This window comes from Accipiter gentilis, chromosome 2 (genome assembly GCF_929443795.1).
Source record: "Accipiter gentilis chromosome 2, bAccGen1.1, whole genome shotgun sequence".
Lineage (NCBI taxonomy): Eukaryota > Metazoa > Chordata > Aves > Accipitriformes > Accipitridae > Astur > Astur gentilis.
Window position 1 is genome coordinate 34,962,011 of NC_064881.1, and position 267,454 is coordinate 35,229,464.

General features: G+C 39.5%; 2 protein-coding genes and 1 long non-coding RNA gene across 8 annotated transcripts; 1 reads left to right on the top strand and 2 right to left on the bottom strand.

Annotated features, from left to right (window-relative positions):
* Positions 1-30,589: 30,589 nt before the first annotated feature.
* RSPO2 (R-spondin 2) lies at positions 30,590-151,395 on the bottom strand. 2 transcript variants are annotated; one of them, XM_049830329.1, is made up of 6 exons: positions 141,527-141,624; positions 140,892-141,198; positions 85,442-85,630; positions 74,843-74,986; positions 73,611-73,799; positions 30,590-32,705 (listed from the first exon to the last, which is right to left on the bottom strand). In XM_049830329.1, exons 2-6 carry the CDS (start codon positions 140,983-140,985, stop codon positions 32,596-32,598), a joined length of 726 nt encoding a protein of 241 aa, XP_049686286.1. In that variant the 5' UTR covers positions 140,986-141,198; positions 141,527-141,624; the 3' UTR covers positions 30,590-32,595. The 2 variants fall into 2 exon arrangements, with proteins under 2 accessions (XP_049686286.1, XP_049686296.1); XM_049830339.1 differs by lacking the exons at positions 140,892-141,198; positions 141,527-141,624 and adding an exon at positions 151,368-151,395.
* EIF3E (eukaryotic translation initiation factor 3 subunit E) lies at positions 150,527-194,029 on the bottom strand. 4 transcript variants are annotated; one of them, XR_007509766.1, is made up of 15 exons: positions 193,890-194,029; positions 191,929-192,043; positions 188,780-188,897; positions 183,251-183,293; positions 182,675-182,779; positions 180,413-180,538; positions 178,821-178,945; positions 177,583-177,709; positions 175,488-175,589; positions 174,365-174,474; positions 168,725-168,827; positions 168,341-168,475; positions 167,105-167,221; positions 153,237-153,355; positions 150,527-151,497 (listed from the first exon to the last, which is right to left on the bottom strand). XR_007509766.1 is itself a non-coding variant. In XM_049830305.1 (13 exons), the coding sequence occupies exons 1-13, from the start codon at positions 193,977-193,979 to the stop codon at positions 167,183-167,185; spliced, it is 1,338 nt and encodes a 445-aa protein (XP_049686262.1). In that variant the 5' UTR covers positions 193,980-194,029; the 3' UTR covers positions 167,054-167,182. The 4 variants fall into 4 exon arrangements, 1 of the variants encoding a protein (XP_049686262.1); XR_007509765.1 differs by having other exon boundaries at positions 153,237-153,358; XR_007509769.1 differs by lacking the exon at positions 153,237-153,355.
* Positions 194,030-229,767: 35,738 nt separating this feature from the next.
* Positions 229,768-236,943, top strand: LOC126051279 (uncharacterized). Of its 2 annotated transcripts, XR_007509771.1 has the most exons (5): positions 229,768-229,896; positions 230,411-230,536; positions 231,801-231,928; positions 233,648-234,001; positions 235,266-236,943. It is a non-coding gene; the product is annotated as an uncharacterized LOC126051279 (long non-coding RNA). The 2 variants fall into 2 exon arrangements; XR_007509770.1 differs by lacking the exon at positions 231,801-231,928.
* The last annotated feature ends 30,511 nt before the right edge of the window (positions 236,944-267,454 follow it).

Genomic DNA, 267,454 nt, shown 5'->3' on the forward strand with positions numbered 1-267,454 from the left:
ATTTCTGCCACACGAGAAGCCTTTAAATGTTAAGGTCATTATTCCAACTCACAATCTGTATCTTCAATCATTTTACAAATGGGAAGACAGGCATTTCTCCATCTTCCAAGATGAGGACAGAGGAAACCTGCTTCTAAATATACCTCAGAGACATTAAAAAAGAAATTATAGCCATCTAACTATGTTATTTTTCTGATTCTCAGGAAATAAACATCTTAGCAATGGCAATTCTCAGAGATAAGTTTGTGGAAGTTCAAGCTTCATAGGAAAGTAAATCCCACTGATTTGAGAAGTTTCTAAATAGTGGGACTTCTGAAATGGGACTTACATACCTAAATATGGAGTAAAATGCATGTCCTTATCATCTGTCCAACAGTTGTGAGTCTACATCAGGAGTACTGTGTCTGGTTTGGGACTCCTTAGTAGAAGGATACTGACACACTGGAGCAAGTTCAGTGAGGGCCACTAAGATAGCCAACAGGCCAGAGAACGTGTGAGGAGAGGCTGGGAAAACTGAGCCCGTTCAGCCTTAAGAAGAAAAGATTAAGGGAAGACCTTACTGCTCTCCACAGCTACCTCTACAATGCAGATAGAGCCAGACTCTTGCAAATGCATAGTCATAGGAAGGGAGGCAAGAGAAGCAAGTTAGGAACATAGAAAATACCAATTAGATATTAGAAAACTTGCTTTTCCATTAAACATTGGAACAGGTTGCCCAGAGAGGTTGTAGAATCTTCATCCTTGGAGATGTTCCAGATACAGCCCTGAGCAACCTGGTCTAAGTAGACCTGCTTTGAGCAAGGGGTCAGACTGGATGACATCTGGAGGTCTCTTCTGCCAGCAATTGTACGATTCTGTGATTCGGTGGGTGATGTTATTCACCCACTCACGCTGTCATTGTCTGAGAACCTAAGCATATTCCTGTGGATTTGAATCCCAACAGACTGTAGAAGTATATTGATTGTAAGACTCCCACTTTCTTGCAAGAACTCAAACTGCTTTAGTATTACATGGAAGTCAGGAAGCACAACATTTACTGTCTGTTTTACAATAAATTAAGCACTACTGTGTTCTGTCAAAGATCAGATATATAGCCTTAGGAGACAACTTCACATTCTGGCTCCTAAATGGACAAAAGTGCCCGTTCATAGGCCTTACAAATGTCTATGCAAATTCTACAAACCAACGGTCCCTCAAAACTCAAGATTTCTTGACCATCATTTAGAAGTTCTAAACTCTCCAGTGCCTTGCATGAGGATGTATGTTGGTTCTGGATTTCATTTACCACAATTTGCCTTCTTTGTCTAAGAGCTAGTATTATGGGCAGTTCATATTGTTTAATTACTAGCAAGCCTCCTGGCACGTTTCTTTTTCATGCCAAAGAGCACTCTCACAGACAACATCTGAGAACAGTTTGGGAATAGCATAGGGTATAGGAGAAAGAACATTTAGTTATATGGATGTATATTGTGCCATGACACATTCCCTAACGGCCTGTTTTAATTACATGCACAGATGCAAACAAGGATTCTAACCCTTAGGCTCTTAGCTCCTTTCCTGGATATAGCTTGTAGTCATCCAAATTACTTACCCATACAAACAGAAGTAAACCATGATTGAATACCTTTTGAACTCTACCTATGGGTTTATCCATCCCTTTCCTTTAATCTGGAAAGCAGGACTTGGAAGAAACTGGTCAAACTCTCTGAGAATACTATACCAATGCAAAATGCCTTGGCAGACTGGTTATACCATACAAACACTAGAAAGGTCCCAGTGCAATGCCCACTACAGACAACAGAAAGACTCCAACTGACATTGCTAGACACTGGGTTAAGTTCCAAAAAAGTGAGAGAAGATACAAACTAACTAAATATATACATGGAATTCAAGAAATAAAATTCAGGAATAAAAAAAACAGTGATAATACTAGAAGCATGCAGTTAGCTAGGAAACTTGTCAAAAGCACAGGAGTAGAAATTCCTCAACAAAACTTTAGTTGAGAGCCAAAGAATGTGGATTTATTTCACTAATGATGACAAGTTCAAGGCATCTACACAAAAATAAGATGAGTGCTGAAAGATGAATTGACACAGGCTATGCATTTCATCCGAGGAGTGCAGATACTGGTCTTACAGGAGGATAGAATCATTCAGAGCACAAAGTTATTACAGACAGAACAATGACTGCTGTAATAAAATGATGTACAACAGGTCAGAGGCATAAAAAAGCTGTTTCTTTCAGGGGGATACTTAAAGGCGTATTGTGTTTCAGAGCTGATAATAAAATTGTCTATATCGAGAAACAGCTCAGAATCCCCAAGCACAGTATTGTGATGTATTTTATCCGTTCCTTCACTGTGGAAGAGGGGAATGCTACAGATAGATACAAGAAGTTCCCATTGCACAGGTTTATTTTCAACATGACTTAACACTCAGTGACATCTCCCTCACTGTATATAGATGGTGAACATCTTTCTGTATTTACAAAACTGTATTAGTTAAATTCACTAGGGGACTGATGTGTTTCCAATTGGAAGCATAGGAAATTCCACAAATTCAAGATAAAAGTAAGCACCATTATGCACTAAATGTCCATTTATAAACTGCTGACTGGCCTCAGCATTACATCTGGCCCTCCAAACCAGGGCCTGCTATGGGACATTTGTACACAGAGACATGAAAAATTAATGTTATGAAGGGAGTAGGAAAGAGTTCTGCTTGTCAACAAGAGCTTTGGCCTTCATTTTGCAGATAAAAATGTAGCTATATCTGGAAATGTTCTTAATATTTAAACACACTTAAGTAGCTATAAGGAATTATAATTATTAGAGAACTCTGTAAACCAAAAATACCAGGAAGTAAACTGACTTAATGAAGACCCAGTTCTTACAGGCAAGTTTCACTAGTTTAATGAAATGGGAACTTAAAAGGCAACTTTAGCACTATTACTTTTCTTTCAAGAGTGGTTTCTTTTGCTTTAGGTTCACGTCACTCTTAACCCTAAATTAAACTGATTGCTCATGGAGGCAAGTTTTAGTGCTACAAACTCCTAAGAAATTTCCAAATGTCCCCCCCAAAAAAAACCAAAACCGTGCTTATGCATCTTCCAGTTTGCTATAGGTTTATTTTTTTGCAGAACTTCTGCAGAGCATGACTTCATCTACCATTTCCATGCAATTCTGTCTCCCAGCAATGTCCACTTACAGATATTCACTAAAGATTTTGATATTAAAACTTGCACTATGTATGTTTAGAGATATCCATGTTAAAAAAGCAATCTAAACATAAGCAGGGATATTCAGCCAGTACCTTTCTTTTGGTATATTTGAATACTGTGCTACAAAAAAAACCCCCTAACTTGTCAGCTTTAAGAATATTCTAGTCCTTCACTAATTAGACTAGGGATAGATCAAGGATGAAAGACTTGCAATATTGTGGTCACCAAGTCTATGAAATCTTATATCATGCCAGATCTGTAATGTTACTTTTCATTTCATATTTTTCATCTCATTCATATACTATGGAGGAATATAAGAAAGACTTCACATATATACACAAAGAGAAAAAAAAAAAAAATCAATATTACACAGCCAGCCATCTCAATGAAGTAGGTCTAGCTACCTATCCTATGGATCATTTGTGAGCTTGTCTAAATTATATCTCTTACCTCTAAATTTAACCACAGAGAGGGAGAGTCACAAATTCAACAGGCAAAGGAATATTATGCATACGAGCGTATACATTAAACGTGCTTAGTAGACAAGAAGTAAATCCAAGCCTAAGTTTACAATTATTTTTTCCCCTTCATAATAAAAGCCCATTTAGCTGAAAGAGCTATAACTTCCACTTCCTGGAACTGTACTCCTGTAATTAGTAGTAGGCAAATATGATACTTAAGGGCAATTGGCAAGATAAAGAGGTTCAAGTGATGGGAATCAACTAAGAAGACATAAGTAGGATGAAATCCTCAGATGGAAGAGCTAGTCCTACTGAGATAGACTGAAGTATCTGATGCTCTGATTTTTTTTTTCTTTCTCTTCCTTTGCTATTAGTTGAATATAGTAGCCCATTCTGTTGTGTTGAGTGACAACAAAGTTATTTTGGAATTTTAGACTAGTGTGATAAGAAGTACATGGAAAACAAGACCAGAAATATTCTCCTTCTCTATGAGAAGAACGTACACATTAAACTGACCTGGAAAAACGCCAGCTCAAAAGTATTTAGTAACCGCATAGTTACCAAGACACAAACAATCTTGAAATTAGTAAAAATTATAGCCTTAAATCTCATGTAGTCTACTACCTTAAAAATGAAAAAAAAAAAACAAAAAAAAAAACAAAAAAAAAACAAAAAACCCAAAAAAAAAAAACCAAAACAAAACCCAAATATCTCTTTTTTTCTTTTGCTGCAAATGAAAGCTTAAACCATCCCGTGTTGAGCAATGGAGAGCAGAATATTTTTAAAAATCATGGAATTTTTGAAAAATTACAGGAAGACAAACAAAATCTAGACATTTAACTAAATCATAGGAGATATAGGTGTGTATTATTTACCCTTTCTCAGGAATAAAGCAATAAAATATAGCATTAATGTTTTTCTTTGCAAGAACAAATACTTAGTGGAATAAGACTGGAAGAAAACATAGATTTACTTACTGTGAAACTTCACTAATATGCTTTGCAACCAGGTTTTCAATCATTATTTGCTTATATGAAATGGAACCAGAAACAAATGTCAACTACTGATAACAAAATTCGGTGCCCAACTCTGTTCCCTATCTTGTAAAGGAGGGTTCTTTCATACTTTTGAAGTTCATGCTAGATATTGAATGGACCATCTCTGCCCAGACTACTTTATGCCCATATTCCTATAATAGCAGGACAAAGAGTCTTTTGAAGAATCAAGTAAAACTATGAAAATTTCTCCCAGAGAAAAATATGCAACTGATAAGCAAATTGCTTCCAGGAGTGCTTCTACATTCACTGCTCATTTTTTCATTTGAACTTATCCATAATCACAGAATAACTCATCCCCCCTTCCATACTTCTATATCAGTGATAAAAAGAAAGAAAGAAAAAAGCTAGAGTGCCAAAACTAGCAAAAAAAAAAAAGAAAGAAAGCTGATGTTGAATTTAGTCACAAAACAATCCTCAGGTATTACAGTGACAGTCACCATCAAAGGATTCTCTCTCAGATTTTTTTTTTTTTTACCTTGTGCTTCTTTAATTGAATTCTTACCTATGTTCCAATTCTGGAGACATACACACCAGACCCTTAAAAATATTGTGTCTAGATAGTAAAATAATTTGAATAAATAACTTTGGTGCAGTGACAGAAACATCAGCAATATACACTGATCACTCACTGGATTAACTTCTTAAGAAGCTCTTTGTAAAGCATGTTGAAATCTTTGGAGGAACTACTAGAGAAATACAAAGTATTATTATTAAAAGATGTTACAACAGATGTCCCTCAACAATTTGCCACAAAAACAAACACTTAAATTATTTTATGAAGTTCCTTTGGTGTTTCAAGAGTCTTTGAAGTATAGAATAACATTTTCTAAGAGCTGTGATTTATAGGCATACTGTTTAATTTGGATTTTTTTGTAAATCATGTGGGGGTTTTTTCTGCTCTTGTAATGTGACAGCTTAACTCCTCTCTTATGTCAGAACAAACTGAAAAAAAATCCATAAACAAAGGAAACTCTCTTAGGACTTGTAATTCACAAAGTATACATTGGCATAATGCATATCAGAAAAAAACTGTAGGTAATTTCACACTTGCTTTCTGTTGCAAAGCCTGGTGACTGGAATTTTGTGACTTCATTGGAAGTAGGGCTATTACACCTACTTTACACTAAGCTTACATTAAACAATGCAATGCAGTTAGTCTAGATATCTCTAACTGAACATGATACATCTACAGTACACAAAAAATTGTCCTAGAAATCATCAGCCAGTCCTGCATTAGCCAGGGTATTTCCTGGACAATTAACTGAAATTTTCAGTGGTTTAGTAAGTGTGGGGAGCCAGTCCTCCTGACGCTTCTCAGTCCAAAAGCAGTGGGATAAGTTTTCTAAAATGAACACAGGTATCTCTGTAACATGCTGTGCTATTCACTCTGGACATGGTTATAGCTCCTGAAACAAATTAATTCTTCTTGATCATTTCCCCTGTTTGCGAACCCTAATAAGCAATAACAGTTAGCACTAGAACTAGATGAGTTTTTTAGCAGCATAGAGTTTCTGATGCCAACACGAAAAATTGTTTGTCTCATACAGGAAATAAAGAAAAAAATGCTTCAAAAAGGTCATCTCTTCTTAATTTTTTTAAGTAAATGCTTTGATTTTTTTTTTCAAGTTAAAATGGCTTCAACTGTTGAAAATCCCCGTGATTTTTTTTTCCCCCCAAAAAAGCTGACCAATTCTTAGATTTAAACTTCTGTGTCAACTTAGGGTTAGGCTTATTGTTTCTCAAAATGATCATATTTTGTCCCCAAATATGACATTTATTCACAGAGCTCTATTTAACAAGGTCTGAGTTAAACAGATGCAGGGAATTATATAATAAATACACCATTTACTGGAATTACTAAGATCTGTGGTAAATCTGATGACTTTTTCATCCCCAGTTCCCCTAATTTGTAAAAGAGCAAAGTACAGATGACTGAGCAAAAATTTGTTTTCATCAGTGAAGTAGAACAGCTCAGTCTTATCTTTAAAGAATTACTTGACCTTTTTGTGAACACTCTTTACAGTGTTTTTCCTAAAATGTCTGAATATGGTACCATTTCTTGTCTTGAACAGGTTCCTGTATTGCTCCTGGAAGTGTGGAGCAGCAATTTGCACTGCAAAATTACCAGAGTGTTTTGCATTTGCATTCTTTTTGTCAAGCAAAAGTCCTGGGGCCTGACAAGCGATGATAAATCAAAACTTTGGGCTGCTGCTCTGTAAACCCAAGAAAGAGCACAAAACATTTAATGACTTACTGGTAAGTCAGTTGAGGTCACGATATTAATAACTGTCAGTAGCTAATTAAATGAAGAGGAATACAGAAAAGCCTGAAGATCTATATTTGCAGAAACGTTCACATAGCTGTACAAACCTAATCTTATTTAGGCAGGCACCTACAAAGGCAGCTAATTATTCAAAAGTTGGGAGGTTGTGAGAGGGAAAAATTCTCTAAGTGCATTTCATGCTCATGCAACTGTTCTGAATTCAGAATAGACTAATCTGGAAAAAATGTCTAGAAACCCAAATGGCTGGCTACACTCAAATGTGTTTGTCTCTGTGAAAGTTCATTGACATTATGGAGGAATATAAGAAGACCAGAACATGCTTAGATGCTACATTGTTCAGCATCTAGTGTAAGTTTTAAGGGTGCACCAATACAGGTTTAAGAAGAGTTGACTTAACTCTTTCAAGATGTATAAAGTACATTGGACAAAACAGTACACTGAGGGATCCTTCAAACCCTGGCAACTGAAATGCTGAAATGGTTTTGGTGATTTTATGACTCATGATAAAACCATTCTTGTGTTTTATTTCCGTAATTCTACTTTTTTTTTACAGATATTTAAAGAATATACATGGATGGAAAGCACCGCTAATAGAGATCATCCCTCGTGTCAGTCTAAAATGTATTCTAAATTGTATTCTTTCCCTTTTGGGGGCTAGTTACGCTCTAAAATGCATTTTTCTAACAATTCTGTATGTGTTTTAAATGAGTCAAGTATATTTGCATGTTCCAATTTGATCTGTACATCTGGGATCTCTGTAATCAGTCATTTTCTTATTAGGCTGTGTGGAGAAATGGTAGTTTTGTTCATACAACTTTGCATTAAAAAGAACGCATATGTTTGCTTCATGAAGGGAATAAAGAGAGTCTAGGGATGTTGGAGTTAACTGCATGGGCTGGTTACTTGAGGTTTAACAATTCTTACTATTCATGGCTGTGAGTGTTGCATGTAAGTGTTATATTCCCCATTGTCTCCCAAGTCTTCGTACTTTTTGTAAGATTAATACTGCTCAAAGAATTATGTAAGACATGCAGCTGGTAATCAACAATCTACAATTAAAGCAGTTTTAAAATGTGCTGGATATTCTAATCCCTTAAATTCTTCATTTGCATAACAATTCGTCTTCATATTTTCCCTACGGAGCTTAAAGCTGTAATCTAAGAAAAGAAGAGAGAGAGTTTCAATTCCTCATTAAAAGTTTCCATTCACTTTAATAGTAAATCTGAGTTTGGAACAATTTGTCCGAGTATTAGCTGGTGCATAGGGAGCGAGGAAACTGCCCAAATAACTCTCCAACAACTGCTGCTTCAAAATATGGTCTGGGCTGGAAGAATTTTTGCTATTTCCTACCCCTGAACACCAGCATCATATGCTACCAGTCTATTTCCAAAGATCCAACAGGAAAAGGAAAGACAGAAGGACCTTCATGTGAAGGAGACACCAGGGCATATCGGAGACTCGAGCACTTTTTCTCACAATATCACTTTGAGGACAAAAGGGAAACAACAGAAATTTCAGCCAGCCTTCATCAGCAGGCTTCCTCCTCCAAATTGATAGACGTCATCCTGGGATGGATGGATGGATGGGTGGGTGAATGGATTTTTAACAGCAATCCATAGCAGAAAGATCAAAAAGCTAGCTAAGCTCTAACTCCACGGTAAGCCAAGATGAGAAGTGACAGCAGCTTGATTGCACTTACTCTGTTGTCTGACCTGAAATTCTGACAACGAGTTTGAATTGTAGGATAACAAGTTTTGGAACAATATACTCTTTTCCAGTGTCCCATATTATGTTCCAGAAGAACAATGGTTTTGCTTTAAAAAAAAATAAAAATTTTTACCCATGTAATGGGAAAGAACATTGCATGTTTTACATCAGATTCGTGTTTTGAATGCTATATCTGCCAATGTTTGCAGAGTCTGAAAAGACAGTTTGAAAAATGTGACTTTTCCCATTTGGGTATTAAGTCATTCACAGAACTCAGGAAAGAAACCCCTTGTAGCAAAATAATTGCATATTTTTATATTTTCTTCTAAAACTAACAAGAAGAAATAGGAGGAAAAATTGTGTAACTGTTCCTTTAACCACTGTGCAAAAATGTCAAATGCTTTTTATTTAGCATGTGACATTTCCAGCTTTTTCCACTGTTAAACAAATTACCTAAGAAAAAAAGATTTCCTATGAGTAACATCTCATTAAAGTGAGATGTCCTTGAGAAGTTCTGCTGACTTTTATAAATGAGAAGAAGAAAAAAAAAAAAAAAAAAAAAAAAAAAAGAAAGAAAAAAGAACAAGCAAATTACCAGAGCTGAACACGATCCCAGGCCGGCAGAGCCAGACCCTAGCAGACCAGCAAGAGATTTGAGCTCTGAAAGTCAACACGTCAGCAAGGACTCACAAAAATGCTCATGCAGAGCAGTCAGAGTGCACCGTTGGAAATGGGTCTTACATCACTTGTGCAAGAGCCATATTAATTCGACAGCATTTGCACTGAGGCCGTAACATTAGGAATGTCACTTTATTCCTTTGTTCCTTCAGTCTCTGCTCTAACATCACTGATGCCCCAACTATATTAATAAGTACAGTATTGTTTATGTAAGACAGTTTTTCTAAGAAGCGTTTGGATGTAAGTAGAGTAGCACTTTATACCATGAAGGGCTGTTGAAGGGCGTATTTTGTGTTCTTTTCATTTACTCCTATAAACACAAAAATTGGAGTCAGCTGTCAATTTAGTTGAAATTAAAAGGATGAATATCACTTTAATGTTGCAATTGAAACCAGATTACCTTAAAGAAAGAAAGAAGCAGCAAGTTATGCCTTGAAGAGTTTGTAGAAGATTTATTGCAAATGCACAAACCAAAATCATTTAATGCAATGACAGCTAAGATGCAGTATATATTGTTTTATTTTTTCATACAGCTAATTCTGGCAGATACTAATTATCCCACCCCAAACAAGCAAATGTATTTCATTATCGCTTTGTCTCTAAAGCCGATATTATATCCAGTAATATAACACAGTCTAAAAATATTTAAATATACTTCATTATTGTTGGGAATTATACATTTTTCTTCATCTTGTGTTTAAAAAATAATTTTACTCTTCTTACTGATTATTCTGAGATTTCCTTGCTTGTCTTGATTTTTCCCTCAGGAAAAGCCCGGCTTAGTAATGTTTTGTGACACCAGATGCACTTTTAAAATGAAAACACAGCAGAAAGCAAAGCTCATTGAAGTCAATGAAAACAAAAATAGACATAACAAATGCAGTTTGTTTCAGTTGCCTTTGGCTAGGATGCTGCCTCCTCTGCACGTAGCTACATCATTGAGAAAATATTTGCGAGTAAAATCTGGTAATAATAGCAGAGTACGCACCAATACTAGCTGCATACTAGCAACGAGGTAATCTTTTCAAAACACTTATCTTCAGGCTGTCAGCGAGGCCACGCCTGCAGCAGCGTCCTTACAGCCAGCTAAGCTGAAGAGTTCTCACACGTACCTACTGCAATGACCCCAAACAATCCTACTCTCACCATGTAACTTGCCTTTCTCACAGTAACTTCCAGCAGCGTAGCATTGCGTACTTAGCAGGTACGGCTGTTTCTCTCGGTGGCAGTATGAGAGCATGCCGGTGCCGCAGAAGAGCTCTGGCGAAGGAAGGCAGAGGGGCTGCTGCCTGCTGCAGGGACAGGGCTTCCCTTGCTCTGCGCTACCTGAATCCCTGCTGCTGACTCAGGGGTATGTGGTGCAGGGGTCCTGAGCCACCGGTCTGCAGTGCTCCCTGGAGGTGGTCTCTTCAGGGTTTCTGGGATGTTTCAGAGAACCATCTGTGCAAGAGAGATGAAATAAACACAATACTCAGTGGTCTACAAAAATCTCAGTGATTTTATGGCCAGTTTGCGGAAGAGAGTCTGCTCACTTCCCGAATTGTAGGAGCATGCTATAATTCTGGTGAGTATCGAGCTGGGGATCTTTGTTTCCTCTCTCTGATGACCCAGGACAAGCTTTTGGCCTTTAGTACAAAGGGTCTGCTGGACACCTGCCTCCTCTCCTACTCCATCTTCACCAGTTACAGAGTCAGGTTGCGTTTCCCATTGCTATCCTGTGAAATTTGTCCCCTGTATTCCCGACAGCATCACTGGGACAAAACCCCTCTCTGACTCTTCTAACGCATGTCTTCAGTGCTCTGAGACTCTCACCTGCCAGTAACTAATGGAAAGCTATTACTTCAGAGTCCAACCTGTCTCTCATTTGCCCCAGCCACCCTTCCAGCAGAGCTAGGAAGCATTTCCCTTGTCAATCTATAATAATAAAAAGAGGGAAGGAATGGGCATGGCTGTACTTTCTAACGGGGAGATGGGTTAAGGGCTCTGTTGTGACTTAGTCCAGTTCCTCGAGACAATTAAGCTAGCAAGTGTATCTACAGACATCTATTCGCTTGGTGTAAGACATGGACAAAAATGTGCAGGCAATACACCTTCCATCTTTCAAAATGTTTCCTCCTGTGCTGAAAAGAGGGATTAGCAACGTCTTTTGATTTTACGTCTTGGTGCTATTCATCAGCCGATTGTTTCTGGAAACATCACTTCCCATGAACTGTAGGGCTGTAAGAATTTCCAAATTTGACCATTAGCCTCTCACCCAGGTCATATCTAAGCTTGTCTCTGAAGTAGACGGTGTATTTGGAACATCCGTTTTATCCTGACCTCTAAGAATCCTGATTTTGATTCTGAATCTTAACATTGAAGTGTGCCCTCCTTCTCTTGATGGTTGCCAGGGCCTCCCACTTGCTTAGAACCAGGTTGTCTGCCTCTTCTCTCATAGTTACTGGCCTCCTGCTCCCCATTTCTTTGGCTTTTCCACACCACCATAGCAAATTTCCATAGCTCTGGAAAAGCTCTTGCTTTTCTGTGACTTTGTTAACAATCTTCTTGGCCAGCTGCTCTGAGACTCCTGATCTCCCTGGGTTCTGGCTTTTGACTGTTTCTTTCTCTGGCATGGGATGGGAGGAATGACATTCTCTCCTCAGCTTTATATAAGATTTTGAAAGGGAAAATATGAAAGAAGCATCCTTAAACAAAGGTTTTTTCATTGTCTGAAGCCAGACTTCCCCCTTCCCCCCCCCCCCCCCCCATTGACTTTCTTATGTCCTTGACATTGAAAAAGAGAGAGGAAAGAAAGGGATTTTTTAACTTTCCTCTGGCTCTTTTCTATTTCCTTAAGTACATTTATACATGCCTGTGCAAGCAAGAAGGAAACAAACCTGATCAGTGTGAAATAAAACTTCATCTTTCTAGTTATCTAGTGGTGCATCATTGCATACCATAGTTATTGTCAGCTGCTTAGAGCAGCCAAATCCCCCTGCTCTGGCCTAAGTTGAGATGACAAGTTTATCTATCTAGTATACATAATATGTGTCCCCTCTGGACTCACCCTGAGTTACTAGTATGAACAAACTGCAGGTTTTGGCAAAAGTCAAGAGGGCAGAAAGTGAGGAAAAAGCTCAGCTTCAGCTTTCTGTAGACAGCTCTCAGTGTCAGGCTGCCAAGAATAAATTCAGCACTTTAAAGAGAAAGGCAATCGTTTTCCTTTTACCTCTGTGTTGGGGTTTTGACTTTTGAAATGGAATTGAGATTAAGTAAATGAGGATGTAAAATTATATAAAAGCTGTTTCATTCATCCATCATTTACCATGCATCTAATCTTTTTTTTTTCTGATTTAAAAAAAAAAAAGTATAGTAGTCTCATTAGCAAGAACTAAGGCAGTTGTACTGTAGATGAATCAAAGATCTTAAGATAGACAGACCTGACCCAAAAAAAGGAAATCCTATTGGTTCGGTACCATATACTTATCCAGTAACCAGCATGAGAACCATCTACCCTCTGTTCCAAGTTTGTTTTGTTTCCATAGAGGAGAGATCAAGGTACAAAGCAGGACCACACAATGTAGTATAGTAGGATCACAGCCCTGGACTTCAGGAGAGCAGACTTTGGCCTCTTCAGGGACTGCTTGGAGAAATCCCATGTGATACTGTCCTGGAGAGAAGAGCAGTCCAGGTGAGCTGGTTGATTTTCAAGGATCACCTCTTCCAAGCTCAAGAATGGATCATTCTCATGTGCAGGAAATCAAGTAAAGGCAGTTTGGAGGAGTCCTGCGTGGATGAACAAGAAGGTCCTGACAAAACTCAAACATAAAAGGAAATCATACAGCAGGTGGAAGCAAGAACAGGTGACCCAGGAGGAATATAAAAACTGAGCATGCAGGGATGGGAAAGACAACTCCATGTGGAGTTAAATCTGGTGAGGTAGGTGAAGAGAAATGAGAAAGTCTTCTATAGATTTATCAGTAGCAAAACAAAGATAGGACAAGGAGAAATGTAGGCCCACTTCTGAATAGAATAGGGGTCCTGGTGACAAAGGACCTGGGGAAGGGCAAGGTGCTCAATGCCTTCTTTGCCTGGTCTTCACTGGTAAACCCAGCCTTCAGGAATCCCAGGCTCCTGAGGCCTATGGGAAAGTCTGGAGCAAGGAAGAGGATGACGTTAGGCAACATTTAAACAAATGGGGCATGTGCAAGTCCATGGGATGCGATGGGATGTGCCAATGGATGAAACTGGGGGAGGTTCCTGAGGACCGGAAGAAAGTACATGTCACTCCAGCAAGAAAGAGTATCTGGGGAGTTACAGGCTGTTCAGTCTCACCTCAATTACTGGGACCGTGATGGAGCAAACAATTCTGAAAACTGTTGCCAAATGTGTTAAGGACATAAACGTAATGGGGAGAATCATAGAATCATAGAATCGTTTAGGTTGGAAAAGACCTTTAAGATTATCGAGTCCAACCATCAACCCAACACCACCACGCCCACTAAACCATGTCCTGAAGTGCCACGTCTACATGTTTTTTGAACACCTCCAGGGATGGTGACTCCACCACTTCCCTGGGCAGGCTGTTCCAATGCCTGATGACCCTTTCAGAAAAGAAATTTTTTCTAATATCCAATCTAAACCTCCCCTGGCACAACTTCAGGCCATTTCCTCTCATCCTAAGAAATCAACATGGATTTATGAAGTGGAAATCACGCTCAACCAAAATGATAGCTTTCTACAATGAGTGGTTTTATGAATGAGGAGAGAGCAGTGGATGTTGTTTATCTTGACTTCAGTAAGGGTGGCCAACCTGTTGAACATGAGCCAGTAATGTGCCTTGGCAGCCATGGAGGCCAACAGCATCCCGGTCTACCTCAGGAAAAGAATCAACAGCAGACTGAAGGAAGTGATCCTGTCCCTCTACCCAGCACTTGTGAGACACGTCCAGAGCACTAGTCTCCCCAGCAAAGGAACAAATGAACATACTGGTGTGAGTTCAGTGAAAGGCCATGAATATGTCTAAGGGACTGGAGCATCTATACTATATAAAATGAATCTTATCATGCCAGCTGTCATTTGGTTATAATATTAAGTGGAAGCCAAAGTTAGAACTGAGAATGGATCTCCTCCTTGAGTCTAATCTGAACTGAGATTTAAAAATATATTAAATATCTTATTGTTAACAGTAAAACAGGTTACCTTCCAAACAACATTCAGCTCAGTTCAGCCTTTCAGACAGGTTTTCTTTTCCTTATAGACTAGACTAGACTAGAATAGAATAGACTATTTCAGTTGGAAGGGACCTACAACAATCATCTAGTCCAACTGTCCATGTTTTTTGAAACATAATCAAATCTATGTACTGTTCTGATCATTTTTTCAATTAGAGAATACACATCAGGGAATAATTCAGTCACAGTCTCCATGAAATAGGTATTATCAGTGTAGGATATATAGGAAAAAAAACAACTCCCATCCAGAGGAGAATATACACCTGCATCCAGAGGTGGAAATAAAAAAAAATATTTCAACTGTGCAATATTGCCCAGTGAAAATTTCCTAGTGCGTTCTGCAGGACTCTAAAAAATAAATCACAGAGAGTATTGACGAAATATCCTCATGTGAAATAACGCCTCTTTCAGGATTGCATTCTTTCTTTAGAAAGAAAGGGACACAGTTAGTGTAGATGTGGTGCTTTGGGACACAGTTTAATGGTGAACTTGGCAGTGTTAGGTTTACAGTTGGACTCTTATGATCTTAAAGGTCTTTTCCAACCTAAATGATTCTATGATTCTACGATTTATGTTTTCTCATAGCTGTGTATTGCCAGGTATTTATCATCACTGTTTTGTAGAAGTGTTTGCATACCCAGTTTTACATTGTTCATCTAAGAAAGGCAATATCATTTAGAAACAAGGCTCAACATCTAAGGTATTAAGACTCGATTCGTGTAGGCAAAGTGCAGAGATACACTTGTAAATGTGGATTCTGAGGAGTGGACGTTTTGTTTGTTAGTTTGATGCTTCGGCTGTGCTGGTAAGTTTGGAAATCAACAGTTTAGACATCAGGAAGCCACAGTTTATGAAGGATATTTTTGTCTTCTTCTTCCGTTGTGAAGTATTTCACGTTTCACAAAGAATGACGTAGCTTCATCTGTCGCCTAAAGTTGCGGGGAAGGGTCCTTCTCCCCGCCCCGCAGCGATGCTGCTGCATGAACTGCGGCACTGTTTTCTTCCATTGCCTGGCAAGTGGAGCTGTGCGACCTTTCCACACCACGCGTGCGAAGCAAACACCGGGACGGTGAGCGATGAAAAGGCCTCCGGAACTCCGTGATACCCGCCCACAGCGGCATAGCCCGGCGTACGGCGGCGAGGCTCCCGCCGCGGCCGGGGACAGCGGGGCGGCCGGGATGATGGCGGGGGCGGCCGGGGACAGCGGGGCGGCCGGAGCCCCCCGGGGCAGCCGGGGCAGCGCCCTCCACCGCGGCCTCGGGGCGGCACTCGCGCTCCGCCGCCGGGCGCGCCGCGGGCAGCGGGGAGCTCTCCCCAGATGCGCAGCTCGTTTTTTCACCGCCCTGCAGGGCCAGTTCCCATCAGAAGCGAATCCTGCCTTCCAGTCTTGAGCACGTTGCTCGGAAGTATCCCTGGAAAACTAACGGAAAGCAGAAGAGCTGCGCGGCGGCTGTGCAGTCACTCTTCGGCTTGGCTCTGGCCGAGGTGGAAGTGCCAAGAGAGCGGCTTCCCATAGCAACTCGGCATTTCTAATTCTGCGCGAGAATATTAAAACAAACATACGCACACGGACACGCATCACTGTTCTGATTTTGTTCGGAGATAAACCTGAAAGGTCAGGCTCCTTTTTATTAAAAATGCTCTTACTCTAATCCCCAGCAAAAAAAAAAAAAAAAAAGAGTAACACATGAATATGCATTTTGGTTTCTTGGACAGTTCCTTGGATAAAATTCCTTAGGCAAGGTTTCTTGCATATTTTTTGTCTTTTTTTTTTTTTTTTAATAAAAATGCTATTCAGGCAATAAATCAAAATCTGTGAAGATCTCTTTGAGAACTTTTCTAGGCTTAGTGGATCTGACTTTTCCTTCGTAGTTCTGCATCAGAGTGGTTTTGGAAATGAGACGCTGTTTGGTTACTAAAAGCTATGACAGCAAACTCTCGCATCTTTTTTCAAGCTGCACACCTTTTTTCTTCAATCACATAGTACCTGATTAGCCAGGAAATGTTTAATATGAGGGAAGTAGAAACTGTCCTTTATTTTGTGCATAAACTCGATCCAAATTAGGAAAAGAATCTAAAGTCTAAACCACATTGGGCACGTGTAGCTGCTGTCTTTACAGTATCTTTTATGATGCGAAGAACAAGGAAAAAAGTGTTCTGTACTTGTCATCACTTGCATATGAACGGCCCTTTCTGATCTGAATTTAGGCAGAGTGAAGTACTTTAAATTCTTTATTAATAGATAAATTTTCATTAAAAAAAAATCAAACAATCTCACTGCCTCCAGAGGATGCCTTGTACCCACAAATCTTCATTTGATTACTTTCAAAGGAAGCAGTGGTCAATTTTGATCAACTGCCTTATTTTCAAAAAGTGTTTATTTTGGTTCTTGTTCCTTTGAGAAGATCTTTTGAAGATTTGTGTGATGTGGGTTCTTTGTGAAATCTAATCTGTTAATCTTCTTCTGATGCAAACCTGTTAAGCTGTTGGCAAGAAGTCATACATGAACATAACAGTTGTTAGATAATAATGTTCTACTAGACCCTGCGGAACAGTGACAGACTGTTTGGAGATTACAGATGGGATGAAGACAATAAAGTAATTGACTCCTCTTGACTAAGCCTGAAAGACTAGTAGGAGTCTTCCTCCACTGTGCTGATAGTCCTGATTTATTCCTGTGGAAGATAACAGCAAATCAGCACAGTGGGGCTGGAGGGCCGCTGATCCAGAAAAGTGTATGATGAAAGGGTATTTAGAAAAGCAGGTCACTTAACTGGAAATGAACAGGACAGGACTATACCTAATAACACTGTGTTTCAAGAGCAACTCAGAGCTGGCACCAGAGCCCAAAGTCTGCATGACGAGGACACAAGCCACAGACCAGAAGCTTTAGGCAACCTTGGTGATATTCCAGGAAAGGGAAGGTTGGTAAGCTTTGTTCCTCAGCAAGAACCCACAAGCGCATGAATCACAATGTGCAGAAGACAGTTTATCGCTGCGTCTTCCATCTATGCATGAATAAAATCATGTGACAGGTAGGTAAGAGGAGGAGCCCTGACCGTCCAAAATGTCCCTCACTAGGAGGTAACAACAACCAAGTTGACTAGTCATATATGCTAACATGCACAGTGTCTGACAGTGCACCTGAGCACTTGATGGTGCTCACAGTTAGGTGTGGGCCATAAAATTGCCTGGCATTATTTTGCCCCCTTGCCCAATGTACAGTGTTGGCAAAATCTAAGTTTACTCTTATGATGACCATAAATACAAGCACAGCATAGTTCCTGCTCTGTAATACCCAGTTTATGAAGCTTTCCACTGGAAATTTAGGCAAGGCAGAGGAACATTTTCTCCTTTTGTGCAACGGCTAGAAAAACAGCGGAGCTATTAATGGGTAGATGATAATATCTTATTAAAAGATAATATGTTTCTAATTAAGAGCCTTGTATGATAGATAGACAGCAGTATTTTTCATAGGGCTTGAGATTAAGGAAGAAGAAATCCCAGGCAATCAGAATCACTGCGTGTTTTTTATTCCTACCTAAGCGGAGATGGCTGTGCATAAGGAACACACTGTATGGAAATCTGCTTGCTCAAAATGGAAAATAATAGTAAAATACTAAACTTTTCAAACAACTCTTTCAGCAATGGAATACTATTGCATTAATACAAAACCGGCAGGCAACATACTACCCTTGAAACAAAAGAGTGATAATTAAACAAAGTTATGGTAAAAATTAAGATCAGAGGAACTGAGGCACAGCCAGATGGAGGGGTGCTCAGAAAATCCTAGGAGGTGATGTGCTCAAAGCAGTCCCCTTCTCCATCTCTCTGAAGGCAATAGAGGAGATTGTTGTGGCAAGGACTTTTATTAAAAAAGAATCGTTTCCCACATTTCTTGGAGGTGGTATTTGACATTTGTAACATGAAGGGCCTCCAGCACAGGTCTTTGCTGCTGCACCCTCTGCATCATGCCCCTCTCCAGTCACATGCTCCACTGAAGTCCCTGGACAGTCGGTGGCCTTCTGCAGGGATGGAGCTGAAGCTTCTGTTCCCTTTTCAGTTTTCTTTGAAGACTTGTCAGCCTCTCTCTGGGTGACAGTTCCCTTCTTCGTATGGGCTGTAGTTCTGCAATTGCTAAGGGAAAAGATAAAAAGCCCAAGAACGTGTTGGGCTGCTCTTAGTTTTCATGCTAACAAGGATAAAAAAGTTTCTGCTCAGAGTTTTGGAATGCTGTTGCCCTCCTTCTCCTCTGGGGTGGCTTTTCTTTCAAGGGTCTTGTCCAGAAAGGCCTGGACAAACTAGAAAGAAATGAAGTGCTGCTATTCACTTGGCAACATTTAGTACAGGCATGGAGGGTAAACAACAGTCAGTCGAGCCCTCTGAGCGTTGCTCTGACTTCCAATTTACACAACAAAGCAAAACATCCTCTTTGGCTTCTCTTCAGTTTTATGATACACAGAAATCTGCATAAAGTTTAATGCAAATTTTAGCATTTGCATTGCAGAACTCCGTTCAACAAAAATACTCCATATGTCCTCAAAGCTTTATATAATTTGAGCCATCTCTGTGGCTTGATTTAAATATTTACCTCTTGAAGGTTCAGCTTTATTTAACATTAAATTTATTAATGCATCTTTGAGCTAATACATCTTTCCTATTGTTTTAGTTACATTCTTGGTATCTTCCACTATTATAAACAGTTTTGTTGTGCAACGCCTGAGTATTTCCACTTGCTTTGTGCAGAGAGCTTCAATTAAAGGACAGCATGGGGTAGGAGGATTTTATGAGCAGAGCGCAAGTCAGGGAAAATGCATGAAGGCAACAAACATGAGCCATGACTGAAGATTTCAAGCAGAAACTGAGGATTTTGAAAATTTTAAATTGTTCAGACTTGGCAGCTGCTTGACTATGTGGCATTAATTCTAAAGCAGGATCTCAGCTTTGCTAAGTATTATAGCAGGCAGCTGATATGCAGAAGAGGGTAATCTTGGTGTCTCCTGTGCAGAAGTGAACAGAACAGAGGATTCCCTCCGCAGCACTTCCAGAATGGCTGAACTCCTCCTTTACAGTGTGCACAGCACTGGTGCCTGAGCAGCAGTCTGCTCAAATGTACCTGGTTGCTTTGGTAAGTCCCATCCTCTCCAGATCTCATGGAGGAGAGAGGTGGAGATTCAGTGATGAAAAGTACTGTCTAGGACATTTTGATGACCATCCACTTCCTCTTCACAGACATGCAAGGATGCACTCCACTCTATCGTTGTGTGGGCAGACAGCAGCGTGAGCAGAGGTCTTGCTTTGGCTTTTTCTCCTGAAGGTATTTCTGCCAGTGATCCTTTCATTTGTTTTAGCACTGGAGACAATTTTGTCTCTGCCCTCTCTCCTTGCAAGTGCATGACAAGAAAGTGTCATGTAGGTATGGGCATTCTCTGACAGTTCTCCAGCTAGAGGTGGACATGAGTGTCTCCCTCAAAAGCACTAAGCACAGGATCTCTGAAGCGTTCCCAACAGAAGTAGCAGAAGCCAAGAGAATGGCTGCACCACTCGTTGTGTGATGTTACTATTTCTTAACATCAAGAAGAGAAACTCCTGGCATTTAACTAGTTTTTAATCAGAATGATGACATCTAGTCAAAGTGATCCACACACAGAGGTCAAGCGAGCAATTGGAAAAGTGCTAGAGAACAATGCTTGGGACGCAGCCACATGAATCTTTAGGCCTCCGTTTTTTGCAAAATCTCACCCACAGAGCTGAGGAAGAAAGCCAGTCGTGAAAATCTTCTTGATGGGAAAACCGCTTTCCCTCATGCGATTCCCTCTAACGACACACCTCTCTCTAACTGCTTTCTAATGTAGACTGTTAAATAAAATGCCAGCTCTGTGCAATCCTTGCTGAACACTGTGGCCTCAGTGCTCACCCAAGTGACTTATCCTGGAGAACAGGATTAACACTGCAATACCCACAGCTGCAACAAGTTACGGTAATTGCTACTTGTTGAGCCAGCAAAACCTGCAGTGTCAGCTCCTCTGTTCAAGTGACTGCTCACGGACTGCAGAAGCACCGATTTGGACTGGCTCTGCTGTTGCATATGCCTCAAGTATGGCATGTTCAGCCAAGGCCTCCTGAAAAACCCAGGCTTATGGGTTAAATGGATTTGAATTGACTCTTACCTAAGAGACAGAAGGGTAACATCAGAGATCCTGTAACACAGGAGCATTTGAGAACACCAATTTTTGTGAAGTGAAGCATCTGTTCCTATTCTAGGTCTCCACTACTGTCTGCAAAAAATATTACTGGCTACCACTTGACACAAAGTATGAGAAAATGAAATGGAACCACTAAATGAGTTCCTTATTAAAAGCACTTTAGTCGTTTTGTGTTGTTTTGTGTTTTTTTTAAAGTACTGCTGTTCCATTTCCAATCAGAGATTGCAACTCATTGCTTTCTGCAGCACTCTTGCCAAATGCATCATTTTAGACAGTAAATTACCTGGAAATATTTGCACACAACCTCTGATACAATTTCAAGGAAGCAAAGAACCAAAGTAAATGTTAAGCTGTTTTTTTTCAGATTGTCTTGTCTGAAGTTCTAATCTGTTCAGGATCTTTTTATTACTTCTCTAGCCTGAATGTTGTTAGCAATTCCCTCAGCTTGGCACTATTTCTTATGCCAAACATCTGAGGGTATGGAGACTTTTTAAACTAAAACTGCAGTTCTGCTAAATTCCTTTGAAATATGACAAACATTCTGCCACGATTCTCTCTGTAGCATCACAGCATTAGCTCAACCTGCCTTTTTTCTCCTGCTACCGCCTTTTTTGATATATATATTTCTGTTTCTTTGATCCTGAGCAAGAGACCACGCACCTTAGGACCAGTTCTGAAAGCTCTCCCAAGCTGGCACAACACCACAAGCCAGAGGCTTATAAATCACTTTTCATCTGATGGGCACTAATTTTTCTAAATACACTGCCTTCAGCATTTCCCACAAGCACTAAGCAAATTTGAAAAATAGTTTTTAGGAATATTGCAAACCAAATACATACATAAAGAAGAATTTTGCATAGGAAATTGGGACCTCAGCACTATCAGTTCTACCAGTCTACTTCAACCTGCACTGTTGTGGGCAAAGCAGTCTAGATTCGGGGAATTTTGCTGGAGTGCCAACAAACACAGACCTCTACTGACCAACTTTGGTATTGAGAAAAAAGAACACACATATTAAAAAAAAAACCCAAACCAATTTCACATAAACCCCTATCCTCCTCCATCTTCAGGCTCTATTTTCCTTCTTTCTGCCATGGATTACACTAAATCCATCAAAACCCACCCAGTGAGACGGTGAGCCACAGGCCTTCAGGCATGTCCCTGCCCTGGCATCAGTTACCCACAGCTGCAGTCCCTCAGAGGGGTACCTGCGCCAGCGTGCGTCACCTACGGGCCCATCAAGGTGTCTATACCCACTTCAACATGGACCGTCTCCTGCTCCGAGTGTGCATCTCCAGACCCCAGCAGTTGCCGTTGTCCTTCTAAAATATTTTTGAGCAGCAGCACTGGGCACATCTGGGTTCAGTTGACATTTTGATCAGGTATGGGTTTTCCTGCTCTTGACAACACTTGTTTCAGAGCCAGCTGGAAGCAGCTGTGACCATCACAGAGTAGTCCATGGTCTCCCCACACTGGTCACCACTGCCTCCCCCTGCAACTTAAAAGCATAACTTATGCACACTTATACCTATATGCCAAATAAAAATTTGGAAAAAGTTAGTGTGAGCTGAAAAATAAAATGGCCACATTTGACAAGGTATTGTGAAAATAGCACTGAATTTCTAATACCTCAGATATTTATGTTGTACTCTTATGTTTCACACTACCAAATATTTCTCATCAAAGGTATCCTCTGAACTTGTAATTTGTATATAAAGTAAAAGTTTAAGTTTTGTTCTTTTATTTAAAAAGTAGTTTTGCCAATTAACAGACACCAATCGTACCCCAATTCTGGTTAGCAATTTGTAATCATCTTCCTTTGACTCATTTACTGAAATAAAAACCTCATGGTAGAAATAATATTTTCTCCTTTTTTCTCAAAAGAAATTAGCAAAAATTAAAGGCCTGGCATTTACTTTAAAAAGCTAAGTAAAAATTATGTAGTCTTCTAAATAGCAATTTGCATAACTGGCATTGAACTGGCATTGAAAATGCAAGACATTGGGTCCAAGCCAATGGCTTCCCATGCTGGTGAGAAGTTGGTATTTGCACAAGTGCTTTCTCTCTCTCCCATGATCCAGAGATACCAGGATTGGTTAAAATAATATTCTTGGAAGAAATGAGGGCATTTTCAGAAGCTTGAGGGCTTATTAAGCTTATACTAGTTTTTCAGTTGTTGCTGTCCCCCACTGATTAAAATCTGCCTTTGCAGTTATACTTTTTCATGAAGACCAGAAAAAGGATTTATTCCCCCAGAAGGCAATAGGTTACCTACACACACTGAATGGGAAGAGGTAAAGAATATCTCATCTACAAGGCCAGCTTTTAAAACTTAAATAGTATTTTTGTGTTCCCATTTACAAGGAAAATATTGCCCAGATTCATCCATGTGTCAGATCTTCAACTACTTATCTAAATGTGCCATATGCTACCCCATATGGCACATATTTTGAACAACTGTACAGACAACAGCTGGTCATAGCCTGTGAGATGACCTCCCTTCCTCTTAAGATCTCAGTGTCCTGTGCAACTGCCATTTTTTAGTTCAATATATATACAATATCATGTCTGTCTTTATTACTGCTACTATTAAACAGTTATTAAAGATGTAAGTACAACACACATTTTAGATATACTTTGCTTTGAAGGTCTGAAGCTGAATAGTATGTGTCTACCCATGGATAGACTTCACTGACAAATAGCATTTGTGAGCCTGTGCCTCTGATCACATCTGATCTTAACTTCTGAAAAGTTTAAGGGTAGGATTCTTGCTAGCTTAAGATTATACTGTTCTTCAGCTTGGGCAGAAAATTTTTGGAATGTGTTTGGTTTTGTCTTTATCTGCATCTGACTGAATACCGATATGAATTTTCTCAAAAAAATGGGATGACATTTTAGACACCAGCCAAGTCTGTATTTTTACAGATTTGTGCCTGCTCAAACTCATGGTGGTTCACTGAAATCTCTATGGGCCTTCTGGGAGCTCACAAACAAGATGAACACAGTGGTGTCCGATAGCTTCATCTCAGCAAATTCTACAGATTCGGCTTCAAGATCTAACGAAGCTCCTGTACCTAGATGTCTGTCTCAGCTCCACTGTGAAGATTAATGCAACATAGCAGTATGTTACACAGTGGAATGCTTGTTTCTGGGCTGCCGTAATTTATAAACTCCTAAACACAGATACATTTCCATCTATTTCAATGTAGATGAATATGCATGGTTCTCAACAGGCATAGCTGAGGAGAAAGGCTGGTGATGATGACCCCTGGCAGTCTGTGGAGAAGACGGGTGGGAACTCTAAAGTGTCTGGCTGCCAGCAGCTGAGTTAAGAAAGGCTTGTGAGTCAGTCGTCAGCAGTACCACCTCAACTGTACAGGCACATTTATACAAGAATTAAAAATTAGTTACTGGCTGTGCACTGCCCTTCTTTCTGGCCATATGCACATCTAGTCCTTCAGAGCAATAAATACATGCAGAGGTATCATGTGTTGCTTTCAGGTAGCTATGCTCCCTTACAAATGGCTTAGCTCGTACTCAGCTGGGTTTTTATGTCCAACGGATGGAAAAAGTGTTGTTAATAGGCTAGGCCAGGCTAAGCCAAGCTCTAACAAGTTAAGATTGTATATGTACTGAGGTGGATTTTCTATTAAGACTCACTTGGACATGTATTCTTCATTTCCTACAGAAGTATCTGTATAATTTTGAGAGTTTTAAAACTACGATTTGCTGATCCAGGTGTATTTGCATAGCAGATGCCTTGTGGAAAATGTGTGGGTGTCATGTTCGAAACAGTTTGGTCCTGTGTGAGATCTTTCATCAACAAAACTTTCAGTGCAACTCTTTTCTTCAGTGAATATTTAGGAAAAGCATTTTTACAAACAACAGACGATAGACAAAATCAGCATAAGAGGACTTTAGGATTAATGTGACAGAAGGGAACTAGAATAGCACATAAACAACAGAGCAGAGGATACATGTGCATTGACTGTAACTTGTAAGTGAGAAAGAAATTCATTAAAACTAACACCACCACAGTCAAATTTAGAATCTCACTTATACAGGTTTCTCCAGACATTTCAATCTGCCTAATCAAACCACCCTTGCCGAGTTCCCAAGAAGGCACAAAGTACACACAGTACTGTGTACACAAAAGACCTCTTTCCTGTTGATCAGCCTCAGGACTGCTGCACTCTGGATCATGATCTACTCTCAAAAACTTTAAATTATTTTTAAAGGACAGGGGTGGCATAAAATTTTCTACAAGAAAGGAAAGTGACTTCTGCTTGGCAAATGTAGCATTCAAAATGGGCTAAGCTGGTGGACAATTTTGCTGCTGGAATAATTAGGCAGGTGAAAACAGGCTGAAGGAAGGCACTCCCACCAGAAACTTGATGCGGAGAGAATGAATTGCTTGCTCTTTTAAGTCTAACTCAGATGGAAGAAAACACACATTTTATGAATTATGTTCTATAACCTGCTATATTCCACAGAAGAAATTCTGCTTAGGAATCAAAATTGTCCTGTTCTAGGTTTCAAGTCTTACTCCAGATCTTAAGAAATATATGCTGGGTTTCAGGACTGGTCTTGAATTATCCCTTGGTGATACAATAGTCCATGCTGAAACACACACCACATCTTCATTGTTAACAAAGGGTCCATCAGCCTTAAATGACCTGTATTTGCTCAAGAAGCATTCATCTATATATCTGTTAATTAGCCATTTTTATAGGGAAAAGGTAATTTGGGTTTATGATAAGGTTATATGTGGCAGGAAGTTCTGTTGTACAGCCGAGTTCTCCATCCCCTCTGTTTATTCAGCACAGTGATGCTAGCATTCTGCTTAAAAACACACCAATGTTCTTCAGTGCCAGTATGGTGGAAGATCTCACTTTTCTAAGAAATGGATTTGGAGGCTTCCCATATAATACATCTGTCCTTTCTTCTTACATCGCACCTCAAAAAATTAAGCTGACCAGAGAAATCATAAGAATTAATATATTTCTCCAGAACGCACGTGCTACCTACTTTCTCTCTCTGAATAACATCTGGATTTTCTTCAGAGTGGCTGGCTGTGTAACTCGAAAATACATGCCAAAACATCTGCAAGTCAGCTACATACTGCAAAGCATCTGCAGCTTAGAGCTCATGGGAATTCCTTGAATTATGGTATAGGGAGCACCAGGGAGCAGGAGGGAAGGGGAAGAAAGACTAGGCAAACCCCCCAAATCCTTGTGCTGCGCTGTTTGCATGGAGGAAAAATAATAACAAAATGAGAGTAAGGATGAAGCATGATTGCCTCATTCAACTAATCATCATTGCAGAACTGCTGCTCATTTATGATCAGAAGAAATATAATTTTCCTCATCTCAGTACAGATTTTTAAAATACTATTATTCAGCATTCATGCATCATTATCATAACTGCATACAAAATACAGATTCATCCTTATTGTTGCAAATCTTCTATGAACTATCACCTTGTCATAAACTGGAAATTTCTTCATGGTTTTAGTTCAAAGTCAAATATACCTTTAGGTGTTAAGAACCTTGTACCTTCCCTGCCAAAGACACCCACTGTATTTACCAATTGTCCCAACAGAATTGATCAAAGGCACTGATTTTGAACAATCCCACTGAACTGGCATTGAACTGATTTGAATTTACAAATTCATGATGGATGCATGATGAAGGGGGGGAGAAAAAAGGCAGAAAAACTGTTATCTAAAGTGTCTTCACTATATGCTTTCATATTAAAACCTAAAAAGAGGCTGTAACAAGTCAAATCAATAGTTCAATATTCTGCCTCCAGCAGTGGCAATTGGCAATACTGTGTAAGGTGAGCATGTGAGCCATTATCTGCAGTCCATTCATCTCATACTCCCTCAGCACCTGCAATCATTGGATCAGGGATGAACATTATACTTGCCTATATGCTTACCTATTCCTGTTTTAGATTATGGATGTGAGAGGATACATACTTGCCTGTTCCTCTCATTGTATGTTTAAAGACTTTTAGCCCATGAATTTCTCTTTAACTGTCTAGAGAGAAAATACCTGATCACAAAATAAATTACTAGGATCAGCCTTAGAGTTTGAATCCACATGCCCTAGCCAAGAGAATAAGCAGACTAGAAGACATTTGGGGTAGAAGGCCTGTTCACTGCTCCTGCTGATGATAGGCCACAGCATAACAAGAAACACGATGCCAAAAGGAGAGTACCAAACTGACAGAGAAATCCTGTGGCTGCACTCCACATCCCCTAGATTTTTTTTTTGTGTTATGTATCACTAGACAGCAACTAAATAAAACACTAAAACAATTCCAGAGCAAAGATCAGGAGCTCCCCTGCAGTTGAGGGCCTTAGCTTCTGTAGATGGCAACCCATACCTCCAAGTCCACCCAGAAAGAGAAAGCAAACCTAACCTCTCACCAAGGTTTCTGATAAAAAGAAGACTTCAGGGGAAAAAAAACCCCACAACTCTTGTCTTTCCCATAAAGCCCCCTTAAAGTCTGACAGGGAAGCTAAGGCATAGTTGCAAGCCAAGATATATTCTCTATCTGCCACTGTTTGCTCTCTTGAGCTGAATTTCTGTTTTGAAAAGTGACTGGCAAAAAAAGAAACAGCCTCATTTTCAGTGTTTATTCATTTGTGGTCTATGAACTATTAGTTAGTTTCATTGGTATTGCCCAATTAAAATCAACAAGATTACATGAGCGTTACTGAAGACACAATTTGAAAACAAGGACGCTGGGCAGCTCTTTCACAGCGGGCTTGACCACAGACACGCTACTGGCCAGTTTAAGCAAGGGTCCAACTTCACTGAGCTTGAGGACATGTGTTCATTAGACATAAACAGAGCTAGTATGCATTAAAAAATATCAGTTGAAGTCTAGAAGAGTCAGACAATGGGCTAAAGGCTGCGCTCACTTAGGATGCTCTTTCTAGTCATACTTTCCTTATAGCATTTTTCACTCCCGAGAGGAGCTACACTTCAAACAGTGGCCTGCCCTTCTCTCAGGCATCCTGTACATCAGGCTGCTCTAATACTTCCTAAAGTCAATGCCCTTTCCTCACTCCTGGACAGAGGCTTCTCATGAAAGAAATTATGCCAGGTTCAGTGCAGATCTTTTGGTAAAGAACTAAACAAAAAGCTGACAGTGGCTTGTGAGTTACACTTTCAGAAGGGTACATTTTGTTCTTGTTGGTGTCAGTCCAAAATAACATCAGTCTAAAGTTTACTGGAATTTATGCTGGCTTACACCATCGGAAGTGAAAGTGAACTAGTGTCAAGAGACAAGTATATTTTGCTGGTGAAGGGAAAGAGATGTGCAGTTTGAATTCAAAAGTCTCTCATTCCCTCTGGTAGGTGGTAGCATCAGTCTTCAGTAGCATCACCCACTTAAAAAAGCATGGCATTGGTGCTGGTAGTATCCAGTTATTTTTATTCTATATTCTAGTTCATCAACATAACACAGTTGAAGCACTAACTTTGATCTTAATCTGTCTGGAAAAGTCTTCCCAATTTATAAACTTTCAATCAAGATTTTACCAATATATTTTTTTTTCATGAAAAAAAAAAAAAAAGTTAACATGGCATTTAATAGATTTTTGCTTTATTTTTAGCTAACTCAAATGAAAATCTGCTTCATATATTTTTCTGCTCTGCAATTTAATAAAAACTCATACTGATAAAGGGAGACACATCATATAAGTTCTACAAGTGTTCACTTTTCTTTCATAGATATCTTTATGTTAGGTATATAGGCGTAAGAGGAGAGCAATTTCCTAATACTGACATTTGTAATATGGAAGGTTTGCATTGCCATAATGTGGAATGCAACATTTTTCCCCTGCCAGGAATAAGAGACATGTAACAATAATGCTCACTAGCAAGAACAGCTAAGATGCAGTAAAGACCAGTCACCCACAAAATTGCTTTAAGCTTTCACCTGGGTTTTTTAGGGTTTGAGTTTGCTTTTTTTTTAATTTAAAGAGACAGATGCTAGGAGGTCAGGATAAGGTAAGGCACACTGAGGACAGAGAGATCCTAAATGCAGAGTGGGGCTATGCAATTGTCTCTTCTGGGACAGATGAATAAGATATATGCTTTCAATGTATGAATGTATGCTTTCAAAAAAGAACTTTTTGCAGATCATAGCAATGTGACACTTCTTTTTACCGATGATTACAGCATGGAAAGATTTTATCCTACTAACTTGAATCTTTCCTAGTTTTAAACAAATTTCCAATAGCTAGTCCTTAAACTTGGGGCATAAAAACCTTGTGAACACAGAAGCTCCACTGCTCTGAATTCTTCCACTCTTTGAAAAGCCAAAAAGTAATGACAGCTCTGAAAGGGGAAAAAGGTGGCATTTGTACCTGGTCAGTTGCTTACCAGAAAAGACAACCTTTACAAGCCTGCTTCTGATCAAATTTAATGGAAATAAGAGGCATAGTGGACATAGGCTGTTTTCATGATATCCAGCTTTGACAACCTGATCGTCTTCACTTTACCAAGAAATAGTATCTGTTTGAACATCTTGATGCGGTAGCATAAACCAGTCCTCTCCCAGAGCTGTCCCCAGTTCTTGAAGCATCCCAGCAGTAGTATGAAAGCTACTGTTGCGAGGATCCCCTCTGGAATCCTGAAACGGAGTAGTCCAGGAGAGGTTGGACCTCCTCTACTCAGCACTCAGGAGGCCACCAGTGGGGTCCTGTGCCTGGTTTGGGATACTCTGTATGAGAGAGGAATGGAGTAAGTCCACTGGAGGGTCACTAAAATAGGGGGCTGGAGCACAAAACATCCAAAGAGAGGCCAAAGATACTGTGGGTGTTTCACCTGGAGAAGAGGAGGCTAAAGGGAAATCTAGCAGCAGCCTTCAGCTACCTGATCAGGGCTTACAGAGGAGACTGAGCTCAACTCTTCTCAGAGGTGCACAGCAAAAAGACAAGGGGCAATGTACACAAATCACAGCAACAAAAATTCCCTGTGAAGGTCATCAAACATGGCAACACAGACTAGAGAGGCTGTGAAATCCTCCACCTCAGGCAGATTTGATATAACTTCAAGGTTACCCCTGTTTCAAGCAGAGAGTGGGACTAGATGATCTCTCAAGGTCATAGAATCATAGAATGTCTCAAGTTGGAAGGGACCCATAAGGATCATCAAGTCCAACTCCCTGCTTCTCACAGGACTACATAAAACTAAACCATATGACTAAGAGCATTATCCAGATGCTCCTTGAACTCTGACAGGCTTGGTGCTGTGACCATTTCCCTGGGCAGCCTGTTCCAGTGACCAACCACTCTCTCAGTGAAGAACCTTTTCCTAATGTCCAAAGAATGGTCCTTTCTAACCTCAGGAGAAGTATGATCCTACAAAAACCCCAGTGCTATGAATACATTGATAGGACCCACCATGCAAAGGCAAGATAAAAACAGATGTCTAGGACAAAGACGAAACTACATGAGGCCACTTCTACTTAGAGATGACTTTCTTGCATCTATGCTCTCAAGGAAACTCTGAATATGAAGGTGACTGGGACAAGAGAAATCAATGTGTATCTAATGTATAAAGCCTTTTCAAATGTGTTGTTGAGTGTCAACAAAATAGTTGTTTGGAAAACCCTCAAATTTTCCACTCCAATGGGAGAAAATCTGCATCCACACACCTTCTCCAATTCTTCTATGTGTATGCCATTCCAAAGGAACACACTCTTTGAATTAAAAAGGACCAAAAATATTTTACTCAGAAGCTTGTGACATAATTTTATTGTATTTTGTAGCATTCTTTCCATGGCATGCCTAATACAATATTTGTAACCACTACTAGAAGGATTGTATAAGGGCTTCCACTGCACTTACAGCCAAATTTGATAACCAGTAAGCAAACAGGCAGCTACAGTTCTTATTGTCTTTTTTTTTTTTTTTTAAGTGAGCATTTGATGTCCAAAATAGCAGCCCAGGATCAGAACAATCTTACTGTCCTTAACATTATTATGTTCTAGGTAAATATGAACATATTCTAAATGAAAGATGGTGAAAACTTCATGGTTAACTGGAAGTCCACAAGCGGTTTCATGGAACATTCATATGTGCCTAACTACCGCACATTTTTGTAGCAACACTTGTCCTAGCTAAATATGTATATATTTGTGCTTACAGATGCTTTTTCCCCCTACTTTATTTGTAAAGCATATAACCCATAAAACTAAAACTGAGATTTGTGGGATTTTTCTAAAGTATATGTCAAAAAGAGTTCTGCACGGGTCTGGGGTCTGTTTTACCTTTTTCTTGCTTTGGGTAGGTCCTATGCAATTTTTAGTCCCAGATCTGGAATAACTTCTCTAAGAGACAGCATAAATGACAGCCATTTCAGCATGGGCTTTTCCCAGCAGATTTTAAAAAAAATCTCCTTGACTGCAAGCCCAATAATGCTGGATTACCAAATTACACATCCTGAGCCATTTTAACTTCCTACACAGAAAATTCTCTCTACCCCTCCCCAAAAAACACCCCAAACAAACACCAGATGCAGATTAAATTTGCTAAACTTCCACAAATAACTGGCAACACCGGGACACTGGTGTTTGCTATACTTTTGAAAGACTGAACTCACATAGCTTTTTCTTTTATTTCTCCCCTATTCAGGTATTTGTTTGCTGTATCTGACTGGAGCAGGACTAATAGAAATAAAACACTGTGGATTATATTTGAAAAAAACTACACATACAATCTTAGATACCAAGAACTTCCCCTGTCATTTCTCTCCTGACACTCAAAAAAATCTATTATCATGCCTCTTAAAAAATTTACACTTCTTTTTTCTGAGACAAATACACTGGGGCTGACATAGTAGTACAGAATAGCAGAAAAGATTTGTGGTTTACTACTCTGGCAAGTATATTTCAGAGCTGACACTCCATTGTGAGCGTCAGTACAAGGTAGTTTAGCCATCTGAATGTGCTTTACAAATGAGAAAAAAATCCAGTTTGTAACTATTGAGAAATATGAGAAGATACTTAAAACATAGTAAAAAGTAAACATTTACTGGGTTATTTTAAAGTATATTACTAGAACCAACAGGACATAACTTTAAACATGTATAAAGTATTATACATAAAAATGCATAGATGTACAGTAAATATGTTCATTTATATGTAGACAGATTAATATGTACACATAGGGTCTGTTGTGCTTCTGTAAATCTAAGCAGTAATTCCTGTGGTATATTATCTTAAAGCAGTTTTATTACACAACTGTTTCAATGTAGCAGGTGCTGAGAACAATGTACATTAACGCTATGTAGGTAAGTCATATCCATTTACTCTTGAAATGTACAAATACAGGAAACAAAGGCCATAAATGCAATAGTACCTACACCTCCAAGACTTCCTTTTTTTTTTTTATTTAAATATGCACAAGTCCGCCTAATGGTGATACATAGGTTTCTTTCCTGCTTCCCTTCCGTGTCAACATGTTGACCAGGCACTCAGGACAAAACTTTGACATACTTCAGCACCACTTTCACTGATTCAACTCAGTGCACTCCTGACCTTGAAGTCTTCAGGTCAAAAATGAGAGGAAAAAAATAAAATAAAAAAATATATAAATAAAACAAACAAGCTTGTGGGCTTTTTTTTTTTTTCACAAGTTATTTGCCACCAATACTGTCAAAGCAGCTGAATTGTAGTGCATCCATGGGCAGGAGCGTATAGCAGCTTTTGTGCACTTCGCAAAAAAATATATTAAAGAAAATCAAGTCTTTACTGGCTTGTTTTATCTGTCGCTAAAAAGATGCTGTGCTGCTTCTGAGCCCTTTCCATCAAATTCTTCTTCTTCTTTTTCTTGTCCTTTGTTTTTGTTGGCCTTCTCCCTGAAAAAAAGGAAAAACAAATAATATCAATGAGTCAACTAAGTAAAGAATACAGAAGTGATATTAGACTGTAGCTGAAAAACTCAGTGGCACGGAAATTATCGACGGGGACTGCAAAGGTAACGCTGGTTAGTGAGCTTCGATCATCAGTGAGAACAGAAGTTCTCAATGCGATACAGGAGGAAGCAGGATCCCTGACTGTCATCACTTGTCCACAGGCACAATTTTGCTGGTGTGAGTAACCACGTTGATGTAGGTCTCACTTCAGCAGGGTAACTCACACAACCAATGTTATGCAAGTGCCTGGGGCCCTGAGCCAAACAAGTACGTAGACTCCTAACTCACTGAAAGCTGGATACATGCCTTGGACCCTTACGTAAATTTGCTTGAATGAGTAATCCTATTTATGTCAAGTCCAATACATCCGTGATTTCAATGAGAAATTAGGCATTGCAGCCCAAGTATTTGGTTGGATGTCGTCCTACACGCTTTGGCAGAAACAGTGTCGCCTCTGCGAAGAACTGTTGTTATTGCTTATTAGCACACTGTGCTTAATTCTCACGGCATATTACTATGCAGAAGCAAAAATTTTATTACACGCTTCTTACTACTGGAAGTTCACTGAAAAATAACCAAAACTGGGAAATCAGGATCAATGCAGGAAAAAAAATTCTCAGGCTCCGGCGATGGGAAAGTTTGTCCTGTTCAGCTCTAATAATAAATCAGTGCCCTTTGATTATCTCAGCAAAGATATCATGGCCTGAAAAAATTCTAGATACAAAGGCCCTCATTCAGTAATGTATTACCTTTTAAGTATATGCTTAAACCCTATCAAGTCTAGTAGGATTTAAGGAGATGACTGAACGCTGTCTGGAGTGAGAACAGTCTGGGTTTTCTTGGCAGTATCATCTATTCAAGTATGCGATCAATGGTAATAAATTAAGGTTATTAATCTCTAGAGGTGCCAACTTCATAAACTTTCAGGAGAACTAAACGAACTTAAGAGAACAGTGAAAGGAAATTCAAGTAGCAGACAACATAAAAATGTGAAAACGCATTTCTCATCTACTTTGTCACTACATTATTAGTTGGGAGAAATGTTTGCCAGTCTGGCTGTGCCTTACTTCCGTATTGTTTCTTAGTTAAAAAGGCCCAAACCAGTATGAAGCATTTTTCCCTATTTGATAATAACACTGAACAAATCTGATTCTAAAATTATAAAAATTTATGATTCATTAAAAATATAGGGTTATATACTTCAGATTACATATTTTTAATATGCTGTCTAGGCTACTATTCTCTCGGAATTACTGGAATACTTGTTTATAAAATAGGACAGGACATTAAAGTAATGAGCACATGAGTTTAGTCCATATTAAAATCAGAAGGGCCCTTGGAGTTTACTTCTGCTTCTCATTAACGTCTGGCATTAATGCAAAAATGGCATTTTGCCATTTTTAAATCTAGTTAATCCTGCACAGTAAAACCTCAGTCCAACCAATCATTAATCAAAGCAGCTTTTAAGTTAAAACTCTTTAGTAACACTGTATCTAATGACTTGGCACACCTAATGAGGTCAGACAGAAGGAATACTTGACACAAAGTGGCATTACAAGATGGTTTGAATTACAGAAATTTCCATATCAAAATTTTATTACGTGATTCTACTAGTTGGTATATAGTAAGGCATCAGAACCGGGATGAATGTATAGTTCAACATTGTGTTCTGACTTGCACCTTAAATATTCTAACATTTTTAACCCAAATCTTCAAAATATTTTTTAAGGAAGGAGTAGATGAGGGGAAATAATTTGAAACGAGTGACCAATTCTTCTGGTCAATTGATTCTCAGAACACCAGCAGAATCAATTAGAGCTTTACTGGAGTTTTGCTATCGTGTTTGCTCAGTGACCTTACTTTCTGAGCTTTTTCAATGTACATACCAATTAGTAAAAGAAATATAAACTCTAGTCAGTGACTCATCTAGTTTTCTCTATGACCTCCTCCAGAGAACTAGAGTAAATGTTTACTGTAAGTTTAAGGTAGTGAAAGATCCTATTATTTTTCCTCTGAAAACTCTGAGATGCACAGGTAAAATAACACACAACCCACTTGGTATCTTCGTCTAAGCCTTACATAATAGCTCCTGTAACACAAGCATCAAATCAAATTGCCAGCACGCTCCCCATACAATATCCTTCAAATAGAAAGGAACTGGAGTAGATTTCAGTGATTTGACATGTCATTGTGCAACAAACACATTACAGTGCTTCTGCTGCTCTGCAGCAATCATCCCCATACTTGCTTTTGCCCCAAGGCACGCCAAAAGCAAATTACCTTCTTTTACATGTGCCATGGAATAGCAATTCATGTGGAGGCAGTACCTCTGAGGTGTTGATACCTGATAATTTGTTCTCCTGTTAGCGAACTCTTTGGCTGCTCACTATATTTCCATGTGCCCTGTTGTACAGAATAAGTTTCATTATTTTCAGGACAATATTAAACCACACAGAGAAAAACCAGATGGCTGGTGATGCCAAGAGTCCCAAATTCCAACTGTCATTTTAACCAGAAAACTGAATATAAAAGGTATTTCTTGGCTAACCATCGGTTCCCATATTGTTACTAGAATGCAACAGAGATTAGCAAGAAAAAAGTGACTATAAAGACTAGAGAGTTCAAACAAAGTATGCTGCTGAAGTCCCCACGCGTGAGAACTTTTATTAAATTCAGATTTCAATTACAGCGCTTATTTTGTCAGCAGAAGCACAGTGAACAGAAGTAACTTCTGAATATCTTGCTACAGATGTCTTTTGAAGAACATGATACGGAAAGTAAATCCTCAAAGAGGATCTGGGAGCCAAACTCCCAGTTCCCCAACTGGAGGGCAGTGGGGCAAGGACGGCCCAGGGAGGATGCTCCCCCAGGGCTGGGACGGCAGCGGCTCCCTCCGCCCTGGGCCGTGGGTCGGGTGTGGAGACCCTCGTCCGCAGGGAGCCTTGCATGGCCCCCCATGCCTTGCCACGCTCGCTGCTCCCGAGAGCAAGAGCCCAGACCCCCACCCACCTCTCCGTAGGAAGCAGCAGGGCTCTGCCGTGCTCGGCTTTGCTGGGGCAGTTGAAACGGAGTGGGGTTTTAGCCGCGGTGTATTATAGCCCAGAACGTGCTGTTGCACACAGAAGGCAATCCCTGGCTGAAGCAAAGAAGGAGGGAAAGCAAAAGGACTCTGCCTCTCTAGAGGGGTTTTACCGCTATCGATAACAGGTTACAGCATTACTGCACAGGACAGAAAGTGGCAATATCTGAGACATTACGTCTGATCCACCCAGCCTATAAACACCTCCTGCTCAGAAACAGCACCCAAGTGAGCAAATCGTCCAGCACAGCCACCTGGGACCCGCAGCCAGCACCACTCTTCACGCGACCTTACATCCTTCCGAGTGACAACTCGCCTGCTTGTCATCTGGCAGATAGCCAGGCGCCTTGCTTCTCCTTTCCAAGCCACAGAGCCTCCACCTCAGGTCTCATCTTCAGTCTTTATTTTAGGCCTGCAGACAATCTGTTTCTGAAAGCCTTTGGTGTCAACAGCAATGGGAGCAAATATAAATAGTCCATGCAAAGAGCAGGATATCTGAGCACTGTTCAGGTTACTGTACTCCTGTTTTTATTTTGATTGCATTTTCCCAAGCATACTAACTAACTAACTTTTCTTTGAAACACGCTTTTTATCTCTGACTGTCTAAAAAAGGGCTTCTCAATTTTTATTGTCAGAGTCAGCTCTGAACATAGTTTACAGAATTTAATACTCTATAAAGAAGTCGTACGTATACACTGAAATGTATAGCACCTAAGAAAGATCTGAAACTTAGCTAGATCCAGTGTTCAATTATCTAGCAAATAAAAGCCTTAAAAGCTTATCTATGATCCTGTATCTCATATTTCTCCACAAGTTATTTTACAGAAGCAAGATTGCCAAAGCCATTCATTCAAACCCTTTATTGTAATGTTATAAAATTCAGTTTTGCTATTTGCTTTATAAATTAGCAATGAGTTAAGTCCTAATTTTCTAAGTAACTTATCCCAATGGTTCGTATCTTTACAGTATTATTCATTAAACTTTTGTTTGGACCACTTGGTTCTGGCAGATAGATGGGCAACTAATACGCTATGCAATGAAACATTATTGTTGGCTAAGAATGTACCACAACTTCTAATGGTATGATAACATACAGGTAATGTTACAATAACATATAGGTAATAATGCAATTCCAACATGAATTCCTGAAAAAACATTAATTATGCTAATATACACAGCAATTGTCTGTACACCAGCAAGTAACAGCTACAAAAATAATTATTTAACTTGGCTCCTGCTGGATTCTTTTTCTTCCTTTTTTGTATCATTTTACCAGTGTTGCTCCTACAGCTGCTGCATGCTGGTATATTAGAGACTTGTGGTCAGTACTCTGGTTCGTCTCATACCTTGAGCTGAAAGGTGTTTGGAAATACTGCATGTTCCTTCTTGGATGGACCCACCTGGTCAATTCAGGATACACACTAGCTGGTTCAGAACGAGACTTCATCACCTTCTGTCCGCTGCAAAGGCAGCTTTCTCCACACAGAGTTTAGGCAGCAGATTCCTAACAGTCAGGGCACTCCTGGTTCTCCAGAACTAAAATGCAGCAAATGTATTCACAGAGACTCTGAGCCACTTTGCTCAAGATCCTTGGCTCCGACAGCCAGCATCAGTTCAGTATCTGAACTGTCCTTCATCCGCTGTATAAATACTGTTGTATGTACTGCTCTTCTAACAAAATCTGTCCATTGCTAGTTTCAACAGACGGAGGACACACAGTACATATCCACACGAGGGCAGCAAGGATTTAAATTTAAAACATTTAATAAAAGAGAAAAAAAAAGGCAACAACTATCTGAAGCTTTATTTCATAGTGTAATTCCCTCACAAATTTTCAGCGTTCTCACATACAAATTATTGTTTTAGAGATATCAGAATGTTTAATACTCCCTTCTTTATTTAAAACATTTTTCTCTTCTATTGATGATTACTGAGTAATGGGACTTGGAGGTGTCTGCCTGCTTCCCTGGATTTTCGTACACAGAACTTTCACTGCTAGCAGCAAAGGCACAATGGTGTCCTGGGATACCAGCAGACCTTGCTAAATACACCTTTTAATCTTTTCTTCCCTTTCATTTGACCTTTTAGGAGGTAAGTGTTGCACACCTGTACATCATTCTACTGCTGCAGTTCCATCATAGACCCCACGTGTGGCAGCATCTCATCTGCGTGGTAAGCTAGAAAAGTTACTACACTCAAGTCGTGTCACTGAAGGATGGCAGGCACCAGGGAACTAATGACAGCAACGGAAAGCTGATAGAGGTACTCGACGATTAACCAGTCAGATCAACGCAAGAGAAAGATGACAGATGTAAGCTTCTGGAGGAGCCCTCTCCGGCAGGACGACTTCTGTCCTACACAGACCAGCAGATGCCTCATCATTTACTCCCCATTTGCACCACACATCAAACTACACATAAACAGTGACTGCAAAAATCCAACCACCAAGCAAACAAAGGATTCGGTCCAGAAATTATTCCCCAGAGGTAATTTATTTCCTGAGGCTTTCAGTCGGGTTAAAAATTTTGGATACTGAAACTGCCAGAGAAATGCACAAATTGTTAAGAAATCTTATAAACGCACACTCAATGAAAGAAAAAATTTCCCCACTGCTACAAAGTCAACCTCTTCCCAAAGCACAATTTACAGACCAATGCTGACAATTGGCCCACAGTAAAAGGATGCAAAGAGCTTTAATAACTTGGCAAACTGCACATCGCGGGCATCTCTACCAATGTCATCTGCTACTGAATTCATGACAGGTTTCCTAAGCCAGTTTGCTGGTGGGTTCTTTTAACATCATCAAATTCAGGCTGAAATTGGCTGTGCTCAATATGTGCTACAGGGGGAATATGACTTGGGGGAAATCAGCCAAAGTAAAATAGCCTTTTTGGACAAAGAGTGAAAGACACTGGGACTTGGATGGGGACACTGGAAAAGAAGTAAGAAGGTTGAGGAGATGGGACAGAAAGGGTCAAGTGTCAGAAACCAGTTCCTTGTTTTCCTCGGTGAATTTTTAATATCATTTGAAGAAGGCCTGAAAACACATATTTGCCTCTGAAGACAACAGAAGGGGTGGTATGATCACATGGAGTACATCAGCTGCCCACAACACCATTTCAAATCCAAAAATACTAGAATTCGTAAAGGTGGGTTAATTAGTGTTTCCAAAGCACTGAAACATGGTAACAAGGGACACCATAGAAACGTAATGAGTGATTTTATCATTCTTTCTTCATTTGAAAGGGTTGAATAATGTTGAGCAAATGAGGTCTTAGAACAATTACTGAATAAAAATAGAAAAAGACCATACCATAATCATAGACTTTATCACAACTGATACAAAGAAGGAGCAAATGAAGGCACTTTGTCAGCTTTGAAATGCTTGAGTTTGCAAGCTTACTGGTCTTCTTTTGTACTTTTTGGTGCAATACTAATAGCTAATGGTATAAATAATATGTATTCCTGGCCTACTGAAATTAATAATAGACTAAGAAAATGAGGTCCTTTATGTAAATGCACAGTTTGATGCTTTTCACACATTCTTGTCTATTTGATGTCAGCTTTCCTGATGAAAATCAGGGAAATTGCTGTCTTGAGTAAACCTTGTAATTTCTACACAAATCATTACAAAAGCACTGGTAGTCCAGAGCTAACTTGAATGATATCTTATTCAGTCCCTGAGAGCCAGAATCCTGATATTTTCTTTTCAACTTAATAATGTCACAACTTTGGGTAAATTATTACATCCTAACCAACACTTAACATTGCATATACTTGGTGTTTGTATACACTGGGCATCAGTTACTAGATGAAAGCTAATTTAAAAGAATAAAAGAATAATTCCTCAACTAAAAGAAATCTTAGTTTATCTTATCCCAAGTTTTTGTATCTTAATCCCACTAGCTTTTTCTGTTTTGACACATCCACTAAGAAATGAGAAGTTTTACTATTTAGGGCACGAATAAGCCAAGCGAAGTACTCTTTTTCTCCCAAAGTACGTATCTATTTTTCATCTGGCCTGAACACAAACTAACTAAGCAATACTAAAATCTGATGTTCTTTCCTTCTGGACAATACTGAGTATCATCAGACATTGTCATCTGTTTAAGAAATACTGATTCCTCCACAAAGAATGGAATTTACATGTCACAGCCTATTGAGTGTTCAGTGGATTTTTTCCTCAACTTTAGGGCAAATTCACTGGGAAAAGAGTCATCTTACATTGCTGATATGCAATCCATTTCCCACAGTGCAGTTTTCCAACGTATACAGTAGATGGCAGTGAGATATTAACTGAAAACTGGCTTGCACTTCCATCATTTCAAATTTTTCTTTGTAGAAATACCCATTTGTCTTCCTAGAACATAAGCCATTCTATTCATTAATGTATATAAAAAGTGCAAAAATAAAAATTCACACATACACACTCAGAGAAGAAGGCAAAAGAAAGCATACTAGGGGAAGATGAAAACTCAGCACATTCAAGGTGACATGGAAACTCTCAGAAAACTCTGATAGAAGACCTATGTTTAACTGAATAGTACAGATATTTAAATGTTCAGTCCCGTTGTCCTTTCAGTCACAATTGTGTGAAAACAGGTGGGCCTCCATTGCAGCCAAAATGTTTATCTGATGTAGATTTAGCTCAGAATTCAAATGATATGAGTATCAGTTGCATGCAGGGTACTCACTATTCTTATCTTAGTCAACACTATGTCAGATCAGATGCTTTGCAAGCAGAGCCAAGTAAAATATTTCCAATGAAAGGTTTGGGTTTGTTTGTTTTCCTTCCTTTCACAGTGCAATATAAAGCAAATTTCAAAATAATAATAAAAAATATTTATACACAGTCAAGAGTATGCATACACATGTAAATATATTTTAACTCTATAGGCAATGATTATTGCTAAGAACTAGTTGGCTTTGAACTTCTCTAGGTTTGACTGGACACTAATCTGACTTAAAACTCCCTCTGTCCAGTATTTCAAAACAGATTCTTTATTTTTCTTCCATTTCTCCTTTTTCTAGCCAATTTAATTAATTTTATTTTAATCTCAGCATATAGGAAATAGAAAATAAATTCTATTAAGACAACATTTATTTGTGGCACCTGCGAGGTTTAATTTCATACTGGAAACAGCATTTTGTTCAATTAAGGGTTTCTTAAAGATAGAGAGAGATTATACTGGACACGATATTTTTTTAGAGTTTTTTTTCTTCTGTGAAATCCTATTTACTTGTGAAGGGTTTGGGTTTTTTAATTCTTTTTAGGGATTCTGGTCAAGAACTGAGGAACAATTTTGTTTCAGGACCTTTTTCTTTTTTTCTTTTTTTTCTTTCTGTTAACTGAAACAGCTCAAAAGGTAGTTTTAATTATCACTTCTGCCTCTCTTAAGTAATGCACAGGTAATTCTATTGAAGTTCAGTAAGAAAAGAGACTAAATTGAACACCAGACAACAGAATAAAGTATGATCCAGCAGGAAGACTCCTACTGAATAACAACTGAAAGTGAAGATGAATGTATTATTTCTACTAATATGATGTAAAATTATCACCTCAGTCTGCTCATCAGGAATGGCGTACCAGATTAACTGCTGCACCTGCATGGCTTGCAGGTATTCATTTGATTTGTACTTGAGAAGGTACTGAAACAGAAGGTATTCATACTGCCTACCTAAATTTGGTCAGGTTAGTCTCTGTTTATCCATAACTACATTGGTGTATACCGCGTACACTTTTCCCTTCTCCTCAGACATTTTTCTGGCGCAGTGAGATGAAGCACACCCACTTGTTTTCTCCACCAAACCCACACTCAGAACTTTTACTATCTGTGCTATGGTCACGATGGAGTTGCTCTCTTGCTTTTCCAGTTAGGATACTATCTTTTCTGATACTTCCCCTCTGCTGATAGAGTGTGGCGCACTCTTTATTCCTAGTGATCTAAATTCAGCTTTCAGGACCTTCTTTTACCTGTACATCCCACACGCTATGGCCACGGACTTCTCCATAGTAATGCTACACCTGCATTACTAAATTAAACAGTGTTAGAGAATACCCCCAAGTACTGCACCTCAATCGTCTGTCAGGTTTTGACCTGCTGCAACCCCTGCCCTTCCCAGGGAGACAGCAGAGGCCAAGGCTGCCCCCTCGGGCACGTCCCTGGCTTGGGAGCTCTAAGCAGAGCAATACAGATGTGGACCAACCTGTGCCACTCAAGGCAGTGCCAGATAACTCCCCAGCATGTTTAGTTAACTACTATACAGTCACTATCTTTGAGCTGTAGCCAGTCAGGATTTAAAAGATGTCCCGAGTTACCTGGCTTTGTCCCTAAACGTATTACAGCAGCTTTCTTGCTGGCTTAAAGAGAAGCACTTTCCCAAGACTGCCTACGAGCACCTAATACTCGTATGCATGCCAGGCTGACTTATGCTGTAACTAGTTAATTCCACATTGTATAGCTACAGGAAGTTTATTCACTATCAGAAGCAGGAGAAAGGACACTTCTCACCTTAAATCTTACTTGTTTCCCAGTAGTCACACAACAGTTTTTCATGGATATTAAAATCAATACTGCACAGCCATTTATAAAAAATGGATACATATGGTATCTGATATGGCGTTTTAGCTTGCTAAAGCTTTAGTTTGTGTACTAGTATCATCAAACCACTGTCAGAACTTTAGAAGCAGCTTTATGGCCCATGGAACTTTTTTGGAAGTCTGTTGCTTATATAGAGTCTACTTTACAATGAAGTTAGGATCATAAAATCACCTGACTGGCTTCTGTTAACTATGACCTGGACCAGCTTTCAAAGTTCTGCTATTATTTTTTGAAAAGGAGTGCATGAGGAGCTCTGCAAGGAAGCAAAAAGGCACCAGGGTGACGGTCCCTCCGTAACACAGTCACGCTGCACCTGAGCCCTTCCGCTGCCTCTGTGGGAAGTGGCAGCACAGCTCTCCTAGGATGTTGATCCTATTTTTTTTTCCACTTCAAACACATTACGGAGAGAGCTGTGGAAAGAAACAGGTGGACTAAATGGTGAGTTTCAGCACTCCAGGGAAAAACACAGCTCCCTCCATACCCCAAAACTAGTATCCAGACAGGTACACAACTACCGTACATTCATCAGCGCATACACAGTGTGTAACTTCTTTGGTTTTAAAGGAGACTCATTCAGACTAAAATATCAGACACTGACTGTTTCATGCTGCCTGACAGACTTGGCCTGGAACATGAAAGAAAGAGAAGTTGTATGACCATCAGCTATTTGTGTTATTGTCTATTTTATTTTATAAAGTACCATTTACCCTACTTTCGTTTTCATGCACCATGCACCTAGAGCTTTGCTGCACCCCTGGCTCCTAGCCTGGCCGTGTTTCTGGCACACAGACAGTGTCTGGAGGGGAGCATCTCAAACTCTGAACCGTGAAACTGTAAAATCATTCATCGTTAATTTAAAACTAATGAACGCATTTTCTTCAAACTTCCTCCGGGACTTCTTTTCTTTTTTTCTCAGACTTTTTTTCTGACTTTTTTGAGCAATGTTTGGTTCAACTCTCTGCATAATTCTTGCCACAGGAAAAATTTTGCACCCCGACCCCCCCAAAAAAAACCACGCAAGCGGCTCTTTAGATGTCCCCGCATTGCTGTGAAATGTTAACTAAACTTTTTTGACCAACTAGCACTTGAGGCTTGGACATGAGCTGGTTGAGGACAAGAAAAAATATCAGTAAATCAGGATCAAGGGCCTAAGATAAACTGAGCTTAAAAGTATCTTTTCTCGGCTTTCCCAAAGTAATGCATAAACAGACCATGGGACCACCACCACTAAACTGGTGTATACCACTCATTAATTTCTTGTTTCCTGGAAAAATAATTTTTCTCAAGGTATCATGAGCGTTTAAAAAATATCATAGTTAGTGGGTTTCAGTGAATGGGTTGCAAAATATTGGGTTTTTTTAATTATTGCTGATATTGAGTTATTGATAGGCATTTTCCTCCCTTTTTTTAAAATGTTAATCAGAATACAGTGTGAAACAGCCAAAAGCAGAAAATTCAACCTGATATGCTTGGAGGTTTCCATACCGAAAGAGTCGCATTTGAGGAAATAAATGAGGTGGTTTCAAAGTTAAGGTTATTTAAAATGGAAATTCACATAGAAACAAACAATTTATGCTGTACTTTCTTTAAATTTTCTTTAAATTATGCTCGACAACTTTTCCAAATAAATTCAAGTCTGCATGTAATAGCAGCATTAAATATGTGTCCTATATTTTACTGCAGATGCACATGGAAGCGTAGTAAGGACAAACCACAAGCCAAATAACCCGTGATTTCTCAAAGTTTGTTATTAGACTTAACAACTTAAAAGTGTCGTCTTTGCCTTGAAGCCAGGTGAACCAGTTCTTACCTTAAGTTCACTGCATCAAGATTGTCTCAAACCTGCATACCTTTCCAAAGTCTGTAAATTAAATAATAAATACCTAAATAGGAAAATTAGATAATGCATGTCTCTCTAAGAATGCATACACTTTATAATAATATAATTGAAAACATGTTTTATTCCTTAAAACTTAAGATGATGCAGTGATTGCAAGTGAGAAGTGTGGTCAAGAGAACTTCTAGTGAGATCTCTTGCATAAACATGAGAAATCAAACATTATTCTCATATACTGTTGAGGTTAATAACTTCTTGGAGAAATGCATCCGGTCTGGATCTGAAGACAAGAGGAGAGAGAGGATCCACCACTTCCTCCGGTAATTGTCCCAGCAGTAAATCATTCCACTGCCAGAAATATCTGCCCAATTCCTAACTTAAATTTTAATATCCAGCTATTATTTCTCATTATGCCTTTCTGTCCTAGATCAGACTTTTCTCTTTATGCGTTATAGATAAATCTCTGCTCATCATCTTTCTGAGAAGTTAAACACATGGCAGTCTTTGTGCACCTTTCTTTAAAGCTTATTTTGTAGCCCTCACATAAAGTTTTTCACTCTGCACAGTTTCCAGCTGAACTAGCTGTTCAGTTTTCCAATACCTTCTATAAAATCCAGGTCTCAGACTGGATGTCAGAGTTCTGCTCGTACATAGGATAAAATTGATTTCTTGTGCTTTTTCCTTATTCTAGAAGTTAAACAGCCAAGAACTATATTTGAAATTTTTCTCTCTACTTTGTAGTGGACTCAAGTGATTTCTCCTGAGAAACACTGGGTTTTAGATGCCATTCCTCATCCTGCAGGTATGCATTCCTTGTCTATAACTCTTCGATCCACCAAGATAACTTTACATTTAACTAAATGAAAATTAATTGTGTTTGAATGGGACCACTTTACAAAGCAACCTAGATTTTTCTTTAGGTTTACTCCAGAGTATTGTTTACCATTATCCTCAGATTATTGCTTTTTTAAAAAAAGGTTTACATAATTGACTGAAACAAATAGCAATGTTTACAGAACCATATTAAGGCCATCATCACTTTTTCCTGGATATCCAGCCAGCACATGCTTTAACTTTACTTTGTGGTAAAGATAAGAAAACTTTATAGATCTATAAAAGTCCCAAGTCTGAACATTTTTGAGTATGGTAGTGAGTCCTGCCCATGATTTCTGTGATGCTTCTGTTAGCTTCATTTTACAGCTGCAATTATAAATCCAAAAGGAACTGCCTTTCCAGAAGCTTTCCACATATGAATGTACACGCTTAGTCCTCACACAAAGAAATTTTACTTTGAAAGGAATTCTGTTTGGATAAACTTATCTGCTGGTGGTATGACAAAACCAAAAGGAACTCAAACCCCAACATTGGCTGTACTTAACCGTATGCCTCTAATAAATTTTACATCAGATGCTGCAATAAGCAAATAACAAAACGTGATCTGTCAGGGGAGTGCCGTACAGCCCAGACTTGTTATTCGCCTTCACCATAAAAACATGTCTAGGAAGAGCCATGAGAAGCCTGAATAGAGTGTATTTCCAGAACGAGACCAGTATTACTGCGGTTATGGGGAATGCCCCTTTTCTGGATGCAGCTGGAGCGGCTGACATTTTTGCCCCAGCTATTCCTCGGTGCCCACCACCTGGCAATTACCAGCCGCAGCTCTGCAAGCAGTAGAGGCCGTATTAACGGCTGCTCATCCACCAAAGTACAAAATCGTGCCTGCAGGAAGGCTCAGACTGCCTCCCGGGGTGCTGAAGGCCACCCTGCAGACCGGGCGAGGGCTGCGGGGCTGGGTGCGGAGCACCCACGGGAACTCCGACAGTGGGGCAGCGCTGGCTTCACGTGTAGCAACCACGCAGACTGAACAAAGGCTTACTTGAAAATTATTTCACTAAACTGAAGTAAGCCCTCGACAAAAAAAATTTATCCACGTGAGCTGTTTCACATGCTTAAACAGACTAAACAATGAGTATGTATTTCAAACCGAAGCGCATCAGTGTTTAAACACGTATTTAAAACCACGTATTTTTTATATTTAGCACTGACCTGAAGAGCAACGACAAAAATACTTTTTTCCCTTCCCAGAGGTAAGAGACGTTGATTTGCTAGGGGTGTGAATGGTCTGCACCATCCCTTTTCTGCCACCCTATTGCTGCAGATGCTCTCAGCACCACAGGGGGATGTCTTCCCCCCTCATATATGCAGCGCCTGGATACAGCCTTGGCATCGCTTGATTATAAGAAACGGTATAACACGGCGTCTAATAATACATGTGAAGTGGACACATTAGCTTCTCTTCTTATTCTGATACACATCTGCAAGAAAGACGGCACTCCCATCTCCACCATCAGTTTAAACAACCAGTCTAAACTAAATTGAAAATTGGAGTTTTTTCCTGCATAAAATGTTCTAAAGTATATATTCACTGATAAAGTTGAAGAAAAATGTGTGAATGCTTTCTTAAGGAGAAAAGGAAAAAGAATATCTGAAATAAACACAGCATGTAGCTTAAAGGCTACTTGCCATAAAAGGCTTTTCCTGACTGGAAGTTACAGATGTACTTAAAAAACAGATGTACATCAAAGACTGTTGATTAGAAGCACAGAGAGAAGTAATTATCAGTAATTTTTTTCAAAAAAGAAATTCTTTATTCTAATACCAATAAAACCTTAGTATGTACAGAATGATTCTATGGGTTTAATTAACCATATGAAAAATATAAATGTATTTGCTATTCCTGTTCCACATCATCACATTCTTATGGCAACTTTGGGTGAGCTTCTGATGGATATGAGATCTTGGCTTCATTATTTTGTGACAGCATTAGCTTAAAGACTTTGCATAACTGAAATTGTTCAAGATCTATTGATTTTTGGCCTAGAAGTGCCTGAGGCTAATAATTCTTTGTGGGCCAGAGGTATTTCCACCAGTAGATATTGAGACTGGCAGTCATAGAGAACCCATCCTGCAGTACGGTACACTGGGTACAGTAGCACAAACCACAATCCTTGCTAAACTGGTGGCCAGCTGCAAGACCTATATCTTATGAATAAAATAAAAAGAGACAGAGCACAGGTTTGAGCATTGCTCTGAAACACGAGCAGGTTTCTGGCATGTTTCTGACCAGTGCCAACTAGTACTTCTCCAAAGAATGGTACGTTCCTATATGTACATTCTTTGCAGAAGATCAAGAGATGATGAAAGAAACATTTACCTGAACCTTTTAGACTTCACTCATTTCAAATTAGCAGCTGTTTTTCAAGCTGAACATGTTTTACAGTTCTGATTTTAGATGCGTACGTGATAAGCCCCCAGACCGGAATACATGAACCTAAAAAGCAGACATGCAAGTGCATAACTTTGGCTACGTACTTGGGCTGGCTGATACTGCTTTGAATGCTGAAAGGAAGTATTTATTTGAACCAAGCTCAGCTAAGTGATTATCAGCTTCTCACATTGAAGTACAGTTGATCTCTACTGAATGCTAATTATTTCATCATGTTAGCAAATACTCATTTCTTGGTCAGTGCCTTCATCACAATCTGTTCCATGTGTTGAATTAACTGTCCTGTAAGATGAATAGTGGGTGACAACTGGATCACTTAGAGTGTGACATACTTATCAAATTAGTTACAAGTATCCACTCAACTGTTTATTTCCTCTACTGAGACAATTAATCCACTAGTATAGCCACCTTCCTTCTCTCTAATTCAGACTGGAAGGTAGTATTTTCTTCCTCTCATTTGCTGACTTCAGGGGATTCCTTTCAAAATCCTGTTTGAATTTATTTTCCTTCCAGTTATGCTTAACATCTTTCAGTTTCCTTCTGTGTGGCTGAAAGAATACTTACCTCCCTAATGTTACTCAGTTATTCTTTAAACTTCTTTTCACACATACAGGCTTCGAACATGTGATTTCTGTTGTTGTCAATTTCTGTGTAAATAAACTTTAGATAATAGCTCTTTCCCCAGACCTGATTTCAACAGGAAACATAAAGTACTAATATGCAGTCAAAAAGAAATGTTCGTAATACAGAATAAGTATTTTTCCCTGGTTTGGCTGTCTATGCAGACAATTAAAATCTGCACAATTATATGGATTATTAGTTAGAAATTGCCAGTGTTATAGTTTCTCTCTATCAGAACTATGGAAACATCCTAGTTAAGAGTTGCAAAGCAGACTGACTCTTGTATGTCCATGATGAACTTTCATAATGTGCATTAATAGTTATTTACATGTAATTAACTAAATGGAATAATCCTGCCACCCATAAAATAAGCATTACATATAGAAAAAATAAGTTTTAAAATGCACATTAGGATGCAATATCAATATCATACTGTAAGTTAAAGGGTTATTTATACAGTTAAATTTTCATTGATACACGGTTAGCTTTTCAAAGAAAAATACCTTAGCCATTTGAGTATTTATAGAATACTGAAAATAATTTGACCATTTTAAACTACTTACCAGTTTCTGCATGGAGCTACTCAACAGACAAAACACAAAGAAACATTTAAGAGTGATTTGTGAGGTAAGAGCAACAAAGCAATCATTCATTGTCAGGAAATGTGTCATTTAGATTAAGTGATCAGAATTGTATTTGTTGGAAACACATACAATTCTATGATCCTCAAACAATATATTATTTTGAAATCCTTCTAACTTAATAAATTAGATGACTGATTTATTTTTGAAAATCTGGATAAATATACAAGCGAAATCTTTGTGAATCAAGACTTTCCATGCCAAGTCTCAACTGTGAGGGATTTTTTATAAGTAGGAATTCCTGGAAAACATGGTTTATCATAGAAAAACTGGCCAAACTTTCACAGCATTCGCTCTAACAGGCGCCACTGTAATGGGCCGCAGATTTATGAATAGGCCAAGAACAGAAGCTAACACTGAACAACACAATATGTTACAAAGTGGGACGATAGCTTTTTTTTTTCTTTTGTATATTACAATAGGTGGGATTGATTTCAATCCATAATTTACATAATGAAGAACTTAACTGGCCTGATTTCATAATTTCTCAAAACCATTGTTTTGATAAGTGATTCTGTTCTGAAATTTCATCTGGCAATGAAAATACGGTCATCGTGGAAGAACTGATTTATTCTCTTCTTACATGCAAGAATTACTGCTTGGGAATATAACCGAGCTTTCAAACAACAGGTCAGATACAACTTACTGTTGCTAGTAGAATTTTGTTCATTCCATGCTGCCGATAAGTCTTGAACAATGCACTGACCCTCAAATTTCACAAATCCTTAAAAGCTTATGTGCGTAATGTTACAGGCTAAGATAGTCAGCTGGTAGCATCAGAAAACAAAAAAAACGAAAGTGCCTGCTCTGGGTCAACCAAGGATCCACCCAAACCACTACTGTAACAGTAGCCCAAAACTAACATGGTGGTAACAGTGTAAGAGTAAGACAAATATGTACTCCCTTTCACAGGAAACTTCACCACCATGCACGGCCATACAGAGGCACTTAACGATGGTAGGGCTTGCAAACAGGTTTTTAGCGGGGAATGTATTTTCTGGTAGAATTCTTGTAAGTGAAAGCCCCACTGTCTGCCCTTCTGCCACTCAGTAACTTCTTTGCCACTTCATGATCCTAATCCTGCAAAGCTAGTTAGGATCATGCTACTATGACATTTTGGCTTATAATTTCTCAGCTGAAAATAGATCAGGCCAAGCTTCTTTTGCACAGAAGGGACAGCAGAATCTGCATAACACTGAAAATGCATGAAATCTAGGCTTATTGAGGGAAAAAGCATGAGACATGCATTGAACCTGCAAGTCTCACATGTACTGCCTGAGACATGAGAAACCAGAATTGATAAAGGAATATCTGAACTGCTTTATGAGATTAGACTAATAGAGAGTAGAAAAAAGCGTGGAGTTACAGCTGACCATGACAGTGCTTTCATGCTAAAATCAGGATATTTGTTTATCTTATGGCCCTGCACAACAGGTCCGTTCCTGACATGATAGGACACGAATCTACTTCTTTTGCAATGCCAACCTACAGTATCATGGAGTTGCTACATCATCAGAGGTTGCCACTGAAAAACTTGTAGCTCCACAGTAAATCATCCAAAAACGTGTGCATCGTTCCACCTCTAACTTAAAAGCCTTACAAATCAGGCACCATAATGACTGCATTTCCATTATCCTATATTTATTACTATAGAAAGTGATTACATATATTTGCATATGGCTTCCAATTACTCACAGTTTTGAAAGACTGGCTCAGAATGGTAGTTACAGAAGATGCAAGCATGTGGAGACACTAATTTCTCATAAAATGACTGGTTAAGATTCCCTCTCTTATATGCTGACTACATCAGACAACACTCTGAAGTAAGAGCTCTATCATCTCTAGGAAAGGAAACAGAAAATTATTTTCCCTGTGCTTAAATGGGGTCAGAAGAGAGAAAGGCGTCTGTTAATATTCTGCATTGAGACAAACTTATTCAGCCAACTATTGTGCTAATGCAAATGATAACAGTTTGTTGCAGATGTGCAGCTGAATAAAATGTAGCCAAATCGTCTGGGCTTTTTGCAGTAAGAAACTACACGCAGAAGATGATGGTAGGTTCAATAAGCATTTTAAAAGAGAATTGTAAGCACAGTGCCTTCCTGTTGATGCCCCTCTCCTCAGCCACCAAAACTGCAAACTTTCAGCTGTAAATGTTATTTTGAGAAGATTAAGATGGAAGGTGGCTCAGAATTCAAAGTACAAATGGCTAATGGATTTCAGACTTTAATATTGACATTTCAAGGCAGAAGGAGTCTTTTTAGGTTCTACAGTCACTTATCATATTGATTATTATTACTGTTGTAGCAGAGAGACAGAGATTGATAAGAATGACTGTAAAATAGAGGAAGTATTTTAGATAGTAAAAAAGAGACAAAAATGGTCCTAGTGTCTCAGTCGTAAGAAAAGAGCATCCACAGTGTAACAAAGATTGATATTCTACCTTCACATACATCAAATACAGCTGCAGATATTTTGCTGGCATCGCTATATCTTAGGTCAGTTCTCACTAGAGGTTTTTTTTCCATAGTGCTCCACAGGTTTCAGAAATTTTATCCACAATCACCCACAATGTTTCAGTGAGGTGTACAGCTTCCCATCCCTCATCTAGTCATATAAATTGCCCCTGCCCAGTACGGCAATGCCCACACCTGGACTAAAACATCAGGTGCTCTAAACTACGTAGCACCAAGGCACATATAGTGCATCACTTGTTTTTCTCTTATTAATGGAGAACCATTTAATTAATAAAAAATGATGAACTTTCTGCCTCTGGCAACATTCTTGCTTTTAAAGATAGTATAACAATTTATGGTTAGGTTACCACCACTTCAACTTGTATTTTGAAATCAAACTATGCCCATCAGAGAATGGTTGAAGTTGGAAGCGCCGAAGGTCATCTGGTCTAACCCCTTCTCCTCAAGGAGGACCACACGTAGCCATTTGTCCATGGCTATGTCCAGGTGGCTTTTGACTGTCTCCAAGGATGGAGACTCCACAACCTCCCTGGGCAACCTGTGCCAGTGCTCAGTCACCCTCACTGTAAAAAACTGTTTCCTGATGTTCAGAGGGAACCTCCTGTGTTGCAGTTTGTGCCCATTGCCTCTGGTCCTGCCACTGGCACCACTGAAAAGAGCCTGGCTTCATCCTCTTTACACCCTCCCTTCAGGTATTTATACACATCAGTAAGATCCCCCGAGCCTTCTCTTCTCCAGGCTGAACGGTCCCAGCTGCCTCAACTTCTCTTCATAGGAGAGACGCTCCAGTCCCTTTAACCATCTCTGTGGCCCTCTCCTGAACTCTCTCCAGTATGTCCATGTCTCCCTTGTACGGAGGAGCCCAGAGATGGACAGAGTACTCCAGGTGTGGCCTCACCAGCGCTGAGCAGAGGGGCAGGATCACCTCCCTCGACCTACTGGCAACACTCCTCCTAATGCATCCTAGGACACCGTCGGCCACCTTTGCTGTAATGGCATATTGCTGGCTCAAATACATAAATATATTGATTTTTCTTATTTAAAGGTTGTACAAATAAATCCCATTTACTTAGATTACCTGTTAAACACAAAATGGTATTATTACTAAACACCAAAATTATCCGGTAGGCTGACAAAAAGGATATTATCGGTCTAGATTATTTGCCTCAATGAATTTATTTCACACTGAATGAAAGATGGCTTGCAAAATTGAAAGAGTGAATTACAGTGTTAATGAGTAAATAGAAGAGGCATACAGACTGGAAACCCCTGGTTATTAAAAAAAAATATCAAATGCAAGCACAGGAAGCAGAAGGAAACCAGGGAAGGGGGGGAGGAATACAGTTAAACAGGGAAAACTGTGTCAAAGACAGAAGGAAGAAGAAAGCATGCAGGGGAACTGGAGATATCCGGAAATAGTTTTGAAATGTGCTAGGAGCCTGGTAGTCATTAGGCATAAACAAAGGCAGAGGGAATGACATGTAGATGTTCTGGTGAATTGATGTTAAGTGATGCTTTTTGTAATCACCCTCAAAATGAATTACTTATTTAATAAATTAGTTTTAAAATAAAGTATTGTAATTCTTTTATGGAAAGGCAGAAAACCGATAGCGTTATACATTTCTGCTAAGCTCAGCAACTTCGAAAATTCAGTTTTTGGTAAAGCTATTACAGTCTGATGTATACCTGGAGTTGTGATTTTCAATATGCACTATGCAAACACCTGAACAAGAGCAGATCTGTCTTTGTACGAGCACCCTGAGTGCAGAGTTGCTCCATCAAACAAGAATATCAAATCTTGTCACAATACAGGACTGACAAATTATGAATAAGATTTGAACAGAATATTATGAAATACTATCAGACATTTTTTTTCCCCTCAAGTGACTTAAAAAAACATATCAAATTTTTCGTGGCTATATTAGAGAGCTAAGTAAAAGAAAGAAAAAAAAAAAGTAAAAGAAATGTCCCGACAAAAATGCACAGCGTGCACAACAGCTATGTCCCCTCTCCAAACTGCATTATTCCATTGAAACTCCTTTATTATAGTAACCATGAAATGGAGTTTTAAGGTTATTTACTAGCCACATCTTGACAGTTAGAAAAATAGCTGTATATCAAGTAACATGATTATACACAGTACAATAACAATATAATCATAAAAACAAAACACAATCCGTTAACCACAATTTGAATATTTTCATATGCTTCTACAATTCCTACCAAAAGACTGGAAGAAAGATTGTTCTTATGGCATGATTTTAAGGAGAGATTTTACATCCCTTTTTAAGGGTAAGATAAATTCAATGATGGTCAAGAATTTTTGCAATGATATAGAAAGCTAAATATTCTTGAGGTCACGGTTAGGACTCTAGGGATGTGGGTTAATATCCAGAGAGTATTCAAAGACATACTGTGCTGTCATTATTCCAAACTAATAAGTAATTCACAAGTACCTACAATAAAGACATCTCTGTCCCTTACTCTTCCTTTCATTATTCCACCCCTTGATTTAGCTCTTGTAAAAACAAGGTTTTAAATACTTGAAAATAAATTGAGTATATTTTCACTGATACCAAGCAATTCCAAGAATAGTGCAGAAGTTTCATTGCCAAATTGTTTCAAACTCCATTTCTAAATCAAAGTCATGGAGGGCTCCTTGAGGAGTGTTCAATCACATGTGAATGCTAGATTATTTTGTCCCATTTGGGCTAATAAGTTTAACTGCAACATCATCAGGAATATTACATAAATTACGTCACTGCTTCTGAATAAAAAAGAAAACATGATTCTATGGGACTATTTGTAATCTAGCATTTTACAATCTTGAATTTTAGTATGGAGAAATATAAGACTGCAAATATCTCACAGCATGCTCTACAACACCATTACTTCAGGCAGAAAAAGACTAACTTTGCGATGGATATTTTCACAAACCCCCAGGGATTCAGAACAGCAAGTCCGACTAGAAGTCAGTAAGGCATTTTAAAAAAAGCCAGAGAAATTTCTTAAACACACTCATCCTTCTGAAAGAATACTCTTCAGTAGCAAATGTTCAAAAGTGCTCAGCACTCAGTAGGGCCTACTAATAACAAAATTGTTATTGAAGAAATTTTTGAAAGCCTGAACAACAACAGCTGTGTATTAAAAGAAGTACCAATAGCTAAAGATTCAAATTATTCTAGCTGCAAGTGCCTTCTGGATTTAGGAAATACTAGCAAGCCTGGAAGCATACAAACACTTCTATTTCTACACATATGCACATACATGTTAGTATTCATATTATTTATATACAAACTATTGTCCCAATCTCTCTAATGTGGAGCATTAGCTTTTGGGGGTAACATGGTGAGGTTTAGGTATAAGTGAAAAACATAAGACATGTCAAACCTATTTAGAAAAAATTAAGCACACACAAAATCTAAGTTTCCATATCTTAGGCAAATGAGTTGAGAGTTATAAAAATCAAAGCAGAATAATAAATGTTGGCTCTTGAGCTATAGTAACTCAAACAAAAATCTTTCCAAATTTTAACATTATGTACACAATTAAATACTCAATTTCCTGTTACTTTTCCATCAAAATAAAGCTAGACTGTAATAAACACTGTATGAAGGTTCAAGCAAGGAAGATCTAGATCTGATTATTATTTTTCTAAATTTGGCAGAAAAACACTCCAAAACTTCCAAACTAGATGAAGTACCTCTTGCACTTACCTTCAGAAGTACAAGATCACCAGAAGTACATTTTAGCTGCTTTTAAATGGGAAAATAGGTTTGCTAGCAAAAATGAGATTATGGAGCTTGTTTAGTATTATCTTCTGCCAAGCATAAACAATATTTCTCCGAGTTACTACTAAGTCACATGGCTAACAGCAGTAACTATTATCACTTCATTTTCTGTAAAATGGCTTAGTCTTGAAAACTCCCAGACTTCCCCCTTGCGACTTCTCTGGACTGTTAAACAATCAGAAAGTGCTTGCTTTCAAAATCTAATATGTGTGGTAGCATGGTGGCATCACTACCATTCAACGGCCTTTTAAAATGTGCTTTTTTGATTTTAAATTTGGCTCAGCTGAACAACATATTCACACAAACACCAATGTAATGGGATAACTTCAATCAACTCGACTTTGAAGACCACAAGTAACACATTTTTAAAAGAAAGCTACTTTTTACTAGCCGAATGTAAATATAACTAAAGACTGAAGTATTTTTATCTGTAGCAGGAAATTGCTGTGCTTAATAAAGGATTTGGAAAGTCTGACTATATCATAAGCGGGTTTAGTGCAATCTCTTTGAGGACACACAATTATACCTATTCAACACAAATGAAACTGCTGACAGGAACCAAGGAAGTAAATTACCAGCCATTATTTTGCTCGGTCACAATGCATTGCATTAGCTCATTTTTCAGAGCCTAAACTAGAAAATGAATTTATAATCTCCTCAAATTAGCATGCTAGATCATTACATTGAATTGTTCCTTCACTAATAACACTTGATTTTTTTGCTGCTGACTAGGTTTTACATAAATACCATGAAAGCAAGCTCTTTGGAAATATGCCAAATCTATAGTCCTACCGGACAACATTCTCTTCTTTGCAAATTATATGCCAATGCTTTTATATGGAAATACATCAGTTTTCACATGAATACCTAAATGAGACACAGCATTTTAGCAAACATTGAAAACTCTAAACCAGCACCTTTAAATATGTTCCTTTTGGGGCTGGATATCAGGTACAAGCTTGACATCCACACTGAGTCAAAAATCATGAGCCAGTCACAAGTAAAATTTAAAACCACTAGATTTTAAAGCAATAATTAAATTTCAGTGCTTTTAATTTAATTTCTGGTGTTGAAACATTCAGGGTGTCTGTGTTTTCAGACTTTTGCCTGCAGCTACAAAGATTGGAAAAACAGCTAAAACATGAAAACTGTTATTATGCGGTGGTTCCTGCAGCTGAGCTTTAAGAAATCAGGAAACTGGTCACAAAAATCACACAAGAAGGCAATATGGGGAACTCCCATTAATGTCCTCATGACTACTTTATTCCCTTCACTTAATCATCTTAGGATGTAATAAGGTAAAGCCTTTTTATAACAATTCCTGCAAGCGATGCATGGTAACATCCACAGTTCAAAGAGTTCTGCTGAAGGAAGTACCTGAGCCTTCTCCAAACGTCCATGGGGGACGAATACTCTTACAGATTTCGGGGCATTTGTACCTTTCCTTTGGTAGCTGAAGCATTGCCATGCTGATAGTACGAGAGTTTCACTTCCTGAAAAAGTGTCTTTCCAAAAATCAGTCATTTTTTACTAAGGGAAAAGCCCCAAGTTTCAACATCACACTGTTCTCAGTAAAAAGGCCTTCTCCTGTTCTCTTGTTTATTATCGTCTTAGAACAAAACCATTAGAAAAATTACTATATGTTGTATAAAAGGTAGACAAAACAATTCAATTGCTGGTGAGCTGATATGATGTATTTACCACATACCGAACAGTTCCAGAGAGTTTACACAGTTAATTGTACAATTAGATGAAATTTTGGTTCACATAGAAAAATAAAACACACCCCTATCAATAGATCCACACCCTGTTCTAATAGCCCTGAAAGATGATGCAGAGATGCTGACTTGGACAACTGTCTAAAAATAAAAATAAATTTTAAGTGGTTCTTTTGCAACATGCTGCTCCCAGCTTTGAAGTGCACACAGTGATGCAGTCAGTTATAACTCCAAGTCCAGCAATGCTGTTTAAATTCTTATACTATACTCAATTGGTTGGGGAGAGTGTATCTTTTTTGTTTGGTTGGGTTTTTTTAAATCATTTCTTCTAGGACAACCTTCCCTGAATTGAAGAGAGGTTCCAAAATTGCTCAATGAAGACAGAAGGACTCTAGTTATATTCTGGCTCCTATTTTAAGTTCACTTTTAAGTTCTGAGATACTCTTACTTTGTGGAACAGGTACTGATCACATAACTGCCAGATTTGCTTCTCATTTAAACCAAACAAGCAACAAAACTTTGCTGGCTTTGATGGAACTTCTGACTTTAGGCAATAACCTTCAAGAAGCTCACGCTCATCAATGCTATGAGAGATCAATAGGACATCTATAGAACTACACTGACCTTTCCCAGATAAGCATCTCACCCAAAGAACTAGGATGTGAATGGTTTATAAGCTTGAGTCAGTCTGAGATCCTGTAAACCTATGACACTGTAATAAAAGGCGGGGGATGTTTCCCTCCAAAGAAATGGAATTTCTTTTATCTCCCTGAAAAAATAATTCAGAGGGTTGGAAGAAAAGTAAGAGGAAAGTAATATATTGTTCTTTCACAACATACTCCACCCGAAAAACATTATTCTAGAAAAGACATATGAATCAACTTTTTTTTAGTGCTTGAAATTTTAAGGACAATTACTTATTTAATAAAAAACTTCAGTTGAAAGAAATATTCAGCATGTTATAAAACTTCTTACGAAACACTGCTGGTTTTTGGGCCTTCTCTATTACTGAGTTCTGCAGAAATGGTAAAACCCTCTTCTCCTTCCCCTTGCCACAGCTGCAAGAAAAAAATGAACCTTGTCTCCCAGGATTTTTCCATTTGTATGTCTAGGACTCCTGATCCACCAGCTTCCGTGCTCTCAAAAGCAGTGTTACTGCAACCTATGCTCAAGCTGGCATTGGATTGCGGAGCTGCTTATGAAAGTCTGGTGGCAGAATAATCATGTACTGAGCGCTACGAATTACAGCTGATAGCATCTAAGTCCTGCAGAGAACATATATTTCAAAACCTTCAATGCTTATGAAAAATTGATTCTGACAATTACATCAGAATGTCAGTATTTTGCATTATCAAACTGGCACAGTCTGTAATGATCTTGAAACCAGCTTCCTCTTGCTTCAAGACTTATCTCCCTGTATTCTGCCATGGTACTTTCTTTTAGCCAGAAACCTTCCACCAGCTATATCTAACTATCTAACCAGAGCAATTATTTGAAGCCTGACGCAGGACTTGCTCAGTAGATATTTTTTATTTGTAGAGTTTTTATGGCCCAGAAGTTTCTTCAGCCATCAGTTATCAAATACAATCTCTTTTCTTCTGTTGTAAATACACTCAAATAGTCCTACTCGTCTATCACTCCTAGTGCTATATGGCAGAGTTGTGAACTCATTTGTAGTGTGCCTCTCCTGCACAATCTTTTGCAATGCTTAAAACTTATTCTCTATATTTGGCCAAATTATGGGTTTTCTTTGCTAGGCCTCAAAAAAGTTGTTCTAGTTTAGATGTTTTAAGTAACAGATGGTAAATCAGGAGTTAACAAAATAATCTGGTACATAAATTTACAGCAAAAATACAAAGCTGGAATTTAACCATCTTTGTGGTAGTTTTTAACTAGCTTTGTTTTAGAAACCCTTTAGGCATTCATCATTTCAAGTAGCAGATAAATGTAGCACTTTTGTCAGTATTGAAGATACTATAGTATTAAAGCTAAATGCAATCCAGCTTCAAGAAAGTTATGCTCAATCTTATCAAAGCTGCTTGGCACTTGCATCTAGTCAACAGCTAAGGTTTCTTTGTGCAATTTTAAAAGTGGTGAATTAAGCAAAAAAGTTTGACAGTTTTTACAGTACTCTTTCTACTGTGCTGAACTATTTGTATCAGTACGGTTGGCAACCCATTCAAGATGTTCACATTTGTATCTGACAGAGAAGCAGAATAATTGAAGAGCTGGCTGTCATTTTCATCAGGAGTTCACTACAATGTGTACCATAGTGTTATCATGGGATATTAATGTCATTGGAAATACCTGTGATCTTTATGCTACATGATAGTGCAACTCAAACATAGGTGCTTGAAAGTCATGCCGCTTGTTTGAACTTCTTAAACAAAGTTCTTAATAAATCTGATGTGTTGTAAAGCACCTACTCTTACTGGTGTCCTACTGCTGCTGCTCTTTGCAGCTAGATACCAGCACACTTCTCTGCTCTCCAGCAGAGTCTGACTTGGTACCAGGTTCACGTAAGTCATCAGACTTACATGTCTGATCAGCTAAGAATGCCTAGGAATGCTCATAGGAAACCAATAAATTATGATTTGAGTAAAAAGGCTTAAAATTAACAAACATATGAACACCCAGGCTAATCAGGTTCTACAAGAAGAAAGGTCTCAAAGGAATAGTCTTAAAAGATGAGCTAACAGTTTGCTACTGTGTCTGCAATATTTATATGCAGTACAGATTAAAGTGTTAAACCTGGAGATGATATGTAAGGCTGTATAAACTCAGCCTTCGTTTGAACTCCAATAGTCTTCTTCCTGATTCATGCTGTATAAAGAAACAAACTGATAAACACATTAAATGGCAAAGATGAGGTAAGATTGTAATTTGGTGGAGGACACTACATTTTGGGGCCTCTTATGAATCTAAGCTGTGTCAGTTAGACACTGTGCTTGTTTGGGGTGGGATAGAGTTAATTTTCCTCACAGTAGCTAGTGTATGGGGCTGTGTTTTGGATTTATACTGAAAAGTGTTGATAATGCAGAGATGTTTCCGTTACTGCTGAGCAGTGCTTGCCCAGAGTCAAGGCCTTTTCTTCTCCTCACCCCACCCCACCAGCGAGGAGGCTGGGGGGGCACAAGGAGTTGGGAGGGGACACAGCTGGGACAGCTGACCCCAACTGACCCAAGGGATATTCCAGACCACAGGACATCATGCTCAGCCTGTAAAGCTGAGGGAAGAAGAAGGAAGGGGGGAATTTCAGAGTAATGGCATTTGTCTTCCCAAGTAACCATTAGGCATGATGAAGCCCTGCTTTCCTGGAGATGGCTGAACACCTGCCTGCCCGTGGGAAGTAGTGAATTAATTCCTTGTTTTGCCTTGCTTGTGTGTGCAGCTTTTGCTTTACCTGTTAAACTGTCTTTATCTCGGCCCATCCCTGAGTTTTCTCACCTTTACCCTTCTGATTCTCTCCCCCATTGCACTGTGAGGGAGGTGAGTGAGCAGCTGCGTGATGCTTAGTTGCCAGCTGGGGTTCAAAATAAATATGTTTAAGAAAGAGGACTTACTGCACAAAGGCATAAAGAAGCCCCTTTGGGAACCAAACATATAGGTGCAGTATTGTGTCCATCATAATTAATACTGCTACTATGCTTGATCATTTGGTGCAGTATTGTGTCCATCATAATTAATACTGCTTCTATGCTTGATCATTTGGTGCAGAATGTTATACTGACACAGGTACAATACCGAGTTACCTCTGTGGTATTGCATTGCTATTTTATATGTTACTACTCATTTTAGGCCAATTCATTCTTAAGACTGTGCCCAGAAAGTTATTTAAATCTACCCATTTTTAATGTGAGGCTATAATGCCGTGTAAAATCATGCAGAGTAGGGATGCCCTGTTCATCGTGAGCAGTTCTTGCTTTCTATTGCTCTTTTTCTTTGCTCACATTCCCATTCCTTTTCCAAACATTATCTGCAGTCATGTTTGTAGTTCTTCAGAATGAACCTGGAATTCAAACTGTTCAAGAGGAAGTTCCTTTCATTCACCTCTGAGGTGCAAAGCAAAAAGTACTACAGGAATCAGTGGCGTCCAAGCTTTCCAATCTGAGGTAAAAGTATCTCAAATTATCTGACAATGCTATAAAAAAACCCCAAAACAACAAAAGCAAAAAAAACCACCCAAGCAAAACCAAGCAACAATAAAAAAAAGCAGCAGATTTTTGCCTCCATTCCCCTCCTTCTGTGATGCTCATGAGAGGTAAAGATGCAGACATACATAGAAGCTCTCTATGAGGGATTTCCACAGCACCTCCTCAAAAAACAGTGCAGTTGACTCCAGCCTAGTTCTAACACTGGCAGAGACTTGATCAAGTGAGAGCAGCTGGGAAGATTGCTCTTCCACCTATTCCCTGTTGACATTTCCCCTTGACTCCTGTAGACAGCTGATGCAAGTTAATTTAATTAAATCTGGCCTACAGCAGTGTACTGGAAGCTGTTGCATTTACAAATTGAGCAGTGTCCCTTTCCAGAATTTTTGTGAGCCCTTCTGTGATAATTTGTTTGACAGGAATAAACTCCACAAAAGAATGGGTCCCCCAAGTTAGCACATGCAAGCTATGCACCCATACAGCAAATCACAGTTCTTTATCACAAACATAGTACGTCATGGCCTTAAAACATTATATCTGCACAGCTTTGGAAACCAGCCTGTGAAGCAGCATGCATGGATAGGCGTTACCTTTTGCACTCAGCTAGCAAAGCCATTAATTAGGACTCAAATGTCCCTACGTGATTTTTTTCTGTCTAAAGAGCCAAAGAACAGGAAGAAGCCATAACTGTCTATTTCTCAGATTCTTTCCTCCTCTTTGCTGGATTCTTCACTCTCCAGATTTACCCTGTCTGGTTATGGGATAGGAGCAAACAATTTCTGCTGAATTCGGCCTGAATCCATGAGGCTTCCCTCCTAGGCTACCTTAGGTTGCCACTAGCTATCAAGCAAGCAGGCTGCAGAGCATTCGAAATGATTGTCCAGAAGAAGAAAGTTATTGTAAAGGGTACAGGCACCCCATCACAATCAATCAAGTTACAGCAGTGTAATGAGTCCCTAGCTTAACAGCCAAGCAGCTGTAATTAGCTGTATGTACACTGCTAGCCTACTGCAATCAGAGGGTGATGTATACTTAGGTAATTTGCTTTCCATTGGTACTGTGCAAGGAGTATGCACACAGTTATGTCTCAGCTGAAAAGGTTTCTCTACTTAAACTGATAATTTAACTGTTGGTAGTCACCTGTGCATCCAAAGAATCTCATTTCTGTCACAGTCAGTTAGAAAGCACCAAGCAAGTCCTGCAGAGTAAGGCCCAACATTCAGAGTCATACATGTGTTTTCTTATAGCATCCTTAAGGATGATGAGGCAGACAGAATCTAAATATTGCATAGAAATACTGCATATTTTCTAAATATTATAGTATGGTGAAGTCTTTCTACTTCAGTCACAGTTGCCATTATTTATGTAATAACTTCCAATATCCAAATGCTGCCATTGTTAGTACATGTTCTGCTGGAGAGATGAACTGTACAAAAGATGAGGTGTATCAGAAACACCCAACCAGAAATCCTGCCAGGATTGTGTTAGGATGTGGCCCTTGTATCAATGTTGTGAAAACAAATAATATCTGTGTAGCCCAATAGGTTTATTACTTAAGTAGAGACTTCTGTGCAAGGAAAGCCTTAGTGAATCCTTAAAAATGAGCGAGGCTGATTGCTCTCTAGTCGTGCCACACCTGAAGCAGCTGGCTCTCCAGACCTGCCATACCCAGGCCTGAGGTTTGGGAGAGGGTACGCATAGACCTGCGCCTTACTGTTTGATCCTCAGAGGGGAAAATATAATCTCAGGTAGGTGAGCGTTTGCTGGTTTCTCTGCTGTGACTGAAATGGCTGACACCAAAATGTACAAAAATAGCTCTCTGGTTGAGAATCAGAAATGAGTAAGTGAATGGCTTTTCCTCCTAGAGGTAGACTGCAGTTTCAGAATGAGCAAAAGACAAAAAACAACAGGAGTTACTTCATAAGGGCATGTACAATAAAATTTGTCAAGTACCTTTTATGGACAGATTCAATCTGTGCGCTTGGACCAACTACAGCTCTTTTCAGTATTTGTATTTCCATGTGGATTAGCAGCTGGCTCTCCTTCAGCATTTTTAAACAACCCTGAACTGTATAATTGCCATGGGACAGTTCTACCTCACACTCTGGTCATTTATGAGGATTTTCACTCTGGTACACTCAGTTATTCATTAAAAACAGATAACTCCCATAGGAGATGCTGCATCACATGATATTCATGCTACTTCTGAAATACAATATAGTTAAGGAAACACACATGTTGAAAGTACTTATCTGGCCTAAGCTATGCGAAAGTCTTCCCAAGAAAATAATTCCTATTACTTTAACTAAAAAGTAGGATTGAAGGATAATTTATATTCAGAAGAAGGGAAAAATGCGCTTGAGTTGGCTCTTCTGCACTGCCAGTAATTCCCTGACAATCCTTTGAAAAAAGTTGAAAATGTATCATGCTGCAATATGATAAAACAACACATAAAATCCCACAGGCTGAATTATCCTGATAAGGTACGCAGAGCTAAAACGTTGCACTTGGGTACATATAGTGCATTACAAGGTATGCTTTGGACAGTGGTACTGAAGAAGGAAAACTAAACCTGAAATCAGAAAACAACACTTTTCCACAAAAAGTGTTTTGCTAATGTTGTGAAAGGTACCATCTAAAGGTCACTTCAGACAGATTTTATTTCTAGTCTGAAGAACAATGCATTTTTAAATTCTGCTTAAGTCAAGGAGAACTAAGCATCTTAAAACCTTTAAAAAACTGACCCATCAGTTAAATAAGCAAACAAACCAACACCACACTTCACTACAATAGCACTCTAAGGAAATTTAGGCTACTTATGTCTATCTAAGCTAAGTTACAGGTTTCAGTATAAGTAATGTATTATTTCACCAAATTCACACAAATGCACAAATTTTGATAATTGCAATTGTAACCCAATAGTAATATTTATCTGGACTAAAGCAGCAAAAAAGTTTTGTAGGAGCAATGTGACTTGATATCAAGCTGCCTCAACCTCCATGCAAGATCCACCATACCAGTTTCAAGGAAACTACCAACCCAAATACTGAACAGTTACCTAAATAACCTAAATCTTGGAAGGGTGATTTTCAGTAAGTGTTGATATTTTTCAGAGCACTTAATTGCTTAGCCACTTAATTTAACTGATCTTATTTCAAACACATGGAAAATGGAGGAGGATGAGTCAACAGCCGTATCTTGTTCACAGAGCTTTGAGAGCCATCTGGACCGTCAAGCAACGTGATGTAATATAACAACAGTGGAGTCATTGCTATAAAATCTGCAAAGGAAACCTGGATGCTGGTCCTTGCCAGGTAGTACTTGGGTTTAGAATTTAACAGAACTGCTACTCAAACTGATGTTCAAGTCTATGTAGCTTATAAAAACTATTTCTAACTACTTCTCAGATACAAGTCTAATCGGATTCCATTTTCCCTTTAGAAAATAACTAAAAAATGGATTGCTTCCAACAACATAATAGAAAAATAACAGCAATATTTTAAAAGTCACACTAAGTTTATACTTGAACTTGTTTTAATGAATATGAATCAAATCCATGTGTAATACAGTTATTTAATCTCACACATGTTTAGGCATTTTCTTTTCTGCATGTATTCAGGGGTTTTGTTTTAAAAAACCAACCCTCCACCTGAGCAACAAGTGCTGCAACTCAAGTTCAGCTGAAACATCTTGAGTGAAATAGATTCATTCAATCACATATTTCCTCATTCTTATGACCAAGTAACACACAAATTATACTGTAAAAATAACACTTATATTAATCTTTCTGTATCTCTGTCCTATAGCTGTGATCATTAACATGTCATACTGGGTTGTTGGGAGCTGACAGATTTGTTATTCATCAGCCTTAAGGAAAGATCTTATCTGTTCATGTTTCATCATTAACACACCTTAATTTTCTTTACTGCTTTGATATGAAAGTATGGAGAAGAACACTCCTCCATCAACAGATTCCTGATTTCCCTATCCCTGCTGCAGAAGGGAAAAAGAAGACAAACACACAAGAAATAGCAGTATAGGGGTTTTTGTTTCTGAGAAAAAAAATAATATAAAATACTATATTTTAATGCAGAAAAGAAAAATTGGAATTTCTTGCTATATCTCAGTTACTTTATAGTATCGTGTTGGCTGAGAGGTACACTGCCTAACATTTATCTGCATATCTAAGCAGCATCAGGCATAGCAGTGCTCCAGTACAGGTACATACGTGCACACACAGCTAAGTCTGGAAAATGTAATTACAAATTTGCTGTGCATTTCTGTATTTTTCACTTTGAAACAAATAAAAACAACACCATTTTTCCTATAATTTATAAATCATCATCTCACAAATAAGCATACGAAGAGGAACAGAGTTATGACCAAAAAAAGGGAAAATATTTAATCTCTGAGGATTGTCAGAGCAATAGCTTATCCTGGTTTTCTCACAGTTGACCTGATTTGAGCAGGAGGCTGGACCAGATGACCTTCTGCGGTCCTTTCCAACCTGAACTACTTAGGATTCAATTTTGATTTTTTTTTAATTATTACTAAACAGAGCTGACAACCTTTGTGCTCTTTTTAGAAGCTGGCACAAACTTATTGACTATTGATAATACAACTATACCTCTTGCCTATGTACCTTAATTCAAAATACTTAAAGTTTAGTTGCAGGCATTCTCATTGAAATGAGCAGTATTATGGGTTTCATTTTCCTTAGTGTTTAGATATCCTTTACTATTAGTTTTTACTTGCAGCAGTCGCTTCTCAATGTGATCAGCTAAAGGGTAGAAAAAAAAATAATTTTAATACTCTCAGCACAACATTCTCTGTATGAACCAGATGTTGACAATCCAGACGAGCAGATTCTGCAGCTGACAAAAGCTTGTTTCCTGAACAAACGTACTAACAAGCATGCCAGGCTCTGAGGGTTAAGCCACACTATAAAACAGTTATTGTTTTCTGGAAAGCCTCCAAACTACATTCATCTTGTCCCTTCTTGCTCCCACTTGCTAGCTCCTTCACAAAATGTGCACAATGGCCACCAACTAAAATACTCACAAAAATATTTGCTCATTAGTACTGTTTTCCCAACCCGCACCATGCAAATAAGTGTCTTTGGTGGAGTTTACTTCTTGTAAGCTCTCTGCTGATGCTGAAATGGTTTTTCCTTTCTTCCTTCAGAAGCTTTGAGTCATGCTTTGTAACTGAAAATTATGGGTTGTATTTTCAGACAAGCTAAGACCAAGCCTTCTTGGTCAGAGTGTAATAGGTGCTCAAAAAATACATCAAGGAGGCAAGCCTGCTTGGTGATACCAATATTCTAGCAGAGCCAGTACTCAGTGGAGCTACACTTAATGCAGTTTCTACCTTTTTGCTGAGGGCAAAAAAGGGCAGATTTGATCCAATGCTACCTTAAAATTAACAGAGCTGCAGTAGGCAATGACAGTATATTGTTGTAAATTCTATGTACTACAGTCTCACTTAAAATGCTGATAAGACTTGTAAACCCTAGTTTCTAGTATTATGATAATAATATTCTAATGTCTTCAAGATTCATGCAGTACTAACCAAAGCAGTAAGATCTTACTGTTTTTAAATCTTGCCATCTTTCCCAAAACCACAATGCTTTCTGTTTGTTACCATCCCTCTTCAGATCATGCCTCAACTTATAAGACAATGTTTTCTAAGTAGGATCATTTTCTTTTATCTATAACTTGCCACATCATACATTTATGTCATGACTTAACTAACAATGGAATTAAATTCTCAAGCTACTAAAAATGTCAACAAGTTAGACTGGACTATTCTTTAAGATTTGAAAAGTCAAAGGAACTCTAAAACTCAAATACAGTTCTATATCTGCATCTCTATAGTTCCTCTGCTGGTCTTTCAATATTTTCTTAGACTGCTATAGTCCATTAACTTAAAATAAAGTTACATTATGCTATATATCTTTTAGATCTGACATAAGATTTTGAAATTACAAGTGAGCAGCATTCAAAGATGATTAAGTGAACAGGTCAAATAATAATAAAGTAAATTAAGAAATCATCACTTCCAGCTAAGCTTTCATCCTGATTAAAGCTAAACTTGGAAATGCATGAAACAACAGTTAGCATTATATTCAAAACTTTAGACATACTCTGCATATTATTTCAACATCAATAAAATGGGCCAAATGAAGAGATCTCAGCACTATAACAAACATGGTAAATACTTCTTTTTTTCCTTTTCCCTATGACCAGTCATTCCAGTTTCTCTCTAATTGGGAGGAGAAGATACCAGAAATTTTGCAAAGCCCAAACGGGAAGAACGGTGTTCTTTCAGCCTAAACGCACAGCACATTCTGCCATTCACAGCCACAGAATCATCCAGGTTGGTCCCCAGACCGACTTCCTGCGCTCAGGAGGATCAGGACCGTTCAAGGCCAGATTGTCCAGGGCTTTGTTGAGTCAGGTCTTAGAAACTTTCAAGGATGGTGATTGCATAGTCTACTGGACCAATCTAGCCAAGTAGCTCAACTGTCCTCATGGAGGAGGCAACAGTTTTTGCTGTTCCTGGACCAGTCTTTGCCCCTTAGGCTGTTCTTGTGGCAACATAGCATGACCAACAGGAGACAGAAAATATGGTGGTACGTTTACTGAGAACCACTTAGAGAAAGACCTAGCATTGACTCTCAAAGGGCAGATGGTGTTTGTAGGTATTGTGCACTGAGACTAACTACAAGTGCATTGTATAAATGAAGGCCTCAAAAGCATCGTGGCTTACAAACTTTTCAACATTGAGCACTACAGTGTAGATGTAGTCAAAAAGCTCAAAAGAACATAATCATCTGTCAGATCAAAAAGATCACTCAGTTCTGGTGCTACATTTATTTTGAGGTTTGGGTTTTGGGGGTGGGGATTTTTTCCACACTTATTAAGAGATTCATTGTAGCTGAAAGGAACATTATGAAATTCAAGAAAGGCAAGTGCAAAGTCCTGCATCTGGGAAGGAGCTACTCCCTGAAAACATATGGGCTCGGCACTGACTGGCTGGGGAGCAGCTCTGCTGGGAAGGACCTGAGGGGTCCTGATGAAACTTGAGCTAAACGTGACCCTGCTGTGTGCCCTGGCAGCAATGATCACTTCCCTCAATCTTCTGACCTGTTAATACAGCCTGACAGCAGTTAAGGGAAGTGATCATCTCCCTTTATTTGACATTCATCAGACCACATCTGGAACACCATATGCAGCTTTGGGTGCCCCAGCTCAAGAAAGATACTAATAGAGTTTAGCACAGAGCCACCAACACGGTTGGGAGCTGGAGCCCTTGCCCTGTGAAGAGAGACTAAAGGAACTGGGTTTGTTGAGCCTGGAGAACAGAAGGCTTTGGTGAGCTTTCCCGTACTTATGAGGAGGTCATCAAGAACACAGAGTCGGGCTTTGCATGATGGTGCACGGGAGGAGGATGAGAGACATCAGACAAATTGAAACAAGAGTAGTTCACATTGGCTATAAAGAAAAACTTTCTCACCATGAGGACCGTAAAGCACTGCAACACATGGGTGTAGAAAGATTGTGCAGGCTCCACACTTGGGGATTTTCAACACCACCTTGCCTGACCCTGCTTTGAGCAGGAGGTTGGATAATGTAAAAGTCCCTTCCAACCTGTATTATTCAATAGTTCTATGATTTTGGGTTTTGCGCAACTAAAAAATTCCTCAGCCTTTTCTAAATAAATCTTCGTTTATATTTAGAGAGAAATCCAGATTTCCTTTGACATGTTTCAAAAGAAAATAAAAGAAAACTTCTGGGAGGAGTGGGGGGATGACATAAGAACATTTTTGACCCTTTTTACCAGAGGTCGTCAAGTTAAAGCCAGAAATTTTAAAACATTCACTCTCAGACAAAATATGTCATTTTAAAGAAGGGAAAAAACACTTACCTACTAGAGATATCTATACCTGTAATGTGGCTTCTATTAGAAATTATGCTAGTTTAGTATACTCTAAGTGTATAGGTAGTGCCTTCACCAAAGTTTAGGTACAGTTTTACTCTAAATATTGTCTATCCTACCTTAAATATTTCTTGCAAAGCAGGATCATTAACTTCCTGTTTGCCATATCCCTAGTAGTTTATAAGGCTAAAAAAAAAATAAATAAAAAACCCACACTACTTAGTTAACATGCATTTTGCAGCTTTGCATATTTATTAGCTTTCTGTATTTAAGTATATATTATTTTATTTTTTAGTCTTTTCAGTCATAATTTCTGAGTATTAATAATGAAATGTAACTGCAGTATAATGACAGAAAATCTGATTGGGTCATTCTACTGTTGCTCTTCCAGAAGTTTGAAATTCTATTGCAGCAATAGAAAGAAGAAAGCTTACTGCATAAAAAGCCCCTCAAATCCATTCAACCAGCATGAAGTCCATCCAAGCACACTTGCCCGTGTCAAGGCAAGAACTCCCTCGCACTGTAGCCTCATGACCTGTCCTGCTGCCTTCCCCCTTTTGAGCTCAGGAAATTAATGCAGACATACGTCCCATCTTCATCTCTTTCTTCATGTCTGAAATAAGCATTCATAAATGGCATCCTGATTTGTACTAGAAATAATAGACTTTGGCATAGAGTAATATTCATGTATCAGACAGCTTAAAGAACTCAGTCTGATGGAAGACTAAAAGAAGCAGAGAGCTGCTTTCTTTGCCTGTGTAATACTTAGTATGTAACATGACAGCAATCTTCAAGTTCCTCAAGGGTACAAACAAAAGAGTAATTACTGAGATTAACACAGGGAACATGTAAAAATAAGAGGTAAAAAGAGAATATTTTTTATAAATATATGGGAAAACTTCAAGACAGCAAGATTTATCAGTCCATGGAACATTTCTGCCTGCTAACTTCTCCATTGGTTGTAATGCAATCACTCTTTTTAAAAATTCTTTTTTTTTTCTTTTTGAGCTAAAAAGGAGAAAATTCCTTAACAGGAAAAGACCAACATGGGTAGAAGGTGTCCTGAATGATCCAAGTCACCTTTTTCTAAGTCTAACCTCTCATAGTATGAGTCATGTTACACCCAAGCCACAGGGTAACATACATAACGTGAACAGATACACAAATGTGACATTCCTATCTGGTAATAACAGTTCAATCAAGTAGTACTGACATTAAGAAAATATCACTGAGTAACACATTTGAAATCAAGTAGAGTATCCTCTCATGTTACTGGCTTCAGTTGGAAAGAAGCGAAATCATCTTTCACTTGCATTCCAGCTTGTATCTCTACAACTCTGCAAATACTGGGAAAATAATGAAGAATTCTTCATCAACTAGATTTGTACCACAGCCATATGGCCAGATGGGTAACATCTCAACCCCTGATAAATATGAAACTGAAGTACTTAGTAGGAAAACTGAATCTAACTCCACTTGTGCAAACATGTAAAAATCTGTTTTGGAAGCTTTTCTGTAGTGCGGACCATAAACAGTAACTGTAAAATGTACAGAAGTAGAAAGCGTGTGTCAAAAGCACTATATTTGACCCTGTTCTACCAAAAATACCCTTACTTCCTCTGCTCAGTTTAATCCTTCACAATCTACAGCCATCTTAGCTATGTAATCCAATACTTATCCTACACATTTGCATGAGTTTATGTACTGTGAGAACATTAAGAAGAAAGGATTTATTAACAGCCTCTCAACTGACATTTACAGTGATTATGGTTCTTCAGTCCCCCACTAGTGCTAACCTTAAATTTTTCTCTTATTTCCTCAGTTTAAAAGTTCAATTACAAAATTTCTAATAGGAAAGCACTATATTTTTAAAAACACAGACTCTCTTCCTTAGCAGCCAGGACCTGCTTTATTTGAGCTTCCCTGTAACCAGAGTCTCTGCCTCCCACTACTTCACAGTGAATAAATAAGCAACAGAACATTTTGAGTGTCTAATGGGGCAACCTGCTAACTAAATTAAATATGATCAAAGATATGGGATCTTAGACCAGCCTTTTATATAATCATAACTAAAACAAACTACGAAGCAGGAGTTTTGAACAGGACAATCTCAGTGGCTTCCTTGCCTGTAGAGATAAGCAGGCATGAGGAAGGCTCACCCGAGGCACTTAAACACCACTAACACACTCCCTCCCAGGAGTTTCTTAGGAGAGAAAAAGGAGTTTATACACTGGCTGGTTTTTTATATGATGGCACTGAAACAGTATTAAGCCTCAGCATTTAGTGTGAAGAGTTCAAACCTGCAGTTTTGTACGTATTTATTTTTGTCTCTGAAAACACAGGCAGGGAATTCCACACCATGGGAGGACAGGAGAGGATTGTCGTCCTTAGGATTTACTGGAGCCCATGGTTATGAAAGAGCACAAGCCCTTCACACTGAATTTGTATTTGCAGCAAGAACTTTCCTGATACGTAGTGAAAAAAATGCAGAGATTTGATCAAAGATCTTACATGTAGACTAAGCAATAAACTTCCTAACTCTTAGGAAAGCCCATCACTGTGCCTTGAAAAGATAAAATTTGCGAGGTAATTCTTTAATCAGTGACCTGAATTGCTGAACAAGAAAATTTGAAACAACCTAAAACAATCTGCTACAAAAAGGTATGAACGTTCAATAGCTCCAGATTACCACAGTTACATAAGCATCCTACAGCATTCATAAATATTGTGGTCCACTTAAGCACACTTCCCAAACTATTTACAACAATTTGAATAATTTATATCCTAACTAAATTATCAAGACTAAACCCACACCTGTAAATTCCTACTTGCCAGGAGCTTGTATAGAATCTGGACATTTCATTTACGACATACCTCCCCCTCTATGCACATTAGGTACGTAAATCTCTACCACATGGAGTTGAATTGAAAATATTCTGCAGTTTTCTCAAATTTTCTACTACAAGCTAAACTTCATGCATCTCAACAGCAAAAAAAGAAAATATTGATTGGAGATTTTGTAGGACTTCACACAAGCTCTTTTTTCTTCCTTCCATTTTAGCAGTAAAACATTTCCCCAGTTGATCTGATCACTAACCTCATGTGGGCTTCAAGAGTTTGTTAGAAGTAACTGGAACAGCTCACCCACCGGCAGGCTGCAAGCAGTAGTAAGTCTAGCTACCCTGAGGTAGATGCAGCTGACTCGCATTCAAAGATACCATGAGACATACACCATGGCAGCCCAAATCAGCCTCGATTTTTACCTTTTCTTCTTCCTTCCTATAGAGATGTTCATTTTGTAGGTTCCACTCCTCAGTGTCTTTGAGAAGTTTATTTAGGTTGCAGATTAGCTGTCTTGTACAATGCACCCCAGTTCCACTATGACTGTGCACTGTGTGTGCATGCACATGTGTATGAGTAGAGGGAGTGGGACAGGGAGGAAGAGTGCATAACAGCTTCAGTTAACCTGGATAACAGAGAATCAACTTTATATTCTCTTCCAGATTGTGTCAGGGTGCTAGAGACAAAAATGAAGCTTGCGCAGATTTAATCTGTAAACTAAAACTTTATGTATAATTTTCACACATACTGCTGGGCAGTATGTTCAAGCCAAGAGAGTCATATTCAACAATCCCAGAACACAAAGCAAACTTATTTATGTACCTATTCTAAGATTATTTCAGCTTTAGCTTATTCATCAGGTTATGGCTTTTCTCAGGACTCTGCAAACCTTTATTCCTTTTTTTATTTGTCTGATCTCACGGTTGACCCAGCTTGCAGTAGAAGGTTGGATGAGAGAACTCCTGAAGTCCCTTAAAGCCTCAATCTTTCTTTAATCCTATGATTCCAGAAGGAGTGGCATCTTTATCGCTTGTTGATTGCCCACCTCTCCTACAAATTCTGAAAACTCAGTAAGTGTTTAGTCTGCACAAGTGAAAGATTAATCACTTCAATTTAAAAGATAACAAAATCTCCTCTCTACCAGTGACTTGTCTCCACTTTGAGGTCTACAAAACTGAACACAAATTTGAAACTCCATTTGCTTTTTCAAATCAGCATCACTACTTAAGTCTTAGAACACTGTGATAAAGAAATTTCATCATTTATTTTATCTACTTGTGGTAATCGCCATAAGCTGGTCTCATGCTGAAAAGCTTGATATCTATCACTCTTCTGCTTGTATCACATCTATCATAGTCTGGCCTTGATCTGCAATATTCAGAACAAGTCACACATTCCAGCTAATAGATCCAGCTAACAATGCCATGTGTAACCAACTTCATTTAATTTAAACACCCATCACACCAGCACTGGGTGTGCCGCCTGCAGCAAGGTTTAGAATCATAATCTTTCCTGCCATGTACAGAGCAATTAGTTATTCCACCATCACTATCACTTTCATGCTGAAGCTCAAACTGCAACCTGTTATGGTTCTTACACAAGGCACCTCTTTGAAAAAGCCTCAGCACCACACCAGGAAAAACACAGTTTCAGTCTCCTGAGAGACTGATCATTCCCACGCTGAGCATCTCCCTGGAGTCTTGCTGCACAAATTAGGACCGAAAATGCTTTTCAGCCGTGGCTGGCAGAGCAGAGACAGGATTTCCCCTCCAGCTAAGATGAAATAGCTCTTTTTTCAAGTTAGAAATAGGATTTCACTTAAGGAAAGCTCATAAAGATTCTTGTGGCATGGACTACGCTTACCTCCTGGACAATGCCTCATGGCCATTTTACAGCGTCTGGATTCTGCAATGGTTGGGCATGGTATTGTGTCTTTTGCTGGCTTCTTCACAATTTGTCTTGTCCTTGTTTCCAGGCCCCACTTAAATCCACAGGTTTTGTTATTTCTGCTGCAAGTTCCCCACTCACTCCACTGACCCACTTCACAGCCTTCTGATAAAGCAAAAGAAAACATGAGTAAGCAATTCTTCTGGGTTTTGCTTTTCTTTGTTTTCATTTTTTTAAAAAATTAGAATACGCTATTAGAAAGCACCACTTGCAAGTTTTACTGTTAACAGGCAAAAACTTAGAAAGAAAATTAAAATCTCTTACAGAACCTGAAAGAATCCTTTTAGCCAACTTCAACCTGACCATCAGACTATCAATCTGTATGTATAGGCATCCTGTCAGTCCCAAATATTCAAAAACCCTCCTAAAATCACGAGATTGATTTAAATTGTTCTCTTTTTAATAAATAAATTCTATTTGGTTGTCACCTGGATTTGCAAAGCTCAAGAGTTCACATTTCCAGGTCCTATCCACCAGGAAATGCAAGGAATACTCTTGAAAGAAAGTCTGTTCTAACACAATTCCCAGGCTTCAAGATAAAACACCAAACTGTGAGACTTGACAAATATTGTGAGAACAGCCAACGCTGGCTCAGAGGTATAAAGTAAATTTCTACAAAAAACACCTACTTGGTGGTTTATATTTGTTACTTGCTAATGGAAAAGTAGGGAGCTACAGGGAAACTAAAAGTGAATTTGAAGCCCAGATGTTGCAGGAGTTCAGTCTGTCCTGCCTCTGGGTTATGGCCTTGGTAAAAGGCAAAATGAGCAGGTAGTTTTAAGAGGGCAAGAATCCGACAAGTACATCACTGACTTAAAGTTCTAATGCAAAAACCTGGCCTTCCTGAAATCTTACAAATTCTGAGTTATAAATCCTCATACAAGGTGATTTACAGTTAAGAGGACAGAACCTTCTGATGCAGAACAGAATGGCATTCCCAATAATGCAATATTTCAAAGTTTGGAAAAAACTGTTATTACTATTATTATTATTACTATTATTATTGGTAAAGAAATCCAGACACAATTCATTAGTGAATATTTCTTGACAGGAAATGCTAAGCATCAGCTTAAAAATAGCGCCATATTTGAACCTTGGCACCTCGTAAAAGAGCTGCTTCAGCAGCATTGCTGTGCTAGAAGACTCACCCACACATTCCATAAGCTCTTCCAAGGCTGCAAATCCAGGGGGGCATCCTCGGAAGCAGCGGCCTCTGTGCGAGTAAAAGCCCGTTTTGCATTTGGTACAAAAGTCTCTGCTAAAGCAGGAGTCGCAGTTTTCTATTCTGCATCCTGAATCAAAAGGATCGTAAGAAACAGTGAGACAACTAAGTTAGGGTAAGACTAAAAATGAAAGGAAAGCAATAAAATAGCAAACCCAGAAGTGCTATGATGAGTAATTTTGAGGAAACTAAGAAGCAACAAATTATTTTGGGAAGTATGCATGTATTATACGTACCATGTTCAGGTTTTTATTTGTCATTAAAAGCAGGATACGGTTTTTTTCCCATCAGTTGATCCTATAAATAGCTGAATGAATGCTTTCATTTATTATATCTGATGTCCGTATCTACACATATGCATGTGCTACCATGCAGAAAGCCCCCGTTTTTCTGGATATAACTCCTCTCTATTATTAAGGCAGTTAATCCATAAAAAATAACCATTATTAAATGACTAAAAGACATAAAGCTATAATCGACAGCAAAAAAAACCCAAGCAAACTATTGCCTTCTGAAATATTGGATTTCTCTGAAAATTTAAGAGAAATATTGTCCACAATAGATTATAGATTAATGTCCACAACAGAAGCAGACTGCTCAGAAACATCCTATTCCATACTAAAACACTGCAACTCGGAAATTAGCTAGATACCAACCACCACACGTACACCTGAAAAGCAGAAATACTTACATGGGAGCTTATGAAAGTCAGTCATACATACCTACAAAAAAATGCCAGGGAAAAATGTTCCAAAGATTAAGAAGTAAAAGCCTTTATATTTGGAACAGTAATGAACACTTTAAAATTAATTTTTAAAAACCTAATCCTTCAGCTAACATAATTTATATAAACTACATTAACTGTATCCTTTCTTCAGCTATCTGAAGTCACAGCAGGAAGCATTTGTTATTCGTGTCATGCAACAATATACTAATCTTTTTGGTCACTTACGTCATTCATTTATTCTTTATCCTTTTCTAAAAAAAAAATAAAATTACAAACCATAAGGACTTCTGAAACAGATATTGGTAAATATACCCTAACAACACTTCAAATTTAGCTAATCTTTATAAAACCGATTTTAGTATTTAGTCTTGAAGTTCAGCAGGCAGTTTATTTTCAATTTATTTTTTTTTTTAAATTACTCCAAACATGAAATGCCTATTATTTAATCTGTATCAGATGCAATTTAGGGGAAAATAATGAAAGAATATTAGGAATACTTTAAGAATTCTGAAATTAAAACATTAATTCACCAGAGTGATATTCAGCACAATGCTTGGAGTTACTGGGTGCTAATTGTAATGATAATTTAACTCGGTAATAGACCACACTATAGCTGAAGATCAACTGGGAGTGACAACAACTCCTTTTTTATGTCCTCCATATGCTCACTCTCAAATCATGAAGCTAAGCCTTGCATGGATTTTTTAATAAAATTTAAAATGAACTAAACTAAAAAGCTAAAGAAGAGCAGTACTCCAAAAGTTAGAAGAGCTAACTTTCTAGAAGTCTATTTTCAGTCACAAACTGTCACAGCAGTGGTTAGAAAATAAAGAAAATTTTACAGAGTTTTTTACTTTTGGTGCCCAGATTCATCTTATTACACAGTTTAAATGCTTTCAGGGCAAATTTTCTTTTCTTTTCTTTTTAAAATAAAAGTGCTATTAATTAATTCTTTTAACTGTTACTAAGGTTAGTAAATTAGAATAAATGAATTCTTTAATTTCTTTTGCTTTTAAAGATAAATATACCAATGTGGACAGATAATGAAAGAGTACACCTCTTTAGTCGGACTCCTAAAGAAAGTTGATACTCCATTATGAATATTAAGATACCTTGGTTTGGAAATAAATATAACTGTGACGAATTTTGTATTTCTTTTTGTTAATCAGCATCATTATCTATGTAAACTTTATAAAATATAGGTCTTAATGGAAGTATATTGCAGATTCCTAAAATGTTTTGCACTCTATTATTTAAATAATAAATTTGATAATAAAAGAATAATCTAGTATGAAATCTACAGAAGAGCTCTTTGATGTAATATTCAATAATTAAGAAAATCAGCATTTAAAAAAATTGTTTTATCCTTTACACAAAATAATCTAATAAAAACCAAGGAAAAAATGTTTAAAGCTAATGACCTGAACTGCTTTCTTCTGATTGCCATGGTTTTCAACCCTTTGAATTTTCTGATCTCAGCATCTTATGCCTAACTCTGGAGAAGGAAAGCAAAATCTTTCCTACTTTTAAAAATTCCTATCTAAATCCTTTTAAATTCCCTTTAAATTAACTAGTTAGCTTACTGATATAATTATAATAAACTGGAAAAAGACAGAGATTCTTTTTTCATCTGGAGAAGGTTCTTGTCAAAAGCAATTTTATTACTTCAATTTATTAGCCATGGATCCAATTGCTTTTCTCACCAGTTCAGTGGTTTCATTTTCTGTATAATTTCAGCAGCTAAACCATGCGACCAGTGTATTCCTTTTACTCCACTTAAAAGACTACCTAGAAGTTTACACCAAAAAAAACCCAAAGGAAACAAGACCAAAAAAACTTGAGCTAAACATAGCTAAGATTTTAGACCCAAGGAGCTCTTTAGAGGAAAGAAGTAGAAAATGCATAACCAACAGTATTCTTTAGAAATGCCTTTTTTTTTTTTTTTTTTTTTTCCTTTAGAAATAAACAGAAAATAGTGCCCAATGGAGGTTTCCAGATAGACAAGGGTAACTACCTGGAAAATTTTAAAAGCAGTAAGGAGGAGGAGCCTGGAAGTGGAAGCTCTGGGGGCACAGAGAAAGATAAGACTGGTGTTGAGGGGAGAAAGAGTTGATAAATCCAGTCCAGCAGAAGAACCCCAAAGAGCAGCCACCTCCCTTTGGCAGGCCTACCATACTTGCAGGGCGACAATGACAGAGTTGGAAACCTAATCTTCAGAACCTGAGAGTGAAGCAGTAAAGGGTGCCTCATTGCTGCTGTTCCCATTTAGCTGGCAACAAGAGGTCTGTAGGTCTGGGGCAGACACCTGAGTCCCTACCTCTTCCTTCCCTTGTATTCAATTTGCAGTGTCTCATCAAGGGCGTGCTTTCTACCAGACCTCAAATCCCTTTTATTCCTGCTCAGCACCACGTCTCCTTATATCCCCCTGGCCCTACTACGCTCTACTCATAGCCAGGACCCCTCAGACTTCATAACACTCTTACCGCAACTCTTCTAGCACAGTATCATATCTTCTTTCCAGTGATTCTATCTTGGGAAAGTCAGAAAGCCAAATATTTGCTTCCATTCTTCCCCTTGAAAGCTATAAAACACACCAGAAAGCCACCCCCATATGAAGACCACACATCTTCCTCTGGTACCATCCTCACGTAAGTGGACTTCAAAAAGCACTCAGGGAGGCCCAGAGAAATCTGCTGGTATGTCCGATTAGCACAGCCCATTTCTAAACAGTTGACGCTTTTTAAAATGTTACACCATACTTCCCACAAGAGTTGTATGTAGATGGTAAAAGAACACCATTCTGACCTCACTGAAATCCATGGCAAAGGTCCTAATTGCTTCAGCAAGGGCAGTTTTAAACTAGTAACTTTCTTACCCCATCAGATAGACCACAGCCCCCTGCAATGACTTTAATGAGCAAAATTAATATTAAAAACCCTAAAGAGATACAATCTTTCATGATAAATACATATTTATGAAGTGAAAAGTGAGAACTGAAGAAGAGCAGTACTCCAAAAGTTAGAAAAGCAACTTTCTAGCAGTCTATTTTCAATCACAAGCTGTCACAGGAGTGGTTATAAATTCAGAGCTCCATGACTTCACCTCCCAAGAGAATGGGTGGAAGAGAAATCACTACTTTGTCTGGTGAAGCTAAGCTGGACTGAAATTAGACAGAAGTGCTTTTGCTCAAGTATCTTCAGCGTTCAGACAAAACAAAGAGAAACAAAAACTCATCCCTTTGACAGAGCTCTGAAATGTTGATTTATGGGACAAGATATATAACTTCTCCCATGGAAAGTCTATTGATACTGTGCAATCTCTTAATTTAGGCTGACGAGAGAGTAAGAACTTGAATAACTGACATTTCAGTAGAGCATGAGGGTAGATTATAGTATGTAAAAATGCCTCCGTGCTTGAGAGCAGTTACAGAATACGCTCAAGAAAGAAACATAACTCCGTGAACTAATAGTGTGCCACTCCCCAGTCAATGGCCAGGAAACCTACCAAACTGAAGGACCAAATTCTTTGGTTCTTCAGTGGAGAAAAAGAAAAAGGATCATAATATCTCCCTTAAAAAAGGCCATTGTCAGAAAAGAATCCGGAGACAGAAATTTATAACACCTTCGACTTTGCTTACTGAAACAGTGTGGCAAAAGATAAGTTATATACAGGACTTTGCAGCCAAAGTCCCTTTTTCCTTAATTTTCAGTGAGCTCTAGCACCCTGTGGCACTTCAGAAATAATTTTCTTCTGAAGTGTTTTTGCACATACACCAGATTTTCCAAAAAAGTAATAGCTATGAGCCATGTTTCAGTCAAGGTTAGGGCAACCAATCTGATCTATAAGAATTGCATTTAGCTAGCCAGCAATAAAACATTTGCATTTAGGCTTTATAATCTCATTTATATTGACCCTAACATTCCTCTGCTATTTACATGACTATCACAAAAAAACCCAAATCTGATTGACATGGATGAAATTTACAATATTTATAGAAAACTACATAAACGGTGCATTAAAGAACTCTGGAAGGAGAAAGCCCGGATTACAAATCATGCCCAAATTAGAGATACACTTTAAGCAGATGAACCACAGTGATATTAAAATGATTTTTGTGACCTCCTTTGGCTTCCTGACAGTCATGATAAGCCACTCCTACTCATTCTCCTTTTAAAGTAAGTATTAAAGAATTGACAGACTTACATTTTAGAGAAGGAATCAAAAACCCAGGAGTTCAAACAAATTCAGATATTGAATGAAATTTAGACTCAGGTGCATGTGCCTGTCACTGTAAAAAAAGAGTATGTGCTCCTTTAAACAGCTTCTTTCTGTACTATAATTACAGACAGCATAACGTTACCAAAACAAATACTACCCTTCCATAGTAAATTTATCACCAGCTTATAAGGTGATGCTGAATAAGCTAAATTGTAGGGAAATATAATGCCTTTGAAGCTCAAAATAAAGCATAAAACGCTCAATATTGAGACGCATGTGCTTCATACCTTAACAAAAAGAAGTTTTACTATATTAGTTTCTCATACTAAGTGCAATATGATGAATTTTAAGGTCAAAAGATGTCTACCTCAACTGTAAAAAGTAGTTACTCATTTGTAAAGTATTTTTACTAATACGCATAATCTTGAAAATTTTACACGAGCCTTATTTTGCCTTTGTGAAAGATTCATATTCTATAGCATTTCCATCGTCACATTGTCTTTTTCTAAACAAAATCAATGTGATTGACTATCCACCCATAACTCCCTTCACAACAAAGCTACCTTGTAGTGCACGTAGTGGAAAAGACAGCTGGTCAGTTCCTAGTAATGTTAATAACAATGACGATTCACAGCTAAGTTCTGCTCCCCATGAAACGCAGACACCAGTGAAGAGAGTTGAGCACGGGGAAGGGAAGTGAGAACACGTGAGGGGATCTGCATGAGTGGAAACCAGCAACCACCAGCGTAAGAAAGAGAACTGTACTGAACTGTACGGAACACCTTCGAGGCGGAGAGCTAATGATCATATTTTGCAAAGGGATGCTGCAGACTCAAGCTGGGGAAGGAAACGTGGCATTCCTAAATTGAAGGGCTTGGCAATCTTTGCACTGAAATCGGGTCCTTGCTTGAGGCATCCCCTTGTGTTTAAGAAGTCAGAGATGATGATTCGCTACAGTTAGTGTTTTCCTTTTGAAGGTCAAAACCAGTCTTTCCATTGAGGCGTCATTCCAGAGGAGCCTCTGGGCCTGTAACTTGTGAGGTTAGTGATCCTGGGGAGTGACAACGGTTGCTTGGTCCAAAGCACCTAATACTTTGGTCTTTCACACTGAGCTCTGACTCATAGCGCCCTACTCTTCTTGCCTGAGACCTCTCTGCCTCTTCTACCCCAGAACCTCCCAACTCCACCTGCGCCCAGACTGTCCCCATGCCCACCACGCTCACTCCGTCCAACTCGTGCTCCCATCCCTCCGCTGCTCAGTAAAACAGCATTGGTGCTACAGACTTAACTTCACGCTGCCATCCTGATGTGTCCGCTGGCACTGCGCACCAATCTGTCATCGACCAGCACCACCTCCTGCGCTAATGCTCTCCAGAATTTCCCAAGATGGGAGAGACCTCAAAAATCCGGGCAGCTTACACCTTGAGGACACAAGGGCACATGAGGGACAAAGACTGTGCTAGTGCCAAGAAGAGCAGGAGACAGAGGCAAGATGCTGGAGAAAGCTCTGATGTGAGCAGTTCTTACAGTGGGTGGAGTATCAGTTGAAAAACCAATAGAAAGAGAAGAGAGATCAAAACTTTCAGGAAAGTCACTGAGGAGACAGTAAGGAGAGGAGGGAAATCATAAGCGAAAGAGCTTTAGCCTACAAGGGAATATCTATAATAGCTAGCTATTTAATCTCCTAAACAGATGTGGCTTTGGTAGTTGCAGGTTTATTATTAGTATTATTATTTATTACAAATATTATTAATATTAATATTACAAATAAAGATTTTTAAGCTACAGCTTTGGCAGGGGCTGAACGTGAGCACTAGAAAATGATACACGCAGTCACTTGACCGTAACAGGTCCTGAAGTTTACCACAGGTCTACCATTTCATGGCGAGCAATGTTTGAAATACAACATCCTAATTATAAAATACCATAGTGAGGATACTTTTTAAAATAAATTCACTTAATAAACACTTAGCGATACATTTCCAATATGTTCTAATCTTGATTCATTATTAGTTGAGATCTTTTAAATAAATGCCAAACCACAGTGTTTTCAATTAGTACTTTACAAATATACAATTGCCCTATAAAATCTAAATTGACTACAGATTTAATAAATCTTAATTCAAAGTACTAAGACGATTTTTGTTGCCAGACAGATGGAACAAAACTCTTCCGTCAAAATACAAAGTAAGGCCAAAAATAAAAAAATTCCAAATTAAAAAAAAATAAAAATCCAAATCCATTTGAAGGAGGAAAAGAGAGTGGAAGAGATAAGGAAAAAAAAAAAAAAAAAGTGTATAAAATAATGATAGGCAGATCTCAATTTCTGGCCATCCAACTTCATTTTCAAAATCCCAAATGCAATATTAAGCTTGTTTTTAAAAGACAAAGCCATATTTGAAGGAAAACCCCACAAAAGTAATGAAAACTATTTCTAAAAAGTCAGAAAAATTATTTTATTTAAAGCAAATAGTGCTGCCCATGCGGTAATTGAACCCCCTGACAGACTGTTGCAATCGCACTGACTACAACAGTTTCAGAAGGTCATATACTCTGCTATACTATGTAAGAAAGTGTCAAGCCATGATATATTTATGATGTATTGCTATTTTGAAAAAAGTTAAAAAAAAACATTACCTTTCCTAAAACAGTGAATTAACTACACGTGTTTAATAAATGCTCAATTTGTTTAAAAGATTCTCTTTATCTTGTCTTTACTAAAGGTGCATGGGAGGGGAAATTACAATTTTAGCAATGTCGGGCCCTCTTGTCAGAAAGAAGGTGAACCTAAACAACTGGAGTAGCCAACCAAAGCTGAAGGGAGCTGTAATTTCTAAACTCTGAGTGCTTCCTCCACCTAATATTGTAGAGGTTACTATGGATACAAAGTGGAAAGGTTCAAGATAGGCTTGATCCATCAATCAGAACAATGTTAAACCAACCACCCAGGTGACAGATTACATCTTATTCTTTAATTCAGTTTGGCTTTTTTTTTTCTCATGAGATTATTTCTTGTTGGAGCTGTTCAGTTCAAACTCATTATTAAAATTTCTTGGAAAATTAACAAAGTGTAACTCTTCTCTTAGGCATTCTTCTACAGAAGAGACTCAGCACTTTCCAATTTCGTGTCCAAATGTGCTGCACTCTCATACTGCAGTGTTCAAGATGAAAATCATCTCCAGCAGGAAACTCTACATCGATTTCTAGAGACAAGCAGCCTCAAAATTACATTATTCACTGTTACTAGAAAAACAGCCTAGAACCACTTAGCATATTCAAGACACACATACTGCTTACATGTAGAAAAGAAAATTAGTCTTGAAATTCAAAATTTCCATCATTTTAGAGCTGCTGCACTTGGCTGTGGTAGTTATTGTGTTACATTTGGCACTAACTATGTTTGGCTTTTAAAATCATGTCAACATTTTCCATAAAAATATGTTCTATAGCTTCTCTAACAAAAATGGGCAAGAGTTCCAGTAATAAAATGTTAAACAGCTTTTGTGCCTATAAAGACATTAATAGGGCAGAAATCATTTCAACTTATGTAATTCAAGCACTGTAACTCCCAGAAGGATTTTAACACAGCCAGAATTTTTATTATTTTTAGCTGAGATAATACTATCTGAGCAATGGAGTCTGTCACTAAGCATACTTAAAAGTATCTAACATCAAGTAGGAAGAAACCTATTCTATTTTTTAAGAATATTGATTTTAACTCAACTTCAATCCACGTACATGCCATGCAAGACCACCAAACCAAGCAAAAAAAAATGAAGATGTGATTTATAAATACACGAGTTGGCAGTTACACTAAAATAAAAATATACAATACAAAAATCATTAGAGGAGAACCAGGACTGGTCGGTAAATGCAACTGCATCATTATTCTCACAGGGGGAGGCTGTCAAACGCATGAGGGCGAGTTAAATATCCAGCTCTCAACAGATGCCAATACAGGTTGGACACAACTCGGATTTATGCTTTTCAAAACCAATCCTGTAATTCAGGGAAAAAGGCCACTTTCTGTAAGTGGTAAAAATGAAAAAAAGTCATACTGAATTCACCATCCACCTTCTGCAAATAGCTTTTTTTTTTCTTTTTAAGAAAGTAAACAAAGACTGCCAGTACGGACTACTTTTCCTATCTCACAAGCACAATACAGGCTAATGTAGATAAATTCATCTATTTCCCAAAGCTGTAACTATACTAAAAAACCCCATTTTTATGTGGGCAAGTTTTTACAGCCCAGTTTTGAAAGGTTTAAAGTGGACAAGTTGCTGAATTCACAAACACGTTACAAAAATTAAGGCCAAAATCCTAAATTACTTTACAAAAGGGATGCATAAACCATATACCGGTCTTGTTCAATTTTTCATCAAAACCTAGCCACCTGGTATAGATTAGGCAGCACTCAGCAATATTACACAGCAGTTGGAAACACAACGTGAAGAACACCATATCCGCAGAGCCCGCGCAGGGAACGGGGGGAAGAGGTGGGACGTCACTGCGTGGGCTGGGACGGGTCCAAGCACAGCCGTGAGCGCTCCTCCTCCAGCCCGGACTGCCACAGAGTGACCTCACGTGGGTCTCAAGATTATAGGTGATGCGAAAGCCAGCACCCGCTTTCTCACAACGCGCTGCGTCCCAGCGACGTGCCACAGTACTGCCGGGAGAGTGCTGCACATTTAACAGACACCTGATTATTCCAGGAAGCAAAGAAAAGCTATTTCTCACTTCAGGTTCTTAGGTTCAGTGACCTATTTCTGGTTAGACTATGACACACACACAACCCCCCACGTAAATATGAATTAGAGGTAACAGCCATGATTAATAATCCATATGGGCAATACTCCACATATGAGCTTATGGAAAAATCAATACTAAGCGACACAACTGCCAGACAGTGGTGAAATAATGTGTAGAGATACCAGAGCACTCGTTGATATTAACAGTTGTGCTTCTAGGCACAAACATGCAAACAGGGAATCTTGTTGAACATTAGCAGGTTGTAAATTTCCAAATAAAATGCAGTACTAAAAGTGAAAGGTTGTTTGTTTGTTTTTAATAGTACATCTGTTTTATTAAAATAGCAACACTGACATATTAAAGCATGTCTGGTGTGAGGTGTCTGGTCAGCTGAAATTTGTGTGGGAACAAAAAAGCATGAGGAGAAGCCCACCCATATATTAGTGCATATACTGACTAGTGCCTACATGAGGCACCGTTAAATTAATACTTAATCCTTTTTGTTTTCATATACTGGGAATTTGTTTGTTAAAACTATGAATATCTGCTTAAAGCATCGTTCTTTCCTACATTTCCCTTCTAACTAAAGCAATAATAACAGCAAAAATTACAACAACAACAACAAAAACTAGGTTAATGCATCAACTATTTAATCTGCTGAATGTTAAGTATCTTGGAATGAGTTAGGATGTTCTTTAGCAAAGAAGTTTTATGATGGTCTTGAGACATCTGTGAAAATATCACCACGTTCCACAACATATCATCTTAAGAACTGAGCATGAATTATGGCCTTCCTACAAAACTGAATGTAAGGGTTCAAAAAAAACTCACTTGAACATCTGTTCATATCTGGCGTTCGGAGTCCGTAGTACCCCGATGGGCAGGAATGCAAGCATTCACCATATTGTCTCATTCCTTCTCTTCGTAGGAAGAAGAATAACTTGTGTTGGCATCTGATGCACCCATTATCCTTTGAACAAGATAAACAGCCTTTGCAAATTGGATTTGGTCCATAGCTAGCTGCAAAATAAGAAGATAAATTACACTTTAAGATCATTTGGAAATTATTTAGGCTGGAGGTCCTCTTCCCTCTAAAGTGTTACTTATCTACTGCATTATTACAAGTAGTTTTGAAAGGAAGGTTCTGAAAGTACACTCACTCTCGTATATCTGCACCGGCAAGTGAAAGAAATGAAATCTCTATATTTATAACTGTATGTAGGGCAATTTAATGAATTTACACACGTTTAAAATAAAGGTAGAGGCAAGCAGAGAACAAGCTATATAAAGTTTACCAGAACAACGTAAGTAAAACCCAGGTGCTGAATTCTAGTTTGAAGCTGGGAACATAACCACACAACAGCAACAAAATATAAGAACATCAGCACCCTGATATATGCAGCTGGAATATGTCCATGGAACTCCAGCAACCACACTAATGCAATTTCTGACTTCTGAAGAGAGCAATATTAAGAGTAAAGAACTCTCTGCAGAACAGGTACAGCACTAGCAACACATGCTGCCCCATAGCTCTCAGGGTTCCAGAACAGCTGTCTTGCAGTCTTTTCTTGGTCTTTCTAATGAGAATGTCAAGACAACTATTTGGAAAAGAAGAGTAGCAGTTCTTATAAGAGCCTTTTCCCGCAAGTTTCTGCCCCAAATAGGCTCAAAATCATGCACAGACATTACAAAAGGAGGGCATTTAATGCAGATTACCATTTTAGGCTACCAGCTGCTGTGCCTTCTATTCTCTGGTTTTGTTTTGTGTTTTCTTTTTTCTTTTAAATTACTTGGCTGATAACTGCAACACAAACTGTAGCGGCATCACTTTTTGCCCCTATGAGTTTTTATTATCCTGCATTTCTGCAGAGTTGCAGAACACTCCCTTGTCCCCATGGGCTGTCAACTCCTTCTCAGGCGCTGAGTCAGCACAGCAGGTTAGCAGAGGGAGGATGTCTCAAGACATTCCTGAAACCAGCATAACTTAACAGGTCTGCTTTAAATATTAACTTGGCTGCAGGACTTCACAGAAATTTGCCAGTTCAAACCTGGTTTACTGGAAACAAAAGAAAAATATTATGCAATAGAAGGAAAGTGTCTTTGGGGTCTCAAGCTTTTAATAGAGGCCACCCTGTGAGCAGCTGGCCAAAAGGACAAGGACTATGTTTAATTGTTCTATTTTAAAGCATTTAAAAGTATTCACACCCTAACATAGTACTCTGGTACTTTTATCTTGTATGCATGGATAATTGAGGTTGTTCAGTGGATGACTTCACCAGCGGAGCCAGGAAAAGAAAAAAGGAAAAGCCCCGGAACCAGTAGCTGATAAGCTTTACTCTCACCTTCACACATCTGCACACCACATTCCCACTCCCTCTCTGCTCCCGTTCCCCACACATGCCTCATCAAGTTCAGCACGACAGCATTCAACTCCGATCTTGTACAAAATAATCCTAGTGGGTGGCAGGCAGGATGAGAAGCCAAGTGATCCAGTGTGAAACAACTCAGCCAGTGGGAGACTTTCTGAGCGTTGGAATCCTCTGGCACCAGGCTCACCTGGTGAAACCCTCTTAACGGGAATAGCATCCTTACCCTCTACAGTATATGTACGATTCTTTAGCTCTCTGTTAACCCTCTTGTAATGACACACCCTACCAGACCAACTGCCTTATACTCCTACACAAGTTCCCATCTCCTGTTGCCCACAAGAACTCAGATATAACTTTTCCTACGGTTCATCTTGCAACTATTCTCATTCACGATCCACATCTTCAAAGACATAGAAGAGGAGAAACAAACAGATGATGAGCTAGGCTTGGATGCAACCCTCATCTCACTGTCGGCAGGGATTGCCTATCTGTAACCACATCAAATAATACGTGACCACGTACTCCAAAACAATTGTTGCTTAACACATGGTGGGCAATCCTGTAGACTTCTGAATCCCCTTTTAGTCTTCTTGCATCTCACTCTCAGTAAATCTGTACCTCCAGCTTATTCAAGGTTCCTCACAGAAGCCTGTACTATAAGAAAAGAATTAAAAGGAGCAAAGCAAAAGTAAAGATGCGAGATGCCTGTATTTATTCACCACTCAAAATGTATTTTGGAGTTTGAATCAGCTGAAGTCAGGGTCTCGTAGGCAGTGTGTTTATGATTGTCACATAGGGCCTGCCAATTGCCAAACAGCATGGATATAGCTAAAGACGACTATTCTCAATAGCATGGCTTGGGGAGGAGGGAATTAGGCTGTGGAGCAGATACATTTGTAGTATCCAGGTAAGTTTCATGTCCACCTTCCCTCACTGACCTCCATTAAAATTCAAGACTTCTTGGCTGCAAAATGTGTCTCAGTTTGGCACTACTGTCCAACTTTCCTTTATCTATGACTGCCCACATGTTACTCTCCTCAGGCACCTCTTTTTTCTATTTCTGGCAAGATATCTTTGTTGATAACTCTTTGTTCTGCAGGCAAATTTAATTATGCTGACCATAGCTCTGTCCCAACATACTCTCACGTGAAAAGGAGCTAACAGCATAAAATGATCCTCCATTATCCTGTCTATCCTTTGTTTAGGAGGTGGACGGCACATCTTTCACAGCTTATGGTCAACACAAGATATATGAAAGAGTTCATTACTATAGTAATTTTGTAAGTTGTATATATTTATCCCAAAATTTTAACTTGTGTGTAGGTTCCCCAAACCATGACACCTAGACTCTCCTTCTTTATCTCCTGAGCAGCCTTAACAAATTATTCGTAATTTCTGTGACCGTATTTTTCCCCTCATATAAGAATGCTGAGATTCAGTTCATCACAACTTGTAAACTGCTCTGAAATCCTCAGATATGAGGTATTATAGATATGACACATGTATTGTTACTTAAATGAATTGTTATTAAACTCACACACTGAGTTTGGATAACAGAGTTCAAGATGGTCACATAGTGATGACTTTCCCTGTTGCCCTCCTAGTTACTAAGTTATAACAAAAACCTAAAAATGCATCAGATATTTTTCTTTTCTTTCTTTACCACACTAAGCAAAAAAAAAAAAAAAAAAAAAAAAAAAGAAAAATCACTGAAGAATTATACAATGGTAAGGTGAGATAATGATTTGTATGCTGTAATACAGAGAGTAAACTTTATTAAAGAATCTGAAAACTTCCCATTGTGCTGCTTAGTCACCAAACTGAATAATTTCCAGGTATTTTGCATACAGTAAGTTATTCTGAAGTGTGTTTCACAGAATTGGTGTTCTTCCACATTGTTGTTGCTTATAGTCTTTTCAGAGCTTCATGGGAAGCATACTGACTTCTGTGACCTTTCTGTCAGTTCAACTTGTCCCAAAGCAGGGAAAAATCATGATATGCTCTACTATTAAATTACTTGGACAATGAACATATACCTTCACAAATCAAATACTGTAGCACTGTTTTTGGTGTCACACAGGCACGTCATCTTGAAGATACCAACTTAACTTTCTCTTTTTGCCCCTACATACACAGGCTATAATTAAATTCTACAAAATCCTCCCTGCCCCAAAGTCTTCCCTTTCCATCTCAGTTTTTTAACATAGAAAATACAATGTATTCTTATCACATACAGCTATTTCAATTCTCATATAATTGCTCTTTGAAGGAGGAAGTGAATGCCTCTGCATTCAGCAGAAATGTCTGTACAATTCCTTTTGAATTTCTTCATAACCTCTTCTTTTTCATTCTGCATTAGACTGCAAGAAAAAATAAAAGGCTTACAAAACATGGTCAATCACATTCCAAGTTACCAGTTGCATCATGCGCAATGTAAAACATCACGCTACTCATCTCTATTTCAACCCTGCCTGGAACACCCTCCTCAACTCTGTGTGCCAGGCAAGGCAGGTTTCCTCCAGCCAAATCCCTCATGGAAACTCGCCCCTTCCACAAGGCCCACAAATGTTAACCAGTGTCAGAGCGCTGCTGTCGTCACATCATAAAACCGAAAATGCACACATGCTCTAAGTTAGCACCATCCTCTGGGTCTCAAAGCGCATGACTGCGCTGGCTGTCTGTTAAGATTGTAAGGTCCTTGCAGCACAAGTAATGTTTTGTACAGCCACATAAGCATGTACGCAGGTGTGAACACCGCACATAAACACAAACGCACACCTTTATACAGATAACGTATTTTTTATTCCTTCTGGTTGCTGCTTCTACAGCTATACTCTAGGGCATCTCTATATTTAAAGAAAAAGCTTTTACAGACTTGATTCCCTACGTTGAGCTTTTATTTTAAATCTGGGATTAAATTTGCCAAGTTTGCAAATGTTACTTGAGAACACAGACTAGTACCCAAACACTGAACGAAACATGTCTGAACTCTAAGGGTGTTCAAAGTTTCATGGTTTGGGTTCATATCAAGTGAAATCAAATGTCAGCTAATTACTTTAACTCTTGTCTGGATCAAATGTGTTTAAGCCATATTGCTGAAGCGGTTTTAAGTGAATTGTTATGACTATTTGAAATCACAAGAGAATCAACAGTACAAAATTAGTCCAGCCTGTTCCCCACAAGAATACAAGTTGTTCTGTAAGCAACAGAACTAAGAGCATTTGATTTTCAGTGATCCTACTGTTTTGCAGCCCATACCACAACAACTACTACTAATTTGTGTCTTTCTTGGTACACCCACTTGTTAGGTGTCACAAACCTCTTTTGAACCTGGTGCTTCAGCTCACCACAAGAACCTGGAATTTTTACACTTCTGTAAAAACCAGGCTGAAATGGACAAATGAATCCAAAACCAATTGGAAGAGGAGGGCCTGGCAGAGAAACAAGCAGTAGAAAAAGTCATTACCTAAATATAATTTCTTTAGAGGGCCTGGCTAACATGCTCATTATATTCTTAATATCACTTGTTGCCTGGTCATGGTGTCTCTGTTTGGCAGTCTTTGGTCTTTTGAACTCTCCGCAGTCAGAAACCGGGCTTAACGGTACAATGGCCAGCTTAATGCCACTCTTGTCCTAACTGGGATTGTGGCCACATAAGTGCGGGTAATTGGATTTTAGTTCAGATTTAGCAGGAATGTCTCCAAGACACTTATCACTATAAACATGAGGTGTGCAGACGGGGCTTAGAGGAGGGGAGCAACTAAAAGACCACTACAAGCTGCACTTATTACAGAAAGAGCAGATTTCATAATCCTGAATTCAACTAATGCTATAAAAAGACATCCCACACATATCTCAAGAAAACCAACTAAAATACACTCATGTTTGGCATATGTCTTCAGGGTACCAAAGAATGGAACAAAGAATACAGCCTTACAGATACACCAATATTACATAGTATACCAATGTACTAACACTGTAAGACTGCAAGGTTATTACAGTTAAAAGCCATCTGATGGACTATGAACAGAAGTTGGCCAAGAAAAATACCTATTTTTCATTAGAGCTTTGTGAAAGCAAAAGTAAGTTTTGGACAGAAAACTTCAATAACAAAAAAAAAAAAAAAAAAAAGGGGGGGGGGGGATGACTAGCTCAATTCTAGTCATTGTCTTTAAAAGAATTAAAAGATTCAAGGTCAAAGGGGATTTTTATGAACAATTAACCCAATGCCCTGTACAAAAAAGCCACAGAACTTGTGCTTTACTAAAACATATGATTTAAGAAACCATTCGATCTTGATTTTTAAATTGTCAGCGGTAAGGAAACCACCACAACCTTTGTTGAGATATCATAGGGGCTAATCATTCTCACTGTTGAAAATCTGCAGTGGAATTTTGAACTTCAAATAGCAACCACTGAACCTTTTTATATTTTTGCCTGCCAGACTGTTAACAGTTTTTCAATGTTTTTTTCCCCAATGCAGACACTCTGATCAGGTCAAGCCTTAGCCTTCTCATGGGTAAGATAAACAGAGCAAGATTCCAGAATGTCTCACCGCAAGGCAAAGTATCCAGTCCTTTGATCAATCCCTTACCATTTTATCAACATGCTTAGGGACACCAAAAAAAAAAAAAAAAAAAAAAGAGCTCAGCAATGGGAAAGCGATTGTACCAGTGCCAAACACAGAAGTGATATAACCTCTCTACTTTTCCTAGATGTTACTCTCCCAAAACATTCATGTGTTATGTAAGGTTTTTTGACCACAAAGACATTATTTCCCAAGTACCACACTGCTCTGGGCAGGAAGTAGCCCTTTTTTGGAGTTACGCAGGAGATCCTCCAGTGCTATCTTTCTCAGGGTCTTAACCACTTGGGATCATTTTCTCTGAAGTTGTCCACAACTCAGAAAACCCACATGTTCCCCACGCTTCCTCTGAAGACACACTAACTGCAGGGTGGCATTTCACTTCAGTGAGTTTGGTATAAATCTCACCAAATTTACGCTCGTAAGTGAACAATTTTGCCTGCTTATTATGAAACCATTTCTTCACTTCCTTTGGAGTTCTTAATTATATTTTCAATATCACAGTTTTATGCTTAAGCTACTCTGTCAGCTCATTTCATTCTCTCATTGTTATAATATCCTTCTGATTATTCTAGTCTAGGCCTCAGAACACTTGTCTTCATTCCATCTACATTCAAAAGACAATGGCCTTTTAGTCCACTTTGAAATCAAAACATTTTACTTTCACTACATGGCTATCCAGCTGAATACTTTCAGAATTTTCTGTACTCTTTTCCCCAGCACCATGGTAGGGAGAATCACTTTGAAGATCAGCTAGATATTATTCTCCTTCAGCACCCTGGCAAGTCTCAAGAAATCACCCACTTATTGAGATATTTTGCAATATTTATTGACTATAGGCATTATCAGCATTGCATACTGACTACCAAATTCAGAAGCCTACTTTATCAATAAAATGACATGCATGTTTCAGGATGCCTTGGTTGCTTAGGTATTTTGAGAACATTACTGACTTCCTTACCTCTGTGACTGGCAGTTCAGCCCACCTGGAATCTCAGCCACCTTTCTTCATTCAACCATCTAGAGCTTTTAAAGGCATCTCTCATAGTTTACTGTCCGGATACCTGCTATCAACTGGAAACATTTAACTCCCCTTGTCTTCTTCTGTCTGCTGTTCACAGCCTACCAGTCCTCACTTGCATTCAACAATACTGAATGCTGCTTCCTCCTCCTACTTCTGATGTGAATCCTCCTCCACAATTTCTCTGTTCAGTTTCATGGGGGACATTTCCTCTCTCCCTGAAAATGGAGCAGCAATGCTTCCTCAGTCTGGTTGCTCAGACCTCTTCCATTTCCCCAGTGTTTCCTAGGGATGGTACTTGTCCTTCCAATCGAGAAATCCAGCACTGTCAACAATTTACATTTTATGCACAGGAAGTCCCTTCTGGCTACTGGATGGGGAAAAGAAAAAAAAAAAAGGAACATCTGTTGCAGGTCACAAACATCATTCCATCACCTGCCATCCTAAAAATCAAGTACAGAAATAGACACAGAAAGGAAAATGTCCCACTCCCTGTTCAAATGTCCTAGGAAATACTAGCTTTTATTGACGTTTGCTGTTCACAGATTCACCAGTTTTATGCTAGGTCTTCCTGCTGTCACTGACAGAGTAATTCAACACTCACACCTGAAACCCAGGGGATAAAAGGTCCAAGCATCACAGCCACAAAGTACATGCAGAGACAAAAAAAAAAGGTAAAATAAAATAAAATTTAAAAATCCCTCTTCCCTTGTGTTCATGCATACAGGCCAGCTACATAGCCTGTTCAGAAAAAAAAAAACAAAAAACAACCCAAGCCTTACCATTGAACTGGTTCACAAATACCACTCACAGGTCATCTGTTTTGAAGCCTAACCCTCCCAAATGCTTACATTTGGTGTTCAAAAGTCTTGTATGATGCACATTCATGTGCATGTTTCCAATCCCACTTCTGAGTTATAATTTATAGGCCAATCCATTTCAGCTATAGTAAGAAATTGCATTAGACCAACAAATGGACCAGCCATTTCCTTTAATCCTTTCAAGTTGGTGATTTGTAAAGTGGCTGCTCTAGTTGTTATCATGCTGAAAAGAGTACCTCCAAGATGACCTCTGTTTCATCTGCTTATGAGTTGCTAGAATGATGCTTTTTTAGGAACCCTGTAGTCTAGCAGTACCGAAACATGGCCAATACATGCCCATCACTATACTGTTTGCACAGCTGTAGGCAGTTTTATCTATTCCAAATCTCAAAATTCTTTATCTTACTTGGCATCTTCAGTCTCTGTAAAAATATCTATGATATAAACTTTAAACAAACTTCCATCAGGCAGTTTTATGATTTAGGATACTTTATAAGCCCCAGATAATTTGGTTAAATGCTGGTAGCTTCATGTGTAGTAACCTCAAGCAATTCCAACCATAAAACCCAAGAGGATTTTTAACATGCAATACTTTTGAAGGATAATTTGTCTTCCAGTTTCTCTTATTTAGATTTTACATTAATTACACTTTCAGCTTTTTACAGGTCTATAGAGTAAAATATAGAAATCCCCCAAAGCCACTACTTCAAAAGAAGAAAATCGCATCTGAGATTCTGGGTTGTTCCCCAAACCCCAGCAATGCAGACACAGAGGCAAAGCTCCACAAGTCATTACCTTTGGCAACAGCACAGATTAATTACATCTGATGAAACCTGCGTAAATCAATTGATGGGATGGAGACCAGACCCCCACTCCGCTCTACCCCTAGGATCTACCCCAATGTCTGGCTCCCTCCAGCATGCCCTTCCTGCAGTGGCAGGGCTTTTTTGTCTCAGTGGCACAGCAAGCTGGTTTCAGCAAAGGGACATCTACAGCTCCCTCCCACCAGGTCACCACCCTGTCCCTCACCAGCCACAGCTCTCCTGCAGCCAGTGAAGTACAAAAGAGGGTGAGTAATGAGCAGCCGAGCTGCTCAGCACGGGGAGCTCTGCACCTGCACAGAGCCGGCCTTAAACCATCTACAGCAAGAATCGGGAATTTTCAAAACCCATCGCTGTATTCTCCCAAACAGGCTTTTGAAAGTCACATTCCTCAGCAAAGGCTTTATCTCTTTTTCACTTATATCTCCTATATCTCACCTACATATGAGGCACAGGCGCTCCTTCTAGGCTTTGTATGTAGGCGGAGGGAAGCAGGGAAGACAGTACGTGACAACCCCCATGGTCCCCAGCTTATTTCAAGTGGGAAGTTTATTTGCCTTCCATTGAAAATAAATCTCACTGAGATGCACGAGCAGACACTCAAACAGAGGCTGGTAGTTCCCCTTCTAATACAGAAGAAATAGTTGTGCTCCTTTCAGAGACTTACTATACCTTGGACCAACTCTTTATATATAATGTTAATTGGGAAGAGAAACAAAAATAAAAAAAAAAACACACTCCTTTACTTTCCTCATAACACCACACTGGTGGGGAGGCCTGGTCAGCAGAGTCCACACGGCAGTGTATTTCTACCCCTCAGGTGATTAAAAGTCACTTGGACACCAGTCTCAGACCTTTCCATTTCAGGTTCCCATGCTATAGCCATCCAGAAATGCACAAGTTATCACAGCCAATTACAAAATTGCACAGAAATGCACAGGAATGCATTTTCTCCATGTACATATTCTGTGTGCCACTATCTGATGGCACATTCAACAGCAAACTTCATCCAGCACATTGCTGCTGCAAATCAACATCTGGGACACAAATCCTATTGGAACAAAGTCCCAGGCATTTAAACAAATTCATTTTTTTCCAAGCCTTTTAATATCTAGAATATTTCAGCTAGCTGCTGTGAATAAGATTCATCTCTAGCATGCAGGTGAATAAACAGAGATTTAATTTTTTTGCCTTTGATGGCATGTTTGCTTTGTCTTCTATTGTAAGTTATAACTTTTCCAAGCACCAAAAACTGCAGGGATCCAGCGTAGAAGCATTCCAACAAAAACACAGTTCCAAACCCAGATCCACCCAAACTGCTGAAGACAAAACATTATTGGAAGCACTAAAGCTAAAGAGGTGAAGATCCAGAACACTCTGATTAAGACACAAAGTACAACGAGATACAAGACGACCTTATATACGATGCATATTTCACTTTGCCTTTTCATACTTTTACTGAAGAATTCCTAAAAAGGTAGAAAAGATTGAGGAAGAGAAAAAAAGTAGTTAGAGTAGGAGCTCAAGTCTTTCTTTTCACTTCCTGGAAGATTAAATTCAACATATTTTAAAAGTGATAGATACCAACTTTGGACTCTGAAGGTAGATAATCCATACAGCAATTCCAACAGAAATAAACAGAGACAAATACTTTATAGTTATTTTCATTGTTATATTAGGCACCACTAAACTAATGACTACATGCTTAACTATTGTTTACTATCACATTTTATTGCACAACAGGAACTGGCATGTAAAGGAAATGCCAAACAAATAAATATTTGACTGTGATTGTAAATCTGTAACAGTGAAGAGAACATGCCTTATTTCTCCAATTTACAAAGCAGTGAACTCATTGGTTAGTGTTTCATAAATACCAAACTTCTGAAATGTTGAACAGCGTGTAAATGGAGCTTTTTGCCTTTTTTTTTTTAAAAAAAAAAGACTATTATTAAACTGAAAGGTACGTAAAGTGATATCCTCTATGAAAGAAAAAATGTAAGGTTTAGATAGCTGGGAATAGTCTGGAAGATTTAATGGCCGCAGACATAAGGAGCTGAGTAGGAAACTTTAAAATGCATGCTTACTTTAACGTAAGTTTTGCAGGAGAAATGTTGTACAGTTCCTTACATTGAGCAAAAGCTAGTTCTGAGCAAAGCTTCAGTGGGGGTCTGTACAAGCAGATTTGCCAGATGTCCAAGCCTGATGGAAGTAACCTGGGTTTCAGGTTAGGCATTAGGTTGAGAATGCAGCTTGGACCACACAGAAGTAAAATTGCTCCCCACAGTACTGCAGAGGACCAGGCTGGTAGTCTCCAGGTAGATATGACAAGAAACTCATTAGTGTATTTTGTAGACACAGCACTGCATTTCCACAGCTATAGCAGCTGACAGAGAGTAGTTACTGATTACGTTTGCACTAGAAAACCGATAGCGCTTACAAGGTCCCAGGTGGGGTGCTTGGGCTGAATCCATTTCAACTCTATTGAAGCACTAGGCAGAGAGGAGATACTGTTTCCTCCTTGCCCAGGAAAGAAATTCAAAGCTAGATGGGTGCTGTGGTTACCCCAACAGCTACCCAGTTTCAGTAAGTCCAGGACCCCAAGTGGCATCACAGCTCTTCTGAACAGGTCAAGGAAGGCACAGCCATTTCAAGCCCAACTGGATAAAGCCCCAGCTAACCTGATCTGGCCTCACAGCTGACCCTGCTTTGAGCAGGAGATCAGTAAGGGAGGCCTAACCGCCTGCTTGGGAGGTCTCTTACAGGCCAAATTTTCCTGTGGTCCTATGACCTGCATCTGAAGTATCAGATTTCATTTCTTGCTTGAAGAAGGAGGCAGCTTGAGCTACATGAGGTGCAACACACTTCTGATGGAGGAGGAACAGGTAACAAAGCACGCGGGGATATGGAAAGTTTTCTGGATGTCCGGACATACTCCTTTTCACAGGAGATCCCATGGAGAGAGGCAACAAGTATCAATGAATGAAATGGAAACAAAGCATTTTGGAGATGTGCTGTAATTGCAAATAAGGGAACCTAAAGGATATCTTCACAGCTGGAAGTATCCTTTCCCTCACAAAGTGAGCCATCTTAAGAGAAAAAAGCTCACCAGAGGAAAAAAGACCTATAGGTAGCTACGCAGCTCAGCTCAAATTCGAGTAAATGCAGGAAAGCACAAGACAATAAGCACCATTGGCCAAAATGACTCTGATCCCACCCACGCCCCCTCATTTCAGGAGGTGAGACTCTGATAAGCAGTGATGGGGACAGTATTCTCCATCAGACAATTACCCTTTCGTGTCACACACACAGAAGTACAGCAACTCCGTGCCCTATAAAGCTTACTCACAAGACCAAAACTGGTGGACTTCTAGCCCTTCCAAGACACCAGGATAAATTATTCCTTAGCCGTCAGCTATCAGAAGAGAAAAATGGCATCCCAGGAAACTTTAGCATTGGAGAAATTTGATATGAGATATGTCTGATATGAGCATTAAAGAACATTATCTAGAGTTTCTTTAAGAAGCTGGGGTCTTTTTTATTTATAAAAAGCATGACACTAGTGTGCTTATTGTGGGGCAATTCAAAGTTAGATTAACTATTAAGACAAAAAACAGGTAAGTGCTGATCAAATTAGCAGTTGACATTGTACCTGTGAGGTCTGGACTGGCAACGTTTCTACTGTACAAGCAGTACATAGCATAAGCCAGAAATGTGATTATTGGAAACCTTGCAAGGGCCAGATTTACCAAGCTTAAATTACTTGTTGGCATAATTGACTGGAAACAAAAATTAGATGTTGGAAAGAGTTAAAATTGGTTATTGTTTAAGGATATTCTACTGGATAAATAACAAACCATAGCACCACAAATACCAAAAAAACCCCAGTATGGCAAAAAAAGACCATTCTGACTGAAAAAAAAAAAAAAAAAAATGGAAGTAGTATTAAGGCACAGCTTCAAAGGATGGAAAAACAAGGTGTAAACAGCAAACAATCTGTTAGAAAATAAAGATAACTGACAAATAACCTAAAGGGATCAAATAAAAACCAACCAAAAAAACCAACCCCACCCCTCTAAACTCTCACATCCCAAAACTCAACAGTGAATAGAGACCAGAATAACAAACCATATATCTAACACTTAAAATAACAGAGAAAGCAAAAGAGCCTAACAGTTAAATCTCGTGTTTAGAATAAAGCAGGATGTATCCACCCAATGTGATAACACAGCTGTAATCAACAGTTTGCCATCCATACAAAAGGAAGCTATGCAAGACCATTTGCCAAAGAGAAAAAAAAATGTAAGCAGCTATCACTGCCAGTCAATTGCTAAATGCATTATCTTAATGCTTCCCTCTAATTTTTTTTTTTTTTTTTTTTTTTTTTTAATAAATGCTTGAAGACTGAGGAAAGCCCAACAGCTCAGAGGACAGCCTATGTACCAAACAGGGAACTACAAACTGATTCACCTGACATCAATTCCAGGGGGGAAAAAATGGAGTCTTTAAGAAGTGTCACATCACTGAGAAGTAGAGACTAAATATAAATACATACATATGTAGTAGATAGATAGAATAAGCAAGGGTTTGGACCAAAATAAACTGTTACCCTCTATGAGCATGGGAGAAAAGAAAACTGTTGGTGACTTTTACTTTGATTTCTACAAGTCATCTGACTTAGTACAACATGACATTTTGATTTTAAAACCCATCTCACCAACTAATCTCTAAATGTCCACTGTATTAAGAAAGAATTAATGCTTACCAAAGAAGCTCCAAACAATATACAAAATCTTTGCTGACACAGTCTCCAGATGACAAAAGCTGATGGGGTAACAAGTCACCAGAAGGAACCATTACTGGCACAGAGTCACCTCAAGTCTTGACTAAACATTTACAACCTAAAAAATGCAGCTGAACAAAGTACCAACCACCCAGGGAAAGGGAGGGAGGGGGTCCCTCTTGCTGATGCTGACTGGAAGCTGAAGTCAGGCTTGAACTAAAACAGGATGTGTCCTCCATGTAACTAAACACTGGAACATGCTACCTGTAAGACGGAGGCAGGGGAAGAAGGGAATGGGAAGGTCTGGACTGGCTTGAGGCCCTTATTAGGGAGACCACCTCTTTCTTCAGAAGTCATATGCTTTCATGGCACTTCTGGGATAAAGTACGTGGCTCTTGCCCCTGGAAATATCATGCAAGCACTCCATAATACATGAATTGTGAGTGCCTGTCACAGTTTGGATCATCAGTGTGCTTTTATATCAGGAATCCATGTCATCACCTATAGACTGAGCTTTGCTCTACATGCCAGAGCAGTCCTGGAGCTGTATTTCCTCCAAATTAACCTGAACTGGAAAATATGCTCCAAGCGTACACCTAACATTCTTCAGCAAGTAGCATGCAGCCAGTTCACAGAACCAGATTAGAGCTAGCCCGAAGTAAACCCTGAAACCTGTAAAGCATGGACACAAGGTCCCCAGAACTAGTTGTTTAGTTCTACAAATGCACCCCACTGGACCTCATTTCTTGCTATTGTAGACATGGCCGGTGAGTCTCTCCCGATCCCAGGTAGGGATGCCCAGATTGCCCTCAGTACTCTCATGCCTGTTAAGACATTAGTTATAAATCACATATAGTCTCACACTCCAGGGCCCAGCCACTAACCTGAAAAGGCTACCAATTTTAATATGCAGATGTAGTCACCCAAGAATGAGGGAAAACTACTTTTCTTCCTCTGAATGATCAGAGACTGGCCATAACTAGGGGCAAGTAACTTGCTCAATCAAAACTCATGTCTAGTTTGTATATATCACCCATACTCAGAGGCAAGCTAGTTAACCGATTACATTCAGAAAGGAATTTTCTTCCATCACATCAGTATAGACTTGCAGCATGTGGCACTGTTCACCTGCTGGGACTGCCTGGGCAATTGTTTAGTTAATGCCTCACCTGAAGTGTTTTGTGGCTGCTTGGTCACTGCCATAGTCTGTGACACATAGTTTAGTAACCTGTGAATTGAAGTGCTTTGTGCCAGTTTGAGTGAGTCTTTAGACTACACACATCTGAGTAAAAGGTAATAATACTTAGCAATATATTATAATAACGGTCCTTCCTGATCTTAAAAAACAAATGAGGATATGCTAAATAAATCAGTTTATTTTTTTATTCCCTTTTATTATAAAGGCTGTACCTCTGAGAGGAGGAATAAACTACTCCAGTGAGCCCTCAGCTTAGGATAAGACACACCTAGGTTCAAAGAATAATTCAGCCACAGTTGTTCTCATGACTTGGGCAAGTAACAGCTTTTCTTACTCTGAATTCCTCATTCTTAAAATTGAGATAATAGCACTTCACTATCTCAGAATAAAAGGACTGTCAATGCCTTAAATAAGAAGTTACATGGGCCTATATCTCACTGAGAGGAAAAAAAAAAAGAGATCAGTTCCATTAAAAAAATAGAAAAACTTAATTTCTGGAGTATTTCATAGAAGAGAAATCATTTCTCCAAAGTTCTCCCCTCAGCTCTCTAAACACTTCATCCTAGAGACCACCAGAGGTAAAAACTGCATAAGCCACTGAAAAAAACAGGTAGTGAAAATTGCAGACCAGTATTTTCAAATGAGGCACTTGAAATGTGGCAGCTAAATCATCGTAGAATTGTCATAGAATGGTTTGGGTTGGAAGGAACCTTTTAAGATCGCCTAGTTCCAACCCCCCTGCCATGGGCAGGGACACCTTCCACTAGACCAGGTTGCTCAGAGCCCCATCCAGCCTGGTCTTGGACACTTCCAGGCATGGGGCATCCACAACTTCTCCAGGCAACCTGTTCCAGTGCCTCACCACCCTCACAGTGAAGACCTTCTTCCTTACATCTAATTTCAATCCACCCTCTTTCAGTTTAATGCCATTACCCCTTGTCCTATCACTACATGCCCTTGTAAAAAGTCCCTCCCCATCTTCCCTGTAGGCCCCCTTTAGGTACTGGAAGGCTGCTGTAAGGTCTCCCCAGAGCCTTCTCTTCTCCAGGCTGAACAACCCCAACTCTCTCAGCCTGTCTTCATAGGAGAGGTGCCGGTTGCAACATGGGGAGCAGATCGGGCTGCCTTACTCAGCTCCAGCACCTCTTCTGGTGTGACAGGTCCTTCCCCTTCAGTCTGCAGAGCGGTGAAGTGGTTCTGCAGGGGCACCTCAGGCTTCGGGGTGTATTGGGAAGTCTCCTCCTCCTGCTGGTCCTTGCCGTTGCAAGCTTCCGTTCTTGTGCATTATTGTCCCCTCTTTTGCGTGTGCCAGTGGGGGAGTTTTTAGCTGTTTGACCTTGGGTCCACAGCAGACTGCGCTTGGAACCAGCTATCTAACTCCTCATCCTGCCTGATGTTACACAGCCTTCTCACCACCTTCTGCAGCTCAGCCACCTGCTGCGGGGGGTCCTCTGCCTGGGCACAGGTTTTGCAGGCAGGTCTAATATTGCAAACAGGTTTTTATTTTCAACACTGCTGTACGTTAACAGACTCCAATCTTTTCAAATAAGTCAGCAGGAGTCAAGACTGCTCGAGTTATGGGTCTCCTGGTACAGTTTTCTGACTGGTAAATATTTGTTGATAGCTTCCAGAAAGGAAGGACTGTTAGTATAGCCTTGGTGCAACTATGGTCTTTAACTCACCCTGCCAATTCATATCATGATTACAACTCCCATTACTAGATTTTTAGACTCAAAGTAATTAACTGGAAGAAAAGATATCTTCCCATTGGAAGCAGATGATATGAGTTTTCTATAAAGACAGACAAAAGCTCTTTAAGAATTGGACTATTGGGAAAGCCCATGGAGAGCCCAAAAAGCATCATATGAGTAAGGAAAATCCTAGCCATACTGTCATTTAACAACAGTTGCCTAAAAATTAGCAGTACTAAACATGCTCTCATATTTACTTGTCCAAAGTCACATAGTAGGACCTAAAAAAAAAAATTAAAAAAAATCTTCATTCACATAACTATCTGTAAAAAGCATTGGAGAGGACAGATCTGGGCTCTAAAATGAGAAGTGAAAATGAGAGAACAAATTTACTTTATTGCATATACTAATGCAAGCTCATGCACTGAGAAGGAGAGTGCACTCAAATGATCCCCTAATACACCTGTTTTCTTCACACAGTTATTTCTCTGGAAGAAAGCAAAATATTTAAATGCATCTCTCACTTTGTATCTCAGATTTACTTGAGTTTGTAATTCCTTAAGATTTTTAGGAGGCATTTGTGATACACAGAGCTGCAGCTGAAAATCATAAGCACATTTTCATCTCTACCACCAGTGACAAATTTTTAGGAAGTTATGACACTTACTTTTGCCTCTGAAAAAAACACCATTAAACACATTGATATCTAAATTTATAATTAAACACTTAACTACTTAAACTGAAACCTCAAGTTACTCACATAATCTCTATCGTGTTGGGTTTTTGTTTGTTTGTTTTTATTATTTTCTGACATCGCGAAGCATGCAGAAAACAGGCTATCCTAATGTGAAGTACATTTCTTAAAAAAGGAAAAAATGATGCAGTTAGAATATTCTTCAAAGTACAGCTCCTCTCCAAAACTTGACTGCAAAACAAACATTGTGGTGTTCCACACTTGTGCCTCAAGGAATTCCAGAACAAAGTTTGCTCAAGTTATGAGCTGCACACATGTAAATGTGTACACGCACACACATACACACACGTACATGTTCCCTGCCAAAACCAGCCCTAGAAAACAACTAATTAAATCATGTCATGAAAGGTGCTTGTATCTCCCTGAAAGGTTTTGTACTCACTATGCCTTCTATTAAACCACTTAAAAAGCATGGCCTTCATAATTAAAAGGAGTTGTAAATAAAGGCAGAATTTAGGTCGCCAGTGCAATTTTATTTCATTACTCTTTAAATAAGCAAGCTGGAATCTAAAGCATGTTTTGCCACAATGCTGGCTTTGCAAAGCCAACAGGACAAACAAGCATCTTTTAACTCTATGAAGCAAGAATGATAGAGAATGCATGGAAGACAATCCCAGAAAAAAGACTTTATCTTATGAAAGATTTTTTATATTTTCAAGATATTTTTTTTTAATTCAAAATATAATCACCGTGTTTCAATATAGTACTATTATCTGTTGCCTAAACACTCATTTTCAGCAGCTAATACTACAATCATCCAAGACATAGCATGAACCTGAACATGAGGCAGATCCTAATTTTAGTGTCCTCATATGCTTAGTAAGTAACATCATGGTCTCCTTACATTCGGGGTCATGGGACAAGACACAATGGTCTAACTCACTAAGACCAAGGACCTGACATCCCCTCCACGGAGGGAGAAGGATGGAGTACCATGCCCTGCACATACGGTGACTGCCAGTGCCTCCATGTGGAGCTGTAAACTCCTGGCTTACCACGACTGCCTCCACGCCGGTCATCACAGGCAGACAGCAACGGTAAGTTTGTGATTACAGTCAACCCCTTACAGTAGACTTGCCTCCAGCTACTCCCTCTTTCCACCTGAGCAGGAGCACTGGCCCATGTGGCTCTGTACCTGAACTCCGGACACACCAAAATACAACATGATATTAACTTTGTGGCTGTTTTCCTTTAAAAAAAACCACCTTGTCTTGCGTCTGCCTGAACATAAAATGAAACAGATAAGTATCTGATCAAGATAAAAGATAAAGTTGATGATTTAGAATCACCATGGAAAATGCAGGAGAGATAATCACGCATGATTATCAGACTTACATATTTCATTGCAGCCAGAGGAGAAGACTGGATCTTGGAAACAGCTTCCCCTCTCTGCAAGCTTTCTGTAGGGATTGTTTGATGATGCAGTGCTGTCAGGTCAGACTAGGATTCTGGCAAAAAGATATAAAATATCCTGCGAAGAGGGAATGAAAGGGGAGGGGGAAGTGGGAGAGAGAGAGAGAGAGAGATACGTAACGGCACCTTCCTATGCCCATTCTCTCCTCCTACACTCCTCATATATCACCATTCCCCGTGGAGCTATTAAACTCAGCGTATAGCCCCTTACAATTACTATAACCATCTGATTTTTATAACTTCCCACTCCAGGCTTTCATTAACCCCAGACTCACTTGATGCCAAGTCTTCCTTCCTGGAGCACCAAGGCTATGTGTGGAGTCCAGCTGGCAAGGCAGGGAGACGTCGTAAATTGGAAGAGTGTGCTGGAGCTACTTAAAATTGTGGTGAACCAGAGGAAAAGGACCAATTGCACAAAAGATTTAGGAAACGGATGATAGGTGTTCAAATATCCATTGAGAGCATAATTTGTGAAATAACATCCAGAGCACAACAAACCCTTACACGAAAGACATCCACGCAAACCAAAATCATCCATCCAGACCTGATTCTGTACAGAACGGCCCATAAAAGCAGACCCCAAACAGCCACCATTCACCTATCATCGTATATTTCCTGACTTCTAGGAGTGCAGCACAGTCAGAAAGCAGCAGATTTCCCAGTCTTGTTGATGTGCCTCTAATTTCAAAGCTGCCAGACTTTAATTGCTTTTCAGCAACGACCTTACATGGCATGCTTTGGCTGGGAACATATTTTTATAGACAGTTATAGCTCCTTGTCTCCAAATGGAAACAGTGACAGGCTTCTAACTCCAGAAATATTAGCAGGAACCATAACAACACAAGTCTGGTATAAAACATAACCTGTGACCTGGAAAGTAATTTTTAACACTTCGTTTTAACATTTTGTGTGCCTTTTTAGGATTGGTTAAATGTAAAAATTAGAAACCAAAAAAGAATCCCAGGTGCCAAAAATGCACATATTTACCTCACTCTCCATTATGATCCTTGTTGAACAGCTGCCCTCTTCATCTCCAAAGATGGAGAGAAAAACATAATTGTGTCATATACCTGCACAAAAACATTGTGCTATGCTTAGCTCTGCTTTGTTGCAAGCACTGTAAAACATACTCATCTTAATTTAGCTTTAAAAAAAATGACTCAATTTGTATCTGGAGAAACAGACAGAGGGATGCATGAACACATTCATAGAATCATCGAATTGTTGGGCTTGGAAGGTACCTTTAAAGGTCGTCTAGTCCAACCCCCCTTGCAATCAGCAGGGATATCTTCAACTAGATCAGGATGCTCAGAGCCCCATCCAACCTGCCCTTGAATGTTTCCAGGGACGGGGCATCTACCACCTCTCCGGGCAACCAGTTCCGGTGTTTCACCACCCTCATTGTAAAAAAAACTTCTTCCTTGTATCTAGCCTGATTCCCACTTCTTTCAGTTTAAAACCATCACCCCTTGTCCTATCACAACAGGCCCTACTAAAAAGTCTGCCCCCATCTTATAAGCCCCCTTTAAGCATTAAAAGGTGGCAATAAGGTCTCCCCAGAGCCTTCTCTTCTTCAGGCTGAACAATCCCAACTTTCTCAGCCTTTTTTCATAGAAGTGTTCCAACCCTCTGGTCATTTTTGTGGCCCTCCTCTGGACCCGCTCCAACAGTTCCATGTCTTTGCTGTGCTGAGGACCCCAGAGCTGGACACAGTACTCCAGGTGGGGTCTCACCAGAGCTGAGCAGAGGGGCAGAATCACCTCCCTCGACCTGTTGGACATGCTTCTTTTGATGCAGCCCAGAGTACAGTTGGCTTTCTGGGCTGCGAGCGTACGTTGTTGGCTCACAGCCAGCTTTTCATCCACCAGTACCCCCAAGTCCTTCTCCGCAGGGCTGCTCTCAATTCCTTCATTTCCCAGCCAGTATTGATACTGGGGGTTGCCCTGACCCGGGTGCAGGACCTTGCACCTGGCCTTGCTGAAACTCATGAGGTTCCCATGGGCCCACTTCTGGAGCTTGTTCAAGTCCCTCTGGATAGCATCCCATCCCTCAGGCATGTCAACAGCACCACTCAGCTTGGTGTGGTCTGCAAACTTGCTGAGGATGCACTCGATCCCACTGTCTGTGTCACTGATGAAGATATTAAAGAGTAGTGGTCTCAATATGGACCCCTGAGGGACACCACTTGTCACTGATCTCCATCTGGGCACTAAGTTGACCAGAGGTCCTCTTCACAGCACTGCAGCAACCAATTTATCTGCAGACAGTTCTAAGGGGGGGACAAGCAGTTTCTGATGAAGATGACTCAAAGACAAACTCACTCACATGCAAAATGATCTGGTTACACAAACTCACTCAAAATGATCTGGTTATACGCTAGAGCCATGATCTCTGCCTCATCAACAGTCAAATAAAATCACCACAAATGCTTGACTCTTCAAACAACTAATCTGTCAATTTGGTAACAATTCTGAAAAAGGGAGTTGATTAGAAGAGTGATATAAATTAGAAGGGAATCTTATATGTCATGCTATTCTTCCACACTACTAGTTGTGTGACGACTTTCTACATACAGGTTTTTAAAGTATTCTGTTCCCTAACTACATAACTCTTTATCTGAATCTACTGAATAATTCAAAATCCTGTGGTACAAAAATGGTCCTTCTCATTTGCAGAGATGTACAGAAAATACAATCCCACTTCACAGAAGATCTTCCTGTTTCAAAATCAGTCTTCATTCCAGTGCAGAATAAAGTAGGAATAATTATTTCAAAGATAAGCCAAGTTCTGGTTCTGCCCACCTGACAAGAGTATTTCATTGCACCAGGAGCAGGAACACAGGCACTTGGGAACCGGCATCCCCAGGGCTCCCCAGGCACTCGTGCCCTTCCACAGTACTTAGTGGGCTAAAGGGAAGCCCCTAGTGACGAGCACCAAGACACACCAGTCTGCTCTCCCCACAGTGCCTGGGAAGCTACTGGGGCAGCCAAAGTCCTGACGGCACTGGAACATCGCAGTAAAGTGAAAGCCCCAGAACTCAGGAGCTGCAGCAAACACCACTCCCAGCTTCAGCCTCCACAGCATCTTTCCTGGCTACAAAATACCGCCCCAGGGAAGCCCACCAGACTAAGAGGGATTTATATGCCAGTGGTTTCTGCAGTGATTCCAAGATGGTCTAGACTTGGTTGCATGTAATGACCTGCTGACTGGCAATACTTACGTGCACCCACATTTATTTTATGACTAACAATCTTCCCGCTATTGTATTCAGTAGTAACAGTCTCCCTGGCTCACTGGCAGCAGACAGGCTACAAGAGGGTGCATGCAAATACCTACACAGTACAGTATTTTAGAACCAGCTTACTTTTTAACGATATCCATTAAATTTTACCTTGTCTACACCTCTCTTTCTCAGCAAAAGATATAAGATACAGAATTGAAGAATCCTGATTTACAGTCAGAAGAAACAATAACTATTACTAGATAAATCGTCTTAGAGCTGAAACAGCACAGTGGGAAACACAAGTTAAGAATTTACTTAGGATATACTTTACTGCTTCACTTACTGGTTGAAGATTGGCCAAACATGCATTTATCAATACACAGAAGTTCAATGGGAAAAATAACTACCATCTCCTTTTAAAAGCTGTCTAAACTCTTTGTTTCCTCAAGGAAGCACAGTCTTGCCAGCTTTAATTATAGTTTCCTCCAACTGTAACATTCATAGCTCTTAAATCCTTAGTTTTATTGCCAGTAATTAGACAGTGTATGGTTTCTGTCCAAAATATGGAAATGTTTCAAAATATTAAGAACTTTGTCAAGAAAATTATGTACTTTGGTATTGCCAAACGACCATGTCACTCTCCCTCATCTATGCCCCCCACCCTATTTTGCTGAATTAATTTTGGAACGTAATACATATTGTGCTTCGATTTGTCCCAGACAAATGAACTTGAAAACATTATTTATCATTTATGATGCCTTTTCTAAACACATTTGGCAACCAAATCCCAGCCAGATCCCTTTTTACCAAAAGGTTTGTTTGAGCAAGCATGGTTTTAGACACCAGGAAAACAATTTGTACCAAGAGTCAGAGCCCTAAACCTGAACTTTCAGTCTTAAATATATTCTGCAAAATTAAGTGCACTTTCAGTATGTAAGTGATAAAATATATGACTAAAACATGTGGGCAGTATTTTAATCATTGCAGGCTAGAAACAACATATAGGTTAAACAGCCTTGTTAAGTAGTGGAGTGGGCACACATACCACAAAACATATGCCTTAGCAATCTTCTGTTATATTAGCCATCTAATGACACATGCTTTGCATCCAAGTATCATTAAAGGAACATGAACAAACAGCGCACAGCAAAGCAATGCTGTAAAACTGGACGCAGACGCTGCAATGTTATATCACTTATAAAACAAAATCTTTGAACTAGAAACTGCGCTACAGCCACTGCTACCTCGGAAGCTGCGGTTTGCTGCTTGGAACACTTAATTCATGTACTATTTTTAGGAACATGGACATCTAAATAAAATTTTGTAGGCACACAAGGTTATCTAAGGGTAAAACTTAGTTTATCATATTCAAAAACACAAGAGAAAAAGAATACAGAACAATACACGTTTACTTTTTGCAGAATGTGGTGGAGAGAAAGAAAGGCTTGTCTTTCTTGGACTCTTTCAGTCCAAGCTGTGCTCTTAGAAATCTGCACCACCATGAGGCCCAGAAGGGGTCTTGGATAAAGAGATGGTAGTTTTGACACCCCTTCTTTTCAAGAATGGATTTCTTCCCCATAAACAGCTGGCAGAGAAGCAAGAAGTGCCTTGGTTGGTAATGAGTAAGCTGAAGTGTTTTTCTGGGTTCATCCAGCTGATTGTGATTAAGCTGGTGTCTCCCTTTCCCTTTCTATTTAAACATGAATGTGGTCTTTCTCACAGCTTTGTTCCTGCTGATGGCGCAGGTACCACTAGAGTTTGCTGCAGGGACAGAGACCTCTAAGGCCTTCAGAACACTCTTTGTTGTACAATCATCAGCTTATACTTTTCCTTTCCTCATCAAGGAAAGTTCCAGCCAAATGCTGTCTTACTAGGTCCTCCTGCAGCCCCTGTACAACCCCCTAGCATGGCATGGACCCCTGTGGAAAGGCCTACATCCTCTAATTAGGTGCAGAGAGGATTAGGAACACCTCAGTTAAGAACTAAGATGCTCAAATATTTACATGTCCAGGTATCTAATTAAATGTGTTCTGTAGCAGAGAAGCAGGTCACATCAACTTTTGACCCCAGAGGGCCACAAGCTAGACTGGTCTGAGGACACGTAGAACATTAAGGGGATACAGGGGGAATTTCAACAAGTTTACAAGGAGATTAGTGTGCAACACAGTTTTACAGGGTGAGAATACATATGGGGGAAGTATAGACAAGAAAATGTTCAAAAAGGAAAATCAGTCCACCACATTCACACCATTTTTATGCTATTCCACCTCTTTTATCAGAGCAAAAAGTACTGCAAGCAACCTTACTCCAGCCCAGGATGCATTTGACTTGAGCTCTTTACTTCAATTCTTTACTGTACAAGATGCATATTAACAACAAGAAGCAGAGATACTGTAACAAGGAAGCCCAGGTAACATTTCAACAGAGAAATTCCATATGCTGCAGCTAGGTTCCCCACCTTTATTTCTAGGTGACAGTAAATGACCATTAGTTTTGAGTAGTAAGATGCTTAAAACCATTCCTACTATCTTCTTTCACTACCCATCCCCCCGTTCTTTTTGCTTGCCTCCACAGTCCGAGTTCGGTTGTCAGAAAGGCTGTAGGTTATGCATCGAGACGCCGTACTGAAGCAGTGGAACATTTCCCAGTATTCACCCGATTTAATAATTTAAATTATAGGAATTTTTATATACTTTGGGAATTTCCCTTCTGCTGTTTGCATTTTAGCAACCGTGCTGTTCCCACCCCCATCAATCCCGCTGTGTACAGGAAGTCACACTCCTTTTCTAACGATGGGATGTTACGCTTGTGTGTGTCTGTGTGCGTGCGTCTGTATCCAATGTTAAACCACTTCCTCAGACTTCAAGGAAAGGTTCTTGGAGAAGGTGGTGTGCAGGGGAATGGATGTAGAACAAAGCTCTTATGGGAAAGGGAAGAGAAAATAAACACCAAGGTAAAGCCCAGCAAAGGAGGTTGTTAATACTCTGTTTCACAGCGCTAGCTGATTTCAAGTCCTTCCTATCCCAGTTGCAGATGCAGAATTGACAACTGATTATTGGATGAGTTCTGCATACTATGAAGGTCCACCGTCAATACTTTTAAGAGATGTTTCAAATTTCTTCTGTTCTCTAACAGTTTGCAGTTCCAGGCTTACCTCCTAGATGTCAGCTGCCAGTTCTGCATGCTGCTTGGACAGACTAGCTAGTAAGATCCAGCTGGAAGTTAACAAGCCGAATCTGGCCCAGCGCCTCTTCCCTGGAAGAGGCACACCAGCCAGCACAGCCCAGCCAGCTGCCTCTCACACAGCTGGGCTGGGAGCATCTGCCACCCCGCAACGTCATGGCCTTGAAGAAACCCGAGAACTGCAGTTTTCTTCAAGTGTGGAAGAAAGAAGAGTCAGCAGAACTGCAAGCTGCTGTTATCAGAGGGGGAAAGGAGACAGGAGTGGAAGAGGTCAGCCTCCAACACGGCTCAAGGTTGCCCTGAGCTTCTGCTGCTGCTGTCTCCCAAGAGGAGACCCAAAACTGACATCTAGGTCACATGCCTAGTGTTTAAGACTGGACCACCTTAGGCTAAATAAAAACTTAACCATCAGATCACCTGTGGTACATAACCTGTAAAGTCCTCAGAATAGAAGACAAAAAAACCAAACAAAAAAGCTTTTTGCAAGATTGCAGATCAGAAAGGCTGATACTATTAACTGCAAATGTGCTAATCCAAAACCTTTCCTCTTGCTTAACAGTAGGAATTGTCAGTTTGATGTACACGAAGGGATAGATCACACTTAGCAGGGCTCAGAGAAGTCTTGGACGTTTTTTGTTCCTCTGGAAAAGATCCACACGGTGGCACTTAGCTGGAAAGGCAGGGAGTTTCCAGGCTCTTCCAGGCACAGAAAGTGTTACTGGAGTCCTACTGGGCAGCCGTAACATCTCTGCCCATTCATCAGATTTTCCTCAAAGGTTCCTGAGGCTCAGGAAATCTCCCTCCAAATGCCCTTTTCTGCATACGCTGTCCAGCCAACAGAGATTAGCGGGATATGCTGAAGTGGGATTTAGAACAGGAAAAACAAAGTTAGATATTCTGAAAAACCTCGAAAAGGTCACCTTTCATAAAGAGGAGTGATCATCCAGTCAATTTGCCTTTTTTATTCATTCTCCACCTGCTGGTAGGAACATTTCAACACTGCAATACAAGAGTGTAAGGAAAAGTACCTGTCCTTAGAAAAAAAATATAATATAAATTTCAGAAAACAGTGCCCAGAAAGGAAAGCTATACACGCACAGACTCAATCTCTGTAGCTGAACAGCTCCACCATTTGCTATCAGAGAAGTACTCTTCTAGGAAGAGACCATGACTCAGTATGACTAAAGAAAAAAAAAAAAAAAAAAGCCAGACATCAGCCCAGACTGACATCAACTCCTACTGCAATCCACCAAATCACTTCTTTCTCAGATTTCCCCTCTCTCGAACAGGGATGATGATTAAATAAAAATGCATTTATTAAAATAGGGAGAGAGTTAAATATATGATTTTAATAACGAAGCAGTGTGGACATTCTAAAAGCAGTTACTAGATCACTTCAGTCTTTGAACTGTTTAAAGATTAGTCTCATCTCCTTCTGGCTGCTACTTTTGCAGACACATGCAATCTCAAAATATCACATGTCAAAACAAATAAAAATGCATCCGAAAGTGAAAAAGCTCATCCAAATGCTTCTAAGTCTCTTTGGCAACACTAGGCGCAAACATGAGAGAGCAGACCAGTTTTTACTAAATTGGTACATCAACTTCTGACCGTCTCCAGAAAGTGCACAAATGTAAGATTCTGGCATACAGCTGGAGAAAAAAAATAAGTTAATCTTTATAAACCACAGAATAACATCTGCTTACAAATGTGGTGCAGTTTCAAGTATGTTCTTGTGAGATCTCCCATCTTTACATACTTATTGGGCAGAGCATTTTCACAGACTAAGAACAGAACCTTTCTGAAGAAGACACCATCATGGAAAGATGAGCCCGAATTCTGCTCAGCTCCACTCGTAGTGATAGGGGACTATTACCAGCTTAATCCACCTCGCTGAGCAATTGTATGAAAACAGTTCCAACATAATCAAAATGGAAAGTATATTGACACTCTTTACTTCCAGCAGTCTTGAAAACAGCCTCATTTGACTAGATACTTAAATTTAAATTTGTACAGATGTAACTGATTTTGTTTGGAAATGTGAGTATGGAAAGTAACTTTCAAAGGGAATTAATAAGTAAGTCTAGACAATATATGGTACCAAACAAGCACACATGGGACAACAAATCAATCAATCAAGCTGTGTCCCAGAGATCAAGTACTACTCTTTCACTTGACATCAAATAGCAAGTACCCGTTCTCTCCTTGCCAACTGAAGTAGCACACCAGAATACACTAAGCCTTCCCTAGCTGCACTGAGTCTGGTCTAACAGTAGTAACAGGTGTTTGTGGAACTGGAATAAAAAGACTTGGGGGGGGGGGGGGGAGATGGGGGAAAGACAAAGAAAAAAAAGGAAAAGCACAAATGAAAAAATTAATCTAATGAGATGTTAGAAGTAAAAATCTTACCTTAATGTACAGGTTCATACAAGTCAAGTATTTTCACCTGCACGTGGCCAGTAACTTTACCATGAGAAAAATTACACATTCAGCTATAAGGAATCAGAGAATAAAATGGGAATTCTCTGTTTGCTATTTAAATAAGACATAAGTACCTTAGGAAAACCCTATTTTTTGTAGTAGGTAGGGGGGAAAAAAAAATATCCAACCACTCAAGAAACTGAATTCAAATTCTGCATAGAAAAAAAAATTAATTTGCTGAATATATTTTCAACAAATCCTTCGAACACATGAAACATGAGTCAGACCAACTCTTAAAGCACTTTTTAAAAGCACTTTACAAACTCCCTTTGATCGACAGCGGAGACATAAAACCCACCTACAAGGTCAGCTGTAGAGAACATCAAGAAAAGCAGGGGCCACACAGAAGCACTTGCCAACACAGACAAAACAAATACAATACATATAAGATTTCAACACATTTTCAAGTCCTTTTTGAGTTGGCAGAAAATGCATGTTCCCTTGAGTCCCATTGAAACTATAAACTTTACCCAGGTCTCAGCTTTGAGAGTCTGTTGAAACAACTGTGTTTTCCACAGTGTATTTTGTGTTGACTACAAATGTTGGAAAAAAATACATACACTTTTCCTTTTTATTTTTTTTCTTTTTCCTCTTTGCTCTCCAAGTCAGTAGTGAACATATGCGACAATACAAAGAAAAAGTATAGCACACTGTGGAAACTCTAAAACAAACATATCACCACAAATATTAAGAGATAAAGATCAGTACCACAATGCAAAGAAAAAAAAAGTATTCACGAATTAAACAGAAGGCAGAAGCCACTCAAGCAGCAGTGCCAAAAAGCAAAACAATTACAGAGCCAAACCACCACTCCACTCCCCCTACCAAAAAAAAAGCCCAGGATGGTAGCTATGCAAAGCCAGACAGGAACCAGAGGAAAACAATACTCTATTTATGCATACAGAATACTATGGAGAGGTTAATATTGCTGTGCAAGTGAACATACCAAGATTAGGAGCTTAGCAGAACATCCTAACATGCTTTCTAGGTAATCCTGAAATTCAAGCTACCACGGCAAGACTCTCCACGAACACTACCGCTGAAAAAGTTTCGACTTTTAAGCTGCTTTAACAGAAATGGAGACAAGCAGATTTCTTTATTTGGTAAGTATTTCCATCAACTCATTGACAGTTGTGACAATAGGGGCGTCATCCATAGGAACTGTGTTAGCTTTGTGCGCACGAAGGATATACTGACTCGAACCTACTTTTGTGAAGCCAAGGTTTTGAAGTACAGAAAAAAAGAAAGGGAAGAGACCTGTGCAGGTTGTACAATGTAAAATACTTACCATAATCCTTTTAAATTCCATCTTAAAAGTGCTTGTCTACCATAATCCCTTCTGTTAATGGAACAAAATTTCAAAAAAAAAAAAAAAAAAAAAATCACTGAAATTTCAGTCTTCACAGTGTTCTAGAACTTCCCAGACCAGAGCCCACATGGGCAGATTCCGAGTCTTGACAAAGGTATTTCTTTTCATGAATTCACCACTTAAAATGTTGTTTTGCTCAACAACGTTAAAACAAATGCTCTGCTTTACTAAAGTTCGTAACAAACATGATTTCATTTCCACCACAGACATCCCGGATCATTCTCAAGTCATAAACAAGTACACCCTAGTAACAAGCTACAATATTTAGCAAGCTAGGGATAGAATTCACCTCACCTAACTTCACCAGCTAAAACCTTAAGGATTCACTCTTAGGTCAGCCCCTTGGGATAAGATAAATTGCCCTCTGGAGGTGCTCGTCCTCTTCCACTGACTACATAAGAACTTAAAAGCTAAGTGGGCTGAGCATCCCTGCTGAGATGCCAATTCCATTTCACCGACTAACGGGTAGGTCAGACTGAATCTAACCTTCAGATGGCTAAAACTAAGTGAAATGGGTCCCTCTCTAAACTTTAATCTGTGACATTCTTGTACTCTGTTTGCTGTAACAACCTCTGTAATGCAAGGGTGCTACACTTCTGGTGTAGGCAGACAGATGCTTGCCAGTAGTATCCATTTACTAGGCAGCAGCTCCAAAAATATATCATTTACACAAATATCTAACTAAGAATTAAGAAGCTGCAGTAAAATGAGGGTTACTTTGCCTATTATTTCACAAGGGGGTTGAAAATATCTTTTTGCTGTACATTTGGCTGGAAATGATCGTTCAATGCACATGAATTCATACCAACTCCTTGAGGTTGCCTCTAAAGTTCGCTTTTATCACCGTTTATTTATTACATTTAAAACTCCTTAACCACATAAGAAAATTACTTTTGGCTTAAATTTCAGTACAATTACCTTTCAGTGGTTGAATTTCCACCTTTGAGATTTAAGGGGATTTTCTGGGGTTTAATGCTTTTTTGTACATATGTTCATTTAGCATTAATGTACTGTTATGCTATAGGAAATGAGGCACTCGTACTTGGAGAACACCAGCTTCTTGTTAAATTCAATCAGCAGACAAACAACTGTGTCTTTGTCACAGAAGCCCAAGTTCAAATCCATAAGGATCAGATAATGAAGAAAAAAAAAAAATCTTGTATGACACAATATGCTTTCACTTTATTTAAGAAGTGAATGCACAAGTATCTAAATCAGATGCTCTGGAACCAAAGCAGTTTAAATGAGTGCACTTTAAAGCCTAAAATATGTTTAAGCAGTTGGATGTTATAACAGCATACACCACATTAAAATTAAGTTAAAATCAGACTTTATTCTGGCAGCTTTAAAAGTAAAAAAGAAAAAAAAAAAAAAAAACACACCACACACAAATAAATGGCCCTAAGGTCCAGAAATATTTTTAAAATTTGAGAAAGAGGCGTTAAATGAAAAAGAATCAGAATTTATTTTCAGAAACAAATTACCATCTCAACATCCTCATCTTTTATGTTCTGAATATGTAACAGGAAGTGGGAATTGTCAGAGGTATGTATAACTATGCCTAAATTATAGCTATAAAGCCAGCTAGCCTAATTCTTAGGGAACTTCTAGTTAGAACCTACTCAGATTACATGCAGATAATAAAAAGAATTAAGCTAGGAAGCTGAAGGGGTTTTTTGCCCACACGTTATTTAAACATGAATCCAATTACTGAAGTTTCATGGAGCAGCTGTCTCACTCCATTCAGTTTCCCCTAAAACAAAGATGATATAGCTGTATTGCGGTGTTGAACAATCCTCAATTAATGTGGGCAAATGAAATCCCTTCTACAACGTTATTCTGCTGTGGGAGGGGGTGTGGAGGAATCCCTTTTAGCATAATAAAAATGATGGTGATATAATGAGTAATTATTATGGGATTTTATAGCTGGAAGGCATGGTAGTTATTTCAAAGCTATTTGTAACCAACAGCCTTATAAAAAGCTAGAATGTATTACATATGTGCAGAAGGTAACTGCGAGCATGTATTAAATCCCAACATCTGAAATAACGAACGGATGTTAGTTTCTACAGTAACTACCTCTTTATCAAATGTGGGCTGAGAAGCAACTAAATTAATTAATTATCAGCCTTTTAAGAAAGCAGAAGTGAGGACTTAAAAATAAGCTGCCATGAGATGAGAGCTCTCCTCTCCTTCTCTGACAGCTGTATCATTCCCTTTCTTCCAGCAGCAATCTGGTTTTCTGGAGAAATGTATGGGTGGACAAGCCCTGGTAGATTAATTAGTCCCAGTTGCCATTTAAAAAAGGGCTGATGCCAAAGAGCAGAGCCCCCAAAATGTGGTATTGCCAACACCTAAGATGTGGGAGAATGGGATCACAAGTACCCAGGTCCTGGATTCCTGTGATTAATAAAAGAGCAAACAATGGGATTTCTTTCTTTTCTTCTTAAGAAAAAAAAATCTGAAAAGGAAAAATAGAAGCAGTAGCATCTCTCTAAGTTTAAAGTCAGTCTGTACACCAGCCTTGAAATGTATGAACTACTTTACAGACCACTGAGAACTTTTAATTTTTGGCTTTATCTCCCTTGCTTTATAGAAATATCAGAGATGAAGCGTGAATATCCATGGGGACTATGGAAGTGGGAGATGCACCTGAACATGGGTCTGTTGCTTCGAACAGAAGAACTGCTCTGAATACCACTTTGAGGGGGTGACCTCAAAGAGGATTGTAAAACAGCCCCTTTCAAAGTCAGTCTACTTTTTTAAGCAAATCTAAACAGTTCAAGGAATTAATAATTCGATATGAAAAAAAATGAATGAAAGTAATAGAAAGGTTGAAATTTACTAGTTTTTCCAAAAAAGTCTTAGAAAAGACCATTTTTATACGCTTTTTAAAAAAATTGTGATTTGTGGCACCTAGACAAAACTTAGTAAGAACTTCAATGGTATGGGTTAATTCCTCTATATGCTCTCACACACTTAAACACACATTTACACACACTGTTCTAGACCACGCAAGTCATTATAAGACATATAATGAAAATCTAGAAGATTAGATACCTGCCTATGCCCTTTTAATAGATCCGTGGCCTTTGTTTTCTACAAAAACATGCTTGGCTCCTTAGGGTACACTTATGCAAACATCCAGAATTCCCACCTCAAGGTCCGTTAATAGTTTCTGTCCCTCCTCTTGCAGATGTCTCAGTGCCGCTCTGTGGTTTTGATCCACGCAGCAGCAGACCTAGGTCTGCACGGGGAAGCAGCACATCCTCTGACATGATGTGGGCACCTACATTCCTCACCAGCCTATGCATAAGGGGTGGAAGCCAAGGAGGGATTGCTACAGATTCCTTAACATGCTCCCCCCACAAGAATGTCAATACAGAATCCAGTGATCTAACTCCAAAAGGATTGGCAAGGCCAGGCAGCACACATGTGGAGTCAGTGGGTTCAGAAATACTCCCAAGTGTAAGTGCTGTTTTGGGAGGGGGGGGTGGGAAGAGGAGCAGGCAATCAGACCACTTACATCATGTGGCCCCGGGCTAGCTACCCATTAGTACCTAAGAACTTAGCAATAAAACAACTTTTAAGAAGTGGTTATTAACATTTCGGTATAAAAGAATTGTCACTGATGCAGGAAGACTGCATCCTATATCCACATTTTCCTATATTCATCTACTCTTTGTAATCTCTGTTCTGGAAGAGGATAAACTTAGATACACGTTGAAACAATTGTTTTAAAAACGCAAGTGATATACTTGAAAAGCTGCTTGTTGTTCAAAATTATTTTTTCCTCAAGAGCAGGGATATTACATTTCAGTTTTCAGGAATTTAAAGGGACAATGCAACCAACACTGATGCCTGCTTATTGTAACAATATAAACCATAATACTGTTGGCTTGAATCCATTAATGAATTAATCTTTGTCAGAAGAGTGTCTATAAAGAAGGTTCTTAAAAGACCCCAAAGACATTATAGCACTGATGGTTTACCATTATGTGGTATAGCAAAGTTTTACTCAACCAGTTCTAAAAGCAGACATATGGAGTCCATTAAACCCCTCTCTTTTTTGTGGTGTAATTCTGAATGGCTGTATTATGCTACTTATTTAAAATATGGATTGTAACTTCCACCACCAATTAATAAGAGTTCTACTCACTGCATGCAATTTATAAGATGCACAAACTTTGTCATCAGCACCTAAAACTGAGACAATGTCAAGAACTGTATTTCAGCTAACTGTGACAAATAGAAGATTAATATGATGAGAGCTGAATAACTTTGACACTAATTAAGTCAGGGACACACAATTTAGCTGCTGTTAAAGGCAATGAAGAGGTGCTTCTCCTGTAAATCTCCTGATATTTTGAATGGTTTGTCTTTTTTTTTTTTAATGTATACATTGCTATCTTCTGTCACACATGCATAACCAGACTCAACCACAATATTCACAAGGTATTTACATTTAATTCTATAAACAAATATTTTTAAAAATAATCCCACACATGAAACTAATCAACTCAGCTGATCTCCCTTCCATAATAAAAACTGCCTTCTTCACTGGTCCTTCCTCTTGGTGCCACATTCTGCTCTCTTACACCAGCTTTCTTTCTTTCTTTATGCTCTTTTGGACTTCCTGAAAAGCAGTTCAGCCTCAGTCTTACACATGGTTCCTGAACTCAGTGGAGTTCATTATGAGCCTACAAAATCCCTTGCATATACCTTACTTCAAGATCAGGGCTATGATAAAAGATCCCAAGAGGCAAGGACCAGGATGCACGCTCAAGGTTCAAGTGACTATCTTCTTGCAAAGCATCCTACCCAAACAACAAACAGCAAGGAAGTAAAACTTAAGAGAGATTTAGAAAAATATAGCTGCTTTGCACTTGCACATGCACTTATGCATATATAGACTGTCAGTCAAAAACGTCACAGCAGAGACTAACTAAAAGCAAGCAACCCAGGAAAGCTCATTTACCTTTACTCACCCCTCTGTCTCTGGGAAATGCAATTAAAATGCAAAAACCACCAGGTTTAGTAAACTTCTCAAGTAGTTAAGAAGAAAGATTTTCAAAAACACAAATGGGAGTAAAGGAACTAACTCCCTTCTCTTACTGAAAACTTCAAATTTCCAAGCCCATGTGACCACGACATCCAATTTAACATAACAAAAACTAGTACCAAGAAGCGTAAGCTTTTGCCATGAGTTGTAAGGGAATCTGAGAGTCCACAAATACAATCTCACACACGTGCTGGCCGTTAGAAGTAGAAACATTGAAGAAAATGTGAGGGAAGAAAGGACCATCCACTTAAGACTGTTTGTTCTCCTCGGCCTGTGAAGTGTTACAAAGCCACAAAGATGAGAATGTGCAAGGTTCTTTGTGAGCGGACCTGTGTCTCACTGAGCCCATCACCAGCTTGGTTCAGCTCAGAAGGAGACCAAGAGGGGGTGATCACATCCTGGAAGATATTGGCAGTTCATATTTACCAGCACCTGTTAAATATTACAAACAAAGCTGAAGGTGAATGTAAGGTTCCCAGTTGAATGCTTAATCAAGCAGATACTATCACCTGCAACTTTACAGCAACACTATCACAGCTTTTCCCTTCCTATTTTGGCCTCATTGGCTTTATTCTGAATGGGAAAGAGAAAGATCATCTCCATGTGAACCCAAGAAAAGACCTTCCTTTGAAACCCAGCTCTTACATTTTATCTCCTTTTTGTAGTTATAAAAGCTTGAGTACTTCATACAGCAATCATATAACCAAGAACTTACAATCAAATATAACACACAGCAAATGTTCTCAGATGAGTCACCGTACTCTTTATATTCTTGATTTGTTGGCTTCTTTGCAGAGCAATCATCAGCTAATTACTGGGCTAACTATAGAACATCACAATTGTTACATCTGCTCAGACATGGCCATTGAGGGAAAAAAAGATTTTTCATTTCATATTTGAGTTAAAATGAAAGTGTACATAATGATAGTTTTCAAGGGATCTCATTACAAGTGTGTTTCAGCTATGCACAATTTTTCACATAAATATGTCCTTTATGCTTTTAAGAGAACTGCACAGCTATATGATCTACCACCACAACCCTACCTTCAGGGTACTCTCCCAGGTCTTGTAATACATTTGAGCAGATTTGGGTTCCTCAGTTCAATATCTGGAAAATTCCAATAGATCGGTTAACATTACAAAAACAGAAACAATCTTTCTGCAGAACATAGGGTGCAATTTTTTTTATTGCTTTTGCATCCCACACACAGAAAGTGAGCAAGGAGTAATATCAAATGCTACTGCAAAAGGGTTTCCTGGTCTTTTAACCAATATGAAAGCCAACACAGTGGACAAGACAGTTGCCCGCTGTACAACGCCTTGGGATTCACAAAGCACAGTTCATAGCAAGGACCTCTGTATCCAGGAATGTTTCTGGAGCATCTTCCACTGCAACAGCGACCTGTTAAAATCATCATTGTATCAACACAGAAACGCATCTCTCCCTACTGACAGTTGTTCAAATGGCAAAGTACTTGCCAAAAAAGGACTGGCTTTTGTTCAAAGAAAACAATGCAACATGGACAACAGGCAGCCAAGCTGTAACAGCAGCTTTTAAAAGTAGCAGTAAAAAAATTAAAAACAAAACAAAAAAAAAATTAAAGAAAACTAAACAACTTTTTCTGAAGGATTTAGTCTTTTTAAGGAACTGTAAGAGGAATGTCTACTACTGTTACAGATACAGGTACCACTGCTGGTACATATTAAGTTTCCAATTATTTGTTATAACACAGCTGAGAGTGATTAGACAGTTTACATATGACTGCTAGGAGCCCGGTGCACATTATGTGGGCCATCAGGTCCTGCAGCCTAAACACAATTCTTGATTTAATGGATAAATGAATTTTGCTAAACCACTTCAAATACAGGAATGTTTTCTGAATCTGTGCACAGGCTGTTAGTATATTTCCATGAAGTCTCATTCCAAAGAGATCACAACACACTTTGTCAGACCCTATAAAAACTGCACCCCAAAATCCCACACCAATGAATTCAGTACTATTTTCTGTGGCCGCTTGTAAGCTCCTACACTGGCTGATGTCTTGTTTGGCAATTTTCATTTTACTAAATAATACTTTCTATGAAAGTTGTCTGCTTTTCATGAAAAAGGTTTTTTCCTATTTCTCTGCCTAACCTTCCCCACCAATGGAAAACACTTCTTTGTTTTTCTCCACCAAATACACTGGTTCCTTTGCTCTTTTTTCCACATTAGCATCTCTGTGCTGTGGAAGAGTGATCTCTGTCCTAAAGGAAAGGTCTCAGGCTTAAGAAAGGAGCACAAGAAGGCTACAAGTTCTCTTTCACTGTATCTTTTACTGCTCTGTTGCCAGTGCCATGCAACTTGTTCTTACAAATGCCATTACTGAATATCTGAAATTTCTGCTGTGCTGTCTTCTAAGAAGAGTAAGGAAGTAATATGGCAGTGCACTAATGCAACACCAGAATTTTGCAGCATTATTAAATAAGTAATTAATTAAGCATTAATTAGCTGGTCTCAAAAGAATGTGTCCTCCTTCATTTATAAAGGGACTGTCCTTTCACTTACGCAAATGTATTGAAAGTCTGTCTAACTTGGAAGCCAATGCACTGAAATATCTTCAGGACAAATTCCATGGGGAAGAAAGGGAAACTTTAAAAAAACCACATTATGGCTTTCAATATAAACAATATGAAACTCTGCAGTACACAATGGGTCCATTTCTGGAATTACGGACTTCAAAAACTTTTGAAACATCCCACATAATGAAGACCCTTGATCAATGTTCTGTCCTGCACAAATTTGAAGCAGAAGTCTAGCACCTTGACAATCGAAGAGAAAAACACTGCATGGGAAAATTAAAATTGTATTCAAAGGCCTTCAGGCTTCCTTTCCACACACATGCTCTCCACGGATGAGCTACAAGTAAGATACACAGGCTATTCACTAGACCGTACTTTCCAGTTTGAAGCCCAGTGTTTGGAGGTCCATTTTGCCCACTGAGTAACACCAACTAAATTACTGAACATATGGCCACTGAGACCACTATGATCATCGCTTCTAAGATTCTTGTAGCACGTGCTACGGTATCAATAGAAATTCATTCTTTCCTACTTCTTAAGTGATCCGAGTAACACTCAGATTAAGTTTGGGAAGGAAAACCAGTCCCAAATTAAAAGATCATGGTAAAATAGAAGAGCTTGGATTTACTGCTTCACTGACTAGAATTATTTTATTATTAACCCCAATGTAAAAATTTAACCATTCTCATAACCGAGGAGTCTTTTTCTTCTGTAAGACTTACTGAAGAACTCTTCACATTCTTTAAGTTGCCTTATTTCTGGATTCAATGAAGAATACTGAGCTGAAAATAATAAAGCCACTGGCCCTATCTATTTAAGCTATGTCCAGCAAGATGTGATAGGCATCAACATATAATGTCAAACAGTTGAAATTTCTTAAGGCTTTTTGCTCTTAACCCCAAAATAAACCAAGAGCAGATGAGCCTTGTCAACAATTTGCTAGTTGCTTCGTACAATCCGACTACCATGTTCTAGAATGCACATTATATATCTGGTTGGTATTAAAGTGCATAATGAAGAACATATTTACATCCTGTATTTTTCCAATCTTATTCACTATATTACAGGATTAATGGGCCTACACTTAATGTCAGAAGCCAAATTGTTCTAATAAAATATGAAGCATTTATCTACTCTGAGGCTGGAAAGGGCACAGTTTGTTTATTGCCAAGTCTGAAACAATGCTAACAAGAGTGTATGTTACTTAAACTCATTCATGCCCACAGGATTTTACATGCTAAGACTATGCCAAGTAAATGAAACTCAGAAACCTAAAGGAAATCCTATTCTCTTGTTTTTATTAAGCATTAGTAACAAGCTTGGGTCTGTACTGGAAACAGCCTGTTTTCCAGCTCACCTCAGCTACTTCTAAGGTACCTCAGGCCTCATTATAAGCTACATCAGACACGGAAAGTACTGGGCAAATAAACAAAGGAACACAGTCCTACCAGAACCCAGGAAAATCACTGGATAAGCAGTTTGTTCACAGACGTAGCCAACTGTCACAGCATTTCACCCAACACTTGTGAACCAATGATGATATTCTCATTCCACTCAAGTCAATTGAAGATGAGCCATTCATTTCAAAGGGCCAGAATTCTCCCTATATCTTTGCCCTAAAGAACTTACAGAGCACTTAAACAGAGAAGTACACTGGTCTAAAGCCCAAGCATGAGGGTTTGACCATCATGCCGTTTATGGAGAAAGCTTCCAAAGAACATGTTGGATAAAGGCACTAAAAGTAGAAAATACTGAATGCTAAGGAACAGGTCTTCCAAGTTATAAACATCAGAACAAAAAATGGTATGTAGGAGATTGCAACCAGAAACAGAGAACTAGATAACAGAATTTAATTTATTTCTTCTAAGAGATGTGCAGAGTCTTCACCATTATAGCAGTGTTACAAGTCTATGCCAGGAGTTGATGTGCAGTCCCATTTTCCAGATGAAGAAAGGTGGAGACAAGAGGTGGGCTGAACAACTTCAACAAGGTCACATAGGTTGAGAGTCACTAGTGAAAACAGTTCTTCTGTGCCCTGAGACAGCTTCTTATCATTACAGTCATCCTGTTCTAAATCTCCAGTAAAACTGAACATAATCATTGCAAACCCATAATTCATAGAGCTCTAAAAAACTCAAATTAGTAAATTTTAAAAGACTTCAAAACTTCCTACAAAATTTTCTTCCAAAACAAAAATGAACCAATAAAACCATTTCCAATAAAGACAGGGTATTTTGGAGGTTGGGGAACGGGAAGAAGGTGACACTTCCAATAAATATGGAAGCTTCAGCAATAAGCTCAGACAGAAAATGAAGGATTTGCAAGCAAGACAAAGAGCTTATAGACACTTGGAAAAACTGTAAAGGAAGAATAAATGCTAAAAATTATGCCAAAGCTGCACATGACTGAGAGGAGGAGCAGCGAAGCAATCTAATTAGAAATGGGGAAGGTAGAAGGGCAGAATAGGTGTCTTTAGACATATTGGAGAAGCACCAGATTGGAAAATTATAACTCTGAAAACATGCATATATTACCACATATGAATGTATCTGAGTTACACAAAGTTGTATGGAAAAGACAACTCAAACTCTCACTGTTTCCACACTACACAAATACACACTTAGGTGCAGGATGTCACTTTAATTCAATCCAACAGCACCACGTTTTACATCCTGCATGTACTTGGCACATTCAAAACATCCACCAAATCTTCTGTCATCCTCCCTGTTGTCAGCCTAAGGCACCAGTGTTTGAGACATCAGACAATAATGATGGACCAGACTTAGAAATCATGAACTAGAACGGATGGAGCATATTTGTTGTTCAGATACGTATAGCTTTATCTCCTCATCTTGCAGGAATACCATGAAAAATGTAATTAAACGAAGTAGCTTCTGTATTTCAGATCCACTTAAACGACAGCAGGCTGGGTCTCATCCTGACATTTAATGGCTATAGGGCTTTTTTTAATCCAAATCAGAATTCTCTCATAAAGATAAAACATAAAAATGTATTAAATTTACCTGTGCTCTCTGGGTGCTTAGCATTCTGCACATTTCAAGAAGAAATTAAAATTAGTATTTGGCAAGGGGCTACTGTTGTGGTTTTTTTTTTTATTCTGTGGGAATGCACATACAGTCTTAAAAACAGACAAGGCATATGTTTATAAAAAAGCAAAAGCCACTTGGCTCACATTACATAGATTAGGTTTGTGATGTGAGTAATAAGAGACTCTAGAATTAAAGGAAAGATACTGGCAGCTCTGAGGAGGTAAATACAAATATGCTATATACTTTTTTATATTCTAATGTAAGAAATACAAATTTATTAATTTGGAGAATGCCTTAAATTTTTAAAGCTACATTTCCATTTTCAGATAAGTTAAAAGTCAGTAAGGTGTTCAGCTAAGCACCTCTAAAAGCAGACCTCTTTGAAACATCTTAATTTCACAGCTCAAGTCTGACGGGCCTCAAGCCTTTTGTCATTTTCAAAATCTGATAATATAATGATCTAATTTTGGTATGAAATAAAACATAATTTGTTTTATGAATATATAAATTGTTCTTACAGCAATTAAGTCAGCCTACTCCAAATACCTATTTGCATATGAAAAGCTCCATCCTTTGTATCTGAAAGTTAATAAAATATGTCAGGATAAAACCCCATTTAAATACTTTTTCAGACACATGTCTTGTAACAAAAAAAAGGCAGTAATTTCTGCACACTACAGAGCAGTGATGCAGAGTCACACAGGTTTTGCTGTCATCTCTGACAGACATGAGAACGCAGAAGACGTCACATCAAATAGAGCCAGCATGTTCTAAATCTCTTAGATCATTGCCATGGATGCAATGTTCTACGTGCAGGTATGTGCTCAGTCAACAAACCTGGAGGCAGGAAACTGATTTACCTGCTTATTATCCTTCATAATAACCATATACATGCCTAGAGATTAACACTCTAGGACCTCTTAGCCATGCAAATCACTGCTATAATTTAAACTGCACAGGGATAAAACTCTACCCTCTGCACCAGATGAACTGAAGCTTCACAGAAGTGAAGGAAAGACTTCCAGTGCCTGCTTAAGCTGCAAGTGCTCAACATTTATTCAAGAAAAAAAAAAAAAAGAGAGAGGAAAAAACCTTCTTTGCAGACACACATGCAAAAATCCATTATGGGGGTGGTGGGGTTGAAGAATCTCATTTTAAACATACTGACCAGCTCTGGTGGTAAGAGATCCAGGCACCTTGGATTCAAATTTCATGCTCTCACCACTAAACCACAATCCCTGCAGAGCATTTAAGTAAAGCTGTAAAATGGAACATCAAACAGCAAATGCAAAGCTCTAGGATGTACTCGAACACTATCAAGAGCATTCAGCTAATCGGATTTCTCCTTGGCTAAATATACATAAACAAAAGAGAAATTATTCCATACAGTAGAATATCATGGGGATCTCTACATTGTTACTATAAGGAGAGAGGAGATAGTGTTTCTATTACAAACTAAGCATGAATGAAAAAAATCAAGAAACACATTAACATGGTAACAAGCAGTGATGAAAACCAAGTCAACTATGTTTGTGGCTAAACAAAACAGTTAATGCTTAGTCACAATTTCATGAGTTAGCGGTGTGAGATGTAAATGCAACAGAAGGATAACACTAAATAGTTCTGACATTAAATCATTTCAATACAAGTCTCTTGAGAGACATGCTATTCCTCCACAGCACTGCATTCATTGTGTGCTTTTTCTCATTACATATCTGCCAGGCTTAACTGTGACTTGAGGTATTTTTAAGAAGAAAGATCAAGTCCAGAAAGGCACATGCTATGCTGAACCTCACAAAAGCCTAGAATTGATTACCATTTTCTGTAGAAACAGAAACTTTGTAATGAAAATTTTACAGGGAAATCAATATACTGAGCAAAAGCATTGCTCACTCCAGCAGCAGTCAATAATGCTTTAGAGAAAGGCATAAGAAACCTCTTGATGGTAAAGGAAAATTCATCTTCACGTTAAAAGTATTCCCAGTCTGTGATACTCAAGCCTAAACCTGGAAGCATGAGATGAAGTAGTTCCTCTGAAAAACTGTAATCGTAATAAGCATGATTTTTTTTTTTTTTTTTTTAATTTCCACATAAAAGTATTTCGTACTTCATCCTGCAATGGTCAAACCTCCTATTTCGCAGGAATGGCTAAAGCAGCCTGCTGTGGTGCACATCCACCTAGTTCCATGATGTGGGCACAACCCATCATTTCATTTTCTTCTACCCCATCCCAATTCTATAGCAGGGTTGAGTAAGAAAAAAAAACCAAAACACTTGTGACTTGTCTTTTCAGAGATCCTAAGCATCCCCAATCCTCCTTCTCTTTTACCTCATGGAGGAACTCAGGCCTTTATAACCCCAGGACTCAATTTCTACACCTATAAGAGATAGATCTCTCACTTCACAGAGGTGCACAGGAAAGTGTTCTGAGCACTCCAAATCACACAATCACAGAACAGAAGAATAAATGATTTTCAAAGACACCATCACAGTAGGCATGTTATTAAGAATATGAGGCCACTACATTTGCTAACCCCACGTGATCAGAAAACAAAGACCATGGTGGATGAAGTACCATTACTACTAACCACTCCACTGGGTCTTCTCCTGGATTTTGAAGTGTCAATGCATGCATTTTTTTGAAGCTGTCCACATCTAAGGATATTAACTAGACGTGTAGCTGTTTATCAACTAAAGTGCATACACTGAGCTCCCAGCAAGGATAAAAGCAACAGAATGTAGATGAAAAAAATGTTAAGACTTTAATAATTAGAAAAAGCCAGCTGCAGCTAATAAGGAGAAGGAATGTTAAACTGGGATTTTTTTTTTTAATTTTTTTTTTTTTTTTTTATAAACTTCACTGCAGCTGAGACACAGAAGCTAAGTAAATCACTGGACTCTTTCACTATATGACTGCTGGTAGAAAACTCTGCACGGAAAAACTACTGCAGCTGATCTGGTAGGAACACAAGCCCTAAATGGAGGTCTTCGTTCAGGTCAAGCTTTGGCAAATTCTAATCCTTCTCAGGTGACATTACTTGTATCCAACCACATCCAGTTGATCTCTTCAAATATTTTCCTTCCTCTCCTCTTTAAGCCTTCCAGAGTGTGTTTAAGTAGCACAGACTAATGTTATTTTACCCAATGAGCCTCATATTACACGAGGCTCAATATGCAGTAGTTTCACTTAGCAGCTACTTGGAAAGCTATTAAGAGAAAACAATATGAAACCAAATCTGTCTTCAGATTCAGGTTTGATGGAGTCACATTTCAACCCTTTTCCAAAAGCTGAAAAAAACCCTACATATTGATGCCACTGCTAATGTTACAATAACTTAAATAAAAGTTGGAAGCAAAGACTTTTTCCAGGAGTCTGATGGAAAGAACTAAAAGTAATGAAAAAGAGTTCTCAAATACAGCATTAGCAAAGTGAACTACAGCTCTTAAAAAAGTGCCCGACTCTCAGTCCTTCTGTAGGATCCGACAGTAATATTGCACGAGACAATATACCAAAGCAAGCACCACTTCAGAAATATACACTATACCTGAGACAGATTGAAACTACCCCAAGTTTACAACAAAATAAGTGAGACCAGAGTTAGATCTAGTATCTTAATCATTACATTCACAGTGCATTTTTTGGTATTTGTAAATATTTGGAAAAAAATATTAATGGGGGAGCAAGGAACTCATATGATGCAAAATGAGCATGATATAGAGCCTTATTTTTATGGTAACTTTAAATGGCTCAGATCACCCCGACAAACTTAGTTTTTCATCTTCCCTTTGATCTCACCTCTTACATTTCACTTCTGCTGTGCATCATCAGCTTTTTTTGCATGGAAGTGTGAATAGGAGGGAGACGGGAAGCAAGAGGTGGAAGAGGTGCTATATCAAGACTTCTGCTAGAGTGGGAGTATTGTTGAGGGGAAGTGACAGAGCTGGGAAGTCCTGTGTCACTGCTAAATACAGGAAGCTCCTCTGGGTTGAGCTCAGTACTCCAACACAGTTAAGGTGACTGCAACTGCACATGACTCAGTCACGTATCCCAAGGATTCCTAAAGAGAATAGACTCGCTCTGTTTCCTCTCCGCAGCTGACTATTACTAAAAGCCAAGCAGGCACAAGCTAGGTACCCGATACATTTCCAAACCACCTTTCACAGAATGGTTGAGGTTAGAAGGGACCTCTGGAGATCACCTAGTCCAATTACCCTGTTCAAGCAGGGTCACCTACATGCAGTTGCCCAGGACCATGTCTGGATGGCTTCTGAACATCTCCAAGGATGGAGACTCCACAATCTCCCTGGGCAACCTGTGCCAGTGCTCAGTCACCCTCACTGTAAAAAACTGTTTCCTGATATTCAGAGGGAACCTCCTGTGTTGCGGTTTGTGCCCGTTGCCTCTGGTCCTGTCAACTGGGCACCACTGAAAAGAGCCTGGCCCTGTCTTCTTTGCACCCTCCCTTCAGCTACATTGAAGAGATGCCCCTTGAGCCTTCTCCAGGCTGAACAGTCCCAGCTCTCTCAGCCTTTCCTCACAAGAAAGATGTTCCAGTTCCTTAATCACCTTTGCAACCCTTCGCTGAACTCTCTCCAGTATGTCCATGTCTCTCTCATGCTGAGGAGCCCAGAGACAGACACAGTACTCCAGGTGTGGCCTCACCAGTGCCGAGCAGAGGGGAAGGATAACCTGCTGGCAACACTCCTCCTAATGCAGCCCCGAACACCATTAGCTTTCCTTGCAGCAAAGGCACATTGCTGGCTCATGTTCAAGATATTGTCCAACATGACCCCCAGGGCCTTTTCTGCCAAGCTGCTTTCCAGCTGGGTGGCCCCCAGCATGCATTGATGCATGGGGTTGTTCTTTTCCAGGTGCAGGACTTTGCATTTCTTGTTGAACTTCATGAGGTTCCTTTTAATTTCTCCAGCCTGTTGAGGTCCCCCTGGGATGGGGGGATAATTTCCAGAATACTGCTGACACAAGATGCAAATAACAAGACATTTTTCGCAGAAGAACAGACAATATCCTCCTTTTCTTGTACCCAAATCAAGCAAAACTAGATTCCCTTTGACAAAATACAGAAATCTCTGTATTGGGTTGCAGAGATCATGCGAAAGAGATGGATAGAGCATGTGCAGCACAAGTACAGGAAGATAACAGGAAAATTATTGACTTTCTTGCTGAGAGATACAGATGAGGCTGAACTCTGCTACCTGAAATGGAGGAAATACTTTTTTTTTTTGTGCTAGTACATGCCCTCAATGCAGAGGAGCTACATAATCCAGTGAACATGGAAAAGTCTGAGAATCAAAATGGGAGATCAGATACACAGCTTTGTCCCAAATGGTTAATCACAAGGTTATTCAGTGCCTCCCTTTCCTCTCCCTACCCTGTGTCAGTTTTGCTTACTTGAACCCTTCAAAAGAAGTATATATTTTTACTACTACACATCTGTACAGCAGTAGAGATATGCACTGTGTAGCACTAGGTGGCATACAGGTTCTGTTCACCTAAATACGAGATTGTGCACGAGGCTTGCTTCTCAATTTCACAGCACACGTATTGCATTGAAGCAGTTCATAGTTTTCTGTTTCTACAACAATCTATATTAAAACCCCACAAACAAAGCACAATAAACTTGAATCAAAGTAAGTTTTATTGAAAAAAAAAATAGTTACTTTAAACACTACAAAAATGTTGGGGACTTTTCTCATTTTACTTCCCAACTACAGCTACAAATGTTTCCTAAAACTCAGTTCCCAAAAAAACCTCTGAAGACCAAGGACAACAAGTGAAGTTCAGCAAAATCTGAGGCCGAATAAAACAGTTATGATAAGTACTTGTAATTTTGCAGTTTCATTAGCTAAAAAGAGAAGCCATGACCCACTGTCATCACAGCATCAGTGAAGTTGCTGCGCTGCAGCATACTGCAGCAGTGCTGTGAGGAATGTAGTTGGAAGCCAAAGCACGTGTTTAGAAGCACCATTTCCCATTACATGCTTCCATTATTAACTCCCGTACTGCCATAATATTAACATTTCACACTGGAATGCTACTTAGCATTTACGTAAGAGGGATTTCTTTTCTATTACCATTGCCATTGATGTATACAGGTATTAACAAAAAGTTTTATGTGTGGAAAGACTAACAATGAAAGCAATCCCTCTGACTTCCTGAAGGTACCCTCCTACCAGCAAGGCAGATTTCCCAGCACCAAACCCTTTCAGGTAGGCAACAGAGACACAAAACGGGCAATCTGCATTTGCCAATCATCTTAAAAATCACCAAGAAAGATGCATGCAGGCCACGTATATTTCTGATGGCCCAGGCAAGGAGCCTAAGTTGAAGAACTGTCCTGTCATCAGCTGTTGCCACAAGAGTAGATCACAACAGCAAACGCGCACACACAACTACCGTACTCCAAAAGGTGCCTCCCTTTGCATGTCCCTCGGAAGGTCAACTTTCCTCACAGGTGACCATTCAACAAAGCAGGGGAGAGAAGATTGACCATTTTGGAGAGGACAGGAGACCAAATTTAGAGGTAAAACTACCTCCTGAGAATGCTCCTGATGCAAGTATTAAAACTCATGTAATTTGATGAGGACAGATAATTAAGCAAACCTTCTGTAAAATGTTCTTTGGGTTTAGGTCCCTTGTAAGAGTGAAGCATCTCAGATCAGAGGCTATTTTGTAAGTATTCTGCAATAACTGGCAATAGCTTTAAGCAAACTAAAACCAAGTAGCTACTGTGTTGCTGTGCTGTGAACACGACCTAATGCACCTTGGGTGCGTTGCAGAGATCCTGCTGAGTTACACTTACTCTTCCTGAGTCAAAACTGAATCCATGTCCATCGTGTTATTAGCATGCACTGTGTAAAATGAGACTAAACCACGCCTGAACTAGCTGTAATGAAAGCCCAAAGAACATTTCTGCTAGTGGAAGGAAATCCAGGACAGACTCTGCTCTGGCGACCTTAATTCAGTGGTTATTGTCTAAGCAGGGCCAGCACTGCAGGGCCCCATGTCAATTGGGATCCTTAAGTACCATCTCAATATAGATAAAGTGAAAGATGACACAACTTTAATTCCCATTCAAAAGAATCGTAGCTACATACATGCTTGTCAGTGGAATCACTAGGTAAGTCGGTGGGTTTATAATGAAAACATATCACATCTACCAAAAATTTTTTTTGAGTAATACAAGAAAGAAGCAAGAGCAAATCAGTAACACCTATCTTTGCTAAGGGTAGTTGCTGTTTCAGTGGTTTCCAACTTGCCCAGCAAGTTTTAGTATGGACGCATTGGGTGTTGTCAGCGCTGCTATACATGTGCAGATTAATCTGTGCATGCACAACAGCCATTTGTCTGATGTGGCTAGTTTGGGGGTTTTTTGGTATTTCAAAGGTGGCAACCATACGGCTGAAAAGACCATACATTAGTGCAGAGTATATATTTGTGTGTAACATATTTCAGCCAGCATTTCGACTCAAAAAAGAAAATAACATGTCTGCATCAGGAAGTTTATATTTTGTCATACCATGGCAATTCAAACACAAATACTTTTGTCCCTTTGCAGTGTAAAGCAGTACAATTTTATCCCAATATATTAAAAGGTACAGAGATTGTCTTCACTGCTGCACATGGTCTGCTTAGGAGTTAGTGTTCATGCATCTGCCTAGTGATTAAAAAGAAGCACCAATTTAGGCAGTACCTAAAAGCTGACATCACAAACACTATTTATCTTCTAGGTCTCTTCCTCCATCTTGCTATGTCTATGTTTGGGTCTGTTTTTCATCAAGATGGAGAAAATCTTGCCAATTCTCAAGAAAAATAGACAGAAGTTTCTATGAGGTAAATTTGAGACTCATAATCCCTAAACTATACACTCTGGATTATTTCTAGATTTACATGTTTTAAATCCTAGCGAGCAAAAATTATTTTTTAAAAACAGAAAATTATACTAGAAGGATTTTCATAATGTTTTGGATCCATGTTAAATATACATGAGATTTGCTATTACCCTCTTCAAATAACATTCATAATTCAATTGAAAGTGTTTGTTTTGAAACGTAATTATAGAACTGCATGCCTCTTCGAAATATTACCTGTAATTACTTACACTTTGCTTGTTACAGTCATACAAATATCCCACAAAAACAACAACAGGAAAAAAAGGAATGAAAGCAGATAGCATAAATTCCATTTCCTCATAAAAAGACAAAGTCTTACAGATACAACAAGTACTTGGCTCTACTAAAATGGGTATTTCAAAAAGAAATACATAACTGATCAATCACTGGATGCCAAAATTTGCAAACTGCATGATATCAAAAGATATATCTCCTATTACAGTGAAGCAAAGAGCATGAACATTTTTTGCACTGCTCACCAGATCCTAACAAATGGGATCTTAAAAACCTTCCCTTGATCACATAATCAAGGTATCTAAAATACTAGTTGCTTCTCTGCTTTCCCCTAAAAAAAGCAACAAAAACCCCCCATCTCTTTCTCTCCATACTACAATTTTACTCCTTTTTTTATGTCCTTTTGCACTTCACAGTTTGTACTTTCAAGTCCACAAACAAGAGGAAAGGTCAGGAAATACAATCACCAATCTTTTGTATGCTACCACCTAAAAAGAAATTTGAAGCGACAACTCTGCATGTAAGCAACAAGCGCTTGCATCAAAATAGAGTGAGACTAAAGCAAAGCTATGGAGTGTTGCATTCAAGAGTATTTAGGTACAAACACAAGGATGAGGCAACATGACCTGTACCCATCCAGAAAATGCTAGCACCTGCTCCATGGACCACAGTTTGATAAATAAAGGTCAGAGATGTGCACTACTTCAAAATCAAGGTGCTAAGATGGAGCAATCCCAAAATAAAGACATACAATTAAGGCCTCAAACCCTTGTAGTCTCAGAGGAAGATCTACAAAGGAAAGTATTATGCTACTCCGTCATTTTAGATGAGTTAAGTTGTCATCTCCATTCCATGCTCAGAACATCAACTTGCACACCAATTAAATATTTTGAAATAGGATTATGCACAAACACCAATTTTTTGCAATTCTTCCTTCCCACCCCCCATCTCCACTGTAGGAACTGCACTGGAACGGTGACATTAATTTGCGTGTCTGTCAGACTCGTTCTTTCACTCTTGCCTCTCCCGTGTTTGATACTGTGTTGCACCATTATCTGCCTTTTTGGGGCACACACCAGAGAGACCACCACCCTGATCCTTTTCAACTTCATTTCTCCTCTGAGTTTTAAAAAACTATTAGTGCAAATGGACAGGATGGTGCTCAGATGCAAGATCCACTTGACACTTCACTTCCTAAAACGTATTAGTCAGAATCTGAGTATCAAAAACTCATACCACAAGCCTATTCCATGCTCTACACCAAAAATTACTTGGGAACAGGCTTTAAACACAACATTACTGTCCCCAAAAGTGATAAATTTAGTCTGCATGCACAAAGTGACTTTGCAGCACCCAATTGACACTTTCCAAAGCACTGCATCTGCAAAACAAGTACTACAAAGACAATGGGTATACAAACTATGGCAGCACCCAATTTTGGTGTCTAAAGCAGCCCATGATGAAAGGATCAAGCTGTTACGTTTGTGCATTATCGACAGCCAACATGTATGAAGTCATGCTTTTCACTAAGAAAAGGATTAGCAAATACTTGGAGCCTAGACAAATACAGAAGGTTCTCCAACTATGCCTGCACAAAACTTTGAGGTGAAAATAGAGGGCATGCTTGAGGAATTTAATTTAGTATTAAAAAATACCTGAAACTAAATAAATCTCTAATACGAGAGAAAGTATAACTTTCAGGGACCTTATCTGTTAAAGTTAAGAGCTGCACCAACACAATTTTAATATAGGTGAGAAGATTGGTTGTGGTGGATCCCTTCTCATTTGAGGCTGATTTCAGCTTACTTCAGGGGCTAACAATGAAGACATGTACAAGTGAACTACACTTCAACTGTAGATAGAAGTAATCAAGCCATCTTATTTTACTGAGTTTGGGGTATGCTTTATCTGATCAAAGGCAGGCACCTACTGTAGGGTTAGTTAAATTGTACCAACAGCTCCATGGACTGTACCAACTAGCACTACACCAATTATAAGAGAAAATGTAGACATTCATGTTGCAGAGAAGTACATGTAGTCACGTGAATCCCACTCCTGGAGTTTATAATCAAGGATGCATTTTTGGAAAGGGATGTTATGGTCAGCTATAAGCTTCTGAATTTGATGTACCGTACACTGGGAAAAGGTCACAGCCTGTGAAGGTCCGCAGGTTTGAATAGACAGTTCCCTCTCATCTATGGTTAGCTAAGGTTTTGGGGTACTGAAAAAATAGGTAGATGAACAGAAATGAAATGCAGACCTCCATTGGATAGTCAGTCTCTTGGCAGAAATAGCAAGAGAAAGAAACAGCCTACAGAAAGACCACTGTTTATTTCTTTCTGCCTTGAATTTTGATAGTGAACACCTCTTCCACTTTTTAGCTTTGAAATAACGTCATATTTTTCATTAAAAGCCGCTTATGTAAACACCACCGTACTAACATACTTTATTATAGTAATTATACTGGCCTGTATACCGTAAATAACACACTGAAGTGAGAGAAACTGCATTCTTGCTGTTATCTCAGCTTCCTTGTATTAGTACACAGACTCACTTTTGGTATTTGTCATGCATTTTGAGCTGCTCTAGTGACAGATTTCAGCCAAGCCTTGGAAAACATAGATCCCTACCCTTCCCCCAAAAAAGGGAAAACGTAAAATTAAGCCAAGTTTATCAAGCAGACAAAGCTAAGTTCTTCATCACAGTGTAAATCTTCCCACAGGTTTTGCTACAAAAGCATATAAGCATAGACTTCAAGGTCTGACCAGACACACCCATCTAGCCCAGTATCCTAACCCCCAGTGACCTGTAATGGAAGCTAAGGGGATGGGTACAGGCAAGGGGAAGCATACATACAGCGACACTGTGCCAGCACATGCTCCCCATTTTCAGTTTCCACCATAACAGACCTTGAGGCCCCTAAGGGTGTCAGATGCCTATGACTTGCTCCAGGGTATCCCTGCCTGGCCTCTGGTTGCTCAAGAAGGTCACGTGCTGCCAGGGCCAGAAGGATATATTTTAAATATCACAAGCAGCACTGGAAACCTACATTGGGAAACTGTATTAAGCACCTAAATGTAGATGTCGGTTTTCACGGCGAGTCCCGCTCTTGGCGTTTCGAGCATCTCTTCTGCAAATCTTCACAATCCACTTGAGCATCGACTACCCTCCGTAACACTGACTGCGTCATTAGCTAGTTCAGCATTCAGTCATTCACACAGAACTTTTGACTTCTGCTGACATTTTAGTTTAAGAAACTTCCTCAGACTTACCAGATAATAGGGCATAAGTAGCCAAAAGTTTAAAAGTTTCAACTTTTCAAAGGTTACAGTGTTAGGATATTCTTACTGCTGTAATAATGATGTGTATATAAAGAATGCTTAATAACTAACTATCCTAAGTAGTAAGGGGCTGAAGAAGAGAAGCTGCCCTCCAAAGCCTTACTACTGATCACAAGTATCTAGGAAATTACTCCAGAAAGTGTTAACATGTCTCAATTCTCTTACAAATTCTGTTACAGGCATTTAATGTAACACCTGAGGAAAACACATATCTCAAAGTACAGCTTCCTCGTAAGATTTTAAACCTTAATCCACAGAAAAAAAAAGTTAACTGTCCTCCAAATGCAAAACATGTTTCAAGTTCAGAAAGAGGAGTAGAGAATAAGTAAAATATTTGGTATTTACTTCAATTAAGTATTTCCAACAACACAGGTTCCTTTTTTCCTAATGCTCAAATCATCAATCTTTCCCAATGCCTGCCCACACAATCCAACTGAGACAGGTTCCAAGGTTATCCCTGTCTCAGGTAAGTACCTAGTTAGGAAAGCTAAATCACAATCCCCAATATCCAAACAGGATTTTTCTTCTAGTTGAAAATCCATGTGACAGCTTCCTATATTAATAACTGCTTTGCGGTCAAGATTCCCATTCCTTACATTAAGGTGATACAGATTTGATTGACATAATTTTGATTCCAGCTACTGTGTTCCTCTGTGTATGCATAGACCCCTATAAACACCATACGCAGAGCTATATTGAGCTCTGAGAAACACCTGAGGAAATTTCCTTCCCCAGGCACTCCTCCAATTTCTACCTGTGGATATTTTGCCATCACCACAGTCACTTACTATTCACTCATTGCCACAGGTATTACCCCTTTGTTTATGTACCTCTAACAGAGTGGGAACATCCAGGAGATGAGTATGCGCCTTAGCCCTCATGACACTCCTTGAATATGAACCAAAGAGAAAGACAAGTATTCCACACCCACAGTTTTTCTTTGAGTTCTTGGATACAGGTAACTTCCAGTTTCCCAGTGTGAACATGTCCTATTCCCATCTCTCATTATTGCAACATTGGTCTCACCAACTTCAGGGACCCTCTCCATACTACTATCAAGTCTTCCCATCAATGCAGGCACTGCGGTCGCATTTATTTTTTTTTTTTTTTTCCTCGTGGAATTTTGTTAGCATCTAATTTTTGACAGCTGTTTACAATGAACCCTATATTCTTTTCTGTCAATGCTTTGGCAGAATACCATCACTCCTCCTGGTAAGCCAGTCCAACAGTCTTCATTTCTACATACTCCCACTTTGATTTGTGGTACTCTTTGGGAAAGTTGTTTTTATCATGTCTCAAAGACAAGGGAAAAACCACTGGTCTTTCATGCACCCCATGAAATGCTTAGACGTGAAGCTGCTCATCTTATAGTGACTGCTAAAGAGACATCTGAAGAAAAGGTAAAAATTTTCTTTGAAATGAAAAAGTGAGTAGGTATCCAAGAGAAATGAAAAATCAAGTTATACCATTAAACAAGAAAGGGAAAGGAGGTGCTCTGATATTAGGCTAAGCCAGCTGTGAGATTACACCACTGACCTTTAAACTCAGTAACCCTTAAATATGTTTCAGAATAGCTTCTTCAGGAAAGGCACATAATCATAATTACCTGCTCAGGACGGAGGCTTCCAGAGGGAGAATTTGCTGGGTTGTTTCAAGGGAAGTAAGGTTCTGCTCCGAGCCAACTAGGCAAAGCAATATTCTAATGAGCTGCAAAAGCAACTAAGACCCACAGTGGAGTTAGCAGAATCTGTCGATTATGATGTATTTAACAAATAATGTTTAATGAAGTGGCACTGACTAACGAAACACAAATCAATGCCAGGTAGGAACCACATTCCAAACCTTAGTTTTTCATTCCACTTCTACTGCAATGTTGCACATCTTGGTTTGGGAAAGGGTTGAAAGCAGAGGGGGAATGAAGAAATCAGGGAACGTCCCCCCAAATTTACTAAACTCTTGCTCACTAGAGTATTCTGCGTCAGCTACAAATCCACACAAACTGCAATACAGGCATCTATACTTAAAGTTTACTGTACATGTAGCTGCTTAAAAAAAGAAAAAAACAATCAGTTACACGTTATATTTGCCCATAATTCCAGACTAAATGCAATTGATTTCTACCGCACAGGAGACTTATTCTATGCCAAAAAATTTATTTCATTAAGAAAATGATATTACGGAGCATCTGAGATCATGTAACAGACAAAATAGAATGCCAGAGAAATTTTAACTGCCAGTACCCCACAGTGAATGCCTGATTATTTGCAGATGGGATATGGAAAAATTGTGAAATTATTGGAATTTTGGGTCCTGTACGAAAGCATTACTTCAGACTGCATGTGTCATGGCAAATGTCTATTATAATTTGAATACATTCTTAGATTTTGCTTTCAGTGCTTAGTACTGGCTAGGCTTACTTCTTTAGACTTATTAACTGAAAAAGACTGCATTCTTCAAAGCGCAAAACAAAACCCTTAGGTGATAGCACAAAGCAGTGCTAGTAAGTCAACAGTCAATACTGACGGTACTTATCCAATAACTAAACTAAAAACTAATTTAAATCAATCTCCTTTGGAAAAGCCAACTGTTCAACAAGCACAACAATTGGTCTAAGATCAATCAGCGAACATGAGATCAATTAAAACCAGCTTAAGTTTTTGTAGGAGGACAATTCACACAACTCGAGTTAGATGTCTATTCATTTCAATACTCCCACAATGCAATCCTTAAGCTCTGTTGTAAAGCAGAAATACCACTATCACCCTCCGCTGTCTAGCCAGCACTCTAAGTAGTTCCACATTTAATTAAAGACACAGTATACCCTTTGTTAGCACAGATAGTCTGGTCACTTTAAAGGACTGCTATCGTTTTAGCCACACACACAAAAATTAAATTCTGGAAACCATCTGTTGAAAAAACATCGAAACTAAATTGCTTTACAATTTTATTTGTGCCTACTCTGAAGGTGACATATGGATGAGTGCAAACTATTTTCCTTTCACAGGTTTATTACTATTTGTACCGGCTTAACACTGGAGACGCGAGCTCGCTCTCCTTCCAAACAATTGCAGCGAAAGCGCAATTTTTTTCAGAAATACGAGTTTCTCAGCAACTGAGCCACCTGATTTCCAGCTAACTTCAGAAGCGGGAAGGGGAGGCATGGCCGAGAAAACAACAGGAAAAGGGATAGCAAAATAGTTCAGAACATGCGGATCGGAAAGACGTTCTACACTGAAGGTGTACCTCCCTCCCCCCCAAAAAAAAAGAGAGAGAGAAAAAGAAAAACCGCCACAGCCGACCCTGACAGCTGGGGAAGAGCTGCAGTAACCTTTTCGTCCACATGGGTGCTGTACTGGCACATTTCACCGCTCCGAGTCCCGAACTCCGGTAATCCCGACACCAGCACTTCGGGAAAACAGATTAAACCCTAACGCATCGTTCCTCTCGTGTTCCCTCGCAGGGACGGATCCGCACGCGCTTCGAGCAAAAGCTGGCGCCGCAGCCATCCCCCCCCACACACCCCCCACCCCCCTGCCCCGACCCCCCGGCCCTGGAGCGGCGCGGTTCGCTCCCCCGCCGCCGGCTCGGCCGCCCCGGCCCCGCGGCGGCGGCGCGGCGGGGCCGGGGGTGCCCGCCGCCCGCGGGGGGGAAGGGGAGAAGCCGCCTCCCCGCCTCGGAACCGCGGTCACTCCGAGGATGCTCCACGGAAGGCAGGCTCAAGTTCGGCCCCGCGGACACGCCAGCCTTAACGGCGGGGGCTAACGGCGAACCTCGGGCTGCCGCAAGCCGTTAGACGGCGTGCGGCGGCGAGACCGGCGACTCCCGCCGCTCGCTGCGGCCGAGGGGCCGGCGGCGGCCGGCGGCAGCGCCCTTCCCGCGGCGGGCGGCTCCCAGCGAGACCCCCGGCTCTACCGGCCCCGCGGGGGACGACGACACGGGGGCCGCGGGGGGGACGGGGACGACGGGGGGTCTCGCACCTACCGCTCGACGTCCCCGGCGGCCCCACGCGGGTCGCGGAGCGGCCGCGCCGCTCCGGCCGGTCGCTTCCCATGGGCGCTCACGCCCGCGCCGCGCCTCCCGCTCCCGGCCCGGCCTCCCCAGCAGGAGGGCGGCGGGCAGCCCCGCGGAGGGGGTCGCCGCGCCGGCACGGCCCCGCGCCCCCGGGCTCGCCGCCGCCCCCCCCCGCTCCGTGCGCCGGCCCGAGCCCGCGGGCGGGAGCCGGGGCAGCCGTTGCGCGCCCCGCCGCGGGGGCGGCTCACCTGCCGGCGAGCTCCCCTTCCTGGGCGGGGAGGGGACGGGCACGGGCACCGGCACGGGCACGCAGCCCCCCCGGCAGCCCCCCGCCGGCTCCGCAAGCGGTGCCGCTGGCCGCCCCGGGCCGGCGTCCCGGGTGAGCAGACGGCGCTGCTCACCTCTCTTGCTGCGTCTCCAGCGGCCGGCTTGGCAGTGGCCGTCATCCACGCAGTTCAGGATGATCAAGGCAAAGGAGAAGAGGCGAAACTGCATCCTGCGCCGCTGGGGTGGGCAGCCTCCTCCAGCGGCAGCGAGGGGCGGCGGCGGCCGGCGGCGTGCGGGGCTGCGAGCGGCGGCGGGCGAGCGGGGGGCCGGCGGAGCGCCGCGGGGCAGCGGCTGCCGCGGGGACCGGCAGGAGCTCACACGCCTCCCGCTTCCCCTCTCGGGCGCTGCGAACTCGGAGCCGCCTCCAGCATCTCCCCCGCGCTGCGGGGAGAGGGCGGAGGGGGGGGGGGGGGGAAAAGCTCGGCTCCTGGCTTTCCCGGTCGCCCCCCTTCGCCGGCGCTCCCCGAGAAACGAAAAAGAGGAAACCCGAAACCCCGGGCCGGGGCAGGCGCGGGGCCGCAGAGCGGAGCCACCGAGCGCCCCAACTTCTCCCCGCAAGCGGCGGGCGAGCGCTGCCGCTCGGCACCCCCCTGCGCCCCGGGGACGGGCTGTCAGCCGAGGGAAAGCGCTATTTATCCCGGCGCAGGGGCGCACCCCGCCCACACGCGCTCAGGTCGCGGGCACGGCGGGGCGAAGCCGCCCCCCCTACCTTCCGCGGCGCGGCCCCGCCGCCATCCCGCCCCGCCGCCGGGGCCGGAGAGCGGCTCCGCGCCGCGGGGCAGCCCCCCGCGGGCAGGCGCGGGCCGGCGGCCGGGGCGCGGGCTCGGCGGGGCGGGCGGCGGGGGCTGCCGGCCACATGCGGGCGGCGGCCGCGCCGGGCTTACCCCCCCCCACACACACACACCGCCGCCGCCGCCCAGCCTCCGCCCGCTCCTTTTGTGCGGCGGGGCGGGGGCGGTCGGCCGGGGGGCAGCGGCGGCGGCGGCGGGGCCGTGCGGGCTCCGCGGGGATGCGCGGCGGCGCGGGACGGAGGTGGTGCTGCGGGACGAGCGGTCCCGCCGCCCGGCCCTAGCGCCGCCCGGCGCCGCGCCGCGCCCCCGCCCCCGCCTCCGCCGGGCCCTAACGCCCGCCCGCCGCTGAGGCTCTGCCTGCAGGCTCCTCCGCGGCGGGCTTCTCCCTCGCCCCGCAAAGCCTCCTCGTCGTTTCCCTGCACGGCTTATAGCCTCGGGAAACCTTGTCCTCCTCGCTTCCCCCTCTCTGCTTTCTTTCTTTTTTTTTTTTCTTTCTTTCTTCCCTCAGCGTTTCATGATTAAGTCTCTTTCTTTTTCTGTCTTTCTTTCTGTCTTTCTTTCTGTTTTTCTGTCTTTCTCCCCTGGTTTTAAGACCTTGATCCATTTATTTTCCCCTCCTTTTCTTCTGGCTTCCTAAAACCCGACCTCGCGCGTTCCAAAGCCTCTTCGCTGCAGCACCACTTTCATTGTCCTGGGAAGACGGCTCTTGAAGTCCTAAAGCATAACTTTAGCAAGTGATTTTCAGCCGTGTCTAGCCACATGTCTACTTGGCAAAGGTACTGCAGAGCTGGTAAAGCGGGAACCCCAGTAGTACAGATAAGAGAGGGTGAAACAAGGGAGCGCCCACGACGTCCCAGGTGAACGCAGCTCTGATGCAGGAGGGTCTGTTAATTCCTCATAGCATCCACTACACTGACCCCACGGAGCCGTCTGACTTCTCTGCCCCTCACTCACAGCCTGTCCCCCAGCGCTGCAGGTGTCGACACATGGTGGCTCCTTGGTTGCCGTGCCGGACCTGTTGTGCCTGACCTAAGGAGCCCCACAGGGCCTGGGGCACTACGGAGCAGGTGCAAAAGCTGGGGAGGCAGCGTGGGTCTGGCACAGCTTGCACAAAGCCAGGTCTCGTAAACCCAGCTGGATCCGGGCTGGCTCTGTGCTGGGTGTTTCTGCTCCTTTCCGCCCTCCGACACTTCTGGTTGTGGGAACGCGGTGCTGAAATACCTGAGCTGCCTCGGGATGGAGCCAGCTAGGTCCTCACAAAAGCAGATGCACTCTTTCCAGCGCAGAGCTGGCCCTAGAAAGAGCGTAACTGCATTCATGTGGCGCTGCGCCTTGAGCTAATAAATCCTGTCAGACCCAGGCTGGCTTTTCATCCGCGGCTCGGACAATCTGACCACAGATAAATGAACTCTGACTGTGTGGCGTTTACCATACCATCCTGAGACCTTAGAACTTTGACGGTATTTATCAGTATAATATTCCTCTGAAGCAGAGGAGCATCAGCATCCTCAGTTTCCAGGCAGACGACTGAGTTACAAAGAGGCTAAATAACTTGCCTGAAATCAAGAGAGATGTATGAGGCGGTGTCGAAACTTGGTCCTCTGTTTCCCAAGTTCTCAGATAGTGCAGTAACCCCTGGGCTGCCCTTCCTTACACTTATCTACTGTACAGTAGTAGTACTATACTAGTGTAATTGCTAATATGAAATGTAAAGATTTTTTTAAAGGTACATTACAGTATATAAGAATATCTTCTGATGTCAAACCTTTATTATAACTGTCATTATGGGGTTACAGTGTATGAGATCCTACTGTGCTATACAGAGCAACTGCACCTTTCAGCATTGTCGTAATCGAAGAATTACTGAGGTGTGACCTGTCAACTAATTAACACAGACCTAAGAACTAGGTCAGTCAAGGTCAGTCTCGCTCAGTGTCAGTGGTCTCTGAGTGGATTTGGCATGGATGCTATGGGAAAGAGTGTAAAAAATAAGGCATGTATATATGTGGTTTGTGGTCTTTATTTACCCCAATCTTTACACAGTGAAACTTTCCAAAGGAGATAGATATACAGATGTGTGTGTGTGTGTGTATATATATATATATATATATATATAAAACTTGTTGCAACAGAGGCCCTGATTTATTTTAGTGGAGGATGTTTACTGGCAACTGGTGTTCTCCAGGATGTGTAGTCCCCATATCCGCTCTAACTTCATGTGACAGGCTGTGCGCCACAGACAGCTGAGACTTTTTGCACCAGCAGTACCTTTAGAATACATGGTTACAATTTTCTGATGCAGAAATAAAAAGTGTACCACCACCCTACAGATCCTCCCAAGCTGTAATGCAAGTGAGAACAGACCACAAGATGAAGGGGAAATCAAAGAGTGGTGTTAACTACACGTTTACGAGGACCCCAGCGACTGATCTCCTTTACCGTTTTCAGGTCTACCAACCCATAGTCACGGGGCTTTGAGTCTACAACAGTTACCTGGAGATGAGTCTCGGAGTCCTTTGTGTAAACAGTGGTATCAGGACCTCCCCACTAATACAACTTCATTTCTGGGTGTGTCTGAAATATATAAAAGTATAAATGGACTTTCAGAAAGGTGCCCTGCTGACACTGAAGATGACTGAGGTCTCTCAAAGTCCAGTACCATGTTTCAGGGGAAACAGGTCTCAGACATTTCCCCATTTCTCAAGGAAGGATAACCTGTCACCCTTCTCCAGCCTGGGCTCCTTTGAAGGTCTCCCAGTCCTGGAAAATAAATATGAGGAAAGTATCTCCAAGTGAAATTCCTAGACTTTGAGAGCAGGAGTAGGCCTCAGCGCTGAGTTTTTCCCGTATGCAATGGGGGAGGCAGTAGCCCAGGTGGGAGCCAGCTCTGCTGAGGAAGCCTGCAGTCGATGGATCAGGAGCTGGCTAGGATGTCAACATCCACTTTAAGCCAGGCAGGCTAGACCACCCACAGGCAGCCCACGGAATACCTGGCAGCACTAGCCATGGGCTAGCATCCTATCATGCCATGTAAGTCCAGGACAAAGCTACTTCTTTGGAACTGCTTGATGTGATTTACATCAAGAGACAGCCGACGGGGAACATCTGCAGACAGTGAGACGCTGTTGGTCTGTAACAGGCAGGCGGCTGAGCTGGAGTGGCATTTTCAAGACTTTGACAGGAAACACAGCTATGCCAACTTTAAAGGAATATAATTATTTTTTTCAAGAGCTCTTTCTAAGCATGATGGGCTGTTAAGGAGACAGTATGAAAGCACTTGTATGAAAGATCCAGAATTTGAGTAATGGAGACCTGCATCCTGGATCAAATGGCACTTGGAGGTAAACTCTCAGCATTGCATGAGGTACGAATGACAGGCAAGAAGCGCTTTCAAAGACAAGACAAGGAGCTTATGCTTCCTATTATGAGGAAGAATCGGTGGAAGTATGTAAGAAAAAAGAGCATTACAGTCAAAGTTAATGGCCAAGAACACAATGCTAGATAGACAGCAGGCTAAACTGGATATAAATTCATAGAATACAGTGTTGCAAATAGCAAGATATTGGGCAATAAGAATCTGGATCGCAGTTTTGACACTATGATGGATGGAAAATTCATGTTTTAAAATAAGCTGCATGGACACAATCTTCTTTCTACATATAGACTAGAAATGGTTTGGTTGTCAAATCTGCAGGTAAGTGCCAGATGATGACGAGTCACCATTATAGAAATAAAATCTGAATTTGCGTTTTCAGAGAACACTACCCATAGATAGAAGGTAGAAGGAGGAAAGAAGAGATACACTGAAGAGACTAGTCAGCCCCTGTCAGGCAGCTAGGAGGTGGATGACGATCACCAGAACATCCCCTTCGGCTGAGCTTCTGAAGGAATTACAAGGGGAAACAAAGGCTGAGGAGAACAAGAACGACAGAGCTAACGGAGGACAAGAATTCAAGCACATAGCTAGCTGTTTATGATGATCAATAAATCAAGAAGAATGAGGGTAACTTTGAGATATGATTAAGAAAAAGTCATTGATGATTTGGGGAAGAATGATGCCAGTGGCTCAGAAGCCAAATCACAGTCTGCAGAGCCCAGAACGTGTTTACAATCAGAGGGAAAAGAGCCAGGGGGCTTGAAAGGTTAAAGAGCAGAGGAAGGAAAAGTACTGGGATGGGTTCTGTAGGAGGTGGCAGACCTTCGTGTCTGTAGTCCCACCGAAATCAACAGAGAGGAATTCGCTGTAGGCATGGCACTGTGTGTATACCATCGTGCAGCACTGGGGCACTAACGAACACTGCACACATTCTACGGGGGACTTTGTCAAAGTGAGGAACTGGGAAAATTATCTGAGCAATAGTATGTTTGATGTACGTGGTCATAGAAAGAATGCATAAGTCAAGGCCCAAGAAGATGATGTGGCAATGATTGAAATACCAGACGATAAGAGTCTGGGCAAAAGCTTTAGCTGTGGGGATAGCTAGGAAGGGGTGTATTTTACATAGGCTATTCAAATGTGTCAGCAGCCAACTTAATACACTTGAATAGTGCTGAGATGATTGATTACACACTGTTCAGAAATCATATTATTTTATAGAACCAGAGTTTTGTTCACTGAAAATTCAGTTTTATGTGTTGTGCTCCACAGAGGTTTCACTGACTGTAAAAGATCTTACCTTCTACACTTTGGCTGTATTAAAGCCAAAGCACTGCTGCTTTTGCAATATAAGGTAATTGAACCTTTCCATTCTTCAGTAGGCTCCATAAGATGTGATCTGTAAGTATCTTAACTTTGTCACATAACAGAGAGAGATCTTAAAATGAAAAATACCAAAGTTTATTTTAAAAGACATTTCTCCATATTTCTATAGCTGGGCGACTCATCTCCTCTACACTGAAGTCATGATCTTTCCTAAGACCAGAGTCTCAGCAACAATATGTAAGTCTTCGTAGCTTTACACTGCAGTAGAAGAGATACATCTTTGTTTTCAGTAAAAGAAATGAGTGATTCTGACAAGCTTTACATCTAAACTTCAAAAATAAATAAATTTACGTACAACCCAGCTTCCAACTCTTTACTTCCGAGTCAATCTTTACCTCCTTTAAATTCTTAAAATACACTTAATTTATTAATTCTTCAAAAATGTGATCTAAAATAATAAATAACAGTAATGAAATCCTGTGCCTAGTTTTGGGTGTCCCAAAACCAGAACAAGACCACTGGAGAGCCACCATGTTTGGGGGCTGGAACACTAGCCCTGTGAGGGAAGGCTGAGGGAGCTGGGCTCATTCACCCTAAAGAAGAGGGGGTTTGGGGGAGACCTAACAGCTCCTTCCCATACCTGCAAGGAGGTTACTGAGCAGGTGGAGCCAGGATCCTTATGGAGGTGCCGGGCAGAAGAATGGGAAACAGTGGTCATGTACCGAAACTGGAGACGTTCACACTGGGTATAAAAGAAGATAATTTTCCCTGTGAGAATGAATAAGCACTGGAATAGGTTTGCCCAGAGAAGTTGCGGAGTCACCTTCCTTCAACAATGCCTTGAGCAACTTGGTCTGGACTCTGCCGATCCTGATTTTAAGCAAGAGTTTGCACTACAGACCTCTCAAGGTCCCCACCAACCTGGATGATTTGGCAATCCTATAAAAATCACGAGCTCCCAAAACAGGGTGAGAAGACTGCCCCGTGCACCTTTTAGACACCCATGCAGGTTCCCTTCAAATCCTACCTGGCCACCTGGTATCTCTGTGACATCCACAGTGCACAAAACCCCCAAACTTTTATAAAATTGTCTCTGGTTTGAAGCAATAAAATGATTGAAGCATCATTCTATTCTTAATTTTAAGCCTTAATTTTAAATTTTTGAAGATTATTATCTGTGAAGCAAGACTATCCCGAGTTCTTCTGTCGGGCTACAGAGATTTCAAATTAGGCTAATTTTAAAAAACGTCTTGTCTCCGCAAAAATACCTGATGCCTTATGGAGGAAGACTGTAGATATTAAGAGACTGATTAGAAGTAAATCAACCAAATTCTCTTACATATTGAGTAAGGGATCAAAGATTGTCTTCCTTCTGACGCTCCTCCCTCTCTGAAACACAATCAAGCTCCTTAGTTTTTGACTTGCTTGTGCAGGCTTTGCTCATACAACACTTCCAGCAATATCCATGAGCATTTTCCCTGAAGAAGAACAAATTCATTAAAGCTGTATGTTTTCATTAAGGGCTCAGAGAAGCAAATGGAAAGAAGGGGTAACATCTCTAAAATAGCTTTGTTAGCTCTCAAGTTTAATTTCCAGTTCTTTCTGTAAAAAAAAAAAAAAAAAAAAAAAAAGAAAAAAAAAGCAAGAAACACAGAAAAAGTAGTAAGAAAAATATGCTCTAAATGATGTGTAGCATCCTCTCCCAATTTGGACTGGCACAAGACAACCAGTTCCTGCCTGCCAGCTGTGGACACCATATTTCTCTTGGAGTGTGCAAAAGCCAGTGTGCTCATGTGTGGATATCGCATTCTGAAGGTGAGAGGTCAAATTCCAGCTTGGCAGCTGCAGATAATGCACTTCTTTTGAGGAATGGTGATTTTAGTTTGCCAGTATATAGATCAGAAAATTACTAAAAAATTAACGTATACCAAGCCAGTTCAGGCTTTCTGTTTTGCAACACTTTTCATCACACTCTAACTACGGAGTTTGCAACATTTACATATGAGTTTAAATTTGCTCTAATATGGCCTCACAAGGACCTGTGGAATGCAAAGATGAAAAGTGAACTGTTTTTTACGTAGTTTTTTACATAAATTTACATAGATTTTACATCTTCTGCCTTAAGCTTTACTCAGTCACTGCTTTATCTCTCATACACATACAAATCCACCCACACAAGGTCATAGAGTAACTGGGTTTGGAAGGGACCTTGGAAGGTCATCTGTCTAACCTCTTGCTCAAAGCAGAGCTAACTTCAGACTTAGGTCAGGTTGCTGAGGGCCTTGTCCAGCTGAGTTTTGAAAATGTTCAAGATGGAAGATTCCACAGCCTCTGTGGGTAACCACTTCTGGTGCTGGTCCACCCTCATGGTGAAAATTTTTTCCATACATCCAGAGAGAACTTTCCTTGTTGCAAGCCGTGACCATTGCCCTTTGGCTTTTCTCTGTGCACCCCATCTTCTTATAAGCTCCCTTTTATATCTGAATATATTTTTTTATAAGCTTGTTTGTATGTATATATATGTTTATATCTTGAATTATATTTATATATTGCTGGTATATTCTATTTTAAATGTATGTTCAGTTTTTATTCCTACTTTGCATTTCCTGTTTCTTTATCACCTACACACCAAATAATAGAGAAAATATTTAAGGTATTTTTTAAAATGTCATTCTTGAGATTAGCCCTATCTCTTTGAGACATCTACCTTGTTCTTCCACTTCTTCCGTTGATTACAGAAGGCAAGAGGAGCAAAGATGACCGGATACCTGTAAACACAGAACTGCTACCACCACCAGCACCGACAATCAAAAGTAGCTTTCAAAATGATCCCTTATTAAGAGGAAAGCGATATGATGGAAACTTTTCAATTGAAATGTCAGAACTTGCAGATTATTTTCTTGTAACAGAAGCATTGTTCAGCATAGACGTACTTTGTATTGAACATCTCTGAATAACCTAATTTAGTAACTGGCTTTGGAGATGTCTTTCAAGCACAATTTAGAGACATTGACTACTTAATGTTAATAAAGGCTAAGCGTAAATGTTGTGATGTTAAGCACATGCTTTCTCCAGTATATCTATTTAGCAATAAAGTGATTGCAATATTTGTTGGAATATACAAGAGGGATCTCTGCCAAATGATAATAAAGAAGGGAGTTTAAAAAGAATTTTGGACAGTTAAGAATCCCTAGATAAAATCCTAACAATTTGTGTAGTTAATCTACAGTGAGTTTCAGAAGTAAAATTGCCTTCATTAATATAAAAGCATATGTTCAAGACACTTGCATAATCTGCAGAATATTATACTTCTCCACTGTCACATCGTTGATTACCCCTTGTCTTATATATCTAACAAACAAAGCTCAGGAAAACAAATTAAAAGAGAAGTCATGAGCATTCTCTCTGAAATACTGTCACCTCCTTTAGCCCAACTCAGAAGAAAGCCTGGATCAGTAGATAATCCTACAGAAAGGAGCAGTAGATAGTGACACTAATAGGAAACGGGTGTATGATCTCACTGCACTCAGGATGCCAGCCCTTGACATGTTGTGACAAATATCTAAGCACAGAAATGAAGGTTTCCAGTGAAAGGGCAAGAAAAGAGCTTACATTCAGTTTTGTCAGAGGAATTGTACAGACATACCCGAGGACATATTTTCAGAACTTGAAAGCCACAAAATACAGCTTTTAATTTTAAAAAGTGCATAAACCATGCTAGAATCCTGTTTTATTTGGGCTCTATACCCTGCAAATCACAATAGGAGCTGAATGCCAGCTTTTGCTTCATTGCAAGTTTTGGAAAGGTGTATCATACCTTTCTTCTGGAACAAAAATTTGACTCATTTCTGTCCTTACAGTGAGATAGAGCTAAAACATAAGGGAAAAAAAGCACGCAAATTTAAGGTCATCTTTCTTCAGAGTAAAATTAAATTAGAAAATAGGGCAGAGAAGCTGTGATGTCTGCCATTTCAACAATACCCCAGGGTCTGAGAAGGGGACTGCTGGAGCCAAAAGCATGAACCACAGTACGTAAGTAGCTGTAGTCTCTAACCATGCCTATCTTCTGATGATCAGCAGAAAGCCCATAAATCATACTCCTTAGGGACTGAAAGGCTTAAATAAGTATTAAAGGACTCAGCCCTGCACTGGCTGAATAATACATGTGATAATCTAGAAGATGTTGTCTGCCTTTAATTTCTACTTTCTTTCGGACTTCTTTTTTTTCTTTTTCTCCACTGAGCCCTTTAAAGCAGGAGGATAAGCGAAGCCATGCCAAAGGCAGATATTTCACTTTGCTTTCCCTGAACTCAACACTGAAGTTTTTATTATCACTTTAATGGATATTTTCGGATTGGTTGGACCTTAGTGATGAGTTTCATTATTTGATGTCAGCTTCTCTCCTTGGGGAAAATACAAAGTTTGGGGTTTTAGCCAGCATGACAATTAACAAAGGGAATATTACAAATCACATGGCTCAGTCTAAAAACAGCTACTGATCATCTGCAATGCCCTCATGACACTCCCAAGCCTTCCTTCACCCCAGTCCTGGTTTGGCCCACAGCTGGCAGCCGAATACTTTCTGACTGATAGCTGGCTTGGTGAATACAACTAACAATAACGCTGGGCCCAAGTCCACTCCCCAGTGTTTAGTACTTCTGGGGAACAGCATCTTGCACAGTAAGTAATTGTTGCGGTATCAAAATACACGTTTTATCTGCCCAGCATGAGGGACACAGAGAGATGTGGCTGGGACAATTTCAGGCAAGGGATTTTTTTAAAGTGAATTCATCTTGTGCTACTGCTGTCCACTTAGCAAAGTGTCACCTTCAAAACTTAAGATGTTTTTTAAATATTACGAAAAGATAAGATACCTTATATCTGATACCATATACGTATCGGATAGAAACTAGGGGCTAAATCCCTGAAGAACTTTAAGGATCAATCAAGTGAAACATGTTTGAATGTCTGCAACTAAATTTCACTTGAGTCGATGCACCTAAATCTAAACCAGAAATAACAATAATGGAAAACCCCTCTCTTGGCTTGCTTCTCACCTGGAGGCTTTGGACTCAGTGGCAGCATTTAGCTCCGTTTCAAAGATCCTGGAGGAACAGAGCTTTGCTTCTACCCCAAACCAGCAAATGGGAAAGGCCGAGACCGTCTCCGACAGAAGCATTCTCAAACCTTAAATGCAAAACAAGCATGAAAAGTGTATCGATATTTTCAGTCTAACCTCCTAGCCCTGTCAGCGTGATTTATCAGACACGTTCTGAGAAAATCTCTGGGAATAGGCTCCTCGCAAAACGTGGCTGTGGCAACTTCTTTGTTAAAGACACACCAGCAACACTATGCTCATGCTACACAACTGACTGTTTTCCCTCGTTTGCCTGATGATACCAAAACCTGTATCTCTGAATGTACCCTAAGTAATCAGGAGGGGAAGGCCGGGTGGGGAGGAGGTGATCTGTACCATCCCTGTGGCGCTGGGCCCCTACGCAGGAAAGAAACCAGGATTTGTTGACTAGAGAGAGAAGCAGGAGAAAGGAACCCACAGCCTGGGAAAGAGCCACCCTTATGTTTCTGGCTTCTGCCTCCAAAAGATGTATGTATACATTCATCAGTCACTGCATAAAATGTTACATGTGTCAAGCTACAAAAACATCTCAAGACCAGGAGGCCGAGAGCCCACCGCTACACATCTCCTTTGGAGCAATCAGCCCACAACACACTCTGCCTGCGATCAATAACGATAAAGTTGCTGGGAGTGAAGGAAGCAATGCATGTCTTTGTGGTTTCCAGTTAGGAAAACACACGGCTACCAGCGCCTGGGGGCAGGGGATGTGGATGTGAATGGATGTGGGGGATAAGGACGGGTTTGAGTACCCGTCTCTGACTCCCTGGCTGAGAGGCCTAGCCTGTAAATTACTGCACAGGAGAAGGACACGAACTTCCCAGCCTTCTTTTAAAAGAAAATAGTGAACTTTGATCTGTTCTTTGGCAGAATGGCTGTAGGTAAGGGCATGCGGTGACCGTATTTTTCAAAACCCTTTGCTGGTGGGGGCAGTTCTCTCCCTTATGGTGGCTCTTTGGAGAAAAAGAGAGACTGTGCTGCCTCCCTCGTACCTTGGATCAGGACATCATTCACAGGCAACTGCAAACCACACCGGGACTCCTTCAACAGCCTCCTGAGCAGCTCCATGGGACAAACACAGGTCAGCTTTGGGGCATTTGTGAGGGAAGCAGAGGTCTCTGGATCACCAGCTTACAGCTACCTACCGTTTTGTGACTTTTAAAAAATGCCCTTCGCAAGTCAAGGATGAGAAAATGGTCAAAAAGAGAACCAGCACTAATAGTATTCGCTGAGCCTCACTCACCCACTCTGGCACATCCCAGGCAGCTCTCAGAATGCAGCTAACACCCCGGGGCATGAAAATCACCTCTTCATTAAAGCTAAAGGAAGCCCAGACCAAGATGCTTTGTATTGGTATCTGCTTCTCTAATACAATTTGATGCACTGATACAGCAAAGTGACTGCTTGCTGGGTCAGCCAAGGAGGCTGCTATTCTGTGAAATGTTAGGGGAACATTGCTTTGCTACCTCAGCTTAAAATTCACATTTATCACTACAGATGTTTTGTTAAGATGTTTGATGCTTAGATTAGCTTCATCTGCAGGGAGGGGCTGGAAAAGAAAGGCAGGGGACAGCACATAAAACCAATCTAGCTAGATAAGTTCTTCCATGCTCTTCTTTTTGTAATAAGAAATGTTTGCCGTGTCTGTGCATGCATTTGAATTCTCAGGATTGCCACCGTGTGCCTGGATGTGATCTACTCAGAGCAAAAAGCAGTGGGCACAGAAGAGGTCTAAGACCAGGCTGATAGGGTCACAACGTATAGTTTTGTCAGGAAAGTCTGTCCTGCTTACTTTTTTTCCAAACCGCCCACTGCCTGTTTGGAAGAGGTCTGGAGAAAGGCAAATACATTGTCTGTGGAGGCGACACAGAGCAGGAGCTGTTGCCCAGCCAGCAGCGGTGCACCCAGCAGCTGCTGAAAGAAAGGAAAACCACAACTGTAAAATCAGCCGTTATTAAAGAGGAATATGGAGAACTTCTGAAGAACTAATCCTAAACTTACGAGGTGGGAAGGCAGCAAATTTTCCTTCTTACCAGTGGTAACAGTAGCAATAGAGTAGAAGCATGAAACTCTGCTGGCAAGACTTAGAGCAGACATCTCCATACCACTGATTGTTTTCTCACTCACTCAGTCTAGTCATATATCATTCTTACATTACACCTCTCTCCTGAGAAATGCAAACTACCGTTGAACGAAGATGATTCCTCCAGAATCCCTTCCATTCAAGTTCATGCCCAGGGTATGACTCAGATGCTCACAACAGAAGCAGGATACTCCTCTGTCTCCAGAGGACCCATCAAACCAAACTTTCTTCCAGACCTTCATCAGAACTCAGCCTTGGCCAGTCCTGTGCCAGATCCTGGCCACATTCATGTTGCTGTTGCTGGGAGCAATTTATTTTGGACATTCCCAACTATTGTCCTTGCGCGGGTGGTTTGTACTAGTGGAGATTTTGGACCTCTGTCCAAGACAAGAGGGAACATATCATGCCAACCTTGGAGAATACACTCCTAGCAAGTTCTGGGGCCTGACTTTAGCTCTGGCATAGCTGCATGGCCATGTCATACGTTTTCATTAAACATAGGCAAGTTGCGCAATTTGCTACTAGGACATTTCCATTCAGCAGACTCACGTACAAGGGGATTATGACAGAATCACAGGATGGCTGAGGTTGGAAGGGACCTGTGGAGGCCATCTGCTCCAACACCCCAGCTCAAGCAGGGACACCTGGAGCTGGTTGCCTAGATGGCTTTTGAGTATCTCTGAGGAGGGAGACCCCACAAACTCTCTGGGCAACCTGTGCCAGTGTTTGACCACCCTCAGAGTAAAAAAGCATTTTTTTTGTGTTCAGATTGAATTTAACGTTTTTTTAACTTGTGACCATTGCCTCTAACCCTGTCACTGGGCACCCCTGAGAAGTCTACCTCCCTCTTCTTCATTTCCTCCCGTCAGGTATTTATTTATGTACATGGATAGGACCCCCATAAGCCCTTTCTTCTCCAGGCTGAACAGTCCCAGCTCTCTCAGCCTCTCCTTACACATGAGATGCTCCAGACCCTGAATCATCCTTGTGGCCTTTTGCTGGATCCACTCCAGTAAATCCATGCCTCTCTTGAACTGGAGAAACGAGCGGCAGTTCTTCTGAGCTGGCACAGAAAGGCCAAGTGAGATGGACACAGGCCTGAGACTGTTTAGGAAGACCAAGGACAGCAGACCTGGGCCTGGCTGTGGACAACTTAACCAGGTTGATAAACTGTCATGAACATACAACCCCAGATCCAGCAGAACAGAGGCCATATCAAAATTACATGACAAATATTATTTTAACATCTAACCTGGTAGGATCTGTTTACACTGGGTCAGAAATTTGGCTGAGGGAGCTGCAGCATGTTTAGTTAAATCCCAAATTGTCTGCAAATGTTTTTTTGCATTTGACACTGTAATGTATACAATATTGACTGAGAAGTTTATTCAGTTTTATTATTTGCTTTTTCAATTTTCCAGCAAGATACTCTAGAAGCAGAAAGATTTCTTAGAAGCAAGTAGTACCTTAACAGATAAAACATGCCAGAGCAGCTAATGAATTAATATTTTTAGTTAAAAAAAAAACCCCAACCTATGTATATCATACATGTCCAGCAGGAGACTGTGGACATATAAGAAAAATCCTGCAATACTGTGTAAAATGTTCAAACAAATCATAGAAGAAAGCCACTCTGAGCCAACCACATGAAGTTAGCAATTAGCATAGCTATGCTAAGAATGATTCCCATTGCAGATATCTCATATGTCTCAGATATCACTAGCTGATACCTCAGTCAAAATAAATCCACTTTGTTGCTCTGTTTACTCTGCTGAGGAGTTTTGGTTAAACCAAAACCTTTCCATAAATTGCACTGTTTTATATACAATGTATAGAAAGTATTTGCTTTGAATAAAGCACTTAAACATTGATTATAAGGGAACGACTTTCAAACTTGCTGGGGTAGACCTGCTCCAAAACACATTTAGGAAGTGTAAAAACGGAAAAAGGAAATGCCACCCTAGTGCTTTCTTGAGAGTTGAGTTGCTGAGGTTCAAATCCTTGCTCTAAATCAGGAAAAAGAAGGATGTAAGCTGGCCACTGAGCATCTCAGTCATGTGCTCAGGCTATACTGCAGTCATGCCTGTCTTGGTCTTTTTTGTTTATTTTCCTTCTAAGCCAGGTCTCACAGGTATGTTCAGAGAGTGCCCACCATACAGGACGGACTCCAGGTGAAGGAACACAGCTCTTGCAAAGCTCAGCCTGCATGCACAAAATTGGGAATTTAGCCATGTTTCAGAAGCCTCAAGGGTTAGATTGCAGCTGTGGAAGGCACGGCAGGCTTAAATTTTGGATGTAGGCACCTGAAAGTGAAAGGAGGATTTTCTATCACTAATTCATCCTGTGGGGTCATACAGGGACACTACTGGTGACAAATGGTGTAATAGTTACCACAGAGATTCCCCAATTATTATGATCCCACTACCTGGCTGAAGAAAGGTGGTTGAATACTGGCAGTTCTTACACACTTCTGCCTGTTAAACTAACACAGCCTAGTGTGTTAACTAACACATCTCTTCCTTCTGGTTTCTTTCTTTATCAACAGAGTTATGGTTGAAAACAAAAATTAAAAATGAAGAAAACATCATACTCTAAGTCTTAGAGGATCTGAGTAAGCATTGCAGGCAACCTCCCGTAGACTTGATGCCAGAAATAAAAGTATAGTTATCTATGCAGTTCACTTGAAAGCCAGACAATTTTGGGAATGCACAATGTAGCTAGGACAATATTGCTGTAACAGCCATCGCATGTCCTTACTTTTTGATATTTACAGGGCAATCCTAAGACTGCTATAGTTTGGGGGATTTTTAACACACAGATTAAATCTGCGCTGCAAGTGAAACTGCAAGTGTAAGCCAGCAGGCAGGTCACAGAGGAGCACCAGTGGTCTGGGCTTCCCCATGGGCTGTGCACACCTGCTGAGGACACCGAGACCTTTCTGAGATTCTTCATCTGCGCCGAGTCCCGCAACGTAGCACCCTCATCACTGCTATCTTTATCAGGTAACTTCAAGCTGGCATGGGTACACCCTCATATGCAATGGTCACACCTCTTTTTTGTGGAGTACATCCTTAGCTCCACAAATGCTTTAGATTGTCCAAGCCCTGTTCACACACAGCTATTTACTAAAATTTTTATGGGCAGATCAGGTGGATGTAAAGAATAGACTTAAGGCCCTAATTCTTCAGGGAACTTTGTACCTTCTCCACTCACCGGTTTGACAAATGCATCTGGAAGGGGGCTTGGGGAAGGTTCCTGAAAGCAGGTCTGGCGTTGGAAGCTCCTGACTAACACAACAGCTACACTTCTCGTTCCATATTCCAGGCCATATGACAGTGTCAAGACACACAAGCCACCTATAGTGCTTGGAACAACTCTGCTCCATAATTTTCTTATCCTCATTTTAGATCAGTCTAGCAATAATAAACTGATTCTTACAGTTCCTGGCAGGCTGCTCCAGTATGAGAAGTATTCTCTCCCTTGTTTAAACGAAGGATCGTTCAGCCAGACTTCTCCTTTAGCTCTGGGAGGTTTGGACTGTGGCGACTTCTTGCTCTCAGCCATCCCCACATAGTGTTATTTATTTGTGGCATTTTGTATAAGAGTTCCTATGCAAATTATAGCTTGGAGCTTTTGTCCGATGGATAGCGAGAGCTGCAGTGTGCCATTCCCCCAGTGGCAAGCCTGCTTCGGTGTCACTTAATAAATTACCATTCCAAACACAAGAGAAAAAAATGTAAGTATGTTGGAAATTTAAAATTGGATCTTTTCTGTCATTCTTCTCTCATCACAAATAAACCAAAAAGAAAAGAAAGACGCTTGTGGTACTAGAAGCCTTTGGATTGTTTTAACTACTAACCAAAACCTCCAATAAGCTGCCAACCAGACTACTTTCCTCAAGCTTATTATTCCATTTCTGTTTCTGCCATTTAACTCCTCAACTGTAATATTTCCATGCAAACAGCACGGTGTGCCCAAAATATCTTATCTTACATGAGAGAAAACAAAATTTTTCAGGGAGGACACTGTATCTCTTTTCCCCCATACAGCTGCAACTATGCAAAACCAAAATGGTTTCTCTCTTGGCGGGCAGGCGGGATTCCTAATGAGCCAACACACAGAAAACAGATAAAATTAAGAGACAAACACCAGAGCCTATTTTATCCTCTTTCTTTTCCCGTCATGCTTTGTCCAGCTCTTACATCCTCATTATTACCACTAACTGCAGCTGACAGATACTTAGAAATTACATTTCAGCCAAAGTCATTGGCTGACAAGCCCTGTACATTGACACAAAGTGAACACTTCTCCCCCATATTCACGGCTATCAAGAATTTTTATTTTGTCCGTATCTCTGCTCTAATGTCCTCCTAACTTTGCCTAGTACTTTTTCATTCTTCTTATCTGACAGTTTCTTTTCTCTCTCTTTTTCATAAGATGTTTCATGTTGTTTCACATTGCCTTTGTACTCTCCCCAGGCTTCTCCTCCACTTGCTATGTCTTGTTTCTTTGGACATCCCTTTCAAACACTCTTCTGGAGTGAAGGCTTCCTCCATGCCTTCCCCTTACATCCTTTATCTTCACTCCCTTGTATGAGCCCTTAGTAATTCCTCAGTTCAAAAATGATACAGCTGGAAAAAGCTGTGGGGGGCAAATACGGCATCTCGGATTACCTGCTGCTCTGGAACTAGTGGTTTTGAGTTGATGCATCCTGCACAGATCGATGGGTACTGTTAGTTCAATAGATGGATCCTGCCTAAAAAGATACCCTTTTATATCCTATTTATTTTTCTCACAAGTGTAGAGTTAAGACAGAGGGGGTGAAAGACAGGAGGGCTGTGTTGGCTCTCTCTGTGGGATCAACTCAGAACCTGTAGAGCAAGTGAAGATAATGTGGTGGGGTACTGGCATATGTGGGCTTAAACTGACACAATATGTACCTCTTTGTGGCTCCCTCTGCCTACATGTTCAACAGTCCCACTGTGTCTGGCTCTATACATGAGTAAAGCACATACATGATAGCCCATTAATAATGTTTAATATATAATTTTGCTTCTTTTTTCCCAGGAAAAATTTTTAAGTTTTTATCAGCTTTCAGTTCTGCTGACTTCTAACAAGCCTTTTGGGGGATTTTTTTTTTTTTTTTTTTTTCTGAACTGGTTTCGGTGGTGAGTAGGAGTGAAGAAAGAAATTCAGTAAGCCTGCAGGCAATTGCTGTGCTGGCAGTGTGCATTGCTTTTCATTTTGGAATTGGCATGAAGGTCCTCCAAGTAACACAAGCTCTCCTTTTTGACAGAATTGACAGATAAATTATATAACAAGATGCAGTCAGATGGGTTTTTGGGGGGGATGAGGCTTGAGTGAAGTCAAAATGGAAAGCTCATTTCACATCAGGGGTATTCCTTCACTGTACTTCTAAAATACAGCACCTTTGATTCAGAAGGCTCCTATGGCACTCCCTAAAACTCAGCCAAGATTTCAAATGACATGGCTGTCTAAATTAGGTTCCTCAATCTATAGTTGGACATACCAGTAACAACTTGATAATCACAAGCGTTTGACCTCACATTCTTTTTACTTGGCAGGACAGGGCGCTGCAAACTATTAGTACCTTTAAGCAGTGCAAGTAATTTTACCTGAAACTGTATATTCTTTGAAAACACTCATTGAATTTGTACAAGAAACTAGTATCTAACCATGTTGAAAGCCAGAACAGATGAGTGTCCTTGTTTCTTCTAACTTAATTTGAACCTCCTGGAGCCCCATGGAAATTCTCTGACATTTCCTATTCTTGGTAACACTTGCTTTATATTCAAATCATACATCATATTGGACTATATTTGTCATACTAATAATTTCCAATAAACATTTTCAAAGTTTTAGAAGCTGTCTGCCCTGAGTGAGTTTCACATCCTTCAGGAAAATTTGTAAGGCAGTATGAAGTGAGGAATGGAGAGGAAAAGAAGTTGAAATAAGCCTTTTCCTACCTACACAGTAAGAAAGGGACGGCACTAAACAAATAGTCCCTAGTTAGGTCAAAAATAAACCTGCAGAGAAGAAATAAACAGGTTGCTCTCTATTTTATATACTGCTCAAAACTTCCTGTATTACAAACAAAAATTCTTTGTTCTTTTCCAAAAATCATTAGGGAAAAAGGTTTTTACATCAAGGAAATCATAAAACACAAGGTTCATCTAAGAGAGAAGGATGAACTACACTTTTAAGTAAGATAAACTCTGTCTAAATGTCATCACTTTTTGCCTGAAAAGTACATCAATCTGGCATCATGGGAGGAAAAACGATTCTTAAAGCAGTACAAATAGAGAGGAATAAAAGCCAAATTAAGTATAATCTGAACAATTATTATCAAATAGCACATTGCATTTCTGTGGCCCCTACTGTACAAAGATATGAAAAGATACTGAAATAATTATTTAACATCCAATACTCCAAAAAGGTAATTAAACTCCTAATTCCTAAGTGCAGACACAAAAATTTCATGTTACTCTTTTTAAGATTAAAAAAGAAATCTTGTGTCCAAGCCATGTATAGAATCTTAATCCTTCCACAACCAGCCTCATTGTACAGTCACAAGGTCAGTATCTCTATGCATTCAAGAAACAGCTCTTCGACACAGCACAATTTTTCCTTAAATACCATAACCTCTGATCACTAAGGGACAAGAATTAAGGGCTCCCAACATAGGTATAAAAAGATAGTTGTCCTAAATACTTCCAGATACCCCACCCCAGGGTCATTATTAGAGGAACATAATCTGCACTCTTAAAAACTCACTTAGTGTAGCTTCCAGCCCATGGCCATTTCAGCCAAGCCAGCCATAGCTGAACAGCACAGCCAGCACCTTTCCACACTTCTATCACAGCATGTGCAAGCTCTCACAAGCATCCAAGTTTTTTTCATGACAAATTCTTCCATTTACATTGGATGATCACAGCAACAAGAAAAACCTACTGAAGCAAGCTTAAACTTTTATATTGTTTGCATTAAAATTTCTCCTCATGGCCAACTTCATACGTTCAGGGTTGGTTAGCTCCAGGAAGACAAGCTCCAACACCACAATCATCTAATTCATAAACATTTTCAAACTCCGTAAGCTATGGAATATGTTTATACTGCATTATTTTACCCCATACTAAAGTTCAAATTTCTCCAGTGGCCATAATGCATATATGAATGCAAACCCTCACATAGAAGATATTTTGGGACACAGTAGAAGGAGAAGTTTAGTCCATACCATTAGCACAGCATGGATGGGTGAGGTGTGCTGTGCCTGGTCTAGGCTGCTACCATGTAGCCTGCTCTTTTACAAAGGGACATAGGGACTGTACTTAGCCTGAATTCAAAATGCTGTCCTATCACTGAGCAAGAAACAAATATAGTACTTATGAAGATGCTGCGAAGTAGCTTACTCCCTCATGCAGGCTACTCAGAAACCATAGCCAACCTCTACTTGAACAACTTAAGGTGAGTATCTTTGGACAGCTATAAATCAATGATGGTTTTGTTCTTTGCAAAGCATTGCTCATTCTCATACAAAATGAAAATACTCATTAGAAGGCTTGCAGCTTTGCATTTTCACATCTTTAAGAGTTTATTTAATCAGGACTGCATTATACAAGTGAAGAAGAAAGTTATTTTACAGCCTGTCAGCTGGCTGCTCAGTCACGGTAATGAATTAGTTTCACAACTCTGCTCCTGTTGCCAGTTGTCATCCTGTAAGGATACTGAATTCATGAATCCAGCTGCAGGGAGCTCACATGCCATCTCCTGCACAGTTTACTGGCATCTATTCTCAGTACTAACCACCATACCATGCTGTTCTCGCTAGTCTCAGAAGTCTTTGCTGCATTATTTTGCTGTAAGGTGGCAGGCATCTTTGTTGCCATCTTATTTATTTACAAAGACAGTATATACACCAAATCCTCTGCTGACAGGTACAAAAGGAGCAAGGAAAGCCAAGTCCACTCTTCAGCAATGCTGTGCTCTCAGCGCTTTCTGCTGAGCTCCTCCCATTTGCTTATTCCTGCTTCTGACTTACAGCAATTCCAGCAGTCAGTGCTTTTTGTTGGCACAGCACAGTCTCAGGCCATAAAACCTAGTAACAACTTGGAGTAGAGAATAACGTCTGCCCTTCCAAGCTATTGGTGGGATTTTGTTTAAAACATTATTTTAATGTACAGCTCACAGGCATCTGATTTTACTTTTTCTCTTGGATATTAAAGGTTACATAATTATCAGCTAACTGCAGGGAAGATTAGGAGTGCCTCACACCATTCTTCCACTTGCACACGCTGTAAGAGCCCATTACCAGAAGCAGTACCGTTCCCATTACCACTACCCTCCTCTTAATTAAAAATCTTTGATTGGCTTTTGCAGGCTTAATTGCTGATGGCATTTCTACAATAGGAATTGAGAAGACATTTATTGAAACTATTAAAAGTTTTATTAAAAAAATTAGAAACACAACACATCTTCTCTGAATAATAGTAGAAACAAAACATTTTAACCCCCAAAGAATCCTAGCTTTACATGTTTCACTTGTTTCAATAGAAAACTACAATCTATTTTCTACAAAAGAAGGAAAACTTGACAACATTATAACTGCTCAACATGTTTACTGAAAAATAAACCAACTTTGTTCAAAAAGAGTCCTTGCATGAGGGGAAGTACAAGATTTTCCCATCTTCCACTTTTCTTCCCTTCCTCACTTCCCCCCCCAAAAAATGGAGAGGGAAATCTTAAAACAGCCTTCCTCTCCCCTTTCGCAGGGCTTCTTTTAGCAGTTACTACAAATATTTTTGTAAAAGCAGAGCCAAAACAAGAGGCACGAAGTGGATCTTACCTTCACGTAATTTGAAGAGGAGAACAACTATTCTTGCATACTTATAAAATATTGCTACTAATGAGATTACTGAAGCTTAGACAATGGAAAGTTTTGGCCAAATTTGCAATTGTCTTGCAAACTTGCAAAGTTTTACCTACTGTCAACCTATCACAAAACTCATGCTCTGGCCAGCTTTGTCCTTTGGCTGGGAACATGCTTGGCCTTCCCTCTTTTGCTCTCCCCTCCCTGCATAATTCAATCATAACTTATTTTGTGAAGACCTCCTAGATTGCCTGTGCAAGGAAAACTGTGTGTTACCAACACCTACGGCGACAAGCTCTGCTGAGCACATGTTTAGCCATTAGGAAAAGCCATTCCGCAAGCACTGGCAGGGCAGAGTGCCATTACGGCACTGTCATGTGCCTCCCATGAGAAGTGTCATAGTTTGAGATTAGGTTCAACAAAGCTTTCTTCTCTGAATAGCAGTGCTGATACATATAGAAAAAAATTAGGGGACTAAATTCTTACTGGGCCACTGAAAGCACACAGTAGATTTACTTTACCAAGAGTCACCTGGAACTAAAGCCCTCCATAGCCTACAGGATACCAACACTTTGAATGAGGCTTCTCCTTTCACCCATCAAAACCAGGCAAGATCTATGCAATTTATGATTTTAGCAATGTTACCCTAACTGTGTAACAGCAGATGGACTTCAGAACGTATGCACTCCTCTCCAACCATACATCCACTTTTATCTTTTGTTTTTTAAAGAGCAACAGTAGCTTTTTTACAATTTCTCCTAGGCAGAGACAATGTCAGGTGACTGAAAAAAGTAATACAAATAAATCATTTGTTTAAAAAACTTTCATCTGAAACCAGAATTTCAGAAAATTGGAAACATTACTTAAAATATACTTGCAAGTACCTGAGATACCACCAGTGAATATAGTTTGCTCTGAATTTTACATTATTTACAATTTCTGTTTTAGTGAACTGAGTAGCAAATGGTCTTCTTGAAAGTGATATGAATTCTCATTCTGAAGTTCTGTTCTGAAACCCACCTGACTGTGTACTTAAATCAGTGGTTTCAGTGATCATTGCACCAGGTTTTAAATGCTAGTGCAAAACCAAGACACTCCTCCCCCCCCCGCCCCCGAAAATAAAAACCAACCCACAAAAGCATTAGCTTTACATCTACAGCAAGTTGAATAAATTTCACCCTTTGAGCTTCCTAAAAAGGACCAAAAAAAAAGTCACAATCATTTAGTAAGAGTGTTGTTTTTTTTGTGAGCTGGACTGAACCCTTTAATAGGGGACCCTCTGAGATGTACAGTACCTTGTTGGTACATGAATTCAAGTGTGGCGATGACAAAAAATATTCTGATGCACAATATGTTTACAGAAGGTACTGTAATCATTTTGAACTGAGGTTTTCCTTTAAGGTTTACACAGGGAAAAAATTCTCAAGCCTCAAAACTGTACACGTCACTGATGTTTCACCTAGTATTTGATGGAAACGACCAAGAATTTAAGCAGTGCTACGATCTGCATGTACCTTTTCTATGCATGCATATCTGATAGACAAAATGTCAGAAAAACCAGAATGAAAAGCTATAACACAGTATTGTGCTCCTGAGATGATTTTAAAACTCTGACTATTTAAGTAAATTCTTCCTGTCAAAAGGAAAGCTGCATGTGGGCCATTTCCCTGCTGTTTACAAAGAACATTCCAATTTTATCTCATTTAAAAATTCTTTAATTATTACACAACAGCACTTCTGTGATTGTGTTATCAAACAGGGAACATAGCTATTACACAATCTGGATTGTTCCAAAGTGAGTGTTTTGGGGCCGTAATTATACAGAATGAATCTACAGTTTGCAATTTAGTCAATCTCTTGAGAGAAAACTTGTGGAACAAAAGAAATTTGCCATAAAGACCATGCTCAGACTTAGGAAACTCTGCTCACCAAAGGCAACTTGCTAACTTCAGCTCCTACTCAGACTCTTCAACCCCATCAGAGGAACCAATCCTATACATAAAGTGAATCCCCGTGCTGTAGACCAGCTCTTCGCATTGGTATATGTAGTCCAGCAGCAATCTACCTTTAACTGCTTATTTCTACCACTTCTTAAATTCCATCTGCTAGGCCAGCACAACTGTTTTGACAGTCATAAGACAAAAGACATAATTAAGCACAATAAAAAATGTTTATTATAGCTAAATCAGTTCTTCAAAGGCACAAACACTTTGGACAAAAGGAGTGTCGCATGACAGCAAGAAATGGCCAAGGAACATACACAGGAAAAAGTGTAAAAGCAGTTGCTTGCAGAATCAGAGTGCCTACTGAATGTGCCAGTAACCAAAACCTAATGCTTTCTAAGAAAGAGAAAAAGATTTAAAGAAACTATCATTAATTACTTCCTCATCCCACACATATCCCAGTTCTCACTGTTCTTCTAGAGTCCTTTATGTAGTGGTAGAACACTTCTCCTTGCAAATACCCTGTACACCTATTACCTTTTAGGTTACGAAGGTATGATTTTTTTCCCCCCTTTCCCCTACCGCCATTCTTACAACTGTAAGCATTATAGGAGTAGACTGCAGCACACTAAGTTAGATTAAATCATCTGCTGGAAACTTCCATTACTGTATTAAAGTATGTTTCAAAATAAGTTATTAGTATGCATATACCTAAATATAACACATTAAATCATAAAATAATTTAGACTGGAAAGGACCTCTGGAGGTTATTTAGTCCAACTCCCTGCTCAAAGCAGGTCTAAGTCTATCAGGATGGTCAGGTACTTACCAAGTTGAACATCTACAAGGTGAAGATTTCCATAACCTCTCTGGATGACTGGTTCCAATGCTTGATCATCATCATGGTAAAAAATAATAATCTTTCTCACTCCCCTTAAATCTAATTGGAATTTCCCCATGCTCCAATTTGTGTTGCTACTCATCCTGGCCTCATGCACCTTCAAGACCAGCCTTGCTGTGAATCCTCCCATTGAAGGGACTGATGACATCAAAATCTGGCCTTAGCCTTCTTTTCTTAAGGCTGAACATTACTAAGCTTTCTCAGTTTCTCCTTTTATGTCACATTCTTACATCCTCACCATTTTGGTTTCCTCCCCACTGCACTTGCTGCAGAAGTTAACTGTCTGCCTTGTATCAGGAAGCCCAAAGTTGGTCACAGTACTCCAACAGCGTTCTTCCAAGGGGAATAATCACTTCCCTAAACCTGCTGGTTCCACTCTTTGCTAATAACACCCAGTCAGGACACTATGGTTCTGCTATAGGCATGTCTCTTTCCACAAGGACACCCACTGACTTGTGTTCACCTTGCTGTCCACCATAACCCCAAGTCCTTTTCTGGAAAGTTGCTTTCCATTTAGTTCATGGCCCCTGCCTGCACTGCTACATGACACTATTCCATCCCAGATGCAGGACTTAACACTTCACTTTGCTGAACTTCAAGATGTTCCCATGAGCCAATTCTTCTTCCAGCCTGCTGCAGTTCCCCTGAATTGCAACCCTGCCCTCCAGCACATGAACTGCTTCTCCCCCCTAGTTTGGTACAGTACATCAGACAGGATTAGACAGGGGAGAGTAAAGAGAAAAGCCTGCCTTGAAAATCACTTCTAAAGAAAGACACCTGCCATCTTCATGGACAAATCAGTTCCTGTGACTGTTTCCCAGCCAACATGTAATTACAGACAGTAAGCAGGAGGGTTGACAAGTTAAAACAATTGTCCACATGTAGACGAGTTCCAGAACTTGTGGAACAAAGAGGGGAAAAAGGTATGCAGTTGGAATAAGGTGAAGGTGAGTCATTAAATTTTCCCCTCAACCTTAAATGCAAGACTGTATGCAGAGATAGTGTCTCTTCTTTTCCAATATTCACATTCACCTCACTGATCAGTCACTGTACTTCACAGAACCCTAACAAGGATCTTGGGTTTTCTGGCTTAGAGGTGCTATAACACATTCTGTAGTGCAAAGGTGCCAAGGAAACCCAGGGAAGTGTGAAACATTGGCTGAAAAAACTCAGAAACTTTAAAACAAAACCCTTCAAATTACAATAGTTGAACAACACAGGGTTTTGTTGCTTCATGTTTGCATCGTGAATCTTGAGAACTTCAGATTTCAAAATAAAAGCTTTAAACCATACCCAGCTCATTAGTCAGACCCTTTGAAAGACTTTTTACCCCCTGAAACAAAAAAGCTCTACTCCAGAAAGTTTCCAAGACTGGGCAAGCTTAAAAATGAGATTTAGAACAGGAAAAATTCTGAAGGATGAACACAAGTCTACCCAAATAGTTATGTTAGGTTTCGTAAAAGGCGTAAGCTACACATGCATTCAGTCTACCAAGCTTCTTCTGTGACAAACAAAAACATGGAAGTGAAGAAAAAGATTTTGGTTTGGCCAAATGTTCAGTGGGGAACCATTTGTTTGTACCATCCGCTTTTAGTTTTTGTCTGACATTTGCAGTAGATAAGTAACTATAGTTCCCCACTTCCAAATTCAGACAGCTCAGAGCAATAGCATCCTTTAGTACAAACAAATCTAACAGAATTGACATTTTAAATTTTGCAAACTGTGAGATGCTAAAAAGTCCCTATAAAACATAAAATTAAGTATCTAGCTATTTAAATTAGAGATGCACAGACTGTTAAAATTAGCCAATTTTATTCAAATAATGTTAGATGGAACACATAATTACCTTTTCTCAAAAAAGTTACATATTTATGTGCTTTTTAGTCAAATGAAACCTGGTTTTTCCCCACTTTGCAGAAGTGTTTCAGTAGAAGCCAGAGTCCTGAGTAGCCCAGTTAGGTGCCTAAAGAATAAAATAAATAAATAAGGCTCAGTAGAAAAAAATTACTGTATTATCTGTTGGTTACTGAAATTTATGAGAAATTATTAAAAAAATGTAATACTAACATATGGCTCAGATAGTAGGAATAGCTAATTAGTGAAGGATACCCTTTAAGTTTAAAGCAAGTGTTGATATAGCAGAAAAACATGCTGTAATTAAGTTTTACACCCTGAGTCCCCCAACCTAGTAGTTTCAAAAAGGAAAAGTTCTAGAAGATTCCAAAATAAATATAAAAGTAATTTGGCAGCTATATTTTTTTAAAGAAAATAGTATCACATTAAGTTTCACATGACTTCCCTCTAATGGAATGAACTAATCCACCACTGCTTGTCCAACTTTCATCAATACTTCAGCCAAGCAGTGAGGAAGCCCAATCAAATTTTTAATATTTTGTAAGTTCTTTTAATGTTTGGTTTTGTTGGTGGTTTTTTTTTTGTTTTAAGTATGTATGGCCAGGTCCTTCGTGGACCTCACACTCATCTACCTTACACTGTTCTTCTCCCTCAAAGCTTCCCATATTGTGAAGCGGACAGAGCCAAAACCAGATGATCTTGCGAACCTCCGTATTTTCACTAGTTCTAATCAAACCTCTGGCTGACCTAATTATATTCTCTAGTATTTCATGAAACAGGTTTAACAGTCAGGTTTTGCACAACTCCTTCATGTTGCTGTCTTAAGCATCATTCATTCTTCTCTCAATACTATATATACACGTACAGATACTTTTAAAGTACAACCCACTTGAAAAAGGTAATATAACTACTTTTATAAATATCACCCTTCAAAACCAGCCCTTTTCAGGCATGAAGGAGACCATTTAAAGGAAGTAGAGAATCAAATGATCACAGAAACACACCTAGTTATGCAACAAAAAAAGGAATACCTAGTGATGAGAAGAGAGGCGAGAAGAAAACAAGAATCACTGTCTAAAGCTCGCTATAAGAAAATAAACCTTTTCAATTTAATATGCAGTGCCAGAAGTAGGTACGTCTGATGAATCAACGAATGGGTTAAGAAGTATACTTAACTATATCACACAAAAAGATAGCAGGAATTCAGGACAATGTAACTTGTACCAACCTCAGATCTACCGCTCTGATTCAACTTCTTCTCAATGTTCATAGCCAACATTTGACTACGAAAAGACAGGCTTTTGGTCTTTTCAATCACTTGTTGATAAGGTGAGACTGCATTGTTGCCCATGACTACATGGCCCTAAAGCACAGGAAAGATACAGCAAATTTAACAATCACTCAGAACACACATGGCTTTAATGCTCTGCTTTCAGAGCTTTCACAAATCATCTTACACACAGAATCAAAAAAGAGTTAAGTGCAGTCCACTACACTTCATGGGCAAAGAAAAAAAAACAGCAGAAATTAGAATTCACTGTTCCTGAATAAGGCAAAATAAATTTAATGAAAAACGCAACAAATTCACTTGGATCAATCTATACACTCTTACCAGCTTTGAATCCAGTTTGGCATCTAATCGTGCATTTCGAATTAGATTGACAATCCATCTTTCTGCTTCTTCAGGAGTCATGTTTAGTTTATCTGCCAACATACTAAAAAGATAACAGACTTAATCAAAAGGTGAAACAGAACACCCCTGATGTTGGTAAACACGACTAGGGACTGTGCAATACAAGTTAGATCAACACAAAATGTGGCACAGCCCAAGACTTGTATTCAATAAATACTACATATCTAGGAAGCATACCTTCATTTGACTGAAATGACATTAAAGCTTACATACATGCACTCCTGCACATCTCCCACCCCCACTGCTTTACACTGGCACATTGCGAATAAGGAATTCATGTTCTGAAAGTATATAGTTAGTCCTTCTGAACTACATCACCTTACACTTAAATCTTGACCTGCATGATTTTTATATATTCCTGTTAAACCTTGTCTACATGAATATTCTTTGGAAAACTGTCAATTAAGTAATCTCAACACAACATAAAGCAGCAATCATAATTATAAAGAGAATAATTGAATTGCTTTTATTCTTATTTAAATCCAGCCAGCAGTCATAGAAGTTTAGACTAATTAGTCCAGCAAAGTGTCTCTCAGTAGCTCATTTAGCAATAAACTTCACCCTGCAATAGAGTTTGGTATAGACAATGCGACAGATACACTATGCTCAAACTTCTTGCAGTTTCAAGGAGGGATGGTGGGGGACGACAGGGAAAGGAAAATTCTTAATGAAACAGGCACTCTTGTCCAGGAATAATTCCTTTTGACGGTGTTTCCTGTGGCTTTCCAGCCAGCTCCTTTAGCTTCCTGCTGGCAGTTGGCTCATACAGGATATTTGTAACTCTCAGTCTTCCATCAGCTTTCAGACTAAGGTAACAAACATGAGTTAAGGGCTACACACATGACCAAAGAGGCAGCTGGCTACACTGAGTTGCACAAGAGGTCAATTTCCCACTATTTTACAGGACCTTGCTTAAACATATTTTTCTCCACCTGAAAGAACGATTTCCCTCTCGACAATTATTAGTGTCCAGCAAATAATTTATAAAATGTCAATTATTACCTCATCTATCTAGCTAGACTATCTATATAGTCTTCTTTACAGTCTTCTCTCCTATATGTTCTTGATCTCTCACCCTTCTCCCCACTATAAAAGTAAATTTTATTTTTTTGTCACAAACAAACATGAAGTGAGGTGAACAGAAAAAACCAAAGTAACTTAAGATACTGGACTTACACTGAACTCACTGGAGTGAAAGGACACAGCAAACAAGCAACAAAGCATCTGGAGTTTGGCAAAGAAAGGGTAAGTAAATTCCAACCACAGTAGCTACTGTTCCACTAGAACTGTTAATCTGTGGTTGAATTAGCAATTATGGAGAGTTAAGGCAGACAAGTTAAGAGAATAGACATCAGGGATGTGAATTTTTGTGGAATTATCAGTCACCTAGGCAGAGTAAGACAGATATTTCAACAGGAAGAAGCTACAAATTGCTTTACTACCTCTGAATCAGTGATGTTAAGTACCTGACCTGAAACTAAAGAAATTTCAAACTGAAAGAACACATGCTGAGGTGCACACGTGTTAGAGGAATTCTTGTATTTCTCTTTTAAAAGCATCAATGGTATTCAGATAGAATAACAGCTCCTCCAGATGACCACAAGAATGGCTATTGCCACTACACTAGGGATTAAGCAACCTATTTTGGGGATTAAAGCATGGAACCTCTATCCTTGGAGATAGTCAAGAATCAACTAGACAAGGCCTTGGAGGCATAATGGAACATTGCAGTGGGTCCTGCTCAGTTTTAATTGGCTGCACAGGATTGAACCAGCTGACTTCCAGAGGTCCCTTCCAACCTACAGGACCTTTTTGGTTAACCTAAAGTCCCTGTGTCCTTGGAGGGGAAGAGGGCACAGACTTCTAAAGAGTCATTCCAAGCCAGAAAACTGCTGGTGCTTTATATAACCTAGGAGATAATTCTACTTTTTCCTATTATGTCTAAATTTTACTAGGTCAGCATCTTCAGAGGTGGGCTTTTTTAAAATTAAAACATGTTATATGAACAGACATATAGCATATATGCAGCTACATGACAGAAATAGCACACCTCTGTACAGGTATTTTTGCTGCACATGCATTTGAAGAACTTACAAATCGTAGAATGAAAATAACAGGATAAAAAGGGATACAAAAACCTATCTTATCTCAACTTGTAGCTTTGATATTTACATGGATTTAAAGTTTTAATATAAGTGACGTTATCAATTAACAACTCTATTCCACTAAAATAAAGATACCTGTATTAAAAACCTAAAACTTTACCATATTTTGACACAAAAGATGACTTTATTTCAGCATTTGTGGCAACAGGGTTCCATTTTATGGTCTCCTTGCAAACAAAGAGCCAGCACCACCCAAAGTGCCTGGACATATATAACACAGAGGAGGTACTTGCCTGGTAAAGCAACACAGATGGCCAAAAAAGCATTTTCCATCCTTCCAGAGCAAACGCACTGAAGATCTATCCTGATTACAATTATGTAACAAACACCACTATTCTCCTATTGTACTGTTAAAATAGGTATCTAATACTCTTTAGTGATGCAAGCTACAGCTTAGCCCCCATACATGTTTAACAGTTCTAGTATCCGTGACACATTCAGATTTACAAATACATATTAACACCATTAATACTAAAGAATGGAAGCAAGAGAAGTTGTATTTTAGATTACTATTGTTTATAAAGACCGCTACTATAATCCAATAAATATCAGTGAATTATAATGAAATAATTTTATTTCTATTTAAGGAATACTGTCTAGTATTTCAAGTTACAGGTCATTTCAAAGGGTAGTTTCCCAACAGCATTTTCAAAAATAGTTTAGATTATTTATGTCCCTCTGTTTTATAAGGAGATTCACTTATTTGGGTCATGATTTAAGTTTTCCTTTGCTTAAAAGGCAAGTTTACTGAATTCCACACATCTTCATATATAAACAAGCCTATCTTGTACTATGCACCAAAGAAAAATATATGGAAAAGAAGAATGAAGCATATTCAGCTCTTTAATTAAATACAGGCATAAACTAACCAAAACACATTCTGAATTAGTTTCACCTATTACTCCTTATTAAACATAATATTTCAAACAGTAAACTAATTGCAGGATGATTTGAGATGTAAAAATTTTAAATTACAACTAATAAAGCAACTATGTCCTTTGGAAAAATGTCAGCTGCCTAACAGAAGTAGTTAAAAAAACATTAAAATGAGCCATCTATTTTCCATTTAACATAAGGAATAGCAGATTTCCTACTAATTGTTTTCAAATTTGTTCTGAATAGTTAAACAGTACTTATCAAGAACTGTGGTACAACCAACTAGTTTTCAACTCCAGGAATAGCAGTGGAAATCATTTGTGGACAAAGAAATACAAGAACTACGCCTCAGTCAAACTTTTAATTAAAAGCATTTTGACTGGCTAATTTCTTCAAAACCAAGGCTGAAATGCACTAAGAAATACTTATGCATCCTACTTAATAAGCCCAAATCTAATGATTATTACAGCTTGTGTGGAAATTTAAGGCTTACATCTATCATTTAAAACACAACCTACTGAAAAGAATCTCATTACTGATGATTGATTCCATGTGCAATTACCTGAGGTGATACACTGTAGGAATATCCATGTTAATCTGAAATATTTCTCAACTCAGTTTATCACTTGCCTCGGAACACACCATAATGCTTATAAAATTGCCACTGCTACCTATATTTATGAATTACTTACAGAAGGAGAGCCAACAACAGTATTTTCTACCATAGAAGTTGGAATACCACATACAGCACAAAAAATATTTTAAAATAAGTAATAAACACTAAATAAATGTCAACCACTTACCATAGACCTTGATTTGTTAAGTAAAGCTTCCTATTTTTGCTGTAATGAATCACTGGTATGTTACCCACAGTTTATCAGTATCTTTTGACAGAGAGACTTGAAGCATCTGGACTCCCTGCACATTGATTGGAGCCAGATCAGAGAAGCAGACTTCTCAGAATGGCATCTAGTCTTTAGTTAAAAAAGCTTAAACATCTAGTTTCATTGAAAACTTGTGCTTGAATACGTGCAGTATTCATAGTACTAAAAATCATTTATAGGAAATAGACACTATGGGGTTTCATATTCCCCAGAAACCTATCCCTAAGAGAACTTCACTTACATTTTTTTCTTCCAAATACTTACTCAAAATCCCTAAATGTGCAGTACTCCGCTTAAAGTGATTTTAGACAAAGTATTAGCCTCCTTATAAAAAAAGAATCCAAGTATGGAAGTTTTGTTCACAACATCTAGTTCAGTTTACTACTATGACTATGCTTAAAACACCACAGCTGATTAAAATGCTCAGATTCACCATTTGCCTTTTACATCAAATTCACTATTTTAAGCTGATACAAAGGATAAAAAAGAATATCATTTTCCAAATGCATTGAAGACAAGTGTGTCTCAGAGTGAAGGGACATTAAAAGTAATAAGAATCTTTGTCCTTTCTTCAACTAGACCTATCCATGAAAAAAGTAATCCTTTCAATAAGCTTGCAAAACTCTTAAGACAATTTTCACTCAAGTCCTTTTCTTTTGAAATCAAGCACCATTAAATCACTTCCTCAGAGGATCAGACACACACATATGCTCTGGATGCAAGCTGGTAACAAGACTCTGTTGAACTTGATCAATGTAACAGCTTTGGTTTCTGCTGTCTCAAGGATCTCTGCACTGTTCTCCACCATTGAGATTTTTATAGCATTCAGAGTTTTTCACTCCACTTTTTTTTATTTTTAATTTAAGGAATATGGAAATATGAGGAATGAGGGCAAAGGCCAAATGGAAAGGGATCTCAAGCATGCATAACATCTTCCTGCTTAGTTTCTACAATAGAGGCATGAGAGCTGATCCATTTGAAAAAGTCTTTTACAAAACTAATTTAAGTAAACAGACATCCTTGCTAATAAGAACATCATGTTCTTACAGCCAGATCACTCACTTTGTGCCACAAGAAATAAGATCTATTGTTTCTATTTAATGAAAAAAGCAACAGTTCTAAATTTTCGAAGAACATCCCTATATGACAGACATGGGTATTTATATTTAACAAATATAAATAAATTTAAGCAATTGCTGTATTTGCAATTCCTATTTACTTAATATTACCACTCTATATCAATATATGTGGAATTGTGCTCCAAATTAAGAAACCTGGGCTTAGGTGACACTGGGTATCTAAGTTCTCATTAAATCCTATAGAGATCTAACTTGACACCATTACAAAGTTTTAGCTTGAAAGCACTGTTTGTTTGGGGGGGGCTATGGGTAATAGAGAGAGGTTGTTTTAAAGTTAACCATAAGAATTCATGTTCAAAATATGAATTTTGTAATTTAAGTATATCCCATGAGAGCTTATCTAAAACTAGAATGACAACTATCCAATTGAGTTTTAGTTAATGATTTTAATTTCATCTGATTATTGAATATTTTACTACTAAAGTTTACACTGTTTGTTCACATTGTCATCTGTGACTGATTTTTCTGAATTGCAGTATTAAGACGTTATCTTACCCAATGCTGATACATTGATGGATGCGACAAAAAGTCTCAAATATAAAGAGACGGGCATTCTCAATGAAGTCCTCAAGGCATGCCACTAAGAAGAAATCATTCACGAGCACCTGCAAGTGTAAGGAAAAAGTGAACTCTGAGAACAAACACAGAAGTAGTAATTTACTGACAGACACTGTCAAATAAAGCAAGATCAGTGAACAATCCATCTAAAACCAGTTCTTTATGTGCTCCAAGATGTGGCGAAGCAGCTACAGATTTAGCACAATTTTTCACCGTTCCGCAGCTTGCCAGATTAAAATTGCATGCTAACATGATCACTGAGGTCAGACTCAGGAAGAGAACAAGGTCTACTGCTGTCATAATTCTACCGAGGATCCCTCCAACACACAAAATTTAACTCCCCCCCCTCATACTGTAGGATTCTTCTCTCACGCTGCAATTTTATCAGCATCTCCTTACCATGCAAACCAGCTTACTTAGTGCAAGTGTGCCTACAAAGTTCAGATTACAGGACCACCACCCCTATGCAGTGAAGATTATTATAAGCCTTCTGATTTACCCAATTAGGTGACTAATACTAATGAAAGGAAAGCCAAACCAGAGATTGTAAGAATTGGTTCAGCTATTAGAAATAGTTTTACAGTTGTTAACCCGAGTCTTAGGTATCTTTAACTGTTCATAGCAGATTAACTAAAATTTTTCGAAGAATACGTATTTAATATCCTAATGTTATTTCACATTACTTTTCACCATTAGTTTCAGGATGCAGTATCTTTCACAACAAAAGGCAGATCCAAGCTCTTCTTCAAGCACTTTTCAAACACTAATGGAAAAGCTGAAGCTCAGCCAAATGCATGATTCCTACTCACTTGTTCTAGAACTGCTCTAAATATAATTTTAAAGCTATATCTTTACCTGTAAGTCCTGTTTAAGTGTTACAAAACGAGTTGTCAAAAAGAAAAAAAAAACAAAACACCTCCCCCCACCACCTGTGAATTAAAGCTCATCTGATAACATTGGCAATGGAATCAAAATACCACTTCAAACAAATTAGCTGGCCATTGTTAATTTTTAGACATCTTTAAAGAAAGAAAAGTCTTATAAATCTAGTAAACCTTACTGTTTCACACTCTCTCAGCTTCTTCTGTGCCCCATCAAAATCGAAATTAACATACAAGCATTCCACAAACTCTGTGATAGGATCCCTGTATGTGTAGGACTCCTGTCAAAAATATTAGGAACAACATTAGAAATCAAGGCCACAGGATCACTTGAGCATTCCTTATATTCTTCAAACAAAATTTAATACTGGAAACAAGTCCATACACCATCATAAATAAAATTTAAATTCATCCTATAAAAGCTGAATAAATGCACTCTTCCCCCCCACAATAGTATGGTTAAACAACCAGAAATGCAGCTTTACCATCAGCATTTAGTGCTGCAGTCTTTGGGTTAGAAAGATGTCAGAGACTAAAGCTGGTTCTGTATCAAACTCCAAATTTCTTAAAATTTGATAAAACAGATATTCTTCCTAAATTCTGATTTCAAAGACTAGTCCAACACCAAATCCTTCATGCTTCAAATTGAATGATCATTCAATTTACACTGACAACATATCTAACACAAATAATGTTACTTTCTCTATTTAAAATGCTTGAATTTATTTTGGCATTACAGGAATTACTCAACTTTAACTACAAGGCAGGAACAACACTAGATCTGTATACTTCTGTGTAAATTAAGACATAACTAAACATCATCTGCTACGTCTCTAATGCACATTTTAAAACTCAGTATCTGTCAATATTTGCTTTAGCACACACAAAAAACCCAGCAGATTAAGGGAATTACTAAGAGATAGTTTTTTTCTGGATCAAAGTTATTTTTCCTTCCCCAAAAAACTCTATTTACAGTCTCATTATTTATGTTTAAAATTCAGTGCTATAGGTAAAGGGTTTGGGTTTTTTTGGTTGTTTGCTTTTTTAACATCAGAATTGTACTTGTTAACCACATAATTAACATTCATTATGTGAAACAGCCTTGGATCAATCACCTTTTAAATTTAAGAGGTGAACAACAAACTGCAAAGTATTAGCAATCTCTAATTGCTAGTAGAGCAATCAGCCTACCATAGGACATCTGACAAATCACTTCATTCAATGTTCTATTTTTCCTATGTAGAAGAGTCACTAGTTATCCTGTCTGAACCACTTTCAAATCTACAAAACCTCTACCACTTCATGATTTAATTTAGTAGAAGTAGAAGAGTAGAAGAGTACTAAGAAATAAATCTCTTATCAGATATTTGAAAACCAAAGCCAGATTTGGTATTTTCAAAAGGAACACCCTAGTGATCTTTTTTGTATTCATATCAATTGTACAAGATAAAACAAAAGCAAAAAAGTTGTAAAATATTACTTCAAATATTAGAAGCTCATATTACATCAGAAGTTCAATACTAAAATCAGGTTTTAGCTTAAGAAAAAAGTTGAGTCCTAACACTTCAACTAGTTTATAGCTTCTTACGCTACTTCTTTTGTGAACACCAATGCTTAAAACCAGATTAAGGTATCCTTAAAATTTGATCTTTGCATTGATTGTGCTTTGCCTAGGTAGTTACATCAGTGCTTGAAGTGGATATAATAGATTGCTAGCCTGTAATAACTGTACTGTCACATATATATCAGTTTATTATTCACAATACATGTTATTATCATTAAAATTGTTTGAGTGCTTGTATACAAGTTGCATGCTGATTTCAGATACAGATCTTTGCCACAAGCCCCTTGATTGCTACCAAGCACAATTCTTCTATTGCTCTTGTCCATGTCTACATCCTCATATAACTGTGACAATAGAAACATTTTTCAAGAAAATACACATGAACACAAAACACACATAGTTCAGTGGTTTCGAAATGCAAACAAGATCCCTTTTTCATACAATTCCTTGTAGGAATGGCTGGAAAAGAAGAATCGGATCCAAAACCATATTCTGTCTTACTTATTTCTTGTTGACATGAAAGGAGGAAAAAAATCTGTCCTCCCACTGACTGACAAGCATTTTACTTCAGTGAAAAATTAGTTCTATGAGAGAAAGTGAGCACCAAAATAGGTAAGCAGATGGCCTAAACCAGGCATGTTATTAGAAGAAAGTTATTATAAAGCCTCAGTAAAAAAAGGACAGAAAATACCAGACATTTCAGTCCTTACCTGCTGAATAACCTTGACTAGATCTTTCAGCACTTGCCTACGTTTTCGAACATCCTTATTTGTTATGACTGCAGTAGTCAAATATCTGAGGATATGTGGGCACATAGTCTGAATTGCATTGAGATACCTACAAAGAAAAAATACAGATATAGCTCAGATAATGCATTTCTGCATCAAAACAGTACTCATGATAAACAGCTTCTGCACCTTTTATGCAATACAATACCAGGGCTTTTGACTGACCATTTATTCAAATACAGAAGAATAATTTATTTTTGTTAACATTGTGATCATCTTTTTGGGACAGGGGGAGAAGGGAGGGAAGCAAGAAGAGAAGGTAGCAGTGCACTTGGGAGATAAGAAAAGGGACTAGCACTGCAAAAGAACAGTCCATATGCTAAGTTCAGGTCAACATTGGCCTAAGCTGTCAGCTATGCTGATTTCACAAGGTGGGTTTGCATGCGCACACAGAACCACAGAAAGTCCTTTTTCACGTTATCATCTGGGCCTGCAACTTTCCTGTTCAACTGTCCAATAAATTAGCCCATATTTACAAGTGAGAAGTATAAATTAAAATTAAAAACCAAATCAACATACACACTATGAAACAAAAAGGAGGCAAAAAAGCCCACTGCAAATTACCAGTCTACTGGGATCATCATGCAAAAAATTCCAACTGCTTTTCTTTAGTACTATTCTCCTGTTCCAATACATTACCTCCAAATAGAGGTACTAGGAGAGCAAAACTTATAACTAAATTCTTACTGTTAAGCTGTTCGAGACTTCTAAATCTACATATAAGAAGTCAGTCCTCTCAAATGGCTGTAGTGATTCAATTTTTGTTTTTATTATCTGATTTTCCTCAAGAACCCTTCTTAAACTGCTTTTGTAAATTCAAAACAGAACAATACCTTCCCCTCTAGCCCTATAAGATGTGGTAGGAGTTTGTAATCTAGCAAAATCAGTTACGCCATCCCCCCAAGCACCAGAAAAAAAGAGCCAGTTCTTCTTGCTTCACCACCACTTCTCCTTGAAGGGGAAGTTTAACCATTAAGAAAAGCCAATTATACACAAAAACTCAAAAAAAGGCTTGGAAAAAAAATATTTAAAGTGTTAATATCATTAGAACTTCTGAAACAGCTTCAGGCTTTGGGCTGAAAAAAGCTCAACAAGTTTGCATAGTTATCATCTGCCTTCATGTTGATTTAAAGACCCAAACGTAGCACAACACAACTTACTGTGGTTGATAGAGAAAAAGGTCAATGATATTGTCTCTCCCTTTAGGATGATTAAAAAACACAAACAAAGACCAGTGGATGAGCCATGTTCTTTGCTGAAGAGACTGCAGTGGAGAGCTGACAGACTAAAAGAAAACATAACATTGGTTTAAGTCAAATAAAACACAGAAAGTTTGCATGAACACTAATGCATGGAAACATGTAATCATTCAAAAAATTTGTGATTTTCCATTGGCTCCTTTTAGCTGTTATCACTTTCAGGCTGAGCTTGACCTCCAGCTTTTTGACATGTCATCTGTTAAAGATAAATCTGCTGAAAGTTATAACCAAGATAAATTTTCCAATATTATATTCCAAATGGTTTGCCAAAATTTGTATTTTGTTATGGCAAAAGCATAGATTTTAGTTCTTCAATGGCCAGCATACTAACATAAGGTATTACTTCCCTTTTTAATCCTGAATTTTGTTTCTTATATTCCCTCTTCAGTTGTGATCTGAGGAACTACTTGGCTTCTCTAGCTTTTCAGTTTTTCTTCTTCTCTAAAGAGCTTTTTTGCCATGCACTCTCAGACAATGATGAAAAACCGTAATCACTTTCAGCCAAGAAATAAGAATGCAAGTATCTTCATTTAAATCAGCTGATAACACACAAATAAGGATTCGGCTCTAAGTATCTGTATTAGCTCCAAATTTCAGCACCACTCCAAACAGAGTGCAAAGCAACATGTTGAGAATGAACCAACATAGCAAGTAATAACCCCTTCTAAGAGCATGACAACTAATCACTATGATTCTATCCCAAAAAAACCTGAGTCTAATAAGTCAAATTTAATAGTATCCTATAACCATACAGGTTCATAAAGATGAGAAAATCAGAGAAAAAAATTTGTTAGCATTAGTCACCTGCCACATAGATATTTTTCTGGAGGAAAAATACCGAACAGCAAACACATTTTCAAGGCTCTGGTTCAACAGAGTAAAACCCTCACATTTCAGAAATGGCCACTGAAGCCCCACGAGCAGAGAGGAAGACTGAGATGTCTTTAATCCCTTCAGTTGTTCTGAATTAGCACTGCAGCCCCACTCTTTCCCTTCATGTTCTTGGTGCTCATCTGAACTCAGGAGCCAGTGTGGAAGCCGAATTGGCTAAAAACTATTTCCAAAAACAAGCTGTCTTGCATTTCGTCAAAAGTGTTATTGTCATGTCGAAAAGTATCGTTTAGTTGCATGCATTTTATTCTTTACAGAAAATGAATAGTACAACTATCTGAAATTTAAGCAGCAAAGTTTCACACAATGATAAGTTGCCCTCAAACTCATCTTTGAGACTAGTTTGGTTTTTTGTTTATTGGAAATACCTTAAGAATTCTCAACTACATCTTCAAATGTTGTAAGAGAAGCAAGTAATTTGAAAAAAGAAGCCTCACTATTTCTTCACAAGCACCCTTTGACTCTCCCACTATTACTACAGAAGTATCTAGTGAAAAGGTGGTAAACTACTCCTAAACAAGGCTGCAAGTGATTCATAATAAAACTTGAGTACTAACATCTCTAACCTCTCACCTTACTAACATGACCAAGATTTTACTTACATTATTGTCTATTGTCTCCTTTAGTCTTGTGAGGTCTTCCATGGCTGCATCCCAATTCTGCATCAGAATTTCAGATGCCAGTTTTCCCCATAGAGAACTCAAAGCATTTCTGTCTGTTGCTGGAACCTATTTTCAACAACAGCAACAAAGTCATACTCTTGATACTTTTTATTTACTTTAAAAAATAAGAAAAATATTTTCTGGCAGTATTTTTAATTTACAAGATACCAAATTTGCATGGTCTTGTCTTTCCAAATTAAGAATTTCTCAAAAAAGGCAATTTAGGTACAGAAGAAAAAACAACAGTAACACTTCTGAAGTAGAAACTAGGGAAACCTGTCAAAGTAAGACAAAGCTCCATGCTGCTGCTCTTTAAATTGAGAAAAAAAGAAAAGGCTGAGCACCAGATGACACTAGTTCCAAATGTTGGGGTGGTTTTGTTTGTTTTTTTTGTGTTTTTTTTTTTTTTTAAACACACCATATACAAATGCTTCTAAACTACTAAAACAAGGTTATTACAAAGCAGGTTCCTAAAGAACTCATGACAGCAGGTAACCACCTTAAAAACCTAGTAGTCGAAGTTCTTTCTGGTAATGCTGTGCCAAAAAGCATACTTCTTGCAGAAATGTCCAGTAAAACTGCAACTTCACAGTAGTGAATCTATTTCCTGGAAGGGTAGTCCCAAGGTCAAGCTGTGTTAGTTTTATACAGGAATGAGTTACACTAGGTCATTCACAGTGTCAAATTCTGATCTCAGATCAGTTACAATAGTTCTTTCATAGGTTATGTTTCATCACACAGAACTTTAAACAAATCTTCTCCCATCAGAATTAGTAACAAAAATCCTATACCAAGCACAAAAACAGTACTTCACTTTCTGAAATTAGTCATTTGACATATAAGAACATAATGCTAAGCTCAGAATTAAAGCATAAAGAATTAAGGACAGCTGCTCACAAACCTACATAAGTAACTTCTATTTGCCTTCTCAGCACATGGAATGAACCTACAACACTGAAAGTTATACAGAAGAACTCGGGTTTATCACCAACATTTAGAGTAAGAATTCACCTCATTCCTACTTTAAACCCTATTCTGATTAAAGATATATTTACCAATTTTGCTTCTTTGATTATAGTCAATTACAGGAATTATTGTTATTTACTCTAGCAGTATTTCAGAAAGTTTAGGGTATTTTTAGATTGGACTAGAAATTACACAGCAAGAAACAAACCTCAACATATGAACCACTACATATTTTCAGCAATCACTCCAAGTATCTATGAGGTACACAGTTTAGAAATCATTACCTTCCAGGCAACCAAGGTACCAATTTAGCAGATACTTTTATTTGAGGAAGTTCATACACACTGTGCTGGTTCCAAATCACATAATTCCAGTTAGCTATTCACAGTAACTGCCTTTAGATACTGCAGCTTTTCCAGTTACAGTATCTGGATTTTCAAGCAGTTACCTTAAGTTTTCATTTGTTAGTTAAATGGCACATTCACTGACCACCGACAATAAATTTACTGTGTTGAGATTCTCACAAGACACTAAATCTTCATTCTCAAAAAATTCATTCCCACCAGTAACAAATGATATGAATTACAACAACATGAAAAGAGTTGCTTCATAAACTATGGATCTGGTTCTACAATTCTCATTTAAGCTGTTTACATTTCCTAGGCAGATGACATACTCTTAAATACATCACAAAATTCAAAAGACAACAGATGAGAGAGACTTCAGGTAACAAGCTGGCAGTTTACCATTCCCACCAATTACATTCAGTCCACCCACAAGCTTTTCACTACTGTTGATAACATTTGTGCACAAAAACAAGTATTTATTTTGGTTTGGGTTGGTTTTTGGGGTGGTTGATTTGGGGGGGGGGGGGGGGGGGGAAGGAGGGGGCAGGGAAGGTTGTGGTTTTTACATGTTTTTTTTCCAGAATACATTTACAGTAAGGAAAGAAGAAGTATTCTGTAATTAAATGTTACCACAAGACATATAAAATTGAAGGACAGTTCTGAATTCAGCATGACAATAACAGAATTGCTGGACAATAGTCAGTGATGATTATTAACAGTTATTTTCGACTTTTCTTTGGTGCACAGTAATTGTCTCAAAAAAGGTCAAAACTATTATATTTTAAGAATTAATACAGACAACTTATGGGTCTAAGTATTTCATTGGAAAAAAACTCCACCAAACAAACCACAAAACAAAACCCCAAGCCAACAAAACATCCCAACTTACCAGAACCCTAAAGAAGTAGAGATATTCTGCAGCTCCCGAGTAATTGCCACATTCATACTGGAATTTGGCATACCTGTAGAGTGTATCTAGGTACTCCTGCCTAAACTGAAAAGGAATGCAAAAAAAAAAAAACAAACCACTTTTCTTCACTAGGAAAAATGCTGTTACAAGCCAATTTTAATAGTAAAGTAACATTTGAAGCCTTTAGGTTCTTTCAAAGACATTGTACACAAGACAGACAATAGAAAACTATTATACTCTTAATCCACATCACTGAATTAAAGATAATACCAATACTGGAAAAGAGGTGAAATTCTATATTACAAAGTAAAGCACATGTTACAAGGATGCAGCTAACATTAAGCTCCAGCTTTATTTTTTGTTTGTATAAAAATTAAAAGTTCAAAGGCATTCAAATAAAATACGTCAGCATTAGGAATTCTGCCTATTAGGTACATTGACATGAGATAGGCCAAAATGCTAGCCTGTAACTGCTCAGAGCTGTTGGCTGTGGGGGAGGTTGGATGGAGATACTTAAAACTGAATTCAATCAGATATAAGAAATAAAAGACTTACACCATGCTTCTCTGCTAAATAGTCAAACAGCATCCGACCGTCCCTATAATAAAAAGATAAAAACTGCTGGTTTTACAAAACAAACTGATTACAACCATGCAACACACTACACAACACAATCTTTAGTTGTTAAAACAACCGGAGTATAAATTTAACATTATGCTCTTCCACTTGTTGTGGAAAAGCAACTGCAGAAATACTGAGCCAACTATTCCTGAAGTGCCATGAAGAAGTTTAAAAAAATCTTTTAAGAATGCCACATGCAGTAATAACTAGTTAAGAAAGGGTGGGAGGTTATTTAAATTCGATGGCATCCTTAGCTTTCAGTATGAAAGTTAAATTCTGACAAAGCTTCCCATTCTCATGTTCTAATTCCATAGCAGTTAATCTAGCCAAGCAGTCTGAATTTAACAGAAGGCAGGGGGTTGGGTGTGGGGAGAAAAAAAATCCAAAACCTGAAGTAAAATAGAATTAGAAAAGAAACTTATCCCACTGCTAGCACTGGGACAGAGGGGTTAGCAAGAATAACTCTACCACAGCAAATACCTGCAGAATGTACAACTATGAACAATAATGATACTTGGTAAGTTCTAAACATCTAATTCACACACCATCACATTTCTGAAGGGTTGGTGGGGTTTTTTTATTCAGCATGGATAATAAAAGCACAAGCAATATTATCTAGATCAAAGGAAAGTTCAAGCCTCCAGTAGGCAAGCACAAAATTATCTACCACCAATAAGTCTCACATTAATGACCACAGGACTTTAGACACCTGTGGTATTTTTAAACAGTAGTTAACTTAGTGAATAATTTTTTATCCAGTATCTGCAATGGGTCCTGAGCAGCTCTTAAGAGGGAAATCTTAGCACACCAGCTTTTCAATGCAATAAGAATTCCATTCAAACTCTGCTGCAATCATCTGGCAACAAGAACCACAGCTGAAGTCATATACATAGTTGAATTCATATTCACAAATGAAAGAAAAGTATTTTCAATTTGGCACTTCAATTGTATGGACTGCCTTTCTACAGTACAGAAAGAATTAATGACATTTTTTCTATTCTCCAGCTCCCCACCCTCCTGGGCATGCTTCTACACCTGTAGCTACCCTCCATCTCTTCTGTGAATGCACACTTAATCTGTGGGACCAGATCAAATCTATGGGACCAGATGGAATCCATCCAAGAGTACTGAGGGAACTGGCAAGAGTTGCTTGCCAAGCCACTCTCCATCATCTATCAGCGATCCTGGTCAACAGGGTATGTCCCAGAGGACTGGAGGCTTGCCGATGTGACACCCATTTACAAGAAAGGTCAGAGGGAGGATCCGGGGAACTACAGGCCTGTCAGCCTGACCTCGGTGCCAGGGAAGATTATGGAACAGTTTGTCTTGAGAGCACTCACATGGCAAGTCCAGGATAAGAAGGAGATCAGGCTCAGTCAGCATGGGTTTATGAAAGGCAAGTCCTGCTTGACCAACCTGATCTCCTTCTATGACCAGGTGACCCACCTAGTGGATGAGGGGAAGGCTGTGGATGTTGTCTACCTGGACTTCAGCAAGGTCTTTGACACCATCCCTCATGGCATACTCCTTGAGAAGCTGGCATCTCATGGCTTGGATAAGTGTACTCTTTGCTGGATGAAAAACTGACTGGATGGACGAGCCCAAAGGGTTGTCGTGAATGGGGTTAAATCCAGTTGGCAGCGGGTCACAAGTGGTGTTCCCCAGGGCTCGGTGTTGGGCCCCGTTCTGTTTCATGTCTTTATCAATGATTTGGACAAGGGGATTGAGCGTACCCTCAGCAAGTTTGCAGACGACACCCAGTTGGGAGGCAGGGTCAATCTGTTTGAGGGTAGGAAGGCTCTACAGAGAGATCTGGACAGGCTGGATTGATGGGCTGAGGCCAGTCGTATGAAGTTCAACAAGGCCAAGTGCTGGGTCTTGCACTTCAGTCACAGCAACCCCATGCAGCGCTACAGGCTTGGGGAAGAGTGGCTGGAAAGCTGCCCAGCAGAGAAAGACCTGGGGGTGCTGGTTGACAGCCGGCTGAATATAAGCCAGCAGTGTGCCCAGGTGGCCAAGAAGGCCAACAGCATCCTGGCCTGCATCAGAAATAGTGTGGCCAGCAGGAGCAGGGAGGTGATTGTTCTCCTGTACTTGGCACTGGTGAGGCCACGCCTCAAGTCCTGTGTCCTGTGTTTCCCTCACTACAGGAAAGACATTGAGTTGCTGGAGCATGTTCAGAGGTCAACCAAGTTGGTGAGGGGCCTGGAGCACAAGTCTTATGAGGAGTGACTGCGGGAGCTGGGGCTGTTTAGTCTAGAGAAGAGGAGGCTGAGGGGAGACCTTATCGCTCTCTACAACTACCTGAAGGGGGGTTGTAGTGAGGTGGGTGCTGGTCTCTTCTGTCAGGTGGCTGGAGATAGGACAAGAGGAAACGGCCTCAAGTTGGGGTAAGGGAGATTTAGGTTGGATATTAGGAAAAATTTCTTTACTGAGAGGGTTGTCAGACATTGGAATAGGTTGCCCAGGGAAGTGGTTGAGTCACCACCCCTGGAGGTATTAAAAAAGTGAGTAGACGGGGTACTGCAGAACATGGTTTAGTGGGCATGGATGACAGTTGGACTAGATGATCTTGAAGGTCTTTTCCAACCTAAATGATTCTATGTGGTAAAGATGACTTGGACAATTCATGGAACTATCATGTCTGATAAAACATGTACCCAGGATCTAACTGAAGAGGAGAGGACCAAGGTATAAATTCCTCTCAGGACAAAGATACAGTAAAAGTGTATGCAGGGGAAAACTTCCCCATTTACTCCGAAATCAACTTACTGCAAAGCTGTGTTTGTTTAATCAGAACTTATGCTGTAAGATTCCACAGGGAAATGGCACATTGCCAACGCAGCCAAGCATGACAGTCCCCAGAAATACTTGTGGAAGCAATGAAATAGTCTCATGGGTTTCATCCAGTGGAACATACTTCAAGGATGAGGAATACTGACTATTCCTCTATAATTTTAAAGTCAATGTCCTCCAACAGCTGCATAGAAAAAAGGAAGTGAAATGTTTTGGCTTATTCTTGAAAGAACTTCCACTTGCAAAGTCTCCTTTACACATCATCTTCTACCATTTCCCAGACTTTGATGTTCCAAACAGCACTGTCATGGATCATAAGCCACGATCTAAAGCCCTGATAATATGCAGCTCTGAACTTGATACAAATTCCAAATCACCAGCAGAAATTCACAAAAGCCAAAGAATCAAAAGTTGCTTTCTACTATCTAAAGCACGCTACTCGGGTCTAGACAGACTGACACCTTCCAGCCTGATTCTTCCCATTACTGTATAACACCAACAATCTGGATTAGAACTTCTGTCAAGTCAATAACCAAACCCAGTATTTCTGAGCTGCAAAGTTTTCAGACATTTTAAAAGCAAAAACCATGTACCAGTTCTGAAACAAAACTCACTGCATATGAGTAGGGTTAATATTTTACAACATTAGGCAAGTTATATTCCATGCAGTTTTTGATTGTATCTCTTGCTTTCAAACAGGGTGTTTCTGATTTGGAACAAGTTCTACTGACCAACTGCTGTAGATCAAAGTTCACATAGCAGAACACATTTCCCAAGAAATGCTAGTACTTAGAATTGCAACAAGGTAATTTTTTTCTAGGTCAAATATTATAAAAACTGGCTAAAGGCAAAGCAAGAACTGAACAAGATCTCTACCTATGAATCAGAAGTTCAATGATATTTGAATAGAGTTGTGATAGTATCAGGCAGTCTTTTCTGTAAAGTTAAGATAGTCCCAGTTAACTTCAAGGCAGTTAACTAACAGCAATTGGGTCTTTCACTTTCAAAGCTATACTTCCAAAAGCTGTCAAGAGGCTTCTGGCTTTGCATTACCACTCAAGTCATAAGCATATGTAAACTCCTTTTCTTAATATAATTATCTGACATCAATATCCATGCTGAAATCAAATACAAAGGTGACTGACTTATCCCAACAATGCTTTTTACAGCAGAAGCGTAAGTACATTCTGGTGATATTAAAACAGAAAACAAGAAGCTGCTTCTGAAGTGATGGAAAGCTAAACAGATTTCATGATTTCTACTGACATCTTATTTCATGCATGCATTGAGACCCAATGCATTGCATCTCACCACTTCCACAATGACCAAGTTCTAAACTAGACTAAAACAAATTCTGAAAACAATGTGAAGAGTGGAGGAAGCACAGGCCAAATGGGTTGATTAGGCTTCTCAGCAAGTTGGGTGAAGAGGGGAAAAGGAAAAAAGGATGATAATCTATGCTTGAAACAAGGAATAAATTCTAATGAAGTTCCCTCCCCTTCAAGGACCTACTTTCTTCAGGGGGGTTAGTCCCAAACAGAGGTATACCTCATTAAGAATATTTCTGCAGACTAGAAAAAAGGGTTTGTGCATTGAATATTTTTCTAAAAAAAATTCCAGAAGCAATGTTACAGTCTTCCATATCAGTAGATGCATAAAGCTTGCCAACAATGAATCAAAGTAAAAGCCTCACCTTCAAATTCAAGTTGAGACATAGGTGCTCTATCTGATGTGGTATGCCCTATTTGAAATCTTAGAGCAGGTACACCTTAAGAAGGGATCTAATTAAATTTTCCAGAGTTTGTTAGACACATTTACAACAGTAGTAGCAATGCTTTGTATGTAAAGGCAACAAGCAGTAACTTACACTAAACAAATACCTATGCACATCTCTGTTGAAGTTGCAGTTACTTCCTCAATGACTACAGTTGAACCATTTCCTGCAGGGCCAAATTCAGGCCTGATCACCAGAAAACTGTCACAGACCTTAGATATAACATGCAGACAAACTCATTCTACTTTACTCCTGTGAGCAAAGTGAGAAGAAATTGGGTATGTCTTAAAAAGATAATTACAAGCACTATCTTACACCAGCAAGTTCACCAGTTCGGGGGGGTAGGGGAGGGTAAAGAGGGAGAGGACAGAACTCCTGGAATAAATATGTGCGATGAGGCTGAAAGGATGCTTATCCGCCAGACATCCCAGAATAAGAAAGATAGCACTCCATAATCCTCTGTGGAAGGCAGAAAAGGGAGTGAGGGCAGACAGTCTAGAGAACAGAATCTCAATTGTTTCAGCCCATAGTTCCTCTCAAAAAAACCCAAAACAACCCCTCTCAAAAAAAACCCCCACCAAACAAAAAAAGCCCCCTAACCCCCTCAAAATCTATCTCAGCAGTCATTTGACTGCACTGAATAACAACTGTCATTTGTCCTGACTTGATTCATCAACATTAAGAACAACAGAGATGCCTTATGCACAGCAGGTAAAAGCACTGAAAAGAGTAAATTGAGTCCAGCAATTTCAATTACCTGACCACAAGCACTACATAAGCATTGGCTGGAAATAAAAACGCCTGTCTTTGCAGTTGCTACACAGAGAGTGCTCCTATAATCAACACCTAAGAGGTACCAACAAGCTATCCTGAGAAATTACGTTAGAAATTACCTAGTGGACTGCATTTGCCTTGTAGTCTCTGGATCCTCAAACATCTTGACAATAGGTTCAGTTTCAGCTTGAAGCTGCTTCAGCTGTGCAACAACAGTTGTTCTCTTCTCACGCAAAGCTAAACACACAAACAAAAATATTTTAATGCAATACCTTAAGTTTTTACAGAAACCAACCTGTAATTACATGATGCTGACAGCACATTTGACCATGTCTTCTCAATTTCTACCTCGCTTATCCTCTTAGTCAAGTCAAAAAAAGAGGTATCTAACAATAACTGTTAATTAATTAATTGTTAATGAATACTTAGTAAAAAGCTAACATTTGGTTCTTTCCTCCTGTGTGGAGTTCTAATCAAGCCACTAAAGAGCAGGTACAGCTGGAGCAATCTGTATTAGACAAGGTATCTTTAGGCTTCCACTAAGGGAGAAAACCTTTTCAATAAGTACTTTTTTCCAAGTTTATTTGAAATAAGGGAAAACAGTGCTATGATACCACTAAGATTAATTTTCCTCTAACTGACAAGTTCTGAAAGCACATTTTTACAATACTTAACTGAAAATTGACAGGAAGAACTTAAAGTAGGTCAACGTGCAAAATTATGGTCTGACATACTATGCATGTTAAAACTTTTATGAAAAATAGTTAGAAAATAGAACTAACAGCTTTAGGGTGATTATTTTACACAGATCCAAACTTCCTCACCAAGTGCTACCAGTGCAATAAAATGAACACTTAAGTAAAATTCAGGAAAAGCATATATGCTTAAGAAAATAATAAAAAAAGCCAGCAGTACTCTGACTGGCTACATGAGCCAGAAACACATGGCATCAGAGACACCAAGACCAAACCCAGGAGAAAAGAATGTGCTCTAAACCATAAAAGTGAGCCACACACCAAGGCACTCAATGCCACAGTGAACCTAATAGACATTTCTTTTGTGATTTGACTACATATATATTTGTAAAGGAGGTCCAAAGTGGATAACACAGTGGTGACCCAGCCTAAATCTAAGAATGACTTGCCTGATAGGAAATGTTCCAATAAGGAGACATTATCTCCAACTTCAGATGAATCTTGATATTATTAAAAAGGGGAAACAGATGAAAGAAAAAACATTCAGTTGACTTAGAGTATGAAAATGTTTTCCTGTGACATCTCCTGGCTGTATAATTTTAAGCTGATCTCATGGAAGGCAAGACAAAAGCAACTATAAATTGTGCAGAGACATTCCTAAGTCTAACAGTGTAACCGACCTTAGCTTTGAGTATGTACAACAGTGAGGTCTTAACAAAAAATCTGTAAAATTCTAATGAAAACAGCAACTCCATAAATAAGAATAACCTGTCTGTACATACATTCTGATAAGTGTTGATGCATGAAGATGACACGTACCAGAAATATCTTGAAGTTAAGACCTTTTCACAGAAAGCTGTACAAGGAAGCACCCTGAACAACTGATTCTGCAAGTATTACCTCTGCTTAAAAGTTAATTTTATACTGTTGAATAAAAGCCACAGATCAAACAACAGTCAGTCATCATATAAAAAATCCTTTCAAACTGATGACATAGAATCTTGAGAGATGTTTGAAAAAAGTATAAGAAAAAAATTCTAAGCGTGGAAATTGTTGGACTATACGAAGGCAGAGCTTTCCCAGTGACCAAATTCACTGAACTTACTTGCAGCTACGACCTTATGAAATTATACACTTAGCAACCTGCTTAAATAAGTGGCTGTAATCAGAATATTAAAAATATTAGACTAGTTATTTCGTGAAAGTGTGCTAGGATTGCTATTTCTCATGCTGTTTACTACTTTTGCATTTTACTACTTATTTACTACTGACAATAATATTCTTCTAGAACAGTTTAGAAAGGCTGGAACAAGAAAAGAAAGTGGAAAACCTATTCAGCTTTGAGATTTTTACAGTGCTGAGATGGTCTGACTTTTTTAATCAGTAGAACTAATAAGTAAGCTAAAGGTGAAGCTATCATTACAACTGTTTCTTAAAGAAAGCTACAGAAGTGAAAAGCTCTGGTTCTCATTATTTATTATCAGTCCCACAGGGGTGCATCATTGCATATAGACCCATAAACAACATCTAATGCTAGCATAGCAAAGATTTGGGCAAAACATTGAATCCAACATCCATAAGTCTATCAGTTCTCTTCATGTATTTCCAAAGAGGCTAACTGCCAACTCTGCCATTGAAAGAGCCTGGAAAGAGTAAGACCCAGCGGCAGAACAACAGTTGGATCTTGTACCTGACTAAGCAAAAGCATGAGTCTCTTCCTCCTAAGCTGCAGGCAAGACAGACTGCAGTCCCACTAGTTTAGAAAAAGGTGAGGAATTCCATTAGTGAAAAAAAGATGGAAAAAGAGGAAGTGTAAATTCAAAGACTAGGGTCAGGAAGGAAAAACACCAAACAAAAAAACAACCCAGAAAAAAAAACAACAGTAGGAAAAACAAAACAAAACAAACCCATGAAGGATAGAAATTAGAGAAAGCAAGATACTCTAACTTTCTCCCCCTCCCCAAACACTCCTTGGGAAGATAGAAATTTAAGAAGTAAACACGGAAGTTTCCAAAATCATGAAGACAGTAAGAGATTAAATTTCATATTCATTATAATCAGTATTAATTATCATTGATTTTTTTTTTTTCTAGAGAAACAGCACTTAATATGTTGACAGAAGTGAGGAAAACATGCATTTTCAAAATCATCTGTATGTCCTCAATGTCTAAAAATCAGCCACAGACAGATTAATGGAATTACTTACAATGGAAACCTAGCCTTAATATACTGGATGCTTTAAAGAAAGAGTTTAGCATCCCCAAATTGCTGCACAATAGTGTTTAATTTGACAGATGAAAATAAGTGCACCTCAATTAGGCTAGAGCTTGTATTGCTTGAAATGACCAAATCAGCATTTAAATACTTCAGGCATCAGTCAAAGAGTAAGTGCACTAACAAGCCCAAACTTCCCAGGATTAGGGGATTCTTTGTTTCAGTATTGCACATCCTTTCCTTAGGGCCAAAGTTAAACAGTATTCTAGGTTTTGAGTGCAACAAGCAAAATACCACTAGATAATTATTTTAGATAGAAAGGTTGTAAAACAAATTTTACTTCTGAACAAGCAGCTTACCATGTGGAATTTCATCAGAATAAAGATTTTTGTACACATCCATAGCAAAATCCACCATATTGGTATCACTAAGGAGATCCAGTTTTCCTTGGAGTAGCTCTTTTTCATTGTATATCTGAAACAGGAATTAACAATACATTTCTTTGAATACTATTAAATAGTTTCCAATTCACATTATGTAGTTACCTTTATGGCACAGTTTATTTATGGATTTTTGTCCACTTAATTTTAAACATCAGATCTCACAGCTTTGCAAGATCTCAAAGCTGTATCATTTACAATACAGCCTCTCTACATTTCCGGTCTTGGCAAGATACAGGCAACTTCCTGCTATTTATGAATGCAAGAACTTCAAAGACTAATTAAAAGATAAGTAACATTTTAGATTACTATTCCTACTAAAGGAATAGTAATTCCTATTACAATTCACGGGGAAAAAATCCAACATGAAACATCTCTGAAAACTATTTATATTTAACAAAAATAATAAAACCTTGGTCAGATTTTTCTTGCAAAGTAGCGAATAATTTCCACAAAAATACCATGCCAAATAGTGCACACTAGTTGAATAATTTAAAGTGGTTCTCAGAAGAGATACTCAAGATCAAACTTACAATTTAATCATATCACAGATTAATCTAAAATATGTTGTTACGTCTACAGCATAAGAGCAAATTAGTTTAGCTTGTGTAATTGGATGGTGTTCTTTTAAACTTTTCAAATTTTTAAAGTTTCTACCCCATAACATAGCCACGAGTTGTAAACTGCTGTTAGCTTTTCAAGATGTAGGTGGGGGCCCTAAACTAGAGTACACCTCAAAAAGACATTTGCATGAAGGCTATATTACAATTCACCACACCACAGTTAGGGACATCTCAGATACAGAACCTGCAAAAGTTTAATTTGGGTCTGAACATTGTGTTGTTCAAGATTAACATGACAATTAACTTGAGCTGATTTACAAATGCCAAAATACTAGAAGTGCCCCCAAGATGACAGACATCTAGCAAAGTCCATACACTAGACATGAAAACTGGTTAGGTCAAGCTGTCTCAATGTATGCATGCTTAACTAGTTCATTTTCGAAGCCTAAAATAACATCTATTTTAAATTCAAAGCCTATGTAATTCTCCACATCTTGTTTCCATTTTAAAGTGGATCAGATGAGTGCTTCAGATAGTTTAGACTGATGAGTTTCGTCTAAAGTATCTCCAGCATTACTAGATTCTTTGTAGTAACATAATCAAATATATATATATAAAAAGACCAAGAAGGGACAGCACCGGAAGGAACTTACACTTGATTTAAAGACAAATTCGTGATGACAGCGGTTTAAGGTTAAAGTTGATTAGCAACACTATCTACACTGCTGGAACCCCACACGCCAACCTGCAACTCCAGGGCTGAGGGGCAACACGAGTGGGAGCGGCGGCCGCCGAGGCGGCACAGGGTCTAACGAGGGCTGGCTCACGCTGGGGGAACGCAGGCAGAAAACCAACGGCGGCTGCGAGGGAAGAGCCGTTGCTTTTCTCTCTCCCGAAAAAAGGGGAAAGGAAAAGAAAGAAACCACGCCAAATCCCAGGAAGGGGAAAGAGGAGCTCCCCTCCGCCTCGCAGGCGAGCAGCCCGGGGAGCTGCGCTGCGGCGGAGCGGCTGCCCCAGGCCTCCTCTCGGCCCACGGCCCCGCTCTCCCTCCCGAAGAAAACCCGCACGCCTCTTCCTCACCCTCTCCCCACGCGGCGCAGCAGCCCCGAGCTCCTCCCTCAGGAAGCGAGCTCCGCGTCCCGCCGCGGGCCGGGCGCAGGCCGCGCAGCGCCCGAGGAGGGGGACGGCGACGGCGGCGGCCGCGGCGCGCCCAGGCCCAGGAGAGGGAGAGGCAGCGGCAGCGGGCGGTACCGCCTGCCACCTTTCCGCTCCCCCAGCCGCGGGGCCGGCTCTCCCGCCCCTGGGACAGCCACGTACCTCCTTGACGGAGAGGAACTCCAGCAGCGGGAAGACCAAATGCCGGTCCAAGAAGTGCGCGATCTTGGTGGTCAGGTCGTACTCCGCCATCTTGGCGACGGAAAAGAAAAGAGAGGGGCGGGGCCCAGCGGCGCGTGGAGAAGGGGCAGGCGGCGGGCGGCCGCCGCTCTTATGGGCTGTGCGCCTGCGCGGCGCATGCGCGGCCCCGCCAGCCCCGGCCAGAGCGGGGGAGGGGGAGGTGGCGGCGGCGGCGGGCGCCTGCGCGGTGGGTTGTGGGTCGCTGCGTGAGGCGGTGGGAGCCGGGGCCGCCTGGCAGGGGGACGCGAGCGGGGCTTCGGCAAGGGGCTTAAGGCTTTTGCCGTGTCGGTGCGGAGGGAGTGGCTGGGCTGAATCCTGGACTGGTTTCCGTTTTTTTGCTTGAGGCGGCTCTAGGGCCCGGCCGGTCGCGCCGGCTGGTGGGATCGCGGCCCTGTGGGGGTGAGGCGGGGCCCCGCCTGCCCCCCCCCAGCCCTGCCCGCACCTCGGGCTGGGTGAAGGCGCTAGTATAGCGCGCTAGTAAGTGCTCAGAGAGAGTTTGTGTCTTGTGGTGGGGCCAACTTAATAGAACTTGGTTTCTGAAGTGGAGAATTTCTCCTGAAAGGAGCGTAGAGTAGCTTTGAGGTCTGAGTCCAGCCCCACCGCTTTGTGCTCGGTGTGAGATCTTGACTTAATCTGGTAAGGAGGACCTGCTGGAGGGCCTAAAACTGTCTTTGGCACCGATGGAAGTAGTTATTAAGTGTTGGTCTGTGTTGGCCCTGGTTCTGAGCTCTTGGTGGTGAGGGCATGACAGAAGAGATGCAATCAGGAGGCTGGGGAGCTAGTGGGACAATGGCTTACACGGCGAAATCCAAGCAAGTGTGGAAGTGTATTGTTGAGTTTAGCAAAACAAGCAGGAGAATCACTGATGTTGATGATAACTTGGATAGTTCTTGTAGCCAGAGTAGAGAAAATAGCAAGTTCACCATGATGTGGACTCACCAGAACATTGAAAGATACAAAAGGTATTTTTTGGTTTCATAGTTTGCGAGTTTTCTGCTGATTTTTGTCAGGGCATACAGTTGATTCGAGTGCGTCAAGCCTCATCTCTTCACATAAAGTGTGACGTAAGCCTTTGTCACAACGAAAATTCTCTCTTCCCTGAGCAGAGGCATAAATCATTTGCTTAGTGAATCATGTAACTACAGACTATGTCAATGGCTGTATAGTAAGTTAATATAGTTGTAGTACAGATTAGTTTTAGAGTTGCTTGGTTTGTTTTAAGTGTAAACGTGAAATGAGAAATAAGGAGTTAGTACATTTACTAAGCCATTCTTCAGGTTGCTGTTGATGTTCTCCCTGCCCTAACAGAAAGATGTAAAGGCTACAGAATTAAGGATGTGACAGGCTGGCTTTTAGAGGTAAGTCTTCAGAACAGCTCAATGATTACAATGGTTGAAGGTGTCCTGTAAGGAAAAAAAAGTATTTATGCAGGATGAATTAAGTCAGTTCTTCACGTGACCCTGAGTTATTAACACTTTTATATAAATCTGTGGGGTGTGTAGTTTTGTATATAGTAACGCTCTTCACAGAACATCAGCTGTGGAAAATAATCTCTTTTTATGTGCAATTCAGCCTTGTATTTTTCATAGTAATTGCAGATGTAATTTGCTTTAAATGGTACCTATACGGTACCTAGATATCGCTGATGTTACACATCATCTCCAGTGGTGAAGGCTATCCCCCTATAACACTTCTCCCATAGTGACTAGGTGGCTTTCACAAAGGTCTGTTCAAAGTGGCTGTTGGTTGTTCCTTGTTACGGCAGTTAGCTTACAGAGCTGCCAGAGGAAAGCTGGCTGCGCAGTTGCCAGTGGAAGGCCCTCAGCAGTACAAAAGGCTAAAGGATCCAAGGTACTGTGCAGAGCTCAATTCTGTTTGATGAGTGACTATCTGCAAGAAACAAGTACAGTAATGAGTAAAAAGGTGTAAAGAACTAGGTGGGGAGAGCCTTTTAGCAGGACCCTTACAACAATACTGTGCTGAGAGGAGCTGTCAGGACAACTGTTTGTTGGAAATTCCCAAAGTGGAATATATTCTGCACTGAGGACTACTGTTCTGAGAAAAGAAGAGAGTGTCTAACTGCTTTAGCCATATCATTTAGTGAAATAGCTACAGCCTTCTGGTGAAAATTCTTCTAAAATACATTTAAGCTTTCATGGCAAAACAGTCTTAGCCAATCTTAAGTCAGTAACTGGAAATTTGTTTTGAACTCTTGCACATGCAAAACACCTGACTGAGGAATTATACAAGGCATAGTAACCTCTAGGCCAAATTTCATTTTTGACATAGACCAGACTTGAAGCTGAAGTGCTTGAACCTAGTGGAGCGCTTCCCTTCTGGAAATTCAGTCCACTATACTAAAGATTCTTAAGTACCAGAGTACTTAAGATTGCTAGTTTGGTTCATGAAATAAAAGCCTTTTGGCTAGAATTATCTAGAAAAATATCTTAAGAAAATCAACAGGAATGTGTCTTGCTCGGGCTGGGGCTTTTGATTTCATAGCTCTTACATAGTGAGGAAATGTCTGAAGGATTCCATTTACATAATTGGTTGTCATTTATCTTGTTGTTAACACAACAGTGGAATCCAACATTCTTTGAATTATTAGAATTAAATAATCACTAGGAAATCATAGTAAAATATTTTTCTGTCTCACATTATCAAAGGGAAATTGAACCTATTAACTTCTTCCACATTCTCTGACACAGAAGATATGATTCAAATCTTACATAACATGTTTATTTTTTTCATTTTGCTATTTGTAATTCAGAAATGATATTTCTGTCTTTTTTCTTTTAGCTTTGTTTATATCTGAAAAAAAGATTTTAATTCCTGCATTCCATAAATATTTTTACACTTGTTAAAACAAAAATATTCCTCAAATCAAGAATGTGGCATCTAGAAGAATTCACTGCTGTCAACTACTTCTGGATAGCAGTCATATGTACACTAAGCATATCTTATAATTCAGCTGAATCATCATAAAATAGAGGATGACCATGTTGATGTGCTATTTAAAATATTTGGGGAAAAAAAAAAAGGAAAGACAAGAGTCCAAGATGGAAGTACCACATTAAAACTTCATAATTATTTGATACACTTTTTCTGGTGCAAGGATATTAGTAAAGAACTTGTCTAATGGAATGATAATTAAATTAGTGGGGTTACTCTGCATTTGTACTAGTGGAACTTGCATAAATAAGCAGGTTTTCCTCACTTGAAAGAATAACTATGTTAAAAATCTGAGAGCAGCAATGCTTATGTGATTGTATTTTACCAATGAATGGTGTTATGCTCTATCCTCAACTTGCAGTGTGACATTTTCGGTATTTTTGGAAATACTTCTCTTATAAAAACCCCGAACAATGTATGGAACTCTATTGTCTTGCAAGGTTCACTGACAATTTGAATCAAGTGAACATTTTAATGGAAGTCAGTCCGTCAGTTCTAATACATTCTCTATCAAGCTTTCAACCAAACTTAGGTTTTTGTAAAACAGGTAAATAGAATTTTTTTTTCTCTTCTCCACAAAGGTGATGAAGAACAGAGGAAGCAAAGAGATAATTATTTCATAAGGAAAGGGTATTTATGTGTACATTCCACTTGTGGGGAAAAATATTCCCTTTCTCATAGCTTAGAAATATAGGATACCTGTCAAAATAAAGGCTTAAGAGTTGAATCTCTTCTACATGTGGATGTCTCTGCTGACTGACATCCTCTTAAAGGATACATCATGTATCATACTGGCACATGATAGGGTTAAAATTATAATTGCAAGGAAAACCATATGACTTGTGGCTTTGAGCGTGTTCTTAGTCTATTGCTTTGCTTTATTTAGAGAATGCAGTATATGAAAGGAATGGAGGGGGGAACCTTTTACACAGAAATAGTCTTTATCTTTCCTCCCTGTGGTACAATTTTGATTTTGTTTGTCAAGGTAACAAGAAAAGGTAGGAGAAAGTATAATTTGATTTGAAAATAACAAATGCATCTTCACTGTTACCAGCTTGTCCAATTCTATACTTTCAAGAGAGCTTTGAAAGGCCTGTTAGAAGGCAGAACTAGATCTGGGAATTACAGAAGACTTCAGTGAGCTTAGTTGGATTGCTTAGGAATAAATGAATTTGGCTCTGTAAGTATGACATAGTGTACTTCAACTATACAGAACAAGGCAAAGGAAATTTTAAGTAAAGCTTTTATCCCAGAGTATTGGAATGAGTGAGGAAGGGCATAATTTAATCTCACATCTTTATTATTGGTGATGATGGATGAGTATGAAAGAAACCAGCTTTGCTTTCCAATCCCAAGTTGTTTGCAGGAGTGAAATTTGGAGAAAAAACCATTGGAGTTCAAGTATACTTGAACTGGAGATCAGAGAAACAAATAAAGCTTTTCAAAATAAGCATGTTCTAAAGTTATTTTTCAGAATAGCATTATACATTAAGCAGTACAATAAATCATGTGTTAAGTAACTTGAAATTGTTGCTCCTTTGATTTATTTAAAAAAAAAAAAAAAGAAGAAAAGGGAAATAAAAGGGAGGAGAAAAAAAGGAAATTTTCCCAGTAGGAAATATTTTTAAATGTTCTATTCCCAGGAAGTATTTGGGGAAACATAATAGGTTACTATGAAAAATTTTCAATATAATCAATGTACAACAACTTGTAGTGAATATTATTTTATAAGTTTACATGTGGAAAGAACTGTACATGCTGATGAACAGCAAGCAGCTCTTATTGTATATTCTTTCTCTGTCTTTGACCATTGGATTAGTTTAGGTTCAGTTTATGAAAAATTAAACATCTGTGAAATTATTGTACATGAAAACCTGAGTTGAAGGTGATACATATATTTATATCACCAGGCTTTTTGAAATAATCATTTGAAAACCATCTGAATTTGATATGAACCTGGTTGTAGCCATGAGTTTCATGACCTCTGTTCCTTTTATATGGTCTTTTTTTCATCTGAGATATAGTTTCTGACTGTGGTTTTAAAAATTTGCTCCCCTCTTCATTGTTCAGGAAACAGCGCTTGAAACTCTTAGCTTATGATGTTTACATCCAAGTTTTTGTATTTTAAAATGTTTTAAAAATCTTTTTAGTACATAGAAAATGGTGAGGATGTTTGTTTCACAAGGACTTTAGTGTAAGGGTTGCAAACTGTAAGCATTATATAGCAAGTGAGTGCATTTCTTGAAATGAGCTTTTTCCAAGTAAAGGAGGGTAAAATAATTTTTTGTCACATTCACGTATGTTAGGTAGTACCTGCAGAAGTTTACCAGCTTGTGATGAATTCATTTTTGTTGTATCGTCTTTTATCATATTTTAAATGTTTTATAATTGCTTTATTTAGTTCTGCATTAGTTTCTTTGTTTAGGTACTGCAATATTTAAGTCCAACTTTGAAACTGGTAATGTTCCTTTCAGTAATTACAGCACATTATGGATACCATATTGCTCTAATAAGGGCTGCAGATGTGTAACATCCACAACTCTAAATTTGACTCCTAAACACAGGATTTTAAAGTACCTGAGCAAAAGTAGTACCCAAATTTAAACACTGTACATGCCCTGCTTGCACTCTAGGAACCAGGCAGCTCTGATCCAGAGGTCTACAGCTGTTAAAATAAACACTGCACAACCTTTTTAAAAGCCTTACTAACTGGAGCACAAATAGATAGATCAATCCCACAATAAAATAATGCTCAAGTAAGCTGCCCCAAGAGTTTAAGGGGAAAAACAGGGGAAAAGAGGTGTATAGTCCTAGATAAATATTCCAGCTTTTTGTTAGGTTCAGAATCCATAGCTTTGTAATTGGGTGGTGGGCCTGGCCATGAACATAAACATATCAGAAAACAGTTCAGAATCAGAACCAAGCAGAAGGGAGCTGTATCTCTCCCACTTCTCATTATTTTCCCACCTACAATTTTTTTTTCGTAAACCAGCCAACCATGCACCCTGGCCTGGGTTGCCAAATAGCTCATTTAACCTCCCAGAAGGAGGAGGGTTATTATTTTCTTGGAGCAAGACAAAATTTAAAGGGAAGAGAGACCTAGGGTTGTTGTCTGGGCAAGTGGACAAGGCAGGTGTGGCAAATGAATTGAGAATGTTCCTCTATCCAAACTGTACATGTTTCTGTGAGCAAATGGTCTGGATACTGGTTTCAGGTATCTTAGGAAGAGCTTACAATTAAAATCAGGGGCACTCTTTAAACACATGGCTGCCTGGCAGCTGCATATTTACCTGCATTGACTGAAGAAATAATTTGTCATTTCTCAGGATCGTTCGTTAATCACTCTGCTGTCAGCCTGCCCTGTTAATTGGGGTCTAGGCTTGCCCCAGTAACATGGAGGATGGGGTGTCAGAGATTGCAGCCCCATACCCATACTCCTGCCTCATTCTGTTGCAGGACAGGACTGGGACTTGCAAGCCTAGTCCTGCCTGCTTGCAGTAGCTTCCCAGAAGTGAGTAGCTTGGGAAAGGGTGGTCGTGAATACTTGCGAGTAGTGCTAGATGCCTTTCTTGTGGGAGCCCTGTGGGGTATATAGTGTGTATTTAAGGAGACATCCTATGAGCGTGCTGTATAAATACAGGCAGGATATTTCACTTTTGGATCCCTTTATTGTACCTATCTTCAGGAGATCATGATAATGGTCACAGTTACTGTGGCAAATCCTACGAGAAAGCGGTGTTTAAAGTAGTCTAATACGTCCATGGCCTTGTGCATCAGTGTCAAACAGATGGCATTTGCTCAGAAAGGATGGCACTCTGCTACAGGCTGCAGGATACTAGGTTGTAATGTTCATGGGCAAGGCAGATTGGATCCATAGTGGATCTGGCTACTTGGCTTTATTCAAGAACCAACAAGATTAGAGCTTTTACCCTACTAGATTATCTTGCACGCACTTCCTCCCCCCCAGCATTATGTTCAGTAGGTCTTTGCTTCCCTTTCCAGCAGGGAGGTCACTGCTGGTCCAGGAACACTGGACACAAAGTCCTGTTGGATTGTGGTGTGACAGTGCTCACAGTTACTGGCCTCGGGTGTTACAGACCAAGGTCTCTGAGCACCCCCTGGCAGTCATTTCCACATGTACCCCCTGATCTCCAGGATCTTTCATCCAGCTGGGATTTTCACTGTCTTCTTTCCAGGCCCCTTTCTTTTCTCCAAAGCCATGTCTGTTTTTCAGGGAACCCTTCTTTGAGGCCCCTAGCCTCCTATTTTCTCAAGTAGTCTATGTGTAGAAACACAATGCATGATCAGCTTCCTAATTGGGAGTTCTGTCTCTGTATTAATTGGAGGAGTTGGGATGTGCCACTCTTCAGTCACGGTTTTATCAAAATTTATAGCCAGACTGTACTGGTTGCCGGTAGGAAGCACCAGTCTTCCTGAGAGTTCAAAAGTTCAGTTTCAGACATTCACACAGGTATAGACACAGTTATCACCTGCCTGCTGGTGTTTAAACTTTTTTTTTCCCCTATAACAATAATGGACCAAAGATGCCTGAAAATACAAAAAGAAACCATTGCTGTTCTCAGGCTTTGTCCATGGGAAGTGGACTGAGTCACCGTGCTAACTGCAAGAAAAACATTCCGGTCTTACAGTGTTCCCTGTACTCATCTCAAATTAACTTCTCCAGGAGGGATAGCATTTTAGGCGCATTTGTTGAGGAGGAAAATTGAAGCAGGGAGATGATAAAGACTTACTCAGAGCTAGCACAATAGATTGGTGGCAAGACCAGGGAAAGAGGAAAAGATCTGACCTCACTCTGGTCTCTTGCAGTACTTAATTGTTGTAGGGGCCTCCAGTCGGTAATGAGTCTAAGACAGTGGAAAGCAGAATTTCTCACGGGGGCGGGGGTTGTGGTGAAGATGTTCATTTCTCTTCTTTTGTTTGAGAGCTGTCTTTGAAGGCATTGTTCTTCCACAGCTGCAGTAGCCTACATTCATTGTGATAATTGTGGGACAATATGTAGAATGGATGATTGATACATGAGATAAAGTTGTGTAAGAATATTACTAGAAGATCATATGGAGATAATAAATTATGCAAAGGCAGCTCAAAGAAATAAGCTAAGGACAATTTTTGTGGGGTACAATGTGGGAGATAGTACAGCAGATCCAAATAGGGATAAAAATGGGTAAGAGAAACAGCAGCTAAAACATTTGCTGGAGTAAGTCACATAAAAGGACATGAGTTGAAGTATTACAGATAGGTAAGGCAGAAAAAATACAGTAAGTAGCTCATGGGCAGAAAAGGAAACATATCTATGCTCATGAAGAGCTGTGTACTCCCTGTGCACCCCATCATCTTTTTCACATATTAGAAGGAGGTCTAAGAGCACTTTTTTCTTTCGGTAGTAAATCCAGGTGTACAGGCAGGGTTGGGTTATTTGGGAGGCTGGGACTGAGAGACACCACAGAACTTGCAGATCAGTCAGACACATCCAAAGAAGCAGGAAGATGCAACAGTAGAGAGATTGCTGTCTTACAAAATGCGAGATGAATTCAGTGGATTTGAAGCAGAGCACATGTGGATAGGAGGTACTCTCCTACACTCCTGAGGGGTGTAGGATATAGACAGCAGTAAGCAGGCAGTTTGATTTGGGTTTGATTATATTTTTTTTGGAGACACCCTTTATAGATTTGTTACCAGCTCTGTGCTAAGGTTTTTGAGAGGCAGGTATTCTCACGTTTTCCAACTCTTCTATTCTTGCTATTAATCAATTGTACTGTATGGCCTGGACAGTTTGAACGCTCAGCAAATTTAGTTTTAAGAACATCTTGAAAGATTTTATAACAAGAAAGTTAAAGAAGTGACTAAAAAAAGGGAAGATGCTGCCTGCAGTGAGGAGAAATTGTTTTTACTACAGGAGTGTGTGAAGTGAAGATACTAACTTGTTATTAACATCCATCTACTGAGTCCACCACTTAAGGTTTTTAGCAGATACTGTAATAAACCTGGCTGCTTTAGGAACAAGCAGTGGAAGGAGGAATGGTATAGGCACTCCTGTCAAATGATCAAATTCACCCTGTGGTCGTGGTCTTCTCTCCCCTTTGACAATAAAGGGAGATCAGCTACTGACTAAGATGCTGTGATTGCCTCTACTGGTACAAACTGGCTCAGAATCCTCATTCTAAATGCAGCCTCAGCCAGGAAGGTGAAGGGAAGGCTGACTGTCCTTTCTCACTGTTGTATGCATAATACAATATTGATCTGCACCATTTGTATTACTGTTTTCAGTCAACAGAATATGATGTCTTAGATCTCAATAATTATTCCCTCCTTGCCTAACAAGACTGGTATTTCTAAATGTCCAGTATCATATTCTTGTAGACTAGTCTCCTGTGACATGATATAATCTTAGGGAGTTTCATCTAAATCTGTTGAAGGCAGTGGGAAGGATTGGTTAATTTCAGTGGATTTTAGAGGGTCAAAAACAGATACAGGATTTGAACTAGAGCATTAGCATGATAGATAATATTATTGCCTGCAGCAGCACAGCATTTTCCCCACTATACTAAATCACCTTAAGATATATAAGAGGTCCGGTTTTCTTTTCCCCTCCCAAAATACTGAAAACATTTCAGTTGCCTGTGGTAATCTTTTACAATATTGTTATTTCAGAAATACAAGTATCACGAGCTACCTACAGGCACAGAGCAGAGTGTTATGAAACTGCGATACATTTTAAGCTGTTGAAGCAACATTTGTTCATGATGTTATGTGTTAAGTTTCATCCCACAGGGAAGGGGGGGGGGGCTTGTTTGGTTTTCTTGGTTAGTTATTTTTTTCAAGCTGAGTTCTTAGGCCCTGAAAAATGGAAGTGCTGATATAATCTGAAATAGTATTTCCTGAAAGGCCATGTTAGGGCAATATTCTAGGAGCCTAATAAGTCCCATTGTGAGAGTCATTTGTCATTTTATCCCTACACGCAAATTTGTAAGGGTTAGTGAAGGCTATTTGTCAAAGTTAAATGCTGCTTAAAATTTTGTTTCCAAAATACTAGTAGTTTGTAAATATTACTAGTTGTCCTTTTCAGATTATTTTGGTAAAAATAGTTTTGATATGACAGATGGGGAACAAAGTGTCTAAAGTGAAATTGTTTATACACTTGCTTAATTATGAAGAACTAATCTTCTGTATAAATAGGTTCAAGCTGAGCCTGCACAGTTTTAGTCAGAAAATTAGGATGGTCTGTGTGTAAAAACTCCCTGTGCCAATAGCCAATACTTGGGAAAATGCAGGTATTTTAAGTAGGATTGGTTTAAAAGGGGAAACTAGTGTATTGGTAGCTAAAAGTGTATGAATTGTGTATCCTGCTGTTTGTTCTTCTCTAAATGTGAATGATTTCTTGCAATTCCAAAATGTCTTTGTCAGTGTATATTTCAAAGTGTTACACTTGTAGATGGTAATTAAGCTTCCAGTCTAGTGAATTCCCCCTACTTAACTCTGATATGGTTTAATAAAGTTTCCATATAAAGTATTTGCAATACTAGGAAAAAGGCTAATTCAAGAACTCTGCCTTTACAGTAGCAAAATTATTTGTGGTTATTGCTTTTTAACACGTTCTTTAAAGCATGATTGTATGAAAATGCTTACAACTTGAAATCATATTCCACTTAACTGTGGCATTAGCATTTTACAGAGAGTTGGGTAGGAACATTTCTTCTTTTAAATTAGAGGAATTTAGGGTTTTCTTTGTGTTTTTCATCAAGTTACTAGTTATTTTCTGACAATGCAAAAACAGAGTTTAGATAGCTGAATTCACAGTAAACTTCTTGTAGGCTTATAGGGTCTAATTTAAAGTAGCCCTTAGGTAAGGGATAGTCCTTCCATGTAGCTTGATAGCCAATCACCCTGATTCATAAAGCGAATACTGAAACAAAAAAAGGGAGTGCTTGTTTTCCTGAACTTTTTAATGAGCAAACTCTTCCCCAAAGATGGATCAAATCCTCTTTTTTAATTTATTCAGCATAAATGAATTAAATTGAAACCTGATTAGCTCACAGTTGGGAGAATCTCTCTGCAATGACTTGGAACACTTGCTAGGGATTAACCGCAAATCCCAGGCCATGTATTCTTCTGTACTGCCTTTTCTAGTGGCATCATTTGTTCATGTTAAGAGAGTTTAGAGCCCTTCTTTTGGAGGTTGCTGAAAGACTTTCGTGCCTTTCACCTGTGTTTTAAAATGCTTATATGTTAATATTAGACTCAACAGTTCTCCAGTAAGAATTTTTAAGAATCAGTTAGTAAATCAATATTTATGAAGTTGAGTGTCTGAGTTAAACAAAAGTATTATTATTTTACTCTAAGAAGTAGAGGTAGCAATTCCATTAGCTTGATGTCAAAACTATGCCTGCGTCTTTTCTGCTAAAGACAAAAGCCCTTGTGAAAGTGCTTGCTCATTATTGAGAAATAAAAGGATAATACTATGTAGTTAAGTATGTAAAGTTTTATTCTTACATCAACAATATGTTCATGATAAGCATAGCATTAGTCTGTTGACATACTGAATTTTTTAGAATAATCATTATACATCAAATCTTTTTAGAAGTTTTACAAAGAAGTCTCATTTTTAAGTCCAGATCATAGCCAAAAGGTGGCAGTATTCTATTCAATATTCATTTGCAAAACAGTATAAAAATGCATGTATTTGTTGACACTTTGCTTCTAGTATCAGATCAAAATGGATGATTGTATCCTGAAAATAATGTCAGTTTATGGAAAGGTCTTATTTAGAATGAAATTAGAAATTATGTTTCTTGCTTATACCTGAAAGCTTGCAAAAAATAATCTATTACATAAATTTTAAATATTAGGTGTGTGTAGTGTTTCACATGATATCTACATTGTCACTAAAAGTTAACTTTGGGGTCTGGGTGTTTTTATGTAGTGCTTAAGAGCATCAGAACTTTTCTTCTAAGTGTTGGCAGAGTTAACTCATTTTACCTTCAAAAAGAGAGAAATTAATCTCCACATGCTTTTAATATGAGCCAAACCTGCTGCATTAAAAGCAATTTGTTTTGTACACCCTGGAGATGTTGTAATATTTTTCATAAAGTGAGTATGGGCTTTTTTGTGCTGAGACAACAATAAGTTGAAGAATTGTTGAAATATTGCTTTTCCTGCCTGCCAAGTTGTTTAACTATACATCAATGGTTTGTCTCGGAATACTTTGAGATAAAAGTTTAAATAGTAGTGGGAGAGAATGCTTGCAAGTGCAATTATGTTCAAGCAGATGTTTCCATGTAAATTTTGATCCATAGTTATGTCAGATATAAATATGGAATTACTGTAGTTACAGAGTAAGTTTAAGTCCAATGCAGTAAATACATATTTTATGTTAATATGAAATATTTTTAAAAATCACTTCTTACAGTCTTTTAGAAATAGTTAATAATCAAAGATCTGTTCCCCAAATACTGGCCAGTCTATTTTCCTGTGAATATATTTCGTCCTTCTAAGTGTTGAAAAGTTTTGATAAACATTATATGTGGGATAGAAGAAAACTTGATTCAGAGGGCAGAACCTGGCAAATCCAATTGAAATGCTACTGCTTTTTAATATGCTTCCATATTCACCTCCAGTAGAGTATAATTCACACCTATCTATCTTTTGTAATGTTAAGCAAAACAGGGTGCAGTTCCCAAGGGAACTGGAATGAATAGGCCTTGAGATTCATCACTGACTTCTCTCTTGCCACTTTATTTTCTGGAATAGCCCACTCACTATATCTCTAAGGGCTGTTCCTTCAAAAAAGGCAAGAGACACATTTTTGTTCCAGGAACAATTTTGGTGTTCTTACATTGACAAGAAAGTGATGTGAAATTTAGTTCTTTATTTAACCAAATGAGGCAGAGCATTATATCACTAGCACAAATTCAGGAAACATCTTGAAGGTAATCAGGGTGAAGATACCAGGCAGATATAGTTGGATGCCACAGATGTAACTAAGAGACTGTTCAGAAGACCAAAATGGGTGATCTTAGTTTTTCACCAATATCTGATGTTTTAACAAAAGAAAAGTCCTAAGGAAGTACAAGTGTGTAAATGCTGACTTTGCTAATAAGCTGTTTCCTGCTGGGCTCCAATGTTTGTGATCCATCTGCTTCTAGAGTCTATTCCCAAAGAGTATTTTAGAAAAGCTTACTTATACAGAAAGGCCTAGAAATTTCCTGAAATTATTCTGGGAACAAATCCAGAGGATAGTGAAGACTCTGGGACATATTAATGTATATAGATATCGAAAAGGACCATTGCTTGGCGCAATGTGTTCCCAAGATATTTAATATATCTCTGCAGGAGGGGGGAAGTCTTCTCAGTGTATGCATCACATTTTAAGGAAATTTGGTCAGGAAGCACGGCACGACTACAGCAATAATATATTTACGTTACATTTCAAATACTGTGAGCACATCTAAATCTTAAAGCAATGGCATACACTTTAAATAATGTGTAATTGTCATAGCTGTCATCATGTAGGTTAAAGATATTTCATGCATGTGCAGTTACATAAGAGACAGCAAATGATGCTCACAGTTTTCTTCCTCTAATTAAACTAGGGTGTTTTTATGCATTCAGGTATTACCCTTAACAGTAAACTTCTTTGTGATCTCATGTAAGTAGAGCTTTAAGTTGAAGTTTTGTCTGCTGAGAGAAGGATGAGCTCCCTGAACAAAACAGAACAAGTCAGGGAAGGGTTTGGCAGGTTTTCGCTTTCATGCATGGGAGGAGGTTTGCATTTGCTGGATGCATGCATGCTCTATACCCTGTATTTGCTGCTGTGGATGGCCTGTGCCTATGCACTTGTTTCTAGGGGCTGCTATCTCTGCTCTTTAGAGAGGCAGGGGTTTCCTCTTGAACTTCTGCCTGTGCCAACACCCTCTGTTTTGTCTTGATGCCAAATGCAGCAGTAGGCAGAATGGGGGAGGCTGTGCACATGTATGGCCATTCCTGAAGTGCATGTGCTGCATCGTGTATTGCTCATTGGGTGAGACTACACTCCTGAGGCTCTAGTGAGTTATCCCTAGGTCTTGCTGATACTTCAATAAAAATATAACTGGCTTGCAGATTTTGTCCTCTGTGTTCCTCCAAGAAAGGCTTGCGATGTGCAATAAATCAGCAGTTATTACTTACATGCTATGGTGTTGGTTTTGACCTGTCCATATTGTGGAAATTAATGGGACATTTGGTCTCTCCCACTTGATATGAATTCTGGGGAGTTTTTTTGGTGGTCTTTCTGTAGTAGACCTTTTAGTAGCTAGCTTCCCAGCAATGTTTCCAAGTTTCAGTTTTCATTGAGCATACTTGTTTTACTTTAAAAAAAGATAATAAACATTTAACTGATAGGAAAAACTTACCAAAACTAGTTTGTTACATTTGTATGCTTCTACTCAGGATTGCTTTTAGGGAAGGAATAAAGGCAGAGCAAAAGGTGGGCTCTAGGAAATTTTGTGTCTCTTAGGAGTTTTGGTATTATTTAACCTGGGCATAAAATGCAAATCAGTCTACAAGGGAAATATAATTCATATAAAACTGTGCCCAGCTCTCTTTGAAGTCATAGGGAGACTTTCAGGGACTGAAATGAAGTTGGGTAGGCCAGAATCTCCTTTGAAGATACTGTTAATGATGACATTGCTAAAGGACGTAAAGACAGTGGGACTGATACTGGGCTGTTTGTGTGCTCTGAAGTTGCTGTGAAATAATAGAAACTGCAGGTTTTTCCTAACATTTATTTGTGGCACTCGTGGTTACTGTGCACATATCTTACATGGCACACAAACAAGAGCGCAGCATTGGTTTTACAAGAAACTGCTGTTTCTATTGCAGATTATTGGGAGATAATATTCTAGATTCTGTAGCACTGGTATCTTCTGCTCCCACTTTTTGACATTCCTAAGCTCACACATTTTGAAGAATTAAATTTGGTGAATGTCATAATGTACTTAATATGTATGTTTCTTTAGAGGCCTTGGGGCTTTGTTTTAAGGGCTGCTTATCATTATGTGGTATGCATTATTACAGTCCTTTAACTTTCCATTTTTCTACCTAAAATTTAGAACATTTTCAGGACAATTTTCTATTTTAGGAGAAATTCCTAATTTACAAATTTCAGTAACACTATACAAGGGATAAAGAGATTGTGCTATTCACCCCATTCTTCCTTTAGGTATGGATAGGAAGGACTTGAAGGAGGATTTTCAGACATGTAAGGTTATTCCTTGCTGGAGCTTTGAACTGACATTCTGTTGAGGAGGCCTTTGCAGTGGGCTTCACTGGCTTTAGAGGATTTGAAACAGTGGAAATTGTGAGGTAGTGCGATAGGTGGATTGTTAAAACATACAGGCACCTCCTTTTGCCTCCTGTGACTGTGATCTGGTAAAACCTTAGTTTCACTGCTGAGATGAATAGTTATTCTTGCATTCAACAGCCATTAGTAATGGCTAATGTGTAGTAATTTCTGAGATCAGGTGCGAGTCAGTTTTTAACCCAGTTCACTGAGGAAGTAAGGCTTCTGCAATCATGCCACAGTTACCTCTGTTAGTCCCTTTCTAACAGTTGTTTAACCTGCAGGCCAATTCAGTCAAGTTTAAAAGTAGGGTAGAGATCCCAGAAGGGAAAATCTTCTGTATAGTTCCAGGGACTGAAGACAGCCCCTGAATGTATTTGTTCATCTGCCAGAAGATGAGAGACTTGATTTTCAGCTGGATTTACTGGCAGCCAAGTAGATCCACATTTACATGTTAGCCAGCCTGTCAGGTATGTGTCTAGCTGCAAGATGTAGAGGATTATGTCTGTTTTCCAACAGAAAACAAATACAGGTAGATCAGCAGAAATTGAAGATATGGTTGCAAAACATGAGTGTGTGTGTTGAGGGGTGGGAGGGGGCTCTTGGTGTTCAGCCACGAGACATGAAGACAAACCCAGCTTTTTCAAGAAATACTTGATTGCAGCTAATCAAGTGTGCCACAAATCTTAAACTCTATTTTATTAATAATTGCTGTCTACTGTATCTACAGTTAAAAATACAATAACACAACTTAAAGAAATTTAACATCAAAGAACTTAGCAGTTTGGGGCAATTGCTGTCAGTTTTGTGGACTTCTGTGCTGAGTCTCACAGTCATCCTGAATTTATCTGAAATGATTATAAATTCTACTTAATATAGTAGAACTTTAAAATGCTGGAAATCCTCAGGGAAAGATACATCTTCTAAAAAGCTAAGGCATATCCATATGGTTGATGAGGCTTAAAATATCTTATTTGATCTTTCTGGCAACCAGACTATAATCAGTCTCTAACAAGACCTTTCTATATATCAGACTTAAGGAACTGCTGAAATCATGAGAAATGTAAAAGCAGAAATGAACTTGTTCATACTTCTTTTCCCATAGTGGTGAAGTAAAGATCTAACACATGACTGAGGGGAAAGGTGTGGGTAGTGCTGCTTGAAATCATGACCCTAAGGGCCTTGCTCTTTTGGGCTTAGGTCAAGATTGTAGCAAAAATGGCATTCCCTACTCCCTTAAAAGGATGTGTATGTTGCTAGTGCAAGCCTTTGGAGGCATGATTAGTTACTCAGAGGAAAATGCTTGTCCTCCCATTGGCGAAATATGTGTAGGAATCACAGCTGTTACTCCAAATACTGAAAATGTCTTCAATAGCTGTATGCTCTGAGTTCAAACAAAAACTGACTGGCTCTAACTATTGCTGTTGTAGAAGTTAAAATTTCTTTTCATCTATGTGTTGCTTTGCCCCACCTAAGGATAACAGGATGTAGATTTTGAAACATTCAACTGTGTATGTAGGTACAAAATTTAATGATAACCCTTAATGAAAATGTTCAAGCTGATAACACAATTTTAACATAAATACAGGGAATATCTGTTTTTCATAGAAAAGCCAGTAAGATGACTGTCTGTCTGTCTTGGTACCAGAAACTCATATGTAACAGCCCAAAGCAAAATATTTTGCATAGTAGGGTTCCAGAGTTTACAATACACCTTAGTTTGCAAACTGCAAAAAACCGATAGGCTGTCTTACAAGGTGCCTTCATATTTGCATGCATATTACTAGCTATTCCATCCTTTCATAATTTAGTGTTGTTTTTTTTTTTTTTAGTTTGCAAACAGCACTGTAATTAATACTGCTTGGGCCACTCCTAAAACTGAAGGTTTGGAAGTAAGGGATGATTCAACATGCTGCCTTATAAACAACAACATGCCACCTCAGTTCACTAAAATGAAATTCACTTTTCCAGTTTTTAATCATACAAATTAGCTTGGAATATAGTTCAATGTATTTGTATTTCAGATTTCACTGCTCATAGCACAGTGTATTTTTCTATTTATGTTAGTTATACTGAAATTGAGAGAGGCATTTTTAGGCTCTGGATCAAGACAGTGCTCAAACAGTAGCTGGTTTATTCATTTTAACAGAACCACTCACTGAATAAGTGTGAAGAAGACTGATTAATGCACACTTAAATCCATGATCTCAAGTGCGATAGTTTTCATTGACAAAAAAAAATTATACCAAGGAAGACCCTTCTATTTCTGCAGATCTTTGTAACAGTGTTGCAAAAGAGGAGTAACTAACTTCAGATATGTTAATTTAGGATTAAAATGTTCCTGACGTATTTCAAATCATGTAAAAAAAGGGAATTGTCTCATAGGGTGAGAGAAGAGAGCACACAAAAAACATTTCCTCCAAGAAACACTTTTTTACTCACTATTGTTTTAAGGTTTTTGTGCCAACTGCATACATATGTAAGCAACTCTGGTCATGCCAGAAAGTGTAAATCTGTGACCAAACTTTTGCAAGAATTTTTCATCTTGTGTGTGATTGATCATCTTTTGCTTTAATATTCCTTATATATGATTTTTCCATTGAAAGCAAACATACTAAATAGAAATGTGGTATGACAAACACAGATTTATTTCAACAGTCCAAACTGTTGATTTAGAAATCCACAGTTCTCCTTGTAGAAAAGCAGAAATATTTGCATAGGAAGGACTTCCCAGTATTTCACAAAGCCTTTCAGAGCTCAGAAATAATGCAGGAGATCTAATACCCTGTAAAACATTGCATCTTTTGAGCATCTCATCTCCTAGAGGATACCAGCCCTTTAGCACAGGGCTTAGAGCAGGCATCTACAGAGTCTACCCAAAGTGGAATAGTAAAAAGAAGCATCTTGCAGATTTGTTTTCTCTCTGATTTTGGAAACTCTTTGTCTTTGCTTGTCACACGTGTTTAGAGGTGGCATATTTTTTATTTTCAGGCCAGTGTATACTTTTCCCAAAGCAGCATTAATACCTGCCCTCTTCTCAGTGACTGTAGGAATGTGATTTTGAACTTAGGATAAATTGCAAAACAACACTTACATGCCTCAAGTACAACTTAGATGCAGCTTATGCACTGAAATATAGGAGAATAATCCTGAATCAGGTTTCATCTTGCCCATCCTTTCTGAGTTTTAAGTGCTCTAATCACCGTAGCCATTATCAAGGTTGTTGGCACTATCACCATGGTGGTTTTTAGCAGTGAAAAAAACCGGAATGACTGAATTCCAACAAGGCCTCGGGACCTGAACTTGAGAAGTAGTGGTCAGCTCTGAAACCCAGTTTAATGTGCCACAGCATCCCGAGTTTGACACCTTAAGTCTAACTTCTCTCAAATGAGAGAGATTTTTAGACACACTTTTTCTGAGGTTACCGTTGAGCCAGGAGGAGAAAATTTTCTCTCCAGGTGTATTTGTGTTAAAGCAACTTTCACTGTAGCTTTGGTAATTGTTTCAGTAGGACAAAAGGTCAAATGACTGATCAGCTGCCCCCATTCAGTAGTGCTTCAGACCTTTCAGGACATCAATAGGAATCTTGCCTTTAAACTGAAGGAACTAGTTCTTAGCAGCTTATGTGTAGAATTGTTCATGAAACAGAATGGTAAAATTTCCATGAATAAATAGTAGGTTGAGTAATTTAATTCACTGAAGTCCTGTGTTAACCATTACCAGGTAACTGAAGGTAAAGGCAACGTGCAGGATAGCTGGCTGAAATGGCAGCTTTCAGTTCACTTTGCAAGTAAAATTACCTCATTTCCCCCTTTGTTTTAATCTACATTTCATTTTGCATTATATTGTTCCAAGGAGGCATCATTAATCTTTCCAGTTTTTCTGCTAGCATCCCTGTGTCCCCTGTGGCTTTGGGCTGCAGATCTTAATACTTTTGAATGTTCCTGGTGTCAGTATATCTGTGCAGTATTGTGACTGGAAAGAGAAAAATCTGTGATGATGCCATGAGTTGTCCCTAAGAGAAAAGTTGGCAAAACCAAGCAGTTCTCTGGGGTTTTAGGCTGCAAGTCCCATAAAACAGTTTGCCAAATGTACATAGCAAAACTGGAAACTTTGGGGAATTTTCATGGCTGCACTGAAAAAAATTTTCATATTAATGGTCCTATAGGCAACATGGACGGGAAGATTCATTGCAGTGCACTGTAACTAAGTCTCCGTATCCCCTAAACTTTTCCTTACACGGGTAGTTAAGCATTGTTGTCAGAAGTCTGGCATGGTTCACGAGCAGGATTCCTTCTGTCGTCCACTCATCAGTTGCTAGCTCTTACGAGGTGCTGCCAGGAGAGAAGGAAATTACATGTAGTCTGTACAAAAGCACGTTGGCCCTGGCGCCTGGCCCACGCAGGCAGCCGTGGGAGAAGTACGCCCGCATGGGGGGATGGAGTTGCTCGGGTAGAGCTCCTCCGTCCTCTTCTCAATGACAGTTCTGGGTTTTCACACAGCCTTCTGTCAAGCTTTGAAATCAAACCAACTTTTGGAGTTGAGAGCTCGCTCGACCCAGAAGGATATGGCTCCAGTAACTTGTGAAGCCTCTTTTAAAATCTGCCAGTGAAATCTTGACCATGTTGCAATCAACGGGCAGGTTTGAAGGCAGGAGGTTACCACTGACTTGAGCAGGGTTAGACTTTTGCCTTGTGGGCCTATACTTGGCTTATAATTAAAAGTTTCCAATTCTTTTTAAAGATGCTGAAAACATGCAGTGCCTGTTGACTTCTGTAGGACCTCGACTGGATGTTCACATTTTAAAAGATAAACTTTTTTATCTGCTAACTTAGATAAGAAGTTAAGAACATTTTTAGACTTGATCTTTCAGTTACTCCCTTAATTTAAGGAAAGCAGTAGTACCTGTCCTACCTGTAGCTATTATGAAGGTAAGCACATAGAAACCCCATAGCATCATACAGCCATCTAACACTTTCTTAAAAGTGCAAATGTTCTCTCTTGCTTACCAGTGAGTAGTCAGCTGGGATTTCCTTTTGTATGTGCCATATTATTTCCTGCTTTCTCTCTTTGCCCTTGCTGTTGATAAAAAGCTGAATATAAAAATAAAACTTAGTGAAAATCAGAACTGATGTATGAATATGGCATTCAAGAGTACTTGGCCTTTCTTTTAAAGAGAGGTAATATTTGTTTAATATAACCCGTATGTATTATGGCTCTGTGGGTGTACATACCAGTGAATGTTTCTGAGTCTTTTTGCAATAAACATGATCATACCTTTAGCTTTTGTGATCCCAGAATCTTAACACCACCTCCCAGCCAGTGCCCCTGTAATGAATGTTGCATTTACATTACCAAATCTCATCACCATATGTCCATGTGCACTGTGGGGCTCAGAACAGTTGAAGATGTCCTTAGTTAGGTCTGTGAAATAAAATGAAACACAACTCCAAATGTTAGATGAGGAATTTCTGCAAAGATGGTGTTTAGCAATAAAGATGCTGAGGAGAAACTAATTTGAACTGCGTTCTTCATAAGAAAATTAGTTTGCTCAATACTGACAGAGAGACTGATTAAAGGGTATTTTCTTTTTTTGTAAATGTACACACAATGAACACTGGCAGATAGCTGTACAAGTAAAGAGATTTTTATTAACTGCCAGGGTATATTCTTTTCAATAAAGTTATCCATATGTGCTTTGAGGAGATAGTTAAGATTGTTTTTCCTGAGAATGATTAATGACAAAGGACATACAACCAGCCGCTCGGGTTGACTTTGTGGATGAGTAGTTCAGATATAAATGTTAAGTAAAACCATTTATTTTCATTGTACTTCTTTGTAAAGGTGGTTTAATAAACAGCCCAACAGGGACAAATTTTTTGTCTAACGCCCATAGTGTCCTTTTTAAGCCTTGTGGGTTTCCATTCTGATACAGTGACATTTTTTTCATGTCTTAAGAAGACTTACTGAAGGATATTTTAATTTAGAAACTTTCATATCTTTATAAACTTCTGTATATATGTATGCATATATATTTGTTCACGTGAAGAGAGATACAACAAGGAACCATCTCTGTATATAGTCTACCAGTTCAACTGAAAATACTTAATTATTCACTGTAAAAATGCTTTGACTACAGGTTAATTTATTACCATATATTCACAGATGCTTTGTCAAGTGACGTTTGAAAGGTTTCAAGGGATGACATTTCCACCACCTTCTTTGGAAGACTCTTGATAATCAAACAGGAACATCAGCAGGAACTTTCTCCTTGATTCAAAGCCTACTTTCAATGTGCCCCTTGTCTTTCCTTATAAAAACAGTTTAAAAGAAAAATTACTTGATTATACTGCTCTTCTGTTCCTCCATCTATCCAGCTGCTTGTCTAACAGTCCTCTAGTAATTTCTGAACCTGGTAGCCAATTTCAACCAAATTTGACTGAGGATTAGAGGTCTCAGAACTATTAAGGTCTTATACATTTCATGAAAATTGAAACTAAAGGAGAGAGACTCAAGTCAGTGCCCTGCTGAGTAAAGCTCAGTAACAGCTTGCCACAGGGAATCGGCTTAACTGATTGCAAGTTCACACTACTGAAGTTAAACAAATACAAGTACTGGCTAGGTAAAACCTTAATTTTGTAGTGAACAACAATGTTGTTTTTTAAAAAGTTTTTCTTGTTCTCTTTGCATTTGGCCTTTCCTTTTCTTCTGGCAACTGAATTTTTGCTTCTTCAGCAAGAAGCTGCAAAGGGGTTTTTAAAACTGCACTGGAATAGATGTCTACTCAATTTAGACCATTTCAAAGTAGCAACCTATATGTTAAGCTTACAGTTCACGGGTAACTAGCAGATTGTATTCTGTGAGTAGTTATGAGGAATCTGGAGAAGTTATGGCTTGGCTTACTTTCATTTTAGATTGATCATTAAAACTTTTATTGGATGACTGATATGATTTGCTTCAGAGGGAGTTAACAAAATCATTCCTGATATTGTGATAGAGTAATTAAGGTTTGTTATTATGGTAATATGTATTGCTTTAAATATTTTCAACATGGTTTAATTTCATTTCTTGCAAAAGAATGCTCTTATTTTCAGAGCAGCTCCCATTTTTAACTGTAGAAGTGCATGGTAGTGTAGCTTGGGAGTCCATCCTCAGGCAAAAGTCCCACTCATTTTAGGATTAAAGTTTTATTGTTAATGATAATGCTTTTAATCTCAGTCCTCAGTGGGAATACAGACATAAATATTTGAATAAATCTCTTCAGTAAACCATTTGTTCTGTAAGAATTGAAACATCTCACATTGTCACCCAAAAGTTGCCAGCAAACCTGATGGATGCTCTCTTCCCACCTGCCGTGGGAAAGTGGTATTCCTCACCCTGTATTTGCAGGCTTCCAGGCTGGTACCCTGGTGCCAGAGGTGGCCATTTATAGCTACCTGGCACCAGAATCACTGCCCTGCCGTGTAGCTTAGCTTGCTAGACTTTGGCACATCACGCTATGGCTGATGTTCCTCTCCATGGGAGACCTCTCTGTAGGAGACCTCTATAGAAGTTCCTCTCTATAGTAGCTCAGGTTCAAGGGGCTGCATAAGTGGTCCATTGACAGTCATCTATTGCTTCTCTAGGAAACTGTGCTAACTTTTCTGGAAGTGGCTCTGCTGTCTCTCCGTTGCACTTGCCTTTCACTTTCCTCCACTGAGATTACAGATCCAAGAAGGGGCTTAATCCGTCTAGCTCTCCTCAGACAACTTCTCAGGTATCCAGGAGTTCCCTGCAAAGAAACTAAGATGCTCTTCGTACATTTATGCTGGTAAATGGGTCTGCTGTAGACCACAATGCATGATCCAGAGACCATTTGGTGCAGGATGATCGCATCCATGTTTTTCAGGGCTACTGCACTCTGAAACAGACTGGTCACATCCATAGTGTTTGACTTTTCTGAGCCTCACATGGTGGCCCTACAGGTTGCTAGTTTTTATGTGTTTTTCTGATCAAAGTGTAATGCGTGGGTTGTACTTTAGTCTGTTAGAGTGGTGATTTCATTATATGAATCTTAAGGTATGTGCTGCAGGCTCTGGGATATGACAGAGAGGAATGTGTGGTTATTTGCAGTAATGTTGGAAGACTACACTAAGCTGGACCCACACAGAGTGCAGGCTACCCCATGCTGTCTTTTGGGAACAGTTGCTAGTGAACTATCCACAGAGCTGCCCTCGCGTTTTGATTTCAAGGGAGCTAGCTGATTTCCTCCAAAGGAAAGCTGGAGAGTAATGTAGCCCGGTGACCACTACCTGGGAGTTTGTCAAGGAGCTAAGCACAGGGTAGATGTGTAAACTGAGGTCCCCATGTGATGTAGTTCATCTGCTGGAAGATACGATATCGTACTGGGGTATTGCATGATAAGAAGCAGAATACCCAGCTCTTGGGGCAGTTTTCTGGAGTGGTTAGTGCTTCCACTATAAATCACCAGATTTTACCAGATCTGGAAGTTATGACCTTTGCTGTTTTCATGGCCTTAATCATGATCCTACCCATAAGGAAAATACTGCATGGCTTAAGGCAGCACAAGAAAGTTAAAGAACATTTTCCTTAGCTTGATATAACTTTTTAATAGCATCTTCTTGCTTATAATCATCACTTTGGGTGATTTTCACACTTTTACCACTTTTGTGATTTGTAATACTGTACTGAATTGCCTTCACTATTGATTTAAAACAAAACTCAGTTCATTTTTCTCACCATTGTTGAATGAAACTATTGTTTCAAATGGTAAAAACAAGATCCATTTGGTATTTGGGTGCTTCTGGATACTAAAATGTTTTCTGTCATCACTCCCTAAGCACAGGACTCATGACTAAGCATCATACCAGGGTCTGAGACATAAAGGACTATAAGTAATGTCTGAATTCATATGTGCTTCCTTGGAAGCATTTCCACAATTATGTCTTGAAGCTTTCCCAGCTGTAGGTGCATTAATCTGTCCACACCATGGGAGAACGGAGAAGTAGGTGCTTTTTCTAAGGTTTATTCTTTTATTTTGAGAAAAATGTAGAAGGCATAGTTTATCAGCTTAAGTCATCTTTCCTCTCCTTCACAGTGCATGAATGTTAACATTTTAGTGCAAATCAGGAGTGCACTTTTGAAACAAAACTCCTGATTGTCCCTACTGACTGCTTTGCTTCTCACTGTGGGGTAGGTTTGGAGCATATGGGCTAGATTCCTTTGAATGAAACTAAATTGGAGTATAGATGCCCAGAGCACACCTAATGTACTCCAGCCACAATAGGGCATTTAGTCTGTGGGACCAGTCTAGAGTTAGTCCAGACTTCTCTAGAAAGAACTAAGATAAAAGCAAAAAAACCCTTAAAATGTGTGTACTGTGGATGTCAGGTCTTCCACACTGAGTGTTCTGCTCTACCAATTCTGTCCTCTTGTTCTTCTGTTGATGTAGAAACCACAGCACACAATGCAGATGCTACATGCTTTTGAAGAAGAGTGTATCTTGGAGTTGTGAGAACAGTAGAACCACTTGTCCACGTTTCTTCCTTACCTCTTTGGAAATTGTTTTAGCTTCCTGATCTTACAGAGCAAGAATGTATGGGCACTATACTGTCTTCTGTTAGATATCTGGTTAACCACTACAGCACTGAACTTTGTCTAGACACATACTTGTGATGTATGTTGCCCTTCACAAAGAATTAAAATCAGCAGCTTTTTTGGGTAGGATGAGGATGGGGAAAGCAGAGAGGTTTTCAGATGTATATCGGTTTGTTCTTACATGGATTTTACATTTGTTTCAGAGGAGTTACTCTAGAGTTGCACTGTTTTAAACAATGAGAAAATTAAGGGCCATGGTTTTCTGTGGCCATTTCATTTATGTGCCCCCAAATACCTTGGAGGTTATTCAAATAAATGTACTCCGTTCCATTTACTTGACTGTCTGATGGCTTAATCATGCAAATAAATGTGTGGATGATATTTATTTGACTGTCCGTCATGTGGTCTCTTTGACTGTACGGTAAAGCATATTTTCTTTTTCCCAAAAGAAAAAAATTAAATTAAATGCAACTCCCCCCCCCCCATTTTGTAATGCTACAGTTGAGATTTTAAACACACAAAAGTCAGGACATTCAGAGTTATGACTCCCTAGAGCTTGTAGCTCAGCCGTGTTGTACATGTGGTGTAGATTAAAGCAGTGATTTCCTCTCTTTTCTGTACTCCTTTTTCTTCTGGGTCTTTTCCTCTTTTTCTTTTAGCTCTTTTATACAGTCTGCTGGAGCTCCTCTGTGGGATGGGTGATCCTGTAAAGGCCCTGGTTGACAGGCACAGGAGCAGATCCCATGCACGTGAGACTGTGGTACTGCCTGCGACGGTAGCGGACCATAGCAAGGAAAAGAGGGAGCCCAGCAGCTCCCTGCATGGCACGTGTGTGGGGCCGGTCCTGTCTCCGCTTCATCCTCATCTCAAACTAGCTATTCTGTGCTGTCCATCTTGCAGCATTTTCCAAATAGCACTTCTTTTTCTTTTTTCATGTGTGTGCACTTGTCATGAATCTTCTTCCTTGATGTACTCTATTCATGTTGGTCCGTGTTATAGAGGGGGTAGTAACTTAACAACAAACCCGTAGGTCCTCATTCACGGATATGCTGTGAATATCGCAGATACTCTGTGAATGAGATAAGCAGACAATGCGATAGCATTTCTCAAGAGCCAGATGTAGCCTAAATTGACTGACAATGAAGGATGGATGCTACTCAGGCTTCATGTTGATAAGAATTATCTGAAAAGAGTTCCCACAACACTTCTATTTCCTGGGTCTTACCGTTTTTCCTTGTTACTTTTTCTATTCTGTATTCCTACATAACCTGAATAAAGTATTATATAGTGTTTTATGTGGTTACTGTTTCTTCGCTGGTCTCGTAAATAACTTGCAGCGTTTTCTGACTTGGCGTAGTAAAACTCCCAAAGTTCCTCAACAATATAAATTTCTGGAGGCCGATAGGTGTATATTGCCCTGAAGAGAATGCTAGATTGTTTACACTCCTCTAGGCCAAATCCTGTAATGGAAGAGCTCGTCTGTCCAACTGCTTTCTTTTTTTACAAATGCATATTATTATATTAGTCTCTGGATTTTCCAAAGAAAAAATAAAAGTTTTCAAGACTGTCATTATTAGTAGCTAAAAGTTCCTGCTTTTTCAATTCTATAAACATTGGGATAATTAAAATATTATTCTAAATCCTTTTGAAATAATGGTTTTGGTTTAGTTATTGTGAGTTAAGCACTTATTGTAGTAAAAATAAACACCTTTCTATTTCAACTTATACAAGCAGGATATTATTTCCAAGCTCCTCATGGCAGGGATTGTACTTGTCCTTGTGTCTGCAAATTATTTATTGGAATAGGGACCCTATCCTCCATAACACTTCAGCATTAATATTAAGTGATGATCTTCATATGGAAAATATTGAACCTGAATACATGGAATTTTGTAAATACCAGCAACCTATTGCACAATCATGACAGCACTTTTCTTTTTCAACTGCTCATATTTCTTTCCTTGGTTCTTCTACATCTCTTTGTTTAATTGACTAGAGGAGAACAAAGCAGAAAAGCAAGACTCTAAAGTTAGTAACTGCAACACAGTTGCTCTGAAAAATGATTTTCTGATTTTCTATGAGATGCCTAAAGGATTTATGGCCAGGTATGTCAAGCATGATGAGTACATGCATTACTGGTTTAAGGAGGAATTCTGTCTCGGGATTAAATCTTCCCACTGCTTCATGGACTAGTCTGTGCTACATGCCAGCCATGGTCACCCATCTTTCTCTTGGGAACAATGTTTCCAGTGTCATGGGACTGCTGTGCTTCTGGCAGACTCAGAGCTATCGTTCAGCTGCCCTCTCCAGCCAGCCATGTGTACAAAGGCCAGTCATGGTCAGCTCTGAAGCTGGTACACCTCTTTCTGATGGGTTCGGGTTATTGGCTTCAATTTTACCTCCTTTCTAAAGATAACTCTTTCCTCAGACACATAAGAAAAGTTCATCCAGGCATTAAGTCCATAACATGCTTCATCTCACTGTGATACTGTGACACTATTATTAATAGACTAGCTATTAGTTAGCAACACTAGTCAAATAATAACTGTGAAAGTAAATTATCTGTAATTAGTACACTGTAACTGTCTTTACACAGTGGCTTCAGGTGCTAGGATGCCTTGCATGACAGCACACTCAAGAAGAACTTCATCATGACTGTATTGACCCCTCAGACACTATCTTCGGAGCCTTCCTGATGAACTCTGCCTATTCATGCAGGTTGATAGCTTTATCCCTTGCAAAATTCTTGCTTACTTTGTACATGGAGTTGAAATCTGAGCAAGGTTGAAGAGGTCCAAGAAATAAAAGCAGATGTAAAGGAATTGTTTTGCATATGTGGTTTTACGCAGTGTTGCCAGTTCAGTTTCTATTTTATGATAAGTTTTAACAGTGGATAAATGTTGTATTTTTAGAAAAAGAAAATACTTGCTAGTACAAAAGAAAGTGTATTCCAAGGTTTAGTGGGAATTATGCTACCTTTTCTTCCTTGGTCTGAAGAAAGAAATAAACCAAACTGATTCAGGCCTGGTTTTGATAAGAGGAGAAATTCAGGGCAATCACAAAATGGGAGAAAGTAACAGACATTATGAGAAAATATTGGATGGAGCAGCAGTCATAGCCAGCATTATACTATAAATGAATGTACTAGGTTATTGGTTTTGTTCTTAATGAAATGTTGTATACAGATCTGTAAAAGCCAGTACCTTTTGTCCCTGCTCAACTATTTACAGATTATATTTGGAAGCTGTTATCAGAGTTAAATTAAAAGATCCTACTATGTTGTATCTTGTGTATTTGCATAAACCGTATCAGTTCACATTTAATAAGATTTGCTATCAAGAGAACCACAAACTGTTGACCATTGTAACATCTGCAGATTTTTCAGGTTTTTAGGGGTTACATGTCTGAGTAGATTTATTTAACTCAAATAAGGAATTATGGAAACAATTAAATTTCTTCCATATTTTCGTGTCACTGACAGGCTTCCAGTTCAGCTTTACAATATGGTGTTTCTTTGAATACAGCTAAAATGAGACATTCCACAGGAACAGAAAATTTGCCATTTTTGTTATCACCACAATCATATGATATCTGCCATCAACAGCTGGGAAAGTTTCCATTTAAATAAATATTAGAGAAAGAAATATTTCAAAAACACTTCTAAACTTAGTCCCAGTAGGTGTATATTGCAAGAGCACACACCAGTTTAACTCAGGATTATATTGATTTTCATTTTGGTCATTCACTGTGGTAAGGCTGCCTTAGATAATTTGCTTAAATGCATTCACATATTTACAAGAAACTGCTTCAGTTATGCACAGTGTGCCTGCCATTAAAAGTTACAGTTTGGATTTGTACTTGCTTATGAAAGATAAAATAAAAAGCAACAAGTTTCAACCTGCAAAGTGTTGTCAAAGATGAATTTTACAAAGGGTTCCCCATTGACTCATTCTTTGTGGACTATTATTATAAATGTGAGGCTCTTCTGTCCCACAGCAAGGATCTGTCTGGCAAGCCAGGTTGTTTTCAAAACCAATAAAAGACATGCATAATAAGAAAAATTACTTGATAGTTCACTGTGTCCTTCCTGCTCCTAATGAAAGATTGTTCAATACAGCATATTTTGCATTATTTTGCCCAGTCCACTTTTTAATAATTCATGGGATATGATTCTCTATACTTTGCTGATGAAGTCCACTCTTCTGTACATCTAGTTATTACAATCTCGTGTGGATTATTTTTTTCCCATGAAGAGAATTCCTCTCTTCTCTGTTACATGCTCTTGCATTGCCCTCCACAACTTTTCCCTATGGTAGGGGCTTTGAGTGCTTGTCACTGTCATGACATAAGAAGAATTTACATTCCTCTAATCTGCCTAAGAGGAGCTAGTCCTTCGTAGGGTCTGTAGGATCCGGCTGGAACCAGTTAGACTTTTTAGAGCCTCATTTTTGCACCGAGCTCAGATCAACTGGGGAAAGGAGAAAGGTTGTCCTCTTTTCCCCTCTCATTAGCACAGGGCAGCATATTTGAAATGTAAGAGACAAAGCAAGAATATTTGAAATTTATGCATGAATCCTTAGATATAAGGTAGTAAGTGCTCAGTTTCTTCTTAGCAGTTATAAAATGCATGCTCTCCTTTCTTTCGCACCTTGTGGTTTGCTACTAACTTGAGGAGTCTGGAGGGGACTGAAAGCAGTGAGATTTGTACCTAAATGTGATACTACTTCAGATCCTCCTGTACAGCTCAGTCCAGGATCTAGACTATAAGGACACAGGTTATTTTGCATGCTTGTGAGCGGTCCAGCTAAACAGGTCTTCTCTCTGCAGCGATTCTGCATGCCAGACTCCAAAAGGAAGACTAACAACAACAATATTGCTAACTTCTCTTGTCTTAAGTCTTCTTACAGTTTCTTCTACATTATTGGTGGGAACTATGAGATGACCAGAAATATCTGGATGAATGCATTGCTCTCTTTATGGGTTACTGTTCATTAACAGTATTTATTATTAAGCTGCTTATTGAGGAAGAGAGCACTCTGTAAAACTGTTCAGTCAGTAGCTTAATAAATGTCAAAAACCAAGAGTGAAACAGAGGGACTCTTACATCTATTATAGCTTTACGCTAATCATCATTGTCCTTCTGTCAGCCCTTCTGGGAAAAATGCACTATCCATTATCTTGATCCACCTGGGAGAACTACACTGTCTCAGCTACAGTGAAAACAGAAAAACAGAAAAGAAACTAGATATGATTTTGGGCAAGTTGTCAATATTTGTCATACTGGCGTGTCATTACTCTGTGTTGTAAATGTGCATATTTCCAGAGTCAGTCAGCTCTCGGAGATGAGATTACAGCAGTAAGGTGTGGAACAGCAGAAATGTATTCCTGTGCACATCTATGTTGTACATTGCATGGCTGACTTGCGCATCCATAGTGGTGTGAATTCCTTCCAGTACATTTCTCCAGCTATCCTCATCCAATAGAGCTAGGCTATAAGACAGACTATAAGACTATTGACTATGAAATAATGCCTATGACTAGGCTATAAGATAATGCAAATTAGAGGTGGTAAGTGATTTCAAGACCATCACAGGAGCCACCATGAGTGGTAAGACTCCAAACCTATCCAATCTACTTACTCATTGCCTTCAATACCACTGACCTAGAATTAATGTGAACATCCATCTCAGCCTTGTGGGCAGCACGAAAATTGAAGAACGGGCAAAATACAGGGGCAGCTGTCTCTCTTGTTTTTCACTAGCTTGAAAAGTTTGGATAATTCTAAAGTAAGTTAAGGTCTGCTCAGTGCTCTGGGACAGTAGGAGGTTAGTATTCTGTATGTCTGAGAATGTGCCAGTTTGAGCATTTCTTGGAAGCTGGAGAAACTCAGAAGGTTTGGTCCCTCCACCCCAGCTGTTGAACCCAAAAGACACATGCTCCAGCACCGGGAAACAGCTGGAGGACTGTCAGGTTGGGTCGGGTCGCTCCCCTCCTTCAGCCTGGAAACGCACAGAGGCACACCATTAAGTGAGAGCTTTGCTCCGGAGGGAAACGTCTCTGAATTAAAACATACTTGTTCCCACCTGTATGAAATTGTCTTTCTTTCCTAAGGGACCTTGCTAACTCCCTGTGTAATCCTCTGTCAGTCCTTCTTTGTGCAGAGATGAAAGAGAGTCTGCTGTAGGCAGAGCTGAAGAAAATTGTCTGCGTCGCTAAAACTAACAGGGGTCTCAGCTCTGGATACCCTTGTCCAAAACTGGTATCACAACAGTGACTATCGCACATCCTCACATGCGAAGGAGTTTACCATCGTCAAGAGAGGCTGTGGCGGAGCTGCCGCAGCCGGTGGGAAGTGCCGGGACCCTCCCTGCAGCCTGAGCAGCACCGGGGTGACACGCTGTCAGGGCTCCTCCCAGCCCTCAGCAGCAACTGAGATCAGGTTAAAAGAGCTTTATATTCCGTTTTTAACCTGGAAGATTTTCCTACTGGTTTTCCTCAGTTTCTACTGAGAGCCAGCAGTTTTGGGTGTCCCTGAAACGCCTCCTGCCAGCCACGGAGCCGCCGTGTGAGTGGAGCTGTACCTCAGGCTCGTCTGTCTGCTCAAGCAATTAAGAGCTGTTTTGTTTCGGCAGGATGGAGTGGGGTTTCATAATGAAACCAGTTCTGACAGTTGAGAGGAAGATTTGGCAGAGGTTGCCTATTTCTAAGTTTTCCACCCCTTCTGTCCACAATTAAGTTGCAATCAAAATCAAAGCTAATGTAGTAATGTTTAAGTTGTTCCAAACCCAATTACAATTAAGGGGAGTTTTCTATTGATTTTGGTAATTCATATTGTTGTGGAGGAACGGTTTGCCAGAAGCTCAGATCAAAGTGGCAGATAGGAGAATATAAATCTGCTATTTTTTTCTGAAGTCTTGGAGAAGGAGGAGGCCAGTATGTCAGTGCAGAGTATGTGAGCCTCTCGCAGCACAGAGTCTCTTCCCGCTTCTTCAAATTAACCTTGCTTTCGGTCAGTCTTGCATTAGGTTTTCAGGTGTACATGGGTGTGGGACTCAAAGCAACAGTGGAAAGGCCAAACAGTAACATGATAGATATTTCCTTCGCAAACAGAAAGTGGAGTTCCTATCCTTTTTTAAAAACCCTTCATCAGGCTGCATACTCTTGAAACAAAAATCAGATGAGGTTTCTATCAATATGCATAATTGCTAATCAGGAAGAATTATATATAGTAATATAGTTCAACTGTGGTTCTTATGCAGATAATCTCTTCTATCAGCAGATTTTCCCAGACTAATTACCAGATGTGTGAAGGTTTCATTCTCTTTCTACATGCAAATTTAACTCACGAAAATTTCATCTCCATGAAAGATGCAGAAAAGCAGAGAGTTTCTGTCTTCCCACAGACCCAAAGGGGGATGACACTGTAACAGTAAGAGTCAGAGAAATTTGTAGTAGTTTTTAAACTAACTTCAGGAGAAATGAAAGTTTCCAGAAAATTTCTTTTTTTTTTTTTTTTTTTGCAGAAGAAAAGTTTTGAGTGACAAAAATATTATCAGTAGTTGCTTACATATCAAAAGGGACCTTTATTATAGAATAATGAGTAATAGATTGAAATTTGTTTAGCACATGTAGTACTACTATATTATGATGAAATAAGTTGTTATATATTTGTAAGGCAAATTTCTTTTTTTTCAACTGTTATCGCTGACTTTCCTTGGTTATGTTTCAACCTTTCTTCTCCTTCATCTCTGTTCCTATCTGGTATACTTTTTTGCCTGTAGGATTTCAGTTCTGTTCAGGGTTCTGCAGTTATCAAGAGTTGATATTAGAAACAAATTAATATCACAATGGCAACTTCTGTGTAATTTTTAAGAAGACCTAAGGAAATTAGAACTACTGAGAAAATTGTTGGGGGTTTTTGCTGTTTATCGAACAAATATGACCTGAAGAAACAGAAGTAATGTATTTCTGCAAATGAGGATTTTGTATTTTAGAATTTGATAGACTTCAAAATGAGGGAAGGTTTTCAACTTGCCAACTGCTTTGAGTTATTCCTGTCAATTGACCTACCTAATCCATTAAAATCTCTTCCTTGAATTTAAAGGACTGGAAATTGGATTTAACTTGCTGTGGCCAGCCACTTCTCAGTACAAAAGAAATGGTCTCAAGGCAAAACCTTACCTTGGTATATGGCTCTCCAGGATCCAGATCAGGATGGCATGGCTCAGCTCTGCTCAGAAGTGGTTCAGAACTCTTATTTTTCATTTTCCTGACAATACAACAGTGAAGTGGGGACTAGAGTCTGTGGTGAACCCATCGTTCAGCCCTGGATCCTAGCACACGCACACCATGGTCTCGTTTTGATGGTTTGTTTTTGAGGGTTAACTGAGAGATGGCAGCACAGAGTGTGTATTGCTCTGAGGAAAGCTCTAATGGTCCTGCTCTCAGGAGTTATTGGGGGGGGGGGGGGGGTTATGGAATATGTCCTGACCCTGAAAAAGTTGACTTTTTCTTCTTTCTTTTTATTTTCTTGGGGGGAGGGGGGGGGGGGGATATTTTTCCCCCAGGTATCTGAAGAAAAAGTGATGATTACAATAAGAGAAATTGCAAGAGGTTTTCCATATCTAGGGACAGTGGTGACATCCCCATAAATCATGGGTAACCCTAACACAGTCTTAAAGAGGTTTAGTTGTCATACATAGATATGGCCGTTCCCATCGTATTTATCTTTCACTCCACAGCTTATAGAAACCAAATTTCTGTCATCAACAATTATTAATCATCCATTTACCCTGCTGAGACATCTAATAAAGCATCAAGTACAGAGTTTGAACATGAGAGAGAAGGAGAGAAAACGTAATCCAAATTTTCAAAAGTAAAGGGAAGAAAAATCTCATGTAACATCTGTGCACCACATGTTCATAAATTACAGTGGGCCTGTGAACATTTCTTCTCTCATCTATATGTCACACAGATTTAATAGTTCATAATTTCACAAAAAACAACATTATTATGCACCATGCTTAAAAGGAGGTGTGATCAGCTCTCCAGCAGCACTGCTGCAAGCTGCTCTCCACTGAGGGCAAGCTGGAGGCAGGTTAGTGTTTTGTGGTGTCGGTCTATGCATGCAAAACTCCTTCTTCATGGCAAGACGGAGGGAAGGACCGCTGAACTGCACCTCAGGAGGCTGGGCCCAATGTGATAACCTTTGACTCTCTAAGGAAATTAACATTTTGTGCTTAGACCACCAAAAAATGTAGTTGGAATGTGAGGGCTCGCTGAGAACACAGCCTTCCATCAGCAGTGCGTTATAGAACAGGGGTTTTTTAGCTTGAATGAAAAAATGAACAAATTAAATGTCACACAGCGAGCTTCACAAAATTTTTACCCACCACTAAATTGCAGGTGTTAATCTAAATATGTGTTTCCATCTACTGAAGTGAGACAAGCCAATGGTGTACAAAAGAACACACAGATAACCAGGTTTGCTCTTGCCTTTTATTTCTGGTGAAATTTATCCATCTCTGCACAAAATCGATGTGCATCATTAAATCCCAGGTCTTGGGCTGACTCTGCGTGCCCATAAGGAAAAACCAACTGTTGTGTCTTGTAAACGTTCATTCCAAGATGTGGAGGAAAGCGATGATTTAGATGCAGACCTAGGAGCAGAAGAGTGAGGGAGAGAGATGTGTATGATGAAAGGAAATTGTGCATTTATATTATCTCCCATTCTTAAAATAAACCTCTTCCCCACCGAAATGATGACATCTAAAGAAGAGATAGCACTTATAAACGTACAAGGTTTTTTTTTTTCCCCACATAGATATGGTAAATACTACAAAAAGAAAAGAAAAGAAAAAAGAAACCATGGATTCCAATATGTAAGAAGAAAAAGCAAAATCTTCAGGAAACACACTTGCAATAAACAAATTGGAGACTACAAGCATGCCAGGAGTAGTGTGCTAAGCACACTGGCAACACTTAGGCTCCTTATGGCCTAAGACATTTAAAGTTAAGTTTAGTTGTAATACACAACTTCAGAATCTTGTTCAAGAAAAGTACGGCTTGGAAACAGTTTCCAGCATGAGAAATTTCCATCATTTCTCTTTTTCTGCAGATGATAGTTCTGATTTAGGGAACGGTATAAAAGATGTAGGGGGCTGCCAACTCAATTTGAAGCATTTCAGATTGTTTTCCCAAAGACGAGCATGCAGACAGTGTCTTCCTCTGCTTAAGTCTTCATTTAACAAAGTGCTTAAGCACAAGCTTTTAGATTGGGTTAAGTGGAAGCTCTGTCAAATTTGGTAGGAAATTTTGTGGCAGTTATGAAATCCTAGCAAGGGGTTGATTTCTAAGTAATCAAATTACTTTGTTAAATGAAAGCCTCGCATTTCTCTTCTGAACTCTTGAGGCAGCTACTGAATTTTACAAAAGGCCATGAAAGGCAGTGCAGAGCAGGCCCCGCTGGCAGGAACGATGCCTTTCCCTGGCTGACTTCTCCAAAGGAGGTCTGAACCTGCCAGGGAATTTAACTGGGTTCTGCGTGCGACGAACTATCAAAGCAAGGAAAACCCATGGATCTGCACGGGGGCCACCAGCTGATGGGCTAAATCCCCCAAACCAGGTAAAAATAAGAGTCAGACATTGGAACTGACTCGTTGGAAATTGCCTTTGTCTGCAGCCGCAGCTACTCCAAGCGCCCGTGCATAATTTATTTTTGCATAGGAATTGAGAAAAGTTGCAAAGCCAGAATGCCTTAGCAGCCCAAATTTCAGGTTTAAAGATCATTATAACTATCAGAACAAATAATGACATTTTTGATTCAATTTTTTATTTTTCAAAGTTAGAAAAGATGGTGGCCCTGTTTCCATAACGAGCAAAGTGAGATTGTAGCATTTCTGTTTTCATAGCAGGAGCAGTTCCTGGCTCTCCCTTTCCCCTGTACTGTTGCTGGGTGCACTGGGATGCTGTTGTTTTGCAGACCTGCTGTCTCCTCACCCTCCTAAGGCTCGATTCCAGTAGATGTCCTGTGAGTCTGCAAAGGTAAACCAATTTTTTTTTTCTCCTGGGAAAATGGAGAGTAGAAGTCAGCTCTGCAGTGAGCATGAACTTCTGACTCACACCTAATTTGATCGAATCTGAAGTTTATTGGGCTTAGGAAAATCCTACTGGACTCCTTTTGGCTTTACTTCAGGATGACGGTTTGGGAAGTGAAATTATGTTGCATCCATAAGCATTTCATATCTTTTCAGTTTTCATTCATTTTCATTGAATCCTTTGTTTATCAACATGGAGTGATATGTTCCTAAACCAGTAGACCATTTATGTTCATTGAAATTATTCTTTTGGATTTGAAATGTAAGACATTTCAGGAAATTTGTTTTAAAATGGCATTGTTGCTAAGTAAAAACATTTCCCAAGGAAAAACAATTGTCTGAAATCATTGCAAGATTTTAATTAAAATTGAATCAATTTAATTTTTCTAGACAACCAGAAAATAAAATCTGCAAAATTCAATGAAAAATTCAGTTTAATTCTTTTTGTTATTTAATTCCAGAGGATGCTTCGAGTTGTCAGACAGGAGATGAACGTATTTTTCCTCATGAGGAGACTGCTTGCTAGGCAATGTCTGTGACCACCAACAGCCGTCGCAAAGGAGGCTCGGAGAATATGGAAGCTGCTGGTACAGACACATTCTTTTCTCAGGGAGGGAAAGCAGAGCATATAGGAGCAGACCTATAGGATAGGAGCTGTGCGTTCAGGGATCTGATTTCAAGTAGGAAACAGAAGCTCATTGATACGAGTGCACTGGAGATAAAACGGGGTGGGAAAATACATGCATTTCCTCAGCGTAGCTTTGTTCCCGCTTTAACTCCAGGTGCAAGAAGAAGGTTGCTTTTTGCTTGATTTTTGCAGTCAGTGACTGCCCACAGCCCAGACAATTCCTGCTGCTGCTGGACAGCCCAGCCCTCTTGTCAGCATCGTGAGAAGGATGTGACCGGAACGGATTTACCGTAGAGGAGACAATATGTGGGGAAAACCACAATATGTGGGGAAAACAGCAGCTCAGCTGCGGTTCTCATTTTGTTGGTGGAGAACTGCGATGATGAACCTTGTGTGGATAATATGGCTGAAGGTACTTTGCATGGAAAACCCTGAGCATGAAGCATGTACCCACTGTAACTGTGTGAGCTGCCTGTAAAATCAACTTCTGACTGTCATTTCAAATGCTGCCCGCGTTATGACTCCAGAGAAGTTCATACCTGTTGCTGTTCACGGCTCACAAGGTGGCTTTTGCTCAGAAGCATTTTGAAAGGCTTTGTGGGCTGCAGCTGCATAGTCCAGCCAGGAGAACATGCCATCTCCTGGGTCCTGATGTGCTGGGAAAACTGGGTGGGAGCCAGAGAGATGACAGATGTAATCACAAGTGGCCAGATCAAAAAACAGAGTGAGAGAAGCATTTAGTCCACTCTTCTAAAAGGATAAAATGTTTCTCTGCAGCCACGGAAGTGAAAACGAGGATCAGATTAATACCTGAACATTAGCATCCTAAACTAAAACGCATAAAGAAATCAATGTTTCACTGCACCTCTGTAAAATGAGACAGGGAGGTGAGTGGTGATTAGCACTGACCGCTTGGTTCCTCAGTGGGGCAGAAAGCAAAGATCCATCAGATGAAAGTTAGAGCTTTAATTTTCCAGCAGTGGAAACCAGCATTTTTGGCATCTTTTGGCATTTTGAGTTTGTCATTGTACCCCAAACAGGTAAAAGGAGTTTCCCAGAAGAAATGTAAAAATTATCTACATTTCTGTATCTCTCTCTACCCCCAGAAATTCCAGATTCTAGGGTTTAGGAAAAAAGTTGCATAAAGCTGAGTTATTTCCCTCAGTTTTATCTTATAATATTTTTCATTTTTATATATTTTAACATTTTATACTATTTTACAGGAGATAAAACTGAATAACATCAATTTACAGGAATTCATACTTCCAGATAATAAAATAGAAGTGGATGTTTGTATCTCCACGTTCTGGGATTAATAGTTAAGCTTATTTCCTGATTACTCCCTGTAGAAGTGAGTAGAAATTTTTCACAAAATAATTTTTAGGAATATATTGCTTTGGATTATATTGAAATATTTCCTTTAAATTTTATTTTGATGAAAAGTATATTGAAGGTAGTGTAAAATTTAATGTAAATTTAAAAAGTATTTTTTGCATTGTATTACATTAATTTTCATTTTTGTATAATTTTTACTTTTGCTTTATTCAGGTATAGTAATGGCAATGTATATTATGCAATAGGCATGTGTCCAGCTGTTTCATTATCAAACACGAGGTCTTTTGGGTTAGGAAGGAAATAAAAGATGTTTCAGTGGACATTATACATGAGCTTAATGACAATATCTTAAAGATTCTGAAAATGTAAAGTAACTCCTCTGCTTTTAACAAGGCATAATAAAACAATATAAAATAAAATACCAAATATAACATCACAAAATACTATCTTGAAACCCTCTAAAGGACAGCTTTCTAGCATGAAAGCAATTGATTGTGAAATACTCATTTTGTGGCTTTTTTTGTCCAATTGAGTTTTTTCCAGATATGCCAGTTTCAATGAAATGGTGTTTAGCTCCACGAGGGTTTTAACGGACAATCTTATTTCTGAAATTTAAGTAGAAATTGAAAAAAATCCCTTTTTCCTCAGTCTTTTTAGGTAGTTTAGAAAACATTCATTTATCTCTACCTCTTGTGAATTGACTACTTGATCTTCCCACCAAAGCAACCACAGCTCTAGCAAATTTGGCAGTGCTGCAGATCCAGTGAGGCTTTGGGTTTCAGGAAAATCGCTACAGGGGGCTGGGGTTCTCGGGCTGGCAGGACTCGGCACACAGCTCTAGGACTAATGCATTTTCCCAAAACACAAAACCTTTACCTGGGAAAGGTAAAACACCCAAAGAAAACAAAAATCAGATTTCCAAGACGTTTCACCCAGGACTTCCCCTGACTTTACTGTTCATCCTGCATTTTTTGTTTACTTTTTTTTAGATCTTCCATTGATTTTAACGGAATGAAGTTTATCGCATATAAACATATCTACTTGTGGGTTGCAGCAGTGTCCCAATTAATGTAATTACATGCCTTTGAGAGCTATATGTGATTGGGGCATGTGAAGAGGGCTCAGGCAGAACGACAGAGGTGCCCGCAGTCTTGAATCTTGCAATTTAGCGAACGCATGCTAAATATAGCAATGGAGGAAAACCACACTGATTCATACATCGGTCCTGTGCGTGCTGGTTTTAAACGTTGGTGTCAGTGCTTGCCAGGCGGTCCGTCGGGAGCAGGGCTGTGGAAGGGGCACAGCAGCAGCAGGCGCGAGTCAAAGCCTGCAGCCGTCAGGTTTTAGCGGGTACTTTTTGCTGGTGATACCTCCCGTGCATGGTTGGCTGCTTCCCCTCCCAGGGACGCGGTCCGGTGCTCCCCAAACGGGATGAGTTTCTTCATGCAAGCACACGCTGGATGGAAGCGGGACGAGGGTTTTGCTGAGACCACAAGACGCGTATGCGCAGATAATTTCTGTTCTTGTATCTAACTCCTTCCTGCAAAATAACAGTGGTGAGTGGTGGTAACAGAGGAAGACAAAAAGTAGAAACCAACCTAATGGAAACAGCGAGGGTGATAGATAAACTCAATTTTGTTCGCGAATGGTTATTATCAAGTTACCGTCACAGGATAGTTTTGCCTTGTGAAAATGCTTTTCACGTCAGCTCTCTTTTTGTCTCGTTGTCTTTCAGATCAAGAAGATACTGGAGCTTGCAATGCGCAGATTGTTACATTTATGGAATTGAGAACGGGGATATAAATGTAGGTAAAATAATAAAAAAGTTGAGAAGGGGAATGAGCAAAGACCTGCTTGCGAGCCTTCACCTTGAAGGCTTGGGCACGCATGTCAGAGGGGTGAAAGGAATCCCACGGAGAAGGCAGGCATGGCAAGAGGCTCCCTTGAACCCCCGGATATTCAGCACATGAATCCCTGAAAAGGCCAGGATTTCTGCAGGAGAATACTTTCTTCAGTTACTTTTCGCAGCAAGTAAAGGAGTTGAAGAACATGGAAGTGCTTGGTAGAAGACACATGGCTATGGTGCCAGGTACAAAAAAGCAATCTGTAAGCTTGTTATGACTTTTTCCTTATTTTTTAGATTTGTTCTGAGGATTAGTTAGCTAGTGAACAGAAAATAGGTGGAATAGTAAGAAAAGCAGGAAGAGGCCACACCTAACATCGCAGAGCAAGACTTTTTTCTCATTGGTATTTAAAGCTGGATCCTCAAATCTTTGTTCAGGCTCTGACTCTGGCATATAACCGTATTAAAGGAAGAAAGTTATATGTGACTATAATGCGCAGGTGAAACTGTACGTATCTGATGCATAAAAAGGATTCTGAATTTTGAGGTCTACTAAATCAGTTGGGTTTTATTGCAGTATGTTTTTTTGGTTCATTTGTTCAGGAAGAGAGCATATATTAAATATGAAGGCCATATATATAGGAAAATAATGATTTTATTAGTTAAGAAAGCAAGAAAAATATGTAATGCCCTAGTATTCCTTGAATCTGCTTATCCAGCACTAGTGTAATACATCTTCCTTCTTTAACCAGACTTCTAAATGAATGAAAGTCCCAGTAAATTAATGAGGCCCTTCTGCCCACTTAATAAAGGCTAAGTTAGCCAACAACGACTAAAAATAATGATAGGTGACTCAGGTGGACAATGAAATTCTAAACTTCAAGTATTAAATGGCTACCTTCATTCATGTAAATCGGACCATAAATTGACTTTTTAATCTTAAGACAAAAATGAATTCAAAACAAATTTATAGTACTTGCTCTGTAGAAAACTTGCAGTCAGGGAGAGGGCTGAGTTAATTGAATAAGTAATATACCCATACTCCTTAATATATAATACATTAATGCAAGGTATCTTCATATTGATCTGTGGCCAAACGATCATGATGACCTATTTTTCTGTAGAGCTGGATTTTAAAACATCAGCTGACATTATTTTTCTTTATTGCAGGGTTGGGTTGGACTGAGCTCACTTAGTATGTGCGGACATTAAATATTCAGTTTAAATACACTGAAAAGAGATGTAAAAGCTTTCCAGATTTCCCAACTTCCAAAAATTCCCATCTCTCCTTAAGGGTGTTCTAAAGCACACTTTTAATGAATAGCCCTGAGTGATTTTTTGTCACGTCAAGATTCTCATAGGAAAATGAATTAGTAGAAGCTTTGGACAAACTTTTCAGTAATGTATACTTTTTGCATTTAACGTTTAATGTAAATTTGATGTTGAACAGCGTTTCTATCCCATACTGCCTGTATGCTTTTCAGTTGCATCTTGCTTCCTATTGTTGCAGTATAGCTGCTGGACACCAAACGGTGGAGCTACCGGATGCTGTGTAACCTGTTTAGGAGAGGTGCGCTGATTCCCGTGGTTTCACAAGTTCCTCGAGAAGACGTTTGGAGAGGCTTTCCGTCACTGACACGAGCGGAGGCAGGCTGCCCAAGGTCTTTCTCATGGCTAGAGAAGTGATGCAGAGATTCTCCCATGCAGCAATTCACGGTGGGGGTACGGATTGCGAGTTTCCTGGGAAGAAGCTGCCAGCCTGGCTCCGGAGCTTGGGTCCACTGGAAGCGGCAGGTGAGGCGCGAGCCCTCGCTCCCAGCGGTGCCGTGCGGTGGCACGTCCGCGTCCCTCGGAACGTGCCCCAGGCGCGGAGGAGGACTGTGGGAGGAAACTCCTGCTCGTCCCTTCGAGCGGTGTTTCGTGCCAAGCCACGGGGAGCTGTCAGTGGCTTTGCAACGCGTTCGGTCAGTGCTGCGTACTCACAGATACTGCTGCTGTCTGTGCTGGGTTTAATTTGGGGGGGATTGAAAGAAAGTACCTTGGGAAGGATTGTACGAGGAGAAGACACATAAACCTTTCTTCCTGACTCAACTTTGTTATTTTCGCAAATGTGGAACACATTTGGTCTGGCATCCCATTTGATTTGTTTACTGCTTTTGTGTCCCACATTTGGAGAGGCTTTCCAAAGATAGATATTTCTCTCATCTGGCCTGGCTCTGTCTTCTGCACAGAAACCCCAGTATAGGTGGGTGGAGTACTCGTCCAGGGTGTTTGGGTGGGCCGGGAAGGGGAACACAGTGAACTTTTGGAATAACCTGGGCTGTAGTTTCAGGCTTGCCAGTGGTTCAAGTGTAGAAATTATGGGATTTGTTTGGGAAATGATGTTAGACAATATCAGCTATCGGCCCTTACCTTGGTTGCATGCAGCTCGCTCTTTACGTGATCTGCCCCTGGATGTGGAATATTACAGCGCTGTTATGAATTATTCTGTCTGTGTGCTTTGGAAAGTATGCAATATGGCTCATTTTCAAACATCACTTCTGTTATAAAAATCAGTGGCTCCTGCAGTGACCTGAAACTAGTCAGGTAGGATTTAAAAGAGCAAAGAATTTCACAAATGGCTGATTTGTTACTTCATTGTGGCATGCGTAAATAGTGCTGTGTTTCAAAAAAATATTCCCCCCTCGCATTCTAGGTAAGACTATTACTAGTTTTTCATGCAACTATAATTCCCAGTTTAGGTGGGACGTATTTCAGTCAAATCAACCTGAAAGGAGGAACAAACCCATCCTCTCAGCCCAGCTTTTTTCCAGCCAGAGCCCCCTCCCTGGAGTCTTCCTTCTAACCTCCATCTCAGCTGGCCTTGCCCTTTTCAAATATGCTGAGGAATTAAGCAAGTACTAGCTTCACTGCCCTTGCCACCTGGTATATCTGCCAAAAGGGTTGGGAGATCTAAAAAGGGAAATTTTTTTCTGCATATACTCTGAGGCTTAGCGTATAGACCCTGTCATACCGTAGTCTTTCAGACTTCACTTGAACACCTCTGTAATGGCCCAGAAGAAGACACTTTTCCCCAGAAGCCGTTGCCTAGCATGCATCATTCTTGGCAGTATCTGCAAATAAACTTATTGTAATTGATTTAATAATTTTCAAATAAAAAAATTATGATAGCTGCGGACAGCTATAAATAACAGAAATGAAACACATTATTTGTACTGCGCCTTCACATGCACTTGTTTAGCTCTTTTTGCTGTTAAGTTAAAACATCTGTTTCTATGGAAGTGGAGCATTCCATGCAACAAACACAGCACTGGAAGTGACCCACATATTAAATGACAACATTTGACAAATTCTAGCAGTTGATTACTGGGGAGGAGTAGACTGTGGTTATAATCAGAGTAAACCAAAAAAATGTGTACCTTTATAAACCTAGAGTTTAAATGAAACATCTGTACTAAATCATGTTTGTAGAACAGCACTGTAGCCAACTACCAGACCATATGATAATGGGGTGTTTTTAACAATCCCTATTTCCATCTCCATCTTCCAAATCAGATCCAGACAGTGCCCACTGGCATGAATTCTGCCGGAAACCAATTGGGATAGTGTCAGGCTGCAGTAGATGCTGTCAGTTTAGATATAGATACCTGTAAAAAGCCAGTGACTCCAATACCTCATGGAGATTATAAGCACAGGTAGAAACTCAGGTGGATGTTAGGGTGCTTCATAGGCTACAGTCTTTTCCAGGCATATTTTAACTGAGGCTTATACCCTGGAAAAGGTGGATATACTGCAGTGACTGTGGAATCTTATTCTTAAGGAAATGTGAGTGTATAGCAAGAAAATGGGTATTAGAATTGCAGCAGCATGTCAGCTGGTGATAAACCAAGAGTGCTCAGACTGGCACCAAACCCAGGTTTGGCAGCTCACTTAATGCTTTGAGTCTGCGAAACTGGTATACAAAAGTCAAGTAAGTACAATTTTCTTTGAGTGCTTCCTGTTGCTGTTAAGTAGATACAAAGCAAAAGAAAACTAGTTTAGCCCATCTCTTTATGTAGATTCTTGAACTGATATTCGCTAGTAGCATGTGAACATACAAATTTTCCTATTACTGCAGAATATCCCCTGAATTAATTTAAAAAACCAAACAAATGCCCAAACTTTTTACTAGCTTTACATAGTCACTGCAATCTTCCAAAAACTGAAAAAAATGCAAACCCACCCTGCAACTACATTGTATACTTTTAGATGGCCTGTAATAAAAAAAGTTTCCATTGTATTAGGAAAACCTGTTCAGAATTCCTTGACCAACATGAGTGATACTCAATAAAAATTGAACTATCAAAAGAGTGAAATATTACTTGAGTGACACTCAAGAAATAGTAGTTAATTGACATACGGAAAGTTCTCACTCTGAACAAGTAGATCAGTGCCATCTGGCAGGAATAAAAGGACAGGCTACATTAACAGGGAATAAATAATATAAGGAGTGGCAGTGTCTAAATTTACATTTATCGGTTAGCAGGACATACCTAAAATACTATAATAATCAAATTATCTCATTACTTAGAGCTAACCTGGCAGGGCATTATGTCCATGAGGAGTTAATGGGATTCTTATTTAAGGGACAAGTTTTTAAGATAACATGCAAGTTGTACAATGAGGAGGTAGGGAAAAATCTGTACAGTATTCATTTAAGATATAATTTTGGTGGATTTTGGTGTTCCAATACTTTGTTTTAAACATTCTATTTAAGTTTGCAAATAGTGTATAAGAAGCTTAAATACTTAGACCACTGCCATAATAGAAATTGTGACTGAATTCAAGAATAACAACAGGAAAGTGGACAACCAGTGCAACCAGAGTGCTTAAATATACAAGAAAATCTGAAATAAAAAGATGAATTTCATTGAGATAAACACAAAAGGTGGGGGGGATGGGGGGAGCAAGGAATGTTGAAGCTCAAAAAACTTAGAAATACAAGATCATCTTTGGGTTTATATTTTATTAAAAAATTTTCATAGATTTATAAATGTTATTTTCACAAGGGACTATTAGATCATCTGGCCTGACTTGATCTTGTATAAAAGCAATGTCTAGAGAGTCCTCTGAGGGGGCTCTTCCTCAATTTATTTGATACTGTATAACTAACAACGTGCAGTACTATTACACAAAATGAAACACTTTGTCATACAGATCTTTAATGAAATAATTCTCACAATATTTTTCTTGAATACCCATTTTTATGATGGTGTTTATTTCAAAATCCAATGCAAAACTTAATTCCTAGTATTTACCTGAGCTTCAGTTCAAGTTGTTTGCTTCTGGTGCCATAGCATCTGACAAATAAAACCACTTGATTGGGACCATCTAAATTTTCCTTATTCTTTGGCTTCTTTCAGTATCAAGCCATCAGTATATGTTTCAGTATATTACTTTCTAAGTCATTTATAATGGCACAGATGAACTGTTGTATAAAGTTGAAAAAATATCTCTGAACCTGCCAACATCAGTGTCTAGTTTCTTAAGACTAACCTTTTGGTTTGGAAGATTTTTACAATGGTTGTATGTGTGACTAATGAAAGTTGTCAGCTTAATCTGCCTCATCAAATACACTACTAACTAAAATTCTATTTATATTTAGGAAGAGTGTTAGTAATTGATGAAATAATTCCAAATTCAATATAAAGGCAGTTTCGGAGGGTTTTTCTACAGCACAATGTGAAGGCCACAAGTTACACACAATACCTCATCACTCACGAACAGAAGATCTTTATATGCACAGTGAATAACAGCTAAATTAAATGGAACAGGTATTTTAGACAAGTTAACAGTCCAGATAAATTTGGGGACACCTTTCTTAAAATACATTAGGCAGGTAGAATTACTTTTCTTCTCTCAACAAATGCAGCTACATCTTAACCTCATGATTTGTAGAACTGTCTGGTATTAAACTCACTCCAGCAGAGAAATTTCGAGTTTTGTAAAGTCAGTGAGCATGACCACTACCATTTTGTAACTCTACTGCATTTTTCTTCTCCTATCATGTACCATTATTTAATTCTGTTTCACCATTTGTATGTCGTGTGGGATCCTGCCTGTATGGCATGACAGTTGAAAGTCTGGCACACATTCTTGACAGCTGTTTTGAAGTGAAGGCTGTGATGCGTGCTACATCTGGAGGTGCTGAGGTTTGAGTGCAGACAGTGGAAAAGTCCAATTTCTCTTTAGGGATGGCTGGGATAGATTTACAATATCTAAGCTCTCATTCAGGAAGGGGACTCCATAAGGATCTACTCAGGCAGATGCCGTTGCAAAATCAAAGCCAAAGACTCTATGGCACATTTTGTGATACTACAAAATAAGTTAAATAAAAACAAGTTAAATATTCAGTTAGAGGACTCATGAACATCGCCTATACTATTCTGAAATGGCAGCCAAAAGGTATACGTTTTCTGTCTGATTTTTAAGATACATTTTTGTTTACTTAATATATATCAGTGTAAAGTTGGATCTAGACTTCATAGCAGACTTTATGGATGACTGGAGAATTGTGAAAATGGTAATACTATCAATCTCAAGAAATTCAACCCTAATTAATTAAGATGCAGTATGTCTTAAAGAAGTGGAGTGGAAGGGAAGGGGTTGGCAAGTTATTTTTTTAAACTTGATCTGTTAACATTTTTGGTCTGGGAAAACGATGATCTTTTACTAATGATTTCATGTCCTGCCCAGTCAAAAACTCATCACTCACACATTTGTGTCACATGAAAACAGTACATTCTTATAGTTACAAGAAATCTTCAATTTTTAGTGCTATATAAAAATACAATAAATTTTGCCTAATTTCAGAGAAAAATAGAAACTCACTTTGTACACTTGCATACTTAAAAAATAAAGCTGGCCAAGTTTTTCTACATGCTGTAGCATTCACAGAGTGATGCATTTTTGGAACTGTAGGCCTTCCTCCTGCAACACTTTTTCCTGAGAGTAGTACTTTCCAAATATTTCAGGTTTCTATTTTTCAATCCAGAATGTTCCTCCTAAAATAAAATTATCCTGGGTATTTTGTAATGTATAAGGAGGCTGGGATTAGTGACTGGTTTGGTTATTGGCATTTTCTTGATTTTTTTTCTAAGTATTTTCATCCCTTTGGCTTTTGGAGACATGGTGCTTCCAATGAACTGAGTGCCAGCCGTGAATACTTGATATGTCTCTGAAGCAAAGGTGGGGTCGGTCGGTGGGGAGCTGAGGATCTCTCGTGTCCACGCTATATCCCTCTTCAAAGCTGCGTTGTGCCACATAACAACAGTTTGACCTACTCAAGGCCTGGATGGAGCATTCCCCACCTCTGCCCAGTTCCACAAATCCCCTTTGCAGCACAGGAGCTGGCAAAGCGTCAAGACCCCCTTTCTTCTCCAGGACCTGTACATCAGTGCCCAGGACAGTGAAGCTTCGTAGGGTCTGGAAGGAAAAACCAGAACATTTGATAAAGCCAATTCGGGATGCACTTAGATGCTTTGGTGATGAGTACTACAGCAAATCCAGACTTGTCTTCACCCTTGTGCTTAAAATGGTGATTCCTACTGAGTGCTTCATTCTGTAGCTGCACCAGAGCATATTCTTGTTCAAGCATGGCATCGTACTCATTCTTGTCTTCCAGTTTCAAGGCTATATTTTCATTTGAAGCCAGTGACGTTGTTTCGTGGAAATGCAGGAATCCTTGCCAAAATCAGCCAAGAATAAGGCGATCATCAAAATAAACTTCCACTCTGGTCATGTTTCAAAAAATTCAGTAGAGCCTAGAACAGCTTGACAGCCCTACAACTACTTGTTGAAGGCCCTGTAGCACATAGAAGTAGAAAATGTAAATGTTCAGATTTTTGGGGTGAAATTCCATCCAAATCATTCCAGTACACAGAAATGTGCAACTTCAACAGAAAGACTTTCTACATCTGAAATAAAATATTAGTGTTGCTGTTGAAGTACTCACTTTCCCCAGACAAGCTCCATCATCAGATGGTCTTAATTGAGTTCTGACACCGAGTCTAATCAATCTGTATTAAAGAAATAGCAAAAGAACTTGACTTTAGTTTTGGGAAAATTACATATTTAAAGGACTCGAGTATCAGCCGCAGAGTGATTTTACATTAAGTGAAAGCTGCTGTTAGGAAAAGAAAACTGAGAAAATCTCAGAGCTACTCAGTCAGCTCCATTCACTGCACATTTTAAGAAGAAAAACCTTGCTGATCATAAATAAGTTACTGTTTGTTAAATGAGAGACCTGTATATTCCTGAATGATACGTTATTTTTAAGAAACCTCGCTTCTTATCCACATAAATATCAGGGAAAGTTCAAATTACTATTTTCCTCTATGAAATGTTCATTTTCTGTTTTCCCCCATCCAAAACAGCTTTCAAAGACTATGTAGTACTTCAGACTTCTAGAAGCTAGTGAGGTTTTTACTTGCAGAACCAATGGCCAAATGATGGTTGGGTGGTCTAAAGTTTACTCAGCACCCAGATGTTATACGGTTTCCAGAGCTTCTGTGGTTGAATTTGGATATTTCATTTTTTTATTCTGTGCACTAAATCATTATTACATATTATTCAGGGAGTAATGGAAAACTGTTAGCTTTGACATGATATAATAATATAATGAAAGCCTGAATTATAATTTCTTTGACATTTAAAATGTCACTGTGTACATTTTTAATTATTTATACATTATGCACTCATAAATATATACACTCATTTGTGGCAACCAGACGGTTTCAAAATCATTGGTTATTCATCATGAAGGTACACATGAACCTCCTGCATCCCCACAGAAAAGTAAGTCTTTTGTCCTTTACTATTTGCCATCAAAGGACTCTTTCAGTGTTTTTTTTAGCATTTCTTTACAGCTGTATTTTTCATACATCTTAGCTTTGTGTTGCCTAAAGTTATCTATCTGTATGAAAATTAAAATGATGACAGGCAGATTGCAAAGAAAAAGCTAAATTCTTATGTTTATATTATTTCTGAACTAAACTGCCAGTTATCTTTGGTTGCAAATATGCAGTTCCATGGGGCCTTGAGGGCCCCAATGGTGGAAGCCATCTGCTGCAGAGGCTTTAATGTCTTAGGGACTCAAAGTTTCCAAAACATCCAAGGATTTCCTTCTATATGATACTGTTCATTTTTAATGTGCTGTTACTTCTCTTCCTATATAGAAACAGCAATGTCAGTCATTTTAGTTTTAATTATCTGGTAGCAAAAATTAGTGAATTGCAATGGAATCTTCTATAGTCAGTCTGGCTGAGATATACATTTTACTCACTATCTCACCTAGCCATTTGTCTAAGATTAGACATTAGTGTTGGCTAAACTTTTAAAATTTTAAAAAATCAGATTGACTGTAGTATTACCAATCCTAACCATGCCATCTGTCTTACCTCAGTATAATACACAGAAGTATTAGGAGCCTATTAAAGGATTCATAGCAATCAGAAAACTGAACAGAAAAGTCAATGAGAAACTCCAGTGACCAGATGTCGCTGAAGTTTTTCCCATTGTCCCACACTTAGTTGTCTAACTCGCTGCTCTGAGGAGAGTCACGGTCCAGACACACCTAGTAAGGCAACCCTTAGGTTCTGACAAACAGCTAGCTTTGTCAAAGCCCATTTTTACATATAACAGTTGGGCAGTTGGGCTACCTGTCATGAAAGTGGGATGCCTAAGTGCAGGTCCAGCCCTGTCTATTGATGTCAATTTTACATCTTGCATCTCCAAGGATTCCCTGGGTTAGGTTGGAAAGGGCTGAGCATTTCTTCTTTTCTCCTGGTAAAGATGGACTATCATGCAGCAATTTGCAAAATAAAGGCTCTGAGAATTTGGTAGGCAAATGGTAAACTGAAGCAGAAAGAGACAGCAGTTTTCTAAAGATTGTGCACTTCTGGGGCAGGGATGGGTTTGAAACATAATGCTCCCAGTAGGTGCTATTACTGTCTTCTATAGGTATTTCTTGGTTTTGCCTTGACACTTCTTTTCTAGAGGGGAGAAAACCAAATCAATATTATTTGGAATATTTTTTTCAATGTGGATGCTTACTCATGAAACCAAAGGACTGGAGCACAATTTAAAAAATTCCTCGTCTGAAGTATTTTCAGCTCTCTCAGTTGCTCTCATGGTCTTATGTGTACCAAAATCAAGTCTTGAGAAAAGTCTTCCATTTTAACCTTAACTTGAAAGGAAAATTTGTGTCTGAATTAACAGATGACCTCGTGATTTCTCAAGCTCCTCATTCGATCCCCTTTAAGTACTGAGGGCACTGACTGCTGGGTACCCACCTATATTGAAGTTCTCAGATTTGAATGATCTTCCTGAATCAGTTCGGGAATCCAGAGCACTTTCACTATGTCTGATACTCCTGTGCCACAGTCTGACACCTCTGCCTGTGTTTAAAAAGAGAAAAGGAAAAAGGAAACATATCCTTTCATAGACTCCATGTCAGTCTCTTCTGTTGCTAGTTTAGTCTTTCTGTCTAGGGATGACTTTTCTTTCGGTAAAACAGCAGGACTAGGAGAAGAGCAGATCAGTGCAGACAATCCTTATCACCCACATTTACCCATGTACACACACCAAAATCAACTGTGAAAAATAGTCAGATGTGGAGCTAGCAGAGATAACACTGCTCACATGGCTGTTATGCTCCAAACTTTCTAAAGCACATTATTTGTGGTTTCACTCTCTTTTACTTGGTAGCGTCTACAACGTTAGCCCAGCACCAACAGTCCCTTGATTATTCATTGCAGCTTCCAGGAGGCCAGCTGCCACTTCTGCCACTGAGTCATAGGTATTAGACTTTACTAGGCTTGAGTACACATGATGCCTTGCTTGGCATAGTCACATCTGTGTCATGAAAATTAATAAAGAAATATTTTTAGATCATTTATTGATTCACGGATTTAACTCATTCACTCATTTAAGGTTCTCTCTTCTTTCAAGTTCTATGTCATTTTTCGTAGTTACAAAAAAAAAACCAACCCAGCTTTGAAGAAATACTCAAATCAATCTTTGGCTCTGATTTTTCAAGACTACCTGTATGGGTAGGTCTTTGTAGAGTCCTTTTACTTAATAAGGGACTTAGATACTGTAAACCCTTCCCAGCAGTCCCAAAAGAGAAATTGTACTTTTCCACTGTACTTTTCCACTCCAACCTTACCAGATGTAGCACACATCATATTCGTCGTTTCAAAACAGCTGTCAAAAGTGTGTGTGTGCCAGTCTCAGTTGCCCCGGCATTCAAATGGTATTTCACATGACATACAAGTGGCAACATCAAATTAAAGGAATAATGGCACACAGTACTACAGAAATATCTAATGGATTGATGGAAGAGTAAACCAGATTGCAGGCATCTCCATTGGCACTCTTTTCCATTTACCAACTCAACTGAAGTACTTATGTCTAGGACTATCTTTTCCACAAATGTCTTTCTCCTCTCTTTTTGTAATTTTGGCATTGTTATATACTCCTTTTCTCTTGGTTCTGGTATCAGATTATGTTTATTCCTTCAATTCCTATTGCAGAAATCATATCCAAGTTAGGATTATTTCTTCAGTCATCTCCTAAAATCAGCTTCTTCCTGCCTTCCCAGAAACTTATCACATTGGTCAAAACATTAACATTGAGATAACCTAGCTTGTTTGTTACACATCTGGAGGAAGACATCAACCATGCAAAGTTCCAGAACAGCCTCCCAGCAGAAGTGGAAGCAAACACCCAAATCAGGTCTAATGTAGGTTTTGCTACTGAACAGGAGTTACTTCCAATACAAGGAGTCAGGAGGCTTCTTTGAAGTATGTTTGCTCTGTTTCTGTGTTATTCCTACGTGTATAGGAGCAGAATCTATCTTCATTGAAGAGTTTATTTCTGTTAAGCATCTGGGTATGGACTAGCTCATCCAATGCAGAGCTGATTAGCCAAACTTACCGCCAAGAATCTATATTGAAGAGCTGCACTTAGGTCATATCTATACAGATACTGTAGGATGGGCCCTGGGACGTCATGCTGAATATCCTGCAAATCCTGCATTATGTAAATTGAAAATTGTTCGGTAGCCTCAGGTCATGGAAACATGACCCAAAAATCTGGTGGTGATCATGCTAGTGTTTAAAGTCTTCCAGAGAGCAGCCACTCATACAGCTCTCTTTGGTCCTCCTGCTTCATGTTTCTTACGTGTTGTGGGTAGTCTGCTTTCAGTCTGTTGTCCCTCTCCCCTCATTGCTCTTTCGGTGTCAACCAGAAGCCAGCTGGCTGGTCCATCCTCCTTCAGTTCAGAGTTACTTTGGCGAGTACCAGAATAACACGGTACTCCCTCCAAGTGGGGCTGCCTTTCTCCAGTCAGGCTTAAAGGCCCTGCCAAAGAATTCAAAGAACATCTTGTTTTACAACCACAGAAAGAAATACAAAAATTCTTCCCCTTCACATGCCAGAGTTGATACTTTTTATCTACAAAGCCTGTAAGACATGGCACAGCCATCTCCCCTTTGCCTTCCCCTGTTGCCTTTTCACTGTCTGCACACCACGCAGAGTGAAGTTTGTACAGATCTCTGCGATACCATTTTAATGTACTTTGGCTGAAGGCTCCGTGAGGCAGAGACTGAGGCCAGAAACTGAGATTTGGCAAAGCGAGTCCTGGGATCACCATCTGGGGATCAGGCCCCAAATCAGAGGTGCAGGGGCTGCTCATGGTTCTGTGCAGTTCACTGTGGCCCTAGTGGGCAGAGGTGGGTCGAGTGATGGTTTCCCAGTGACACTCTTAGGAGCAAGGAAAATGCTATTCTCAACAGAAGGACCAAGCATCTCCTTATCAGGGAATTCAAGACAAGCCCAAGAGCAGCTGAAAAAGCATATTCATAAAGAAGGAATGAGGATGTCTTGTATGATGAGTTCCAGCTTTTCTGTTAGATGTTCTTTTCTCTAGCAATATTCTCATGACTGAAGCAGCAACAGATTCAGAATCACCCACTGACCAGTTTCCAATATTGCTTAATATGATTTTTGGACTGGACAGGCTAGTTTATGGTCCATTACAGCCCAGTGTGGCTGCAGTACCCAGGAAGGTCTGGTCCTTTTCCACCAAATACTTGGTTCCAGGATCCAATACATAATATAACACCGTTCTGTTACAGCTGCAAACGGGTGTTGCTATTTTATGATTGCTAGTTATATTTACTTTGAAAAAAGTATTTTAAGAAGACAATTGTCTAAGATAGTCGTGCTGCAGCTGATGGACTTTTGATGTGGTGAAAAGAGAGAGAGGGCCATTTTCAGCCAAAAGCTGTGGGCCAGAAAACTCCTTATCCCAAAAATTCAGGACAAGAATGAACAGCAGCAGCAGATGAAATGAGCATACACTCAGAAAAGTGCTTTAAAACACCTTCTGCAATGAATTGTTTTCTCAGGCCTACTGTGAAAAATTTAGACTTCTTTCTCCTCCCCCCAGCCCCTGCCCCGAGAAAAGCTTTACATAGGTTTTAAGTAGTGATAAATAGTATGGTTGCCATAAAGCCTTAGTCTTGATTGATTGCTATGTGTACTGTATGTGGTACATTACATGCTGTTTTTCTGACACTGGTTTCCTGTCATTAGTCAAACGTCATTTCATCTGGAGTAATGGTAATTTCTAGATGAAAGGTAAGGCCTCTGATAAAAAGGACAGGCCAATCATGTTTTCACATTGGTGAAAATCAGGAGGAAATTCATTTCAGTATAGTCGCTTTGCGTTTATATCAGTGTCACTTAAAGTAGAACGTAATGCTGTACACAAAGCTAGATACAAAGTGCATTATTTTAAAATGATTGTTTTGCATGCTAATTGGCAAAAGTGGAATAATAGAGAAGTCCTGTGTTACATGGGGACATTCATTAATCACTATTACTGGTTTTGTACTAGCTAGTTTTTCAAATTCTTAGAAAATAAATTCTCTCTGATCTTCTACATGGGTTGGCAGAAAAAAACAGCAAAGGATGACACCTGGGACCTTTCCCACTTCTTTGCTGCTAAGAGGTTTGGAACAACATTTGGACTGGAGATCATGAAAGATGCTGTCAGAAACGTTTAGAAGTATGGAAATAAAGACCAGGTAGAGTATTTGTCTGAACACATTAATATATCTAATACCTTTAGCCCTTTAACATAGTGGTAAGAGGCAAGGGTCTAGTTAGAAATATTTGTTTAAATACAGTGCTTCTTGCCAGATATAGTGACTGTCATGCACAGAAATGTGAGTGCTTGCTTGGAGGACACTAGGGTGATGGCACTGAAAGACTCATTTTACCTTCTCATCTGGCACAGGGCTCAAAAGAGTTAAATGCATATCTGTGCTAAGCCCAGATCTACCCTGTCTGGGACAGTAACAGCTTTGGTCTGATCAAACAGTCAGCAGTTGTGGTGTCACAGTCACATTCCAGTGTCATCATCCTGTGCTGAAGAGCAAACTGTTCACAGAAGTCATGGGAGAAAAGGAGTATGAGAGGATTGTATCTGATTTGGCTGTAGGAACTTTGTATTTGATTGATTTTTATCCCATTTTAAAACTTTCTGTGTTACAGAAAAGATGTTGAAAACCAAAAGAATAAATCAGATCCTGTGCATGAACTATTTACTGCAGAGACTGAAATCAGTCCTGCTGGGATTACCTGTTAGAACAGATACAGACACTGCAATAAGCCCTTTCAAAGATTATCCGAGCACAGGCATCTCGGGGAGCATGGCAGCATATGCGCTTAGTAAGGGTTAATATAGTTTGGCACAGCTAGAATAGTAATTAAAGAAGAAGACATTACAGGCTATGGCTCCTGATGAGGTACTCCTTTCCTGGGGTGTGCTGGAAGTCACAAGGCCAAAGGCCAAGTGACTTCATGCTTCTCAGAAGAGGCCATGACACACATCCTGGAAAGGCATGTGGAAATTTCAAAAACATCTTACATGGGCAGAGGCCTCCTACAAACACCAGTGTGAGCCCCAGGACATTTTTCACATAGGATTGTTAATTTAATATTCTGGCATATCTCTCTGAACAATTAAGGACAGATACTCGGCTATTACTTGTAGATTACCCCAACACAATCACACAGTTTCATGCCTGTCTTTCTACAGCCTTTTTAGATTATCAAAACAGGGGGGTTTACCCATGTAGAGATTTCTAAGTGCCAGCCTTTAGAAGCTCTAAGTCTGATTCTTGATAACCTTGATAAACGTGCACATCTCTTTTACATGAAGGAGGATCCTTTCTTAGAACTGATGTTTTACAGATTAAGTTACAGAAAAACTGCAGTCCATATGGGCAGCACAAAGTAAGTAAAACCAAACGCAGCCCAAAGTGTAATAATATCAGAAGAGCAATAATTTGAAATGAGGTGGCTTGTTACAAACTGCAGCCTATTTGGAACAGAAGTCCAATCCAACTTCTTTCTCCCAAGTCCTGGAAGGTTCAAAGGCTCGATTAGTTATGCTCTGTACAATGCTATGAGATCCTCATGTAGTGCTCTGTAAAACCAACTCTTCCGTTTTCTACCACAAAATGATGTATTAATGCTTGTCTGAAGCATAGAAATTACGAGCCAATGGCAAAGGTGAGATGGACATCTAGGAGCTCGAGTATTAGTTAAGGTCAGCAAGCAATGAGTACGTAGTTAGGTCTTTGAAAACAAGGTAGTGTAGCAAATCATTAACGTTAGTGGAGTTATGCCACTTTGTACCAACAGAGGATGATGGCCATTCTACCTTCTTAATAAAAAGACGTACTTCCTTGTAAATTCAGTATCTGATGATTTCTAGGAAAAATAAATGCTTTTGGTTTTTCAAAGTCTTTCTGTCAATAGTATGACAATCACAGTACACACAAAATTATCTAAACGGTATGTCGTTAGAATGTAATTCATATACATCTACATGAGCATTAAAAAAATAAAGAAAAAACCAAAGTAGTACAGTACAAGGCTCCAGCAAGTCCATGAGGATCTTCATCATAATAACTGATTAGCTTTGGAAAGCGCTGCAGTCCATGCAAATGAAAAGGTCTCTGTTGGCTAAGTTGCTGCCTTATTTACAAAATTTTATGAAAAAGATATGGCCTAAATTTTCTTCTGATTAGTAGTCAGCTACTGACTAGTTCATATAAATCCATTTTCTGTTCTGCCAGTGAGTGACAAGTATAGTCATTTGCTGGTGAGTGCCCTGAAGCTATAGTCCACGTTGTTTGAGGAGGCTCCCTTTCTGGAGGACAGAGAGCATCAAAGTGGGAGATGTCTCTGTGAAGGTTCACTGTAAATCTCAGAGCCCCTCTAAGTCTTTGGTCTGGAAACAGTTTCATCCACGCGGGGACTGGGCACCGGGGTGTGCCACAGCGGGGAGCCAGGCACCAGCCGTCTGGGACTGGGGACGCTTTTTCCTGGCTGAATAGTACAAGGAAATCAAACTCTCACTGGGAAAGTATTTCTTAGCTCTGGAGAGCTGTTTTCTGTTTATTTAGCTGTATATTGTGTTACATTCTTCAGAAATGCAATCACACCTAAGCAGAATGAGGATGATGTCTTCTTGTGCTATACAGATTTTGATGCTGTGTGAGACTTGCAGTAAGATGGGAAAACAAGGCGAGAAAATTACCTGCAAGTATTTGCTCACCTAGAAGAAAAGTATTGGCAAGTCTGTCATAAAGCGATGCTTCCAGAAATACAAAAAGCACTTGTTCTGCCTTGCTACTGGAGCAGGAGACCAGGAGTGAAGAGCTAAGGGGAACTCTCAACTACTGTCAGCTGTTACGCTTCGATGACTTCAGTAACAATATAAGGCAGCTGAGGGTTTCCCAGATGGGTCCTTGCTCCCTGCTCTGCTACTGACTTACTGTATTGACAGTCTCAAATTACTAATTTGTGAAGAAATGGCTGCAGCAGTGTTGACCAACTTGCAGTGTGTTTTTCATAATTAATCAGCAGTTTGCAAAATATTTGAACGTCATAATGGAATAAAGCACTAATAGGTTAGGGCAGTTTTTATGTGGTATGAAAATCAGGATGTTAATGCTTCTGTTTCAGATCAGTCTTACAGTCCAAATAAAAAGAATGTGCACTACCATCCTTCCTCTTAGGCCAGTCAAATGTATTCACCTCTGGAGAAAAGAGCCATGAAATAACCATAAATTGCTTCAGCAAATTACAGTCTAGACTTGCTGATTTGTTTTAACATGAGATATCAAACCCATATGCAAGCATTATTGTAAACTGCTGTTCCTAAATGCCTGTAAACGCATTGTCCTGTAGACTAAGTATCACTGCAGCCAAGTAATTACTTAGATTTAATGTGGAATTTGTAACAGGAAAGGAGTATTCGCTGTGTCACTTGTAGTAGTCTGGTTTTTCTCTTCCCCTGACATCTTTAGACAGAGTGGCTGGGTCATCACTATCATTTGACAGCAGTGCAGCTTGCAGAAGATGAGATGGCTATTTGTGGTTAGGTAACACTGACACAGACAGTGAGCTGTGTACCTCCAAAAAGAAAATGAAACAGGAGTCAGGCTGCATTTAATTTTTAATGCTTTTTTGTGGTTGTCCAAGTTTATCTTTATAATTCGTAGTACCCACAAGATGTACTCATTTCCTTCAGAACAACAGCTGTGGAATGCACAGAGGATTACCTTTGTGGTTTCCCCACAGCTGAGCTTTGCCTCCTTCTAGAAGAACGTGAAAGCTGCCATTGACTACAGTGGTCTCTTTTCCTTTGATAGGCTGCAGTCTTCAGCCAAGCATATACACATCAAGTACAGGGCAGTCACAGATTCATAATAATTTCCAATGAAAATAAAATGTGTATGAAACCTTCACTTCTCATGGGCCAAAGGCTTTTACAAACTATTCATTATAATAGTACATATTGGTACAGCTATTCAAGATTTTCAAACCTAGGAATCTAAAGCTGAGGGCAAAGTCATCTTATTGTATTGTACCTGTGACAGTGGCTTCTTGGGCTGGGACTTACTGGTTCTGTCACTGGCTACTTAATTTTGGGAACTGGAACTATTAAATGCACAGAGTAATTGAGATACTGAGTTTCTGTAGTAAATTAGTGTCCTGTAGAGTTCAAAATGAAACAAAAAATGTCACAAAAAAAAAAATTTTTTTTTTAGTAAATCTGTTCCCTACAATGAAATACTGCAAAAGTTCATTGTAAACATGAAGCAACTGCAACTGAAAACAAGGCATTACCACTCCATCCTCCATTGCAGTGTGGGTTTTGTGATATGTGTTTGTTTCTCTGTGTTCTGCACATATTGCTCTCACAGAATACATAGGCAGAACAATAAGGCCAAGGTGATACTGTAACCACGCTGTTTCTTGTGCATATTGAACTTTTAAAATGTTCACTGTGTAGTCCAGCATCTAACTAAGTGCATTTAGCTCCTGTGGGATTTCCACCCTCTCCCTCAGGATAAGGCAACAATTTGGGGGAGAAATTTGTTCTGAACACAGCAATGAGGCATTTACAGTCTTCTTTATACAACTGCTTTTTCAGTCTCAGCTTTATCAAACTCAGCAGATAAATAATATATGGCCTTCCCATTTCCTATGTGAGATCATGAGTAAGGAGGTGCTTCTTGACAGATGTCCAGTGAGTAGTTTCAGAAGTGATTTTTCAGTCAAATGTAACCATTATAGCTGTCTAGTCAATTTAGCAGTGGCATCTCAGTTTTCAAACTTCAGCCAAGTTCTCCCATAGCTGTAACTGAAGAAGTTCAGTTAGAACTTCCTAACAGGACAAAAGAGCTCTTTTTCTCTGCTTAAAATTACTTCAAGACAATTTTTTCACCTTCAGAAAAATAAAGGTGATGTCTCTCAAGCAGGGAAGGAAAAAAATCAAGATGTACTGATAGTTTGAAGAGGGGAATGTAAAATGAAAGTAAGTATGGCACAAATCCTAAGGTCTTTGCTCAGAATTATTACAGACATTTAGGTACAACTTCTTTTGGCATCCATGGGACATCAGTACTCTTTTAGTTCTCCAAAGGATTTTGGGCAGATCGTCTCCTACAGAATCAAAAGGCATTCCTGTTATTGAATAAAGATGGAAAATAAGAACAGTAAAAAAGCACTGGTAGAATATCAATGCATACTGAGTTTGACCTAGATTATAAAAGTTTCAGTTACGTTTGCTAAGAAGTCATATAACTGTATGTAAAAATACAAGCAGTGAATCCACACAAATTACAAACTAAGAGTTACAAACAGCTCTCATACCATCTCTAGCACCCTAAGCTGTAATTTCTAAGGAATTTAGACATTCCTTGATTTTTACACTTATGAAAATGTTGATTTTCTTGTTTAGTAGCAGGAAGTGTCAATACAGTAAAACACATTCTATCTAAAAATTTCCCACTTTAATATGGGTTGGACCATGTAATGTGAACTCCCTGCAAATGCCTAAATATACCATTCCATCATTTTATTAGTACATAAACTGCTTGATGCATCAGGATCACAGCAGAACAAAGTATGACCCATAGGATGACCCAAGAAACTATTTATGCTGGTAATACACCATGTTGTCTTTTTGTAACAAAAATATGGAATACAAATTGTTTGAGAGGTAAAAAGAGCACACTGTATAGCTCTAGATGACTTAATATTAACACTTGGGCAGTATTAACGTACTGCCTTGTGCTTCTGATTTACTGGAATAATATATTGCAGTATACTGCAAACTCTTGCCATTTTTAGAAATAGAAATTAAATTTATTGAGTAGGATCAAGTCCGGTAAATTCAGGACCAAATAAATCCCACACAGTATCTGTGGATCTCTTCAATACACTGGCGAACATCAACTATTTAATGAGATCATACTTACTAGTTTGTCATCAGATTGCAAAACATTTTACCTAAACTGTCAGTAAATGTAAACTAAAATAAATACTGAATAAAATGAAAGATAATACTGAAGCTAATGATAAATTCCCTTCATCAGTAGGACTTTTTCTTTCATTGATTTTCAGAAGTAAAATACTTTTTGAGCAACAGCCTGAACTACTCAGCTGAGAAGTGATCCAGTGACAACACTTTATGTATGGTGAGGTTCCTAGTAGCTACTTTTTTGACAGCTTTTGCACATTTTTAGTTCAGAAATAGTTTACGGTTCATGTAGTGGAATAAGTTCTTGTTCCTTTCCACTTAATGACCCTGGGGTTTCTAACAGTGATACCTTTGAGAAGAATGTTGTGGTTGAAACTTTCAGTTGCTGTACTAATACATCTCTGGTACTTATTGTAGAACTACTGTGCAATTTAGGGGAAGACAGTAACAACTATTATTTTTAGCAGCCATCTATTTGCCAAGCAAAGTGCTGATGACTAAATAATTTGTTACACATGTACTGGTCCAGATTCTGCTTGTCTTTTGCAATCAAAGCTCTCCTTGATGCGTCTAGGAGAACTAAGAGTGCAAGCATAGCCAGTTCATTCCCCTAAACATTGAAGGACATGTTTTTCTACTTTTCTACCCATTGAGTATGAACATACCCTGGAAATAATATTCGTAGGACCAGTCACAGAGTAAAAAAACATTTACTGAAAGTGAAAAATTTTCCCTTAGATTTATACCATGCTTGTACAGGCAGAAAAAAATATTAAAACTACGAATACTAAAAAAAAAATTAAAATAATACAGTGAAAATCCACATTATCATCTAAAACCACGGATGTCACAAATCCACTGCCACTCACCGGTCAGTATTTGAGCTCAGTAACTGATTGCCATTCTTTTGATCTCTGCCATATATCTCAATTTACATGTGCCAGTGGTCTCATTCACTCTTCTAAATGGTATCCAATGACTAAATCTAGGTCAGTAAATCAAACAATGTTTCCAGGAGCGGGAAATCAACTACCTCCACTATTAAATTGCCGGAATAGCCCCTGGGATGGCTGTGTCCAAGGCCAGCTAGCAACCCCCAAGTAATTCCTGGGTGCAATTGTGGAAGAGGCCAGAGACCATTGCAGTTTGGATGCATCCACCACATTTTGGAGGACAAGAGAGTTCAACAGTAGAGATGCAGACCATTAAATGCCAGTTTGCTTCAGTACCAAAAATGGTCCTGCGTACATGGATTTACTTGTATGGGCATAGCCAGTGAGGACCATGTCAGAGCACAGCCTCTGAGACCTCGCCCATGGTAAATGCAGTTAATTGACAAAAAAATTCAGGATATAGAATATGACAATCTGAATAGCATCGGCCACAAGCATGAGCTTTTTTGTATCACCAGAGAAGTACATGAAGTTTCAATAACCATCTTCGTTCTCACTACAAGGGGTCTTTCACCAGAAAGCTCTCGCACCCTGGCATCTGGGTTTGAGTTCAGGTCCTGTGATTCATTCACTAGAGGCAACTCCATTGAAGGAGTATCATGAAGATTTTTCTTCTCTAACCTCCAGATGGTTGCTATTATAGTTAGGGGTGCTCTAGCCATCAGCTCTCACTTATGTTTCTATGATGCCAGTTCTTCAGGAGATGTTATAACTGTAAATGACAACACAGTATGGTTTCTTATGCTTGAGAGAGGCTGTTAAAATGTATATATTCACCATTTTTTTCCTCTTGCCTGTGGAACTAGGCTAAAGACATATGCACAGTTTCTTTGGGTTTCCACAATAAGCAATTTCAGCACATAAGCTGTGTTCTTTCCTGGTCAAAGTTTCCATCTGCAGCTTACTTTCAGAAGCTGGAAGACAAGCAGTTGCTTTGCAAGGAAGGGCTGTTGACGTCAAAGTTGTGTTTGAGACAGGTCTGGAGTGCAGCTTGAGATTATAACTTCGTTTATACTTTGGCCCTTTTGAGAAAAGTTGTAGTTAGACAAAAAGCAGTTGATTATTTTATGTGGTTATAGAAGTGTTTGGGTTCCCTGGTAAGTCTGGATGCATAGCCACTCACAATCATCTGGAGATACTAAGATTTAAGACCTGGAGATGAGTGAAGCAGAAATTTAAAAAAATTACCATATGCAATTCATTTTGGTGTCTTTCAAAGATGTTAATTTCTACAGATCCTACACCAGCATTCTACTTACCCATCTCTAAGGACAGATCATGCATTTTTACATTCACTGCTGCCTTTTCCAAAAATTGCAGTTCCATGGAAGAGCACATGAGTAATAAAAAAGAAATGCAGAGGGAATATTTAGTTAAAAAAAGAAAATAGAATTCATTGTTGGACTTACTTAAAGGAAAAGTAATTAATTTTTAACTCATACTTCCAGCACTGTCTCATTAAAACCCAGGTAGGTCTTGGTTGCATATTTGCTTGATCTTCTCACAATGGTATTAATGTAACGGATTTTTTATTACTTAGGACACAAAAAAAAAGTAGCAGGTGTGTGAAAATATCTGGTCAGAGATTATGTCCTTGAATTTCCAAGAAAGTTGGACGTATGCTTATACAGTTTTGGAAAGACATATATTCACTTCAACTCTGTGCTACTGGCCTTTACCAAAAACTAGTGAGATGTGACAAAAGACCAAAGAAGTGCCTGCAGATATATTTCAGCATAAAAAGTAGCTTGTTAGGGAATTTAGGAAATACTTCCTCATGCTTATCAGCCTCCATATGGAAAATGAAATAAAATACATCCATTTGTATAGTAGCTTGCAAAGAACTATATCCTAAAGTGCATTGTATCAGCACCTCATACAATTTGTTATTATTGCAACTGGGCTGTTATAAAGCTGGGGCTACTTAAGCGTGGTGTGAAGTGTAAAAAGGGCAGATACTCCTCTGATTTCTGGTTGTGCACACATGATAAGCAATGCAGAAGCTAATAAGGCCACATTTGGGAAGCATATAGGATCTCTTTCATAGGTGCCTAGGGGATTCACCAACTGCCCTCAGGATTTAATGCAGGGAAACTCTCTGTTGGACACTTGAGTGGACCTTTACAGATGGAAGTCCCTTCCTTGTAACAACAGGGCCTTATCATAGAACAGGCAGGAAATTCAGATTATCAGTGGTCCATTTTCATCCTCAACCAGTATGGTTACCACTGTTAATGTTTTTGTGGAAGAAAAAGCTCTGCAACTTTTAGATTTGCCATTGTCGAATGTTTTATTTCCAAAGTGAAACATTTCTTTTGAATTAAGGAAACTTAAAAATTTGCCAATATCTGATTCTTTTAACTAAGGACAAGATCAGGCAGACAATAGAAGGAGGGAAATGTTGGGGGGGAGGGTATCTGTTTTTTGTGGTTGTTGTGCTGGGTTTTTTACTGGTAAGACAGAGAAGAGAAGACAGTAGCTGCTAGAAAAGTGGAAGAGATCTGGAAAATGGCAGAGATAATGAAGATTATCTGCACACAACAGTTGTGAGTTGAATGTTACCGTTGAGCATTCAACAGGAGTTTGTGCCTTATCAGGTCATCTGATAGGCCCAGGGAAGAGAAGATCCAGAAATGTGTCTGGAGTCCACAGTGAAGTGGAGAGGCACACAGTGGAAAAGAGGAAAAGAAAAACGATTTGCAGACACATATTGATGAGAATACCTGAAAAACTGATCTGTGAGTGGTAACAGTAACCAATCGTATAACCAGAAGGACAATACAGAACAAAAAGGAGAATTATTAGTGTATTTCCTTCATGGTAGAATGAAAAGGAGAAAAAAAAGATGGAAGAGAAAGGAGATTCTGTATCAAGAGGTAGAGAAGAAATATGGCAGAGATAGTCAACGGTCACAGCTTAAGCAGAAATCGTGATGATATTTAGGAGATCATAAGAAAGAACAAAAGGTGGAATGAGACTCAGAAAGCTGTGAGAATAGAAAAAATGGAATTTAAGATCCACGCTAAGAAAAGGCAGGTCTGCCTTACAGAGGAGCCCTTGTTAAAGATTAGTAGATGTGCAATGGCAGAGAGCAGAAGGGTAGAACTAAAAGGTGAGTGCAGTCTTAGTTTCAAGCCTTGGAAGAGTAGGCCAGCAGGTAAAAGGATCCTTGCGGGACCAGAAAAAGTCCACAACCCATTCTTCATTTTGGGAGTGCCATGGCAAGGTTCCTGTTACAATAGATGTGAAACGATTGTATCATCTTAAAGAAAATATTCACAGGAGTGCTGTAAATCAAAGGACAAAAACTAGCCATGTGTTATCAAGCAACAACCACAGATCCATCAGAAGAATTTCTTAGAATGTGGACCAAATGTTTGTGAGGCAGGCAGATGGTCAGAGAGAAGCTGAATGACATTGGTGAGATTTCCAAGATGTTCAAGGCCAGAAGATCTGGAACACAGGGACAAAACGTGAGAGATTTGGAAAATCCATTGTCCCAAAAGATCTCCTATCCCTCAAACAACCTACAAAGTCTACCCATCACTCTTCTATCAAAGCACACAAATAAGAGGACTTATGCCAGCAGAAGATCATGATCCGAAAGCCAATGAGGACTAGCATCTGTTCTTGAAAAACCCTTGCGTGTATTAGTACAGATTTGTGATGCTGTTTTAAAAGTTAACCTCTGAGTGATAAAAATACTGGAGTCTGTCTTTCAGAGAACAGTGCTTACAAAATGCAGTAAGGTCATAGATGGTACAAATATACTCATTATTTGCCCTTTCACCAAAGAAGCCGGTGAGTAAGTGAACTGTAAGAGGTCCTTTAAGAGCCCTGAGGACCATGGAGCAAGCTTATGAGTACCAGTCTGGGAGGCATTGGCAAGATACACAACATCTGTGTTTGGAGCAGATAAGACACACAGACCCTTGGACAAGCTGAGGTCTTTATTCTCTCCCACTAATAACATTCTCAATAGGGTGCAGGTGCCTCCTGTTATTTTGAGGAATTCCATCTAGCTTCTCCTGCCAGGACTTAAGAAGCCAAATATACACAATGTGCATCCACCCAGTGCATACTATTACAGCCTGTAATGGTTGCAGAATGGTTGTGGATTATTCACTGGGAAGGCTAGAGGCAAGAAGGCATGGTTTCCAGAGTCACTTGAATGCCAATATTATAAATACTATACATATGATGATGACCTGCTTTACCTTTTTGCAACATATGGGAAACTGGAGGTAATTTTTTTTTTTATTATTGGAATAATATCTGGATACTGATGAACTCATTAGCTGATCTGAAAATCTGGAAAGGGCTCCCAAAGGCAATGCAGGTCCTAGTTCAAGAGACTAGGGAAATTAGGAAAGTCACACTGGAACTTTAGTGTGTAATAATTACAAATTTTTCAGGATCACTTTATGGTCAATAGCACTTTTATAGCACCTTTTGTTATTGAAATTCCTCACATTTTTTTCCTGCTTACTTTTTCTGCCTTCACAGAAAAGCATGAGAAGGACAAAAAGTGTTTTACAAAGAGTAACAACACCTGTTTTATTATATGAAAGGTAACACATATACTTCTTTCTCCTCTGCATATATACACCAAATAAATATAGCCCATATGGCACTCTGAGTATGTATGTGTTCACATTCATGCCACACATAGTTATCCTTTCAAGAAGTCACCTGCTAGCTCATGTGCTATTCTGCAGACTGAAAGTGCTCCTACTGTTGCAATACTGCACCGAAGAAGATGCTGATCTGTAGGGCAGATGTTATCCCTGATAAATTCTAAGTCTGGTAGTGTATAAAACATTGGTTTTTCTGCTGAATTAAGTATTGATTTAATTGGAGCTTTTTCTGCCTGCAATCTTGAGATCATGGAACACTATTTCTGAGGCTTGTACATATTGCTTGGTGGTTTGTAATATTTCAGTAATGTCTTGAGGCTTTCTGTTTCATTGCAATTGCATTTACAGCAATAAATTGTTCAACAAACACTGAATTTTATTAAACTGGCAAAATATGTGATAAAGAAAGCTAAACAAGCCCACAGTCAGCTGTGCCAAAAGCAAACAAGTGTTTTCTTTTAAATGCTAAAATAATGTGCAAATGAGGCTCAGCAAAACTAAAATGCAGAATAATTCCAAAACTGAAGTGTGTATAAAATTAAAGTTCAAGAGAATAGTCACACCATCCAGCTGCAGTTCCACTACAGAAGGGATTCATCATTCCACGTGTAAGGAAATCCTTAGCCATTTTTTCCTATCCTTGGCCACAGTGTATTGCTCCTTCAATACGGTTAACTTAACCGAGAGACTAGATCCCTGGCCCTGAGCTGGAGCAAATGATCCCCCCTTTTTTAAGCTCCTTTTGGGTTAATTTTCACCTGCCTATATTTACTGGTTGAGAATCAGCAAACAGTTGTACGAGCACAATTGAGGACACACTGTGTTCTCATGGATGAGACAATTGGTCTGGACAAGACGGACAACTCTTTACACCAGCCTCGCTGCCTAATCTTATATATGGCATAAGTATGGTCCTCCTAGAAGTGATGCCCTTTGCTTTTCCATTTGCTTTCTACTTTCCCATCTTTTCTCCAGTGAATAAGTGTGAAAGAAGAGGGGACAGCCTTGGCCCAGCAGTTGCTGAGCCCTGAGATGACCATCAGGGTTCATCCTCTGTTGGTCAGCAGGCAGCTCACCCCACAAAACCCCATGTGCTTTCAGTGTGAAATAAAAATAGTTCATTCTGTGTTTTGTTTTACGTTAAGTACATACAGTTTCTCCTCCTTTCCTCTTGTATCCCGTCTTGAGTATTACAAAGCTACAGTTTGCATTTTATGGTTTTATCATGCCTACACATATGCAAGATAGGTAATTCAGAGGTGAACACTGGAAGGCAGAGCAACTGCAGTCATATAAGAAGGTAAGTTATTTTCTTCTTTTTCATACAAATAATATAGGAATTCATAGAACCATGAAATCCATCCCCTAATGCAATCATTCCTATTTTTGTCTGTTCTTAATACTGTTCAGTGACAAAGACTCCATAATCTGCTCAAGCAGTCTTTTACAGCACTTAATTATCTTCACCTTTTTTTTTTTTTTTTTTTTTTTTTTGTCCTATCTTGGTGGATAGCAATTTTCCTGTAAGCAGGACATGGTTATGGCTGATATAAAAGATCTCTCTCACTAGTCAGGGCTCCATTGCTCTCTTTCAAGATGATCATCTTGTTAGGAACATAAATATTTCACAGGTTCCTAGCTGGAAAAGCATGGTGGCACTTCACACCAGTGAAGAACTTTGAAGAAAGACACTCTTTTACAGGTCTGGTGACTGCAAAATATATACGTGAACAAAGGGGACACGTTTATTTCCTTAACTCACCAATTAGTAGATGTATGAAAACTTGCAAATGTCACTTCTTTAGAATGGTGAGAGAAAGGAAGAACATCACTGGGGTGAAGAAAGAAGACCCTCAGGAGCTTTGTGTTGAGAACTTTAATGACTCATTCCCTAAGAGAGAGGGATTTGCTAAAAGCATTGTTTCCTCTTTCCCATTTTCAGAGGCTGTAGCAAGGCTCAAGCAAGGACAGGAGATACTCCTCTAGGGAGAATTCATCTAACTAAACATAGACATTGTCAATGAAGATATCTGCAGCTGGGCTAGTCCTCTTGATTCCTTTTACAGTTAATGGAAAGAAAGAGTTGCTTTTAGCTTGTGATTTAGCTTATGCCTTGGACACCTACTTTAGCATGAGATGCACCCCACAAATGCATAATTTGCTCTACTGACTATAAATTGAACCTGAGATAAATAGCTTGTATATAGCTTGTATAGCTTGTCTATATAGACATCTAGACTGTATGCATTTAAGATTAAGTGAGATGAACCCTTCTGCTGCTGACTTTTAACATGAACAGTTTCCATGGAAGGAGTCATATTATTTGCAAGCAAAATCACAGCGTTGTTTTGATTAACTTTTTTTTCTGAAGCTGCAGTCCATTAACACTCACTCATGCAGATTGTAATGATGTATTGTATATTCTTTTTAAATCTTATGTAACAGCTCTAGTGTGTAACAATGTCATGCTAATTAGAATCACAGTTTAGATTATTATGAGGCATTTTCTGCTTGGCTTATGCTTTTAAAGTGTTATTCTCTCATTTGGCAGCCATACTGCCAAGGATGTGTCAAGGCGGGGGAGATGTGTAAATCATCCACTAAAGTTTCTGTCCCAAATCAAAGTTAGTGACACCCCAGGAAAGTCAGAATCCTCCTTAATTCTGTTTTCATTATCAATCCATGAGGAAATTTCCTCCCCTCTTTGAAATTTTTCTTCAAAAATCAAGCAAAGAGGGCAGAAATTGAGACTGCCTGGTAGCTCGGGGTGCGGCTGAGACTGCCCTACCAAAAGCTCGGTGCTTGCTGAGGGATACTTGTTATTGCGGTGACCATGTTCTACCACTGCTCTTCTAGTCTGCTTCTGCCTCCAAAAAAGCCCCAGGCTGAAGAACTGGATCAAACAGTCAATCAGTAGATTAGCATTCTGAGAATCAGCAAGTATCTAACTCAGCTTTTTGTATCAGGGTATGTAGTCAAGGCATTCTTGGCCCTCTGATGAATTTCTTTTGACTCCCAGTTGAGCTGTTTCATATGTTTGGTGTGCTCATGGCTCTGGAAGAATAAAAACACAGGTGAGGAGGCTGCTGCCAATACTGATGTGCATTGCTACTGTAATGGTGGTGTTCACTGTAGCTCCTCCAGACATGCCCTGTCCTTCGGATATGGACTCTACTTTTCTAACCAGTGACTTGGAGTGTGAGAGCAATTAGCTGGACTGGTAAAAGAGCAGCTAGCTGGCAGTGTGGAAACTCATAGAGGTTGGCCAAGCAGCCTGGAACAGTTTGTAAGGAAAATGAGGGATTAAATGACAACTAACAAGGTATACATTGCCACTAAGCTTCTAAGAAGGCAAGGCAGGAGAAGGGCTGAAATACTGAGAAAAATTAATGTTGAAGTTTGACACCTCACAAACTTACCCTAATTGCAGCAGGACCTGGCAGTGTATGTTGTGAGTAGCGCGTAAAACAAATGTGTGTGAATACCGAATAGCAATATGGTTAAAACCAGGAGTAAGGACTTTCAAATTGGACAATTGGATTGTGCATGAATGGGGGGTAAGTCCTTTGTTTTGGTGTAGGGGTTGAGGTAAGTTACATCCGCTCCCTGTATTTTGATTTTCTCATCTCTAATACTGAGATAAGAAACATGTATACAGAGACTTCTTGTTTTCCTCAGCATGAGGAGACGCCTTGCTCAAGGAACAGCATGGAAGTCATTTCTGCCTCCGCTGAAGCACAAATGGATTAGCTACCACCAACAAGCTGTCACCATCATTTTGTCTAGGCAGGTACGATAACCAGTCCCTGTTTCCACAACGGTTTACCTTTCTTTTTAAGGGTAGAAACACAAACCACCGTATCCGTCAATAAAACATGCCACCCTACAAAGAGATCGTTTCCCCTCCAAGTCCAGTGATTGTCCTGACAAAATCATCTCAGAAACATCGCAAACATAATGAGACGTAGCTGAACACAAGGAGAGAACTTGCAAAAAGGAACAAAGTTAATAAATAAGGATTGGGGGAAAGCACAGGAGAATTCTTTGTGAGACAGACACGTGGTTCAGAAATGAGATTTTTAGATGGTCAGGATGTCAGGAGGGCGTTAAGAAAACATTCTGAGAGCAGACTTCAGCCCGGGGAGAGCGCTGTAATTCCCTTAACTTCAGTACAATTTATTTCAAGTCAGTCAAAAAAGACCCCAAATGTATATGACACACTACTGCAGCTATGAGGAGATGAGTAACCGTGCTTGGAGCTGGAGAGGTGAGTGCAGGAGGGAACATCCAGCCCGCCTCGGCCGCAGGCCTACAGACATACAGCCGCCTGCGGTGTCCCCCACCACCCCTGAGGGAAGTCCACGGGACCTCCTCAGCTGCAGACCCCCGGCCCCGAGCCCTCCCTCGGGCTCGTCCCCGTCCGCTTCCCTGACAGCCGATGGCTCGGGAGCGCGGGCACGTCTGCTGCCTCAGGATAGGGGCCCTCTCCGCTCCCGCCGCTTCTCGTCCTCGTTTCTTGTGCAAGAGAGAAGTACTCACCCCGGCAGGCACTTGTTTCTTCTGCCCTGCCTGTAGAGGGGAATCGCTGCTCGCTACGAGCAAGCACGAGACTGCCGAGCCCTGCAGGCCTGCTTCAGGACAGCGGGGCATTCGTGCTGCCCGGGGAGCAGAAGAGGACTCGGATGAAAACTGCGGCATTAGGTGAGCCAGTAACTGGCACACATTGCTCCCTCCCACGCCCGGCACCGCTGTCGAGCAGGACCGTGGCGGCAGGGCCTGACTCTGCCCATCTCCCAGCAGGGCTGGCCCAATTCTCGGCATCCATCAGGAGGACAAGGAGCCCGGCAGGCAGGCGGGGGTGCCAGGCCAGCCCCCGGCCGTGCCCCGGCCTGCCGCCCCCTCCTCGGATCCCCACCTGCCCCCAGCAAAAGGCTACTCCTCAGCGCAAACTTGTTCACTTCAAGCTATAGGAAGTAACTGCTTCCAGCACCAAATTTAAGCAACATATGAATGTATTCTTACATTTAATTAATGCCCACAGGATCTAGTATAAGACTCTGTGAAAACTCTTAATTAAGCACGCAGAGAGCTGTCTTTGGGGCAGCAGTTTCAAGCTTGTATATACTCAGCTGGTAAATGCTAAAATTGAAGCACATACTACCTTATCGTATGAGCTCAGAAAATTGGATCTGTGGTGTTTGTTCACTTCACTGCCATTTTAAAATCAATCTCAGGAGGCTCTTGGGGTACTTTTTCGAGTATCGAGCCGTAGAGGAAGTGCCGTTCAACTTGCTTAAGGATTGTTAACGTTGTCAATTCATCAAGTTGATTTATAGTTCTTGTTTTCCCCAGCTTTATGAAAGCGTCTCCTCTTTGCCTTTTTTCATGACACGCTGATGTAATTCTGGCATGTTCTCCATTTGTGAGTGTCAATGGCCAGGAAGATTTATAGCGTAAGGGTAGAAAATGCCTCTGGCTATGATCTCCTCTTGTCCTTTAGTTTAGGAGTCAGAAAGAGGGAATTAATTTTAAATTGTCTGTAAATACTAATGCGGAATTAGAAATTCAGAATGTTACTGCTTTGCTACATATGTTCCAATATATAATAGTTTGTGCTAGTCAAAATGATGAGGAAAAACCTCCAAACTTTTCAAGACGACCTACAAAATTTTTACTTGGGTTTCTTGTTTGTGGTGATGCTGTGATAAAACTTAAAAGCATGTTAAAATATTCTCCTCTACAGATTACCCATCATAGTAATTCCCTTAAATCAAATTTATTAATTTATTTTCCTACTTATTTTTCTTTCATGTTGGGAAATTTTAAACTTGATGTAAGAAAATATCTGAAGCTCCAATATTAATAAATGAACGCCGAGTAGGATGAGGCTTAAAGGCAGCTACATTAAAGCACAGAGTCCTTAACTTGCATGATTCAAATTTCTTGAACTTCTTGTATTTTTCATCCACTAATTTATCTTCTGGGACTCATCTTCACCATCACTACACAAGTTAATATTATCTGTAAATGCTTCATACATAAAATGAAATTTGTCCATACTCCTGCACAGTGGGAAGTACATCTTAACAAGCAAATGATTCATTTGGTTCACACAGAAGACACTTAATTCATTCACAGCATACACAGATCTTACACATGTACATTCCTCCTTGTGCCACAACTGTCCTGTTGTTTTCTCCCATCTCCTACTTGAAGGATGCCACCATTGTTACATTACTAAACTAACTCCCCAACATTACTGAACTAAAATAGGTTCTAGATCCTATTAGGTGATAAGCCCAAATATCTCTATATGCCCAGTATCTCATGCACAGGACACAGAATTCCATGCTTTGCTATATTGGTAAGCTGTAAGCTAAATTACTATGTTCTTCATCTTTGGTAGATATCACTTCCTAGAACCATAATTCTGACCGAATTATTATTGAACTGACCGAAGGGTTTCATAATAGAAGAGAAAGGTTTTTTAATAGGAAACTGAGCAAAAAAGGATCTGTTAATATTTTTTTGTTTGTTTTCATTTGGTAGTATGTAGAACTAGCTGTGCTACCTAAAAAAAGCTTGTGGTGAGTTTTCTGCACTTTTAAATAGTCCCCTCAAAACAGCTTGCATTTACCATTATTATGTGAGATTTGGATCACTACCTTTCCAGTTGGTTCCTGCAGAAGTGGCACAAGAGTGGAACATGACAGATCCAGAAAAGAAATTTCACGACTATTCCCTTTTTAGAGCCTTTTAAGCTTTAATAGCAAAACACTTTAACATTTGAATTAAGTGATGGAGCTCCTTGGCATTAGAAAACAGCTTTCAAAACCACTGTTTTGTTTCCAAGAAGAAAAAGCTTAATAACAAAAACATTTCTGTTTCCAACTATAACAGTATCTGGCATAATGGGATATTGTAACAATAATTCCCATCTCTTGGTGACTGTGGATGGCTTCCTCCTCCACAGTAAGAGCAGAGGAAAGAAGTAGAAGGGTCAGTTTTGAGCTCGGCAGAACACGGCGTATGTGGTTTTAGGCAAGTCGTTCACGACTGCGTCCAAAAAAGGCAGCAGGCAACACTCAACAGTGCGTAACTTCAGGATCCAGTCTCCTCTTACAGTGCAGGTGGAGGGCTGCATGTCTTAGGAAGCAATCCAGCATAACCAGGGAGCCGTCTACTTCTAGCTAGGAGAGAGATCAGAGTTATCACTGGGAATGGAACTAGACTGAGCGCCTGTGAGGTACCACCTCCCACCTCCTGCTGAGACAGAAAGTTGTGGGCAGGTGCGGAAGCAGAGAGGTAGATAGATGTCCAGGGAACTTAAAAGTCTGAACCCCTCCTAAACACTTCAAACGTACGTTTCTCAAATTTCAGTTCCTTCAGCATTAGGTGGCAGCTGACAGGGCTTTTAAAAGGATCAAAATTTTGGATTTATATGCTTAAAAGTTCCGTCTGCGTCCCACATTAGGCATTACACCTAGCTCAGCAATCCAGCAGCACTGAACTCTGCAAGCTAATTTCGCCTTTTACCTCAGCTGTGTCAGTGTTACCCAGTAATGTACAGAGCAGATCTGTGCTAAATCCTTTATGGATCTGGCACACAACCATTCTGCATTCATTCCTTTACTTGTAATACAGGAGTATTGCTCCTGTAGTAGGACTTACTGTCTAAAAGTAAGGGACTAAAAGGGGACTTACTGTCCCCTACTCATAGGAATACTACAAGAATAAATAAATGTTTTTGGAAGTGTTCAGATAATACAGACACTGGTACTATAAAATTAGCTGGAAGTACAGTTGTGCTATACAAGGTCTAAACAATTCAGTGACTCAGAAGATCAAAAACTGCTTTCAAGGGAAGAAAAATCAGGCATACACAGTCTTTCTAGACTGCTATTTGAATTCCAGTTGAGGCCTTTTAGCTGTCTAAGTCATTACATGTAAATACGCTGTAGATCGTATTAAGAATTAGTAGTTTATTCTAATACAGAGGAAGCGGCACAATAAATACAGACACAGTTTTCTCAATACTAGGGTACCATTTGTTGATGGCTAGGGGATTAATTTTGAGTACGGAGCCAGAGGCGTTTCCCGGGAGAGGACTTGTCAGAGTTGAACGTCAGGCAAGTAAGTTTCTGGTGATATTTTCTGAAAACCATTTCCGTTAGAATACATGAAGTTAAAGATCCATTGCCGTTTTTCTAACATCTTC

Bases quoted from the DNA above. Each gene is read 5' to 3' on its own strand.
- EIF3E (XM_049830305.1), bottom strand. From the start codon at position 193,979: ATGGCGGAGTACGACCTGACCACCAAGATCGCGCACTTCTTGGACCGG. The intron at 182,780-183,250 runs GTAAGTCTTTTA...ATTCCTTTTCAG, and splicing joins ATTTAGCAGAGAAGCATGGT to TTTAGGCAGGAGTACCTAGA. The intron at 175,590-177,582 runs GTAAGGACTGAA...TATTTTTGACAG, and splicing joins TAGTCAAGGTTATTCAGCAG to GAGTCCTACACATACAGGGA.
- RSPO2 (XM_049830329.1), bottom strand. From the start codon at position 140,985: ATGCAGTTTCGCCTCTTCTCCTTTGCCTTGATCATCCTGAACTGCGTG. The intron at 74,987-85,441 runs GTGAGTTTTTTT...CTTTTGATTCAG, and splicing joins AGATATGAACAGATGTTCAA to GATGCAGAATAGAAAACTGC. The intron at 32,706-73,610 runs GTAAGCGTAGTC...CCTTTTTTTCAG, and splicing joins CATGAGGCATTGTCCAGGAG to GGAGAAGGCCAACAAAAACA.